The sequence below is a fragment of the Cervus elaphus genome, chromosome 15 (genome assembly GCF_910594005.1).
Source record: "Cervus elaphus chromosome 15, mCerEla1.1, whole genome shotgun sequence".
NCBI classification, from domain to species: Eukaryota; Metazoa; Chordata; class Mammalia; order Artiodactyla; family Cervidae; genus Cervus; species Cervus elaphus.
In genome coordinates, this window is record NC_057829.1 from 24,640,908 (window position 1) to 24,925,191 (window position 284,284).

General features: G+C 38.6%; 4 protein-coding genes, 3 non-coding genes and 1 pseudogene across 15 annotated transcripts; 7 read left to right on the forward strand and 1 right to left on the reverse strand.

Annotated features, from left to right (window-relative positions):
• Nucleotides 1–17,357: 17,357 nt before the first annotated feature.
• TET1 (tet methylcytosine dioxygenase 1) lies at nt 17,358–153,941 on the forward strand. Of its 2 annotated transcripts, XM_043926402.1 has the most exons (13): nt 17,358–17,599; nt 28,285–30,311; nt 60,750–60,803; nt 106,005–108,327; nt 111,381–111,471; nt 112,017–112,110; nt 131,326–131,537; nt 134,965–135,115; nt 135,456–135,542; nt 138,960–139,049; nt 140,676–140,813; nt 143,844–144,192; nt 147,581–153,941. In XM_043926402.1, the coding sequence occupies exons 2-13, from the start codon at nt 28,407–28,409 to the stop codon at nt 148,591–148,593; spliced, it is 6,507 nt and encodes a 2,168-aa protein (XP_043782337.1). In that variant the 5' UTR covers nt 17,358–17,599; nt 28,285–28,406; the 3' UTR covers nt 148,594–153,941. The 2 variants fall into 2 exon arrangements, with proteins under 2 accessions (XP_043782337.1, XP_043782338.1); XM_043926403.1 differs by lacking the exon at nt 135,456–135,542.
• LOC122709752 lies at nt 53,787–53,920 on the forward strand. The gene has a single exon (XR_006345714.1). It is a non-coding gene; the product is annotated as a small nucleolar RNA SNORA36 family (small nucleolar RNA).
• LOC122709224 (glutamine synthetase-like) lies at nt 84,077–86,507 on the forward strand. The gene has a single exon (XM_043926411.1). It carries the CDS (start codon nt 84,203–84,205, stop codon nt 85,322–85,324), a length of 1,122 nt encoding a protein of 373 aa, XP_043782346.1. The 5' UTR covers nt 84,077–84,202; the 3' UTR covers nt 85,325–86,507.
• LOC122709223 lies at nt 100,497–102,098 on the forward strand (annotated as a pseudogene).
• LOC122709670 lies at nt 114,087–114,193 on the reverse strand. The gene has a single exon (XR_006345645.1). It is a non-coding gene; the product is annotated as a U6 spliceosomal RNA (small nuclear RNA).
• A 5,702-nt stretch (nt 153,942–159,643) lies between the features above and the next one.
• CCAR1 (cell division cycle and apoptosis regulator 1) lies at nt 159,644–206,684 on the forward strand. 7 transcript variants are annotated; one of them, XM_043926407.1, is made up of 25 exons: nt 159,644–159,776; nt 161,110–161,231; nt 171,358–171,530; nt 171,935–171,979; nt 173,924–173,956; nt 176,580–176,773; nt 177,731–177,845; nt 177,948–178,140; nt 180,113–180,242; nt 180,515–180,676; nt 183,119–183,344; nt 183,935–184,048; nt 184,582–184,748; nt 185,486–185,696; nt 186,519–186,602; nt 188,285–188,470; nt 195,465–195,656; nt 197,399–197,638; nt 197,982–198,093; nt 202,689–202,768; nt 203,365–203,511; nt 204,234–204,354; nt 204,596–204,781; nt 205,558–205,763; nt 206,335–206,684. In XM_043926407.1, exons 2-25 carry the CDS (start codon nt 161,159–161,161, stop codon nt 206,392–206,394), a joined length of 3,450 nt encoding a protein of 1,149 aa, XP_043782342.1. In that variant the 5' UTR covers nt 159,644–159,776; nt 161,110–161,158; the 3' UTR covers nt 206,395–206,684. The 7 variants fall into 7 exon arrangements, with proteins under 7 accessions (XP_043782342.1, XP_043782340.1, XP_043782341.1 ...); XM_043926405.1 differs by lacking the exon at nt 159,644–159,776 and adding an exon at nt 159,790–159,910; XM_043926406.1 differs by lacking the exon at nt 159,644–159,776 and adding an exon at nt 159,869–160,007.
• Nucleotides 184,386–184,450, forward strand: LOC122709774. The gene has a single exon (XR_006345736.1). It is a non-coding gene; the product is annotated as a small nucleolar RNA SNORD98 (small nucleolar RNA).
• A 17,340-nt stretch (nt 206,685–224,024) lies between the features above and the next one.
• Nucleotides 224,025–278,849, forward strand: STOX1 (storkhead box 1). 2 transcript variants are annotated; one of them, XM_043926962.1, is made up of 4 exons: nt 224,025–224,407; nt 272,388–272,540; nt 274,637–276,983; nt 278,479–278,849. In XM_043926962.1, exons 1-4 carry the CDS (start codon nt 224,098–224,100, stop codon nt 278,624–278,626), a joined length of 2,958 nt encoding a protein of 985 aa, XP_043782897.1. In that variant the 5' UTR covers nt 224,025–224,097; the 3' UTR covers nt 278,627–278,849. The 2 variants fall into 2 exon arrangements, with proteins under 2 accessions (XP_043782897.1, XP_043782899.1); XM_043926964.1 differs by lacking the exon at nt 224,025–224,407 and adding an exon at nt 258,407–258,636.
• The last annotated feature ends 5,435 nt before the right edge of the window (nt 278,850–284,284 follow it).

Genomic DNA, 284,284 nt, shown 5'->3' on the forward strand with positions numbered 1-284,284 from the left:
CTGCAGTGCATTGGGTCACAAAGAGTTGGACATGACTGGGAGACTGAACAGCAAGCTTCTCAAGGAGGCTTTTCCTGACTGTAATATTTAAAATTACCCACTTCACCCTCACCCCTACCAAAACTCATTCTCTCTCTCTCTCTCTTTTCCTTTTTTAAGAGGAAAAGGAAAGAGTGGCTTTATTACTTTTCCAAGTAAAGGGGGAACATAGTAGGCTAGGTGCCTCAAGAACTGTGCCCCCATCCCTGGTGAGAATATGTGTCAGATGCTTAGTTATGTCCAACTCTTAGTGACCCTATGCTGTAGCCCACCAGGCTCCTCTGTCCATGGGGATTCTCCAGGTAAGAATACTGGAGTGGGTTGCTACGCCCTTCTCCAGGGGACCTTCCCAACCCAGAGGTCAAACGAGGGTCTCCTACATTGCAGGAGGAGGATCCTTTACTTTTTGAGCCACCATGGAAGCCTAGGTAGAGATTATATATTCAGGCAAGGGTATGTGATAAGGATCAAGGCAGTAACAGTCTTCATTCCTTCTTCTACAAAGTTTCAAAAGGGTGAGGTTGCTGACAAGATTAGGGTGTGTGCGGTGGTGGTTGGATCTCCTTAATCTTGATGAGCCTCTCTGGTCCCTTTAATCTTGCCTCAGGTGGTTTCCTGGCTGCTTCTCCTTTGATTCCCAACTGTTCTGCCCTTAGGAACTCAGAGAAGGTCATGGAGGCTGGAGTCTTGCTCTGGGGTTATCAAAGAGAGTTTCCTGGGTACAGGCAGCCCACTGGAGCAGGGGTGATGGAAAACTGCAGGATGAGGGGCTCCTGAGAGTCCTTGAAAGCTTTCTTCAAAGCTGTGCTGCTTCCCTGAGGTGTGGGGGAGGGGAGCATGCAGAGGTCACTATGGTGGTGAGCCAGTGACTCCTGGAAGGTGGGTGCCTGGGCTGGAAGCCCAGCTCTGTGGCTTATTTGATAAATATACCCTCCTCCCCTGAGCTTGGAGCCCCTTCATAACCAAAGGCAGTTCCCCCCGCCCATGCCCATTACTCCAGGAGTAAGATATCCTCTGTGGGCCTCAGCAAGGCAGCACCAGGAACTCAGTCTTAGGTGCTCGCCCTGAGGTCAGGAGCCAAGAGCCAAGTCTCCTGGAGCCTGAGAGGGAAACAGGAGGGGCCAGGAGGAGACAGGGGGAGAACCAGACTCTTGTGCCTGTTTTACAGGTGAGAACACTGGGCCCTGTGGGGCAGTGATCCAGCAGGGCTGCCCCAGGACCAAGGTGACTAGATATTTTCAAGCACTGAGTATTTGCTCATGGCCTTCATGCTAAATTGAATCACTGATATGGCCCTCCTGCCTTACAACTGATCCTCCCAGTTTGGGGTCCTTCAGCCGGGTCAGTGGCCTGCAGGTGGCAGTGAACCCTGGGGGTCTGATCTCATGGCCAGGGTCCCTGTGCAGAGAGAGGAGGAGGGGGAGAAAAAAGAGGGAGGGAGGAGGAAAACAGAAGAAAAGAAAGGAACAGAGGCTCATTGTCTCTTTCGTCTTCTTTTTTCTCTCCTTTAGTTTTTTTTTCATGGTACTTATCAGTGCTTATTAAATATATGTATATTGGATTCCCCTCTTAACTCAGCTGGTAAAGAATCACCTGCAATGCAGGAGACCCCAATTCAATTCTTGGGTCAGGAAGATCCCCTGGAGAAGGGAATGGCAACCCATTCCAGTATTCTTGCCTGGAGAATCCCTTGGATAGAGGAGCCTGGCAGGCTACAGTCCATGGGGTTGCAAAGAGTCGGACATGACTGAGCGACAAATATTTTTACTTTCTTCCAGAGTACTATTGGTTTTCCCAGTAGTCATGTATGGATGAGAGAGTTGGGCCATAAATAAGGCAGAGCCCCCCAAAATTGATACTTTAAAACTGTGGTGCTGGAGAAGACTCTTGAGAGTCCCTTGGACAGCAAGGAAATCAAACCAGTCAATCCTAAAGGAAATCATCCCTGAATATTCATTGGAAGTACTGATTCTAAAGCTGAAGCTCCAATACTTTGGCCACCTGATTCGAAGAGCTGATTCACCAGAAAAGACCCTGATGCTGGGAAAGATTGAGGGCAAGAGAAGGGAGAGACAGAGGATAAGATGGTTGGATGGTATCACTGACTCAATGGACATGAGTTTGAGCTAACTCAGGGAGATAGTGAAATACAGGGAAGCCTGGCATGCTGTAGTTCATGGGATCGCAGAGAACCGGACATGGCTTGGCAACTGAACAACAATAAGAGCCCAGGCACAGTAGTTGTGGTACATGGGCTTAGCTACTCTGCAACTTGTAGGATCTTCCTGGACCAGGGATTAAACCCATGTCTGCTACATTGCCAAGTGAATTCTTTACCACTGAGCCACCAGGGAAGCCTGTAAAATGTTTTTATTATCAGTCTCCCCCCACCAGCATGTGAGCTCCATGAAGGTAGGAATTATCTGTTTTGTTCATTTGCTATGTCTTTTCACACTGACTAGATAGTAAATAATGGTGGCTCTACTTAAAGACCAACCTTTTCTATGACTTTCACTTCTAGAATATCTAGCATCTAGTGGCCAGAGGCTAAAGAAATGGAGAAAAACTAATCCTTTCCCTAGATTAATGTACTATTTCATGGGATGAATGTGAACCTAATAGTAAAATAAATATACACAAATAAAAAGTAAGGATAAAGAAGAAAGACCGATTATGTTTGTCATAGGTCACCCAGGAAGGATATGCAGATGACGCCACCCTTATGGCAGAAAGCAAAGAAGAACTAAAGACGAAAGTGAAAGAAGAGAGTGAAAAAGTTGGCTTAGAACTCAACATTCAGAAAACTAAGATCATGGCATCTGGTCCCATCACTTCATGGTAAATAGATGGGGAAACAGTGGAAACAGTGACAGACTTTATTTTTCTGGGCTCCAAAATCACTGCAGATGGTGACTGCAGCCATGAAATTAAAAGACGCTTACTCCTTAGAAGAAAATTTATGACCAACCTAGACAGCATATTAAAAAGCAGAGATATTACTTTGCCAACAAAGGTCCATCTAGTCAAACCTATGGTTTTTCCAGTAGTCATGTTTGGGTGTGAGAGTTGGACTATAAAGAAAGCAGAGTGCAGAAGAATTGATGCTTTTGAACTGTGGTGTTGGAGAAGACTCTTGAGGGTCCCTTGGATAGCAAGGAGATCCAACCAGTCTATCCTAAAGGAAACCAGTCCTAAATATTCATTGGAAGGACTGATGCTGAAAATGAAGCTCCAATACTTTGGCCACCTGATGTGAAGAACTGACTCATTTGAAAAGACCCTGATACTGGGAAAGATTGAAGGCAGGAGGAGAAGGGGACGACAGAGGATGAGATGATTGGATAGCATCACCGATTCAATGGGCATTAGTTTGAGTGACCTCCAAGAGTTGGTGATAGACAGGGAGGCCTGGTGTGCTGCAATCCATGGTGTCTCAAAGAGTCGGACAGGACTGAGTGACTGAACTGAACTGAACCCAGGAAGGAGGTAATTGAATTGTCCTTTGACACAGCTAAACATCGGCCAAGGCAAACAAACATACCTACATATACACAGGTTGCACACACACACACACACACATAAGGAAGCTCAACTTGTTCAAAAAACAAAGAATTATCCAGTTTGCCTGGTTTAAGATCATTCACCCCTTCTCCATGACTCCCCAACATTTGTATGGCAGACCACAGACCAATAACGTTAGAGAAATAAGTCAAGGTTATATCATGAACGCTTTCAATCTTGGTCTAAAGAGTTTAGATTTAATTCAGTGGTTAATGAGAAACTGATAACAACTATGTTTTAGAAGAATTAATCTGGAAAAGATGAACATGATGATTGGGAAGACAGACACTGACAGATACAACAGTAAAGAAGTGAGATAGGAAGCCTTTGCAATCATCCAGAAGAAAATAGATGGAAGACAGAACCTTCTGTACTTGCTAAGAAATTAGATATGGAAGGCAAGGCATAGGATAAGTCAAAACTGCTTCAGGTTTTGCTAGGGTGGTTAAGAGACCTGATGGAGAATTAACAGAAGAGGGAAAACAGAAAGAGGGACAGGTTTAAGGCACAGAAAGGGAATAGAAATTATGGCACAAACAGTAAAGATGAAAATATGCAAAATACCAAAGGCAAAATGTTTGGCAAAGTTTTTTAAAAATATGGATAATATGTGAATATTATATAGAGTGAATATAGCAATACTACCTAAAAAGTCCTCTTTGAAAGCTTCACCCAAACCCACATATACCCCAACTTTTCATGAAACAGGGAGAAATTAATGTTCCATTTTTTTCTTTATTTTTTCAGAGGTGGAAAAGTCTTTTATTCTATCGGTCAAGCCAATGGGCCAGGCCTGGACCTGGAATCAGGAATAGCTGAGCAGGATCTTTCCTTCTTCCCCTCCCTCTTCCTCCGGCTTTTCTTTGTCCTTCTTCTGCTCTTCCTCCTGTGCCAGGGTTTGTTCTGGCTTCTTCCCCAGTTGGACATCACAGTAGGTGACAAATAGGACAGCTGGCATGGTCTTTGGGAATCCTGTGGGTAGCAGACACTGGGCGACCAGCTCTGTGAACTCAAGGTTGTTCAGGCTTACAAGGTTGTACATGATGATGGCTCAGAAGTGCATGGCCCCAAAGACAGCTTGGAGCCTGCAGAACATCTGCTCCAAAAGTGAGGCTTCAGTTCACATTAGAGGCCCTTACTCTGCCAGCTTCTGTACCCAGAGTTCAAAGTTGAGGCCCAAGCAGTTAAGGCACGACCACAGGTAGACAATATCATAAGACAGAGCCACAGAGTGGTGATGGCAAATGTGGCCACAGTGGCCGCCAGCTCTGGGATCACTGCAGAGTGCTCCCCACCAATGTGGTCATATACATACTTAGAGAGCCAGGCGATGATGCCAAGGTCAAAGTACATCTCCTCAAAAATGTAGAGCACTGTGATACACTGGGGAGGCTGGCGGAGGTCCAAGGGGTCGAGGTGCACCATTGTGTTGACAATGCTGAAGAGGATGGCCACCTTCACCCAGTCATACACCAAGTTTGAGTAGGTTAAGCCAGCTGCGGACAGAGGGTCATCCCTGCCCACTCCCCACCCCAACCCAAGCTTTCCCAAATCCAAGAGAGGCCCCTATTTTTTTTGGCTGTGCTGGGTCTTCCTTGTGGGGAATAGGCTCCTCCTTGTGGCAGGTGGGCTTTCTCTAGTTGTGGCAAGCAGGCCTACTCTCTAGCTTGTGGTGCACAAGCTTCTCATTGCAGTAGCTTCTCTTGTTGTGGAGCATGGGCTCTAAAGCTTCCAGAGGAGGCCCCATTTTAACAAACATTATCATGAACCTTAGCTGTCTTTTTAAGTCTTCCGTTAAGTAGTCTCTTTTAGACCGCAGATCATTAACTTTTATTTAGTTATTTTTACCAGGAATAAGCATCATATATCAGAGATGCCTTATAACTTAAATAACTTTGGAGTCATATATAGTTTATCCACGGATAAGATAGTTGGATAGCATCACTGACTCAAAGGACATGAGTTTGAGCAAACTCCGGGAGATAGTGAGGGACAGGGAAGCCTGATATGTTGTAGTCCATGGAGTTACAAATGACTTAGTGACTGAACAACAAAGACAACATAATTTATCCATATGTAACATATAATCTGGGCTTCCCCATGTCTTAGCAGTAAAGAATTCGCCTGCAATGCAGGAGCCGAAGAAGATCTGTGTTCCATCCCTGGGTCAGAAAGATACCCTGGAGGAGGGTGTGGCAACCCGCCCCAGTATTCTTGCCTGAAAAAATCCCGTGGACAGAGCAGACTGGTGGGCTCCAGTCAAAGGGTCGCAAAGAGTTAGACAGGACTGAAGCGACTTGACACTCATGCAACATGATTTTGCGTATTTAGTAGAATGTATCCATAAACAAAATTTAAAATACTTTAGATGCTATACAACTTCACATGAAATTAAACATCCACATTTTCTCTTATATGTATATAAAGTATAGCATTTTAGTATATTAGAAGAAATATCATAATAATTTCTGAAAGGATAGATGAGAAACTCAGCAGAGATTACCTCTGTAGAGTAGAATGCATGAAGGATGGTGGGAGTTACACCTTTCATTTCATTGTACAATATTTTATATGGTTTGATTTTTTGTTTTCTTTTGGCCTCTCCTTGTGACATGTGGGCTCTTATTTCACCAACCAGGGACAGACCAGGGATTGAATCCATGCCCCATGCAGTGGAAGCACAGAGTCTTAACCACTGGACCACCAGGGAAGTCCTGAAAACAGGAATTTTAGGAAATGGTATCTTTTTTTATATTATGGCATTAATGATCAGGTATTCAAAAAATGAAAAGTAACATTTTCTATTTGTCTTTTTCTACAGTCCGCCAAAGCTGTACACTAAATTTCTAACACAGTAGAGTGAAAACAAACAGAAACATGACTGTCTGCTTCTCTACGTAACAGGTAAGTGATCTTAAAGGCAATAAAGGCCTGATCTTCAGTTTTTAATCTATAAAAGATGAGTGATACTTCACCTGAGATATGACATGAATATCAAATAAGATCATTTCAGCAAAGGACCTACCACAGTGCTCAGCACTTAGTATGAGCTATATTTCTATCATTTCCTTAGTATGTGCACCCCTAGACCTGCAGCTGCTGCTGCTGCTGATAGGTCACTTCAGTCATGTCCGACTCTGTGTGACCCCAGAGACGGCAGCCCATCAGGTTCCCCCATCCCTAGGATTCTCCAGACAGGAACACTGGAGTGGGTTGCCATTTCCTTCTCCAATGCAGGAAAGTGAAAAGTGAAAGTGAAGTCACTCAGTCGTGTCCAACTCTCAGCGACCCCATGGACTGCAGCCTACCAGGCTCCTCCATCCACGGGATTTTCCAGGCAAGAGCACTGGAGTGGGGTGCCATTGCCTTCTCTGCCCTAGACCTGCAGAACAGATCATTATTCATCCAACCAATGCGTATTTACCATCCACCTACTGAATGCCAGCCATTATGTTAGATGGTCAAGCTATAAAAATAAGATAAAATCCCTACAAAGACTTTTGTAAGAGAGCAAGCAGTTCCAAAAAAATATATATACAAAAAGTACAATTTGTCAGTATCTATCCAATATTAGGGGTGTGCAAGAAGTACTATAAGATACAAAGAGGAGAGAGGCCTGGTCTATTGGGATGGGGTGGTGGGAGGAACATTAGGAAAAGCTAGAGTCTTGAACTGAGTCTTGAAAAATGAGTAAGAATTTTCTGAGTATTTCAGAAGGCAAACTATATTATCTCAATGTAGTTACAATTAGATATAACAACGAACTAGAAATTAAAGAACTGACCTCACTTATTTTTATTGTTGTCAACAGGTATTTCTTATGCAAGTGCTTTGTATCAGAGATACAACAGTAAATAAAAACTTGATCCCTGCACTTCAGGGAGTTTATATTCTAGTGGGAAAGGGAGATCTTAATCAAATAACCAGAGAAATTTATGTAAAATTGAAACTGGGGTAAGTACTTCTGAGAAAAGGCTTAGTGCATGATGATATAAGAGAATAAAAAGAGGAATGACCTAAACAAGTTTACAGAAGCCTTCTTTAAGGAAGTAATGATTGAATCCAAAGTCCCATAATTGAGGACCTAAGATCATGCATGCCCCATGGCATGGCCAAAAAATAGGCATTCCAGAAAGAAGAATCAGAGCTAACAGTAGAAGAGTTTGGGGTCTTCAAGGGTCTAATCACAACTTCAAATGCATCACCATACTATGCCCCTCCAGGTTTCAGGCAGGTCACTTATATTGACAAATGTATAAGATAATAGCTGCTGCTGCTGCTAAGTCACTTCAGTCGTGTCTGACTCTGTGCGACCCCATAGACGGCAGCCCACCAGGCTCCGCCGTCCCTGGGATTCTCCAGGCAAGAACACTGGAGTGGGTTGCCATTTCCTCCTCCAGTGCACGAAAGTGAAAAATGAAAATGAAGTCGTTCAGTCGTATCTGACTCTCAGCGACCCCATGGACTGCAGCCTACCAGGCTCTTCCGTCCATGGGATTTTCCAGGCAAGAGTACTGGAGTGGGTTGCCATTTCCTTCTGCAGTAAGATGATAGAGGGAGCTGCTAAACTGAAGAACTGTAAAGTGCTTGCTTTGCCTAAAATAAAACATATCTGCAAATGAAATTCACTGGTTTACAAGAACAGAATTATTGGTTTGCAATTTTAGAATAAAGCCATTGAGGCTGGAGTGGGAAAAACTAGGATATTTGTGATGTAAGGTGAGGTAGAGAAATAGGTCAAGTCTTATAGCCACTGGCAGCCTTGTAGCCACTTTAGAAGTCTTGACATTATCCCTAAAGCAACATGAAGCCAGTGTTAAGCTGTGTTTAACATGGTGAGGTATATTTCAAAATGGTCATTCTGCCTGTGGCTTAGATAATGAAATAGGACAAAAGTGGGTGTGAGTACACTATTGCAAAACATGGCAATTGGTCTAGAGTAAAGGCAATGGGAATGGACAGAAGTGGATGGATTTGAGACATACTGAAGTGATGAAAGGGATAGAACTTGGTGGTTCAGTAAAAGGACTGAGGAAAGGGAGATGTCAAAGCTAATTCCTAGGTTCCTGGTTCCGTGCCTGGATGGATTCACTGAGGCAAGGATCACTAGAAAAGGATCAGTTTGTCGTTGCTCTAGGGCAAAGTGAAAGGCCAGGGGAGAGAATGAGTTGCTTGGTAGCAACATATTGAGTATGCAGAGGCCTCAGAGACCTCCAAGAGGAGATACTGAAGAGGTGAATATATGGAGCAGCCTGGGCTGAAAATACAATATTAGTTAAGTCCAAGCTAAAGAGAAAGAGAACCTAGAACTCAGCCTTGTGCGTGTCCATCTGTGCTAAGTCACTTCAGTCGTGTCTGACTCTTTGCAACCCTATGGACTGTAGCCCTCCAGGTTTCTCTGTCCATGGGATTCTCCAAAGAATACTGGAGTGGTTTGCCATTCCCTCCTCCAGGTGATCTTCCCAACCCAGGGATCAAACCTGGTCTTCTGCATTGCAGGCAGATTCTTTATTGTCTGAGCCACCAAGGAAGCACCAACCTTGAGTAACTGCAATACCTAATTGCCAGCTGGAGAATGATGAGCTGGTAAAAAAGATGGAGGAGTAGCTAGGTATATGGTAGAGGCAAGGTAGGGCGGAGGTTGGAAGTGTGTATAGAAGTCAGTGGTAAAAAAAAAAAAAAAAGAAATCAGTGGTAAGGAGTGTTTTAAGAGTAATGTAATATTGGAAATGTTGAGTTTTTGTTTTTTTTTTTAATGTTGAGTTTTAAAAGTCCGTGAAGGATTTAAGTCAAAATAGTCTGGAGCTCAAAAATGGGATTCAGGCTAGAGAGATAAACTTGGAAATCTGGGGCATTTACGTGGCAACTTAAAGCCATGTTTGTTTAGAAAGTATAGTATAACGTGTAAAGATGGTATTCAATCAACAGTAGCAATTATATTATTCACACACTGGAGCAATAATAACACTGATGGATTTACTTAGTGTTTTTCACTGAGAAGATAACATGGGATATATTATCCAATTGCTTCTGTCAGTCAATATTTGGCCTGTCAGGAATATTTATTGAGGGTGTCATGGTATCAGTTTCTCTAAAGAGATAAGACACAAAAGAAATAGAAGATATGAGTCTTACTCTGAAGTTTTCACATAGTTGGGGAAACAAAATGTGAACATACATAATACTAATGAACATTGTCAAAATCACATTATCAGTGAGTATAAATTAATGAAGTTCAACACTATTCTTCATGAATGCTGAGGAGGGGAGATAATTCAGAGGTTATGAGAAGGAAATGGCACCCCACTCCAGTACTCTTGCCTGGAAAATCCCATGGATGGAGGAGCGTGATAGGCTACAGTTCACGGGGTCACAAAGAGTCAGACATGACTGAGCGACTTCACTATGGATGTTTGGTAGGGTTATTTCTTGTTGTTTAAATTTTTTAATTTTAATTTTTAATTTAATTTAATTTTTTGGCAGGGCCACTCACAGATTGTAAGATCTTAGTTCCCTGGTCAGGGATCCAACCCAGGCCCCAACAGTGAAAGCCCAGAGTTCTAACCATTGGACCACCAGGGAATTCCCTAGTAGGATTGTTCAAGAACAATTTTCTAGGGTTCTTAGTGGCCTAGCGGCTACGACTCTGTACTCCCAATATATGAGGCCTATGTTTGATCCCTGATCAGGGAACTAGATCCCACATGCCACAACTAAGAGTTTACATGCCACAACCCAAACAAACAAAGAAAAAAAGCCACAATGAAGATCAAAGATCTGCATGCCACAACTAAGATTCAGCTCATTCAAATAAATTGATTAATTAAAAAAAAAAACAATTTTCTAGAGGAGCTGAGTTGTCAGTGGATTTTAAACAATAGAAGTCTACAGATAATGAAGGCTTTAGAAAGCACTAAGGCAATGATAGATTTTTTTTTTTTTTAATGATAGATATTTTTGAAGTGCATCTTATATCTAAGAAGAGGGGATGGGAAAGGGACCTAAAGAGTCTCTGCTTTGTGTGAGCCTGTGGCAAGCACTTTACATTTTCTGTCATGTGTAAGGTATTGTTTTAAGCTGAAGATTACCAAGAAATTAGCCTCATTTGTGCAAACATGGAGAAGGCAATGGCACCCCACTCCAGTACTCTTGCCTGGGAAACCCCATGGGTGGAGGAACCTGGTAGGCTACATACAGTCCATGGGGTCGCGAAGAGCTGGCCACGACTGATGTGACTTAGCAGCAGCAGCAGCAGCAGTGCAAACATATAGAATGATATGGGCTTCCCAGGTGGCACTAGTGGTCAAGAACCTGCTTGCCAATGCAGGAGACATAAAGACTCAGGTTCGATTCCTGGGTTGGGAAGATCCCGTGGAGGAGGGTATGGCAACCCACTACCATGTTTTTGCCTGGAGAATCCCTTGGATAGAGGCTATAGTCCATAGGGTTGCAAAGAGTCTGACACTACTGAAATGACTTAGCACGCACACAAAGAATTACATAATTGCAATCACAGAGTTTAGATAGTTTAGATAGGACCTCTTGAGGGTCATTTAACAAATATTGGGTGTCTGCTTTGTTTTATGTCCTGAATCACCATGTTGTGGACCAGGAACTAGCACTGGAAATATAGAAAAGGAAGAGAAGTCCATTGAGAGGTGTACAGTTTAGTAACTGGGATGGCATGAATGAGAAGTTCTATGACAGATGTGGGACTGTTGCTGAAGCAGTGTTGAGAGAGCTACGAAGCTCCTAATTCTGCCTCGGTTACTATGTGAGGTTTCACAGACAAGGAGCTTTGTGAGCTGGGTTTTGAGGGATGAAGGTAAGTGTGACAGCCTGGCAAAAATGAGAGTAATATAGAGGAAAGAGAGGAGAGAACAGGAGGGAGAAGTACATTCCAGGCAGATCTGCCTCTGCCCCAGCTTTTCCATCCCCTCTATTCACAATGCTAAAGAAAGTACATTTGTTTAGAAGAGACTTGCCAAATTATTGACAGCTTTAAGTGAATTCTCAGAAGGGAGGAAGAAAACATTTAGAAATAATTCAGCCAGGGGGCTTTAATGTGCCTGCTAGGTAGAAGTCACCACGTGTGATGTAATGAGAAACAAGTATCAGAGCAGAGCAGGTCCCAGCATGTCTCAGGTGAAAATGCAAAGAAAGAGATGAGGAGCATAGCACATGGCTTCAGGGGTTAGAGATAATGGACTGCGGCCACAGAGCAGAAACATTCAGGGCTGGAGAGTCAGCTTTGGAAGTAGGCTGGACCAGGAGATCCAAAGTGTTTGCAATGCCAAGAGGGTCTGAAGAAGGAAGTATCCAGAGGAAGAAGATGGTGAAGAATTTTGGTTGGACTTCTAGGAGAAGAACCAGGATGGCCCATAGGTGTCACAAATTCCAGGGATGAGAAATTTCAAAATGTAGGGTGGGGGCTGCTGCTGCTGCTGCTAAGTCACTTCAGTCGTGTCCGACTCTGTGCGACTCCATAGATGGCAGCCCACCAGGCTCCGCCGTCCCTGGGATTCTCCAGGCAAGAACACTGGAGTGGGTTGCCATTTCCTTCTCCAGTGCATGAAAGTGAAAAGTGAAAGTGAAGTCACTCAGTTGTGTCTGACTCTTAGCGACCCCATGGACCGCAGCCTACCAGGCTCCTCTGTCCATGGGATTTTCCAGGCAAGAGTACTGGAGTGGGGTGCCATTGCCTTCTCCGAGGGTGGGGGCAGGGGGGGATGAAAAAATGGAATGAAGCTGTGTTGTGAATGTAACTTCAGGAGAGTAAGTCAGTGGACTCAGAAACAAATAGCTGTTATAGGAACAGGAAACAGCATGAAATAGAATTTGTCATGGAGAGATATAGGGCTAAAGATAGACGGGAGGGCAAGACCAAGCCAAAGCATGTCCTAAGAATGATAAACATGGAAGACCTCTAGACAATAGTCAAGAAGGTACTAGTGAAGAAGAGCCTGAAGAGACTAAAAAGAAGGGTTCATGAATGTAGTAATACTCCAATAAAGTAGCATGGAGACTAGGCTGAAGGGCACAAGAAAATGGATAGCCATGTAACAGGGAAAAAACTTCAGATAAGGAGGGAAACAGTACTGTTCAGGAAGGGAGGGAGAGGTAATTAAGAAATCGATTGTGGAGCTTCCCTGGGGCCTCAATAGTGAAGAATCTGCCTGCCAATGCAGTAGACACAGGTTTGATCCCTGGTCCGGGGAGATCCCACATGCTATGGAGCAACTAAGCCCCCACACCACAACTATCAAGCCTGTGCTTAGAGAGTGGGGGGAGATGGAATTGGATGAAGATAGTCAAAAGATACAAAAACTTCCAATTAAAGAATAAATAAGCACTAGGGATATAAAGTACAACACAATATAACACTGCTAGATGTCACATGTAAAATTTAAGAGAGTAAATTGTAAGAGTTTTCATCACAAGGAAAAAAATGTTCTTTCATTTTGTATCTACATGAAAGTGAAAGTGAAGTCGCTCAGTCGTGTCCGACTTTCTGCAACCCCATGGACTGTAGCCCACCAGGCTCCTCGGTCCATGGGATTTTCCAGGCATGAATACTGGAGTGGGTTGCCATTTCCTTCTCCAGGGGATCTTCCTGACCCAGGGATCAAACCCGGGTCTCCCGCATTGTAGGCAGATGCTTTACTGTCTGAGCTACCAGGGAAGTACCTCTACATGAGATCAAGCTTATTCACTAAATTTATTGTGGTAATCATTTCATGATGTATATAAATCAAATCATTATGTTTTACACCTTAAAGGTACAGTGTTATATGTCATTTATATCTCAATAAAACTGGAAGAAGTAAAAAAGAAATCAAGAGCCTCTCTTGATAGCCTGGGCTGTGGACAGCTTTGGAGGTTAAGAAAATAAAGGCTTAGAACAGGTCTCATGGCAGGAAGAGACTCAAAAGCTCCCAAAATAGTGATTGCTGAGGAGAAATAAAGACCTAATGTAGATTCAGGTCTTACGATGTCAAAGCCGGCTAAGGCTCTCACAGAATTCTCTGTTTGCAAACAGTAGAGAAAATGGACGATGTGGATGTAGAAGTCAAATCAGGATGCTTCCAGGAGAGGTTAAGAGGATGAATGAATTAGTGGGTTGGAAAGTTTATCATTAAAGTTGCTGGACAAGGCATAAATGGGGAAAATGGCTGAATTTTGTCATAGAAGTAGGGAAGGAGTTTTTACCAAAACAGACTGAGCTTGACCACACTCAGATAGTTATTGATTTGGGGTATTTTTTTTTTTAATTAAAAAAAATTTTTTTTGGCCACAACTCGAGGTATGTAAGATCTTTGTTCCCCAACCAAGGATAGAACCAGCGCCCCCTGTAATAGGAGCTCAGAGTTTTAATTATTGTACTGTCAGGAAAGTCCAAAGGATACGGTTCTTTTGGAAGCTGACTCTATTATAAAAGATCTTGTTTCATTATCATAACTAGAATATATCTTCATTCTCTATAGTTACTTTGAAGGTATGCTAATTTTTCCACTTCCTTCCAAAACCAATTCCAAAACCAATTTGGCAAGCCTAAAATTTTTTCTCCTTCAGAATATAAATTTGATTTCCTCTACCACCTTCTCAACTGAGGTGTCTTTTGGTTTGTACCTACCACGTGTTATATGTACCCTATGTTTTCTTGACAATCTTTGATTCAGTTTAGAAACTTGAGTAAGAAAAAGATTTTAGGTCTGCATCTGCCAGTAAACTGACAAGTAAATGCCAATTCCTGCTGACCTGTTCCGTGAAAATTCTCTGAGAATTCCCTTGGGTCTTTTCAACTCTAGGTTTTCCTTGCTTTCTTGGACTTCTAGCAGAATTGACAGCATTACATCTTTTTCGATGCTGAGCTATTAGCACAGGTTTATCTTGCCCATCCTCCTCTGCTCTCCCAGGACCTCTCTGATTGTAGTTAGTGTCCCACATCACCAAGGGACTATTAACTCTTTCCTAACTAGTATTATATCATTATATCATCTATCAATCCATTCACCCACCCCTGTTCTCCTTATAGAGAATAGTAAGTCTGTCTTTCTCAGTTGTTTGCACAATTTTTACTTTTATGGATGTTTAAGAGTTCTCCATCAGCAGTTAGTTCTGCCAAATTTCAAAAAATTTGCTAATAGAAAAAAAAACTTTTTTTTTTTTTTTTTTTTTGCCAATAGAGGACATTGCCAAAGTTAATTAGTAAGCAGGGAAACTAAGCTGAAATTACAGTTATGTATTTAGGAAGTTACATGAGCAAAGTTCCAATACCGACCTTATCTTCACCTCTCTCTCCTAGAGAGGTTTTTGGAAATAAGACTGGAATTCTTGCTTTGTTATTAAGAATGGGTAAGGATAGTAGGAAATTGCTTAAACATTTATTCTTTGATATTGAGTTCTGGAAAGAATTGCACTTTCTTTTCTTCTCTTTGGGTAGATACCTCCTGTTATTGTTTAGTTTCCCACAATTTATTCAACCTTTTAGTTTCTATTATAATTATCAGACTCCTTTTCTAACAGGTTCAAATGAACCAGATGTTGCAAGGGCTATGTTTTAAGTCACAGATACCAAGGTGACTTTCATTGTCATCTACATGCTGAAGACTTTCAAATTTGCTTTTCCAAGCTAAACCTCTTTCCTAAACTCAAAATTGTCTCAGACTTGGTCGTTGGGAGTTATCTATCCTGTTTTTTTCCTTTGTTTTTAATGGACTCTTACTCAGTTTCTGATTTTTCAAGTTATTTTTTGGACATGGCACGTGGAATTTTAGTTCCCTGACTAGGGATCAAAACGTGCATTCCCTGCAGCAGAGTCTTAACCACTGGATCACCAGGGAAGTTCCAGTTTCCAATTTTCTACCATCGTGAAATACAGTGAAGCTGTTTTGTCACCACAGATACAAACCCACCTTCAGGGCCTTTGCATTTGCTCCTTCCTAAAGCATAAAATCTCCCCCAGCTTCCTCCCTAATCTCTTTCAGATCTATTCCATGAGCTGATTGCTGGATTTAAAATTGCAGCTTTCCCCAGGGTTCAGTGTCCCCTACCCTACTTATCCCCCCTCCCACTCTCACCATCACCATCACACTATATGTATTCTGCTTTCTAGCTTTTTTTCTCCTTGTCCCCACTCCATTATTGAATGCAAGCACCACTAGAGAAGAGGTTTCAGTTTGCTTCCTGCTGTTTCCCCAAAGTATGAAACTGTGCCTGGCACATAGTATGGACTCAAATAATGTTTATGAAATGAAGGGAATAAGCATTGTTTTGGACATTTCTCTATATCTTTATGTGATTTTTCCACCTTAATAGCTTTTTTTTTTTTCTTTTTCTTCTTTAAATAATTTATTTGGCTGCGACACATGGGCTATTTGATCTTTGTAGTAGCACAGGGAATCTAGTTCCCTGACCAGGGATCGAACCCTAGCCCCCTGCAATGGGAGCTCGGAGTCTTAGCCACTGGACCAGCAGGGAAGCCCCTCAATACCTTTTAAAGTAAATCATTTCAATTAATTGACAAAAGCCAGGATATTGCTAGTTCATGATAGCCTTTCTCCCTTTGTTCTTTAAGAAAATTAAGTTTTGAGTCAAACTCTCCCAACATTCTTTTCATTTCAGTCCTAGGAGATTGTTTCTGACAAGATACTGACAATTAGGCTTTTGGAAACATTCAGAAGAGTGGCATTTTTGCAGATAAGTTTTATTTTAAAAACCACGTTTCTTTCTCCAATCAAGGTATTTATCTGACTGTAGTCCTGAAAATACTGCAGTGGAGCCATTAGTTTATTCTGCTTGCAAACCTGGAATGTGTGTTCCTCCTGGGTAGGAAGCAAATTGCTTTAATCTCTATATGCCCAGCTCCTAGCTCAAGAATAAATTTGAATGAATCAATCAGTGAGAAATGTTGAAAGTTTAGGAATCTTTCTCAAAAGAACAATCTGGTTATGTTTATTAAAGCAGGTATAACAATAAAAATTATGTGCAGGATAAGGATAGAATGGTGTGGAAGGCAATAGAAGTAGTCTTTTCCCTTCCATTGAAATTTAACCTGGGAGGAATGATTTCCATGTTCCTTACCACTGTGACGCCATTAAAGATCTAGATTCCCATGTCTGTTTAATAACTGTCTGCTGGAAGAAGCAACAGCCCATCAGTCACTCAGGGAGAAATTCGAACGCCCCAGTCAGTCTTAGTTTTGGTATATTGCTACTGGTTATTCCTCTTAATGATGAAAACTTATTTATTCCTGTGTCTCCTTCATCTGTAAAGTGAATACCGCCAAAGTACAAAGGCAAATAACTAACAAAAATGTTATGATGACCCTTGCAGACATCAAACTCTGAGTCAAGGGAACACAACCCTTCTCTGGCTTCTCTCTAAGGTGCTGAGAGCAGTTTTCCATTGCTCGCGACCCAAATATTGCTCAACGGTGGCATCTCTGACCTCGCATCCCAGTTAATGTATCTATAAGCATTCAATTCAGAGACCCCAAAACTTTTCTCTCAGCCCGAGAGTACCTCTTAAAAAAAAAAAAAAAAGTCATGACAAGAAGATCTTGATAACGTTTTCCCTCTCCAATACTCTCCTTTGACCTTAAAAAAAAAAAAAAAAAGGTTGGGAGAGAAGAGGGCCAAGGGGAGGGGTAAGGGTCCAGAGGGGAGTCCAGCTCCAGTTTGGGGAAATCCAGCTCGCGTTTTGCCTCTCGCTCAGCAGAGCAGGGTCCAGGGAAGGCAGAGCCCCAGCTTCACTCCCTGAGGTCTGTCCTGGGGAGACAGTGCTGCTCCGGGGGGCTGACCTGGCGGGGAGTGGCAGCGCAGTCCGCTCCCGCGCCGCTTTGTGCGCGCAGCCGCTGGGCCCTCTGCTCCCGGGTCTGCCCCCCCGGACGCCCCCTGCCCCGCCCCAGTCATGCAACTCTACCTGCCTCTGCGCTGTGGACCTTTGGGAAGCAGTCGCCCACCCCGGGGGCTCGGGCCCTGACCCTGCCAGGCAGCCGGTAGGTGTCCTCCCGGGGCCCTCCCGCGCCCCTCGCTCCCGCCGGGGCCCCTGACTCCGAAGTTGTGGGGACGATCGCAAGTTGGAAAGTTTCCCCGAGGGCTGGTGCGGGCTTGGAGCCGGGGGGGAAGCGCGCAGTTCTCGGAGCCTGGGGGGGCCCTGGTGAGCTGGGAGAGGGGCAGAGGGCAGGGGTCTGCGGAGCCCCACGCGGAGGCCGGAAGGGCTTGCGAAGGGCAGTGCACGGCCGGGGCTGGACGCGGGCCGGGGTTCCGTGGCCGCGGGGCCGCGGGGGTCGCAGCGATGGGCCCACTCCCCGCGGCGACCCCCCACCCGAGGCCGCTTGGGGCGCTTTTGTTGCGGGTGGTAAACAATGCCCCCGGCCAGAGGACGCGGCCGCCTGCCCCGAGGCCGGGCTGGGACGCCGGGTGGGGAGAGCCGAGCGCCTCGGGCTAGGACCCCGGGCTCCGCTGGAAACTGGAGGATTGGGGGAGGGCGAGCGTGGCTTTGGGAGGGGGCGATTCCCCGACTGTGCCCGTGATTGATGCCCCTCAGAGGAGAAACGGAGGTCCTAGCGCCTCGGGCTGAGGAGAGCCAAGAGTTAGGGCAAGTTTCGGGTGTGGAACCCGGGCTGTCCCACACTCAAGTGTACCCCCAAAAGAAGCGGTCTTCCTCCCGCATGCTAATACAGGGGACCAGCTCGTTGGGAGAACATTTGGCACTTGCCTTCCCCGAGCTTTTTGGGGAGGAGGCTTCGGGGACGGAACTTTTGGAGCGGAGGTTGTAGGAGAGGCTTGCCAGAGGTTGACCCGGAGTTCTGCGGATCGGGGAGGAAGGGAGTAGGGAATAGAATCGTGTTCTGTCAAAATGGCCTTCTAAAAACCCTTACGGGCGCCGCTCGGGCGCCGAAAGCGCCGGCTTGCCGTCACATCAGTAGCACGGAATCCTGGAGTGGGGCGCTAGGGTGCGAGATGTGCGGAGCTGGGTGCCGGGACACTTCGGCCGGCACGTGAGGGGCCGGGTCTGGGGGTGCCAGGGACCGCCGCCACTTCACGTGTCGGGAAGAGACTGGGCTAGGTCTCTCTCCCTCTCCTCCTCACCCCCTCTCCTCTTCCTTCCCTCCCTCTCACCCACACTCCCAAAGCGATTCAGCTACTAGGGGCTGTGCGCAGTCACTACAAAAAGCGGTCGGGAAGTTGCTGGCCCGTCACAGTACACCTCCCACTGTAATGGGGAACACAAATTGGGCATTTCTGACCCAATAAAAATTAATGTATCAACAAGAGAATAGATATTACTTGAACTGGGGGTCTTTCCCCAGCCCCAACTCGCCCATTGCTTCTTCCCCTACTCCCCGGCTCCACTCTTGGGCACAAAATGAGCCGCATAATACAGTAATGATCAGCTTATAAATACATGTTTGAAAAGTGTTGCAAGACTTTGAGCGAGGAGTCGGTTAGGTGCACAGTCTAGTGCCGGCGGAGTGCGCCGAGCGCTGCACCCAGACGGGTTAAGGGCGGCGCTACAGGGCAGCAACCTCGGGTCCGCTCTGAACTGAAAAGTGCCCATCCTTCCCACCTCCCCCTCTCCTCAATGTTATAAAGTAAAATAAAAATGTCGGCCTCCTTAGGCCTCACTCAGGATGCCAAAATGAGTTTGGAAAATGTGCTTGTGAACCGGTTAGGGCGAGAGCTTTTTAAGACAAATTAGGAATTTATGCGTACAATTAAACAAGGCGGGTATGCAGATAAGGAGAGGTTTGGGGATTAGTCAGCGTTGTTTCTAAGAACGAAAAGCCTCAGGTAACGTTGATTTTGAGTGAATTTCCTGATTTTACTGGTTTGCGTTGGTTACACAGGTTGAAACCCAAGTGCCTTCACTCCCCAGTTAAGAGATCTTAATTAGCTTGGTTGTCAATGTATGACCGTGTTTAAAACCATGTTACGATTTCAATTAAACTTCAGAATCAAGTATGAGAATTATTAGTATCCTCTGCCCCTATCTCTTGGCAAAGACTAATAGCTCATCTTAAGAACTCCGGGATCACCGCTTACCATTTAACCGAGGGTTAACTATGGCTCCCAGCTCTGATCTTCTAGAATTGATGGGTTGGAGTTTAGGATCACCTCTGTCCCCGCCCTTTGTTTCTCTTCCTCCTCCAGTCTTCTTTATCTGGTTTGTCCCTCCCCTCCCCCACCTTCTTCTTGGCCTCTGTATTCTTCCTTCCCTCTACTCTTTAAGTTTCTCTTTTCCCACCCCTCCATCTTTCTAACTCTAGCCTTGTGCTTTGATACAGTTGTCTTTTTATATTCTAGCTTTATTGCTACATGTTTCTTCCCCTTCCTCTACTTTTTTGCCTTTTTTTTTTTTTTCCTCCCCTTTAGACATGTTCTTCCTTCTGCTTTTTCCTCTTCTTCTCAACATGTCTTATGCTTTTCTTGTTATTGGCGGGATCATTCTCTTTCCATTTTAACTTATCCCTTCCCTTTCGGTGGCCCTTTTTGGCTTTTTCCCCCTCGCTCTCTGCAGGGCAGCAAGGGTGTTTTACATATGGAAGGAGCCTTTGACTAAATCTGCTGGCATTCTAGTCAGTTTCCCTCCAGTCTTTCCATGTGCGGAGGGCTCTCACACTTCCTGTGGTAGAAAACTATCTAGGAACTACAAGCAGCCCGCCCACCTCCTCTTCCTTCAGAACTTAGTTACTGGAGGAAACTAAGTGAAGTCGTGTCCTTTAAAAAGAAATGCTTTTTTTTGAGTCTTGTATTTCTCAGTCAAGTGCAGTAGCCTTTAAATTCTAAGAAGCTGAATGGAGTGACTATGAAATCAGAGTTTCTTTCGAAACTAGCTCTGTGTATGCAAATACTCACCACTTTTTTGGCCACTGCTGGTGGTGGGAAGGATTGCAGTATAATTTTAAATTGACATGTGGGCTGGATGGTTACATCAGTTCAGCCACTTCCTGCCCAGGGGACTGGGAGATCCAGAAGGAGGAGGGATGTAGGAGGGAGAAAATTTTTCTATCACAGTACTGTCAATATTGTCCTTTACAGGCAACTGATACAGTTTAGGAAGACAGCTTTTCAGTTTCTAGGCAAGGTGATTGCATCAGAAATTGTTTTTGCTCCCCCCCTCCCCCGCCCCACACTTTTTAAGGCTCTTTAGGGGAAGACTACTTAGTAAACTCAAATAATACTGAGGCAGAAGTCTGATCCTGTTTATTGATCAATTTGGTTAGCTATGTTTAAATTATGTGTGAATAATTAGCAGATACATACATAGGCCCTGGGACCTGATCTAGCCTCCTCTCCACTTTCTCTGTAACCTTTGATTTTCTATTTTGGGTTAGAATCTCTTTTCATGTTTCAAATTATAAGTTGGCCCTTATCTCCTGGGCAGTAATATTTAGATTTCATGTATTACTCCAACTCCAGTCCCTTATGTCACAAGGACACTTTGGGGGGGGGAAATTATTATGGGTTGGGGATCTTGTTGCCCTCTGGTGAAAACACTAGTTAACCAAGTGATGCTTTGCATCCCACAGTTGTTGGAAGTTTTGCTTGTCTGTTTCACTTTGCTTTGTTTTCTCCTCCAGGAAAATAAGAGCTCACCAGATAGTATCAATTAACTGCATGTAGGCCCCCTCTGGGACCTACTATATATGTTTGATAACAAGGACATTATTCTCTTATTTTCTGTTCCAATCATATTATCCTGTAGCTACCTCCATGCACTCAGATTCTTGAATATACTTTAGAGTAGAATAAAACTGATTTTTGAGAAATACTGAAATGTCAGTTTTCATCAGAAATGAAAAATGGAAGTGGAATTAGTATTCAACTGTAAATGTATTTTTCTATGACTTAAATACTCTATAAAAAATAAAGCACCCCCCAAAAAAATAAATAAATAAAAAATAAAGCACCCAAAAAAGCAGATAAAGCATTTAATAATGTTTGTAAATTAATAAGGAAAATAAGATGTGTAGAAAATTCCATATTTAAATATGAATCTATATAATAGAATGGGTTCCCTCCCTTCCCCCCAGCCCCCAAATTTCAGAAAAAGCTTATTGCCTCTCCTCTCAGAGTTCAGCCCTGGGGATAACTTAGTTTATCACAAAAGGGGTTACATTTCATCAGTGGAGCCAATGGTGATAAAATTAAGATCTTGTGGGAGTCCTTATTTTGTTTCTGATTGTTTCTTTGGCTGAGTGGTACCCAGTGGTTTCTTTCCTGCAGTTGGGTTTTTAGGGGTCATTGGCCTCTTTCAGGATCTCATAAAAAGGCTGTTACCATTTAAAGAGGCCACATCTTTCCAATCCGTGTTGTTCATACCTTTTCCATTTCCTTGACAGGCTCTTTTTCAGGAGATAAGGTTTGAATGGTAAACATTATCTTAATTACAAGTCTGAATTTCTAAAGCACTTCCATTAAAAAATATAAAAGAATATATGAGACAGAGATCAAGTTATAAACTACTTTCAAAAGCAGATCCCATGACACCCTCTGGCATATCCAGATTACTTGCCTCAATACAAAAATTTTAATTTTCATGACTGATTGCAGTACTTAGATTATATGCCCCTAATAATTTTTAGCCATGTAATCCTGATATAAGACATAAAGTATGCTTATACTGGTATTGTTGAATTTCTGAATTTCTAGTGAATGGGATGGATTGCTTTTTGTTATCTGAAAATACATCCTTATAAAGATTGCTGACTTTCTGGAGATTAGAATTGGAATGTCTTTGTTTTCTAAAAATGGTGGTGTGAAAACCAGTGGTCTTTGGAGACAATATCCTACAGCTTTTCACAGCAAAGGAGCTAGTGTAGCCAAACTTTTTTTTTTAAGAAAAGAGGAAAAGCAGTAAGCTAAAAAAAAAAAAAAAGAAAAGAAAAGCAGTAAGCTTAATGCCAAGAATTCAAGTGGATTTGTATTTAGCCTAGTATTTGTATTTAGCACAGATTTATCAAAATGCTGTTTTTCTTGTGGTTAATGTTATCACTAATGTCTATTTTAAACATTTTTCTTAATGGCTTAATGCTTTGACTCTAAATGTTATGCTCTGAGATCTTTTATTATAGGGTGTGGCCTACAATGTGTTAGGTGAAGACAGAATAAAAGAATTGGATCTTGTTTTGCAGGATATGGCAGACTGAGGATTAAATTGGTTTTATAATAATGATAACTACTATTAAACTTATTTTCTCTCTCTCCCTTTTTTTAAATATATTGGAGTATAGGCAGACTTTTTTTTAAGCTCTCATTTACAAAACATTTATTGTATGCCAGCTCTGTGCTAAGCCTTTACATATATCATCTCATTTTATTCTTGTAGTAACCCAGTAAAGTCAGTGCTATTATATTTCTGCTTCCTGCTACACCCCAAGGCATGTGGAATCTTATTTCCCTGACCAGGAATCAAACCCATGACCCCAGCATTGAAAGTGTGCAGTCATAACCACTGGACCACTAGGAAAGTTCTTATTATGCTTCTTATTCTAATATATGTAAGTAAACTGAGGAATAGAGAGACCAAGGAATTTGTCAAAATCACACGACTGATAATGTTTCTGATCTAGAAATTGAACCCACATTTATTTTCAAAGTCTTTGTTCTTACCTCACATATCAAAAGGATGAAACCATTACCACTAGGTTTTCCCCAGAGAAGCCCATTGGTCCCCACAAACAACCTCATTTCAAACACAGGAAACTTGACTCCTGTTAAATAGTTTGCTGAAGGACACAGCTGGTGATCACAGCTTGAAACTGAGGGTTTTCTAATGCAACACCATCTCTAGCCACAAAACCAAATAGTGTATCCCAGGATTACCTGGATCAAAAAAGTACAACCAAAACAAAACAAATTTGAGGATGGTAGAGGACTGTCAAATTTTTACTGTACCAGGTAATAATTTTAAAAGAAAAGAAAAAACCCATCTTCACCTTTTCATAAAAAAGGACTTTTATTACTTTAAAAAATTTTATTTTGGCCATGCAACTTGCAGAATCTTACCTCCTAGACTAGGGATGCAACATCTTCTCTTGGCAATGGAAGTACATTGTCCTAACCACTGGACCACCAGGGAATTCTCTACTTTTTAAATAAATTTTATTTATTTAAGAATGTGCATTTATTTAAGAACAAAATTTAAATTTTATTTATTTATTTAAGAATTTAAGAATGGGTCTTCATTGCTGTTTGGCTTTTTCTCTAGTTGTAGGAAGTTGTAGGGCTGCTCTCTAGCTGTGGTGCTGGGGATTCTCCTTGTTGTGGCTTCTCTTGTCAGGGAGCCCAGGCTGTAGGGTGAACAGGCTTCAGTTCATGGGTTCAGTAGTTGTGGCTCTTGGGCCCTAGATCACAGGCTCAATAGTTGTGGCACACAGGCTCAGCTGCTGCGAGGCATGTGGGATCCTACCAGAACAGGGATCAAACCCCTGTCTCCTGCATTGGCAGGCAGGCTCTCCACCGCTGAGATACCAGAGAAGCACTCTATATTTTAATGAGAGAAAAAGGAAGACATTAATTAAATTAATTCAGACTTATGAAAAACTTTACATGCCTTTTTTTACTTCTTTATTTTTAAAATTGAAGTATAAAGAAAATAAAATAAAATTGAAGTATAGTTGATTTGGGTTTCCCTGGTGGCTTAGATAGGAAAGAATCTGCCTGCAATGCAGGAGACCCAGGTTCAGTCCTTAGGTGGGGGATGATCCCCTGGAGAAGGAAATGGCAACTCACTCAAGTATAATTGCCTGGAGAATTCCATGGATAGAGGAGCCTGGCAGGCTACAGTCCATGGGGTCGCAGAGTCGGGACACGACAAAGAGAACACCACTTTCACTTTTTCATTGGTTGATTTACAATGTTGTGTTAGTTTCAGGTGTACTCAGCCTCTCTTTTTTTCTCATTTTGCCACAGACTGATGATCACTTGGTTCAGTTCAGTTCAGTTGCTCAGTCATGTCTGACTCTTTGCGACCCCATGAACCACAGCACGCCAGGCCTCCCTGTCCATCACCAACTCCCAGAGCTTACCCAAATCCGTGTCCATTGAGTCAGTGATGCCATCCAACTATCTCATCCTCTGTCGTCCCCTTCTCCCACCCTCAATCTTTCCTAGCATCAGGGTCTTTTCCAATGAGTCAGTTCTTCACATCAGGTGGCTAAAGTGTTGGAGTTTCAGCTTCAACATCATTCCTGCCAATGAACACCCAGGACTGATCTCCTTTAGGATGGACTGGTTGGATCTCTTTGCAGTCCAAGAGACCCTCAAGAGTCTTCTCCAACACCACAGTTCAAAAGCATCAATTCTTCTGCACTCAGCTTTCTTTATAGTCCAACTCTCACATCCATACATGACCACTGGAAAAACCATAGCCTTGACTAGACAGACCTTTGTTGGTAAAGTGATGTCTCTGCTTTTTAATATGCTGTCTAGGTTGGTCATAACTTTCCTTCCAAGGAGTAAGCGTCTTTTCAATTCATGGCTGCAGTCACCATCTGCAGTGATTTTGGAGCCCAGAAAAATAAAGTCAGCCATTGTTTCCACTGTTTCCCCATCTATTTGCCATGAAGTGATGGGACCGGATGCCATGATCTTAGTTTTCTGAATGTTGAGCTTTAAGCCAGCTTTTTCACTCTCCTCTATCACTTTCATCAAGAGGCTCTTTAATTTCTCTTCACTTTCTGCCATAAGGGTGGTGTCATCTGCATATCTAAGGTCATTGATATTTCTCCTGGCAATCTTGATTCCAGCTTGTGCTTCCTCCAGCCCAGCATTTCTTATGATGTACTCTGCATCTAAGTTAAATAAGTAGGGTGACAAATACAGCTTTGATGTACTGCTTTTCCTATTTGGAACCAGTCGGTTGTTCCATGTCCAGTTCTAACTGTTGCTTTCTGACATGCATACAGATTTCTCAAGAGGCAGGTCAGGTGGTCTGGTATTCCCATCTCTTTGGGGTCAGGGTCAGGCCATTTGAGGAGACAAAAGTGCAATTTGATGACGGCTCTTGGCCAGTCCCGTTTCATTTTCTCTTTTTTTCTGAACTTTCAAATAATAGTTGCTTGATTTATTCTTCTTTATTGTTTGTATTATCTCATTTTCTCCTTATTTCCAATTTCCTTGCTTAGATATTCACATTGAAAATTTTGGGACCCTTGGTAGAAGGGCTTTAGAACCAGCAGTCTTTGTTTCTTTGGATTTTTAATATTTATCTACTTATTTGGCTGCACCGGGCCTTAGTTGCAGCATGTGGGATCTTTAGTTGTAGCTTTTCAACTCTTAGTTGCAGCACGTGGGATTTAGTTCTCTGACTAGGGATCAAATGTGGGCCCCCTGCATTGACAGTGCAGAGTCTTAGCTACTGGACCACCAAGGAGAACCTAGAATCAGCAGTCTTTGGATTAAGCTGGGTGAAGGGGGAAAGAGGGACATCATTTCTGGGTGTGACAGTCCCCAGGACAATGCCTTCCTTATACCGAGGAGGTACTCAGATATTTATGGACCCATGAGTTTTATTTGTAACCTAATCTGGTGATACTAACTCCCCAGACTTTATGCTGTTTATGTGTGCATGTATAAAACTCAAAATTTGTAGATTCTTTAAATTAAATTTACTTATTTTTAATGATAAAAAGTACAATTCACAAAGAAGATAAACATTGTAAACCACTAGACCCCTAACAACAAAGAAACAAAGATAAATAAAGCAAAAATCAGAAGAAAAACAAGGGAAAATAAATATATACATAATCATAATGAGACATATTAACATTTCTCTGAGAATATTTTTATCAAGTGCAGAAAAAAAAAAAGAGGAACATCTTGAATGATGCCATTAATAATTTAAATATAATAGATTTACATTAATATTAATCTTATATCCTACACAAATATATTTAAAATTTTGTATCTCATATGTTGCTATTAGATGTCCATAGAACATTTAGAAAAACTGGCAAAAATATAAACATTACTAAATTTCAAAAAGTAGAATTCTTTTTTCATGGTTCAGTTATATGTATATACATATTATTTTTGAAGTTATTTTTCATTACAGATTATTATATGATATTGGCTATAGTTCCCTATGCTATACAGTAAACTTTTGTTGCTTGCTGCATGTGTATTCTTTTTTTGTTTTGTTTTGTTTTGTTTTTCATGTGTATTCTTTTAAATTAGAAATCTAGCATTCTTTTTATGCTAAGTCAAACAATTGGACTCAAAATGTTATAAATTTTTTAGTTAGGCAAAAATTCATAAGTTTCCTAAAAGATATATATGTATGATTTATATATGTATATATACAAGAGCTTTTCTACTATGCTTGATAAAGGCTTGAAAAAGAATATTAAAAAAAAGAAAAGATGGAATTGGAAATTAGAAAACATAAACCAAGTGAAATGGGAGCTGCTGCTGCTGCTGCCAAGTCTCTTCAGTCATGTCTGACTCTGTGCGACCCCATAGACGGCAGCCCACCAGGCTCCCCCATCCCTGGAATTCTCCAGGCAAGAACACTGGAGTGGGTTGCCATTGCTTTATCCAGTGCATGAAAGTGAAAAGTGAAAGTGAAGGCATTCAGTCTTAGTGACCCCATGGACTGCAGCCCACCAGGCTCCTCCGTCCACGGGATTTTCCAGGCAAGAGTACTAGGGTGGGTTGCCATTGGAGCATTGAATATGAAATAGAAAAAGTGAAACAAACTAGATAAAAGATCCTCATATAGTCAATTTGTTTTTAAACATGGCTGCTTATTAGAAACATATCTGAAAAATTGAGGTTGTTAGTTGAAATATGTTATTAATACTATTGGATCTCCAAGGAGTAGTTTCTTGGAGAATGTGGCTTTAGCAGCTTTACTGTCCAACAGATAATACCCTGCTTGGGTAGTGATGGGCTGAGAAAAGGGTGTAAGAGATAACTTTTGGGGAATTCCCTGGTGGTCCAGTAGTTGGGATTTCGTGTTTTCACTGCTGTGGCCCTGGCTCCTTCCCTGGCCACCTGGTTGGGGAACTGAGAGGGAGGAAGGTAACTTTTAAGTATTCACATTTGTAAAGATTAGGTTTGAGCTTTAAACTACTTGTAACTACAATAGTTGTGGCTTCTAATTTAAAGAAACCCCCATGCTTAGCCTATTCAAAGAATTTCATTGACTTAATCAATTGTCACAGAAATTAAAGGAGCTTTCTTTGTGAATCCAAGGTTTAAAGGGTACTTTAGTATGTTTTGTGTCTATTATACTTTTGTAGTAAATATTCTCAGTTCCTTAATTTTAATTAATAATTGCTAGTGAATATTCCATTTCTTTTTTAAACATTTTTTTGGTTGTGCTGGGTCTTTGTTGCTACTCACAAGCTCTCTCTAGCTTCAGCAAGCAGGGGCTACTCTTCTTGAAGTGCACAGGCTTCTCATTGTGGTGACTTCTTTTGTTTTGGATCATGGGCTATAGGCACACAGGCTCAATAGTTGCAGCATATGGATTCTAGAATTCAGGCTCAGTAGTTGTGGTACATGGGATTAGTTGCTCCAAAGCATGTGGAATCTTACCAGACCGGGGATCAACCCTGTGTCCCCTAAGCAGATTCTTATCTACTGTACCACCAGGGAAATTCTAATATTCTGTTTCAAATGAGAGAATGCATAGAAAAAAGACTCATTGCCAATGTTTTTTTTATTTCAGACCAAAACCTCGTGCAACTGAGCACAACCATGGTGCATGCAGATTCTCCTCTGAAGTGAGACTTTCCAAAGGACCAATGACTCTGTCCCTCGTGCCCTTTCAGATTTTCCTACTTCATAGCAATGTCTCGATCTCGCCACGCAAGACCTTCCAAATTAGTCAGGAGGGAAGATCTAAACAAAAAGAAAAACAATCAACTGAAGAAGGGATCTAAGCCAGCCAACAAAAATGTGGTGACTGTCAAGACTGTGAGCCCTGGAAAATTGAAGCAATTCGTGCAAGAAAGAGATGTTAAGAAAAAAACAGAACCCAAACTGACTGTGCCAGTCAGAAGCCTCCTGACAAGAGCCGGAGCAGCACGAATGAATTTGGATAGGACCGAGGTTCTTTTTCAGAACCCAGAGTCCTTAACTTGCAATGGGTTTACAATGGCTCTGCGAAGCACCTCTCTTAGCAGACGACTGTCCCAACCCCCAGTGGTCATAGCCAGACCCAAGAAAGTTCCACCACCTAAGAATCTAGGAAAGCAACATGAGTGTGATTATAAGGTACTTACAGATATGGGAGTAAAGCACTCAGAAAATGATTCAGTCCCAATTCAAGACCCCCCAATCCCCCCTGATATAGAGAAGCTAATTGGCATACAAAATGCATCTTTCATTAAAGACGAGAGCCAAGAGACAGCCCAGTCTTGGTCCCAAGGTGTTGAGGATTCCAGAATAATTTGCTCTACTCCTAGTGACCCTGCAGCAGAGATTCTTTCTGGGTCACTGGAAGGGACATGTGGTGGAGAAGGACTGTTCTCTAGAGAGACATTGAATGATATCAGTGATTCCCCTAGAATGTTTGCTCAGGACACTGTCTGTGTTCCTTTGCTCCAAAGAGCAGCCCTCAAGGTTACCTCTGAAGGAAACCCCAGCATTCAGTTAGAAGATTTGGGTTCACGAGTAGAATCTCTTAAACTGTCTGATTCTTACCTGGATCCCATCAAAAGTGAACATGATTGCTGCCCCACCTCCAGCTTTAATAAGGTTGTACCTGCATTGGACCTTAGAAACTGTTTGTCTATTGGTGGGTCAATATATCCTACCTCATTAATAAAACTCCTCTTGGCAGGTTCAGAACAAGAAACCCTTGGTGCTAAACCAGATCATCAAGAGGTACGCAAAGCTACCGCAGATCAACAGGAAGTTCCTGATACCACCCCTGTGCTAGCACAGGCCTTGAGTGCTATCCCACATCAATGGGAAGTTCCTGGTGCTAACCCAGTTCATGGAGAGCCTTTGGGTGAGATCCCAGACCCACCAGAGATTCTTGGTGCTATTCCAGTCCAAGGAGAGGTCTTTGGTGCTATCTTAAATCAACAAGTCCTTGGTATGGGTAGTGGTGCTGCCTCAGACCCGCCTGTCTTTCTTCCTGCCCCTCTTAACCCAGTTGCTACCTGTAATGCTCTCCCAGCATGGCCCGAGCTCCAGGGCACTGTTTCATCTGGGCTTGAGGTCCCGGGCACTATGCAGATTTTGCCTTTGGGCTCAGGTCACACTCCTCAACCATCATCAAACTCAGAGATAATTTTGGTACCTCCTGTAATACCTATGAACAATATAGAAAATGAGAAGAAGATTCACATAAGCTTTCTGCCAGCTCACACTCAGGGGTTCACATTAGCCCCTGAGAGAGGACTCCAGCCGGCTCCACAGGGCATCGCCCGACTCTCCCTGGTGAGTCCCGGCACATTGGAAGGAGGCAGCTCCCAGATCAGTGCCACCAGCTTGGTTGATGTCAACCCCACTGTGGCATCTAGGCCAGTGCCACTTGCTAGTACCTCTTCTCCTTCCTACACAACTCTGCTACCTACCTTGGAAAAGAAGAAACGAAAGCGATGTGGGGTCTGCGAGCCCTGCCAGCAGAAGACCAATTGTGGTGAATGTACTTACTGTAAGAATAGAAAGAACAGCCATCAGATCTGTAAGAAGAGGAAATGTGAGGAACTGAAAAAGAAGCCATCCGTCATTGTGTCTTTGGAGGTAAGCGAATACCTAAAGGGCTGGGGACACCTGTGAAACTTGGTAGAGTGATCTGTGGAGACTATTTTTTAAAATAAATTTTTAAACATTTATTCTGTTTTGGTGTGCTGGGTATTCGTTGCTGCATGCAGGCTTTTTCTAGTTGCAGTGAGCAGGGACTCTAGAGTGTACCAGTTTCAGTAGTTGTGGCACTTAGCCTTAATTGCTGCATGTGGAATGGCATGCGGAATCTTCCTGGACCAGGGATCGAACCCTTGTCACCTCCACTGGCAAGGGGATTCTCAACAACTGGACCACCAGGGAAATCCATGTGGAGATAGTTTGCTTTAGTATTACATTCTTTTGCTTTGGTAAAATGTTGCTTTATCTATAGGAATTTGAGGACCAACCTGAAGCATGTCTTGCACACTGAGTGATACATTAGCTTATTTTTAGAATTTATCTCAGAAAGCGAGAACATAAAATTTTTCCATCATAGGTTTTGATGGAGAACAGGGAAATTGTATGAAATGTGGTTTTGGAAAGATTTCCACTGTGCCTTATTTTAGTGTGTCTTATTTTGAAAGCTACATTTTTAAAAACTAGGAGTGGAACAAAGTCACTAAATGCCTTGCATCCTGAGGAACCAGAGGAAATAAACTTTTCTTTTGAGAGAATAAAACTGTCTCTATCTTTTATCTTGAAACTTTGCCTTGGAGGTATAACAATAGTTGAGTTTTCGCTTCAACTTTTGGCAGGTGATTTCCACTTGCTCTACATATTTCACAGGATTGTTGGGATTCAATGGTAATCAAAAATTGAAAATGGTTTGTAAAGTCCAAAATGATATATACATAAAAACACTCATACTTATTATTACAGTTACAAAACTAAGGTAGTCAGAGTATTCATTGACTTAGACTTCATTTAAAGGAATTTTATGGAACTTGGTTAATACTCAAACTTGCTTAAATTAAAATACCTGTCAACTATGGCGTTTTATGATTTTTAGATTACTCACTTGAAAGTTTTTGAGTCTACTATGAATACTATAGTAGAATAGATTAAAATATTATGAACTTAAATTCAGTCAACCTTTTCTTTTCATTCTAGAGATCAGACATTTAAACCCTTGTGTATCAATGAAATTCAAGGTGTTTTGTTTTAAATATTTGTTTATCTATTATTTATTTGGCTGTGATGGGTCTTAGTTGTGGCAAGCAGGATCTTTAGCTGCAGCATGCAAACACTTAGTTGTGTCTGGTGAGATCTAGTTCTCTGATCAGGGATCGAACCTGGACCCCCTATATTGGGAGTGAGGAGTCTTAGCCACTGGACCACCAGGGAAGTCCCACATTTAAGGTGTTTTTTAAAAATACTTTGGTATTACAAACCTTACTGCAATGAATAATCTTTACTCCTCACTTCACACATGTGGGAGCAGATCAAAATGTGGCCAGTAACTTAATAGCTTACAAACTTATCTCTAAAACACTTAGTAGCAATATTTTTGTAACAGAAAGATCTCACTGGTAAGCTCCTGATTTGCAACATTGCCAAATGACATTGTTGCCAAAGGTACTCTATCTTTAATAGGTGTGAACACATTTGCTCTTTTCTAAACTTACTCCTCATCTGGCATTATACATTTGGTTCAATGGTTTACCATCTACATGGTCACCCCAAATGGAAAATTGAGTCATCTTTAATGGCCTTTTTCTCATTCTTTTAGTTATCTCTTTTCTACAAGATATGAGCACTCCTATCTCTCCATTTTCTTTGCTCCAGCTGTTGAGGCATTTATCTCTTACTGGGACAATTTCAACTTTCTCTTTATTATTGGCAAGTATTTATGGCACTTCTATTCTGGGATGAGCATACCAGCCAACTGGGAAATCAGGATGTTGAACAACAAGCTTAGGTGCAACTCAAGTTTTCTTTCTATAACCCTGTTTTTCCTAGATTAATCCAATTAGTGCTTTTCTGTATATGGGATTCATCTCACCCAAAACAATGGAAAATAGTGCCTTCCGATTATAGGTGAAGCCTAGATTCCTTAGCATGGAATATGAGATCTTTAGGGTCTTGACATGACTGACCTCTTTTGTCTTGTTTGATGTCACTACTTACATTATACTTGAACTTTCAGCTGTATCCAGCTGCTTCTGCTTCCCCAGGCTCACTGTGCATGGTCCTGTCTCCATGTTCATGCTCATGGTACAAATTCTTCCTTTTCCCTGCCTAACAAGAGCCCACCCCTTCACTCATCCTTTCCTGTGCAACACCTGTATCTGTGCATGTTCCTCAGGTTTGCTTCCAGGGAACTTTGTTTTTCTTGCACTTTCTAGCCTTGTTACAGTGATAGGTGCTAAGTAAACACTTGTTAATTGAATGAAAAGAATATAGTTGTAACTCAAATAATTAGGTTTAGAAATTTAGATGGTGTGTGGTTTATTTCTGTAAACTTGATCTGGCAAGCAAGTGTGGCCATGTGGTCAAGGTCTGTCAGGGTGGGAAATACTAGTATTTGTTAAGGAATGAATGAATATATTGGCTATTGCTCACACTCTCTTAAGCACCACATTCTTTTGTTTTGTTTTGTTTTTGCACCACTTTCTTTATTTCTAAAAATCATAAAAAACTTCTCAGTTCAGTTCAGTCACTCAGTCATGTCCGACTCTTTGCAACCCCATGGACTGCATGGAGTCCTGGCCTCCCTGTCCATCACAAATTCCTGGAGCTTGCTCAAACTCATGTCCATTGAGTCAGTGATGCCATCCAACCCTCTCATCCTCTGTCATCCCCTTCTCCTCCTGCCTTCAATCTTTCCCAGAGTTTTTTCCAAAGAGTCAATTCTTTGCATCAGGTGGTCCAATATTGTAGCTTCAGCTTCAGCATCAGTTCTTCCAATGAATATTCAGGACTGATTTCCTTTAGGATGACTGGTTTGATTTCCTTGCAGTCCAAGGGATTCTCAAGAGTCTTCTCCAATACTACAGTTCAAAAGCATCAATTCTTTAGCACTCAGCTTTCTTCACAGTCCAACTTTCATATCCATACATGTCCACTGGAAAACCCATAGGTTTGACTATATGGGCCTTTGTCAGCAAGTAACGTCTCTGCTTTGTCATAGCTTTTCTTGGAAGAAAGCATCTTTTGGAGGAAGCATCTTTTAATTTCATGGTTGCAGACGCCATCTGCAGTGATTCTGGAGCCCAAGAAAAGAAAGTCTGTCATTGTTTCCATTTCCATTGTTTCCCAATCTATTTGCCATGAAGTGATGGGACCAGATGCCATGATCTTAGTTTTTTGAATGTTGAATTTTATGCCAAATATTTGCCAATAAAATTGACTTTGGCAATATTTACTCACAAATCACTAACAATGCTATTTTGCTTCCACAGTCAAACCTCCATCTTTCCACTCAAATGCTCTTTAAACTACTGACCTTTAGCAGGTCAGTAACATGAATGGCAGGATGCTTTATGTGACCCACTCAGCAAGCAGTAAGACACCAATAAAGAGAAGATGCTGCTGCTGCTGCTAAGTCACTTCAGTCATGTCTGACTCTGTGTGACCCCATGGACAGCAGCCTACCAGGCTCCCCCGTCCCTGGGATTCTCCAGGCAAGAACACTGGAGTGGGTTGCCATTTCCTTCTCCAATGCATGCAAGTGAAAAGTGACAGTGAAGTTGCTCAGTCGTGTCCGACTCTTAGCGACCCCATGGACTGTAGCCTACAAGGCTCCTCTGTCCATGGGATTTTCCAGGCAAGAGTACTGGAGTGGGTTGCCATAGGAACTATGAATCTGAAAATCTATGAAAAAGCTAGCTCTCACTACAGCTGCCAGTCACTGAAATCTCATTATATTATCCAACCAGTAGTTTCAGCTAACTTCTCAAAACAGATTTTGTACCTTTGCTTCATAAAGAAGCCTCCCATGAAAGTACAGCACTCTCTCACCTTGGAATTTAGGCTCCGCGTCCTGCTTCAGAGTCATTTATAATTGATTCACCCCTGCCTCCTCCTTCTCCCCCGAGTACCTAGACACCACCAACTCTACACTCTGGGTGGGATTTGCTAGCACCTGCAGACCGCCCAGCACCACAACCCCTCCAACTGCTGGTCCAGCTGAGGGCTGCCCACCCATCATCTTCATTTTTTTGAATGTTGAGTTTTAAGCCAGCTTTTTCACTCTCCTCTTTCACTTTCATCAAGAGGCTCTTCAGTTCTTCACTTTCTGCCATAAGGATGGTGTCATCTGCGTATCTGAGGTTATTGATATTTCTCCTGGCAATCTTGATTCCAGCTTGTGCTTCATTCAGCCGGCATTTTGCATGATGTACTCTGCATAGAAGTTAAATAAGCAGGGTGACAATATACAGCCTTGATGTACTCCTTTCCAAATTTGGAACCAATCCATTGTTCCATGTGTGGTTCGGCTGTTTCTTGACCTGCATAAAAAACTTTTGCTTTGCATAATTCAGAGTTATAGAAATATTACCGTACAGAGCATTTAGTTCATCTTCCAGCCAAATGATGACATTTTCTGAAACTGGAGGATGATCGCTTTACAGTGTTGTGTGGTTTCTGCTGTGCATCAACCTGAATCAGCTATAAATAAACATGTGTTTCCTGCCTCTTGAGCCTCTCTACCACCCACCTGCTATGACACCACTCTAGGACATCACAGAGAGCCCTGAGCTGAGCTCCCTATGTTGTATAGCAGTTTCCCACTAGCTATCTGTTTGACACTTTTGATTGTATTATTTTAATTTTTACAAAATAATTTTTATTGGAGTATAGTTGATTTAATATGTTGTGTTAGTTTCTGGTGTCTAGTAAAGTGAATCAGGTATACATCTATCTACTCTTTTTTTTTTTTTTTTTTTGAACTTTTAAAAAATTTAATTAATTTTTTGGCTTGCCCCATGCAGCATGTGAGTTCTCATTTCCCCAAACAGGGATCCAACTCATGTGTTTTGCAGTGAAAGCATAGGGTCTTAACCACTGGACCACCAGGGAAGTCCTTCCATTCTTTTTTAGGTTCTTTTCCCATTTAGGTCATTAGAGAGTACGGAAAAGAGTTCCCTGTGCTATTTCTTTTTGTCTCCTCCGTGGTGGTGGTTTAGTTGCTAAGTCATGTCCCACTCCTGCAACCCCATCAATTGTAGCCTGCCAGGCTCCTCTGTCCATGGGATTCTCTAGGCAAGAATACTGGAGTGGGTTGCCATTTTGTTCTCCAGGGGATCTTCCTGACCCAGGAATCAAACCCGGGTCTTCTGCACTGCAGACAGATGATTTACCAACTGAACTATGAGGGAAGCCCTGTCTCTTCCAGATATGTCTCCTCCATATATATAAATAGTTTTTCTGAATTAATTGAGACTAAATTTTTCATAGACATGATATTCCTTTATCTTGACATACTAGAGAATAGATTTCCTGAAAACGAGTATGTTCTCACATATTATTATCAAAATTATGAAATTAACAATGAACCATTGTTATTATCTAACCCACAGACTTTATTTGGCCTATAAGAAAATATCCTTTTGGCCTCTATTAATTTGTAGTAATTCCTTAGACTTATAAAACAACAATACTGAGGCATAATTGACATATAATAAACTACACATATTCAAAGTATACAATTTGATAGTTATGATTTACATACACTGTGTGACCATTAGCACAGTCAAAATCCATCCCTCCCCAAAATTCCTTCATAGTCTCTACACCTCTACCTGTACCCCTTTTCCTCAAGCAAACATCTTTCCATCGTTGTACATTTGTTTGTATTTTCCAGGGTTTGATATAATGGAATAGTGTAATACAAAGGTTTTGGGGGTAGTTAAAATATTTTTTGCAATATTTTATGATATTGCTACTTTTACAAAGTGCAGATTACTTATTTTGTCCCTCACTTTGGGTTTGTCTAATGCTTCCTCATGACTTCATCTGGATTATGCATTTTTGTTTGAATACCTTCTTATAAAAGGGGCATGATGTCCTTTGTCCCACTATTTATGATCTTAATTTTTACCACTTGGTTAAAGGTAGTGTCTCCATGGTATAATCAGTATTTTTCACTTTATACTTAATAAATATCTTGCAGGGACATTGAGGCTTGTAAATATAATACAGCTATCCCTCAAATTTTCACTCTTCAGTTTTAGTATTCACTGCTAATTTTTGCCTGATAGTTGTCAAAAGCTGATTCTGTTTTCATCATTTCTTCTAAATCTATTAATTAGCTTTAAACTCCAAGGAAGAGATTTTTCTTCTTACTTTATTTATATATTTATTTCAGTGTCAACTTGTAGATTTTTGTTATATTCAGTAGATTATGCTTCTTTATTATCATTACTTATTCTGATGCTCAAATTTCCCCAAATTTGGCCAGGGAGCACCTTCAACTATGGTTTGAATAATTATTTTCTGTCACAAATGTTCCAAGGTTTTCTATTTCCCATCCTGCCCCTGATGAAATGACAGGTAGCCAAGAAAACTTGGTTCTTTTTGGTAGAGAATTGTAATTAGAAACCAAGATCTTGGTGACAGAAATTATTGCTGTTACTGAAATGTCAGTGGTGTGTTCAAAATTTAGACAATGCCTTTGTTGAATTAGTTTTATGGAATTAATGTTTCTTTCTCTCACACACAACACCCTCACCCTTCAACGTGGTTATACTGTTCATATGAGATACAATTTTAATTAATTTATTTCTGTTCATATCTTACTTCAAAGTTTCCCTATATTAGATGATATTCACATATCATTTCTTGCTTCACATACCATACGTATCATCACTTGCTCTCTCTTGCTTCCCCCTTTCCCCAAAATATCACCTTTTTCCAGACAAAGCTGATTCTGAAGATGTATTGTGTTGTCCTAATACTGAACTCACACCCTGATAGACCTACTCATCCAACAGTGCATGGGGACGCAGAGAAGAAAACAGGGAACACTTCTCTGAGGGAAGGTCATTCTAACAGAGCAGGGAACAGTTGTACACTCTTGTCTATGGTCTCCTTTTCCTAATATTATGTTTATGAGACTCATCAATAGTCTCGCTTATAGTTATTCATCCCCATTGTAGTGTTGCTTTCCATTGTATGTATATATCACAATACAGAAATTCTATTGTTAATATCATGAATTAACAATATCTATTCTGTTGTTTTGTCATACTGTCATATTGCCTATCCATTCTGTTGTTAATGGGCAGTAGAATGTTACAGCACAGAACCGAACAGGAGAACAAGCATTGTAGTGCTACCATGGACCTTTTTATGAAAGTCTTTTGGTGAATATATGCATGCATTCTATTGCCTATATTCCTAGGAGTGGAATTGCTTTGTCATAAAATATGCGTATGTTTAACTTTCATCGATACTACCAAATTGCTGTGGTTAAGACTCTTTACAGTAATGTATGAGAGTTCCACTTGCTCCCTATCCAACAGTTGGTTATTTTCTGTCTTATTTTGTTTTAATAATTTCATTGGCTGTATAGTGGCATCACTACACTGCATTTCCTTGATGACTAATGAAATCGAGCTCTATTTTTTTTTTTTTTTTTTTTGCCTTTCTGTGCAGTTTGCAGGACCTTAGTTCCCTGACCCTAACCCCTGCAGTGGAAACATGGAGTCTTAACCACTGGAACACCAGGAAAGTCCTACTTTTATTCACTTTTAAATTGGCTTTTTACTACTAATTCATTAGTTTATTATATTTTGTTGAAACAAATTCTTTGTTGAATAAATAATTGCAGATATCTTGATCTATTTTATGACAATGTTTCACTTAATTGTACTTCTTAGTTTTTGGCCACACTTCAAGACTTGCAGGATCTTAGTTCCCCAACCAGGGATCCAGCCCAGGCCTGGCAGTCAAAGCCCAGAGTCTTAACCATTGGACCACAAGGGAACTCCCTGTGCTTTTTAATGAACAGAAATTCTTTTTTTTTTTTTCTAAAAACTACTTATATATTTGGTTGCACCATGTCTTAGTTGCAGCATGTAGGTTCTAGCTCCCTGTTGTTCTAGCTCCCAGTCGCTCAGTCGTGTCCAACTCTTTGCAACCCCATGGACTACAGCCTGCCAGGCTTCCCTGTCCTTCACCATCTCCTGGAGCGTGCTCAAACTCATGTCCATTGAGTCGGTGACGCCATTCTCATCCTCTGTCTTCTCCTTCTCCTCCTGCCTTCAAACTTTCCCAGCATCAGGGTTTTTTCTAATGAGTCGGTTCTTTGCATCAAGTGGCCAAAGTATTGGAGCTTCCGTTTCAGCATCAGGACTTCCAATGAATATTTAAGATTGATATCCGTTAGGATTGACTAGTTTGATCTGCTTGCTAGTTCCCTGACCGGGGATCAAACCTGGGCCCCCTGCACTCAGAGCTTGGAGTCTTAGCCACTGGACCACCAGGGAAGTCCCGAATGAACAGAAACTCTTATCTTTAATGTAGTCCAGTTTACCTCTCTTCTTTATGGTAACTTTTAAATAACTTTTTATTTCTTGTTTAAGAAAATATTGTCTATTTTCTGCAAATTCCAAAGACATAAAGTTGTTCTCTTTTGTTTTCTTCTTTAAAAGCTACTTTTAAAAACCATTCATTCAAAAAAAAATAAATAAAAACCATTCATTCATAGCTGTATGAAGATATGGAATTGACTTTTGCATATTGTGTGAGAGATAGGAGTCAAGATTCATTCTTCTACATCTGGGTGTCTACTAGACCAGCACCATTACTGAAATGCCTGTACTTTCCCCACTACGGCATCAACTTTGTCACAAATCAGGTGACTGATTAGTTCTGAATCTGTTTATAGACTCTTTTCATTGGCCTTTTTTTCTATCTTTGTGTCTAAACTTGCATCATTATTAGGCTTTACCGCTAGTCTTGCTGACTGGTAATATGAGTCCTTTAGTATTGTTTTGTCAATATTTATTTAGGCTATTTTGTTGTTGTTCTTTTATGACTCTTTTTTCTTTTTTGGGGACTGGGCATGCTTGGCTTGTCGGATCTTAATTCCCAGATCAGAAATCCAACCCACCCTTGGCAGTGAGAGTTCAGAGTTCTAATCACTGGACCACCTGGGAATACCCAAATTTTTGAATCCACTTGTAAATTTCCACCAAAAGCCATGCTGAAATTTTTATTGTGTTTGTGTTGAATCTATATATCAGTTTGGAGAGACTGATATTTTTTTGCAATATTGAATCTTCCAGTTCATGACCATAGTATATTTATGTCTTACTTTATTTCAATATTTTATAGTTTCTAATATAGAGCTATTTAATTTGTTTTATTTTTAAGCATTCAATACCAGACTTTTGATACTTTACATGCTTATCAGTGATTGAAGCCCAATTACTTTGATAACTAAGAATATTGTTAAGCAAATATATTTCATATGTTTGTTCCTCACATCAGAATTATTTTACTTATTATTGAAGGTTGGAGTGAAAGAGAAAATACATTTATAGTTTTTAAATCTTAGTATCTTTATTAGTGCTTATATGAAATAAATATGCATTTTAAAAACAGAATTATTTTTCTTCTAAAATATACTTAGCCCCAAAGATATATGCCAGTTCTCAAGACATTAACTAATAATGTCTGGGAGAAATAAAAGCAATTTTGATTTTTTTTTTTTGATCAGAAATTGCATTTTTGCCTCACAATAATTTATCTTAATTGTACAACAAGATGACTAGATAGTCTTCCCAGTGATATCTTTGGCCAAGAGATAAAGTGTTATTCTTCTACCTAATTTTGTTCAGCTTACTGTTCTCCATATTAAGAAATACAGATAATTAAAACCACTAACTTTGTAACTCATAGTTACCTAGGAATTTGCCCTTGGCTAGGTATTCCTTATATGTATTTGTGATTTAGCATATTGACACATACGCATTATTCTATTTATTGAATAGTGAAAGAAGTTTACAAGTAGCAGGGGTGCTTTTTAGTATCAAACCTTTATTGTTCAGTTGCTAAGTTGTGTCTGAAGCTTTGTGATTCCATGGACTGCAGCATGCCAGGCTTCTCTGTCCTTAGCTGTCTTCTGGAGTTTGCTTAAATTCATGTCTGTTGAGTTGGTGATGTTATCTTAACTTTTGTTGCCCTCTTCTCCTCCTATCCTCAGTTTTTCCCAGTATCAGGGTCTTTTCCAATGAGTCTGCTCTTCCCATCAGGTTGCCAAAGTACTGGATCTTCAACTTCAGCATCAGTCCTTCCAGTGACTATTCAGGGTTGATGTCCTTTAGCGCTGACCGATTTGATCTTGCTGTCCAAGGGACTCTCAAGAGTCTTCTCTAGCACCACAATTTGAAAGCATTAATTCTTCTGTGCTCAGCCTTCTTTATGGTCCAGCTCTCATATCCGTATGTGACTACTGGAAAAACCATAGCTTTGACTATACGAACCTTTGTTGGCAAAGTAATGTCTCTGCTTTTTAATATGCTGTCTAGGTTGGTCATAACTTTTCTTCTAAGGAGCAAGCAACTTTTAATTTCATGGCTGCAGTTACCATCCACAGTGATTTTGGAGCCCAAGAAAAGAAAATCTGTCATTATTTGCCAAATCCATCTATTTGCCATGACATGATGGGACTGGATGCCGTGATCTTCATTTTTTGAATGTTGAATTTTAAGCCAGCTTTTTCACTCTCCTCTTTCATTTTCATCAAGAGGCTCTTTAGTTCTTCACTTTCTGCCATAAGGATGGTGTCATCTGCGTATCTGAGGTTATTGATATTTCTCCTGGCAATCTTGATTCCAGCTTGTGCTTCATTCAGCCAGCATTTTGCATGATGTACTCTGCATAGAAGTTAAATAAGCAGGGTGACAATATACAGCCTTGACGTACTCCTTTCCCAACTTTGTACCAGTCCATGGTTCCATGTCTGGTTCTAACCATTGCTTCTTGACCCGCATACAGGTTTCTCAGGAGATAGGTAAGGTGGTCTTCTATTACCATCTCTTTAAGAATTTTAAATAGTTTGTTGTGATCCACACAGTCAAAGGCTTTAGTGTAGTCAATGAAGCAGAGATAGATATTTTTCTGGAATTCACTTGCTTTCTCTTTGATCCAGTGGATGCTGGCAATTTAATCTCTGGTTCTCTGCCTTTTCTAAATCCAGCTTGAACATCTGGAAGTTCTCAGTTCACATACTGCTGAAACCTAGCTTGAAGGATTTTGAGCATTACCTTCCTAGCATGTGAAATGAGCACATTTGTATGGTAGTTTGAACATTCTTTGGCATTGCCTTTTTTGGGGATTGGAATGAAAACTGATCTTTTAATTTCATGAATTGAATAATTGAATGACTACACACTTTGTGAATTGGTTGCCAAGGTGAAATAGTCTCAGTACTTATTCCAGTTTTTTTGGTGTGGTTTTGTGTGTGTGTTTGTGTGTGTGCATGGTTGTTGTTTTTTTTTTCCACACCAGGCAGCTTGTGGGATCTTAGTTCCCAGACCAGGGGTTGAACCCTGGCTACCATGGTGAAAGCTCTATGTTCTAACCACTGGACTGCCAGGAAATTCCCTACTCCAGTTAATATCGATTCTCCCCCCCCAAATATTAAAGGGTTATTATATGCTTGGTTAGATTAATAGCTACTAGATAACACCATAAATGTGCTATTTGTTACCATGCTACCTTCTTAGCTAATAGAAAGTACACCCGGAAAAATAGCAATACCTATAGAGGTTGTATTTGAAAAGCTAAAAGTTAATAGTAGTATATGATACAAATTGAACAAGTAACTGTTCACTATCGAGTGGATAGTGTGCTAACAGTCTGGTTCTGGAGATGTCTCTTCGGAATTGGTTGACATACTTGTTTAATTTTATTTTATCCATGTTAGTGGGAGTGGAGTGGGACAGGCCTCTCCTGGACACTGCTTCTCTTACTGTTTTCAAACAGCCGGATTTCATTTTGGCATGTGTTATATATGGCATATGGAACAAATTTTTGCTACCAAGTTTTGCAATTGAGGGCAGATGTTATATGTCCTTAAATATGCCTTTAAGGGATCTCTTTGGATCACTGGTGAGTCTTCAGTAGCATACCTCACCACAGAGCTGACCATAGGGAAAAGAGCCTTTGGTGTCTAGGAACCTTGCATGTTGAGAATACGTGTATATACACACAAACTATATCACTCTGTTGTACACCAGCAACTAACACTACATTGTATATTAAGTATACGTCAATTTTAAAAATAAAGCATGTCAACAAAACCACGCTGATCTTGACTGATTCTGATCAGTGTATGCTAATTTCTGGAATCTTGTCAATATGGTTCAAAACTTACCTTGCCATTTTGTGTAGACCATCTTATCCAGAAAAAAAAAATGTGAAACTGACTTAACCCCTTCATCTAATATCCATATTATCCAAGTTATCACTTACTAGTGAGCGTTGTAGTTTGGTACGTTTGTTTTGCTATAGATCCTGTCTCCCCAGCTCTTTCTGGTCAGCTTCTTGATTTTTTTTTTTTTTTTAATTCCAGAGTAGTGTTTCAAGAGTTGATTGTTTCAAAGCTTCAGAAGTCATTCTCTTTATGAAGTAGGCTGTCATTGTGATAGCATAATGAATGTGGCACAAGTAAACAGGAATCACATATTTTTGCATTGTGTGTGTGTGTGCTAAGTCGCTTCAGTCATGTCCAACTCTTCACAACCCCATGAATTGTAGCCTGCCAGGCTCCTCTGTCCACGGATTCTCCAGGCAAGAATACTGGAGTGGATTGCTCTGTGCTCCTCCACGGGATCTTCCTGACGCAGGGATTGAACTAGCATCTCTTATATCTCCTGTATTGGCAGATGGGTTCTTTACCACTAAGTGACACCTGGGAATCAAATATTTTTGCATTAATTTCATATTAAAATAAAACACAGCTAACAAATGAATCAAATTAATCTAAGCAATTCAAATCATTACCTTGATAATGAGACTAGGTGCTCAAGTCATGATTATCCAGAAAGTCTATGCTGATTAGCATCAGCTCATGTCTGCAACAAGAGTAAGCAACAAGAGAAATCTTGTTCTTTTCTGATTTATTTATGTCCCATTAATACTGATTGAACCCAGATCTCCCACATTGCTGGCGGTTTCTTTACCAGCTGAGCCGCAAGGGAAGCCCAAGAGTACTGGAGTGTGTAGCCCATCCCTTCTCCAGGGGGTCTTCCTGACCCAGGAATCAAACTGGGATCTCCTGCATTACAGGAGGATTTTTTACCAGCTTAGCTACCAGGGAAGCTTTAAAAAGAAGGGGATCGTGAGAAAGCAATGATTAGAGGTGAGATGTTTACTTCTAAAGCCAAAGCCCAGGCTAGGGAAGGTGCCAGCACATAATAGGTGCTCAACAAATGTTTGTTGAACAAATTCAATGAATGATTGAAATCTCATAAAAAATGTAAGATTCAGCCTATGTCACATATTAGTGTCTCTTAAAAAAAAAAGTGCTCTGTAAACCATCATATTCCATATGTACTTAATATATCATCTTAGCAACTACTACTCCAAAATATTTTGGGGTTTATCCTATATATGTCATTTTCAAGTACCAAAGATATTAGGATCATGGCATATCTATAATAGAAATTTAAGAAGAAAACTTCAGAAAAACATTTTTAGGAAGGTAAACAGTGCTTTAAAAATATGTTTTAAAAAAGCAGCTGCTTGTTTTGTTTAAAATTACAGCCATGTCCATTTGCAGTTTGAGTTATATCAAGATGCTAAGTTTAGACAACTCAGAATTCTAAAGGAAAAAAGACCATGAAAAATCAAAATTATGCTTTTTTAATTGTAAATGGAGTTTCAGAAAACAATTCTAGAAGGGTACACACCTACCAAACCAAATGTTGGAACCATTTACCTCTGAGGACTGGATTTTTTGGATGTAGTAGGGATGTATTAAAAAATATGTGGCTTTAAATTTTTGACTAAATTTTTCTAAAATGGTTTGAGTTGCTACATAAAGAACTTATGTTTTATTTAAAAAGTAATAAAACATACTAAATCAAAGTGATGCAATTTGCATTTAGAAAGTTTAGACGAGGCTGTCCAGTGGTTAGAACTAATGCTTTCACTGTGGAGCGTGCAGCTTCAATCCCTGGTTCTGGGAACTAAGATCCTGCAGACCATGCAGCAAGAAAGAAAGAAAAAAGAAACAAATATGAAAAGATAAACTTTAATTCTATTATCTAGAGGCAACCCCTATGAGTATATAGTATTTTTTCTACATTTGAAAAATACCATTGTTTTAAAATTTTTTCTTTTTGTTTCACTAGAAAGGAAAGATGATGCACAGTTTGAAATGTTAAAGGTATACAAATTGCTTTGTTACAATAAAGCTAAATGTGTGCACACACACAGAAAAAATAAATAACATCGTTAAAGTTGATTGGGGCAAAATTTTTTCTCCTTTTTATTTTTACTTGGTATATCATCAGCATTTCCCTTGTAAGTAAAAATCTGTAAAGGTTTTAAAAATATGTGTATATTATTCTTTTGGGATAATGAATATAACCCACTAAATCATTTTTCATTACTGGATGAATTCCTTTATATTTAGTGAACTTTTTTATCTGTATAAATCTTGGTTCCTGTTTCAAATTGTGTTCTTTACACTGGAATCTACTAGTCCTTTACATCAAGCTAGAAGTATTAGTGTAACTGAAATTTTGGTATTTTGCTAATGATTTATGATTTATTATTGCCTAAATAGGGAAGCCTACTGGAGCTTCCCCAGTGGCTCAGATGGTAAAGAATCTGCTTGCAATGTGGGAGACCCGGGTTCAATCCCTGAGTTGGGAAGATCCCCTGGAGAAGGAAATGGCAACCCACTCCAGTATTCTTGCCTGATGAATCCCAAGGACAGAGGAGCCTGGCAAGCTAAAGTCCATGAGGTGGCAAAGAGTCTGACACAACTCAGTGACTAACATACACACACAACAGTTTCTTAAACCTTTATCATCTTTGGAAACCTGAAATTTGTAGTACAGGTTTTTTGTTTGTTTGTTTTTGGAAAATCGGGTCAATTTCCTTCTCAAAAAATGAGAAACTAAAGTTTGTTACATTCTTTTTGGTAAACACATCTTCATGTCCTCTCAAAGATGGAGCTTGAGCCAGCATTTCAGCATACCTCTTAACTAATGACTGGATACTGGCCAGATCAGATTAGGTACTTGGTGTATTTTTAGCTACTATGGAAAAAAACAGAATTTTAACATTTATTATTATATTAGTGCTTTAGTCCTGCTAAACTTTCCACATGTTTTTGGTTGCTAGACAAGAATTCCTAAGACTAATTTGATCCTAATTTCAATGATCCCAACACTTGTCTTTCATATAATGTTTCAAAAATGATAAAGTTAGAACTACAGCAGAGGTTTTTAATCCGGATGGACTTCAGTGCTCGGTGATTCCATCCCCTCAAAATTATACGCTTTCTATGCGTTTTCCTGGAAAGATGATCTTTAACTTTCATTAGATTTCACAGAAATGTAAATCATGTTTCCTACCCCCCAAAATAAAAACAAGTAAGAGAATCACACTAATCTTTTCAGGCTTGGAAAGAATAACATTGACCCCTGTTACTATGATTAAATTATACTAAGAGTTCTGATGTTCCTCCATTGTGAAAATGGATCTATTTGTAACATTGTCATAGTCAGACCCGTGAAGCAGGGATGTCCTGAGGAGCAGAGCTGAGGTCTACAAAGGGTCTAGAAGAGTCCCTGCAACCTATGTATGCTTAAATGTGGTGGTGATTGTTTTATCCTTGTGGAGATTTGCCTATTCATTTCATTACTTTCACCCATTTCTCTCTTGCTATTTGACTCAGGTTTTTTAGAGGAAAGTAGCTAGAGTCTGCAGAAGTAGCCAGTACATGCCATTTCACAGGATCTGCAAATGCATTTTTCCTGCTAGAGGATTAAGATGCATTATGAATGAATTGATTTCACCATTCCCATGTGATATGGAGTTATAGTTGTGGTTTCCGGCGAGACAATGATGCCACAGTTATTTTCTTGTCCTTGTATAATGAAAGGGTTTTGGTGTTTCTGCTGTATTCTAGACATTCACACTACACAGCTTATTTTCATATCATATTTCATATGGAACACCATTTTGTGGTGAGTTTTCTGTTAAAGTGCAAGAGTAGGATCAAGGCAGGAGGAAGTAGGAGGTTAAGACAGTGGAAGCCCACAGCTGATTCAAGTCATGGAATTTTTTTTATTTTTTATTTTTATTTTTATTTTTTTAGTTCTACCACTTTATTGCTACCAACCCATCTCCCTCCACCCTTGTGCACACATGCTCAGTCATGTAATCCCATGGACTGCAGCCCGCCAGGCTCCTCTGTCCATGGGCTTTTCCAGGCAAGAATACTGGAGTGGGTTGCCATTTCCTTCTCCATGTCATGGACTTTTTTTTTTAATTGAAGTTTAGTTGCTTTGGGAGAAGGATATGGCAACCCACTCCAGTACTCTTGCCTGGGAAATCCCATGTATGGAGGAGCCTGGTAGGCTACAGTCCATGGGGTCGAAGAGTCGGACGCGACTGAGCGACTTCAGTTTCACTTTAGTTGCTTTGCATTGCTATGTCAATTTCTGCTGTGTAGCAAAGTAATCGGCCATATGTAAACATATATCTGCTCTTTATCGAATTTCCTTCCCATATAGGTCACCACAGAGCATTGAATAGAGTTCCCTGTGACACACAGTAGGTTCTCATTACTTATCTGTTTTATACACAGTAGTGCATATATATCAGTCCGAATCTCTCAATTCACTGCCGCCCCCCCAACTCCTTTCCCCCACTTGGTGTCTATATGTTTTTCTCTATGTCTGTGTCTTTATTTCTGTTTTGCGAATAAGATCTTCTATACCATTTTTCTAGTTTCCACATATATATGTGACTATGTATTTGTTTTTCTCTTTCTGACTTACTGCATTCTGTGTGACCCTCTCTGGGTCCACCCACATGACACCATTTTGTTCCTTTTTATAGTTGAGTAATATTCCCTTATACATATGTACCACATCTTCTTTACCTCTTCCTTATATTGATGGACAGTTAGGTTGCTTCCGTGCAAGCCATGACTTTTGGAGGGAGCTCATCCAGTTTAGGTTTAGAGAGAAAAGTGTGTGTGTGTTTGTGTGTGTGTTAGTTTCCCTCTGTTCTTGACAGAATAAGTAACTTGTTTAGGAGTTGCTACAGAATTGCAGGGAGATTTTTCTACTAAGCAAGGTAAAATTAAATTACATTCTTTATTCACCTAATTTCATTTTCTAGGGACATTTCTGGTGTTTTATACATATATTTAAATATATATTATATTTATATAATATTTTGTATTTTTTATCTATTTTTGGCCACACGACTTTCAAGATCTTAGTTCCCCAATCAGAGATTGAGCCCATGCCCTCTGCCATGAACTTTGGTGTCCTAACCACTGGACCACCAAGGAATTCCTGGTCTTTAGTATGTTTACAAGATTGTGCAACCATTACCACAATCTATTTCTTTTTTTTTTTTCCATTTATTTTTATTATTTGGGGGTTAATTACTTTACAATATTGTAGTGGTTTTTGCCATACATTGACATGGATCAGCCATGGATTTACATGTGTTCCGCATCCTGATCCCCCCTCCCACCTCCTTCCCCACAATCTATTTCTTGAATGTGTTCATCACCCCAAAAAACAAACCCAGTATAATTAAGCAGTAACTCTGCATTCTTCCCTCTGTCAGCTCCTGGCAGCCACTAATCTGCTTTTTGTCTTTATGAATTTGTCTATTCTGGGTATTTCATATAAATGGAATCATACAATATTTTGTCTTTTGTATCTGGCTTCTTTCACTTTAGCCTAATGTTTTCAAGTTTTGTCCTTGTCATTGCATTTATCAGTACTTTCATGGCTGAATATTTTTTCTTTGCATGAATAAGCCACATTTTGTATAAACATTCATCAGTTGATGGACTTCTGGGTTGTTTCTACTTTTTAGCTGTTATGAATAATGCATTTATGAACAAATGTGTACAGGTTTTTGTGTGAACATATTTTTCACACAAAAATATGTGTGGAAAGGCTAGGGAAATCTCTGAGTTGAAGAGTCTAGGGATCTCTCTGGAGCTGTGTATATTCTGAGGAGTGTAACTGCTGGGTCCTATGGCAACTTTTTGTTGCCGAACTGTTTTCCAAAGCAACCATGTCATTTTAGATTCAACTAGCAGTGTATGAGGGTTCTAATTTCTCCACATCCTCATCAAAGCTAGTTATCTGACTTTTTTGTTATTGTCTTCCTAGTGGGTGTAAAGTGATACTCCAGGATGGTTTTGGTTTGCATTTCTCTCATTAATGGTGTCCAGCATCCTTTCCTGTGTTTATTGACCACTTGTGTATCTTTGGAGAAGTGTCTATTTCAAGTCTGTCCATTTGGGCTGCTACAACAAAATACTGCAGCCTGGGTGGCTTATAACAATAGAAATTTATTGCTCATAGTTCTGGGGAAGGCCCATTTCCTGGTTTATAACTGGTGCATTTTCACTGTGTCCTCACATTGTGGAAGAGACTAGGGATCTCTCTTGAGCTTCTTTTAGAATGTGCTAATCTCATTCAATTTAACTGGTATAACTTAAGTATCTTCCAAAGGCCCAACTTTTGAATTCATTACATTAGGCATTAGGATTAAAACAAATTAATTTGGGGGGGGTCACAAAAATTATGTGGTGCTTGTCATTTGATATGCACTGAGCAAATGTTGGTTGAATTGAATGATACCAGTCATGGCTGTGAAACTGTTGTGTAGCAAACATTGACATCTAAAGGGGTTAATAACAACTATTATGTATTGAATACATACTAAGTGCCTGGAGCTGTATTAAGAACTGAAATTCTCATTGTCTCATTTCATCTTTACAATAGTCCTATGAAATGTACATTCTTCCCCCAATGTATAAAATAAGACGATGAGGCTTAGATAGGCCAAGTAACTTGTCTAAGACTACACAGTTGATCTTGGATTAGAGCCCTTGGCTCATATGCTAAGGGCTCATTTTAACCACCGTGTCCTTGAGCTAGGGCAACAATCTAAACGTGAAGAACCTGGAGGTACAGAGAAGTGGAACCAAAATGTGGGCTGGTTGAAGATAGCCATGCTAAGCTTATTGCTGCTATCTTAGACTTGTGAAACTTTGAAAGAGATGTTCTATAAGAATCTTATAGGATCATTTTAACAAGGAGCTACCGTATAGCACAGGGAATTATATTCAATATCATGTAATAGTCTATAATAGAAAAGAAAAAATATATATAAAAAACTGAATCACTTTGATATATATCAGAAACTAGCACAACATTGTAAGTCGACTATACTTCAATAAAAATTTTAACAGAAGAATTTTATAAGCTCATTTTACAAAAATATAATTTTTTGACAGGAATCAAATATTTAAACTCTTTGAGTTTGCCAATCCCACTGCTTCTGTATTTTAATTTCAAGGTTACAGTCTGTTTAACCATCTTTCTAGCTCTTTTTTTTTTCCATTTTTAGTTTCTACTTAAGAAACTTTTATCACTCCCTGGACCTCATTCCTTTCTAAATCATAGTCTGGTAATTAATTCTACACTAGCATGGTAATTTTTCACTCTTCTATGCCTCCATGCAAATGTTTTTATATTTTGTGTATTTTTTCTTTGTCTTAAGCAGTTGTTCCAAATTACCAATTCTGTTACAACTGGAAGTGACAGTTTCACATTCTCTTCCCCACTCCCCACCACCCCAGCACAGAATCTTAGTGTCCTGAGTAGGGATTGGTCCCAGGCCACGGCAGTGAAAATGTGCCAAATCCCAACCACTTGACCACCAGGGGACTCCCTCATTTTCTTTTAAACTAATAAATGTAAGATTAGGTTATATATCCGCATGCCCTAATTCTATCAGAAATCTTGTTAGTATTAGGCTTATCTGGGAGAGGTTCCAATGTCCTGAAATAGTTTGCTTGAATATCTCCATTTTTATATTAAATGAGTTTTTATTGCTCAATACCTTGTTTATTTGTACTTGTTTTCTTAATTAATGACAGACATTGTTCTCTGTTGCTGCAGTGGAACACCTGGAAGTCAGCTGCCATACCACAAGCTTTTTCAAAGCCATTATAGCATTTAACCCTAATGTCAGTTTTGTCCCTCATGGGGACAAAGTCTATGGGAGTCTTAACTTGCTCAAGGTCACAGTTAATAAGCATCATTGGGATCTGGATCCCACCAGAGGATGAGATGGTTAGATAGCATCACTGAGTCAATGACATGCATTTGAGCAAACTCTGGGAGATGGTGAAGGACAGGGGAGTCCTTGGGGTCACAAACAGTTGGACACAACTGAGCAACCAAACAACAACAGGGACATACTGATCTTGTATAATATCATATTTTAACAATATGTGTTAAATATACTATATTTAAAAAATGTTTTATTATTGTATTTTATTATGTTATATAAAATAAATTATATTTTATGTGTAATATAACATCTTAAGGTGAACAGGGGGCCTGGAGGAAAGAATACTTTTGTTTCAAAAAAAATCTAAATAATTTCTTTCATCACACGCATAGCTACTATTAGGGAATTGTTAGGTATACTGGTCATCCCCCCCACCAAGTCACTAAGGCTTCATTATGATTATTAGCAAAAGTAGCCCTATAAAAATATGGGTACATATTTCATAAAGTTAGAAACAATCACAGCATTGGTGAATGCAGTTTGACTTACTCTCAAGTGATGTGCATGAAAGAATTGTTGTTATGAGCAAGGAAAATATCAATTCACAGCTTATAAATATCTAGTAAAAACATCAAGGACCATTTATTTTAAACAACAAGAGCTACTGTGCCTTTTGAATAATATTTTGAAATCAGGTAAATTAAACAGATTTGGGAGAGATTGCATTTTCTCAACTGGTCATTAAGAGTATCTATGGAAACGCCATTATAATCAGTTAGGTTAAAACATTCCTGATAATCATAGGCAAGTTTTTCATTTAAACTTGCAGAGTTAACACAGGTAGAAGTTTATGCTCCATACCTGTTATCTAATGTGCACTATAGTGAAAAATAACCTTTTTTTTTCCTGTTACGACAAATATGTCTCCTTCTGATCCCACAAGGTATTCCTAAAGGGCTTTACATTGCAAAAGCTCAAAAGGATCCCCTCAGATAGTGAAATGGTACTCGCAAGTTAGAAGAAATGTCTCTATTAAGAATATTGAGAAAAAAAAAAAAAAAGAATATTGAGAATCATTTATTTTAAACAAGAACTGATGTGCCCAATTAATAAGTATTTGGCTATCAGTCAAACAAACTTCAGAAAAAGATTAATTTTAGGCATTCTATAATTGTAGATATTATGGGCTCCATGGAAAGTTTTCTGTGTTTTCTCTCTACCTGAGTTAAGTTCAATGGAAAAGTTATTCATTGAGTCGGAGATTCCACAGGTGTTAAGCAGTGCCTCTAATATAGTTGGTGTTCTCTGTTCTATTTCTGGAATGAACAAAGGAAAGACTTCCCTTTCTCCAACCATCAGAAGCATCTGTCTAGTACAACCGGTTACCCAGCTGAAAGAGAGACATTTCCAGGCAGACAAATCTTTCTTCTCCACATATTGTGTAGGACTCTAGTCAATTAGCTAAAAGACTAAAGACATTAACTCTTCTGGAGTAACTGACCCCATCTCAACAAAAACCTACATACACTTATTTTCAAAATATTGCTTTTCTTTGATTAGGAGAACTTAGTTATATGTGGGAATTTTAAACAGGTAAAATACAAGGGTTTCAGATCTGGGGTAAACCAGTCGTTTCTTATGCATGCTCAGTCATTCAGTTGTGTCCACCTCTTTGTAACCCCTTGAACTATAGCCCATCAGGGTCCTCTATCCACAGAATTTTCCAGGCAAATACAGGAGTGGGTTGCCACTTCCTCCTCCAGGGATCTTCCCAACCTAGGGCTTGAACCCATGTCTCCTGAATTGACAGGGGTATTCTTTATCACTGAGCCACCTGAGAAACCCTTAGTTCTCTTGAAAAGGTAGCTATTTGTGATGAACGACTTAACAGGAGTATCATGGTTGGCTTTTGAAGGGACCAATAATGGAAAGTTGAAGGTTGAAATAGAAACATTTCAAACCTGAATGGTATAGAATTAAAGGTTGATCATATCTCTTCATATGCATGCTTAATGACCAGCCAAAGATGAAGAAGCTCTAAACAGTCAGCAAAATCAAGACTGGGAGGCTCAGATCAGGAACTCCTTATTGCAAAATTCAGACTTAAATTGAAGAACATAGGGAAAACTACTAGGCCATTCAGGTATGACCTAAATCAAATCCCTTAACGATTATACAGTAGAAGTGACAAATAGATTCAAGGGATTTAGATCTGATAAACAGAGTGCCCAAAGAACTTTGGATGGAGGTTCGTATCATTGTACAGGAGAGTCGGACACGACTGAGCGACTGAACGACATCAATGCCCAAGTAGTAGTGTGTCTATTTACATACATTTCTCCCCATAATGTGACTGTCAATAGCCACAGTGCTCCCAGTGTCCTTGAACATGTTACCTTCATCTGGGGCACACACCTTTCTTCTCTCCTTCTATGTTTAACCAACTTCTAACCTATCCTTTGGTCTCAGTGGAAATAAATGTCACTTCCTCTGGGGAGACTTCTCTAGTCTTGTATAGCTTTCTGGGCTCATATCCATTCTGTGAAAGTGAAAGTTCGTTGTTTTTGCTCTTGTCCTCTATTAGCTTGGTCGTGTCCAACTGTCTCTTTTGCAACCCCATGGACTGTAGCCTACCAGGATCCTCAGTCCATGGGATTTTCCAGGCAAGAATACTGGAGTGGGTTGCCATTTCCTTCTCCACGGGATCTTCCCGACCCAGGGATCAAACCTGGGTCTCCCACATTGTAGGCAGACGCTTTACCATCTGAGCTACCACGGAAGCCCCCATCTCCATTCTATATTACTTCTATCTCCATACTCTACTACTTTATAATTATCTGTTTAGGTCTCTCCTGAGATGGTACATTCTGAGGGGTTGGAGGGCAAGCCCAGAACATATCTACATATTGAGAGTGCCCAACAGCTGTTTTAAAAACAACACTATTCTTTTAAGGATTTTTGGTTATTAAATAGGGGAATTTCATTGTAAAAACATGAATTAACAAATGATCTTGATTTTCCTAAATTTAGGAGACACCTAGGTCTGACTTTTTAAAAAACAAGTTGTATGTGCATAAATGCTTTGGGCTTCTCAGTGAAACAAAATATTTTTAAGATTTTGCTGTTAGATCAAAAACTGAGGGTATAATGCTCTCTAGAGTCAACTTTCAGCTTTCTTGCATGATGTAGAGAAGGAGCCCAAAGGTACAGAACTTCCTTTAAAAACAAAGAAACAAAAAAGATTTCCAGAGTGTTGAGTTCAGTTCAGGGCAGCTTCCCTGTTCTGTTAATTAAACTTTGGGATATTGAAACACAGGCTAAGAGGAATGAGTGGATGGAAAGCATTACTCTATTCATATACCACCTGGCCTAAGATACACTGCAAAAAACAAATAAATAAATGATATTAATTATAAAATATAGGACAGACTAGCAATAATAAGAAGGAAACTTCAACATATCATTCACAAAGGGGGAAATTTTTTTCTAAATCACAGCATCCTTTGTGATTTGCTTTTGACAAAAAAAGAATATGACAAAAAAAAGATGATGTTATTGGATTTCTCTGTTCAAATTATGGATCTATACTGTAATAAAGGGAGTAGGATTGTCAGTTTTAAGTTAGTATGAAGAATTGATGAGAAGAAATTGGGGCGAGGTGATATTTCAGCCCCATTTAGTCTCGGGCATTATAGTTCACCTCATTGTCAACTGCGCTCGCTTGGCAACTGCAGAAGATCATTTTTTGTTCACTTGTTCCTTAGTTCTAGCTATTGAAGAGCAGTTATTTTTACCAGCACTAAGCAGGACTGCTAGAGAGAATGGGGTTGGATATTAGGCAGACCTGGCCCCTTAGAGAAGAAAAGGGCTACTGTAGATAAAGCATCAGAGAAGGAACTGGGGGAGGAAGGCACAGAGAAAGACTGTGCCAGGAGACTGACTCAGTAATCCAGGAAGATCTCCAGTGTTAGCTGTTCAGGTTCTTTTAGCACACATGAAATAAAATCAAACTGATTTTAAGATCTCCATTATAATTGTTAAAGTATGAGCTGCTCTTTTTTTATTCTTGTTGGTTGAAAATTTACAGAAGATGGTACTTGGAATATCTTACCAAGGTTTCGCTGCAAAAGCCATGAGTCTCCAACAGTACATAAGAAAAGAAATATAAAATGATTTCATGGGAGATGAGACAATGGCTTATATTAGAAGGATTTTGTGCTGCAGAGGTGTCAATGTTGAGGAATAGTGAATAACTCTTGAGATTAATTTAGAAGACTCCTCCTATGCAGTATTTGTATGTCTAGTTTCTTATGGGTACAGAATTGCTTATGTTTAGAAATAGAAGTAGGATTTTGAAATTATTCATAGATTTATCTCTGAGGGCACAGAATACATTTTTAAAAAGCACATCTGATGTAATGTTAATTTAAAATACTAATTAAAAATTTTTTTAATTATTTAATTTATTTGTTTGGCTACCCTGGGTCTTCATTGCTGCATGGGCTTTTCTCTACTTGCCATGCACAGGCTTCTCATTGAAGAGACTTCTGTTGTGGAGCAGGAGCTCTAGGGCACAGGGGCTTCAGTACTTGCAGCACCCGGGCTCTGGAGCACAAGCTCAGTTGTTGTGGCACATGGGCTTGGGTGCTCCGTGGCATGTGGGATCCTCCCGGACTAGGGATTGAGCCCATGTCTCCTGCATTGGTGGGAGGATTCTTTACCACTGAGGCTACCAGGGAAGCCCCTAAAATACTTTCTTGAGCTGCTGTTCTATGCTAGAAATGATGCATGTGAGGGTTCTTTTTTTAAAAAATAGTTTATTTAAATATTTATTATTTTAAAAATAGTTTATTTAGAGTATTGGTTTCAGGTGTACAACATAATGATTCAATATTCTTGTCCTGAAGGGTATGGTTTTGAAGACAGTTCCTTTAAGGTTATTTTGAGATATTTATAAAGGTCTACTGTTGAGTACTGAAAATGAGAAGTTATAGAGAGAGCTGTGTAAGATGGTTAGATTCAGGCTCAAGTTCTAACTTGCTATGTAACCTGAGTTAGGTAATTTCACTTCTCTGGGTCTCACCTCTTAGATTTATCTATGACCTAAATTTTCTCTGATTTTGTTTACTTATTTATTTGGCTGTGCTGAGTCCTAGTTGCTGTACATGTGGTCTTCACTGAGGCGCGTATGGAGGCTTTTAGTTGTGGTGTGTAGGCTTAGTTCCCCCCTGGCATGTGGGAACCTGTGTCCCCTGCATTGCAAGGCAGATTCTTTTTTTTTGTTTTTTTTCCATTTATTTTTATTAGTTGGAGGCTAATTACTTTACAATATTGTAGTGGTTTTTGCCATACATTGACATGAATCAGCCATGGATTTACATGTGTTCCCCATCCCGATCCCCCCTCCCGCCTCCCTCCCCATCCCATCCCTCTGGGTCTTCCCAGTGCACCAGCCCCGAGCACTTGTCTCATGCATCCAACCTGGGCTGGTGATCTGTTTCACCCTTGATAGTATACTTGTTTCAATGCTATTCTCTCAGAACATCCCACCCTCGCCTTCTCCCACAGAATCTAAAAGTCTGTTCTGTACATCTGTGTCTCTTTTTCTGTTTTGCATATAGGGTTATTGTTACCATCTTTCTAAATTCCATATATATGTGTTAGTATACTGTATTGGTGTTTATCTTTCTGGCTTACTTCACTCTGTATAATGGGCTCCAGTTTCATCCATCTCATTAGAACTGATTCAAATGAATTCTTTTTAATGGCTGAGTAATATTCCATGGTGTATATGTACCACAGCTTCCTTATCCATTCGTCTGCTGATGGGCATCTAGGTTGCTTCCATGTCCTGGCTATTATAAACAGTGCTGGCTGCGATGAACATTGGGGTGCACGTGTCTCTTTCAGATCTGGTTTCCTCGGTGTGTATGCCCAGCAGTGGGATTGCTGGGTCATATGGCAGTTCTATTTCCAGTTTTTTAAGGAATCTCCACACTGTTCTCCATAGTGGCTGTACTAGTTTGCATTCCCACCAAGAGTGTAAGAGGGTTCCCTTTTCTCCACACCCTCTGCAGCACTTATTCCTTGTAGACTTTTGGATAGCAGCCATTCTGACTGGCGTGTAATGGTACCTCATTGAAGATTTGATTTGCATTTCTCTGATAATGAGTGATGTTGAGCATCTTTTCATGTGTTTGTTAGCCTGCAAGGCAGATTCTTAACCACTGGACCACCGTGAAAGTCCCTGTTATTCTTTTTTTATCCCTGTAATCATGTGATTTTTGGAGGGGTGGGGGACAAGGGTTTAAATATTTATTATTTGGCTGCTCCGGGTCTCAGTTGCAGCATACAGGATCTAGTTCCCAGACCAGAGATTGAATCCAGGTACCCAGCATTGAGAGCACAGAGTTTTTCCCACTGGACCACAAGGGAAGTCCCAATTATGTGATTTTTTTAAGAGAAAAGAGATAGAACTATTTTGTAATATTTGAAAGAACTTAGTACACTTGAGTTAATTACAAAATTAAATATCAACTCATGCAATGAGTTCCTTGTGGTTAGGATTAGGTTGAAATAAACAAATAGGCTTAAGTAACAAAAATAAGTTCTGAGTAAGTAGGACTACAACATCATGTTTCTTAGTTTCTAAATTTATCATTCAATAAAATCTAGTTGTATGCATTTTGCTCTGAATAATAAGAGAGTGGAAATGGCTCTCTTGACCTCCACTTTCTCGGCTAATAATTTCTGATTATTTTCTCCATCAAATCTCACTATCACCTAAGCCTTGAGCTGAGACAGATAAATTGCTAAGTGTAGGATTTAGAACAGATGGTCACAACCAATAGAGGCTACCAATGTATTCTGTATTCAAACAAGTACAGATTTTCATGGTGTAGTATCAGTTGGATATTTGGAGTTAATGCTAGCTGTGATCACTTCCATTAACTCTCATTAGCTGGGACGAACTTTGGCTTTATTTATTAATTCATTTTACAGAACACTGCACATAGACCTTTGATGTTTGTTTTGCTTAGGTTACCAAGTGCAATATTATGCAGTTTCATGAGTATCCCATACAGTGAAAACGCCTGCCCATGGGGCTTTAAAAAAAAATGAACTTCTCACCAGTATGGATATTTAGTAGGCCTAACACCATGATCCTGATTTTATTTTATTTTGAGGCAAACATAATGGATCACACAGGTAATGAAATTATTTAAAATATATAATTATGGGAATTTCCTGGTAATACAGTGGTTAGGACTCTGTTTTCACTGCCCAGGTTCAATCCCTGGTCAGGGAACTAAGATCCCATAAGCCATATGGTAAGGGGGAAAAAAAAAAAATATATATATATATATATATATATATCTTAATATATCATGGCCACTTTACTAAACAGTGAGCAATCAACCTGGGAAAATGTTCATGCTTTTAAAATTTTTTATCCAGGTATTCATAGGGAGAGACATAATCTTTAATTGAAATGGAAAACACTTTAAGAAATGTAGGGCTATCCTTGCATGTATTGTTGATGGGAGTGTAACATGGCAAAACAAACAAACAAACCAAAAAAGTGGCTTGGCTGCAGAAAATGGTTTGGTATTTCCTCACCCAAAAATTAATCAAAATTTTCATATGATCCACTATTTCTACTCCTAGGTATATACTCAAAAAAATTGAGAGCAGGGACTCAGACAGACACTTGCATACCCATTGTTATTCACAACAGAACAAATATTGCTTGATACTACTTATATGAGGTACCTAGAGCAGGCAAATGTATAGAGACAAAGTAGAACAGAAAGTTAACAGAAGTTAGGGAGTGGGGAGTAACTTTATATGTACAGAGTGTCTGCTTGGGATGATGAAAAAGTTCTGGAAATGGAAAGTGGTGATACTTGCATAATATTGTGAATATACTTAATGCTACTAAATTATACACTTTAAAATGGTAAAAATGTAAATTTTTTTGTTTTCTATATTTTACCACACACACACAAGCCTCCAAAGAGAAAGAAACAGGGCTAAAAGGTTTTGCACCCATTTTCAAATCCTGTTGTATTTGGTCCTGTTTTTGACCCGTTTCATGTTTGCTTCATTCCCCACAGAGAGCTTTTTAGTGTGGGCTCAGTGTGCTTGAAGTTGCCGTGGTGAACGTGGTTAGGTTACAATCCACTGGTTTTGCTTGCTTCTTACATTTGTTAAAATTTTTTGAGGGTGGATGGGTGGAGGAGAGGTAGTTTAGAGCGGGAAAACAATGCATGTTGGATTTCCCATTCCAACAAGAAAAGCGTGCTTTTGTGGCAAACCGAAAGGCTAGGAATCAAGGGTGATGAAATACAGGCTTTCCGGCCCTCACTCTGTTCCTGATTTCTGGTTGTGGGAATCTGTTCTGAATCCAACTGCAAGTGGAAAACCCATCTTTGGCTGAGCAGCCAGAGAGGCCCTCCTGCCAATCCCCCAAATGTGCTGCTGAGACTTTGGCCCTGTGAGGATGGGGCTGACGCTGTCTTCCCAAGATCTGTGCAGCTGTCAAGGTAGCTGTGATGGCCCTGTGAGTGGCCTCTGCACCGAATTTTGGCAGTGACCTTGAGACCTGCCAGCTCCAACAGCTGTCCTGGTTCTTTGTCTATTGCCGTTATTACTGGTCCAGGGGGCTGAAGGGAGGGGCTAGCCTCCTCTGGCTCTGTCATTCCCAGAGTCTGGCAAGTTCCAACCGCGGTGCCTTGCCCTCCCAGTGCCTGCCACCCACTGGGCATGGGAGGTGGGGGGCGTCCAGGTGTGCTGCGTGTGGGTGGCTGCTTGTTCACCTCTGGCTCAGCTCCCAGCCCCTGGGAACCAAGTGGCCGTGTCTGATCATCAGCCCGTGCACAGACAGGCTCCACGTGGGGACCTGCTTGGCAGCTTTGCGGAGAGATGCTCGGTGACAGTTGAAGATCTTGGAAGGTAGAGGAGCCAAAGGTGCTTCTTATGTCCCAAAAGTATGATTCCACTTTCTGGAAGCGACAAATTTCTTGGGGGAAATGAAGGTCATCAGAAACATCCAGAGCAAGAGAGAGAAAGCTTTTTGAAATCGCCAGCCACTCAGAGTGGCAAGTGTATTCTGAAAACTCCTCCCCCTTTCCTTGTCCTCATCCTGTCCTTTTCCTTTTAAGCGGCTTTATTATTCTTTTTTAATCTGCCTTTGTCATTGGACATTTATTGACAGAAATCAAATTGCTGTGTTTCTGGGCAAAGCGCCGGCTGCAGAGAGGTGTGGTTCCCGAGGAATGAGACACGCAGCCCAACAGCTGAGCCTACGGTGTCCTCACATAACCTCCCTGCCTTAAATATCGCCAATATTTAGCCTTGCCTTATAAAGTAAAAATGCACAATACCTTCCAGAGTTTCAGCAAGCCCAAATGCCCCCCTCGGCTCAGTTATATCTCCTGTATGTTGGAGGCAGGGCCGTGCACCCCCCCACACCCCAACCCCCCCGCGCAGACCTGCCCTCGGAGCCGCCAAGAGGTTACTAATCAGGGAGACTCCGCCATCGATCCGATGGTGGAGACCTGGGGGATTTGTGTGCATTGTTTTTGCTGAAGCCTCCTGTGATTTCGGCGCGACCAGATCCTCTGCAGCGAACTCCATGTCGCAGCTTGTGGCTGCCTGTGTCCTGTGGTGAGAGCGGAGCCGCACAGGAGATCCTTTGTCTAGGAAGGCTAGGCAGAGAAGATCACTTTGGAGTTGCTAAGCTCTGCATTGCCATTGGCTGCACTCTTTGTGGGGCTGTTTTTGCAAAAGGCATGCCCAGCACGTCTACAGTGCTGGCAGGCCAGGGCTGCCTTTAAACACCATGATAATAATACCAAAAAGCAGTTTGCAGAACTGTTCCACTGTAGAGGCTTCCTCTGCAGAAGCAAGCAAGATGGCTACCTCGTGGGCTTCGCTGTGAAGAATGCAGAGGCTAATTAAGACAGACTTTAAGGGGAAAAAAGGGTATTTCCCTACTTCATCTTTATGCAAGGCTTTTTTTTCAGTGACTTTTAAAGTATACATTTTACATAAGCTCTTTAGGTTCTGCCTAGCAAACATGTTGATGATTTTAGATGGGATAAGTAGTTTTATAGAGAAATAGCCAAAAAAATTTGGGGGGGGTGGGAGCTAATTTTTTTTTCTCTTAAACGGAGGCTCATTTTGCAATTTGATTTTTTTTAGGTTGTAAAGGAAAACAAGAGGCCCCAGAGGGAAAAGAAGCCCAAAGTTTTAAAGGTAATCAGCTATTGATTAAATCATATTTAATTTTTTTCCATTTCATATAGTATTTTTCTGTCACTGAGGGGTAAATTTGGAGTACAGTGGATGTGAGTTCTCCCAGATTTTCAGTAGATAAATGAATTTTCCCTCAACTAAAGTGTTTTCTCTCTCTTTCTCTTTCTTTCTCTCTTTTTATATGCTACATAATATGCATATCAGCATCCTTTATTTTCAACTCCACACAAGTCTGCAGAAGGAAAACTTTATATGCAAAGTGTTGTGAATAAAATTTGTGGCTTTTTTTGTAGCCCTCTTTGTAGCATCTGCATTTGTGGTGTTGCACCAGTGTGTAAACTTAAGCTCTTAAGGAGAAAGACACTGTTTAAAGTTGACAGCTATGATCCATTGTAGTTTTAATAGACCTTCCATTAGACACTATTTTATAATGTGTGATTTTTCTAAAGGAAAAGATGCTTAGAGGTTTTATTTCAATTTAAAATGTGTAAGCCATTGAGATTTTACAGCCAAATTACAATTGCTTAATCCCAAATTCTCATTATATCATCTTTAATTTTGGCATTCATGAAGCTGTAGGAATGAGTATGTTTCCTTTATTTTCAGTAATTTGCCTAATGAGTATTTAGTAGTTACCTAATTCAGTTATAAGCTAGCAGTCTGTGTTATGAGCTTTGTCTGGTATTTAGCAGGGTTACTTTAAAATCATATACATTACTAAAAGTTCAAGGCTAGCTTTAGTCTAGTAAATAGGTGCTTATGTGTTAAAGGTTTCAGCTAGTATGTTGCTATTCTGAATGTAAGAATCTTGAGCAGGCAACCTGTTTAATTCAAGAAGACATTAAGCAATAAAATGACTAGTCTTTAAAATTATATTGTGTATATATAATTAAAAATATCTTATACTAATCTTAGTTTTTCTTTTGCAAATAAAGTGTTGGCACTCAAGAGAAAGAACATGTTTGAACTATGGATGTGGCACATTTTTTTTCTCATCTGTTTCCTCAGTTGTGTACCTTGAAAATGCTATTGACATGCAGAACCAAACCTTGCATTGCTTTCTAATTTGTCTGACCACTTCAAGTTTCTGTTTCCTGTGTGTACACAGCATTGCCATGTACATTTTTCATCAACCAACAAGTATTTATTGAATATTTACCACACAGTCAGTTGTGAGCTAGACACTGTGAAATGAATGAAATTGCTTGGCACAAATTCTCACTGGGCTTAGACAAATAGAATGCTGGTTATTTTCAAGGTAAAGTAAACCCTTCTCTCTTTTTCTTCTGCACATTGATCCACCTGCCTCCTTTTAATTTTTTCTCCTCCCCAAATTATAGAAGAATATCATTAAAATCTCTAAATGTATATCTCATTCTCTTTTCACACTTGCTCTATTGGGTATATCCATCTCAGGTATTTTGTCTTAAAATCTTCAAGTGAGAAATAGTTTTAGTCTTGCTGTTATAAATGCCTCTCAGATTTGTGTGTGTGGGGGGGTGGGTGGGGAGGTGGGGAGGCAGGTGGGGGGCGCAGGTTGAGGGTGGGTGGGAAGGGGGCACTGAAAAAAAGGAAGGAAACTGTATGGACAAACTAATATGGTCTAACCCTGGTAGCCAAGTCATCACCTCCCTTTGCTTTGAGGTAGAATTGGGCCTTGGGAATACTCTTGAATTCTGTTTATTTTGTTAGTCTGTGGGTGTCCTGTTACCTGAAATAAATTTCAGAAGTAAATATACTGTGTATTGCTTTTTTGAATCGTGGCAATGAACTCTGACTTTTAAAAAGAAATAAGTGCCTGTGTGTGGCTGATATTCATGTGCCACAACAAGCAGAACCAAATTGTTGCTCACTTCCTCTGTAGTTATCAGTTGTTGTACAAGAGTAAGGAAATGCTCCAGAAAGAAAAAATTAATGATTTTCTGGTGTTGACATTTTAAAAGGTTTTCTTTAATTTTCTGTTGGGCATACTTTTTTGTTCTTCTCCAAAGAAAGCTTTGTTTCTCTGCACCACAGAAGAAATGCTAAGATACTTTCAGGTTTCAGCTTGATATGTGTAAAATACAGTTGAGCAAGTATAGAATTTTTTTTTTGTAATGGCAAATTATTTAATGCCTGTTAAGTGTGCCTCACCCTTCCATTCCTGTTTTGATTCGATAGCCTCTCCAAACTGGTTGTACCAGAGAAAACATGGGCACTTTTTCCCAGCAGAGTTCAAAAGCCGTTAAGGCCCTGGTCCGCTGGACTCAGAAATGATTACAGGTGCAGTCTTTCCACATCAGGCCTTGGGCCTCTCTGCTCAAGGAAAAAAGCCCGTCCATCCTACAGGGCTCCCAGATCTTCTGTTCTTCTGCAGCCTGGCGCTGGGAGCTGTGCCACTAGAAATAGTGGTAGGCTCGGACACTGCAAAAGTAGCCCCCGTACACACGAGGACCATCATGGAGGTGACGAAGGTCTTGCAGCCAATGTCAGCTAGTTGCTTGGCAGTCGGCATGTTGTTCCCTGGATGCTGCCACTCCCTCCTGTCCAACTGAGGCCTCCAACTTGCCTTGACCTCCTAGCACAGCTGGAGGCAGCACCCGGACCGGACCAGTTCAAGCGTAGAATATTATGTAGCCCTAAAGGAGATGTTAAGAAAACTAAATCTACATTTTGGGAGGGAGGGTGGAGGAAAAGTAAAACTTTCCATTTAGGATTTTATGGGTAAGGACTTGACTTTACAGTCGACTTCTACTCAGGGTCAGTGATGGGAATATTCAGGTTACAGTTTTGCTTTTGGCCTTATGTCTGAGTTCTACTCTTCTTCCTTGGACTCTGGCCTCTAAAGTCTTAAAATCTCTTCAGTCCCTTGCTCTTGGTCAGGGTGGATACTACCTATAAGTATCCTGATTGATTTTCATCTTCATAATCTATTAGAAAGTAGTTGGGTAAATGAAGAGTCTGACTAAGGAAACTGGAAAGCTTGTCTCATCCTACTGTGAACCTGCTAACTAAATCCTGAATCTAGTTATGGGTTAAAATTGCCTGTTGCATCTCACACCTCTCATCTTTATTTATATATTTATTTTTTACACCTCTAATCTTTAAACAGTCTATTTGAATTGGTAATCTGTATTCATGCTGTTATAATTCAATATTTAGAATTATAAATAGTGATCTCACGTTCCTGACTAAAGAGAGCATTTTCTTCTAGCTGAAAGCACAGTTTCTGTCCAAAGTATTCTCATGGCCAGAATGGGTATCAAATGACTGGGGGATGAGGTTGGGGTACTCAGCACAAACTCCTTCCTTACTGGTACTGGAAGGCAACGTTTCTGCCTTAACTCGCTGGAATTATTTTTATAGGTGACAGCTTATTAGCTGTGCTTTAATTGTTCGCTTGAGTCTTGAGAAGGGTTAACATATGAGATGATTTCAGGCCGGGTTTCATGAACGTGTACTTATGAGTGGCATGGTTTGGAACTCTTCTTGGCAGAAACCTTTATGTAAATTATCATAACTTTATGCTTTGGAGTAGAAGGATATATACTCTTAGAGAAAGTCAATTCTAGGTAACATCACTTTGGTTAGGTTGTCAGTCATTGTCTCTGGAGAAAATCAGGTTGCTTAGTTAGTTGGAAATATTGGGGAGAATTTAAGAAAAAGTTTTTTTGTTTTTTTTTTAAGGGTGAGGGCAGGATTAAGAAAAATCAAGGGATGACAAAGCATCCCAGGGCTAAGGACAGCAGACACATTGCCACTCCTAGGCCTGAGGGGATAAGGGCTTGGGAGCAGAAAGTCACTAAATAGAACAGGACTGTTCTATTGTGTGGCCTATGGTAATGGGATCTTTCTTCAGCAAGAAAGTCCTGGGGAGGTGGGTATGGAAATAAATACTCTGCCCTCCAGTTTCTTGCTGCTTTCATTGGTTTATCCCAGTCAGAACCCAAAAGGAGAAAGGGAGCCTACTAATGAGATATATCTTGGTCAGCCTCCTGTGTCTTATAAGAGGGTGTAGAAGATGGAGTGGGGACCTGAAGGGACAAACAAAACATATTCAGCATCACTAAATGACCACAGGGACAGTATGATAGGGTCGAAACAGAACCATGATTATGTAAGAAAGTAACACTGACAGGGTTGGGTAAAGTTTATATAAGAACTCTTTACTATTTTTGCAACTTATCTGAAAATCTAAAATCCTGTCAGCATAAAAAGTGTGGGTATCCCTGAGAGTGAACTGCGTTTATACATTCTGTAATTTCTTGACTGGTTAGAAGCATTTTCTAGCTATTTGGTTATAAAATATCAAAGTATTATATTTTGAACAAATACTAAGAAATATCAGGGGATATTAAACCAGGAAATTGTCTACAAATGATTTAGAAAAGAAAAAAGAAAACGAACTGATCTTCCTGCTAGCTTCTGGGCCGGCAGCCCTGCTCTTCACTATTTCCTTCCTTCCTTGATGATGCTGATAAAAGAAGAAGTGGTTGAGGGGGCAGGGGGGTATGGAATGAGGGGAAATAGGACATGTCTCACTAAGAGAAGGACAAGATAATGGCGTGTAGCTATACTGATTAGTCTTTTTGAAACATGTTTTAAAAGGAGAATCAAATCATAAATGAATCACGTTTCATATGTGATCTTGATTTACATGACAGTGATATTTGAAATATTTAGTGCCATCATTGCCTGGCACACAGTTAATGCTCAATGAGTCTTCTTTCTTGAGAAACAGTATTACTAACATTCAGTCAATACTTTTTTAGCCCATACGGAATGCTGGGCTACAATGGTGTATAAGTCCAAAGTGATCTTTGCCCTCAAGGAGATTGAGGGCAAAAAAAAAAAAAAAAGACAAATTAATAAATTACAAATTGTGGTATATACTTTGAGGGGGAAAAAAGCAAACCAAAAAAATTTCCAAGATAGAGCAAAACACCCCCTAGGGAAATTTACTTGGTACCTTTGAAAACTATTTCCTTCATTTGTACATTGTTACATATACTAGTGAGGGTTCAAAAGTACCAAATTAGATACAATTGAGTTACCTTGTTTCTCTTAAAAACTCCTTAAGCTACTAGAAATGAAAGATAACAGGGTTACTAAAGATTTGTCTCTGCAAGATTATCTACAACTTTGTTTCACTTGGTTAAATCATTGATAAAGTGATAAACTTTTCTTAAGTCTAGTTATAAAGTAACTTTCTATGACTTATAGCAGCAACATGCTGCAAATTTTAGTGACATCCTATAGTGATCTTGATGGTTATTAGGGGTAGGGGGAGGCATAGTGATAGTTTTTTTGTGTTTTGTTTTTGTTTTTAATTTTTTGACCACACCACATGGCATGTAAAATCTTAGTTCTCTGACAAGGGAACTGAACCTTTAACCTGTGCAGTTGAAGCTCAGAATTCTTACTAGACCACTGGGACGTCCTATGATAGTCTTACATAGTCCCGGGCAAGGAGTCCCAGACGTCTGAATATAACAGACCATCGGGGAGGAAAAAATTCAGAGTGAGTGGTAAAAGTATCCACAAAGGGATATCAGCTTTAAAAACAACAACAACAAAAGAAAACCCCACAAACATATATATATTGGAAGAAGATAATCTTAGCATATAAGGTGATCATATAAAACTTATGAATGTAGCTTTATGATTCAACAACACATGGTCCTTATTTTCCTCCTTATGTCATGTGCTGGCAAAAACTATCAAAGATGTGTGCTCATTCATCAATGTTTATTCACACGCTCAAAGGCACACATGGGGCTTCTGGTTTGCGTATCCAGAAATTGTAACATAGCATTTTGCCCAGGGATGATGAGACTGATTTCAGGGCTGAATTCTCACTAAGCCAGCTCACACACAGTCAACTCATTCATTTATCACTGGAACATGAACATTCCCAGTGATTCAAGACTCATGTCCATTTTGTAATTTCTAGGAATGATCCCAAACAGAATGAGAGTGAACAGAAGCCAAGTAGGGTAAATAGGCTTGAAGAAAATTTCATTCAGGCTACAAAAAAAGTCTGTTGAATTCTTCTGAGCTCAGAAAAGAACATATGCTTTGTGTCTTGAATCCTTATGCTCATCTGATAATGTGTTTGTGTTTTGATAGTGCTAGATTCATACTGTTTTCTGATGTCTGCCTTCTTTATGTGTATCTCTCCATGTATTGGCTAGAATATCACTCAACAGATAGGTAAAAAGAGCCAAAATAGAAACTGTTAGTTAAATTTTTGTTAAAACCTTACTAGTGTCTGAAATCGTCTTCAAGTTGTAATTACTTTAATAATGGAATGCCTTTCAGTATTCAAAATGTGTCATAAAAATATGTTTTTAAAGATGTGATGGCAAGATTTGCCCACCATAGTGGCTTATTCAAGAGAAAGAAGATTACAGTGTCATTCTTTAACCTGTTCTTGTGCTTCATAGTTTTAAGTACTAACTTTTATTTCTTTTTGAACTAAAAACAGGACTTGCTGAACTTGAAAAATTTTAAGGGACGAGATGGTATAGTTTTATTATGTCTATAATTTAGTGATACATGGTTTTGATTAAAGCATAGGTTCTTTTCATGATTTTAGAGAACCAGATGTTAAATAATAAACTTATTTTAGGAAATTAGTTATTTTTAAGTAACAAAACTATTTATTTTAAACATTATTGTCTGTTGTTTAATTTTAAATTTTGTACACAGAAATACACATAGGATCATAAGATTATTATAGACATAAGCAAATTATTTAATACATGTTACATTGGTTATGATATCTAGACACATAGAAATTTCTCAATTAGTGGTATTATTATTAAATCTAAAAATATAATTTATCCTACTAAAAATATTAAGTGAGCCTTTAAGAAAATATGTATTTTTTTTTTTTTACCAATATATTCACTTTCTTTCTATCTCCCAAGCCTTGCCTTTCTTTTTAAAAATGTCATTTCTGCTTTTTGTAATGAGAAGTATCAGAAAGAAGACTTTAAACCTTGAAAATAATAAATTTCTCTTTCCCCCTTTTTTATATGTGTGTATTTTATAGAATCAATAATTCTATAATAAAGACTAGAATATCATCAGTATGAAAAATAATCTCACAGTTGATGATTAGTTTCTATTATAGAATTCAGCTGCACAATGGAGATAAACACAGAATAGACTTGTAGACACGGTGTTGGGGGGGAGGAGAGGGTGGGATGTGTGGAGAGAGTGACATGGAAACATACATTATCATATGTAATATAGTCAATGGGAATTTGCCCTATGACTCAGGGAAAATTCTGGAACAACTTAGAGGGGTGGGATGGGGAGGGAGGTGGTAAGAGGTTCAAAAGGGAGGGCACATATATATACTTATGACTGATCCATGTTGCTGTTTGGCAGAAGCCAACACAATACTGTAAAGCAATTATCCATCAATTAAAAACAAACAAATTAAAAAAAACTCAGCTGCAAAGAAAAATGTGGACTAGGATGAACACTTGAAACAGGATATAAGTTATAGTGTTGTTTGCAAGTTATGTACCTTAAGCATGATTTCTTCTAGATAAGAATCACATGAGAACATTCTCACTTAATTATTACAAAGTTTGAATATCTTAAATATCTGAATATATTTTTTTCTTGGAAAAATATTTTTATTCATACTTATTATCTTGTGTATTCATTCTACTTTAGAAAGGGGGAAAATCTAATAACTGTTTATTCCACTTCTTGAAATAAGTTTAACTAATGTTGTTTTAGATATAACTTCTCTGATAATAGAAAACCCAAATCTGAAATTTTCTTGAGTTTCTTTTTTTTAAATTTTTTGCCACTTGGCTCCTGGGATCTCATTCCACTACTTAGATGTAGTAGTTCCACTACTAAGGATGGAACCTGTGCTCCCTGCATTGGAAGCATGGGGATGTAACCACTGGACTTCCATGGAGGTCCCTGAGTATTTAAATTTTGATATGATAAGGTATTTAGTGCTTTTGACTACTTTTCATTTTAAAATTTAAACTGTGTGTTTTTTGTGGTTGTAACAGTACCCAAAGGAAGGTGCTTGACTGAGGGAAAATTTATTGAACTCTCTGAGAACTGTTTTCATTATCTTTAAAGGGGGAGCAATAACTAATCCACAGGGTTTTTTCAGTTCAGTTCAGTTGCTCAGTCGTGTCCAACTCTTTGCGAACCCATGAATCGCAGCACGCCAGGCCTCCCTGTCCATCACCAACTGCTGGAGTTTACTCAAATTCATGTCCATTGAGTCGGTGATGCCATCTAGCCATCTCATCCTCTGTTGTCCCCTTCTTCTCCTGCCCTCAATCCCACCCAGCATCAGGGTCTTTTCCAATGAGTCAACTCTTCGCATGAGGTGGCCAAAGTATTGGAGTTTCAGCTTCAGCATCAGTCCTTCCAATGAACACCCAGGACCGATCTCCTTTAGGATGGACTGGTTGGATCTCCTTGCAGTCCAAGGGACTCTCAAGTGTCTTCTCCAACATCACAGTTCAAAAGCATCAATTCTTTGGCGCTCAGCTTTCTTCACAGTCCAACTCTCACATTCTTACATGACCGCTGGGAAAACCATAGCCTTGACTAGATGGACCTTTGTTGGCAAAGTAATGTCTCTGCTTTTTAATACGCTATCTAGGTTGGTCATCACTTTCCTTCCAAGGAGTAAGCGTCTTTTATTTATTTATTTATTTATTGCGTCTTTTAATTTCATGGCTGCAATCACCATCTGCAGTGATTTTGGAGCACCAAAAAATAAAGTCTGCCACTGTTTCCACTGTTTCCCCATCTATTTCCCATGAATTGATGGGACCAGATGCCATGATCTTAGTTTTCTGAATGTTGAGCTTTAAGCCAACTTTTTCACTCTCCTCCTTCACGTTCATCCAGAGGCTTTTTAGTTCCCCTTCACTTTCTGCCATAAGGGTTGTTTAGCAGATTACATAATTTTAATTTTGCTAAATTTATCCCATACAGAGTGGATGTCTATTAAATGATAGCTCTCAACATCATGACTATTTTTGTTATGACTTAATATAAAATAAAATCCTTTATAGAATATTGATGTGTTTAGATTTTTGGTTGCTTTTATTATCCTTTAAGCTAGATTGTAAACTTCTTAGGTTTAGAGCAGCATTCAACTTTGTGTTCTGCAGTCTTTTTTTTTGTTGTTGTTCTGCAGTCTTAGAGCAGTATCTTCTACTTACCAACTCAATAAGTGTTGGTTTAATGAATGATTGAATGAATGCATTTTATGGCCTGACTTTAGTCAGTTAGGTCTAAACTGCTGAAATTATTATAGTGGCATCTAGGTATGTCAGGGAGACTACTTTCTGAAATCATCAGGCCTGTCTTGGATAGTATTGATAATGAATTGCTATGGAAATCAGGATATGTATATTATAGATATATAATATTATATAAATATAATATATACTATATAAATTGTATAAATATAATATATGTATTAAATTTGGTTAATTCTTCAAATTTTATATGAAAAAAATCAAACCTACAGAAAAGATGAAAGAATGACATTGTGCATCAGTACTCTTTCTTTTCTTTTGCTGAGCCCTGTGACGTTTTACCTATAAATATTGCAGCATGCCTCTCCTTACCTATAATACAATGATCATACTGAAGACTTTTAATGATTCAGAAGATACTGTCCCTTTAAAAATCTTCTCAATTGTTCTTCCCCTCCTTCTAAATCCCTTTTAGCTGTTTCCTCCTGATCCAGCCTGTAATCTTAGATCACATCTTGGATTTGGTTGTCTTGCCTCTTTGCACTCCTTTATCCCCTCTTCCTACCATTGTGTGGGTGTGTGTTTCTTCATTGGTGATTTTGAACACTACTTCTCTTTCTTTACATTTTTGTAAAATGTTTTGATTTGAAAATGAAGTCATCTGGGTAAATTACAATAAATTTCAGGTTTCAGATAGGTTATCCAATCTACATTAACTATTGGGGCCTTTGTTGGAGATTGTCCAATGCTTCCTGGATTGGATCCTAAGTTCTTAATTAGAGGAGATTAACAGATTGGAAAACTAAATGTGGTTGGCTAAACTTAGAGTTTAAATTGACCTGCCACATCTATACCAAGTGGTAGCAGGGAGTGGAAGAGAAAGGGATGCCTTAATTATTGGCTTACTGAAATAAAGAAATGAAGAAAAAAAAAAGAGGTAGCAGTATTTATAGAGCCATGGGGAAGCACTTGTATAAGTACTATTATTGGCTTGAAGTCAGGGTATTGATGAAACTTATAAAACTCTGAATGTTATTTGCAGATTAAAATAAAAGGAAGCTATTTCAAAACAATGATTTTTGTCACTCTGCACACTTGAAATCTAGTTTATGTCTCACTTAATGGATAGTATAAAATAGCTGCACTGTAGGTTAGAACATTTCATCAGAAATTTAATCCAGTTATCCAGGGTTTATTTAAAGCCTCTGATATTTGATCACTTCCTTAAAAAGTTGGAACCATCAGAAAGCTGAGTTACCTGGGCCATGTTTTCTAAGATACTGTGCATCATGACTATAAGGGACAGTCTAACTTCTGCTCAGTATAATTGCTACTGAAAAATTGTCTGTCAAGACTAACTTATGTGCTGCCCATGGCCAGAAAAAAAGACAATCTAAACAATGTATTTTCTATTTTGATTTTCAACTAAGAAAATTCAGTAGTATTTGTTGGTCAAACCATGTAATATGCTCAATTCCAAAATGAGAAAGCATCTCATCTTCCTACTTCATTCTTGTTAGCTTCATTAAAATTTAAAAAATACCTTGACATAATTTCAAACAATAGAAAAGTTATAAGAATAGTACAAAGTATTCTCATATACCCTTCACCTAGTTTACTCATGTTAACATTTTATCTTATTTGCTTTATGTCTTCTCATGTAGATTTCCCCCCCCTGAATTATTTGAGGGTAATTTCAGATCGGAGGTCTCTTTACCCCTAAATACTAAAGTGTGTATTTGATGTAAACAAAGACCTCTTCTTGCATAGCTATAGTACCATGATCAAAATTGGAAATTAACATTGATACAATATTATTATCATCTACTGATCAAAATTCACTGTCCTTAATGCAGTACATAATCTTAGATTATGAATTGCATTCAGTTATTCTATCTCTTTAACCTTGTCAGTCTGACATTTTCAAAGAGTACATATACCTTAGTTAGAATGTCTCTTAATTTGGGTTTATTTGATGTTTGCTCAAATGCAGTACTTGGATGCAATCTCAAAAATGACAGAATGATCTCTGTTCGTTTCCAAGCAAACCATTCAATATCACGGTAATCCAAGTCTATGCCCCAACCAGTAATGCTGAAGAAGCTGAAGTTGAACAGTTCTATGGAGACCTACAAGACCTTCTAGAAATAACACCCCAAAAAAGATGTCTTTTCATTATAGGGGATGGAAAGTAGGAAGTCAAGAAATACCTGGAGTAACAGGCAAATTTGGCCTTGGAGTACAGAATGAAGCAGGGCAAAGGCTAATAGAGTTTTGCCAAGAGAATGCATTGGTCATAGCAAACACCCTCTTCCAACAACACAAGAGAAGACTCTACACATGGACTTCACCAGATGGTCAATACCAAAATTAGATTGATTATATTCTTTGCAGCCAAAGATGGAGAAGCTGTATACAGACTGGGAGCTGACTGTGGCTCAGATCACAAACACCTTATTGCCAAATTCACTTAAATTGAAGAAAGTAGGGAAAACCTCTAAACCATTTAGGTATGACCTAAATCAATCCCTTATGCCTGTACAGTGGAAGTGACAAACAGATTCAAGGGATTACATCTGATAGAGTGCCTGAAAAACTATGAACAGAGGTTCATGACATTGTACAGGAGGCAGTGATCAAGACCATCCCCAAGAAAAAGAAATGCAAAAAGGCAAAATGGTCGTTTGAGGAAGCCTTACAATTAGCTGTCAAAAGAACAGAAGAGAAAAGCAAAGGAGAAAAGGAAAGATATACCCATTAGAATGCAGAGTTCCACAGACTTAGCAAGGAGAGATAAGAAAGCCTTCCTCAGTGATCAATACAAAGAAATAAAGGAAAACAATAGAATGGGAAAGACTACTCATTGGAAAAGATCCTGATGTTGGGAAAGAGTGAAGGCGGGAGGAGAAGGGGATGACAGAGGATGAGATGGTTGGATGGCATCACCGACTCAATGGATGTGAGTTTAAGTAAGTTCTGGGAGCTGGTGATAGACGGGGAAGCCTGGCATACTGCAGTCCATGAGGTCGGAAAGAATGGGACACGACTGAGCCACTGAACTGATGTTTGCTCGTGATTAGATTCAGATTACGCATTTTTAAGCAGAATGCCACAGAAGTGAATTAGTGGTGTTTTGATTTTTATTGTTGTTGTTGGTTTTGTTTTTGTTTCTGCCTGTGCTGGGTCTTCACTGTGGTACACATGGGCTCAGGCTCAAACCTCTGTTCCCTGCATTGGAAGGCAGATTCGGTTTTTTTGTTTTTTAATTTATTTATGTTTAATTGGAGGATAATTGCTTTACAGTGTTGTGTTGAATTTTGCCATACATCAACATGGAAGGCAGAGTCTTAACCTGTGGAACACCAGCAAAGTTCTGTTTTTTTTTGTTTTTTTCAGTGCGTCATATCTGAAAGCATGTGATGTCAGTTTTTTCCCTTACTATGTTCTTAACATTGATCTCTTGGTTAATGTGGCATCTGCCAAGTTTCTCCTAAATTACCCTTTTTCCTTTTGTAATAAATTTCTCCTGTAGAAATGCTTTAAGAGTGTGTAAGAATCTGTTACTTCTTGGTTTTTAGTAACCATTCATGTTTCTTGTCTGATATAATTATGTTGCACTTCATTTTAAGCTGAACATTTTATTTTGTATTTTGTTATCTTTAAGTCATCTTAACTTTCCTTTGGACATAGAAATGGCACATATTTTAAGTTTTGGAGGTTAAATGAAGGAAGCTTTTCAATAATAATGAAAAATGCCTATGACTCTTTAATGTCCTACTGCACAGTGTAACCAAATGGTTCATTTTGGTTGAGAAAGTTGGATTCAGGTCACTATATGTGGGTATGGTAAGTATCTGGGATGTTGAAAAATGCAAGTGAGAAGATGATGAGGCTAAGTAGGCTTAGGACTGGAAGAGAATGTGACTCAGACTTCATTCCTTCTTTATCTTGCCCTTTCCACTCTTATCTTCCACACAACCCTATCTTACAAAAAGCTCAATACAAAAGAAAGAAGGCTAACTCAGAGGAACTCAGTGGAGACAAAGTAAAGTAGAAGATAACTGGTCAATCAGTAACAGCTTACTCCCTCAATCTAGGACAAAGTAGCATTAAAGACAAAAAAAAAAAAAAAAGATTTGTTTATGAGCTAGATAGGAAATAAATTACATTAATCATCTTTCAGGATGTGTATAAATTAAAAAACGTACAAAATTAACTCCAGGTGACATTTATAGATTATCAGAATAGCAGCAAAAGTATACTCGCACCCAAGGTACAATTAATGATTTGAGACAAATATTAAGAATGTAGTCAGAATTTTGTTGAGGAAGAAAATACAAACATCAGTATGATTTAAAAGGAAATCCAATGAACTCATTTAAACTCGTTTTAAATTACAAAAAACAGAATAATCTAGAAGGAAATTCAAACAGAAATGTATGAAGAAGCAGAGGTCAGGCCCCCCTCAATCTGCGGGGGACCCAAGCAGAGGATAGGTCCCCCTCAATCTGCAGGGGACACTAGCAGAGGATAGGCCCCCTGCAGACATGAGCAAAGCACAGGCCCCCCTCCATCTTCGGGGGATGCGAGCAGAGGACAGGCCCCCCCCAATCTGCAGGGGACTTGAGCAGAGGACAGGCCCCCCTCAATCTGCGGGGGCCTTGAGCGGAGGACGGGCCCCCTGCAGACACCAACAGAGGACAAGCCCCTCCCCCCCAATCTGCGGGGGATGCGAGCAGAGAACAGGACCCCTCTCAATCTGCAGGGGACACGAACGGAGGACAGGACCCCCTCAGTCTGCAGGGGACTCAAGCAGAGGACAGGCCCCCTGCAGACACCAACAGAGGACAGGCCCCCCTCAATCTGCAGGGGATGCAAGCAGAGGACAGGCCCCCCTCAATCTGCAGGGGACTTGAGCAGGGGACAGGCCCCCTGCAGACACCAACAGAGGACAGGACCCCCTCGGTCTGCAGGGGACTCGAGCAGAGGACAGGACCCCTCAAACTGTGGGGAGCTCAAGCAGAGGACAGGACCCCCTCAGTCTACAGGGGACTCTATCAGAGGTCAGGGCCCCCTCAATCTGCAGGGGACCCAAGCAGAGCACACACCTCTGGGTCCTGGGGCTGCATGCCGGGCCTGGGGCTCCATTCCTCCCCTGTTGCTCAGCTACTGCCCCTACAGCTGAGTGGCCACACCTTGCTTCTGACGTGGTTGTGGGCATACAAGTTCTGTCACATGCTTTTCAGCCATCCCCCTGGCTTCGGGACTCCGAGATACTAGAGATGCCCGGAAGTCCAGCCACACTACAGCTGTCATCTCTGTGTCTAGCTGACCCCACTTGGAGGAGGTCTCTGGGCCCCTGGCCACCCCCTGGGACTTTATAGCCTGCCAGCAACCCCCAGCCTCTGCAGGTTCAAAGCCTCAGCCCTCTGAGTCCCTAGGCCCAGCATGGGCCATACTCACCTCCCATGCCGGGAGTGACTGGGACCCTGTGAAACATCCTGCGGGTTCTGAGTCAGGTGACTGGGAGAGGCTACCTGGGGAAGAGAACATACAACATAAGCTCTTAACAAAAAAAGCCCCAGCATGTCTTCGCACAGGAATAAATTTGGAGGAACAGAAAAAAAAAAAAAGAAATGTATAAATAAAATGGAAAACATTCTTTATATTCATTGTCCCTCCCTTCTTTAACCCTCCTTACTCTCACATCTGAAGAGTGGATCCTCTTAGTAGTTTTGTGGGTATCAAATAACAGCCTTATTTATTTATTTGGCTGTGCCAGATCTTAGTTGCAGCATGTAGACTCTTTAGTTGTGGCATGTGGGATCTAGTTCCCTAACCAGGGATCGAGCCCAGGCCTCCTGCATTGGGATCATGAAGCCTTAATCACTGGATCACCAGCTTCCCTCGTAGCTCAGATGGTAGAGAATCTGCCTGCAATATAGGAGACTCAGGTTCGATACCTGTGTTGGGGAGATCCCCTGAGGAAGGGAATGGCAACCTACTTCAGTATTCTTCCCTGGAGAATTCCATGGACTGAGAAGCCTGGCAGGCTACAATCCATGGGATTGCATGAGTGAGGGAATAAAACTTTGACTTTCACTGGGAAAGTCCCTAGCCTCATTTTTTGAAATGTATTTTATATACAGTGAAATAGCCAGGTCTTAAAAATATTACTCAACCAGTTTTGATGAATGCACAGTAAGACATCCATCTTTTCTGTCATCCTAGCACCTCTTCCTAGTCAATCTGCTCCCCCTCCAAGCAACTACTGGATTTATTTCTATCACCATAGGTTGATTTTGCATTTTCTATAATTTTTTCACATATGGAATTTTATAGAATATATTTTTCTGGGAGTATTTAGTGTACTCACAGTTGTGCATGGATCACCACAATCAATTTTAGAACCTTTTCCTTATCCCCCCAAATAACCTATTTCACAGAAAAAGAATCATATTTTATAAGTGGTTTCTTTCATTTAACATAATGCTTTCAAGATTCATCCATGTTGTAGCATGTACCCTTCTTCCCTTCCTGCATAATATTCCATTGTATGTATGCAGCATATTTTACTTACCCAGTCACCAGCTGATGTCCATTTGAGTTATTTCTACTTTTTGGCTCTTCTGAACAATGCTGATAGGTGCATTCACTACAGGTTTTTGTGTAGACATGTTTTCATTTCTCATGGATACATACCTAGGAATGGAATTGCTCAGTCATGTTAATTCTATGTTTAACTCTTAGTGGAACTGCCCATGTATGAGAGACCCAGTTTCTCTACATTCAGGCCAATACATTCTTATGCAAGGCCTTTTTTTGGGTGTGAACAAATATTTTCATTTATCTTGCACAAGTAGAATTTGAATTGCTTGTAGGGTAGGTGTATGTTTAATATTTTAAGACTCTTCCACTGAAATTATGAGAATGTTAATTGCTCTGCATCTTCGCCAACATTTGGCGTGTCAGTTGTTTTATTTAGTCATTCTAGTTATAGCTATGTTCTTGTCAATTGTTATCCATTAAATGGCTCTATAATAGCTGCTTTAATTACAACAATGTATTTATTTTAAACATTTTGTTATTTATTTATTTTTGGTGCACTGGGTCTTTGTTGCTGCACTTGGACTATTTTCTAGTTGTGGTTCAAGGGCTTCTCCTTTGGTGGCTTCTTTTGTTGGGGAGAATGGGCTCTAGGTGCACGAATTCAGTAGTTGCAATGTGCAGGCTTAGTTGCCCCACGAGGCATGTGGAATCTTCCTGGATCAGGGATTGATCCTGTGTCCCCTGCACTGGCAGGCAGATTCCTAGCCTCTGGACCACCAGGAAAGTCTTGCTGTAATTTATTTTTGAATAATAGTCTATATATTACCTAAAACAGTAGCATTATTAAATTACAATAGCATTTTCAGGAAAATATTATTGTTCAGGAGAAATAATTGGCTTCTGCTTTTTCATCATTATAAGTATTGCTAAAGTAAATATCCTTGATTGAACACAGATTTTTTAAGATTTTATATAATGTATGAACAGTTCAGATAACATTAAACCTAAAATAACAATATAAAAAAAAAAGTTAAAGGTGACATAATTTTTTTTGTAAGAGTTTGTGTTTAGTTTTGTTAACTGTAAAGAGGAGACAATTCATCCTGTAGCTTTGTTGTTTATTGGCCTTTAATCTTTAGATTAAAACACAGATAGAACATAGAAAAGAGGAATTGAAGTTCAAGATGTTTCCTGATGGCATAAAAACCTCATGCTTGGTCTAAAAAGAGCCCAAATTTCTAATTAAAGTAGATTACATCACATAACACTGACAGTAGTTGTAAATAGGAGCGCTTACAAATAACATCAGTAAGATTTATGATGTTATGGGGAACAAAAGAGGTGCCTGGAAGTTTAAAATAAAGGAGAAAAAAACCTAGTAAGTTGTCAGCTTCACAAAAGAAGAAATATAAATGTTCAAGAAATAATTTTTAAATGGTCAGCCTCCATAATAAGTTGAAAAGCATACATTATTCTCTTTTTTCCTTGCCGTATGAATTTGGAAAGCTAAAAGAACATGATTAGAAAATATGGAAAATTTGACTTAAAATGGGACAGTCTACGCATTCTGTGAGAAAAGACATTGGTACTATCCTCCTTCTTCCCAGGTGCTGAAATGGTAAAGAATCCGCCGGCCAATGCAGGAGACCTGGGTTCAATCCTTTGGTCGGCAAGATCCCCTAGAGTAGGAAATGGCAAGCCACTTCAGTCTCCTTGCTTGGAAAATTCCATGGATAGAGGAGCCTGGCAGGCTACAGTCATGGGCTCTCAGAGTCAGCCACTGAGCCACTGAGCACTACCACTAGCTTTCTGGAGAGCAATTTGGATAGTCTTGAAAGTGTATGGCTACTTCAGTCTAAAGAAAGGACTCAGAGCCCTTTGTTTTATTCTATGGAGTGTAATCCATCACTGATCTATTACTGAAGGGTTAAGGGAGACCTGAAACATCAGGTTCCCAGGATAAAGTAGGACTGATGGATGAAGGGTGGGACGAAACAGCACACTGGACAGTTTCTTGTTACTGTGAGCACTTAAGCAGAGGTTGGTGGATTGCTTGATAGAGGTATTGCAGATAGTTTATGCTTGGCCTCACTAGATGGACTCCGTGCCCTTGAAAATCTCTTCTAACCTTGAGATCCTCTCAGCAGCTTAAGCAGAAAACACAGATGGCCACTTCATAACTTACTTAGCCATTAAGCTTGTGTAGTAAGGGTTTTATATCAGAGCATGGTTAGCCTCTGGTGTATCTGTCCCATAATTAGTAAAACCCAGCTGGCACCGCAGGCAAAGGGTAAGATGTATAGAACTTCAATGTAAATAACCTAAAAATGCCAGACATGAAATAGTCCACTATTTTTATGTAGCTGGGTTCTCACTTCTTAGAACTAAATATAATGATGTGTAAGTTGAGCTCAAAGTGAATTTTTCTTGGGATGTGCAAAGGAGATTATTGCATTTGCTGGTATCATTGTGTTTCCTAGTACCAAGTACATTGGTTTATGATTTGTTGCCTACTGCCAATGCAAATCCTTTTTTATCACTTCTTCAGAATTTCAGCTTTGGATTTATTCCCGCCAGACATTTCCATATTTTTAAGATGAATTCTACACTTCTCTTTATTTCCATGATAATTCCATGAAGCAATATAATAGTTTTAACAAACTTATTTTTCTTGTTTTGTATTTATTTATTTTACTATACAAAAACATCAAACTTTATTTTTTTTTAAATAAATTTTTTCCACCCTGCATTGAGACATACTTGACATATAACACTACAAAAGGTTATGGTGTGTAATGTGATAATTTGGTATATGTGTATGTTTTGAAATGATTATCACATTTTTATGTTCTTTTGGAATCAGTGAAGTTTTCTTCTCTTTTAGTAGTTTGTAGCATTAGTCTCATTGATTACTGGCTAAAATTTTGCTCTTTGCTGTGTTTTTAAATTAACTGTTAGTTAAAAGGTCTTAGACATCATTTGAATCTCTACTAGACAAGTATTGCTTGTCCCTGGCAAAAGTCCTTTGTTTACCATATTTAATCCAGTCTTTAGTCCTTCTGATTGCTCATCCCCAAGCTGATGTGTCTGAATCACTTTTGCAAGTAGAATACCAAGAGACCTTGTTGGAATTGCTTCATTATCAATGTCTAAATGTATAACATCTGCTGAGGTTTCTTCCTGCCTGGAGCCTTGTGTTCTCAAAACTCCCATTAGTTTCCATGGATGTTGTCTCATTTGTTAGCAAGCATCAAACTGGTTTAAGGACAGACCACTAAAGGCTAGCTGGCAGCTTTCCAGAGATGTAAATTTAGGGTCAAATTGTGACTTTGTAATCGTTAAAAGATAGGTGAGAAAAATTCAGCAGTAACAAAAAACCATCAGTGTTCACAGATTAGGAAATCATTTTCTGGTGCTCTTTTTGTTTACTTTTATTAAAAGCCTTATATTTGGCTGTCAGTCTTTACAACCATACTTAGTGGATGATATTAAAACTTAAGGATTTCTCATTTCATTGTGTAACACCAGACTTTCGGAAACTGTAAAATTTGGAAACTTTTTTCCGATTTATGATTTTATTCTTGTGTTCCTTTTCCTTTATTTGATTTATATCCTACGTTTAAGATGTTTATGAGGATTTAAAAAGTAATGGAGTTGTAGATTTGAATTTGCCTGTTTATAATTGTTAAAGAAGTACTTGAAAGGGGAAAATGCAGTGCCTTCCTCTACATGATCAAATGACTTCTAAATTATTATTTTTTGTACTGTCTATATTTCTTCGTAATGCCTTTATTTTCATCTATGACATTTTGTTTGCCCTATGAAGTACTTGAAACAAAGATGGCAATGCCAGTGCTAATGTTTTATTTCAAATATTATGTGTCCAAAAAAAAAAAAATATATTATGTGTCCAAGCAGATACTGAAGTAGCTTTTCCTTTAATTGTAAATTTATTTGTTGTGGACTATGACCCTCCTCCAACTTACCCAGATGGACAGTATTAACATTTGTCTCATACTCTTTCAAATCACTTTTGTTACATATAAAAGCATACATACAGAGAGTGGTATCATACTCTAACATTTTGCCATATGCTTTTTAAATTTCAGTTCTGAAATAATACATGCAGAGTTCATGTAAGACATTTGTGTAGTTCAGAATTATTACAAGAACAGTCAATCACCAGTCAAGTGGTTAAGAAATAGAATATTGCCAATACTGCAACCATCTGTGCGTATCCTTCTACCATCTCATCACCTTCCCAACCGCCAAAGGAAATTTCTTTCCTGCCCTTAGGATAATCATTTCTTTACTCGTTTATATAAAGTTTTGTCATTCCTGTATGCATCTTCAATACTGTAGTTCTTAAGGGTAAATTTCTACAGGATAAATACCTAGGAGGGAGATGAGCATGTAGTTAAAAGAAAATTTTTCCCTTGAATAAAATTATTTTTTTCTCATTACAAGAAGTAGATTGTATTATATTACTTCTTTGTGGCTTCATTGTTGTAATATTAAATTTATGTACTTCTTGTTGGGTCAGAGTAAGTAGATTTCTATCATGATTTTAATAAATTGAGAAATATGGGTTTAAGAATACTATTTAAAGACATAAAAGGAATCAATCATAAAATCAAAATAGTGTGTCTTTTAAATTAATAGAGTAAAAGAAAATAAAAATAACCCATTTAACAAATATAGACCCAACCTAAAAGAAATGCCACAGACTGAATAAATAAAACAAAATCTAAATAATCTATTGTTCACAAGACACAATCCTAAAAGCAATGAGGGTTGAAATGCAAAGAATGGGCAAAAGATTTTCCAGAAAAGTGTAAACAAAAATAATGTACTTCAGGTATAAATTGAAATTTTTTGATAGTTATTTTCCTCTAAATTTAAACTTAAACCTAAAGCAACAAGTTTATCACCTCTAGATATCATCAATCCTTATTCTTTATAGTCTGACATTTTTAAGTGATTATATTATTCTCATCTTTAAAATTATTACTGAGGTTTTTTCCAGCCTTATTGAGGTATAATTGACAAATAAAGGGAATTTCCTGGCAGTCCAGTGGTTAGGACTCTGAGCTTTCACTGCTGAGGGTGTAGATTCAATCCCTGGTCAGGAAACTAGGTAGGATCCCACAGATTACCTAGTGTAGCTTTCCCCCTCCACCACCACAAAAAAATTGACAAATAGATTTGCAAGCTATTTAAAGTGTACAATGTGAAGAGTATTCCCTCTGTTGAGTTAATTAGCATGGCTTTATCTTTCCCTTTCTCATAGATTTACCTTTCTGTTTTGTTTTTCTTACTGAAAACATGTAAATCCTACTCTCTTGTTGTTGTTCTTTTGATTACCAAATCATTCTGATTATTCTGAGACTCCATGGACCATAGCCAACCAGGCTCATCTGTCCATGGGATTTCCTAGGCAAGAATACTGGAGTGGGTTGCCATTTCCTTCTCGGGATCTTCCCAACCCAGGGATTGAACCCAAGTGTCCTGCGTTGGCAGGCAAATTCTTTACCACTGAGCCCCTGGAAAGCCTTCTATTCTTTCAGCAAATTTCAGTTGCACAGTACATTCTTATCAACTATAGCTACTAAATTATACATTAGGACCTCAGACCTTATTCATTGTATAACTGAAAGCTTGTACCCTTTTACCAACCTCTCTGTTTCTCTCATGCCCCAGCTCCTGGCAATCAATTTTTACTCTATTTCTGTGAGTTTGATTTTTTTTTTCATATTCCATATGTGTGTGTGTGTGTGTGTGTGTATGATACCATGCAATATTTACCTTTCTCTGTGTAACATGTTTCTTTTAGCATAATGCCCATTAGGTTCATCCATGTTGTTGCAAATGATAGGATTTCCTTCCTTTTCTCGATATGTGGGGCCACCCAAGACGGACGGGTCATGGTGGAGAGGTCTGACAGAATGTGGTCCACTGGAGAAGGGAATGGCAAACCACTTCAGTATTCTTCCCTTGGGAACCCCATGAACAGTATGAAAAAGCAAAAAGATAGGACACTGAAAGATGAACTCCCTAGGTCGGTAGGTGCCCAATATGCTACCAGAGATCAGTGGAGAAATAACTCCAGAAAGAACGAAGGGAGGGAGCCAAAGCAAAAACAACACCCAGTTGTGGATGGGACTGGTGATAGAATCAAGGTTCCATGTTGTAAAGAGCAATGTTGCATAGGAACCTGGAATCGTAGGTCCATGAATCAAGGCAAATTGGAAGTGGTCAAACAAGAGATAGCATGAGTGAATGTCGACATTCTAGGAATCAGCGAACTAAGATGGACTGGAATGGGTGAATTTAATCAGATGACCATTATATCTACTACTGTGGGCAGGAATCCCTTAGAAGAAGGGTATGACAGAGTAGCTGTCATAGTCAACAAAAGAGTGTGAAATGCAGTACTTGGATACAATCTCTAAAACGACAGAATGATCTCTGTTCGTTTCCAAGGCAAACCATTCAATATCACGGTAATCCAAGTCTATGCTCTGACCAGTAACGCTGAAGAAGCTGAAGTTGAACAGTTCTATGAAGATCTACAAGACCTTCTAGAACTAACACCCCAAAAAAGATGTCCTCTTCATTATAGGGGATTGGAATGCAAAAGTAGGAAGTCAACAAACACCTGGAGTAACAGGCAAATTTGGCCTTGGAGTACAGAATGAAGCAGGGCAAATGCTAATAGAGTTCTGCCAAGAGAATGCACTGGTCATAGCAAACACCCTCTTCCAACAACACAAGAGAAGATTCTACACATGGACATCACCAGATGGTCAACACCAAAATCAGATTGATTATATTCTTTGCGTCCAAAGATGGAGAACCTCTATACAGTCAGCAAAAACAAGACTGGGAGCTGACTATGGCTCAGATCGTGAACTCCTTATTGCCAAATTCAGACTTAAATTGAAGAAAGTGGGAAAACCACTAGACCATTCAGGTATGATCTAAAGCAAATCCCTTATGACTATACAGTGGAAGTGAGAAATAGATTTAAGAGACTAGATCTAATAGACAGAGTGCCTGATGAACTATAGACAGAGGTTCGTGACATTGTCCAAGAGACAGGGAGCAAGATCATCCCCAAGGGAAAAAAATGCAAAAGAGCAAAATGGCTGTCTGAGGAGGCCTTACAAATAGCTGTAAAAAGAAGAGAAGTGAAAAGAAAAGGAGAAAAGGGAAGATATACCCATTTAATGCAGAGTTCCAAAGAATAGCAAGGAGAGATAAGAAAGCCTTCCTCAGTGATCAACGCAAAGAAATAGAGGAAAACATCAGAATGGGAAAGACAAGAGATCTCTTCAAGAAAATTAGAGATACCAAGGGAACAATTCATGCAAAGATGGGCACAACGAAGGACAGAAATGGTATGGACCTAACAGAAGCAGAAGATATTAAGAAGAGGTGGCAAGAATACACAGAAGAACTGTACAAAAAAGATCTTCAAGAGCCGAGAATGGGAGAAGAGCAGGCTGTGTAAGCAGCCCCTCGCCGTCCTCCTCGCCTCTCTTCTCCTCACCTCGCTCTCGCCGCCTGCTCGCCCTGCCGCTTTGCTCGGCGCCCAGAACACCTTCCACCATGGCCACCTCGGCGAGCTCCCACTTGAACAAAGGTATCAAGCAGGTGTACATGGCCCTACCTCAGGGCGAGAAAGTCCAAGCTATGTACATCTGGATCGACGGTACTGGAGAAGGACTGCGCTGCAAGACCCGAACCTTGGATTCTGAACCCAAGTGTGTAGAAGAGTTGCCCGAGTGGAATTTTGATGGCTCTAGCACTTTTCAGTCTGAAGGGTCCAACAGTGACATGTATCTTGTCCCTGCTGCCATGTTTCGGGACCCTTTCCGCAAGGACCCCAACAAGCTGGTGTTCTGTGAAGTCTTCAAGTACAACCGAAAGCCTGCAGAGACCAATTTAAGGCACACCTGTAAACGGATAATGGACATGGTGAGCAACCAGCGCCCCTGGTTTGGAATGGAGCAGGAATATACCCTCATGGGCACTGATGGGCACCCCTTTGGTTGGCCTTCCAACGGCTTTCCTGGGCCCCAAGGTCCCTACTACTGTGGTGTGGGAGCAGATAAGGCCTACGGCAGGGATATTGTGGAGGCTCACTACCGGGCCTGCTTGTACACCGGCATCAAGATCGGGGGCACGAACGCCGAGGTCATGCCTGCACAGTGGGAATTCCAGATAGGACCCTGTGAAGGAATTGACATGGGTGATCATCTCTGGGTGGCCCGTTTCATCTTGCATCGCGTGTGTGAAGACTTCGGAGTGATCGCCACCTTTGATCCTAAGCCCATTCCTGGGAACTGGAATGGTGCTGGCTGCCACACCAACTTTAGCACCAAGGCCATGCGAGAGGAGAATGGTCTGAAGTACATTGAGGAGGCCATTGAGAAACTAAGCAAGCGGCACCAGTACCACATCCGAGCCTACGATCCCAAGGGGGGCCTGGACAATGCCCGGCGCCTAACTGGATTCCACGAAACCTCCAACATCAACGACTTCTCTGCTGGCGTGGCCAACCGTGGTGCTAGCATCCGCATCCCCCGGACTGTTGGCCAGGAGAAGAAGGGCTACTTTGAAGATCGTCGCCCATCTGCCAACTGTGACCCCTTCGCCGTGACAGAAGCCCTCATCCGCACATGTCTTCTGAATGAAACTGGCGACGAGCCCTTCCAGTACAAGAACTAAATGGACTAGACTTGCAGCCCTCAAAACCCCTCTTAATTCTACATCTTACTCCCACTCTCACCCCTCTCAATGTCATAATAGCTATAACTCAAAGGGTGGAATATCAAGGTTCTTTTTTTTTTTTGTTTTAATTCCTCACACCCAGTTAATATTTCTTGCTTTCTTTGGTCAGGATTGAAGGGGTCAGGTTCTTAATCACTGCACAACCACCTACCTACCCCTGCCCTTTTCTTTTTCCTATCACTGAAGCTTCCTAGTGCATTAGTTGGGAGGGGGGGCGGGGAAACATAACCACTGCTTCCATTTTAATCAGGTGTGTTTGTCCGATAGGCATAGCTCTCTGGACAGAGAGCCCAGTCATAGTGAAGAGATGGGGAGGACTTTATCTGAGTGGTTACTGAGTGGGGGACAGGGGTGCTGGATTCTCTGGTTAGGTTAGGATTTCCCTTCTTGGTGGGAAGTTCTATTACTTACAAAGTTGTAACCAACTTTCTATCAAAAGTGAGAATTAGGGGGGAAGGAAGGGTGGGAATTCAGGTAAGAAAACACCCTAGATCTGGTGTGGTGCTTCCCTTGTCTGGGGCTCAACGCCCTGACAGGCTCTGCATAAATAGATGGATAGCCCTACCTTAAAAGAAAAAGTTCTCATTGTGTGGTCCTCCATTTATAACACAAAGCAGAGTAGTATTTTTCTATTTAAATGTAAAAACAAAAAAATTATATATATGGGTGTGCAGATAAATGTGTGTTTTCTCTTTAGGGAGAAAAAGCCATTCTGGTTACGGGGAACCCAAATTTGAGACAAGTAGTCTGGTTAGAAATAAGGATCTCCTTTTGAGTGGGCATGGGGATGGGGGAGGCTATGCTGGAAAAGTTGGCTGTTTGGGGCTGTTATTCCCTCGCTACCACTTCAGGGCTTCTCTCTGCCCTGCTCGCACTTTTGGGGAGGCTGATGTTGGTTGGTTAACAGGTGGAAGCCCATGATAGCAGTAGCCATCACCTGAGCCCCAGGTTTAAAAGACACACATGTACTTGTACACACAGGGGTTTGGAAATATGAGTTGGCTGGTCAACTTGAGCATGTTACTGACAAGTGGGTATTGGGGTTATTTTCCGGTGGGACTAGCATGTCACTAAAGCAGGCCTTTTGATAATATTAAAAAAAGAATTTTTTTTTTTTTAAGCAAAACAGAATTTTAGATTTTAATCCTATTTGTAGGGTTTCTAAGTCTTTGTTTTACAGAATTGCTTGTTTGCCTCAGCTGTCTCCTCCCCGTCTCTGCTCTGGAGGAGATGGGACAAGTCTGGAGTCCAAACAGTTGTAATTTTGTATCTTGGTGTCTGTTCTCTGAGCGTGAAATTATTCCCTTCCTTTGTTAAGATTCCTGAGGAGTTACTATTTTTTTTTCTTTTATAATAAAAACAAACCCCACTTTTGTCCTTAAAAAAAAAAAAAAAGATCTTCAAAACCCAGATAATCATGATGGTGTGATCATTCACACTCACCTAGAGCCAGAATCCTGGAATGTGAAGTCAAGTGGGCCTTAGGAAGCATCACTATGAACAAAGCTAGTGGAAGTGATGAAATTCCAATTGAGCTATTTAAAATCCTGAAAGATGATGTTGTAAAAGTGCTGCACTCAATAGGTTAGCAAATCAGCAAAAAAACTCAGCAGTGGCCACAGGACTGAAAAAGGTCAGTTTTCATTCCAATCCCTAAGAAAGGCAAAGGCAAAGAATTCTCAAACTACCGCACAATTGCACTCATCTCACACGCTAGTAAAGTAATACTCAAAATTCTCCAAGCCAGGCTTCGGCAATAGGTGAACTGTGAACTTCCAGATGTTCAAGCTGGTTTTATAAAAGGCAGAGGAAGCAGAGATCAAATTGCCAACATCTGCTCGATCATCGGAAAAGCAAGAGAGTTCCAGGAAAACATTTATTTCTGCTTTATTGATTATGCCAAAGCCTTTGACTGTTTGGATCACAATAAACTGTGGAAAATTCTGAAAGAGATGGGAATACCAGACCACCTGACCTGCTTCTTGAGAAAACTATATGCAGGTCAGGAAACAACAGTTAGAACTGGACATGGGACAACAGACTTGTTCCAAATAGGTAAAGGAGTACGTCAAGGCTGTATATTGTCACCCTGCTTATTTAACTTATATGTAGAGTACATCATGAAAAATGCTGGGCTGGAGGAAGCACAAGCTGGAATCAAGATTGCTGGGTTCTCCTGGCAATATCAGTAACCTCAGATATGCAGATGACACCACCCTTATGGCAGAAAGTGGAGAAGAACTAATGAGTCTCTTGATGAAAGTGAAAGAGGAGAGTGAAAAAGTTGGCTTAAAGCTCAACATTCAGAAAACTAAGATCATGGCATCTGGTCCCATCACTTTATGGGAAAAAATGGGGAAACAGTGGCAGACTTTATTTTGGGGGGCTCCAAAATCACTGCAGATGGTGATTGCAGCCGTGAAATTAGAAGCCACTTAGTCCTTGGAAGGGAAATTATGACCAACCTAGATAGCATACTAAAAAGTAGAGACATTACTTTGTCAACAAAGGTCCGTCTAGTCAAGGCTATGGTTTTTCCAGTGGTCATGTATGAATGTGAGAGTTGGACTATAAAGAAAGCTGAGCACTGAAGAATAGGTGCTTTTGAACTGTGATGTTGGAGAAGACTCTTGAGAGTCCCTTGGACTGCAAGGAGGTCCAACCAGTCCATCCTAAAGGAGATCTGTCCTGGGTGTTCATTGGAAGGACTGATGTTGAAGCTGAAACTCTAATACTTTGGCCACCTGATGCGAAGAGTTGACTCATTGGAAAAGACCCTGATGCTGGGAAAGATTGATAGTGGGAGAAGGGGACAACAGAGGATGAGATGGTTGGATGGCATCACTGACTCAATGGACATGGGTTTGGGTGCACTCCAGGAGTTGGTGATGAACAGGGAGGTCTGGCGTGCTGCGATTCATGGGATTGTTTCCTTACCTTGCATATTTTGAATAGTGCTACTACTTTATTTGAGGTAGTATCTCATTGTGGTTTTGATTCGAATTTTTTAAATAACGAATAATGATTAGTTTCTTTTCATGTACCTGCTGGCCACCTGTTTGTCTTCTTGGGAAAAATGTCCATTTAAGTCCTTAATTTTTCTTTACTTATTATTATTTGGATGAAACAGTTTTTCATAGAAATTTTATTGATACTGAAATTTCCTGGATGTGGTTTTCTGAATTTTTATTTCTATTTTTTATGTAATTAGAATTTTTACAACCTTTATTATAAAGGTAGCAGATGGTTGAAATCTATACTTACATAGATACTTCTCTCTAACACTTTCCACATATACACACAGAGGACTGTATCATATGTAATTTTTCAGCTGCCCTTTTTAATGCTATATTTTGAAATTTTGTCATTGCAATAGACACTGTTTTAGTGAATACCTAGAATTGTATTGTACAGACATATCATACCGTACTTTATTCACCCAGTCCTGTATCCTTTTGAAACATTTGTTGTTATGATGCAACTCAAACAAGCTTTACATAAATATTCTCCAAACTTTTTGTTTTTAATCCTTTTTCGGGCACACCACAGTGGGATCTTAATTCTGCACCTAAATTCGAGCCCATGTACCAAGCGGTGGAAGTGCAGGGTCTTAACTATTGGACCACTAGAAAAGTCTCACAGAAATATTCTCATATTAGTAAAGAACTACTATTCAAACTGCTGCACAATTGTGCTCATTTCACATGCTAGCAAGGTAAGGCTCAAAATCCTCCAAGCCAGGCTTCAACAGTACGTGAACCGAGAAATTCCAGATGTACAAGCTCAATTTAGAAAAGGCAGAGGAATCAGAGATCAAATTGCCAACATCTGTTGGATCATAGTAAAAAGCAAGAGAATTCCACAAAAACATCTACTTTTGCTTCCTTGACTATGCTAAAGCCTCTGACTGTGTGGATGACAACTAACTGTGGAAAATTCTTCAAGAGGTGGGAATACCAGACCACCTTATCTGCCTCCTGAGAAACCTGTATGCGGGTCAAGAAGCAACAGTTAGAACCAGACCTGGAACAATGGACTGGTTCCAAACTGGGAAAGGATACATCAAGGCTGTATATTTTCACCCTGCTTATTTAACTTATATGCAGAGTACATCATGTGAAATGCTGGGCTGGATGAAGCACAAACTGGAATCAAGATTGCCGGGAGAAATATCAATAACCTCAGATACTGATGACACCACTTTCTGCCATAAGGGCAGAAAGCAAAGAAGAATTAAAGAGCCTCTTGATGAAAGTGAAAGAGGAGTGAAAAAGCTGGCTTAAAACTCAACATTCAGAAAACTAAGATCATGGCATATGATCCCATCACTTTGTGGCAAATAGAAGGGGATATAATGGAAACAGTGGCAGACTTTAATTTGGGGGCTCCAAAATCACTGCAGATGGTGACTGCAGCCATGAAATTAAAAGGTGGTTGCTACTTAGAAGAAAAGCTATGACCAACCTAGACAGCATATTAAAAAGCAGACACATTACTTTGCTGGCAAAGTTCTGTATGGTCAAAGTTATGGTTTTTCCAGTAGTTATGTATGGATGTGAGAGTTGGACCATAAAGAAGGCTGAGGACCAAAGAATTGATGCTTTCAAACTGTGGTGTTGGAGAAGACTCTTGAGAGTCCCTTGGATTGCAAGGAGATCAAATGAGCCAATGCTAAAGCAAATCAACCCTGAATATTCACTGGAAGGACTGTTGCTGAAGCTGAAGCTCCAATATTTTGGCCACCTGATTTGAAGAGCAGAGTCATTGGAAAAGACCCTGATGATGGGAAAGATTGAAGGCAGGAGGAGAAGGGGACAACAGAGGACGAGATGGTTGGATGGCATCACTGACTCAGTGGACATGGTTGACCAAACTCTAGGAGATAATGAAGGACAAGGAAGCCTGGCTTGCTACAGTCCATGGGGTCTCAAAGAGTCAGACATGATGGAGTGACTGAACAACAAAATAAGTAAGTGCAATCAATTGATGTGTTAAATATGTGTGCAGAGATAGTAAAGAAGGGAGTGTTCAGTTTTATCTAAGTGCATTAGTTCCTCAGTCATGTCTGACTCTTTGCAACCCCATGGACTGTACCCTGTCAGGCTCCTCTGTCCATGGGATTCTCCAGGAAAGAATACTGGGGTGGGTTGCCATTTCCTTCTCCAGGGGATCTTCCCAACCCAGGGGCTGAACCTGGGTCTCCTGCATTGTAGACAGATTCTTTACCATCTGAGCCACCAGGGAAGCCCCTTTTATCTGAGTGAGGCAGGAGGATAACAAATAATTGATTGGGGGAAAAAAAAAAAGAAATATTTGATCCGGGATTTCCTGGACAGTCCAGTGTTTAATCTGGGCTTCCACTGCAGGGGGAAAGTGTTTCATCCCTGTCTGAGAGATCAGATCCCTCATGACTTGTGATGTGGCCAAAAAAATAAAACCACCACCACCAACAGCAACAAGAAAACATACAAAAGGCTGAGGCATTAAGAAGTACTTGATTCCACAGTGTCACATTTCCTCTAGTTCTTTATTAGAGGCAAATTGGACGACCAAAGAGCTTTCTATGTTAAGTTCTACTTGAAGATAGACAGGGCTGCTTAAAATAGCCTAGAGGAAGCAAGGCTGGGGGTAGGGCTGGCTAGGGGAGTATGGTTGGTTTAAGAGACATTCTGTAAAATATGGCCCAAAGCCAGGAACTTGGAGGCCTTGTTTGCTGGACTGAAAAATGTGAATTTTGCTCTGGGGAATCTTGTTTCCCTCTTTCCTTTACCAGGCTGTTCTTTGAGTCTTTATGGGCTTTTTAGCTTCAGATCTAAGGAAACCAGGCAGGGGTTGGTTTAGAATGTGCGGTTTCTAGAACCCCCTTGGGTGATGTTGTTGTTTAGCCAGGTGCAGTGTGGAATATAGCCTAAAGCAATGAGATTTGCATTTCAAATGAATTCTACAAATAACTGCATTGTCTAATAATTTGAAATTTGGGTGGGACAACTGAGAAACCAATTTTTATTTTATTTTAATTTTAAAATTTAAAATACAACTTTATTTTGGTACCACTACATTTTCCTCAGTCATTGAATATTTAGCATTGAATTGTGATTCATTAAGTATAAAGTACGGGCTTCCCTTGTAGCTCAGTCGGTAAAGAATCTGCCTGCAGTGCAGGAGACCAGGGTTCCATCCCTGGGTTGGGAAGATCCCCTGGAGAAGGAAATAGAAACCCACTCCAGTATCCTTGCCTGGAAAATCTCATGAAAGAGGAGCCTGGTGGGTAGGCTGCAGTCCATGGGGTCACAAAGAGTCAGGCATGACTGAGCGACCAACACTTAAGTATAAAATATACACTAAATTTCATAGATTTTATGTAGAAATGTAAACTATCTGATAATTTTTATATTAATTCCATGCCAAAATAATATGCTTGACTTAAATAGAAATATATTAAATTTTATTTTACCTGCTTCTTTTTACCTAAAGAAAATACCTTCTAAAAGCTTTGAAATGATTTCTGTAGTTCACTTTGTATTTACATTGGACAGTGCTTCCTTAGAATAGCATGAAGGTTTGGGAGTGCTATATTCTGCAAACCAATCCAAATTCTGAGATTAATCCACTCATTAAAATGTGAGCTCCATAAGAACTGGTCCCTTTTCTCTACTTTTGATGGATACATGCCTTGTTATTGGTCTCTATAAGCATTTTGAATGCATGTACTGAGGCAGAGAAGTAGGAACGGGGAACACAGGGATCAATGGAAGGGTCTACTCAACTTAATGGCTTCTCAGAAGACTCATGGGTCATTAGATGGATTTGGGGGTTAAAGCAAGCCCAAAGAATGAGGTAATTCATTAACTTTTAGACATGAAAGTTTTAATCACTCAGTCCTGTCCGACACTCCACGACCCCATTTACTGTAGCCCACCAAGCTCCTTTGTCCATGGAATTCTCCAGGCAATAATACTGGAGTTGCCAGCCACACCCTTCTCCAGGGGATCTTCCTGACCAAGGGTTAGAAATTGGGTCTCCTGTATTGCAGGCAAATTCCTTACCATCTGAGCCATCAGGGAAGCCCTTTTAGACATGGTTCAGTTGTAATTACCAGGTGAAGATGTCCAGTTAGTGGATAAATGAATTTCACATTCAGGAGAAATATCTTTTCTTGATGCAAGAATCAACAGCAGGCAATCATAGACTGAAAGGCAAGTGTGCCAATAAATGAGTCGGATGGAGAGGAGACAGAGGGAAACACTATCCTTTATATGTGGGCAAAGAAGCCAACCAGGAGACTGAAATGATGGACTCAGAACTGAAAGGAAGATCTTAAGTGAGCAATTGGACTACAATGGTGAATCTTGGCCCACATGCCTTGTTTCAGTGGGGTATGCCAATAGTTTCAATGGGGTAGTGGGAGCAGAAGCCTAATTACAATGGGTTGAAAGTACACGATAGGGTGATTGCAGTTTGGATGACATTCTTTGTGAACAGGGCAGTGAGGTAGGATGGGAGCTAAATATTTCTGGAGGCTTTTGTTTTCTCAAGACAAAAGATTTCAGTTTGTCCTAGGCTGTTGGGAAGAAGGTAGCTGGGAGAGATTTACGGGTCTTTGACTCCAGAATGCTCTCTGATTTTTCTGTTATTAATGTATAAATACCTCTGTGCATACCATCACCAGCTAAGTGCTGAATAAATAGTCAGTTTTCTTGGAGATTATGTTATTGTTCTTAGAAAGTCTAAACTGAAATAGACATATTTTCTTCAAAGGAAAATGTTGGAGGAAGGGAGCAGAGACCCAAGGCATGTGGGCCATGAGCGTGGATGTGTGTGCATGACTAGTCGTATCTGACTCTGGGACCCCAAAGAGTAGCCTGCCAGGCTCCTCTGTCCATGGCATTTTCCAGCCAAGAATACTGAAGTGGATTGCCATTTCCTTCTTCAGGGGATCTTCCTGACCCAGCGATTGAACCCATGTCTCCTGCATTGGCAGGAGGGTTCTTTCCCACTGTGCCACCACTGTGCATGCATGCACATGGGGGATGTGGAAAGAATCAAAAACTAAAACCTTTCTTGGTTCTTCATAGGATCATGAATTACCTAGTTATCTGATGGCCTTCGAGGGAGTTAGGTGAGGCAAGGTCTTTGAATATTATCTTTGATCATGAGGGAACATTCCAGGTAGACTGATTTGAGAGGGGTTAAACCCTAGTGGAAAACAAGATTACTAATCTCCTGAAATCTTGAGGAGAGTTTAAGTGTCATTAACAGACAAGCCCAAAAAAGTGCGTGTAAGCTGCATTTGGAAAAACTCGTGTGGTTGGATTAAATAATCTGCAATTTGTATGTTCTTCTTCTGTTTTTAAAATTAATATGGCAATTCATAGTATGGTATTACTTAATACCAAGAAGTTTTCACCGTATCTTTTTCTCCTAATTACATGAAACTAACAAATTTGAAGAAAAATTATACGAGAAAGTAAAATATACCAGGGTCATTTTGAAGAGGATTTATAGGCCAATGAATATTTGTGGGAGAAATAGAAGGTGACCTCTGATTGCCTCCTTAAGATCTAGCCTCTAAATTGGGTCCCAGTTTCACTCCTTTCCTGAATAATTTGTGGGAACCCTGTGTGAAAAGTGAAAGTGCTAGTCTCTCAGTCCTGTTTGACTCTTTGACTCCATGGACTGTAGCCCTCCAGGCTCCTCTGTCCTTGGAGTTCTCCAGGCAAGAATACTGGAGTGGATTGCTATTCCCTTCTCCAGGGGATCTTCCTGGCCCAGGCACTGAACCTGGGTTTCCTGCAAAGCAGGCAGGTTCTTTACTATCTGAGACACCAGGGAAGCCCTGTGTGAAACCTATGTGCTTACACTGAATTTGGAGATTAAGTTATGATATTTTATTTAAAAAGCAATGTTGTTCTGCTATAACTCACAGATAGCTGAATAGATGTAGTATGTACTGTGCTATACAGTAGTTATATATCTTTTTAAAATTATTTTTTAAATCCTGAGAAATTATTGCTTTTTAATTTAAGTATAGTTGTTTTGAACTGTGAAGTTGGAGAATACTCTTGAGAGTCCCTTGGGCTGCAAGGAGATCAAACCAGTCAATCCTAAAGGAAATCAATAGTGAATATTCATTGGAAGGACTGATGCTGAAACTGAAGCTTCAATACTTTGGCCACCTGATGTGGAGAGCTGACTCATTAGAAAAGACCCTAATTCTGAGAAAGAGTGAAGGCAGGAGGAGAAGGGGACGACAGAAGATGAGATGGTTGGATGGCATCACTGAGTCAATGGACATGAGTTTGAGCATGCTCCTGAATATGATGAAGGACAGGGAAGCCTGGCGTGCTGCAGTCCATAGAGTCGCAAACAGTTGGACAGCAACAACAATGGTTGATTTACAATATCGTGTTAATTTAAGTGCACTTCTTTTTTAGATTCTTTTCCCTTATAGGTTGTTATAAATTATTGAGTATCGTTTCCTGTGCTATACAGTAGGTCCTTGTTGGTTATCTATTTTATATATAGTAGTATGTGTCAGTTGAGTTATTGTAAGGAAATTGAGGTGCAAAGGGGATCTATAGAACTTTATGCCATGTGGTTGGTAAGCAATAGAAAGGGGAGTTGTCAGTTTCATTCTGGGAAAGCTCACATTATTAAAAATACATGAAACAGTTAAAGTATGTAAAAAGTGTAAAGAATAATACACTGAACATCAGAGTTGGTTATTAATTTTAAGCTTGGATAGGGTTGTTCATGAAAAGTATGAAGGACAAAAAGGCAGTGGATTTAGAATCTTCTAAGGAACAGGCTTAGGGGGACACACCTATAGCCAAGGGACAGACATTCAAGAGTGAGACTCCAGGGGAGATCTAGATTTTAGTTTCATTGGAGAATCCCCTTGGGCATCTACAAAAGAGCAGAGTAGGTGTGTAACATTTAAGGAATGTTTGGATTTGGCAGTTCAGAAGTAATTTATAACCTTGAGGGGTAACCTGAAGGGGTTACCTGAAGATACTTGAATGAGGAGGGAATTTAGTGGGTTGATAGCTTGAGGCAGATTTGGAGTCTGGGTTTTTTTTTTTTGTCTTTTGTTGTTTTTACATGAATTAACACATTTATTATGGGCTAGCAATGTTACAAATGGTGGACCTTCAGTTACTTCAATCAAACTATAGTATGATAGAAGTGGTGCTGTAGGTTCGGGAATTACCTGCCACCTTTTCAATAACCACAGAACCAGATCCCCAAAGCTTGTCTCTTCATTTTGTTTTTGCCACGAGAGAATCAAGTGTACTTGGTGGGCTGGCTGATTTCAATTGTCTTCATTTTTTTCCTGAGGGAGGTACCATAATGGGCTCTTACTGAAGGACAGTCTTGGCCTTGGTGCTTTTAGCCTTGCCACCAGAGAGGGGGTTTTTATCTTTCCTTTTTTTTTTTTATGTCTTACATACTTTTTTTTTTCCTATGCCTCGAGGCATGTGGAAACTGTTTCCTGACTAGGGGTTGAACTTGAGCCCTGTGGACCGCCAGGGAAGTTCTGGATTTTTATCTTTTTCACTAGGAATAAATTATACTGGCTCTTAGCTTCTGAGGAGGTGGTCTAAGACAAGGTCATCTATGACTAGAGAGGTTTAGCTCTTAGGTCAGGGTTTTTTTTTTTTATGTTTTATTATTATTTTTTCCATTTATTTTTATTAGTTGGAGGCTAATTACTTTACAGTATTGTAGTGGTTTTTGTACTTTGGAACTCATTTGCAATTAACTTCGTTTTTGACTAAATAGAAGTTGTCCCTCCCTTTAGTTAAAGTCTCCTCCTTTGCCCCACCCCCAAGTAAAGGATTTACTGTGGATTCTAAAACCCTGTGGCCAAATGAGGGTGGAGTTCTGGGGGATAAGAATGAAAACTTTAGGAAAGCTTTTGGATCTGGCTTCTGGATCTGAAGGAGAGAATTGGGAAACATCTGTAGTTTCTTCCATGGCTCCTATTCGGCACAAGCTTGGAAAAGCCATAAGGCCCTGTGGCACCAAGGTAGGATAGGTTGGGGTGTATACTCACCCATTCTCTATGCTCCCCCTCTTCTGGCTGACCCAGCCCTGCCTATCTGTGGCCTTTGAAATCCCTCACTGGGTAGCTGTGTAGGCAAACTGGAGAAACAGATAAGAGGCAAAACTAAAAAAGAATGTTAGGGTTACAAATCTTGGTAGGGCAGGTATTCCTTTTTTATGCCTAAAAAAGGAAAAGGGGAAATTAACGGCTGGGATTCTGGAGTAGGTAATTTCACTGCTCTAGTAAAATAAAGTAGATCCCCTTTGAATGAGGATATTTTTAATGTATGTGTGTGTCAAATGCTTATTTTAGAATTTCCTTACATGGATCTTTGGTGAGTCACTGGTTCATCTCCACTTACTTTTGACTTAAATTTGATTTTGTTAGCAAGCAGTTGTGGTGAGCATTGTTTGGTGGTAGGTTGGAGAGCAGGGCTGACCTCTGTGTGTCTTTTTCATGCTGTATTTTAAAGGGAATGTGAGGGGAAAATACAGTGTCAGAAATGATTGTGTCTTCTTAAAGTCAAAATTAATGGAGGCCTCAGTGGTTTTCCCTTGGATTTTCCTTCAGATGCTCAATTTTCAGGTTGAGAAAGCAGACTTGGAAGATATCACTTCTGATTAGGGATTAATACACTATGGGCTGCTCCTGCTGCTCTATTTGTCAGTTTTTAAGATTGCTTTTTCCTCCAAGGAGGTGAAAAAAATTGGTTCTTGGTGGGGGAGGGGTTGAAAAAACTTAAGATATCACAATGAGGTCACCGTATGTAAACAGATACACACTATATCTATGATATTACAATCTTCCGGGGAGGTATTAAGATCTTCTAGGGAGGAATATTAGGGAAAAATGTTTTAAAAGACTTCTGCAATAAGGGGTGGGAAAAAGATGAAAAGTAGTTTAAGAAACAAACTGATCTACCTGTGTAGTAAAGGTCATAGTCTTGTTGGACGAAAGCTCTGAAAATGCTTTGAAAGTTTTTATTTTTTCATGTAGTCTGGGTACCTGTTTCTGGATGTAGGAAATGCAGCACTTATGGAATGTGAGCATGTGTTGGGAGGGGCTACAAGCAGATCCTGTTCAAAGGGCAGAGTCAGAATTTTCAGAATAGAAGGCCTCTTTCCTCAGTACCATTTGGCTCCTGCAGGAGTAGGTGTAAGAGTGTCCTGAGGATAGGAATGTGGAAAAATGAGAACATGGCAGTATCTTGGGAACTACTGGATCCAGATCTCATCTAAGGAGTTCAACATTCCTGTTAGTTCAGAGTGCATGCAACCTGTAATCTTGGGATGGGTATTTAATGGAAGACAGACAACTAGGGGACTTTGAAATCATTTACTGTCTTTTAAACTGTACCCTTGGGTCTTTTTGGAGTAGTAGAGGACAAGAATGGAACTGGGGTGGGGAGGGGCTGGAGTAGGAGGAGAAGAGATACAAACAGAAGTAGGTAGTTATTTGGGTTTGCTTTAACAGACAGCTTCCAGAAAAACCCAAAGGAAATTTTTGGCCAACCCAATAATTTGCACTTCAAGATGGGTGTTCAGGAAATAGACTATACCTAGGCAGATTAAATGCCAATAAAATTGTCAGTAAAAAGCTGTAGCCACTGGGGCCTCTTTCAAGTAGTTGGATTCACGCTCTCAGTGATGTCATGGAAACAGCTCCTTCCAGCTTGTTAGGTGTGTGCATTTCTCCCCAACTCTTACTTAGTTGGTCACTTTGATAGTGGATTGGCACCACAAAAATTGGCCAACCCTACAAAATAGGGCTTCCTCCCCACCACTTCCCAAGCTGATTGTTAAACGTTTATCAGAATACCACGGAGTAGAGTTTCTAAAAGACAAATGTTGACTGTTGTATGTAGCCTTCCTAAAATATCTTAAACAAGTATTATCAAAAAATATGTACTCTGCACTCTTCCTTATGCTCTAATTTGTAATTTGATACTACATAAACTATTCTGCATTTAGATTTCTTTCACTTACTATTCTTTGAAGTCTTTGCATAGACTCCTCTGTCAATTTTTGTTTACTTTTAAGGGAAATATATTAAAAAGTCAAAATAGCTTTTAAACATATCTAGCCTAAATAAACCTTTGCTGTTTCCTCACTATGAAGTATTGCTCCTAAACTCTTTCTATTCACCATTACTTTCTTTTGTATTCCTCCAGAGTAACTTTATGCAAATATGAATGTGTATATTGTTTCTTTTTCTACAAAATGTATTTCACATATAATCTTTTCCTGTTAGCTATGGAGTTTTTTATCCCTTTTTATAGTTGCAAGGCATTATATAGCTACATCACAATTGAATTAGTCTGTTACAGATGAACATTGGAATCTTTTCAGCTATTTGTTTAAATATACAAAGCTGTCAAAACATGTAGTTATATGCAGGTATAACTGGGATAAATTTCAAACTGCCGTATTAAAGTTGCACTTAATTTTGATAATTATTGCCAAATTGCCTTTCATAGGGATTGCACCACTTTGTACTTTCACCATCAATATGTGAGTTTATTTCCTCACAGCTTGCCAAAGGGTCTAGGTGGTGAAACTTTTTGACTGCTATTCTAATAAATGAAAAATGTCATTTTATTTTCTTTAAATGTCATTTTAATTTGCATTTCTTTTAATGTCGAGCATCTTTTCACAGTGCCTATGTCAGGGTTGTATGAAGATTAAATGAGTTATTGCAAGTAATGACTATATTAGAATACAGCTAATGGCTTTTGAATTATAACTGTTGTGATGAAATTGTACTCTCTCTTAGTGATAGCTTATTGTCACTGTGCTCTTGAGTCAATTATCTGACATAGTTATCTCACTTAATTACCATCACAATCATATATGATCTCTTAAAAAGAGAAAACTATAGGTTAAGTAGCATATCCTGGGTTGTACAATTCCTAAGGATTGCTCTCTTTCCTTCTCCATGTTAGTATTCAAGATTAAATAGTAATGGCAAATAAATTGGTTTCTTTTCAACACTTCTTTTTAAAAACAAACCTATATAGAATTTACTTAGATTTTATCTATTTAAATAAGTTGATTTTATGTATTTTTTAAATTGAGGAATAGTTTATTTAAAATAATAATTTCAGGTATACGACATAGGATTCAAAATTTTTATATAGATTATTTACTTCATTTAAAGTTACTATAAAATATTGGTTACAAAAAAAATACAAAAAATATTGGTTACATTCCCTCTGCTGTATGCTAGGTCCTATTTATTTCATACATAGTTGCTGCTGCTGCTGCTAAGTCACTTCAGTCATGTCCGACTCTGTGCGACCCCATAGACGGCAGCCCACCAGGCTCCCCCGTCCCTGGGATTCTCTAGGCAAGAATACTGGAGTGGGTTGCCATGTCCTTCTCCAAAGCATGAGTGAAAAGTGAAAGCGAAGTCGCTCAGTCGTGTCCGATTTGTAGGGACCCCATGGACTGCAGCCTACCAGGCTCCTCCGCATAGTAGTTGATACCTCTTAATTCCCTACCCCAATTTGACCCTCTCCCCATTCTTCTCCCCACTAGTAACCACTAGTTCTCTATATATATGATTCTGTTTCTGTTTTGTTAAATTCATTCGTTTTATCTTTTAGATTCCAGATATAAGTGATATCATATAGTATTTGTCTGACTTATTTCACTAAGCATAATATTTTCCAAGTTCATCCATGTTGTTGCAAAGGGCAAAAATCCATCCCTTTTTATGGCTGAGTACATTCCAGTTTATATAATAAACCAACATCTTTATCCACTTATCTGTTGATGGACATGGAGGTTGTATCCATATCTTGGCTATTTAAATAATTTCTGCTATACATTTGAACTGCAAGAACGGGCTGCTTCAGCAGGCTGCTCGCTTCATTTCCGAGGCGTCCTTGTCCCTCCAGGCCTGGCAGTGCTTGCCTCCGCCTTTAGCAACCTCGCTGGTCCGACACGGTCCCCCTGGGTGGGCGGGCAGGCTGGCTCAGGCTGCCACGGGCGGGTACGTTTGGAGAGTTCCTCTGGGGGTCTGCGGGATGCAGGGCTGAACCACCGCGCCCCGGGAGCAGCGATGGTGGGCAGCTCCGCGCCCCGGCCGCTGGCCCGCTAGGCGGGTTCGGCGCCAACACTGCAGCGGATAGCGTTCCGGGAGGACTAGGAGAACACCAACCCTGAGAAGGAGGCACCCGCCCAGCAGCCCCCGACCGGGTGGGCTGGTGGTTGAAGGCCGGAAACTCACAGGGTCCAGCACCTCAGAGGCCTAACCCCTGACGGGTTGCACCTCTTAAGGATCTTCCTATAAATGATTAGCATATCACTGTTCCTCCCTGGAAAGTAAACAGGAAACAGCCTGCCTTTACCATTCACGTGGATGAACCGAAGAATGCAAAAGAGGCCAACTGAATCTAAAAAAGCAGAAAGTGAAGATGTCCTGGCTGTTACTTTACCAGGACCAAGAAAACCACTGGAACCTCTTGATTACCCAATGGATGGTAGTTTGGAGTCACCACATACTATGGACACATCAATTGTATTGGAAGATGAAAAGCCAGGGAGTGTTAATGAAGGACCAGACTACCATGAGGACGTTCACACATACCTTAGGGAAATGGAGGTTAAATGTGAGCCTAACATGGGTTACATGAAGAAACAGCCAGACGTTACTAACAGTATGAAGGCTATCCTCGAGAAGGCTATCCTCGAGAACTGGTTAGTTGAGGTAGGAGAAGAATATAAACTACAAAATGAGACCCTGCATTTGGCTGTGAACTACCTTGATAGGTTTACTTTCATCCATGTCTGTGTTGAGAGGATAACTTCAACTTGTGGGCACTGCTGCTATGCTGTTAGCCTCAAAGTTTGAAGAAATAGACCCCCCAGAAGTAGCAGAATTTCTGTACATTACAGATGACACTTAAACCAAGAAACAAGTTCTGAGAAGGCAGCACCTAGTCTTGAAAGTCCTTGCTTTTGACTTAGCTCTACAAACAGTAAATCAGTTTCTTACCCAGTACTTTCTGCATCAGCAGCCTGCAAAAGGCAAAGTTGAAAGTTTAGCAGTGCTTTTGCGAGACTGAAGTTTGATAGACGCTGACTCATATCTACAATATTTGCCATCGGTTATCACTGCCGTGGTCTTTCATGTAGCAGTCAACACAGTCATGAGACAAAGCTGGCCTGAATCATTAGCATAAAACACTGGATATCCACTGGAAATTCTAAAGCCTTGTCTCATGGACCTTCACCAGACCTACCTCAGAGCACCACAGCATGCGCAACAGTCATTAAGAGAAAAGTACAAAAATTCTAAGTTTCCTGGTGTTTCTCTCCTCAGCTCACCAGGGACACTAAATGTGTAACAGTGAAAGACTACCTTTGTTTTCTAAGATGTAAAGCACTCAAAGTATATGGTATACAGATTTTATCTTAGATTTTAATTTTACAATCATTTCTGAATACAGAAGTTATGGTCAGGTACAAATTATGGTATCTATTACTTTTTAAATGGTTATACTTTGTATATCTTTAGTGCATGTAATTATCTTAGATATTTGGCTAATTTTAAGTGGTTTCTATTAAAGGATTAATGATGCCAGCTGTCAGGATAATACTAAATTGATTTGAAAAAAAAATACTTCCGCTATAAACATTGGGGGTGTATGTATCTTTTTGAATTACTCTCTTCATTTTCTTTAGATAAATACCTAGGAGTAGAATTGCTGGATCATGTGGTAATTCTATTTTTACTTTGTTGAGGAACCTCAATAATGTTCTCCATAGTGGCTGCACCAATTTATATTCCTACCAACAATGTATACGAGTTCCCTTTTCTTCACGTCTTCACCAACATGTGCTATTTGTGGTCTTTTTGATGATAGCCATTCTGATGTGAAGTGATATCTCGTGGTTTTGATTTGCATTTCTCTGATTAGTGATGCTGAACATCTTTCGATGTGATATCTTTTAGCCATCTTTTATTTCTTCTTTCTGTCTGATTGCCATGTCTAGGACTATCAATACTATGGTGAATAAAAGTACTAAGAGCGAGTATCCTTGTCTTGTTCCTGATCTTACAGGATATGCTTTTCAGCTTTTCACTCTTGAATAAGATGTTAGCTGTGGGCTTATGGCTTATTATAACGGCCTTTATTATGTTGAGGTGTGTTCCATCTATATCCACTTTGTGATGGATACATTATTTGGATGTACTTTTTGTTTCACCATGCCAGCAAAGCTTGTGAGATGTTAGTTCCCTGACCAGGGCTTGAACCCAGGCCAAGGCAGTGAAAGTGCTGAGTCCTAAGCACTGGACTGCCAGGGAATTCCTACTGTTTGTATATTTTAAATTAAAAGAGATGTTTTAATTTCTTACATGTTATCACACATTATTTTGGGTTAATGATATATTATGAATATCTTGCCATGCAGTCACTAGATTGATACATAGAGTAATGACTACACATTAATTCACAGAGTGAATATATGAGAGTTCATTTCATACTTTCTCTAAATGATATATTGCATTATGATTTGCTTACATTTTGTTTTTGCAATTTGGATTGCATTTTCATTTACTACTAGTAAGAAGTTGGATAGATTTTGATCCTTTATGATTTCCACCTAAGTGAATTACTTATGCCTGTTCTTTCCTCAGTGTTCTATTGAATCATTTTCCTTTTTAATTTCTCAGAAATTTTTTTTCATTAAGAACAGTAACTATATATCTTGTATTTTTCCAGTCATTTGATTTTTAAAAAATTTCAATATAAATTTTTCAGTAAAAATTTCACTTTAATTTTGACAATATTTCTCCTACCTTTGTAAGTAGCTATGCAAATCAGGAAGTAAATACAGTTTACATCCTTATTCAGTACATGGACACAAAACCATACATAAAAGATTTTTATGATAATACTTATCTTTACTAAATATAGTATACTTATTTTTCTTTAATATTCTATTAAAAAGCATTTGTTACAAAGCATGAAATTGGTATTGGGACTCAGGTTGCGATCAGCAATTTAAAAAGCATATTAAAATGTCTTTGCCTTTAAGAGTGTTAATATATGTAGTCAAAGGATTCTATCTTTTTTATGGCTTGCCACTTTTTGCTCTTGCTTTGGAAGATTTTTCGTACTTTCTAAATTTTCTTCTATTTAAATTATTAATAAATCTGGAATTTTTGTTGCATGTTATAAAGATCAAACTTCTTTCTTGTCATTATTAAGAAATTGATAATTTTCTCTGCTGCTTACAAATGCCAGCATTTTAACAATAATATTAAATATTATTGAACTTATTCTCTTAATTTGCTCATTTACCTGGAATGCTTATTATTCCTTTTAATATTAAAATTTTAAATAATGCTTTTTTTAAAAAAATTGGCTATCTTATTTATTTTTACAAAGTTGTTATGTGTATGTAATATGTATATCTGATATTGCATTTTTTTAATGAATTTTGATATGTTAACCATAGCCTATGTAACCTGTACCATGACAGGAAATTAGATATGGCCCTTCTGAACTCTGAATCTTTTTTTGCTTTTAGTCAATACTCTTGATTTTTCTATTAGAGTCAATTATATCATCATTTATTCAATATTTTTATATTTAGATTTTACTGTCTTTCAGGCATTGACTAAAACATCCAGCACCATGTTAAATATAGAGATTGTTTTCTATTTGCTCCTGACAGAAATGTCCCCTCTGGTGTCATCCTGTGGTATAACTTTGGATGAGCACTGTGCGGCAGGCGGGATCTTAGTTTTCTGACCAGGGGTCAAACCTGTGCCCCGTTGCATTGAGAGTGCACCGTCTTAACCACTGGACTACCAGGGAAATCCTTGTTTCAAGGTTTACAAAAGATACGGGTTAGAGAGGGGGATACTGATTCCTTAATGAGTTCAGTGTTTCTCTCAGAAGCAATGACAGTGTTTGGGAATTAAAGGTGGTTGTTGCACAATATTGTGAATGCAATCACAGAATTATACAACTTTAAATGGTAAAATGATGAATTTTATCTTATGGGAAGTTCATCTCAAAAAAATTTTAAAAAGGGATGTCACTACCCACTCACCAGAATGGTTAACGTGTTAAGACAGAAAATACTAAGTTTTGATAAGAATGTGAACTAATTGTTAATAAAAATGGAAACATATTAATATTTCTTGTGGGAGTATATATCGATAACCACTATAGAAAATTCTTTGGCCTATTTCCTAAAGCTGAAGTTGCATGCACATGTATTAATACACACGCTGAATGATCCAGCACTTCCCTCCACCCCATGTACATATAAGTTCACCAAAAGATAACAGTAATATGTTACAGTGTACTTTGTTGTAGCCAAAAACTAAAAATGAATGCCCATCTACAATAGAACAGAAAAATATATTATATAGTCAATCAATGAATTACTGTATAGCAGGAGGAATCAATGGATTACAATTACACTTTACAACATGGATGACTACCACAAATATAATTTTGAGTAAAAGAAAGTCAGTTGTATAAAGTATGGAAATAAGCAAAAGAAATCTAAGATGTCAAATCAGTGGTTACCCTTGGTTTTGGAGTGATGATGATAAGTTTTTTAAAATTAATTTTTAAATTTTTAATCAAAATATAGCTGATTTGCAGTGTTACTGTTGTATAGCAAAGTGTTTGTTATATCTATATAAATCCTTTTTTATATTCTTTTCCATTATGGTTTATCATAGGATATTAAATACACTATGTGCAGTAATGTAGGACCTTGTTTATTAGATGTAAATTTCTTGGTGGGATTTGGGTACATAGCAGTTTTGTGAAAATCCAGCAAGCTATATAAGTATTTATGATTTATATATTTTTTAATTTATTTATTTTAATTGAAGGATAATTGCTTTACAGTATTGTTTGTTTCTACCAAACATCAACATGAATCAGCCATAGATTTACCTATGATGAGATATGATTTTTTTGTATGTGTGTGTGTCTCATTACAGCTTGCATTGAAATAGTATGTATTGCTCATTGAATGACACCAATTGTGAAAATATTTTACAATTTTTTTTCATTGTAAAAAAATTTTATTTTGGGAAAAATGAATATACCAAAATATTAACAGGCATGGGATTATGACGGTTTCTACCTCTCTTTTTTTCTTTTCTCCTTATTGATTTTTTATAACTTATTGGAAAATATAAAAAGTGAAAATAAAATGTTTTCAGGGACTTCACATTTAGTTGCTTTTAAATTGTAAAGTAGCATTGAACATTGAAACAAGTATACTATCAAGGGTGAAACAGATCACCAGCCCAGGTTGGATGCATGAGACAAGTGCTCAGGGCTGGTGCACTGGGAAGACCCAGAGGGATGGGATGCAGAGGGAGGCGGGGGGATCGGGTTGGGGAACACATGTAAATCCATGGCTGATTCATGTCAATGTATGGCAAAAACCACTACAATATTGTAAAGTAATTAGCCTCCAACTAATGCAAATAAATGGAAATAAATAAATAAATTGTAAAGTTCTTATGACTCTTCCTCAGATATTGGAGTAGATTATATGAGTAATTTCTGTGTTTATTTTATAGGCAGATTTTGACAACAAACTGGTAAATGGCCCCAAGTCAGAATCCATGGAATACAGTAGTTGTGGTCATGAGGAAGAACAGAGATTGGAATTGAATTCATGTCCCTTAGAAAATGTAACTAAAAATGAAGAAAGTATGACAGGTATTGAAGTGGAGAATTGGACCCAAAACAAGAAATCACACTTAACTGATCATGTCAAAGGAGAATTTAGTACAATTAAAACAGAAGTTGAAAATTTGAAAAACTCTGAAGATGACAGGAAAAAAATTCTACTTACTGACCTCCTTGAACCTCAAAAATTGTTTGCACAAACTGTAAGAAATGGCATTAAAAATGTACACTATTTACCAACTGAAACAAATTTGTCTTTTAAAAAAATCAACATTGAAGAACTTGGCAAGGCATTTGAAAACAATCCTTATAAATTCCTGAAAGACACCGCAAACCACAACAATGTCATGAGCGCCATTGCTACTAGTGCGAGCTGTGATCATCTCAAGGGGAAGAGTAATGTTTTGGTTATTCAGAAGCCTGGCTTTAATTGTAAGTCTTTCCCAGATCCTGTGAACTGCAACTTAAATAGTCATCCTAGTATACACAATGAAAGTGATCAACCAAAATCCCTAGAAATTATCGCAAATAGAGAACTAAAAGAAGGGTCAACACTTCAACCAAGTCTCCTATCTCTAATGAAAGATAGGAGATTAACACTAGAACAAGTAGTGGCCATAGAAGCTCTCACACAACTTTCAGAAGCCCCGTCAGAAAATTCCTCTCCATCGAAGTCAGAGAAGGATGAAGAAACAGAACAGAGAACAGCTAGTTTGCTTAACAGCTGTAAAGCTATTCTGTATTCTGTGAGAAAAGACCTCCAAGACCCAAGCTTAAAAGGGGAGCCACAGAGCCTTCATCAGTGTCCGTCTTTGGAAAAGCAAAGCTCATGCAACACTGTAGTGTTCAATGGCCAAAATATCATTTCTAAGTCACACAACAGCTCACCTAGTGACCAAGCATCCACAAAGGCACAGGAAAATTCAACGGTCACAAATTCAATATCACTTTTTATACCAAATTCAAATTCATCTAAAACAGATAACAATAAAAATATTGCTCAAGGTAGGATTACTCTCGACAGTTCTAGGAATTTGCAGCAGTTGACCACAATAACTAGCAAATCAGAGTATTGTAACCAGTCACTGGACAACAGCATCAAGTTGGATTCAAAGGATAATTCATCATGCCAAGATTCAGTTCATAGTAAGATAGAAGAAGATGTTGCCGCACAGTTAACACAACTTGCATCAATGATTAAATTCAATTATGTGAAACCAGAGGACAAAAAAGTTGAAAGTACACCAACAAGCCTTGTTGCATATAATGTCCAGCAAAAGTGTAACCAAGAGATGGGCACAACACCACAGAAACCACCTTCCAGTGTACAAAATAATCAAGGCTCATCAGTAACAAAGCAAAAGAACACAATCCAGAAAAAGACAAAATCTACTCCATCAAGAGATAGACGGAAAAAAAAGCACATGGTCATAAGTTGTCAAGAAAATGACCAGAAAAAGCAGGAACAGTTGTCATATGAGTATAGTAAATTACATGACATTTGGATAGCATCTAAATTTCAAAGATTTGGTCAATTTGGTCCACATGATTTTCCCATTCTATTGGGAAAAATTCCTCCCCTAACTAAAGTATGGAAACCACTGACTCAAACAAGTTCAACATTAGAACACAAAAAATTATTTCCTCCACTCACTCAGATAAAATTTGAGAGATATTATCCTGAATTAGCACAGGAAAAGATGAAGGTTGAACCCCTGGATTCTATCCCCATAATCCAGTTAAAAACAGAATCCAATGGGCAGGCGTTTACAGAAAATGCATATACTCAGGTACAGCCAACAGTGAATGTCAATCAGAAAGCTCATCCTTTACTCCAGCCAGCCTCTCCAACCAACCAGTGTGCTAATGTCCTGGATGGCAGTGACCAAAGACAGTTCCAAGAGGATGTTAAAGACCAACTCATGCATCAGAGACTGCCAACATTTCCTGGTATCTCTCATGAGACCCCTTTGCCAGACCCAGCACAAATTCTCAGGAACCTAAATGTAGTATGTTCAGGTGGAATTACAGTGGTTTCTACCAAAAGTGAAGAGGACGTCTGTTCATCTAGTGTTGGAACATCAGAATGTTCCCCAATAAACAGTGCACAGAAAAGTTTTAATGATTATGCGATGAACTTCTTTACCAATCCTACGAAAACCCTGGTGTCCACAACGAAAGATTCTGAATTGCCTACTTGCAACTGTCTTGGTAAGTGCATGCATGTGTGTTTCATTTTTTTCTTGCCTTAATTGCCTCAAGTCATGATCAAATAAAGTTTGATTTAGATTTTTATATGTGACATTTTGGCCCCATTCATATTCTAGCTAGGATGGACTAAGTAATTCTATACCCATTTTTCTGTGGGACCTTTATTGAGGCGGCTCAGATGAAAGGGAAATGCAACTGGTAATTCAGAAACTTTCTTAAGTGGAAAATTTGATTTTGCTCAAGCTAGATGTCTCTCAAGTTGTTTATTGTGCACATGATAAGAATGAATTCCCTTAATACTTTATCACAGTTTATTCTTCCTATATTCAGAAAAATTTCAACCCTTAGGCCTTTTGTTTAAAAACATGTATTTTTAAATTGTACGTTTTAAAACATGTATGCAGAGAACATAAAATATATGTATAACTTAAATAACCATAAGAAAAGTATTTGTGTAATTGTTAACCCAATCAAGAAGAAAATGATTCATTAGTACATTCCAGAATGGGTAGTTAAAGGATTGATTGGAAGGATGGAGTAAGTATATCATTCTGATATACTTTTTTAACCACAATAGAAAAAATAGTGAAGTATAACAATTACTTTCAGTTCTTGATTATTCAAGGTGCATTTAATATTCTGAAATGATTCCTTCCATTTTTCTGCCCATCATTCAGCACTGTTTTGACAGCCTACCTCATGCTAGGCACCAAAGATGGGCTCCTCTTAGAATGAAGAGCCTTTTAGAAGGGTCTGACAGTCTGGGGGGGTGACAGTGCTGTCTGAGTGGGGTTGAATTGGGAAAGAGAGATTCTCAGACCAAGGACCGAAGAGTGTAGTAATGATAATGGCTCCAATTCCAGATCTTTTCCTGCAAGTCTCATGACTGCTGCATCCTTGGCTTGTCATATTACAAAAACCCACCAAAGGGAAGGCTCATTATCCCCATTTTACAAGTGAAGAGGTTGAATCAGAGAAGTTCATAGCTAGTAAATGATTAAAGTGGAATTTAAAGACAGGCAGTCCCAACTCCAGAGGCTTTATTTGTAACTTCCATCCTCTGTTGCATCAAAATCTGAAAAAGAGACCTTTTTTTCTTTTAAATAAGTCATTAAACATGGAAAAGAAGTCTTTAAAATGCCATAAATTTGTATAGACCTGAGATAGTCTAATTTAACCCTATACATAGTTTTAATAAGACAATCAGCTAGTTTGAAAACTCCTTTTACATACTATCTTGTAACATTGTAAGAATTGAGACAGCCAGGCTTTCAAAGTTTATTCAGTATCTGCCCTGGACCTGGAACTGTGTAATGATACACTGTCAGTTACATATTTTCTTATAATTGTTCCATTTGAGATTATTGTGTTCATTGTGTAGAGATGGGAATTTAAAAAGAAAAACAAAAGAGCAAACTCAGAAATCATCCCAAGTGCAGGTAAAGTATCCCAATTATTTCCAAGGGTAAAGGATTTCTAAGAAAGTGTTACATCCTAGCAAAACTAGACTAGTTAGTGTTCCTCATTTTAGCATTTTAGGTCGGGTAATTCTTTGCCATCTGTGTTATTTGTTATATTTGTTATCTGTTGCTTTATCTGTTGTAGGCTGTTTAGTGGCATCCCTGGCCTCTTTCTCACTAGCTAGCAATAACACACACACATACATGCATACAGTTGTCATAACCCAAAATATTGCTAAATATCCCCTTTGGCAAAACCATCACTGATTAAGAACCGTTGCTCTAGATTGTTGTGTTGTTTAGTCACAAAGTCATGTTCAATTCTTTTGCAACCCCATGGACTGGAGCCTATGAGGCTCCTCTGTCCATGGGATTTCCCAGGCAAGAATACTGGAGTGGGTTGCTGCTTCCTTATCCAGGGGATCTTTCCGACCCAGGCATCGAGCCCATGTCTCCTGTATAGGCAGGCAGATTCTTTACCACTGAGACACTTGGGAAGTCCTGCTCTAGATCACCAATAAATTAAAAATTATTCACTGCTATCTTGCTTAAGTGGCCACAAAAATAATCCTATGTTGTATTGGATATCCAATTAAAATGGTAAGTAATACCCTTTGCTGTAGATAGACATGCATTCACCATTGATTCTAGTTAGACATGATTCTCAGAGGTCAAATTGAAAATAACATTTTCTAAGAAGTACTTAATTCATACTCACAAAAACTCAAATGGTACAGAAATACGGTGCAATTATCTTTTTCTAGAGGAAAATGGCTGTTACGGTTTTTCTATTGAATTAATATTGTTAGTGATTTTAATTTTTACAAAATTTTTTTTTTTAATTTTACAAGTTTTACAAAATTTAAGGCTTTAAAACATACTACTTTTGCAGCTTGCTTTTTAACTTGGATTTTTCAATGTCTGTAAATGCTATTGTTTTAATAGCTGTATCATATTCCACTGTGTAAATAACCCCAAATTTAAACTATTACTTAATTGAAAAATTCAGTGTTTCTCTCTTTTGGTATTACATATTATTGTAACAACGAAGATTCTTATGTACACATGCATTATAAATAATTATGCATGTGTGTAGTAAAATAAATTAGCAGTGCAATTGTTGGGCTCAATTTTGGGGGGGAGCTCAATTTTAACAGGATTCTGAGGCAAAGCTTTTAAGATATATTGCTCTAGGAGGACTTAATTTCATACCTCAATTTTTTTTTTTTTTTTTTTTTTTGGGTTTTGTCATACATTGATATGAATCAGCCATAGATTTACATATATCATACCTCAATTCTTATAGATCTTTTTTAAAAGGAGAAGATCTGAGAATAAATGGTTAACCAGAACTTAAAATATGTTTTTCCTCCTCTGATTCTTAGAGAAAGAATGGAATAATTAGGAGCAGAAAAAAGGGATAAAGTTACACTCCAGGGCCCATTGTCCTAGTTTTTAATTACTAAAGCTTACCAAAATCTTGTCAAGATTCATTGTTCTAAATAAAAAAAATAAAAAAAGTAAAAATAGCTCTTCCGCGCCCCTATGCAATTCTGTAAAGCTTTGGGTCTAATAATCTTGTTCCTTCCACAGATCGAGTTATACAAAAAGACAAAGGCCCATATTATACACACCTTGGGGCAGGACCAAGTGTTGCTGCTGTCAGGGAAATCATGGAGAATAGGTGAGGAAATATGCTTCCCTGTTAAAATCATTCATTACTGGGGACCTAACTCAATGCAGAGATATGATCTCTGGGAACAAACAGGAGGTGAATGGAAAACCTTCAGGAATATGAGTTGGATGTTTCTTAGGGCCCAGGGAAAGCCCAGTGTCCTGGTGTCCCTGCTGAGTCATTCATCACACGAGCCACTGGAAACTCAATAAAGACCCTCACGAAGCAAGGCTGTCTTTGTTAAATGCAGACATACTTATTTTTATATTATTGTATAATCATAGAAATAGTTAAAATTATCTTTGTCAACACTACATTCACATTGGTTTTGCCTTGACTTGGAGCCAGGCCGTTTTTTTGAAAAGAGTGATCCTTAAGGACAAGTAAATAGAACTGGACAACAAAAATATCTGCCACACACAAGTAAATTTTTAACAAAGTTATTATTATGAGGAGTGTTTGATTTTTGTGCTTCTGTAAATCTTTATCTTATGCCCATAAAGATGTTAAAAGTTTATTTCAATGATTTTCCCTTCACTGTGTTTCATACTTAGGTATGGTCAAAAAGGAAATGCAATAAGGATAGAAATAGTAGTGTACACAGGGAAAGAAGGAAAAAGCTCTAATGGGTGTCCAGTTGCTAAGTGGGTAAGTATTTTGTACTTATACACTTTCCGAAATGGATTTATTCTACATACAAACTAAGTCAGTTAATTTTTTCCATGAAAACATGGACTAGGAAAATACCACCTCCCTTATTCCCAGGGAAATAAGGAAGCTGTCTTAGCCTGGGCTTTTTATGTTAATGAATAAAAGGGTATGGCATTCCTAGTCTGTATGTAGTGATCTAGAGTCATCATTCTTACCAGTTTTTTTTTTTTGTTGTTACTTTTTAGAGAATGTAGAGTGTGCTTATAATTAGACAGCACAAATAAATAGTAAATAAATATATATGTGTGTGTTTTACTTGCTCAGTTATCTGACTCATTGCAACCCCATGGACTGTAGCCTGCCAGACTTCTCTGTCCATGGAAATCTCCAGGCATGAATTCTGGAATGGGTTGCCATTCCCTTTTCCAGGGGATCTTCCCAACCCAGGGACTGAACCCAGGTCTCCTGCATTGCAGGTGGATTCTTTACTATCTGAGCCATCAGGGAAGCCCAAGAACACTGGAGTGGGTAGCCTATCCCTTCTCCAGGGGATCTTCCCAACCCAGGAATCGAACCAGGGTCTCCTGCATTGCAGAAGATTCTTTACCAGCTGAGCTACTGGGAAAGCCCGTTTGTTTCATGGGGCCACCATAATGAAGGTCATGCAATATTGAAGGCAAAATCAAAAATTTTACAACATATTCCCCAAATTCTTTGCATAACTACTCTTGAGTTTTCTAAAATTGTGGTGCTATCAGAGGTAAGAACTGGATTTAGTTTCTTTTGGTTTAGTTTCTCAGCAGAGAAACAGTGTCATTATTTTCAGGAGGATATTCACATTCACAAGTATGCTGACCAGTTTCTTTGGAAATTTGCACTAAAGGATCATTTGAGATCCTGTCCTGTCATTTGTTTATAATGATGACTATCATGATGATAATAAATAATAACAGTAACCACTACCTTTCATTAAATATCAGGCACCATGTTAAGTACTTGACATACATTGCCTCATTAATCCCCACAGAGGGACTCTTAAGATTTTGCAAAAGGAAAAGTCATTATTTTTATGCGCATTTCAGAAGAACAAAAAACATTAAAAAAAAGAGAGAGTTTGAAGCTGGCTATTCCTGAAGCAAGATGATTGGCGCACCTTCATCTATTCTAGCAAACTGTATGTCTTTGTTTGTTTTGGTTTTGGTTTTGATCTGGCATGTGGGATCTTAGTTCCCTGACCAAGGATTGAACCTATGCTCCCTACAGTGGGAACACAGGGAATCCTAACCACTGCACTGCCAGGGAAATCCCTATCTTGGTTATTTTTCAACCAACCTCTGGAAGGTGACAGCAGTGATGGGCATGAACACTAAATGTGTTAGAACGCTTTCAGTTTCTTCCGTCTATCTGGAGTGCATAGTCTTGTCAAAATATCAAGTAATTCTCTATATATATAACACTAACCCAGACAGTGATGTAAATCTTTGTAGCACCCCTGAAGTCTCCCTTTGCCTGCTCCCCATTGGTAACTCCATGTATAATAACTGCTATTTTAACCTCCATGTCTATAAAGATCTTTTAGATAATTTCTATATAATTAGAACCACAGAGAATTTACTCTTTTGTATCTGTCTCCTTGCCCTCAGCATCTATAGAACATGGGTTCAATAGTTGGAGATACAGAAATCATGTGAAACTATGAATTGACTTCATAATAGAAGATATGTGTTAGGATGGGGAGAAGACGGGAGCCTGCATCTCTGGTACCAGTAGAACTGCTATACGATCTAGTTTCTTTATCAGGGATTGAACCTGGGCCCCCTGTTTAGGGTGCTTGAAATCAACCTTTGAGCCACCAGGGAAATCCCATTCTCAGGCTTCTTAAACCTGGATTTCTCTAATATAAGAGAATTTTTTTTTTCACTTCTTTAAAACCTATTAGGAAGTTTTCCGGTTTTTTTTTTGTTTTTTTTTTTAAAAATATGGAACGCTTCACGAATTTGCGTGTCATCCTTGCGCAGGGGCCATGCTAATCTTCTCTGTATCGTTCCAATTTTAGTATATGTGCTGCCGAAGCGAGCACGGAAGTTTTCTGTTTTATGCAATAAAAGTGAGTCCCAAATAAGATACCTGCCTTTAATTTGTTCAGTGTGGGTGAATTTGGAAGATAAATAGAAATTTAGGGTGAGAAAGGTAAGTGAAGGAACTTGTGTTTATTGAGAACTTTTCATTGGCAGGCTCTGGGCTAGATACTGGGGATACGAGTGTGAATTAAAGTTTATCAGTCATTTCATTGTGTAAATGGGAAGAAACTGGCCCTGAGTCATATCAGCTATCACAAACACATTTTGGAGTAAAGTTCGCTTAGTAAAGTTCTGTAGTAGTGTGAATGTTTCCTAGAGTCATCTTGCTTCTCAAGAACTAAAATTTCCTGAAATGCTCCCTAGAAGTGTATGCTTCCCTAGAAGTGTAGAATTTTCCCTAAAGTTTCCTTAATTTTAGTGTTTGAGGTGACACTTGGAGCAGGGTGGTGTCCGTGCTTGTGAAGTACTGTTTCCCAAGGATCAACTTCTTGTCCTGCTGTGTATACTCCTGTCAAGTCAGCTGTGAACATTACCTGGTTTCTGTATTTCCACAACATAAACCCAAACAAGTCAATCACCACATGTAAGAGTTCTGGTGAAGATAAACCGAAACACTGTTTAGTGATCTTTATTTTATATTTTATTCACTCTTGAAGAAGTTGTTTCAAAACATTTTAAAGTAAGAAATAATACACATTGTCCATTTTTTTCTATTGGGTTATTTGGCTTCTATTGATTTTTATAGAAGGTCCTTTAGAAAAATAACCATTAGTGATAAGTTGCAAATATGTTTTCTGTTTGCTTTTTTTGTTGTTTTTTAATTTTGGAGATCTTAGTTCTCCGACGAGCGATGAAACTCACACCCCTTTCAGTGGAAGCACAGTCTTAACCACTGAACAGCCAAGGAAGTCCCTCTTTGTCATATGTTTTTAACATTTGATTTTTTAAATGAGATGAAAATTTAAGTTAAATTTTTAATGAAAAACTTTGTTTTTATGGCTTTAGTGTATCTTAATTAGAAAAATCTTGACAACTTCTAGCTTATAAATATTTTTCAAATTTTCTTTTTATAATATTTGAATGGTTTCATTTTTCTTTTTTTATTTCATTTTCATACACTTACCTATTTTATTCCTCTTGTATATAAAATGTTAGTCACAGCTTATATTTTTTCAACTGACTACCCAGTTAAACAACACTACTTACCTAAATAATTATTCATCTTCTTCCTGTTGATATATTTGTTCATATTTAAGATTTTGTATTCTACCACATTGTTATGTTTCTCCTGCGTCATAATCAACTTACTCTGATTATTTGGGTTTAGAAATGTATTTCATATCTGATAGAGCTAATCCTTCAGCAATTTCCTGACTCTTCTTGCCTTGTTTATTTTTCTGTATGAATTTATAATCACCAGTGTCTTTGTAAGAATACATTTCTTTTGATATTTTGATTGAAATAATTGGAGAGAGAATTTGGAGAATTTACATTTTTGATGTTTAGTTTTCTTATCCTACATGCTATCCTTTTCTGTTTGTTGATACCTTTTTTGTCCTTCTGTATTGTTTTTTTTCCATAGTTTACATGCTTCCCCTTTTTCAATTTATTTCTCTTGTGTATCTCAGGTGTACAATCATATATCATGACAAATTTATATTCCCCTTTAAAATTTAAACTAGTAAATTCTTTTTTTCATTTAATACAGTTATTCTAATAAAGTAATTCCAAATTTATAAATTTCTTTAAACATGGTCTACTTATCTTTTTCCTCTCTTTGTAAAGACCTTCCAGAGTTTTCTCTTTAAGGGCCATCAGGGAAGGCCTCTTTGGGAGAGAACTTTTAAGCTGAGAACTGAGTGACAAGAAGGTGCCTTGGATGCAAAGAATACCCCTAACAGCACAAAGAAGAACATTCCTAGGCAGAGAAAAAGCAAGTACAAAGGTCGAGGAAGAGAGTACATTCTTGAATAATCAGAAATCTAGTGAAGTAAAGGAGGTAGAGAATGGAAACAAGTGAATGTAAAATGTTGGCAGAAGCAAGAGCCTAAGTGGTTTTATTAGGCCATCATGAGTCCATGAATATGAAATCGTTGAAGTATTTTAACTTGGGATATGTTAAAATCCCTATGACTTCCCCTGTGTTTCAGTGGTAAAGAATCTACCTGCAATGCAGGAGTTGCAGGAGATCTGGGTTTGATCTGTGAGTCGGGAAGATCCCCTGGTGGAGAGCATGGTAACCCAATCCAGTATTCTTTTTTTTTTTTAACTCTTTATGTATTTATTTGGCCGTACCAAGTCTTAGTTCTCTAATCAGATATCAATCCCGGGACCCCTGATTTGGGAGCACAAGAGTCTTAGCCACTGGTCCACCAGGGAAATTCCCACTTCAGTATTCTTGCCTGCAGAATCGCATGGCCAGAGGAGCCTGGTGGGCTACAGTCCATGGGGTCTCAAAGAGTGGGACACAGCTGAATGGACTGAGCATGCACACACACACACACACACACACACACACACACACACACACACACACACACACACACACACACACACACACACACACACACACACACACACACACACACACACACACACACACACACACACACACACACACACACACACACACACACACACACACACACGTTATCTACCTGGTTTATGTTTTACAAAGAGCCATCTGAGGAGAAGGAAATGGCAACCCACTCCAGTATTCTTGCCTGGAGAATCCCATGGACAGAGGAGCCTAGTAGGCTATAGTCCACAAGGTCGCAAAGAGCCAGACACGACTTCACTTTCACTTTTAAGCTTATTGAATTATTATTCTTGATGAGCTCTATTGTTGGTGCTTTATAGATTACTCAGATTTAGTAGCTTTGAACAACAAACATTTATCATCTCATCAATTTTGTGAGTCAGAAATCTGTCTGTGGGTAACTTAGGAGGGTGCTTCCAGAAGAGGTCTTTTCAGAACTTCCTTTTCAGAACTTGACTGGAGAGGGAGTTGCTGGAGAGTCTACTTCCCATGTCATTTGCAGGAGGCTTTAGTTACTTTTTCTATTTGGATATGTCGGGTCTTAGCTGTGGCACTTGGGATACTCGTTCATGTGGAATATTGGTTGCAGCACTCGGACTCTCTAGCTGTGGCATGAGGGCCTAGCTGTCCCACAGCGTGTGGGATCTTAGTTCCCTGACCTCTGATAGAACCCAGGACTCCTGTACTGCAAGGCGGATTCTTTTTTTTTCCCCCACACGTTGAACTTTTTATTTTGTATTGGCATATAGCTGGTTAACCATGTTGTGCTAGTCTGAGGTGAAAGCCAAGGGACTCAACCAACCTATGTGTGTATTCATTCTCCCCCAAACCCCTCTTCCTTCCAGGCTGGTGCATGACATTGAGCTGAGTTCCATGTGTTATGCAATAGGTGGCTAGAGGATTCTTAACCACTGGATAGCCAGGGAAGTCCCAAGACTTACTTTCTTATCATAGGACTTCTTAAGTGTTTTCTCAGTCATAGCAGCTTATTTTTCCCCAGGGTGAATCAATCAAAATATAACAAGGAAGCCACAATGTCATTTATGATATTAACCTCGGAAGTTGCTACATAGCTGACCCTTATTTAGTATAGGAGGCTACTATGCAGGGACAAAAATATTAGGTGGTGGTGATGATTGGGGTCATCTTAGAGACAAGCTATTCATAAAATTCAGTATTTCTTCTTAACTAAAAATATCATTATGCCAAGCGAAAGTGTTAGTCACGCACTTGTGTCTGACTCTTTGCAACCCCATGGACCGCCAGGGTCCTCTGTTCATGGAATCCTCCAGGTAAGAATAGTGGAGTGGGTAACCATTCCCTTCTCCAGGGTATCTTCCCAACCCAGGAATAGAACCCAAGTCTCCCTCATTGCAGGCAGATTCTTCAGCTTCGGAGCTATCAGTATGTTAAAGATACTACATTGACATTGTAACATGTAACTATCTTCCTTAGCTCCAGCTTCTCTAAAGGCCAAAAAAAACATTGATTTGTAGATCTTAATTCACAAAATAATGCTGGTAAACATCAACATTGTTCATTATGGAATATGTCAAGAAAAAAGGTCATACACTTAGAGTTTACCTATAATTATAAATTGAATACTCATCAAGCTACTACCTGGAGAAGGAAATTGCAACCCATTTTCCAGTATTTTGTCTGAAAAATCCCATGGTAGGGGAGCCTGGTGAGTTCATAGGGTCGCAAAGAGGACACAACTGAGCAACCGGGCACACAGGCGACTACCTACGTGAAAAATACATCATTGCTCGGTTCTCAGAGACCCTAAGAACCACGTCCCCACCTTATGTATTTCCTTATGGTATGGTTACTGTTTTTTTGTGTTTTGCCCCTACATAATACCTTGCACATTTGTAGAAATAAGTGGTAGGTATTGGTTCCCAATATTTGACACTGATAATTTGCATAGGTTTGTTAATCTTTATCTGTTTGATATTTCCGACTCTTACTTACTTGCCTTTGAGTAACAAGGCATGAGGAGAAGGAAATGGTAACCCACTCCAACTCCAGTATTTTTGCCTGGGAAATCCCATGGCCAGAGGAACCTGATAGGCTACAGTCTATGGGATCTCAAGAGTCAGACAAGACGTAGCAACTAAACCACCACCACCAGCAAGGCATGAATGTATACTCATGGCAGCTGGCTTCCCCTTGACTAAATGATCCAAAAGAGCAAGGTGGCTGGGTTAAGTGGTAGGATTTTGGATGATTCTTCCTTTCTTTCATCCCTTCTGTAGCATAACAGTAATTACACTGATAGAATTTTTCGGTTGCATTGCAGAATTTGTGTATATATATATATATATAGTATTGCTTTAAACTTACTTTTCATCTTGCATAGTTTACATTTGTCTGGTATTTGATATTAAAACATTAACCTAAATCAAGCATTTTGTGATTTGATGTATATTTTCTCAAGTGTGTGTGCAGACTTATGTGTGTAATAGTGGTTTAATTCTTTTTTAGATATTTATTTGTTAATTTTTTATTTGGCTTCACTGATCTTAGTTGCAGCATGTGGGATCTAGTTCCCTGACCAGGGATCCAACCCAGGCCCCCTGCAATGGGAGCATGGAGTTTTAGCCACTGAACCACCGGGAAGACCCTAGTGGTTGAATTCTATCCTACTTTTATCATGCTGCACTTGCTTTCTTTTCTTGAGGGGAGTTGTTAGGGTTAGGTCATTCACAGGAAGCCTAACAACATATTGTAACTGGGCAGCAGAACTTTCTAAGCTAGTCTCATTGTGTTCTGCCTTTGTTCTTAAAACAGTTTTAATCGTTTCTTCAAAATCTTTCTTCTTTACCAGGTGGTCTTTAACACTTCCCATAATTGTTAATTTTTGACAGACATTTCTAACTCTTCCTGTCTTTTGTGTTTTGGCAGGGAGTAGTTATATCTTGTTATTCAGTAGATTTTGATGGAAAGGGCCATATAGTTTCTTTAATACACTAAGCTCTGTTAACTCCCTTTACTATAGATGACTCCAAAGCTGAGAAATTCACACCAGGCCCAAGTTCATGGGTTACCCTACCTAGGATTGTTATTAGTCAGTAGAGCAGGTGTGACAATGTGTACAACTGAATGTTTTGTTGCCTACTTGAGTGTGACGTGACCAGAGTTTTTAGGGTGTCTTGTAAATGAAGCTGATGTATCTAAAGGTTTTAGAACCATCTTGCCTTGATTTATACACATATCTTCAAAGACTTGCCATTTTATGAATTCCTTTCTTCCAAGATTTTGACTCTTACCTGCCTTGAATGTCTTCAAGCTGCACTATAGTGCCCAGATTAGGCATTCTATGTGTATTACCATGTCAGAATAATAAACGGGCAGTAATGGGCTGGCTAATTGTCTGCAAAATCTTGCTAATGTGAAAAAAATATTTAATACTTCAGTGATTAAAATTGGGCAAAAACCCACAGAGGTTGGTACTGACTAACCTTTTCACTGTTCTTTCTTTTTTTGTTATAAAACATTTTTCTTCATTACTGTTTACCAATGTACCATTAGAACTACTTTTATGTTTGCTTACTTGCTTATAGTAAGATCAAATTGCCAATGTCCGTTGGATCAAAGAAAAAGCAAGAGAGTTCCAGAAAAACATCTACTTCTGCTTTATTGACTACGCCAAAGCCTTTGACTATGTGTATCACAACATACTGTGGAAAATTCTTAAAGAGATGGGAATATCAGACCACCTTACCTGCCTGCTGAGAAATCTGTATGCAGGTCAAGAAACAACAGTTAGAATCAGACCTGAAACAACGGACTGGTTCAAAATTGGGTAAGGAGTTCATCAAGGCTGTTTATTGTCATCCTGCTTGTTTAATTTATATGCAGAGTACATCATTCAAAATGCCTGGCTAAATGAAGCACAAGCTAGAATCAAGATTGCTGGGAGACATATCAATAACCTCAGATATGCAGATGACACCTCCTTTATGGCAGAAAGCAAAGAAGTAAAGAGCCTCTTGATGAAAGTGAAAGAGGAGAGTGAAAAAGTTGGCTTAAAACTCAACATTCAGAAAATGAAAATCATGTCATCTGGTCCCATCACTTCATGGCAAATAGATGGGGAAACAATGGAAACAGTGACTGACTTTATTTTGTGGGGCTCCAAAATCACTGCAGATGGTGAATGTAGCCATGAAATTAAAAGATGGTTGCTCCTTGGAAGAAAAGCTATGACCAACCTAGACAGCATATTAAAAAGCAGAGACATTACTTTGGCAACAATGTCCATCTAGTCAAAGCTATGGTTTTTCTAATAGTCATGTATGGATGTGATAGTTGGACTGTAAAGCAAGCTGAGCACCGAAGAATTGATGCTTTTGAACTGTGGTGTTGGAGAAGACTCTAGAGAGTCCTTTGGACTGCAAGGAGACCAAACCAGTCAATCCTAAAGAAAATCAGTCCTGAATATTCATTGGAAGAACTGATGCTGAAGCTGAAACTGCAAAACTTTGGCCACCTGATGTGAAGAACTGACTCATTGGAAAAAGACCCTGATGCTGGGAAAGATTGAAGGCAGGAGGAGAAGGGGACGACAGAGGATGAGATGGTTGGATGGCATCACTGACTTGATGGACATGAGTTTGAGCAAGCTCTGGGATTTGGTGATGGACAGAGAAGGCTGTCGTGCTGCAGTCCATGGGGTCGCAAAGAGTGGGACACAACTGAGTGACTGAACTGAACTGACTTGCTTATAGTGTTCATTTTTTAAGGAAAGTTTTTATTGAACTATAAAATACACAGAGAAAACTACACAAATCATAAGTGTGCAGGCCATTGAAGTTTTACAAAGTCAAACCATCCAGATTAAGAAATAAAGCATCACACCAACCCCAGAACACCCCTCATGTATCCAATCACCACCACCCCTCCAAAAATGGGGTTGAAGTTCATTAGCTATAATATATAGGACATACTTTAAATTTTTTTTTTTTTATAATTTTTTTATTTTGTGTTAGGGCTTCCCTGGTAGCTCAGACTTTAAAGAATCTGCCTGTAGTGCAAGAGACCCGGTTTCAATCCCTGGGTCGGGAAGATTCCTGCGAGAAGGGAATGGCAACCCACTCCAGTATTCTTGTCTGGAGAATGCCATGGACAGAGGAGCCTGGTGGGCTGCAGTCCATGGGGTCAGGGTCGCAAAGAGTAGAACACAGCTGAGCAACTAAGCATAGCACATAGCCAATTTGCAATGTTGTGGTAGTTTTAGGTGAACAGCAAAGGGAAGGAAGCGGAGAAAGATTTAAATGATCTTAATCCATGGACATTTTGGGTATTGAGAGGTAGTGGTGGCCTCCATCATTTTGTATTGAAAATTTAATTTTCTCTCATGGTTACCGATAAACTAAAAAAATGATTGATTTCTCTTGGGTAATGTAAGCCACACTTGACATAAATGTTGCTCCTAGCTTTAACTATAGTTTATTCTTCTGCAGAGCGTGGATTTTTGTTGGAGCTAATGCAGGAACCTAGTTACCTTCGCATCTTTATTGCTAAGGTTAATATTACAAGGACTGTTTAATTCCTTTTTTTTTAAATTTTAAAATAAAAATAGGGGGACATATGTATTCTTATCACTGATTCACATTATTGTGTGCTGGAAGCCAACACAATATTGTAAGGCAATTATCCTCCAATTAAAATTTTTAAAAAATTTAAAAAGAACAATAAAAGTAAAATTAAATTCAGTGTTAATTTGTATCCATGTAGAAAATTAAAACTCCATATTAAATTAAATTTCAAAACAATTTAAAATTTTAAAACACATCTTATTTTTCCCCTTCAGAGATAATGCTTTTTAGCAATTTTGAGTATACCCAAATGAAGAGTTAGCATGTTAAAAATTGGGTACCTGCTGAAGCATGTTAAGCAGAGAGTGAAGTCAATATATTAATAATTCTACAACTTCCTAAATTTCAAGAATGTTTGATTAAGTAAACATAAGGTTTTTTGTTTTTTTTAGCAGAAACTACTCTGAGATTTTGCTTCTCTGCATACTGAAATTGAATATATAGCTCAATTCTTCAGGAGTGGTTTGAATGCACTATTAGAAATTATTTTTTTAAAAAGGCATCAAAGAACTAGTTTAATGTAAGAAAAAATTGCTGGAAATGGATAAATTTTTCCAATTTTTTTTTTTTTGTGTGTGTAATAAAGTTTTATTAAAGTATAAAGGAGATAGAGAAAGCTTCTGACATAGACATCAGAAGGGGGTAGAAAGTACCCCCTTGCTAGTGTTAGCAATGGAGTTATATACTCTCCAATGAATCCAAAGAATGTCTGGAGGTTGTAAAGACCTCACCAGACCTACTCCCATACTTTACATTTCAAGTGTTATATTTACATTAAAAATTTTTTTGATTGGGGGATAATTGTTATACAAGATTGTGTTGGTTTCCACCATCACCAAATTCTTAATTCATGGTAAAGAATAAATCTTTTTCTTATTTTTTAAAGATTTAAATAGAAAAAATATACTAATCTACTGGTGAAAATCTATTTTGTCATTGTTAACTAGCAATTAAAAATAACTACCTTGATTAAATTTGCATTTTAACTAGTAAAATTAGGTTTCTTCATATATTTATTAGCCACTTTTATTTCTTCTATTAATTCACTATGTTTTTTTCCATTCATTTTATTAGTTGGAGGCTAATTACTTTACAATATTGTAGTGGTTTTTGCCATACATTGACATGAATCAGCCATGGATCTCCATGTGTTCCCCATCCCGATCCCCCCTCCCATCTCCCTCCCCATCCCATCCCTCTGTGTCTTCCCAGTACAGCAGCCCCGAGCACTTGTCTCATGCATCCAACCTGGGCTGGTGATCTGTTTCACCCTTGATAATATACGTTTTGATGCTGTTCTCTTGAAACATCCCACCCTCGCCTTCTCCCACAGAGTCCAAAAGTCTGTTCTGTACATCTATGTCTCTTTTTCTGTTTTGCATATAGGGTTATCGTTACCATCTTTCTAAATTCCATATATATGCGTTAGTATACTGTATTGGTGTTTATCTTTCTGACTTACTTCACTCTGTATAATGGGCTCCAGTTTCATCCATCTCATTAGAACTGATTCAAATGATGAATTCACTATTCATAGCCTTTTTTTGTTGAGGTTATTTTTTGTATTTTTGTAAATAACACTTTATCATATATTTGCCGTTATCTCATACTAGATTTTCTTTTAGCTTTAGTGATCTGACTGTTATACTATGAAAGTGAAAGTGTTAGCTGCTCAGTTATGTCCTATTCTTTTGGACTGTAGCCTGCCAGGCTACTCTGTCCATGGAGTTCTCAGGCAAGAATGCTGGAGTGGTAGCCATTCCCTTCTCCAGGGGAATCTTCCCAACCCTGGGATCGAACCCAGATCTCCTTCATTTCAGGCAGATACTTTACCCTCTGAGCCACCAGGGAAGACCTATTTTTTAGGAGCTTGAAATGCTTAGCATGTCAAACTTACGTCACCTCATACGTGCCTTAGAGATTTTTCATCTTGCTGTGGAAACTTTTTCCACCCTAATACTATAAAAATAGTGTCTCCCGTATTCTTATAATTTTATGTATTGATTTAGTATTTGGTTAAAAAAGTTTCTTTCTTTTTTTTTTTTTAATTTGGTTGTACCTCATTGCATGCAGAATCTTAGTTCCCAGACCAGGGATTGAATTTGTGTCCTCTGCAGTGGAAACCAGGAATTTGCCCCAATTTTCTGTTGTTGGTCATTGACCCATTAAGGAAGACCATTCCTAGGCTGGTACATTTTTTGCTATAGCTTTGCAGAAAAGTTTTAAATTTAAAAGGACATTTATCTTTCATGTGTAAAAAGTCTTTTTCATGACTTAATATTCATTTATTCTTTCATATGAACTTTTAGAAACTAAGTATATGTAGAATGGGGAATAAATTGGTGACTAAAATAAAATCTTTCAATGTCTGACCTTCCATCTAGGAACAACTTAATAAAGATTTACTTACATGTATTTCCCTTAAGATAATCCTCACAGCTATATTTAATTTAATGTTTAAGCTTTAAACCAAATTTCTATTTGATTATTACTGGTATATATTAAACCTTTGAGTCTTCAAAATTTATAAGTAGCCACCTGTGTTATTCTCTTTAAAAATCCAGTGAAGTTTTGCTTCTCTTGAGTTTCCTATGAGGACTTAAATCTATAAAAAATAATTGTCTCCCAATTATAATAATACTTGTTTTTAAAGTATGTTTTAAAAATCATCTTTAATTCTAGTTTTCAGAAACAATAGTTTGATTAGCCTTTGTTCAGATATCTGCAGGTACCTGTAAATGTAGTAATTCTGACCCAACAAACACAATGCTGTGTTTCCAAAAGAACAGTTATATAATTATATATAATTATACAGTCTATACTGTAAGGTAAATTAATGATTATAATGGAAGATAATTAAATGCCAACATACTATTTATCAACATTATGATTATTTTATTGTTTGTGCAAAGCAAGAGTGTGTATATCTAGAATTCTCTGGATTTTGGAGTTAGGCGAATAAAAAACTACTTAAGTAATTGCATTACCCATGTAAATGTACTATGGCTAGAAGTCAAGCTTGACTGCTATATAGAAACTGTATTCCGTTTTTGAGATTCTTCTTTCCATATATTTTTTTCTTCTATGTCTTAAGAATATAAAAAAATCGTTACCTACAGCTGCTTCCTCATAAATTACAACAGTAACTTTGTTTCTCAGAACAGTCTTCTCTTCCAGAGTGGCCTTAAACCCACTAGATGGTCAGAGATTATTTAGAACATCTGAGATGATCATTCTTGATCATGGTCTATCATGCCTTAAGAACTCCCAGTTTAGAATTTAAATAGATTATCCCATCCAGACCAAGTTAACAGAAATAATTTAGAATGTACATTTCAGAGCTGTACATACATAGGCTGTTGAAGCAGAAAAATTGATCATCTAGAATAAGGGGACTCCATCATAGAAATGCTAGGAAATTTTTTCATAATGACCATCAGACTGATCTTTTATTGCCATTTCTGGAGATATTCAGTACTATCCCAGTGATTACCACCAATACTTTAACTGCCAAAGAAAGTCTAGATCCTCAAAACCTTTGTGAGAAACTATTGGTTCTACTTCCTCTTCTGGGAAGTTTCACCTGGTTTCTAGGGGAAAAACAGGTTTCCCCCATCAATCTTCACCAAATCAAGTCAGACTGTCTATAATATACCCTCTTAGGTGATTTTGTTCATGACTACACATTGCATCATCTATGTGCTAGTTAATCCCTATCACTCGCCTGCTTGAGAATGGCTTTTAGAGGGAGCAGGGAGGGAGGAAACCAAGAGCAGCTTTTGGTGAGTACAGGAAGGACTTTATTGAGCTGTTGACCTTTGAGCTACATCTTAAAAACTGAACAAGAAGTTCTCTCAGAAATTGAACCAATTATGCATATTAACTTGATGAAGGGAGTTTTATAATCACAGGGTCCATTTGATATGGCTACAAGTGGCAGAATTCTTCCTTAAATAACACCTTTACTTTGTAGACTGGTTTTCCAAAAATCTTAGAATTGCCATTGTATTGGCTTGGCCAAAAATTTCTTTCAGGTTTGTCCTTGTGATCTTACAAATAAACCTGAATGATTTTTTTTTTTTTTTTGCCAATCCAATACTAGCTTATTTCTGGTGGCAAACTATTTTTTCAGTTTTTTACGAAGGGTAATATCCACGAGGGCTTTCCAGGTAGCGCAGTGGTAAAGAATCCACCTGCCAATACAGGAGACTCAAGAGATGCTGGTTCGATCCCTGGGTCAGGAAGATCCCCTGGAGTAGGAGATGGCTGCCACTGCAGTATGTTTTTAGCACAATGGGGTATATTTTTAGCACAAGTATTAAAAGAATGTATGATGTTTCATAAGATATAACAATTGCATGTCATGTAATATAAGAATATTAAAAAGTGACAGGACAGTAGTCATGAACATTACTCAAATTTTGGACACATCATTTACCATCTAAAGTGATTCTGGGGACTCCCCTGGAGGTTCAGTCATTAATACTCCATGCTTCCAATGCAGGTGGCACAGGATTCCATCCCTAGACGGGGAACTAAGATCCCACATGGTGCTTGGCCATGGTATATAAATAAAATAAAAAGTAAAGTGAATCTGTTGTGAGACCCTGGCTTCAACCACTTACCAATTAATATTTTGTTCCAGTTACCAAAAAATGTGATTTTTGCCAAATGTTTTAAAATTTGGACTGTTTGTATCACTTAAAATCTGTTTCTGAAATAAGAGTTTCTGTCTTATTAATAGCATAACTTGTTTTTGAAATTTTTATAAAATCCAACCACATTGGGTTTTTGTGGTTTTTAACCATTCCTTCAACAAATATTTAATGAGAGTCTTCCATGAGCTGAGTTCTGTTCTCAGGAGCCAAGTATGCATTAAAAAAGCAAAGAAACTTAGTGGCTAATATTTATTAGATCCTAGATCTGTGCTACTATAGAAAAGTTAAGCAACTTGCTACAGTGTCATGAGCCAGTAAGTGACTAAGCAGTTTCTGGTTTTTGTTTTAAATTTAGATTAAGAAAAATAATAAATTTAGATTAAGGTACACTATTTTAGTATAACATACATGCAGAAGACTTCACAAATTCTTCAATCACAGGTTTTCTAAAGTGCACACACTTGTGTAACCAGCAGTCACTATTACTTGCCCCTCTGAATCACTCTCCTGCCCTCTACCGTTATTGATTAATCCTGTCTAATTTGAACCTTATGTAAATGCAGTCTTGCAGTATGTAGTCTTGTATGCATGTATGCATACATCGACTATCTCAGCATTATAATTGTGAGACTAAGCAATGTTTTTTGTAAATGTAGATCATTCTCATCTCATTGAGCTGTTCTCTGGTGATTAATGTTTGGGTTGTTATCAGTTTCAGGTAGTGATGAATAGTGGTGCTGTCTTTGGGAAATACAAAAATATATTTCTGTTTGTTTTATACCTAGAAGTGGAATTGCTAGCAGATGGTGGGGGGGTGGGTGCATATGTGCACCTTGGGTCAATACAGTTTTCCAAAATGGTTGTCTGTTTTTGCATTCTCATGAATAATGTGCAAGTTGCTCTACATCTTTCTCAACATGACATTTTCTTTTTCATTTCTTTCCTTCCTTTAAAAAAAGAAATTGTGGTAAAATAGCAATAATAAAAAATTTACTATCTTAACCATTTTTGAGTATACAGTTCAGTAGTATTATATATTCACATTGTTTTAAACAGATTTCCCAAATATTTTCTTGCGAATAAGAAATTCTTTCCCAATTAAACAATTCTCTATTTTTCTATCACCCTTGCCCCTAACACCATTCTAGTTTATGTTTCTATGAATTTGACTACTTTAGATAACTCACAAAATGTTTGTTTTTTCATGACTGTTTTATTTCATTTTGAATTATGTCCTCAAAGTTCATTCATTTGCAGTGTGTGACAGGATTTCCTTCCTTTTTGTGTCTATTTCTTTGTGTGCATATACAATATTTTGTTTATCCTTTCATCTATTGATGACCATTTTGGTCAATTTTACCTCAGGGCTCTCGTGAGTAGTGATGAAATGGACATGGGAATGCAAAGATCTGTTTCAGACTTTATTTTCATTTCTTTCTGGTATATATTCAGAAGTGGGATTGTCCCCTAAAAAAAAAAAAAAAAAAAAAAAAAAACAGAAGTGGGATTGCTGGGTCATATGATTGCTGGTTCTATTTTTAATTTTTTGAGGAACTTCATACTGTTTTGCATGGCAGTTAAACCATTTTAAAAACCCCATTTAAATCCATGGCTGATTCATGTCAATGTATGGCAAAAACCACTACAATATTGTAAAGTAATTAGCCTCCAACTAATAAAAATAAATAGAAAAAAAAATAAAACCCCATTTACATATGTAGTGCTTTCGAATTTTTTTATTTTGCTAGATGACTAATAATGTTGAGCATATTTTCATATGCTCATCATCTGTTTGGATGTTGTCTTGTGTTTGTTTAACTTTCTTGGTCAATTTTCTGCTTTGCTTTTATTACTCATTTGAGGGAATTCTTTATATATTTTGTGTAAGAATAGTTTGTTGTTTATATATATGGCAGATATGTCTCACAATGTATTGATTGCTTTTATGCTTTCTTAATCTTTTATTAGTTAATATTTATGATAAACAGGAGTTCTTAATATATTCCAATTTCGTGACATTTTCCTTTAGAATTATTAAATTTGGTGATGTTTTAAAATATTATATCCACTTCAAGGTCATGAAGGTATTTTCTTCTAAAAATTAACGTTTTGTCTTTTATAGTTAGATCTATAGTATAATTTGTTACTAGTGTGAATTAGGCATCAAGATCCATTTTTTCCCCCCATATGGATGTCTGTCCAGTACAATTTATGGAAAAGATTACTTTTTGCATTGGACTGCAGTGTCATTTGTCATAGTCAAGTGACCACATATATATGGCTGTTTTATATATATATATATATATATAACATATATATATGTTCTGTTTTATTCCATTGATTTCCTTATCTGTCACTGCACCAATACTAAACTGTCTTAATTATCGTATCTTTGCAATCAGTCTTGATACCTGATTAATCATTTTTTCTGTCTTTGTTCCTTTTTTTCTACTTCTTCGTCCTTTGCATTTCCATATAAACTTTGCAAAACCTTTGTCCATTTCCATGCCCAAACAAAACTAATTCTAGTAGGGCTTTGATTGGAATTGTATCAAATGTAGCAACAAACTTTGGGGAAATTAACATCATTATAATAATTACTATTCCATGAAAATAGTATGTCAATTTATTTAGGTCTTCTTTAATTTCTTTCAATAATATTTCTATAATTTTCAGACGTCTCATACAAGTTTAATATTTGTCTTACTCTGATTAGACTACTATGAGGAAAATACCAGAATGGATGGCTTATAAACAGCAAATTCATTTCTCACAGTTCTTTGGTTTTTAAGTTGAGGATCAGGGTGCCAGCATGATTGGTGGGTCCTTTTTCTCCATGTCTTCACATGGTAGAAGGAGCTAAAGAGACAAAGGGGTCTCTTTTATAAGAACACTGTTGCCATTAGTGAGGGCTTCCTCCTCATGACCTAATCATCTCCATCTCCCAAAGTCTCTATTAATACCATTGTTTGGATTTAGGATTCATTATATGAATTTTGGATGAACATAAATATCCATAACACAGTGATACTTAAGCAGCTTACTGAAACTTTTAGAGACTCAGTATGCTTAATTTTCTTTCATTCACTGAAAGAGCTATGGAAGATCTAGAAAAGGCACAAACACAGTGAATAAATAGCATTTTAGCATTTTCTACACAAAGACTATCACTATAACTTTGTTGGTTTGACAGCATGAAGATTATCTGGTGTGATTTTGTTTGATACAATATCATTTTGCATTTGAGTTTATTTGGAAGCAAATGTATTTTTTGGCTGTAAAAGGACATAAAAACATAGAAAAAAATTTTAATGTAAATAATTGTGTTTAGGGGGAAGGTCCTAAAGCCAACTCTACTCAAGGGATGCCTTGGTAGCAATGATTGTTAACCATCTGGAGTGACAGAAGAAAGTGATATTGGGTAACTAACATCTTAAGAAGTTTCATCTCAAGTTTTTGTAATATTGTAGCAACAAAAATGGAATATTAATTATGCTATTGGGTGCTCCATTGTCCTCACAGGGTTGGGCAGTTTCATCATTTACTGATTACATACTGATTGATCTAATTAGTCTCTCTGTAATTTGCGATATGTGGAAGTTTTAAGCATAGTAATTAAATGTAATTAACAAAACTAAACAGTAGGACCACTGAACAGTATTTTAAATACTTAGGAATCTTTTTTTAGCAACCCATGTGTATGATGCAGTGTAAGATAAATGGTTAAATATTCAAAATTGCTTATAATTTGCATTCTCTGTCAGCTGGAATATCTTAATCTTAAGATGGGTATGATAACTATCTGTGGCAGCATGGAAAAAAATCGCAGGAATATTGCTTTATGTATGTATGAATTGTTTTTCATATGGCAAAACCATTTGCCCTAGGCAAATATCCATAGTTTTTCTCAGATGCTAAATATCAGTGCTCAGAGCTTATTTTTAATGTTGGGAGTACTAGGTTATTTTCATTTAGCTAGATTTGTCCTGTTGTGGCAATTATGGAAGAGCAGATGAGTTAATTAGGCTCTTTTCCATGGGATTCTCTGTTGTCTGTTTTGCAATACTGTGTCAACAGTGAAATAAAACACAAACTGTTTCCACAGATTTCTGTTCAGCCTGTTTGTTAGTCAAGTAACCTTGGATACCCTGTGATGAGTTGTGTGGAGGCAGCTAATCTAACAACTAAAGGCCTTATAGGCGTCAAATCTTTTAAGAAATAGTAAGTTAAAAAAGCTAGAATGTAGTGATGAAGAACTTTAAAAGCCATATCCACTGCATTTGACGTTAGGTTTCTTGTTTTCCATAAATGTATACATTCTGTTTTGACAGGTTTTAAGAAGAAGCAGCGACGAAGAGAAAGTTCTTTGTCTGGTTCGACAGCGTACAGGCCACCACTGCCCAACAGCTGTGATGGTGGTACTCATCATGGTATGGGAGGGCATCCCTCTCCCCATGGCGGACAGACTGTACTCGCAGCTTACCGAGAGTCTCAAGGCATACAACGGTCATCCCACGGACCGCAGATGCACGCTCAATGAAAAGTAATCAAATCTGCTTCGTACTGTTTTAACATCAGTTTTATATCTTGTTAAATTGACTACCAAATAATAGACATATATATATAATAGGTGAGGACAGAATTTTAGGTATTATGCAACTGAAAAGAATGAACATTGCTTAAGAGAGAGACTTTATTTCATAGTGAGTTAAGGCCATTTTAGGATCTTTTCTTTAATTCTTTGCTTGTTTCCATTTTTGATACTTGATCTTTCTCAGCCCTGGAGTCTGTCTGAAAGAGAGAGATTTTTCTATAAAGAATCAACTCCTACAATAGAATTGTACCATATTCCATTTTCTCTAGCAATGTAAGAGAATATCCATTTTTCTATAGCTTTCATTGTAGTCAAACTTGAATTTTGCCCATTTAATAGGGGATAAATGTCTTCAATTTCTTTTGATTTGCATTTTTCATATTATGACTGGATATTTTTTCATATGGTTAAGAACATCTGCCATTTGTTTTTTAGTTTTTTAATTTCATTGAAGTATGGTTGATTCACAATATGTGTTAATTTCAACTGTACAGCAAATTGACTTAGTTATACATGTTCAGTTCAGTTCAGTCGCTCAGTCATGTGCGACTCTTTGTAACACCATGGACTGCAGCACGCCAGGCCCACCTGTCTTTCACCAACTCCTGGAGTTGACTCAAAACTCATGTCCATTGAGTCAGTGATGCCATCCAACCATCTCATCCTCTGTCATCCCCTTCTCCACCCGCCTTTAATCTTTCCTAGCATCAGGGTCTTTGCAAATGAATCAGTTCTTTGCATCAGGTGGCCAAAGTATTGGAGTTTCAGCTTCAGAATCAGTCCTTCCAATGAATATTCAGGACAGATTTCCTTTAGGATTGACAGGTTGGATCTCTTTGCAGTCCCAGGGTGTTTTTTTAATGTCACTTATTATATCTCTTTTCCCTTACTGTGTCTGAATTTTTTGTGATATTTAAGACCATTTTTCTTTCACACGAGCTCTAGAATAATTTACCCATGTTTTCTTTTATTTCTTGTTGAAATCAGAAATTTTTCAAACAGAAATCATTTAAGATTTATGCTGGACAGAAGTGAGAAGAGACCCATTTCTATTCTTTTTTCCATTTACCACAACCCTACTTGGGAGAGTTCTTCTTTCCCCCTTGACTTGAAATACTAACTTTATACAAAAATCAAGTCCTCTCTCTTATGAATTCTGTAAATTATAGAGGCATTATACATTTTAATATTTAGTAAGACTAGCTCACCATTCTTATTTTTTCAAGGCTTTTTAAAAATGTTTCTTTCAAATGAACTTCATAATCAATTTGTCTAGTTTTAAGATAAATCTAATGGTATTTTTAATGGGATTACATTAACTTTGAATAAACAGACATTATTCTGATATTGGATCTTACATCCCATTAAAAGATTTTTCTTTTCATTTGTTCAAGTGTTTGTGTTTTTCAACAGTGTTTTGTATGGTTTTCCTCAAAAAGTTCTCTTTTTTAAAAAAAAAAGAAATGTCATTTTACAAATTATAAAATATCCCCTCTCTAACCTCCTTACCATGGACAGAGGAGCCTGGTAGGTAGGGGTCGCAAAGAGTCAGACATGACTGAGTGACTTCACTTTAACCTCCTCACAGGATTGTTCGTATATCTTCCAGAGTATTTTTTTATGCTTAAAATCATTTCATTATACTTTTTATTATTTTTCTAATGCCAATAAATATGTATACATAATTTTAGTATCTATTTTATTATGTGGCTTCATAATAATAATACCTCTAATATAGAGAAACTGTTGTAAATTGTGTACATATAAGCTTATTTTTCCCAATAACTCATAAATAAGTCTTATGCTATTTCACTCAATGTAGATCCAACCTATTTTTTAAAATTTATATTTACAGAAATGATGTAAGAATACTTCAATGAATTCTTATATACCCCTTACCTTACCTATTTGTGGAATCATTTCTGATTCCACAAATAATCACACAATACACTTAAGCTTACATGTCATCATTACTGCTTTTTTCTGTACTTTCTTCTGGATAATTTGTGAAGTAGTTGCAAACTTTTACTTCTAAATAATACTTCAGAGAATGAGAACATTCCCAGTACAATGATCAAAACCAGGCTATTTCACTTGGATAAAATGCTATTCTCTAATTCAAATGTCATCTACTTTCCTATAGTGTACTGCATACTAATTTTCTCCCACCTAGGATTTGATGGAATAAGTTATTTTGTCTTTTGGGTTCCTTAGTACTTTTATCTATCTTTTTTCTGTGTTTCATAGCACTGTATTTTTGAAAGGGACAAGCTAATTTTGCAAACTGTTGCTCAATTTTTGATTGTCTTCCTGATTCAATTCAATTCAGGAATTATTGGCAAGAATACTACACTCAGTTCATAATATTAGGAGCTGTTTTAAAGTCTTTTTGTCTCATCATTGGTGATGTTGACTGTTTAGGAGAAAATTTTAGGTCTCATAGTTAATAGCTAAACTACATTCTCAGTTCAGGAAGATCCCCTGGAGAAGATCCCCAGGCAAGCCGGTATTCTTGTTCTTCCCTGGTGGTTCAGACGTAAAGAATTCACCTGCAGTGCAGGAGACCTGCGCTTAATCCCTGAGTTGGGAAGATCCCCTGGAAGAAGGCATGGCAACCCACTCCAGTATTCTTGCCTGGAGAATCCCCATGGGCAGGGGAGCCTGGTGGCCTGCAGTCCGTGGGGTCGCAAAGAGTTGGGCACAACTGAGTGACTAAACACAGTATATTTTTCTACTTTTTTGACTTCTTTGAAATTCTGCAATTTAAAGTTTCTCTTCTTTGATACTCTTTGCATCTTATTTTTTTTCTTTTTAAGTAATTGTAATCTTTTGCTCCCTTTAAAGTATATGTTTTATCTTAGTGAAAGTTAGAATAATTGAACTATTCCTCCTTCATATTTGGCATTTTCCTGACTTTCACAACTAAATATAGTTCTGATTTCAAATTTCTATATTCTTTTATTTTTTTTTCAAAAATGTACTTTTTAATTGCTTGTATTTTTAAATCCAATGAGGTGCTATAATTGTCAACTTCTGATAGGAAACTGATCTATGATTAAAATCCAGACCCTTTATTTCCTTCCCTTGGATATCTCCAAGTCAAACAAGGTTACATATATTTCAGATCTGTATGGTTTCTTGCCTTTTATTGGATTTACAATCTTGAACAAACATTTTAATTGAAGCTTTAGTTACATTCAAGTATTATTAACTTTGTGTTGTTAACACTACCTTAGATAAAATAAGTAATGAAATAGGTGTGTTAAAATAATTTCATTATCCATCCATGCTTCTATATATATATGAACCTGAAATGTTCTGTTTGAGGTATTATGCTACTTTATCAGTTCATTCCCTTGCAATTATCATCTTACAGTCGTACCTGTACATGTCAAGGAATTGATCCAGAGACTTGTGGAGCTTCCTTCTCTTTTGGCTGTTCATGGAGTATGTATTTCAATGGCTGCAAATTTGGTAGAAGCCCAAGTCCTAGAAGATTTAGAATTGATCCAAGTTCTCCCTTACACGTAAGTGTTCTTTTTACTTATGAATTACACTTATTAATATGTAAGTACATTTCTTTAAAATTTTTTTAAATTGTAAAAAAATTAATATTAGAACATAGTGACAAAATAGTAACTATATGTGTGTATATATATATAAGAAAATAGTTTAAAATTCTAAATAATATAGGTAAAATTTTTAATTATCAACCCAAATTCCAATTGTCCCTGACTCCCTCCTTCCCTCACCCTAAAGAGAATCACTGTTAAAAAAAACCTAGAATTTTATACCCAGCCAAAGTAGGAACAATGAATAAAGCTATTTGCCAACATTTCAAAGACTCAGTAAGTTTACTACCCACAGCACTACTATGAAAGAATTACTAAAGGACGTAATCCAGAAAGAAGATATATGAAACCGGAACCAATCTGTCCGGAACACGAGGCCATGGTGAGCAAAGAAATTAGTCAACCTTATTGTTAAGTTTAAATTAAATAAGTTGAGTACTTACATTTTTTAATTGAAATAACAACCTATAAGTATAATTCAATACTCTTCTCAAATCAGGGGTGGGTAGGCAATGGGAGGGGGTGGGGCACCTATATAAATTAAGTGTGGCAATGTTTTATGATTGTTTGGAATGGGGAGAATTTAGATAGTGATTAAGTCCAAGATCAGTGTTTTTCAAGCTTTGTGCTATGACCAAGAGTATAAAAACATTTTATACTATAAGTAAGTATTTGGAAAAATATATCTTCAAATGAATAGATAAAACTATCACAAAATAACATTTAGCCTTATTACATATGACAAAGATAATATTTAAATATTAAAAAGTCAATATCTGATTGTTATTGCTGAGGATCACTATGATGCAGGAAAGCATTTTTTAATAAAATTTCATTTATTTGAATTCTAGTTTTGACCTACCAAACTGAATTCTTAGCCCACTGAAGAGTCATGACCCACAGCTTGGAAAATACTGCTCTAAATAGTGTCAGAAAAACGTATTTGAGAAGTGTATATTTAAAAATTTTTAGATGAATACAAATATAATTTATAACCTTTGAACTAGTTGTGGAAAAAAATCCATTCATCAGTCAGCAAGGTTAGTTTAAAAAATCTAACTGAGATATCATATCTAATTGGGATATAAGATAAATAGGAAACACAAAATAAAGCAGCAGGAGTTAATCTAATTGTATCTATAATACAAGGAATGTAACATCTTTCAGGAAAGCTCAGAATAAGTAAATAATCCCTTTAAAGAGTAATCAAAATTATTTGTTTTCTCTAGAGTTCCCATCTACTGTAATAAAAGAGGGAAATCACTCTAGAGAGCAACTGTCTTTTATAGATAAAATACCTTAGAAGAAATCTAACAAGAAGTTTATCAGGACTTTAAGGCAGAAAACTTTAGTAAAAGGACATATAAAATACCTGATAATGAGAAGGTAGTATGTTCAAAGGTCAGAATATTGGATAATGAGATGTGAATTCTTCCTTAAAATAAACCTTAAAATAAAAGTTAATTTTTTCTAAATAATTATCTGATGAAGCTGCTATATTCTATAACACTTGTATAATAAATGGACGATCAGTTTTTGCTTATGGTTATTATTAACAATGAGTAATGTTTATGTAGTGTTTGTAATACAGGAAGAAGCATTCCTCTTTTCAGGAACTGAGAAAAGACCAGTGTGAAGCTCAGTAGGCTAGGGAAAGTGAGGTACATATAGTGCCCTTTAAGAACATGGGAAGATCATCGAAGAATGTTAAAGCAGAGAGTAATATAATGATACCTTTTTTTTTTTTTTTTTTTTAAATGGGATGTCTCTGGCTGCTCTGTGGACTGGAGTTGGCCAAGAGTTCATTTAGTATGATAGGCTAGCTATGAGAATAGTCCAAAGAAGGGATAGTAGTGACTTAGAATATGGTTGTGAGAGAAGAAATGATAAATAGTAGTTATGGACAGGTTGTTAAAACTAGGTGCTATTCCTTGACAAACGGTGTGGTGAAACAAGACTAGGTTTATATGAAGACAGATTATCAATTCAGTTTGGATGCATTGGCTTGGAGATTCTTAAGAGAAATCCAAATGAGGCTATCTGGTCATTAATAAGAACCTTAGGGTTAATATGTGATCCAGGTGGTAGTTGTAGGCATTGATGTGGAGATGATGGCCCGAGAAATAAGGTGTAGGGTGAGAAGGGCAGAGGGATATAGGGCGTGAGCCCCATTATGTAAAGATAAGAGATCTCCAATACACCCACTCATTCTAATGAAACAGTTAGAAAGTAAGGATTTTTATAATATGGATAAAGAAACTGCATTCAATAATAATCATCTATTTAAGTTTTATTTTTTTTCTATTTACCTGCTTTATTTCATTTGTATGCAAGACATGTTACTTCATAAGATAAAAAATTGCCCAATGTGACTAGTGACATTGAATGATTCATAACATTCTTTTAGCAGTAAAACACAATTTACCCTACCCAATATCTCAAGTGTGATAAAATACAATAAAGTCTTTTAACTAGGCATTTAAATAGTAATTCTGAAGTTTTTCTCAAATTATGTGTCAGTATAGCCAGAAAGGGTTTTTTTTGTTGTTGCTGTTAGTGGTCTGACCTCCCTGACTATATTTATTAAGCTACACTGAGTAACAGATATATAAGTAGACAGATGAATAGAAGAGAGCAGTTTAGATATAGACCCTATGTATATGAATTTCCTTTTCAATGAACACACCAACTGAAATGAGTAGGAAAGTAAAAGGATTATCACTGGTGCTCTGCAGTTGCCAAGACTGAGTCTTCTTATAAAGCACTCAAGAATTAACTTCCTATGTATACACTGCTATATGGCTTTGGTTTCTATAATAGTTTGCTGCATACCAGAGGTGAACTGATCCATAAGAAGGTTTTCCTTCCTCATCTCCCAGAACACAAATGAGACAGAAACCTTCAAACCTCTGAAGTCCTTCATTGCTTCAGTTCTTCATCTCTTGTCTTTTGTGACTGATCATTTATCAATCTCAGATTTGATTTAGGATACAGTCATCTCTGAAAAACTCTCACGATGTTTTTCCAAACTATTGTTACGAAAGGCTCCTTTCTCTCCTCCATACCTCTTGTCACCAGTGGCATTTTTACTACTCTTGTCACTACAGTTTTCTTTTGAAAAAGTCTTACATGTTTCTACTATCATTAGGTCCCAGAATCTTGATAAAGTGTTAAGGCTTCTCCACAGTTCTATCAAATCTTCCTCAGTTTGTAGACATTACTGTGTAGAAAAGAAAACACTGGATTTAGACAGCCTATTGCCTACTTATTATATTTGAAGCTCTTAGCACAGGGATCTGATACACAGTATGTGCCTTATATGTGTTGCTCTCCCATCTCTGTTATAGACGCTTGTTTCACTGTGAGAATTCTTCCACATCTCCACTTGCCACCAGGAAAGTTGTCTTGATTTACTTCAAGTGCCCTCTGCTATTGAATAAATATAAAATATGGTTCTTTAGCCTCCAACTAATAAAAAATTAAAAAAAAAAAAAATATGGTTCTTGTTTGGACATGAGCAACTTTGTAACTTACCTCTAACACCAGTTAGATTTCTCATTAGCTGATAACATAGACTTCTAATTTCAAAAGACTAAATCTAAGCATAACAATGACTAATAATTTAGATTTTATGGTAGCAATCATGTCATTTTCCATGGTAGCTTATCAGGGTAAGTATGAACTGTGCACCAACAACAAACATATCAGCAATGAGGTATAATTCATTTTCATATGTTATATAAATTCATCACTCATATGTAATTATGAAACAACTTTTATGGACTGTCTTTTCCTATAGGAAAAAAACCTTGAAGATAATTTACAGAGTTTGGCTACAGAATTAGCTCCAATTTATAAGCAGTATGCTCCAGTTGCTTATCAAAACCAGGTATGTTTTAGGACCTTATATAGAGCTTTTAAACATGGTTTAAATTTACATCTAAACAATGTCCTTGTTAACAGAAATTGTTTTTCAAATTTTACCCCAATGTAGATCTTTTATTGACAGTTATAAAAATTATCTAGTGTTTTTTTAAAAACAGCATTATGACAATTGAGGACTTCCCTGATGTCTCAGATGGTAAAGTGTCTACCTACAAAGAAAGAGATCCGGGTTTGACCCAAGGGTTGAGAAGATCCCCTGGAGAAGGAAATGGCAACCCACTCCAGTACTCTTGCCTGGGAAATCCCATGGCTGGAAGAATCTGGTAGGCTATGGTCATTGGGGTCGCAAAGAGTAGGAAAGTACTGAGCGACTTCACTTTCATTTTTTTTTCATGGCAATTGAATCAAATATCCACAATGAGATTTAATTCAATTGGGAAGTGGGGGAAATCAGGAGATATCAGCCAAGGGGTACTAACTCCCAGCAATGAGATAAATAAGACCTGGTACACAGCTTGTTGGCCATATTTAATAATATTGTGCTATACTTAAAAGTTTTAATTATGTCTTAAATGTTACCTCTACACACCAAAAAATTGTCATTATGTTTAACTGACCTTATTGTGGTAATCATTTTGTAACATACCCATGTATCTAGTGATCACATTGTACACCTTAATCTTACATATGTTATGTATGTCGATAATATCTGCATAAAACTGAGGTGGGAAAACACATTTTTTAAAGAAAAGAAAAGGATAACCATACATTGGGAGAAAATAATGGTAAATCATATAGCAGACAAACTAGAAAATAAGTGTAAAATACCTTTTAAACGTAACCAGGAAATTCCCTGGTGGTCCAGTGGTTAGGATTCCTCACTTTCACTGCTGAGGGTGAAGGTTCTATCTCTGGTCAGGGAAATAAGATCCTGCAAACAGAGCAACTAGGACAAAAAACAAATGAAAATGAAAAACATAACCAGGGGTTATGAGATAAAAATTAAAATATTTATTTGTATTATCACGAATAACAAGTTCTCTGTTAAATTCCATTTTGTTTTTCATTTTATTTATTTATTTGCTTCTTTATTTATTTGCTTCTTTATTTATTTGCTAGGCCGGGTCCTGGTTGCAGCACATGGGATCTTTGATCTTAGTTGCAGCATATAGGATATAGTTCCTTGACCAGGGATCAAACCTGGTCTCCCTGCACTGGGAGCCTGGAGTCTTAGCCACTGGACCACCAGGGTGTTTCTCCAACCTTTCATTTTAAACAGTTACAAATTGACTTTCTATACTGGTTTTATAGACCTTGAAAACTGGATGCATGATCAAAGCACTATGTTAGTCTTTTCTCCTAATGAAATATTTCAGGCTACTCTTCTTATTTATCCACCACCAAGTATTAATGTCCTCCTGTTGCCTTCAGTGATTGTCATTTTAATTCATGTAGTCTCAAATTCTTTACCCTGAATATTAATTACTAAATTACACAATCACTATGATAATCTAAATCTCTGAAATAATAAGCATAATTAAGTTATAAACTTGTCATAAAGTGATTTTTATCTTTATAGAAGGTGATTCTTTTTGTCTCTTAAAACTGTGGGTAATTCATTACTCTTCAGGTGGCGCTTGAACATATTGCCCGAGAGTGTCGGCTTGGGAAGAAAGAAGGTCGTCCTTTCTCTGGGGTCACTGCTTGCCTAGACTTCTGTGCCCATCCCCACAGGGACATTCACAACATGAATAATGGCAGCACAGTGGTATGTACCTGGGTCGCTTTTAATTCTAAAGACTCCATCAACATATTCTCAAGCTGAGGTCCTGATATCAACAGTGCTACCCAAAAGTTATAGAACAAGCCTGAAATATTTTGTTGAATGTCTCAAATTACATATTGTGGTAGGTTTGTTGGGATGGAGGACTACATGGTTATTCAAAGCTACCATTCTCTGCTATCAAACTGGTAGGTAGGAAATTAAGCAATTTAAGTAAATTAAATTAAGTAAAATTTAATGTTTCTTTTTTTTGCCATCTGTACTTCATAGGTTTTTTGTTTGTTTTGGCCCCACATCACGGGCTGCAGGATCTTAGTTCACTCGCCAGGGATAGGGCCCCATCTCCCTTGTACTGGAAATGTGGAGTCTTAACCACTGGATCACCAAGGAATTCCCATTTTCAGGGTTTTTGTGAGGGAACTGTGTGCCAAAATTTTAATGTTGGTTCTTAATACTAGTTTGTAGGAATATTTAGAAGAAATATTTGCACATATATGTGCTTGTTATGTTTACAGCCATGGAAAACAATCACATGCTTCTAGCGTGAAATCAATCAAAATATATTTAAAGTAAGGAGAAGACCTCAGGAAAGATCATGCAATAGTCCTTTTATAAGGGAAATGAGTTTGCTTCAAGTAGATAAACTTCTGTTTTACCCAGTAAAACAGAGAGTGATTACCTCTATTTCTGAACTATACCAGTTTGGCCTCTTTGAAGACAGAGCTATGATTGTTCCACTTTGATTGAATGTGTACTGTCTGATCCATCAAAATGCAGTCTTCCTTCCTTATTTGGTCTGTGCGGTCTATCAGCAACAGATTAAGGAGCAGAAATAACTTTTTGCCTATCATGCCTTTTCACTGATGTTGACTCTGGTCTCTGAGACTAATGTTATTTTCAAATGTTGAAATTTTACAAATCCATCCAGATGAATCTTAGCTGAAGAGTAATTCAACATCTTGCTTGGCTAGTACACTTTCCATCAGTTCCTTCATTAGAGATAATTATTAGTATCAGGTTGGATTAGGTTGAGAGTCAAACTAAGTTTTGATTCTCCTCTTATGTACTATTCAATGCTTGTTCTCTGCATTCCTCTCATTGCTCATGCAATGAGGTGCATACCTAGAACTTGGCATGATGCTAGATTTCCCCATCTCTGAAAACGTGAACTCCTGAAAGTTTTCTGCCAACTCTTCCTCCTCCTTGTTTCCCTGGTCTTTGTAATTATGCTCCTGCCTTGTCTTTGTCCCCTTCTTAGTCTCCCTGTGACCAAATAAATTGAAGTAAACATTTATAAGTGAAATATTCTAATTTTAAAGATGATTATTTTTAAATTATTAACAAATTACACCGAAAAGAGTTCAGTGTTTCAGGCCTTGATGGTAAATGTGACTGTAGATGTTTAGAAAGGAATGTGACTTTAAAAACCTTTAACATTAAAAAAAAAAAAAAAAACAAAAACACCTTTAACATACTTTATCACCTGTATCCATTAAGTTCTATCAACTTGGAGAAATCAAATCTTGCAGTTTCCAGTCTTACAACACCTTGCTGTCTTAGAAAGAGATCTTAGTTGTGGAAGAAATGTTTTAATGAAAAATAATGAGATCATTGGATATATTTTTTGATGGATCTTTAAAGACATTTGAAAATGAATTATCATTAAAATATTAATTTATGATAAATATAATTTTATGTATCAAAGTCAGGAATTTCCTACATTTCCATGTATTTTCATTTCTCTACAATGAATAGAAATAACTTAGAAAAAACTTTATTTTCAACTGTAGGATAATTAATTGCTTTACAATATTGTGTTGGTTTCTGCCATACAGCAACACGAATCAGCCATAAGTAAACATACGTCCTTTTCCTGTTGAACCTCCTTCCCACCTCAAAAATAACTTGTAAAGAGAAGGCTGAGATTGGCTATATTCAAGACAAAATTTTTATTTTTTAAAGTTATTGATTTTTGGCTGTGCTGGTCTTCATTGCTTTGCGTTGGCTTTCTCTAGTTATGGTGATTGGGGGCTACTCTTGATTGCAGTGTGGGCTTCCCATTGCAGTGGTTTTTCTTGTTGTGGATCACAGGCTCTAAGCACACAGGCTTAGTTTCTGCTTGGCAACTGGAATCTTCCTGGACCTGGGATCGAAGGCGGTGTCCTCTGCATTGGCACGTGGCTTCTTATCCACTGCACCACTGGGGAAGTCCAAGACAAAATTTTCTTAAGAAGTCCTATATTACATCCAAGAAAAAGACAGATTTATGTTATACTCCTAACTAAAAGCAAAATGGGGCAGAACAATTCTTTATCCAGATAAAATATTTCAGCTAATTTTTAAAAGTATTGGGGTATATAAGTCCTGCTAGAAAATGAAATCTCCTGCGCTTCTTTTGCATCATTAATATCTGTCAATTTTTTTAATGAAGAAGAGAAAAAAAACTCACCTCGACAAACAGGGCAGGGTAAAATATGTGTAGATAAATTTCACTTACAAGCAGAAGTGAAAAAATCATAGAGGAAATCACGGCAACTTAGAAAATTCCTTAGGATCTAACCACCTCTAAGCAAGGAATGTGACATTATTCAAATAGTAAGAAATAGTGTGATTTGTAGCCTGAAGTAATATCTTTTATTCATTGCTATTTAATATGATGATAGTGAACAATTCAGTAACTGTTAACTGTGGGAAAAGGTGGAATATAACAAAGAAGCCTTAATATTGAAATATTATAAAATTCATAAACATGTATAATATGTACTTAGAAAATCAACTCAAAATTAAACTGGTCTGCTTAAAACCAATTGCTAAGTTACTCATATTGAATAGCGTTGAGTAACTAGATATATAAAATATTTTTCCAAAATGAATTAACATATCACAGTAACCAATTTAAAATAGTTCCCTTTCACAATGGCAACAATAAATAAGTAGGAGCAACTAAGAAGGTAGGAATAACTGTGATGAATGTGCAGGATCTCTAGTTCCCATTTCATGTTTTCTTCCTATCAGGTCTGCACTTTAACACGAGAAGATAACCGCTCATTTGGTGTTATTCCTCAAGATGAGCAGCTGCATGTGCTTCCTCTTTATAAACTTTCAGACACAGATGAATTTGGATCAAGGGAAGGAATGGAAGCCAAGATCAAATCTGGGGCCATTATGGTCCTTGCACCCCGCCAGAGAAAAAGAATGCGATTTACTCAACCCGTTCCTCGTTCTGGGAAGAAGAGAGCAGCGATGATGACAGAGGTTCTGGCGCATAAGATAAGGGCTGTGGAAAAAAAATTTATTCCTCGAATCAAGCGGAAGAATAATTCAATGACAAACAACAGTAAGGCTTCATCACTGCCCCTTTTAGGTAAGATTTATGGACTCTGATATCTGTGCGCAACTTTCACTGGCAGTTGGGTTTGCACTTGGCCTTTGCATCTTCATCTTTGCTACTCTTTTGAGAGTGAGGCATTATGAAAAGAAAACTTTAGATCAGATACCAGTCAATGCAATTAGCTAATTATTTTTATATAGTTCATTTAGAATTCAAAAGAAGACACAGTATATTTCCATATTCTTGCCAGAATTATAAGTCAACCAGAAAGTGACCTATCAGTATTTCTCAGTATTTTTTTCCCCTCTATTCATAAAAAAAAAAAAAGTACAAAACCAAAGCATGTTCTTATTGTTTGTTCCCCAGCTATTGTGAACCAATACACTGTCTCAACACAGATAAAATGACATCACTTCCTTGAAGTCTTACTTCGTCAGCTTCAACATCAGTTTAAGTAGTTCATTCAATAAATATTACTGAGCACTACTTCAGACTGTTCTAGGTACTGTAGCAGTGAATAAGAGGGGAGATAGTGCTCTGAAAGAATGCCATTTGAATAGGGTTGCATTAAAAGGATGGATGGAGGAATTTGTGTTAAGTCCTAAAGACTATGAGAATCAGCAATGTTTTTATTTGGAGAAATAGCATTCCAGGTAGCAGAAGTGGCAAGTGCAAAGTTTAGGAGAGAGGAATTTACCTTGAATACTTGATATACGCTAAAAAAGCCAGTATGATGGGAGCATAGAGGGCTTCCCAGGCAGCGCAGTGGTAAGAAATCCCCCTGCCAATGCAGGAGACTCAACAGATGTGGTTCAGTCCCTGGGGCAGGAAGATCCCCTGGAATAGGAAATGGCAACCTGCTCCAGTATTCTTTCTTGGAAAATTCCATGGGCAGAGGAGCCTGGCAGGATACAGTCCATGAGGTTGCAAAGAGTCAGACACGACTGAGCACATGTCTGGTTGGAGCAGGGTGTGAAATGGGTAGAAGAGTAGGATATGAGATCAGAGGGGTAAGAGGGACATCTGAGCAGATCACCTTGGGCTCTGTAGATTGCTGTAAAACTTTGGCCTGTATTGTGAGGGAGAGGAAGGTTTCTGGATATTTCATCATAGAGAGGGGCTATGATCTGAATCAAAAATAATATTCCAGTTACTGGATTATAGCTAGAGTCAGACAGGGCAGAGAAATATTAAGGTGTTGATAAACAAGCTATCCTAACAACTTAAGAGACAATGAGGCTTGGATCAGAGGGGCTAATGAGGAGGACATGAGAAATGTCTGATTCTAGATGTTTTGAGGTAGAGTCAATGGGATTTCTGATAGATTTAAATCTGGAGTATGGACCAAAAAAGTGTAAAGGTTTACACTGATGAAATTTGAAGCTCACTTTTGGACATGGTAAAAGTTCAAGATACCTGGCAGACATTCAAGTTGAGGTGTTAGGAAAGCAGTTGAATAAAAGTGTAATTCAGAGAAGATGATTCTTTTGTCATGACCCTGATTTTCTTTGATAACTTCCTTAATTTTCTGTGTTGACAAGATGTTCCAGGCTCCTCTTATATAATCCTGTCCCATATCTAAAATCAGCCATTCCTCTAGGGAGCCTAAAAAAAAATACTATGAATTTAAACTGATACTCAAAGTCGGAGCTACAAGGTATTCTTTAACTTCTTTGATTTTTGTATTTTTTTTTTAATTAATTAATTTATTTATTTATTTTTTCAGTGGGTTTTGTCATATATTGACATGAATCAGCAATAGATTTACACGTATTCCCCATCCCGATCAGAAAAGCTGTTTTTTTTTTTAAGATGAGAGAACTGATAGTGCAGACTTGATATAACATGCACTCTCAGTGAAAAGATTCAACAGAATTAGGGAAGAGGCGAGGAAGAATTATCATTCCTTTGTGCTTGTAGCTCCACTTTACAGATACTTCTAGGTTTATTTTTAAGGTTCACATATCTGGTTCCATGCTGCTTGTTTATGACAATCAAAACATTTTCATCTTTGTGTCATTTCCCAATTGCATCTTTACATGTTATTCTTTTAAAATATATACTCTATTAATAGCCAAATGCACAATATTTGCCCTATAACTTCTTGTTATTTTGTAATATTACCCATGAGAGCTTTTTCTTCTTTTTTATAGTTTTATTTTTATTTATTTATTTCTTTACATGATGACACTTGGTAACAATATTTTTTAAATATCATTTTATCTACAAAGTACTTTACTGTTTAACAGAATACTGAAAATATAGTCCAACATCCCAGTTTTAAGTGCAATAATCAGAACCACCATTGTATTTAGGAAGTGAAAGTGAGAAGTCGCTCAGTCATGTCCGACTCCTTGTGACCCCATGGACTGTAGCCCACCAGGCTCCTCCATCCATGGAATTTTCTAGGCAAGAGTACTGGAGTGAGTTGCCATTTCCTTCTCTATTTTTTACTGTTTTAAAACACCACCACCTAACTTTTGCTATTTTTTTATTCTTAAGATCTACTGCTTTTGCCTTTCAAACATATTTTTTTTCCTTTTGCGACCCCATGAACTATAGCCAGGCTCCTCTGTCAATGGGATTTCCCAGGCCAGAATACTGGAGTGGGTTTCCATTTCTTTCTCCAGGGGATGTTCCCGACCCATGGATTGGAACAGGCAGGTTCTTTACCACTGAGCCACCAGGAAAGCCCCAGCTTTCAAGCATTTTGCTAGAACTTCTGAAAGGGAGAATGTCCTCAAGAAAAATGTTTCCATTTGATGTGAGATTTGCATGGATATGTCAGAGTGGATGGCCCACATTTTGGCCAATATCATCATAATAATATATTGCTACCTACTTTGTGAGAAAGAAATGCAGCTTAAATACACTTGTTTTGAGGTTACAAATAGCTTATTTACTTCCCTTTGCCTAATAATAAACTTTGCCAGTTATGATACTTTTGCTATCTAGAAATCTTTATCAATTGTTACTTACTTTAACTTTTTAAAAAATTTGATCATGCAATATCTAAAATGCATCTAAACAGTTCTTTGGGTAGTGAAATGCTGCTGTCCTCATATATCATCTGCACGGCATTCTGATGTATGGTTTTAATATTTACTTCATAGCCAATTAGGGTCATTTCTAGTATCATACCATTTTAGACAATGAACATTTGTGCTAAATTTGTGAACTTTTAAAATTATTATTTCCAAAGTAATCAATTCTAAGGAAAATTGTATTGAATGAAAAAGCATACCCAAACCACCTACAATTTTTAATGTGTGCATTATGTCAGCTTTAAAGTAAATAGAACAAAACTGGCCATCATTGCCATCATCTGGTTTTATTCTATTCATCTTTGTACTTCTTTTTAAAAGACAACAACTACCAAATTATGTTTATCTTTACATTTGGTGTTCTTTTCTTTGTTTAGGGAATAAAACAGAGACAGCGCAACCTGAAATAAAAAGTGAAACTGAACCCCATCTTATCTTCAAAGGTTCGGACAACACTAAAAGCTACTCACCAACCCCGTCCATTCCTCACCCAGTGAAAGAGGCAAACTTAGCTCCAGCCTTCTCCTGGTCCTCTAAGACTGCTTTGGTCACAACAGCTCCTTTTAAGAATGATGCATCACTTTCGTACGGGTTTCCAGAAAGAGGTAGCAATCCCCACTGCACAATGCCTTCTGCAAGACACAGTGGTGCTAATGTAGCTGCTGGGGAATGCGCTGAAATTGCACAGCCTGGTGAAATGATTCCTCTTCCCACCTTGTCTACTCCTATGACAAATTCCCTGGGTTATTCTGAGCCTCCCATTGGCCCATCTGAGCAGCTAACTTCCAATCAGCCAAACCAGCAGCCTCCATTCATCACTTCTCCTCATGAGCTTGCTTCCTCTCTGGTGGAAGAAGATGAGCAGCCTTCTGAAGCAGATGAGCCTCCATCAGACGACCCCCTTTCGGATGACCCCTTGTCGCCTGCTGAGGAGAAACTGCCCCACATTGTTGAGTATTGGTCAGACAGTGAGCACATCTTCCTGGATGCCAATGTTGGTGGCGTGGCCATAGCGCCTTCCCACGGCTCGGTTCTGATCGAGTGCGCCCGGCGAGAGCTTCACGCCACGACTCCTGTCGAACACCCCAACCGAAATCACCCTACGCGCCTCTCTCTTGTCTTCTACCAGCACAAAAACCTGAATAAACCCCAACACGGTTTCGAACTAAACAAGATTAAGTTTGAGGCAAAAGAAGCTAAGAATAAGAAAACTAAAGCCTCCGAGCAGAAAGACCAGGCAGCTAACGAGGGTATTGAACTGTCCACAGAAGTTAATGAATTTAGCCAGATTCCTTCTCACAAAGCGTTAACATTAACCCATGACAATGTTGTCACTGTGTCCCCTTATGCTCTCACACATGTTGCGGGGCCCTATAACCATTGGGTCTGAAGGCTTTTCTCCCCTTCTTAATGCCTTTGCGAGTGCAGTGTATTTTTTCAAGGTGCTCTTAAAAGAAAGTCATGTTGTCGTTTACTATAGCGTCATCTCACCCATTTGAAGGCTGAGGTTAAAAAAAAAAAAATTGGGGGTGGGTATTTCTTAACTGTGACTGTATTTTGACAATTGGTAGAAGGTGCACATTTTAAGCAAAAATTAAAGTTTTATAGTTTTAAATACATAAAGAAATGTTTTGGTTAGGTGTTAACCTTGATAGAATCACTCAGTTTGGTGCTTTAAATTGTTTACTATGAAACGAGTCATTTTTAGAGGATTTTAACAGGTTCATGTGCTATGATGTAAAATTAAGACACACAGTGTTAACTCTACACAGCTCCTGGTGCTTAACCACATCGACACAAAAATAAGCTGATTTATTATTTCATGGTGCCATTGTTCCAACATCTTCCAATCATTGCTAGGAAATCGGCATATTCCTTTGAAATAAACCAATGAAGTGTTTTCTCTCCTAAAATATTTCTCCTGTATAAAATAACTCATCATTGTTAGTAATGGTTGGAAGCTGTTCATAAATTGTAAATATATATTTTAAAAGCACTTTCTATTTTTAAAAGTAACTTGAAATAGTATAGTATAAGAATCCTATTGTCTATTGTTTGTGCATACTTGCATACAAGAGAAATCATTTATTCTTGCTGTGTAGAGTTCCATCTTGTTAACTGCAATGTGTATCCTAATCATGTATATGGTTTGTGTTTTTTAAATGTGTCCTTTCTCATTCAAAGGTTAGCTACTTATATAAAATAGTTAGATCATGCAAAAATTGTTAATTCTCTGTAAAATTGAAATTAGGAGGCATATCACCAATATTGATTAACTTTTCTTTGGAACTAAATAAGAGTGGTCTCTTCTGATTGAGCAACAATGGCCCTGATTTACTTTCACCCCAGCTTTTGCAATATAATCCATAAAAGATGTTTCCAAAAGGAGATGAGACTTAAGATGATTCTGAAGAGTCAAATGCTTCTAAAGTTTCAAGGTGATAAAATTAAAAAATTAAGTGGCAAGAACCTTATCTACCCCTTATTCATTCTGAAAGTCATTCTGGTTCAGAAGACAAATAAAATTCCTGTAGAAATTTTTTTGATAGTAAATTTCCTATCCTCATCATCACACTCCCCCCCCTCACACACACACACTCTAAATAAACAGTAGGGATGGTATCCTAAACATGGTTTGTCCGTTAACAGCTAATCCAAAGTAGTTATCTAAGTATATTGGTTTGGGGAAATGTTAATTCATCTTTTTCTAGGTAACAGAAAAATAGGCATTCTAGTTATTTTAGCCCTCCCATTATTTTTCCCATTGCTTTATTGACTCAATTAATAGCAAAGCAAAAGTGATTTCCCAATCAAAATGTTTAGAACAAGAAGAAATTTCAATGAAATACTTGATTCTGTTAAAATGCAGAGGTGCTATAACATTCAAAGTGTCAGATTCCTTGGGAGTATGGAAAACCTACTGGTGCTTCTCCCTTGGAAATGCCATAGGAAGCTCACAACCGCTAACACTCACATTTCTGGTGCAAAAGCAAACAGTTCCAACAAGCTATCTAAAGGAAAACTCATTGTAACTTAAAATAATATATGGTGCAAAGTATCAGTTTCAAGCTTTTGACTAATTTTGACTAAGGGAATATGAAGGGATTGTAAATAACAAAAGTCCGTTGATAGACCATCATCTTGTCAAGTAGATTTCTGCTTTTTGAATATGTAAAATAGAGTAAATCATTGACTTGTTTTAGTATTTTGTGTGCCTTAGATTTGTTTTAAAACATGTATATTTTTGTGAGCCTAAGGTTTCTTATACATATAAGTATATAAATAAGTGATTGTTTATTGTTTCCGCTGCTTCAATAAGATATTACTAGTATTAGACTATCAGGAATACACCATTGTGATATTTTGTTTTAGACTTTAGGCCTTAGCTCCCACTAGAAATTATTTCCTCAACAGATTTAATGGATAAAGTTGTAAGAACCTTTATCCATCCATCCATCTATCCATTCTCTATTCAGTTCTCATTGAATGTCTGCCAAATTTAAGTATTAGCTTTTGTTTTTCTTTAAGTCACCACCCTGACATAGTAAACTTGAAGAATTAAAATCCTAAAAGGTACTGTTTTTTCAAAAACAGCAAATTTCCTTCAAAACAATCCACTGTAATACATCTGCAGCTATTCAAATCAGTTTGTCACTAAGTTTGAATAAATTCCTTAAAATCTAAACTTGAAACACCATTGTTGACTTAGGGGAACATTCAGATCTGTGAGGTTAGTTGCAATTTACCAAAATGAATACATGAAAATACCCTATCTCAACTAAAATATTTCCATTCTCTTATTGTAAGTAGCACCATGAATGGCTCGCCTCAACTGATAACCCCTTGGTGGGAACCACATATGATTCCTACCTTGTTGAACTCTTTATTTCCCAAGGTTCACAGTGTACCATCCCATTGTGTGCCCTGTGATTTTTTTTTCCAAAGCTCATGCTTATTATATGTCCTGCAGCATTGTGATTGTATGCTGGCTCTACTGTTTTTAGAATGCTCTTTATCATGAAGCAAGGAAATAAATTTGTTTGAAATGACATTTTCACTCAGAAAACTGGTCATCTAACATTATTTCTACACTTCTGTTATGTTTTACTGTAAAACCTTTTGTTTTACCTCTTTTATAGCCTTATGTTTAATCTTCTGCCTTTGTTCATAGTATGATAATTGAATTCATTTATACTTGGCCCTTAAATTAGCCCAACCTGTTCATCATAGGTGCAAAGTTACCAATTATAATGAGAGAATAACTCCTACTTGTTGTAGAATCCTACGAAATGTCATGCTGCCCTTCAGTGTCTCTTTAGTGGCTCTCAGGCCATTGATGAAAAGTTTTCTCTTGTGCCTGTCAGCCTCACCTTCATCTTTCCAATTCATCCACAAAGTACCAAATACATCATATCATAAACCTGATTGAAACATATTCTTATTGAAAATTGAGGCTAGCTGAAAATGTATAGCTATAGGTGAAGTTTTGCAAAATGTTTGCATCTTAAATATCCTTCCACATTCTTATTATACAGTCTGCATGTGGATGAAATAATTTCATTTGTTAAATATAGAATTTCAACTAGATGAGATTCATAAGCAATTTACTTAAGACATAACCCCAATACATAGTTAATTGAATGCATACCCCTGTGTAAATGAGGTACCGAATTCATATGAAGTAACCTACTTTCTAATGTTACTACTTCAGTGGATTTCTACTGATTATCATTTATTTCACGAAAGCATGTATGAAAATAACCCCAATCTATTTAAGTTTAGTATTCTTAAAACAAATTATATCTTTTATCTCGGACAAACTTTTGACATTGCATGACAACTTCCACCAATAATGGGCACAGCATTTCCTTTGAATGTGCCCAGTAAATCAGTAGCTGTATGTGACCTTTAATATATAGCTACCTTCTATTTCACAACTTCCTGATGCATGGAAATCCTTTTTTGTCTAGATTTAGTACAACTGGGAATTTTGATCTTTTGTAGAAATTTATGATGAGAATTGTGAAATAAGGTAATATAGTGGCCTCTCACAGCCCTGGAAGATACCTTAGAAGGCATACAGTCCAGTCATTGGGGCCCAGACAGATGTCAGTGTTGGTGTTCAATTACATTTGGAAATAAAATTTAAATAGTCAAATGAAGGCCACTTTTTGGTTAGGAGGACTGTAGGAAAACTTGATCTGCTCACCCACAGGGGACTTTATCACTGTAAAGTAATCTTATTTTTGGTATAAGTCAAAATGGCTTTTGGGTTCTTTTTCTGAGAAATTCAGGGTAAGAAATGAAATTGAATCAAGATTTCCCTGCCTGTAGAGTTTTGTGGGCCTTTTGTGGGAAATCTAGCTGACTTTTACCTATGAAGCTGTCCTGTTAATTCATCTCACAAAATGTGGCAATTGTCCTATTTGCTATTTCAATAAATGAAAATCAAGTACTGATAGAGTACAGGTTTTTATTTCCCCTGAAACAAGTGTTTGGCATATAAAGGGAGTTATAAAAGACTGAATGGTTGGAATAATTGGGGAAAGTATATTTCCATTGTATATATTCCCTGGCCATAGTTGTACAGTCTGTTCACATTCTTGCTATATAGTTGGCCTCACAACTGAGTCCTAGACTAGTTTAATTTTGATGGGACTGTCTCTGTGGGTTAGAACACTGTTTTGTTGTGCACATCTCCTAAACTTGCCCATAAATGTACTGAACTTGTGTTAACTTCGATGTCAGTGATATGGCACACTTAACCAAAATAGAATTCAGTGCCCTGATTACTGAAGAAGTCTGGATTTATTTAAACCAAATTAGGCTCCATGTTGAGCTTTCTTCTAATGGTTTACAAAACGATGCCAGCAGATGTCCCTCAGAACTATCTGAGAGACTGCCTCCTGGGCTTGAAGTTCTTAGAAATTTTGCTGAATAATACAGAATTCTCAACTTGGCAAGCGAAAAAAAGATGCCATCCATGGCTCTGAAATACGGTTTGGAAAGAATTAGTGTGTTCTTTATCAGAAGTGGAATTTGTGTATTTTCTTGGAATATATTGAGAATCATTGGAATCTTCACTTTTCTCTAGTGTATAAAATAAGAGTGTGAGTTCTTATGTTAATTTTGGAGATGGTGGAGCTGGTTTTAATGCAGTACATCACTCTTGTCCACAATGAACTCGACAAACTAATTATCTGCATTCCAGTATCTGGACGACTTCCCTTCAATGCCTGTTTCTTCTCAAGTATCGAATTAAATACCATTGTTCGCTTCAAAGGGCATGTGTTTTGTTCCTTCAGGTAATCCAAGTGTATTTTGTCACTGCTTATTTTCCCTTCTGTGAGGGTCTCACTTTGTGTTTCTCTTTTGCTAGTATGCACTGTTTAATATCTCTAGCTGTAAAAGTCTAACATTAATCTTTTCTCTGTTGGTTGTACTCCTTTCCCATCCTTACTGTGACGTTCATGATCTTCCTTGGGTCATAAATTTTCTTCCAGTTTGCTCAGCCATAGATGTCCCTTAAATCAAAATAAATCTTAGTCTAAGGTAAATGTTATAAATAAGCGGATTTAACCCCTTTATGTTTGAGTGCAACTTTGGAAACCCTTGGTTAAGAGTATAAACCTAGTATTCCTAAAAAAAAAAAAGTCCTAGTAGCTGTTACGAAAAGCATTCTCTCAATCACCAGAAAAAAAAAAAAAACAAAAACACCAAAAAAGAAAACAAAAAACCTCAACTCTCAGAAACATTTTCATTTTTGGAGAAATAATATTGAAAAGTAATTTGGTTTCTTCTCCATCTGGCTAGGTATAAGCTTACATCTTTGACCAGAAACTCTGGTATTATTTTTCTTTTCTCATTTTACTGAAGCTACATTGTCACTCAGTGTACTTTCATTCTTTTTACAGTTTTTAATCCTTTCTTCTGATTTTCTTTAAGACTCTATTGCTTCCACCCTCTCTGTTCTATCCCCCATGTATGTCCCTTACATAAATATACATGGTTCATTTTAAGAATAGCAGTGAACTTGATCAGTTGTCTTTTCCTGTCTTTTAAAAATCACTTCATCAATCCTTTTTGGGATAATACCAAAAAGATTTAAAAGCTTTTAGTCAGCCCTTTTGGTTAGAGGCAAATTCAGTTTTTAGGAACTCCCGGTTAGGATCAAGTGCTCTTTACCTATCCCAGTGATGTTTGACCCTCAATTCATTTGTTAGTGTTTGAATGTTTTACAAAAAGTTGTATGAGAAGTTATATGTTCTAGCACTCCGGCTTTGCTATTTCTGTGTAACACATCATATTAATTATCAATTTTCTGACCAGTGACTTTGAATTAGTGGGTGTGATCTATAGACTAGATAGTATTTTCTCTTTTTTTTTTTTGCCTGTTTTCTTCCTTATCTCCCAGCTCAATTTTGTGGATGGTTTCTGTTTTCTAAGGTAGATTTATTCCTTTGGAATTTGGTTGTTGGCAATAATAGGAACTGTTTTATAACCTGGATGAGAAAAGTTTTTTTAAAAATGGACTGAAAGTAATCCGAAGAGTTCTTAATTCAATCATCAGAAGTGCTTTCTTCTGAGCACAGGTGGAGGAAGTAAAGGGGCAGAAAGGAAGAACTGTGTTCCTATAAGCAGCCTGTGGGTTCACCTACCAGCTCAAAACCAGGTTATAATGTTTCTACTCCTCACTCCATACTAGTTTCTTTCCAAAAAATAGCAACTCAAAATGAGGAACCCTTTTGAAAGAAAATATGGAAATAAGAATTATAATACTTGTACTTTATAATGTTTTAGGCTATCAAACTCTTTCCTATCTGCCACTTCTTTCTCCACAATGCTGATGGCTGGACAGAAAACAATGTTCCCTTCTTACTGGTGATAAAGCTGCAAATTGGCAAGAAAAGCAAATGACTTTCTCCAAATCACAAAGCAAGTCAACTCATTTGAGACTAAGGTAATAATTGCAGACTGCTGAACAGATTTCTTTGCCATAAACTATGACTTAGAGAGTGTTACTGAGTGGATATTTTGTCAGATCTAATCTAAGAATAATACAAAGTCTACTTATTGTACAGAAAATATGCTTCTGAAGTATTTTGTTTCCACTATTTATTTTAGCCAGCTATTTTCTTATGCATATATTGGAACATCTGGTCAGATTCATAGGACTTCTGTATTAGGGCTTAGATTAACGAAGCTTTATATTTACCCCTGTAAAAATTTTTTTGTTGTTGTTTTTGTTTAAAGAATGTCCCCATACTACTGAAACAAAGGGAAACAAGGTCAACAACTCATAATCAAAATTTAATGGTTTTGTAATTTGAAATGCTTGAAGGGAATGTGCTGGGTAAACTGATTATTTCAGTTCCCAGGCACTCATGGTAAACATGTAAAATTGTTGACATCTCTAAGAGATAGCTCTGTCTCCCACTTATTTGAATTTGTTTTTTGTTTCACTTTTCCAGCCATGTAAAATCTCTGTGTCAAAGGTTAAATATACCTTTGTTCAGAGAGTTAAGAACAATAATAAGATGTACTAGTTTTTAGTAAGCTCTTTATAAAGAGGAAAGTTGGGCTACTTCATCAGTATATTATGGGTACTAACAAAAAACATAGTCCAGACTGCTCTAAAAATAGTCAAGTAACACTTTTGGTGATTCAGTTCAATAACTGCCTACCCTAATGCTTCTCTGTGATATTGCAAAATAAATGCCTGATGACGTAAGACTTTACAAAAAGAGCTCTTTTAAAAAAAACAGATACACGGTCTTTTTTTTTTAACTTTTATGAGTTAACATTGTGATAGGTGCTTTAAGAGAAATATTTTTCCAGAATGATTTTGTAGTAAAAATAAAGGGCAGCTTTTGTATTGTGATGTCTGAGTGGATAGTCATCTTTGGGTTACTAAGAAATCATGAAGTGTTCCCTAAAGAGAAGCTCAAAAATCTGCTCAGCAGAAAGAAAAGTACTGAATACCGGTTTCTTCATCTTCTCTTATGCTATGTGGTGATCTACCAAATAGATTAACAGGCACATCCATATCTGTTTGAAGGAGACCGATTATGCTTATCATTAGTGGGAACAAAATATTCAGATTCTTCACCATAGTGAAGTAGAGTAGTACTAAATTCCCAATAGAGAATTATCAATTTTACAAAATAGTATTTATGTCTCCAGCTGACTTTTTCCTCTCTTTGGGGTGTATTTACTATTTATTTGTATCTTTGATTTTTTTCTTTGGAAGATTTTACCTATTGCCGTCCTACTGTATTAAATATCCCATACAATGAAATAGGTTAGTAAAGGTTTTAAAACCCCACAAATATCCATTTTTGGTTCTTAACACATGGGGGGAACAGTTTTTATAAAAGCACTTCAACATGTAGAAGGGAAAGATAATTACGATGATTTCAATTCAGGATCAATAGGTAGTGGCTCTGCAAACAAGGGAACACTTACTAGCAGTACTTGAAGACTTGTGAGTTGGAATTGCATGTTACTTGAAAGACCTAATTAAGCTAAATTTTGGTGCACAGCAGTTGTACATGATTTCATGTTTATGTAGCAAAATGCTTTGAAATGTACTAGTTTTGAAAAATACATGTAAAGATAGTTGTGAAAATTGTCTATTATATTTTCCTGTGTGTCTCATTTATTTAGAGCATAAAGTTTTTTTAGTTGTTCTAACTGAATAAGGCTAAATGAATACTGTAATTGAAATTATATTTTAAATCTTTGTCATGAGTTTTTAAAAAAAAAAAAACTATTGCAAATTGTATCATTCCTGATTACACAGAACTTTGTGGGTGGTTTTAAATAAATTTTATACTTCTATTTTGCACCTGGTGGTCTAATTTTTCTTTCCTTTTCATAATCATATTTTTTACATTTACTATCTAATAAAATTCACACATTTTTTAACTACAAAGGACTATATGATTTATCTGGAGATGACCAAATATATGCATTGGGTTCAAAACCAAGTCAAGATGGCTGTAGCAGAACCCTTGCATTTTAAACTATTTAATCCCCACAGTGATGCTATTAAGTAAGGGCTCTTACCAACTCCACTTTACAGATCAATTGAGGAACTTAAAGTGGTTAAGCTCACACCTCTAGTAATTAGCAAAGCTGTTAATCAACCTTGTTCTATATTGACTCATGCCCTCCCTTGGATTAATCATTATTTAAATAAAACTTAATCCAGAACACAGAATGCTAACATTATTTTAAATTTGACATTGTAAAAAGTTAGTAGCTCAGTCATGTCTGACTCTCTGCAACCCAAGTACTGCCGCTCCTCTATCCATGGAATTCTCCAAGCAAGAATACTAGAGTAGGTAGCCATTCTCTTCTCCAGGCGATCTAACTGACCCAGGGAAGGAACCCGGGTCTCCCTCATTGCAGGCAGATTCTCTACCATCGGAAATGAAAACAAAAACAAAAAACAAATAGGTTTTTAGTGATATTCCAGCAAATATTATAGAAAAATAAGTTACTTTAAATTCATCTAGTTTGAAACCTCTATCTCTGTAGCATCCCAGTAGTCTTCCTTCGAGTGATAGAAACTACTCCACTGGCCCCCACTTCCTCTTCCCCACCTCCTCTCCAGGTTTAGCTGGGCAGCTAGAGACTACATTTTTTACCTCCTTCCTGACTGGTTAAAAGGGAGAGATCAGAGATGCTGAACGTACAAAAAGACCTGAGTAACACTCTAGGGGATGGGAGAATAAATAGCTCAGCTAATATCCTAACTCGACAGGTACCCTACAAGACAACTACCAGGTTTTCTGTCTTCTCTAGGCCAAATAGACACTTCCTTCACTGTTCCTTTAGTGAAACCGGTTTCTACATCTTTCATCTTAGTTCCCTGACCAGTGACCAGGGATTGAAACCTGGGCAGTGAAAGCACTAATTCCTAACCATTGGACTGCCAGAGAATGCCCTCCTTTATCTTTATTGATGCTCTTTTAGACAACAACCTGAATAATCCTTTAAAACAGTTGTCTTATAACAACAGATCTTGCGGGTAATTCCTTGACAGTCCAGTTTTAGGGTTCCATACTTCCACATCAGGGTTCATGGGTTTGATCCCTGGTGGGGGAACAGATCCCATAAGCTGCACGACGCGGCCAGAAAACAAACAGCAAAACACAGACCTTGGTTCATGACCTTCCCCAGCTTAAAACATTCCAGTGACTTCCCCCTGTACTTAGTATGAAACCACGCTCCTTACTTGGTCATTTACAATAGTGTGAAGAACAATTTAATAGTTGATGAAAAACTATATTTACTCAAGGAGATGCAAGGGAATTTCTTGGTGGTCCAGTGGTTAGGACTCTTTAGCCTCCACCGCTGGTTGATCTCTGGTTGGGGGACTAAGCTCCATCTAGCTGTAGAGTGCAGTTAAAAAGCGGGGGGGAAAGTGTGAGAAACTGAACTGTGATATCTGTAATACATGCTGAAAGAAGACCTAAATAATTGGAAAGATATTTCATATTCATAGAATGGATACTTAATGTTGTTAATCGTGGGAATGTAAACTCGTGTAGTCACTGTGAAAACAAGTTCGCAATTCCTCAACAAGCATAGAATTTACCAGATAACCCAGAATCGCACTACTAGGTATAATCTAAGAGAATTGAAAACAGGAGTTTAAACAAACACTCGTATATGAATGTTCACAGCAGCATTATTCATAGTAGCCCCAAAGTGGAGGCAACCCCAAAAATCAAGTGACAAATGGATAAACAAAATACGGTGTTATTCATTTAAAGTAATCGTTTTAGGTATAAAATGAAGTACTAAGGCACGCTACACGAGGAACCTTGGACACCATACAGTAATCACACAAAAATCCTGTAATGTTGTATAATTCTTTTTTTTTTTTTTTAATATTTATTTGATTGTGCTGGGTCTTACTTCTGGCGTGTACGCTCTAGTTCTCTCACCTGGGATCGAACCCCGGGACCCCAGCATGGGTAGCTCAGAATGTTAGCCACAGAACCACCAGGCAAGTCCCAGTATGATTCTATTAATAGGAAGTGTCTAGGACATGCTAATCCATAGAAAGAAAGCTGATTAGTAGTTGCCTGGAATGGAGGGCGCGGGGATTAAGGAGGGGCTGCGTAACGGGTAAGAGTTCTTTTCAAGGGTTGGAGGCATGGTGGTTGCACAGCTTTATGTAATTGCTAAAAGCCTCTGAATTGTACAACAAAATACTTAAACGATGGAATTATATGTTAAGTGAATTTCATCTCAATTTTTTCAAAAAGTTAGGAAGATGTCACTGGATATAGTCATTCTCCCACATACCTGAACTACCAAAAAAAAAAAAAGAACCCCCCCCCCACAAAATGGCGGCGGGCTCACGGATCACATGACTCCCGATTCTTTCCTTCCCACACTCAGCGAAGCCTTTTCCTTTGAGCTTGCGCAGAGATACTGACTCTTGGCTCATTGTTATACAAGGGGCAGGGTAACCCGTCTGAGGCAAGCTCCCATTCCAGCCGCGTAGTGAAAGGGGTGAGCGCATTGACGGCTACCTCGGGAGCGCGCACGTAGAACGTAAGCCCGTTTGCGCCGTTCCTCGGAGAGATTGGGGAGGGGGCAGAGGCGCGGAGGAAGAGGGGGAGGTTGACGCATGCGCTTACGCCTGATGGGTTTGAAATGGCTTCGGTGTTAACCGGGACCGGATTCAGGTGAAGGTTTGGTCCTCGCGGCTGGAGCGGCGGGCGGCCGAGCCGGGGTTCCTAACGTCCTATCGGATCCGCCGAAGCGCCGGGAGCGGCCGTTTTGGTAGCACGGCGTCCGTAGGCCGGCGACGGTGGGGCTCTCGTGGGACTGGGACGGGAGGGACACAGTCCCTTTTGTGCGGGTCGGAGCAGGCCCGGCGCGGCCGGCCCCTCCCCCACCGCCTCGGGTTTTTTTTTTTTTTTTTTTTTCGGCGGCCCCTCCGGTGCCCCCGGCAACCCTTGGCTTCAGCCTCTGCCTGGCAGGCTCGAAGGGGCTGCGGGCTGCTGTTCCTCGCTCTCCAGCCGGTGAGGCTTTAGCCTCCTGGCTTCGGTCCGGGACGTCGGAGCCTTGCACGGCGGCACGGGTTTTGGTGAATGGAGGCCTCTCCGCACCGCTGGGGGCTTAAGGGTACCGGAGCTTTCGGTATCCCATTCTTTGCATTTCGGCTAGTCTCCGGGACGGAGGATTCCCCCTCCCCTGGTCTGCGGCCCGCGAGGAGCTGGGGCTGGAGGAAGATGGATGGCACAGCTCCGGCTCCTCCGAGGTGTGGGGGGAAGGGAGTGAGTGCGCGGGCTGAGATCTTCGCCTCTTCTGGCTGGATTTTGGGGGGAGGGGTCTTCGCGTTGGTTCCTTAAGGGGCATCCGTTGTTTCAACTGTCTTTTCCCTCGCGGAAGGGGAGAGGAGCCCCCAGTTTCTTCCCTAGTCTGGAAAGTAAGGAGATGTTCGTTATTTAAATGATATTCTTGAATACCTTTCTTCGGTGTCTCGTCCCAATTTCCGTTATTGATTTTTCCACTTTTAGCCCCCAGCCCATTGCCAAAAGAAACAAGCAGGCTGTTTTCCTGTTGAATGTAAAGCTGTCTATTTTTTATTGTTAAGAATTGGGTAGAAAACGTCAGACTGTCTTCTGTTTAAATGTGAGTTTGTAGTCGAAGGAAGTGCGTTTCTTGTAAGTCGACCTCTAATGTCATGTATTGAAATTGGCTACTTTTTGAACTGTTTTACGTAAAATGTTTTTGCTGCATATTGGACATTAACGTGCCCCTTGTTATTTATAGTTGGTCTACGAAGATGTCCTTGACAAATCAAACATTTCTTTAAAATAAGACTTTTGTGACGGTTGTAGTTTGGTTGAACTTTAAACTGTGAATCCTTTCTTGATAGATCGCTGCTGTAGAAGACAAACAAGCGAAGGCCCCCCTCCCCTTTTGTCATGGCTCAGTTTGGAGGACAGAAGAATCCGCCGTGGGCTACTCAGTTTACAGCCACTGCGGTATCTCAGCCAGGTCAGGCTTCCTCTGAACACATGTGCTATATAGATGCCGGATTGGGCCTATGTTTTAACTGTGTGCATTAATCTGTGCATAATATTGTGAATATAACTTTGCAAATGATGTATCTTTTAAGATTACCTGTGAAGCGTCTTTTAAAAATTCATGGACCAGCTAGCGAAATACCCGCTTTACCCAGCAGTTTGGACAGTTATATGTAGTCTTTTAAACGTTAAATTGGTTTAGTTATGTTAGAGGTTAGCAGCCACTCATTCATCCTAGTTTATCTCATTTGGCATGTTACGGTGTCAGTATTCATAAGTTATATTTAAAATTAAGTGTATTCATACTTTATGAAAAATTACAAGACTGGTTTTCAGGTATTTGAATTTAAAGTGGAAAAACCAACTCTAAAGAATTTATGAAGCAAAGGAAAAGAATAAATAGATGGAAAGGAGCAAATATTTACATATTCAAAATAAAACCTACAAAATGTCATTTTCAAAATAAAGTAACAAAATATGTCATTAAAAGTGTTTATTTCAGCGTTTCATCCTATTGCTCTTGGGAAGACTTTTATTTTTTTTGCCATTTCTTGACTTATGGTTTGACTCTTCAGTTTACAAAATGAGATTTTGAGTTTCTCTGAGTACCCAGAAAAGTTGCAGCTTATTCTGTTAATTCGAATATATTTTATTTATGATAGACCTGATACTAGTTTTTTGCTGCATTTTACTTAAATTTTTGTTATTTGAGGTCAGTTGCAGAGACACTGTGATCTTCTAATTCTGATGTTCTGAATTTGATAGACAGGATTATCTTGTTATGTAGGTGACCTTTCTCTTTAAGGAAATGAATATATTAGGGTTTTTATTTTAGTTACTTTTGATTTGAGGTATTAAATGAGCAATAGTTGATTGATTTGAGGGATTAATGAGCAACTGAATATAATATGAAATAATAGTTATAATTCGTATCCAAGTATTTCTTCTCTGTGTTAAATAGTGGGGAACCTGATGATGACTTAATTTTGATAAAACAGGAATTATTAGCAAATACTGTGTGTCCAGAAACAAGTGATGTGTACTGGTATTTTGGTAAAGAACATGTTTACCTGATTTCCTGTGTACAGTTTGCTTTAATTTCTTATCTGTATTGTTCCAATAGAATAGCTGTTATGGTGAAATTCTATTGTCTATAGTTCTTAACATCTGTATTGTAATTACTTAAATATGCACTGTGCTTTAGTTTTTATTTTGAAACTGAGCAAAGGAGACACTATAAAGGTTTTAAAACTTGTCAGAGTCAGTAGTAAATACAGACCTCCTTTCCCATATTTGACAATGGAGATTCCAAATGTAAATGATGGGATTTGTGTAAACAGTTTGTGCTGTAAGAAATTATGGATTTTTCTGGGACCTGTCATGAATCATAATTTTTCAAAGTCTGATATGTTATTGATGCATCATGACATTAGAAACTAGGCAAGTATTTTGTTAGCATCTGTGCTTAGTTTTCCTACAAAAATCCTGGAGTAGGTTCTCTAGTGAGTGTTTTTATTAAACTATTGAAATTTTTATGTTCTATAGTTGGTAAAGAATCTCCCTGCAATGCGGGAGACCCAGGTTCGATTCCTGGATTGGGAAGATCCCCTGGAGAAGGGATAGGCTACCCACTCCAGTGTTCTTGGCCTTCCCTTGTGGCTCAGTTGTAAAGAATCCACCTGCCATGTGGGAGACCTGGGTTCGATCTCTGGGTTGGGAAGATCCCCTGGAGAAGGGAAAAGCTACCCACTCCAGTATTCTGGCCTGGAGAATTCCATGGACAGTCCATGAGGTCGCAAAGAGTCAGACATGACTGAGTGACTTTCACTTTCATATTTTGAGCTGTTCCTGAAAGCTTGATATTTTCTAGCCTTCATTTTCAAGCCTTTGTGGCTAATCATTATCTTATTAGAATTGATTCTCGGAGCCAAGCTAATTTCTGTCAAAGTTGAATTTTTTTCAACTATAAGGCAGTTATGGTTTATTTACACCTCCTTTCAATGGAGAATTTCAGTCTAGTGTGTATATGTGTGTGTGTGTGTATATATATATATGTATATATATGTGTGTGTATATATATATATGTATATATATGTATGTATATATATAAGGCTTTACGTTTTCTGCTGTAAGCTTCAAATGCAATTTGATTTAAAAAAATTTCAGCATAGGGCATCAAAAGAACTTAATCAGGATAGTAGTGTAGGTGCTTATTTTATTCTAGTAAAAATAAAAATGCATGCATTGAAATATGCCAGATATATTAGTATCAGGTCAAGGTCAATCAAATGGTGGTCACACAACAGAAAAAGTTTAACTGAAAATTCAATTCAAATGAAAATATTTTGATCTTTGTGCCTGTGTGTCTGACTCATTTTCTCCTGAAAGCAATATAAAAAATTACTGCTATTTCATTTTAGTATATGACTTAAGGTTATGTTCAGTTAATGACTTTACTCTTTCATTTTCTAGCAAGATTGTCTTGGCATTTGTACTTAACTCTGAAATCAGCTAAAAGTGATTTGAACATTTAAGTGCATTCACACAAATGACATGTGTAAGATTAAAAACTTCAATTAAAAAAAAAAAAACCAAAACTTCAATAAAAGTATATTCAGCACTTAATTGCTGAAATCTGTCATAAAGTTGAAGATCAGTATTTGAATTATTTCTGATTAATTTTGATGCTGTTTTCCAATTGTGTCTGTGCTATTTGCTCAATCGTGAATGACTGTTTGCAACCCCATGGACTGTAGCCCACTCCTCTGTCCATGAGATTTCCTAGGCAAGAATACTGGAGTGGATTGCCATTCCCTTATCCCGTGGATCTTCCTAAATCTGGGATTGAACCCCGGTCTCCTGCATTGCAGGCAGATTCTTTACCATCTGAGCCACCTGGGAAGCTGTTCAGTTAAGGAGTTCAATTAAGTCTGTTCAGTTAAGAAGATAATAATTTCTAGTTTGTTATCTTTAATTTTCTTTTCCTTTATTCCCCATATTCAAACATATATCAAACTTTGACTTTCTTCTCCTTTGAAAATGCCTCAAATGTATTCCTTTGTTTTACTTTTAGGCCCTCTGTACTTCACATTTGGATGACTGCATCCATAAAAGCTTTCTCATGCTTACATAAGCTATACAAAGTCTCTCACCTAACTTTGATGCTCTTCCCTACCCTTCCCAAAACTTCATACCCTGATTGTAATGTGGACTTCCCAGGTGGCACTAGTGGTAAAGAACCTGCCTGCCAATATAGGAGACATAAGAGATGCAGGTTCGATCCCTGGGTTGGGAAGATCCCCTGAAGAAGGAAATGGCTATCCATTCCAGTATTCTTGCCTGGAGAATCTCATGGACAGAAGAGTCTGGAGGGCCCGTGTCCATAGGGTCTCAGAGTCAGATACGCCTGAGTGACTAAGCACATGATTTACCATAACATTCACTTAAGTCAGGATGCTCTTTTTCCCAAGCCGTCATTTGGTCATACTCTATATTTATTATTCTTCGTTAAGTTCTAACTGCTTTAATTTGCTTTCCTCTTTTACTAGATATGATTATTACTATTTCCCCCCTACCTCCAATGTCTCTGTCAGGTGTGATAATTATTCCTAAAGCATTATTTCTATCTAAATTACAGAATTTTCCAAAGCAGAACGGGCCCTGATTCTGTATCAGCTAGATAGATAGATTCTGATCAGCTTCTTTCTCTAACAGATGAAGAATTTGAGGCCCAGGAAAGTGATGAAATTTATCAAGAGAAAGTCACAGAAGAGTCTGTTGTTAGGACCTCAGAATTGTCGTTCATTGCTTCTTCCATTACTCTTCTTTTCAGTTCAGTTCAGTCGCTCAGTCGTGTCCGACTCTTTGCGAGCCCATGAACTACAGCACACCAGGCCTCCCTGTCCATCACCAACTCCAGGAGTCCACCCAAACGAATGTCCATTGAGTCGGTGATGCCATCCAACCATCTCAACCTCTGTCGTCCCCTTCTCCTCCTGCCCTCAATCTTTCCCAGCATCAGGGTCTTTTCAAATGAGTCAGCTCTTCGCATCAGGTGGCCAAAGTATTGGAGTTTTAGCTTCAACATCAGTCCTTCCAATGAGCACCCAGGACTGATCTCCTTTAGGATGGACTGGTTGGATCTCCTTGCAGTCCAAGGGACTCTCAAGAGTCTTCTCCAACACCACAATTCAAAAGCATCAATTTTTCGGCGCTCAGCTTTCTTCACAGTCCAACTCTCACATCCTTACATGACCACTGGAAAAACCATAGCCTTGACTAGACTGATTCATCCTCAAAAGTCCTTCAAGAACTTTAGAATACAGTTCAAACTATGTGAGATGGTATTTAGGGTCTGTATTTCCAGCTTCATTTCTTATTATTTCCTATACTGGAATACTTGTTTTTTAATATTTACCCTTGTCTTTAAAATTTACCCTATTTTTCCATTTCCTAGCTGAAGTGCTGGGTTACATATTCAGTGACGGTTATAAGTGGGACCAGACCTTTTAGGTTTGAAAGTTGAACAATTTCTGTCGTATAAGGGGACATTGAGGGAGATAGCTGGTAAATCACTGATTGAATCTTTAAATATCCTTTAGATAAATTATAGTGATATAGGAATATCTTCAGTATATTTGAATATACTTCAAGGAATATCTTCAAGATATTTGCATGTGTATATGTATATAAATGCAACAGTATTAAGATGTTTGGGTTGATTTAGCCAATTCCAGGACATATTTTCTCACCCATTTCTTTGACCATTTGTAAGGTGATGACATTTCGGCTATAGACAGAACAATGAACTAGGTCAGTAGTTAAAGTCATAGTGATTATGTGATGCTCTAACAAGTGAAGCTAATACAGTTGTTTTAAATGTGACTTCATTTAAATACATTTTTCTATACAAACTATTTATTTACGCTGTGCCACACAGCCTGTGGGATCTTAGTTCCCCAACCTGGGATTGAACCCGTGCATTGGAATCATGAGTCTTAACCACTGGACCCCCAGGAAGTCCCCCCATACAAATTTTATTAAGATCGCACTCCATTTAAAGTTACTTCAAAATACTGACTTTATTTCTTGTGCTATAGTGTGTTAGCTTATCTTACACCCAGCAGTTTGTATCTCCCACTCCCCTACCCTGTCTTGCCCCTCCCTCCCTCTCCTCAGAACTAGGTACTAGTTCTCTGTGACTCTGCTTTTTTGTTACAGTCACTAGTTTGTTTTATTTTTTAGATTCCACATATATGTGATATACAGTATTTTTTCTTCTGCTTTTTTTCCCCACTTAGCATAATACCTTTCAAGTCTGTCCCTATTGCTGAAATGGAAAGTTTTTTTTTTTTTTAATGGCTAAGTAATATTATATTGTGTATATGTACCACACATGTTTATCCATTCATCTGTTAATAAACACTTAGGATGCTCTCATAAATATGACCTCATTTTTTCTTCCTTTTTAATCTGGCCCAGTGGTTGTCTTAAAATCCCCATCTCTTGAGTCAGGAGCTCACATTGTTAAATTGCAAGATTCATGGTCTTTTTCAAATAATGGCTGATGTGCTATGTATACTTACATTAGTTATCTCTTGATAGAGTTGGATATATCCAACTCATTTGGTAGAAATCGACGATTGCAGAAATTCCCTGGCTGTCCAGTAGTTAGAACTCAGTGATTTCTCTGCCCGGTTCCCTGGTTTGATCCCTGGCTGGGAAACTAAGATTCTACAAGCCAGCATTCCTTCCCCCCGCCCCCTGAAAAAAAAGGGAAGATGGCTGCTGGTGTGGGCTAGGCCTTTTTAAACACTGCTAATGCTATGTAATAGGAAATTGTCTCCAAAACATTGTTCTAAAAGTAAAAATAAGTGTACATAAAATCGTACGCTCATCAGTATGTATGTTTTCCTTTGTCTCTGAGCATGACTTGGTCTCTCATCAGTGAGTGTTGTTATTAACATCCTGTAAGCTACACGCCAGTGAGTACTCCATCCTTTTATCCTAGATTGAGTGGGCAACTCATGTTTATGCATTCGTGACTTCCCTTGAACTATTTGTTTTATGATCTGGGAAATAATTTTGGCCTCTTATAGCTGAAAATGTTTTGGAAGTGACTTTGAAAGTTTGAGTACTAACTTTGGGTAATAGAAAACTCATTGAAAGAAATGGAGTTGGAAACTAAATTTCAGAGTCATTCAAGGATGGAAGAAATGTGACATTACAGATGGTGTCTTTAACTTCCTGAGAGGGTTGACCAGCAATTAGTTGAGTAGTAGCTAAGAGACTGTGGCCAGGATCATTAAGCATCACTTCATGGGATTTCAAGAGAGTGAAGAGCTGTTGTCTGCTAGAGTATTAGTCTTCATAGAGACTCCAAGAACCCTGTATAACTCTGACTTATTTAAGGGTTTTACCTCTTCCTTGTAGAAGAGCTTTTTTCACTAAGTATAACTTTCTGTGATGATGGATATATTCTGTCTGTGTTATCTAATATGGTGGCCACTAGCCTCATGTAGCTGTTGAGCCCTTGCTGCTTGAAATGTGGTTAAAGTGAGTAAGATTTTGTTTTAATTTTCCTTAATTTAAATTGAAATAGACATGTATGGCTGGTGGTTGCTGTATTGAAAATGTGATTAGTATAGAAGATTACAACATTTAGAATATGTTATATTTAAAATATTATTTTATGCCTCAGTTTTTAAAATATGTTCATGGCTTATTTATAACTGGAAGTTTGTACCTTTCACTGTCTTAATTTCTTATTCTTAATGCCTTCCAATTCTTAAAAGATAATGAAGGGGGGAAAAGGTAATGAGTGTTTCTTATCACTTGCATACGTTATGGGCTTAGAATATAGTCTCCAAAGCAACAGCAATATATCGACCAGTAAATATCTGTGCATGGAGGCATCAGAAAGGTTTTTGATTTCTGTGAGGATCACTTCTTAGGAAGGATGTTGAGTTGAAGATGACATTTAGCAGACTTGTTCACTTGGTTTAAAATTTGGGTTTATATTGTTTTAGTAAATCCACAAGTTACAAGGAGGATCTTCCATGTCTTCTCCCACATTGCTTTTTCTCTCCATAAGATGTAAGATTGCTTTTGAACGTATATTGATACATGGTAATTTCAGAGGATAAAGCATTGCTTCACCAGTGCCTTAAATGCAGAAGGTGAAAGAAAATGAAGTTTCTTGGATCAGTTTGAAGTTTTTTGTTTGTTTCTTTATTGCAATTTGTTAAGGGTGTTTTTTTTTCCCTAAGGTTACTTCTAAGTTATTTTTTTAATTGACGTGTAGTTAATATACAGTGTTGTGTTTGTTTCAGATGTATAGCAAAGTGATTCCGTTATGTGTATATTTATATATGAAGTTTTGAACTTTATTATTTTGGAAGGGTGACTCATTTTAGTAAAGATAGGTATAAAGATAATAAGAATTTTTAAATTTGTGGGTTTATTAAGATAAAGGAACAGCAAACAGGACAGGTTTCTCTTACATGTTTTAATGGTGTGTTCTCTGGTATTCAATATATGATAACTACTGGTATGTCATAAAATGAATACTTCAGTCATATGAAACTGATTTTACATTAAAAAAAATAATATATTTTACATTTGTCCTTGTTATTGACCTCTGGTAACCTTTGGTCATTTAGGGCTTATTTCATAGGTCTGTGGATGTATTGATACATGGTTATAAGTGTATCTATTTCAGATGTATCATGAGACCTTCAACAGTCATGTTGAATCAGGTACAGATAAATGAACAGACTGTTCCAATGTGGATAATTGGAAAAAATCTCCAACTGATAAGTGTTAGGACACTTATGGAGAGAGAAAGATTAAGTCAGAGATTCATACTTTTGTTCTTTGCAAGTTATAGAGTTATCATGCAGAATATTAATTTTATTCAATTCAGAAGAGTAGAGAATGCTATATACAAATATTCAAGGATAGCTTCTTAGATCTAGCTACAAAAAAGAGGAGCATTAATAAATTTTAATGAAGTGTACTTTATTGAGCTTAAAATCTCAAATGATTTTAAAAGAGCTATATTATATAGACACATGAAAACCACAACCTACGCACAATGGTCTCACAAAGTTTGAATTAACTCGCTAGTAGTGTGCAGCAACCACTGGAATGTAAGTTTCCTTCCCATACATTTCTGCTAGCATTTGAGCCTTTCGGTACCTGTCAGTCTGCATTGCAGTTTCTAATTCATCACATTGACTGCCAACAGTGGAAAAGAGATTACAGATATCAGCTATCATCCCACCTACTTATGCTGGGCTGCTATATGTTGTCAGAGTCTAGAACACTTAGAAAAGCTGTAGGGAAAAGAGCTGTTTGTGAGATCCTGGCTGTGAGCCCTTCTACTGTGACAGCTGTCGGTACTTTGCAGTGTTCTGGAAATTGGTACCAGCAGAGGGAAACAGCAGGTCAGAGGTCAGAGCTCCTGTAGGGGAAGGCGATGCAGGCACGATTTGAATCACCAGAAGTTACTTTTGTCAAATGCAGAACATCCAATTGAGTTTTAAATGCTAGTAATTTTTCCTAGGTTCTTTACCTGTCTTGTGTTCACGTGAGAATTTTGCTTCTGTTATTCTAGAAAAGTGGTTCTTAAGCTTGTTGGGGTTTCTTACTCTTTTGAAAATCTGATGAGAACTTTAAACTTTTTTATCTGTAATTTTATGTACAGTTTCAGAAGTTAACAGGATCTACCTGTGCTGTAGTTTTGTACGTTTTTTTCCATTCTCAGTGCACATAACCTCATTTTGAATTTGCATTGGTGTTAAGACATTCCCTACTTCTATTTAAATTAATTTTGTTATTCTTGGTTTCTTCTTTTTACCCATCTATGGCATCTGACTTACCTTAAAAACAAAGAGAATAAAATATTAATGTTGTGAGGGTTTAGGGTTGTGTATTCAGGACATCCAGTAGGTTTTTTTCCCCCACCTTAGATTCTTTTTTTCCCCCTTCATTCTTTTTTAATTTTTAAAAATCATGTTTTATCAGGGAGTAATTTGTAATTTATATGAATTCCAGACATGATTTCTGGGATTTGCTTGTTTTTGCCTCACTTTGTTGTTGGGTTGCTTCATTTTTAAATAGAATTAATCTGGACTCTTAAACAAGATTGATGATGAACTTCACACTTCTACAGATTCTCTGGTAGATTCTAGACTGGGTGCTTTGATTAATTCATAAATGGTCTCTGTTCTGTTCCTGTAAGACATAGTATTGTTCTTTCTGTATGGTTATTAACCAATAGCTGTTGAGCAGCATTTTTTCAGGTTACTCTAAATAAGACACAAGCAAGAGGATTTGGAAAAGGGAGTGTTACATGAGCAAATACTGTTTTATGGTGACCTCTTTTGAGATTCACAGTGCTTAGTGGCAAATTAAATGTTCTGAGGATTCTTGCAGTAAAAATATATACTTAATTTGCTGTTGCATTAACTTTTAAAACCTTGGACCACTTTTTTCCAACTTTAATGTCCTGGGGAGCTAGTCACCATTCTAGGAGATAAAGTTTTGGGAAGTGCAGTGCTAGACTGCAGTTTAGCTTTGTATTTAACGGTTCCTATCGTCTGTTTGCTAGTTCTATAGTTTTTTAATACAGAGTAGAAGTACAAGAAATACATGAAAACATCCTTGATAGTAGGATATTTGAAGGGTGGATCACTTCCAGCAACACTGTCCTTAATGTATGATTCTAATCTGCTTGAGGGTAAAACAGTACATTCTAGATGAGTAAAATAAGATAATATATTTTCTGCTCTTCCTGAAAATATTTTTTGAGGGTACTTTAGCCTCTTGGTCTGGCTGAGGTTGGTTGGGTTCATTCTGTAGTTTAATTTTATAGATTAATGTCTTCTTGTATTTACCATGACTTGAACAAATATTTAAAGGCATTGGAATCTGAGGTGAGGCATTACTGAAATTTTTCTTTCTTTTTTTTCCTTCGCTAAGCAGTGGCAGACTGTAATGCATAACTAAGCACTCATTGAAAATTTCTGGAAAGGATTCAAATAATCTTGTGTTTTGTTTTTTTTCCTTCCCCCCTCTTTTTAATCTCATTTTAGCTGCATTGGGTGTTCAGCAGCCATCTCTCCTTGGAGCATCTCCTACCATTTATACACAGCAAACTGCCTTGGCAGCAGCAGGCCTTACTACACAAACCCCAGCAAACTATCAGTTAACTCAGACTGCAGCGTTGCAGCAACAGGCCGCAGCTGCAGCAGCCGCGTTGCAACAGGTGAATGTTTAGGTTTTAACATGTGACATAGAAAACTTCCACATCTGAGTAGCCAGGGGTAGGTACCTCTACATTTTAAGGAATGAGTAATTGTGGAGTTGCATTATGCTTATTTTTTTCTGATGATACGAATTATTTATGCCCAGGACATAACAGAAGTGTAGCTGCAGAGTCAAAATTCTAAAGTCCTTATATCTTAGTTATTTGAGTAAAATTTCATTCTTGATGAATCTGAAAGTATAAATAATCACTATTTTGTTTATTTTAGATGAAGTGTAGCTGTTTAGAAAATTCCTTTTTAGTGTAATGCTGGTTATGTATTTGAATGTACATGTGTGTATATTGCTTTTTGAGAATGACTAAAACTAATATCCATTTTTTTCTTTAAAAAATCTTTTTTCCAGCAATATTCACAACCTCAGCAGGCCTTGTATAGTGTGCAGCAACAGGTTAGTTTATATTTTCCATGTTAAAAACTGATTTTTAAAAAGTTGTTTGTTCCAACTAAACTTACACAGATTTTAGTTCCCCTCAGTAACCTTAATGTGTGATTTGAATTCTTCTGGAGTGGAAGAAATGTGGTAGGTATAAAGAAATGTCTCCAAGGGAGAGGAAGATAGAAGAGAGGTTCTGAAAACTCAGATCCTAACCAGCAGCTAGTCTTTGTCACATGTGTTTATGAAAGCATGTAGAAGATAATCTGGAAAGAATCACTCTAAATGAATCTTTGGTCCAATACTCCTGTTTGAAACCTTCAGGCCTTCTGTCCTGTACTAGACTACATGTCAAAATGAAAAGCTCCTTTTTCCCATTTGAAGCCTAAACCCTAGACACCATTGACTTTCAGCCTTTATTCATTTAAAGCAACGGAGCCCTACTTTCCCCCCCTCCTCAATCAAATGGTATATTGAAATCCAGTATGTAAAATATAAAAATAGTGTTGGAAATGGGAGGAAGCCTCCCTTTGTAGTTCCCCTATTCCCCGGGCAGAGTTGAACAATTTGAAAGCTCCTTACTTGGACTGAAATAAGTTTCTTTGGCTCCTTTCCCCAATCTCCTACTCTAATCATCATCTTCAAGGGTTATTATATCTGTGATGGTAAGAAAAACAGAACCCAAGGAGAAACATAGCAAGCAAAGGAGAAAGTCTGCCTTTAGATTTTATTTTAGTACTATTAGGAAATACATTATCAAAGCCTATGTGTTGTTTTGAACCACATCAAAATGGCAATACTCAGTTTTTGCCCTAAAAACTGCCTTTACTTATCCATTCTTAACTTTCAGATAAAGAAATTTGATAGATTTAACATTTATACTGTTTTGAGTTAAAATCTCATATAGACTGTTATATCCTAGCTTTTTAAGTCTAGTAAGAATTTATTGGGAAGTTTATTAGTCACAATGAGTAAAAAAACAGAAGAACTGAGATCTTCAGATTCTACCATTGGGCTTAAAACACTAGTTAGAAGCTAATAAACATTTGAATCTTATTTAAGCCCAAATCTTACCCTGCCCAGGATATCCACAACTCAGAAATGATGCCCATGCCTTCCTCAAACTGCTTACCTAGCCAGTAGGAAAAAAGACCTTTCCCTCAAGCTGTTAAGCATCATCAGGAGATGCCTGCTCTTCTAGCTGTATACTCTTCAGTACTGTTGGGGCACTAGTGCATAATAGGACAGCTCCAGGCTGGGGAGCTTATTAAGAATGTTGAAAAATGACAGGGAGAAGGAGCACCAAGGATAAGTAGTTTTTGGAGAACCTCCTGATGATTAATAAAAAACACAGTGCTAAGACTTCATAAAGTCTCTTCCACAGAAGAAAAATTTAGAATTTCTCCCTTCCCACCAATTCCTTTTGCTTTCTGGTAATGTTATACTTTGTTATTGCCGTCAAAACTATGTCAGAATATATGGTCGTTTATGGTCCCCATGCCTTTGGCAAATCTGACTGTGAGGAGGTGCTTCTCATTTTATGGATATATATATATAAATAAATTAGACATGTAGCCAGTAATATTTTTATATAGATAGCATACTGATATTGAATCATTTCTGTAGCCTGGTAATTAATGTGGGGCAGAACCAGAAGTTTTCCCCACTAGGGACTTGTGGGTTTTTTCCTGGGTGTTATTCCTATGAAATAGCAAAAATAATGTCTTGATCCTTATTGAATGACTTAGTTATATTTAAGGTCTTCTGCAGTTGTTACAAATACTTGTAGGAAACCTTACCCTAATGACTTCTGTTACTTTTCATCTGTTTCTTAGTTAGAAATAAAGTAATCATTTAATAGAAATTTTTCCTTTTGTAAAGCATCTGTGAAACAGCAATTCCGATTGATCCTTATCTTTTTTCTTTCCTGTTTTTGTTTGGTTTTTGTTTTGTTTTTAGTTACAGCAACCTCAGCAGACCCTTTTAACACAGGTTAGTTTGGCGTTACTTTATTTCTTCTGAATGTCTTAATGCAGAAGTAGACTGAAGCTTTATTCCTATTCTGGGTTTTCTTTCAGCGTTTAAAAATCAATATTTGTTGGATTCACATAATAGTTTAGCAATATAATGTTCAATAGAGCATGTTTCTGCCTTTTCTTTTATGCTGTTAGATTGCTGATCCTACTGTGATCTAGTTTGAATAAATATGAGGCCTTATTTTAAATTTAATACTGATTTTTTTACTTTTACATTTTCTTTGTAGCTTAAATTTGAGGGATTTTTTTTTTGTATATGTTATATCTTTTCATTTGACTTTAGTATAGGAAAGTTATTGTAATGTATTATCAACTTAATTTTTCAGCAACATTAAAATTTTTGTGAACTTTTGATACATAATGCTACTTTAGGCTTTGTGGACCACTTACAGTCTATGTTGCATATTTTTTTTCCTTTTGTATAATTCTATACAAGTACAAAAACCAGGAATTCCCTTTGTCCAGTGGTTAGGACTCTGTGCTTTCAACTTTTGAGAGCTCAGGTTTTGATCCGTGTTTGAGGAACTACAATCCCACAAACTGCATGGTGCAGTTTTGAAAGAAATAAAAAATGTAAAAACCATCTTTGACTAGTAAGTTGTATAAGAATCATAAGCTGTGAGCTGGATTTGGTCCTTGAATTGCAGTTCAGTGGCCCCTGGTGTATGCAGCTGTTAAGAAAGCAGAACCTGTAGTAATAACTGAGGACAGTGATTGCCCCATGGATAGGGAACTAGATGGCAAAGGAACTGGAATAGAGACACTTTTTACTCTGTAAACTTTGTGCCTTTCACATGTTGAATCTGTTAGTTACTTTTAAGAAAGTACACTTCCTTTGACAAATCAGCTTCACTTTGTTTTTATAAAGAAGCTAAAATTGGGACTTCCCTGGTGGTCCAGTGGTTAAACTGAGCTTCCACTTCAGAGGTCACGAGTTTGATCCCTGGTCTGGGAACTAAGATCCCACATGCCCTGCGGTGCAGTCAAAAAAAGAAAAAAACAGCTAAAATTGATTAACACGTATGTCCTATTTTCTGTCTTCAATAGTAGGATTTTCAGACTAAATAGAAAAGGTGTAAAAGTTAGCCTTTTCTTAGAATGCTCTGCTTACTCGCTCAGTTGTGTCCGACCCCTGGGACTGTAGCCCACCAGTCTCCTCTGTCCGTGGGGATACTCTAGGCCAGAATACTGGAGTAGCTTGCCATGCCCTTCTCCGGGGAATCTTCCCGACCCAGGGATCAAACCCAGGTCTCCAGCATTGCAGGCGGATTCTTTACCGTGTGGGCCACCAGGGAAGCCTTTTCTTAGAATAGCATTTCCCAAAGTGTACCCATATATTTTTTTCTTGTATATAGTTCTTTAATGGTGCAAAACCCAGGAATTCCCATTGTCCAGTGGTTAGGACTCCGTGCTTTCACTGTTGAGAGCTCAAGTTTCGATCCTTGTTTGAGGAACTACAATCCCGCAAACTGCACAGCGTGGTTTTGAAAGGGAAAAAAAAATGTCTTATGATGTTAAAGAAACGTCATGAGAATTTTGTGGCTGTAGTTTCGAGAGATGCTGAGTTCTTTACTAATTATAGGACTGGACTCACCTTTGATTTTTTTAGTTGTAGAACGTCGAGACTTGCTTTATTGAGAAAGTGTAAAGCGAATTATGGAATTTGAGTTGAATCATGATTATTCCTTTCTTTTTAATGATTTTATTTCTGTTTATATACAGAATAATATATATAATGTGTTGTCATATACATTTACATATATAATGTCAATAATGTGTTGTTATTCATGCTTGATTATGCCAGAAAAGACCAATGAAACTGTTACCTTTTCATTCAAGTTTTATTGAGTTATAATTGACATATGACATTGTATTAGTGTAAGGTGTACAGCATGATTTAATATCATACGTACGTATAGTGAGATGATCTTCATAATCCGTTAACATGTATCACCTCACATAAGTGAATTTTTCTTTTTCTTGTGATGAGAACTTTCAAAATCTACTCTCTTAACAAGTTTCAAATGTATGATACAGTATTGTTAACCATAGTTACCATTCTATACATCTCCAGAACTTATGTTTAACTGGAAGGTTGTACTTATTGATCACTAGCACTCATTTCCCCCAGCAGACTCACCTCTGGCAGCTACCAATCTGTTTTCTGTTCTTATGAGTTCTTTGGTTTTTCTAGATTCCATGCATAAAAGTGAGATCATATATAATTGTATTTCTCTCTCTGCCTCATTTCACTTATCTAGGACTTTCCTGAGTCTCTGTTATGCTATTACAGATTTTGAATTTCTAGGAGGGGGCTAGAATATGCAGTGTTTTTTAAAACTCATTACACTACGGTGGCTTTTTCCCCCTGAAACTTCCATGTAAAAGCATTCTTCTGAGGGAACTTAATCATGAAATTGATTAAAAAAAAATTTTTTTTTCAGACTTGAGTTGCGTCTTCAAGGTGTACCTATGTATTAAATTGTTTTTAGAATTTTGAGTTAGTTTTAAGTAGTCAGTTTTTATTTCTAGCCTACTTGTAATCCTTACCTTAATTTGATGTTGATTTTGTTTTATAGCCAGCTGTTGGACTGCCTACAAGCCTTAGCTTGTCAACTCCTCAACCTGCAGCTCAGATAACTGTATCATATCCAACACCAAGGTCCAGTCAGCAACAAACACAACCTCAGAAACAGCGTGTTTTTACAGGGGCGGTCACAAAACTACACGATACATTTGGATTTGTGGATGAAGATGTATTCTTTCAGCTTAGGTAAACTTAATTAGTTGTTGGCGGATGGTTGCTTGTGTTTAGCATTAAGTATTTTGATAAGACACCTGCTTAACTGTGGCATGGAATTGTGGTTTAGCTATAATTTTCTGCTTTAATAATTCAACCTGTACTGTGACATTTTTTGATGGAGAATGTGATGGAAGATATCTTTAGATTATTGAACACTCTAGTCATTGTGAATTGTTTATAAATGTTTTATAGGGGTGAGTTTACATTTCATAGCTATTAATGAGCAGACTTACAGTAAGATTTAAGATTAAAGTAGTCATATACTTTTTAAAATTTAATCTTCTGTTTGACATACCTAATGATAATATATATGTAAAATGTTTTAGCTTCCCTGGTGGCTCAGACAGTAAAGCGTCTGCCTGCAATGCAGGAGACCCGGGTTCGACCCCTGAGTTGGGAAGATCCCCTGGAGAAGAAAATGGCAACCCACTCCAGTATTCTTGCCTGGAAAATCCCATTGGATGGAGGAGCCTGGTGGACTACATACAGTCCATGGGGTCGCAGAGAGTCGGACATGACTGAGCGACTTCACTTCACTTAGTTGAAAAAAATAATAGGATTAAATGATTGATAAACTAATGGATTTGAAGTAGTGTTTTTGTTCATGTAGTGGTGGTTGCAGGGAATATGTATTTCCTTTGATATTTCAAATGTATTTTTTTTTATATATTTCAAATGTATTTCTAACGAACTTCCTTAGAAGTACTTTGAAATACTAAGTTTAATTACTATGTAAGATTTTTCTGTTTAAGTGGGTCTCCTGTTTTCTATATTTTCTGCTTAAATCTCAGGTGTATCTACTTTTTAAAAGAGATTTTCAGGCTGCCTATTTTTGGTGTACTTTACAGTGTTTAGTATTAACATATAAATCTTTTTTGGAAGAATTTCTTCTAATAGTGTTTGTATTTAACTTAATTTTTTTTTCAGTGCTGTCAAAGGGAAAACCCCCCAAGTGGGTGACAGAGTATTGGTTGAAGCTACATATAATCCCAATATGCCTTTTAAATGGAATGCACAAAGAATTCAAACACTACCAAATCAGGTATATAAAATAGTATTAGGTATTATAAAAACTTGGTGATTGAGTCTTCCAATTTACAAAGATTTTTCTTTGTTTTTTAAAATGTTATTTCTTTTTGTTAAGAATCAATCCCAAACTCAACCTTTACTGAAGACTCCTCCTGCCGTACTTCAGCCAATTGCACCGCAGACAACGTTTGGTGTTCAGGCTCAGCCCCAGCCCCAGTCACTGCTGCAGGCGCAGATTTCAGCGGCTTCTATTACACCACTACTGCAGACTCAGCCGCAGCCTTTACTACAGCAGCCTCAGCAGAAAGGTATTACAGGCTAAAACAATGAGAGTGTGCTATTAGTTACAAAAAAGGCAGGGACTTGCAGAATACCTAAAAAGAAAGTTAAATATCTTTTGTAGAGAACTTCTACTTGTATAGCGATCAGGAAGTGTTTTTATTTTATTTATAGAGGAACATGTATTGAGACTTCTTACGAACATGACATTGTATATGTATGTAGAGTCTGGTGGCAGCATCTCACTCATTGAACCATAGTGCATCAAATAAATGAATTGTTTTAAATTTTCTTCAGCAAATTGATAATTTGTAACTCTATACAGTTTTCTTACCCAAAAATACTAAAAATGATAGTCTTAACTTTTGCAAAAGTCTACTTAATTGGTATTTCTTAAAATGTAATTGTGGCATTGTCTGCTTTATCGTAAATTGGCACAAAGATAATATTTATAAAACAGATTGCAGTTAATTATTATTAAATAAACACCCATGTAATCATTACTTGGGTAAGAAAGTACATTATTATTTAACTCCTTTTATTCTTTAACAGTTTTACTCTAAGTGTGTATGCTCTTAATATACTTCAGCTTTGCCTGTTTTTGAATTTTACATAATATGTGATTGTCTATATAATCTTTTTTATAAGAATTTTGTTCATTATATTTTAAAGTTCTTCATACTTGTTTCATGTGACTCTAATTTCTTTGTTTTCACTCTTGCATAGTCTTCCATTGTATGAATATTGTACAGTTTATAGTTTTCTTTGGTAACTGTACTGTTTCTAGTTTTTGTTTTCTGAAAACATTTCAGTGAATGTTCATGATGTAGGCATTTTGACATTTCACCCATTAACGTAAGTGTGTCTTTCCTTAAAGAGAATCTTTTCCTATTATTACCACAACCTATTGTCACTTCTAAGAAAAAGCATTTAAATACTTTATTTGTATTTAGACACCCCCAGTTGTCTCCCAGATGTCTTTTAAAAAGGTTGTTTTTTGTTTCCTGAATGAAAAGATAGTTAAATTTCACGTGTTGTATCTGGTTATTTTACTTTGGGCTTCCCAAGTGGCTCAGTAATTAAAGAATCCTCCTGCAATGCAGGAGACAACGGGTTCGATCCCTGAATTGGAAAGATTGCCTGGAGAAGGAAATGGCAATCCACTGCAGTATTGCCTGGAAAATCCCATGGATAAAGGAGCCTGGCAGGCTATAATTCATGGGATTGCAAAAGAGTTAACTAAACAATAGCAACAACAGTGTTTCTTTAGTCTTTTTATTCCAAAATAGTTCTCCATTTTTTCTTTCTTCCTTTATAGCATTGACTTTTTAAAATATTGGTCTAGTTTACTTGTAAATTCTTTTGTAATGTTATATTCTGGATTGTGTGGATTCCTTGTGGTATTTTTACCTTGTTTTCTTTGTGCCATATAAACTGTAAAGTAAAAGGTAAGTCTAAAGGCTTTTGGCACATTTTAGGTGATGTTTTCTAATTCGTACTGCATCATACTAGGAGGCACATGTTGTCAGATTCTTCCAGTATTATAGGTGGTAGATTACTTGGTCAAAGTGATGGCCGTAGATCTCTTTTTATAAAGGTTTTTCTCTGTGTAGAAAATGTCTGGATGATACTCTGGTGCTGTGAGAATGTCTTGTTGTGTAGCCAGCAACAACGGTTTGTTGTTTTTTAATGTTTTTGGTTTATTTATGTATTTATTTATTTTTAATGTTTTTGGTTTAATATCTGTAGGTCAGAGATTGGCACATCGTAGCTCTAGGATTTGGTCTGTGGCCTGGTTTTGTGTGGTCCCTGAGCTAAAAATGGCTTTTACACTTTTAAATGATGGTTTAAAAATATACAAACATGCAAATCATCCCTGACATTTACCATTTATGGGTCACAGAACCTAAAAGCCAAATTTTTCTGTATAAAATTTAACTGAGTGATGCTTTTAAACTTCATTTAAATAAGTTAAAATATATTTTTCTGTATCTTTTAAAGCTGGTTTATTGCAGCCTCCTGTCCGTATAGTTTCACAGCCACAACCAGCACGAAGGTTAGATCCACCATCTAGATTTTCAGGAAGAAATGACAGAGGGGATCAAGTGCCCAACAGAAAGGATGACCGAAGGTATGTTTTTAGAAGTGTAGTTTTGATGGTGGTGATGGTTGTACAGTGTGAATGAATGTACTTAATGCCACTGAACTGTAAACCTCAAAATGGTTAAAACAGTAAGATTATTATATTGTGTGTATTTACCACAGTGTTCAAGAAGTTGTTTAAAAATGTGCACCGTGAAGTGTTGCTTATATTTATATATATGCTTATACATATTAATTTACTTCATTAAAGAACCCTTTGATAATGCTAGAAAAAGTAATTTTAGAAAAATTTGCTTTAAGTCGTGAAAGAGAGAGAGAAAGACGTAGATCCAGAGAAAGATCTCCTCAGAGAAAACGTTCCCGAGAGAGATCTCCTCGGAGAGAGAGAGAACGGTCACCTCGGAGAGTCCGACGTGTTGTCCCACGTTACACAGTTCAGTTTTCAAAGTTTTCTTTAGATTGGTAAGTTCTTTTTTTCCCCATTGTTTTCTTAAATTACTAATTTTGTAGTTTTTGTAATTTGGAGGAATGTGTTACATTTAGAGAATTTTTTTTTTTTTTTTACAATTTTGATTTCATAACATTTAGTTCTTAGTCATATAAGAGCAGAAAGGCAATTTGAATTAGCATTTATGTTCTTTGCAAGATTGCATTATTTTTATACACTCATTACAAGTACTAGCGATTGAAAAAGGCAGCCCCTCTGTAATGAAGTTTTTCCTTAAAAGTAAAATTATTTAAGATTCTAGTTTATTAATGACTTTGTTAAGGTCATGCATAGTACATTGTGTATGATGAAGTAATGATACATTAGTGACCAGTTACTTCAAGTTCTCTGTGGCCATGCAGTATGATAGAAACATAGTTCTATGTATGTACTTAACAGACATACAACATATGTGTGTATACATATATATATTTTAGCTTTTGAAATCAGAAGTAACTGGAAAGTTATCAAGAATTTTTGAGCTTCACTTGTGAAATGGAAATTATATTAACTATCAGAACTAATTGTGAGGTTGAGTTGATTTCATGTAAGTAAAGCACTTAATCCAGTGTATGGCAGTTGTAGATACTGATGGTTGGGATGTGGTGGCCAACTAGGTAATAGGTGCAAAATTGTAATTCATAAAGAGGCAAATTGATAAATGACTGATTTACTCTAAAGGAAAGGAAGAATCCTCTAAAAGCCTTGAAACTGGTAGTTGTGTAAAAGATAAATTAACATGTAAAAGCAAATTTATAGTAAAATAAGAAAAAGGAATCAGTGAAAGTGTTGAAAACTGTTTGACATAGGAACAAATAACTATGCAGTTCAGTGTCTTGAGAGGGTATTGCTCCATTTGACAAAAGTATTCATAATACTGACCTACAAAAATTGAAATTTCTCTTTACTCAGTTTTACATTGAGTAAACCAGTGTAGTGTCTAAGCTACTCCACGCCCCCAAAGTCCTGCTTGATGACTTTGCTTAGTTGTTAGGTAGTCGTCGTTCATTTACTCTTGCATGTGGTAAAATCACTAATGATTCTTAATTTTTATTAGTTTTTTTTGTTACTTCTGTTTACTTGTATATTTAAAAAATATGTCTGCATATTTCAGAGGAATTCATTTGAAACAAAATCACATCTCCAGATATTAACTGGAGCAGCTCTGCTTTTAAACTCATCTGTTCCTAGTCTCAATTGCTATTCTGGGAGGAATTGATAGTTAGGATGTAATTTGAGCAACTGTCTTTATCCCTCCAAGTTAAATCTTCACAGTATCACTTCATCACTTTGAAGTAAATTCCCTGATATCAGAGGAACACATTACAAATAAAAGTTATTTTAAAGTTTCCATATTTCTTCTCATCAGTAGTTGTGGAAATCAAGATTTTCGTGTAGTGGTGTGATTATAATAGGGAATATATGGCAAGAAATGGTGATGTTTCATTCATTTATAGATTTTATTCCTATGGGATAAAACATGGCTTCAAAAATTCTAGTGATGGAAAACTAAAACATTTTTTGTTTGTAACACTTTTAAAAAACAACAACACAAATTACTTCACATTTTTGATATTTTGACAGCAAAATTTTATCCAAATATGTCAACAACTGTAATGACAAGCTTATATTTTAGGTTTCAAATGAAAAGACATCCCTGTGGATACATCGAGCTCACATTTTGTACTTTTTGTTTTTTAAAAGGACAGTGTAGTTAAACTTTTTATCTTACACACTATTGGTATTTTCCACTTTTCATTATGTTTTTAACATATCTCTCAGCCTTTTTCCTAGATTGATTTACTTTTCAGTGTCTCTCCTTTAAATGTTCTGTTTCTTAGGAAAAAGGAAATCATCCTTTAAAAATAAATTCAGTATGTCACATTTAAAAAAAACTTATCCTCTCTTTACATAATAAATCAGTTATGGATCTTAATCATTAAATAGAGAGGTATAGAGATGCGAAGAAATAAAGGTTTTATTTTTTTCTATACTGTATGAGCCTGATGGAGGAGCTGTCATACTCATTGGTACTATTCTTATCCCTTCTTTGTATTCATTCTGTATGAATCATAATTTTCTCAAAAATACAGCTTTAACTGAAGCAGAATTGATTTTGTTCAGATCTTCTCTGGAACTTGGTTTGAAGTTATTTCAGAGGGTCTTCTCTAAGTGAATTTTAAGCTACACACAAATAATAAGGTAACATGTAGGTGCTATTTATTCAAAACTAAACGTATTTGAAAACATTTTCATATGATTCTATGTAAATGTAAAGCTCGTTAATAGTTGACTATTCATTTTCAACTGGCTTTTAACTGTGTCAGATTATATATTTATAGCTTTAGAATTGAGTGAATCTTTGCATAATCTTTGGTGTTAAGGCACTTTATTCACTACTTATGTCTGTTTTTCAGTCCTAGTTGTGACATGATGGAACTAAGGCGCCGTTATCAGAATTTATATATACCTAGTGACTTTTTTGATGCTCAGTTTACATGGGTGGATGCTTTCCCTTTGTCAAGACCATTTCAGCTGGGAAATTACTGCAATTTCTATGTAATGCACAGAGAAGTAGAGTCCTTAGAAAAAAATATGGCCATTCTTGATCCACCAGATGCTGATCATTTATACAGTGCAAAGGTTTGTATTCTGTGATACACAGCTAAAATTTCTGAGCAGTTATTTGTATTAAGAGTGTATGTGAAGTTAATCTTCAGGAAGTATTTATTATGTTTAAGACCTGAAAGCCTGTGTTTTCTTCTTGTCTGCCTGATTCTGTTTGGTTGTTAAAGTAATTTAACCTCTTTTTTGCCTTAACTCTTGAGCTGTAAAACTGTGATATTGCTCCAACATTTTCAACCTTATAAAACATGAAGATGAAGTTCTTTTTATTGAGTTTTTTGAAATGTTCTATGGCTTCTGGTAGATCCACATAAAATGTTTTGTTGGGTAAATGCACCGTATTTTAGTCTTCAGGATAACATTGAGTATATTGCTTATGGTCAGTAGTTTTCTGCTATTTGGTAAATATAGATCAAAATTTCTTTCTTTCAAAGTTAAAACTATATAATTATAAGGTATCCAATACCATTTCTGCTGTAGCATTTTCCATTTTTACAACAACAAAAAAAAACTTCAGATAACTGTTATGGAAGGATAATTAGTAGTGGTTCTCATTTTTTTACATTACTTTAGACTTTTGACAGGATTGAATTATTTGACTATAATAGGTAATGCTGATGGCTAGCCCTAGTATGGAAGATTTGTATCATAAGTCATGTGCTCTTGCTGAAGACCCACAAGAACTTCGAGATGGATTTCAGCATCCTGCTAGACTCGTTAAGGTAAACTGAAAGATTTACTTTAACTTTAGCTGTATATTTACTTTGCTTAGTTCTGTCTATATATAAAATTTAAAAATACTGCCTTTTAAATTTTGTTGATTTGTTTTATAACTTATTTTAATATAGTTACAGCAGTCAATGATGTAGGTGTTTTTCTCATTGCAGATTGTGGCTGTATCTTACTTGTATGTGGCTAGTTCAGCTGTCGTTTTGATGCTATAAATTTGAAGCATAATAAAATCTTAGTGGATTTAGTGTATCTGGATGCTCTTAAAGTTTGAATTATAGCTTGTTTCTTTAAAAGAACTTTTTATCTGAGGAAATATTTTAGAAGGATGAGTTATGATGTGTAAATCCTATTCCATTGCTGAAATGCAGTGTGGAACACGATGAACTGAACTCTTCCTTGACTGACAGATACCAGAGGTAGTAAAAATGGTATTGGAAAGGTTTGTTCCTTTCCTTTTCAAGTATTTAATTTGTAATTTGACAGGTTACATAATACATGTAAATGATTCTTTGTTTTAAATTAGTTTTTAGTGGGCATGAAAGGCAAGGATGAAGCCATGGCCATTGGAGGCCATTGGTCTCCTTCGTTGGATGGACCAGACCCAGAAAAAGACCCTTTTGTGTTGATTAAGACTGCTATTCGTTGTTGTAAGGCTCTGACAGGCATTGATCTAAGTGTATGCACACAATGGTAAGTACTAATTCATTTCTTGATTAGAAATGTTTTTCTAATAGTTTATGTAGATGTTCTTGTCCATCAGCCTTCTCCCACCCCCACCCCCCATATTTTAGCAATCTTGATCATGCAGATAATCTCAAAGGAAAATGCTCATTTGTAGCAAAAGTTTATTTGGTGCCAAAAATGTTTGGGGGAAAAGGATTAAGAACTAATCAAAATAAACTGAAAATATTAATGTTTTGTTACGCTGTACTTTGGAAGTTGGATGTATGTTGAAAATATTTTTCATTTCATGCATAGCTGGAGAAGATCGTCAAGAGAGAACTTCATTTCATTATAATTCTTTTGTTATAAAATGATGTAGTTGCTGATTATTTTTGTTCAGCCATATTTTCTCTTGAGGCTTATTTGTCTTGTGTATTTTAGTGTATTTCTTGTGATTTAATTGAGAACATTCTTTTTTTAGCACATGAAATCTGAACAGCTATCCAGCTTCTTCAGGTATTCTCTAAAGTATGGGTAGCTCTGTAATCAAACTTGACAATGCCTTGGGGAACATATTCTTTTAACCATAAAATATTGTACAAATGTACCAAAAGAGGAACTATGGCTTCTATAATTTTTTTTTCTTTAGACCAACCTCAAGTTCTTGCAGCAAAATTTCTTTACTTGATGTGCTACAAGTGAACTAGGGTCTTTAAAATGTATTTTAGAATTTTTTTTCCAACATGCTTCTTCCCTTGCAACAGGTACCGTTTTGCAGAGATTCGCTACCATCGCCCTGAGGAGACCCACAAGGGGCGTACAGTTCCAGCTCATGTGGAGACAGTGGTTTTATTTTTCCCGGATGTTTGGCATTGCCTTCCCACCCGCTCAGAGTGGGAAACCCTCTCCCGAGGATACAAGCAGCAGCTGGTCGAGAAGCTTCAGGGTGAACGCAAGGAGGCTGATGGAGAACAGGCACTGAACGCTAATCCCTTTTTCTATTTCCGCTTCTCACAGGCACAGGAACACAGGCACAAATGCACACCACACACTACATAACAAACACACATGGAGGAACATAACTGGTAACAGCGACTGGTAATCCAGCTTTCAGCAGTATAGTTGTATGTTCTTTTCTTGTAAAAAAAAAAAATTTGTCTATTACGCTAACTTTAAGAGTGCTGAGACCTCAAAGGAAAATAAGTTGTGCTTAAATTGCACAGAATTTTGTTTTTATCATAGGTCTAGTTGCTGGAATCTGGGACCAGTTGTTGAGCAAGATTCAGTATTAAGCCATTTTAAACATTTTGCCATTTTCTAAAATTTAAAAAATTTTCTCTTTCACGGTCATCATTTCTAGTCATGGATATTTGAAATTGGACAACCACAAGTCTGAGAGATTTGAAATTTCAGGCTATGTGGCGGCATCTTTGGTACATTTGAAAGGTCTGACTAAATCAGTCTTAACTTTGGGTGGTTTGAAAATTGGGGCAAGATCACACACTGTGTGGTTAGTGGAGAACCGGCAGTGTTTGTGCATCCCTGATATCCTTTGTGTTGTAATTTATCACCCTTTTGTGTTTCACAGATCTGGCTTTGATTGGCTGATGAGTGTCTTTGTGATCAGTTAAAAGTGGTAGAATGTATGTACGTGGACTTGCCTAAATAATAACTTTAGGAGAAGACAATCTGAAACATTTGTGACCTTGCACAGATCAGCAACAGACTTTTAAAAATAAATTAACCTTTATTTTAAGGTTTCAGAATAGTAATTCTGTTCTTAACTTTGTATATCAGGATGAAGAAGAGAAGGATGATGGTGAAGCTAAAGAAATTTCCACTCCTACCCATTGGTCTAAACTTGACCCAAAGACAATGAAGGTAACTTTGAAAGTAATGATATTTAATTAGAAATCTATGAACAGGAATAGAGGATATTGTAGACAATAGTTTTTCACATATAAATCATTAAAAATGAAGTCTGCTGGTTATATGTAAAATTCTGTGTTGTGTTTGTGTGTGCAAAAATTAAGTAGTTCAACCAATAACTGGTGAATGTAATATGCATATGTGGATAGTGTGAGCAATATTGTTTTCTGATTTGGGAACTGACCAAGAGTTGGAATTTCTGCAAATTAACGTAAATTCCACGAGAAGGAATGAAACATAGAAAAAGATTATCCAGTTTTTAAATGAATTTAAAAGTAAAATGTGGATTCATAATACATCTGAACTAGGAGGAACGTAATATAAGACTCTGTTTGAAAATCTTTGGCTGATTTTACTAGTTTTTCTTTGCTTCCCAGGGTCTTTGGACCTGTTACCTTTTGACGGTTTTGCATCTCCGGGTCTATACTGTGAATGTAGATCTAGAGAGTCACATACATAAATTCTACGTAGATCAGAAACTTGCTTGCTTTTGCAGCTTTCTGTTTATTAACATATAGAAGTTGACCTTTTGATTAACTTCTGTCCTCAGCAAAATCAGAGTTTTTCTTATGAAACTATAGTTTTTAAGCCAACATTGGTTTTTAGTAAGTAGAGAATATATATATCATAATTTTGACACTCTTGTATTACTCCTCAACATCAGTTTTCATCAACATCAGGTTTAATATAGAATCCTATAGATTCAGAAGATTAGATTAAGCCTGCAGCCCCAAGAAATTTTTGTCTAACTGATGGTTTCTCTATTGTTTCTTTGTTTAAAACTTGTATTTCTTTGACTATAAATATTATGCATGCTTATTTTAAAAATTAGTGTATACATAAAATATTGAAGAAAAAATGACTCAGGTCTGTCACTCAAACACAGCAACCTTTCTTAAAAATTAGATGTGTTATCTTCTGTTATTTCTTCTGGGTATAAAGTGTTTGCTTGGTTGATTCTAATCATGTTGTATAAAAAAGTTGCCATCTCATCCTTTTCAGTTAATATAGTGTTTCTCATCTAATTTATTTTTAAATGTTTTATACTGTTCCATTCAAATGGTTTACTGTTTTTTCCTTAGGTATTAATATTACTCTTTTATTGGATATTTTGATTCTTCACATTTTTGGATGGAGGAATTATGACAAAGAATGTATAAAAAGTTTTTTTTCTTGTGTATAAGTTATTTCCTTAGGGTAATTTCCCAGAGACTAGAATTTCTAGGTCAAAGAGCATTAACTTCTTTTAACGCATCTTAAAACATGTTGCAAGTTACTTAAAAAAAAAAATTCTGTCAGTTTGCATTTTTACAAATATTTTATGAGCTGTACAAGGGTACCTTTCACCAAAACTTTAAAAAAAATCATACATGGAGAAGGAAATGGCAACCCACTCCAGTATTCTTGCCTGGAAAAGTCCATGGACAGAGGAGCCTGGCGGGCTGCAGTCCATGGGATACATGACTGAGCATGTGTGCACGAGGGTGGAGGGAGGTGGGCTGGGAGCAATACAGTGGGAGAACTTTAAGAAAAATAAAGAAAAAATTAAAAAAATCATACAGAAGATACTTGCATGATTCCTTATTTCATGATCCTGTTTCCATTTTCTGTGTTTTTATGCTGTGTATATTTAGGTAAATGATCTCCGCAAAGAATTAGAAAGTCGAGCTCTTAGTTCCAAAGGCTTAAAATCCCAGTTAATAGCCCGACTGACAAAACAGCTTAAAGTAGAAGAGCAAAAAGAAGAGCAAAAGGAATTAGAGAAATCTGAGAAAGAAGAGGAAGAGGAGGATGATAGGAAATCTGAAGATGATAAAGAGGTATATACTAAATCATTTCTTTTTTTTTTTTAAATCATTTCAATATTGGTTTATAGGGTTCTTCGAATATGTATGTGTATATACGTCTATTAAGATATAATTTACACCAGAAAGATAAAGACCAATACAGCATACTAACACATATATATGAAATTTAAAAAGATGGTAACGATAACCCTATATGCAGAACAGAAAAAGGGACACAGATGTACAGAACAGACTTTTAGACTCTGTGGGAGAAGGCGAGGGTGGGATGTTCTGAGAGAACAGCATTGAAACAAGTATAGCTTGTTGGATCATCAGTCCAGGTTGGATGCATGAGACAAGTGCTCAGGGCTGGTGCACTGGGAAGATCCAGAGGGATGGGATGGAGAGGGAGGCAGAAGGGGGGATCGGGATGGGGAACACATGTAAATCCATGGCTGATTCATGTCAGTGTATGGCAAAAACCACTACAATATTGTAAAGTAATTAGCCTCCAACTAATAAAAATAAATGAAAAAAAAAAGATATAATTTACATAATACTAAAATTCATCCTTTTAGTGAACAGTTGTGCTGGTTTTGACACATACATGTGGCCATTTAACCACCACCACAGTCATCATATATATAAAAAAGGTCTGTCATCCCCTAAAAATAGCTTATAGTAATATCTCTTTGTAAGCATTTTCTTCTCCTACCTGGTCAGCCTCTGGAAGCCACTGATGTGTTTTCCTATAGTTTTGCCTTTTCAAGTATGTCATGGAATTATATAACCTTTTGAGTCTGACCTCTTTAATTTAACATAATGCATTAGAGATTCACCCATTTTTGTTGTGTGTTTCTGTAGTTCTTTTTAGTTGCTAAATAATATTCCACAGCATCAGTGTATCAGTGTTTATTCATTCTTCACTTGAGAGACATTTGAATGATTTCTATAAGTCAGGTGTTTTCAATCCTTCCTCTTAAAAAATGAATAATAATGTTTTAGATATTAAAAAATCAAAGAAAGTTTGCTTGACAGAGCTATTAAGTTCAGAGATTGAGTTCTAGTGAAGTGCTTGTCTGAGAATTTTGCTGCTTTAAAGCTGTGTACTTGATTGCATCTCAGTTCTTAAGACTCAAGAGTCTGTTTATTCACTCTTGTTTGTGCCTCTGTCTTATATGCCCAGAAGAATAACACCTGGGTGTTTTATGAATTTGAAACATGGGGATATCAGAAGTGTGTTACACCAACAGTAATTGGATAAACCAACATTATGTCTGTACTAATGGGATGTATTGTGAAAGTACACATCATTATTTATTAAGCCTTCCTACCAAAAATGTTTTACCTTAATCTAATTGTAAGATTTAGAATGTATGAAATTTTACAAAGCATCTTGTCTGAACTTTTCATAAATGTTCATGTGATGAAAGTAGAAAAATGGTTTAAAGAAGGCTAATAATGGCAACTGAAATCAGGGTGGGGAGGGGGTAGCCATTAACAGTAGTTTTGAGATAATAGGAGAAATTTGATTATGGATGTAATTGTATATTTGATAGTGAAATTATCTCAGAGTTGGCCAGCGGGAGGCATTTCAAGTTGACTTCTTTGTTCTTTGGAATAGCCCTGTGTCATCTTTTGAAGACTTTGCTTATTTTGCATTATGATATAAAGTGTTTTAGTCTCATTGATTACTATCCCTGCCCTGTTTCTGAAGTCAGCCATTTCTCCAGGAAGCCTTGATACCTTTTAGTGAAGAATGGTATATTGTATTTACTGTGGTATGTACATGGAAAGTGAAGAGCTTACACTAGTAACTCCAGTTCTACTCCGCATCACAGACTTCATTCTGGTTTTCTCTTTCCATGTATCTTAACTCCTTTCCCCAATAATGAGAAACATATCTTCTATTATACTTAATGGATTTTCTTACTTCCTCAGTTACATATCACAGTCCCTCTCCAATCTGTATATCCTCCTTATTCCACTTTAGTCCTATTTCCTGTCCTACACTTTCTCTGTATGGATGCCCTCCTTGTTTCATTTGGATATCAGTACCTGATAACTGGGCAGCTCTTCTACTCTGGGCCATTGTAGCTCTAAACTTTTCTCACCAACCTCAACCTGTGTAGATACCTACTTTGCTTGTAGGAATTGCTTTAGAATTGAATTCAGAACAGCAACAGAAGAAAGCAGATTTTCACTTTTTGATGTTAGTGTGCAGTGGTGCTCAAATCCTAAATCCATTGATTTATTGAGGTTAAAAATGGTGGTATTATAATTCTTATTTTGTTTTCACATATTCCTCTCATCTGCTGTTTTGGTTACGCAGTGGTACAGGTTTTCCTTTTGGTAAATTCATGTGGAAGACAGGATCAATACTTGATTGTTTTCTTTCTTTTGAAAATATAGACTGTTGGGATTTCTCTTGTGGTTCAAAGGTTTAAGATCCTGCCCTTCCACTGCACAGGGCACGGGTTCAATCCCTAGTTGGGGAACTTAAGGCAAAAAAAAAAGACTTCAGGAATTTGCATCATTCCTCTGCCATACTAATGTAGTAATATATATGGTGCTCCATCAAGCACTATTTGTTGTTGTTTATCCAATTTTCACAATAGTGAATTGGTTTCCTGCATCTTCAGATGGTTACCTGTTTGTTTCTAAACATTATGAATACATGGATTTGAACATTTTTAATGGATTTCAATTCCGTGTGATTCTTCTCCTTATTAAAGCTCAAATTATCAACTTTTTTTTTTTTGCCAGTGCTTGTGAGTATATATACAGATACATAATACAAATATAATACTAGTAGTCCCACCACCAGTATTAACGTCTTGCTTACTCTAAGTATATTTTTGAATTTCCTATTCCTATACCTGCTTTCTCCCCATTTTTAAAATGTCCTATAAATACATTGTCCTAGCATGTAGCGTACATACTGTACTCTTTTAATGCTCACTTAATTTTGGTTTTACTACTATATACCTAATGCTTACAACTAATCCTTTTGTCATTGTACCTGTAGCTCATCTCTAGTAGATACCTCAGGGCTCATGGTAGCAAAAATACTTGTTTTTGCCTCTTGACTATTGTGAATAATAGTGCTATGAACAAACAAGTTGTGTCAAGTAATAATTTTATATTTGTTCTGTCCACTTTTGTTTTCTTTAAGGAATTCTGATGTCTTGTGTTTACCTTTTTTGCTTCCTCAATGTTGGTCACTTTTTCATTTCTTTTGATATTTAATATTTCCATATTACCTCCCTTTCTCTTTAAGACATTATCTTTTTTGGTTTTTTAACTAATTTATTTTAATTGGAGGCTAATTACTTTATAATATTGTGGTGGTTTTTGCTATATATTGACATGAATCAGCCACGGGTGTACATGTGTCCCCCCATCTTGAGCCCCCCCTCACACCTCCCTCCCCACCCCATCTCTCTGGGTTGTCCCAGAGCACCGACTTTGAGTGCCCTGCTTCATGCGTCACACTTGCACTGGTCATCTATTTTACATGTGGTAATATATGTGTTTCAGTGCTATTCTCTCAAATCATCCCACCCTTGCTTTCTCTCAAACAGACCAAAAGTCTGTTTTTACATCTGTGTCTGTTTTGCTGTCTTGCATATAGGGTCATCATTACTGTCTTTCTAAATTCCGTATATATGTATTAATATACTGTATTGGTGTTTCTCTTTCTGACTTACTTCACTCTGTATAATATGCTCCAGTTTCATCCCCCTCATTAGAACTGACTCAAATGAGTTTTTTTTTTATATAGCTGAGTAATATTCCTTTGTGTATGTGTACCACAACTTCTTATCCGTTCATTTGCTGATGGACATCTAGGTTGCTTCCATGTCCTAGCTATTGTAAACAGTGCTGCAATGAACATTGAGGTACACATATTTCTTTCAGTTCTGGTTTCCTCTGTATGTATGCCCTGCAGTGGGATTGCTAGATCATATGCCAGTTCTCTTTCCTGTTTTTTACTGAATCTCCATGCTGTTCTCCACAGTGGCTGTGCTAGTTTGGATTCCCACCAACAGTGTAAGAGGGTTGGTTCCCTTTTCTCTACACCCTCTCCAGCATTTATTGTTCATAGACTTTTTGGTGGTCGCCATTCTGACCAGCGTGAGATGGTACCTCATTGTGGTTTTGATGTGCACTTCTCTGCTAATGAGTGATATTGAGCATCTTTTCATGTATTTGTTAGCCATTTGTATGTCTTCTCTGGAGAAATGTCTGTTTAGATCTTCAGCCCACTTTTTGATTGGGTCATTTATTTTTCTGGTATTGAGCTGCATGAGCTGCTTGTATATTTTGGAGATTAATTCTTTGTCAGTTGCTTTGTTTGCTATTATCTTCTCCCATTTTGAAGGCTATATTTTCACCTTGTTTATCGTTTCCTTTGTTGTGCAAAAGCTTTTAAATTTAATTAGGTCCCATTTGTTTATTTTCATTTTTATTTCCATTATTCTGAGAGGTGGGTCATAGAGGATCTTCTGATTTATGTCAGAGAATGTTCTGCCTACCTTTTCCTCTAAGTGTTTTATAGTTTATTGTCTTACATTTAGATCTTTAATCCATTTTGAGTTTATTTTTGTGTATGGTGTTAGAAAGTGTTCTAGTTTAATTCTTTTACAGGTGGTTGGCCAGTTTTCCCAGCGCTACTTCTTAAAGAGATTGTCTTTTCTCCATTGTATATTCAAGGTTTTTTGTTTTTTTGTTTTTTTTTCCCCATACAAATTGTGAAATTATTTGCTGTAGTTCTGTGGAAAAATACCATTGGTAGCTTGATAGGGATTGCGTTGAATCTGAAGTTTGCTTTGGGTAGTATACTCATTTTCACTATATTGATTCTTCCAATCCCGGAACATGGTATATTTCTCCATCTGTTTGTGTCATTTTGATTTTCTTCATCAGTGTTTTATAGTTTTCTACATATAGGTCTTTTGTTTCTTTAGGTAAGTTTATTCCTAAGTATTTTGTTCTTTCCGTTGAAATGGGATAGTTTCCTTAATTTCTTTTTGTTTTGCCATTGTTAGTGTATCGGAATGCAAGGGATTTCTGTGTATTTTTTTTATATGAAACTTTTAGTATTTTATTCATTTTCATAGTTCTACAGTATTAGTAAAAATAATGGCCATTATAAATAAGTATAAAATGGAGGTTGATGAAAAAATAACCCCAAGTCGTCTTTAACTCCCACCCTCCCACCAAAAAACTAGCTAGTAAAAAAAAAAAAAAATAGCTAGTATATGGCAAATATCCTTTTCACACATTATCTTTAGGCATATATTCCCTTTGTAGTGGTTGATGGTTTAGTCACTAAGTCGTGTCTGACTCTTGTGATCCCACGGACTGTAGCCTGCCAGGCTCCTCTGTCCATGGGGTTTTCCAGGCAAGATTACTGGAGTGGGTTACCATTTCTCCAGGGATTTCTGTGTATTGATTTTATATCCTGCAACTTTACTATATTCATTGATTAGCTCTAGTAATTTTCTGGCAGTGTCTTTGGGGTTTTCTTTTCTTTTTTTTTTTTTTGGTCTTTGGGGTTTTCTATGTAGAAGATGATGTCATCTTCTAACAGGGAGAGTTTTACTTCTTTTCCAATATAGATTCCTTTTATTTCTTCTCTGATTGCTGTGGCTAGGACTTACAAAACTATGTTGAATAGTACTGGTGAAAGTGGGCACCCTTGTCTTGTTCCTGATTTTAGAGGAAATAAAGCATTATCTGTTGAGTTCATTTGCTTTTTTATTCCTTTACTTTTTCTTAAATTGCTGGGACTAAGTTTTCTGATTGTTCCCTAAATTCTGTCACCTCGTTTTCTACTTTTTAAAATATTTACTCATGTTGTTCTTTCATATCTTGTAACATTTTCTTTATGTCTTTTAGCACACTTAAAAATAGTAAGTTAAGGTTTTTTTAATCTGTCTTTTGGCCATGTCTTCTGGTCCACTTTCATTGTCTGCCAGAGACGTGATTCTGCTCCTTATTCTCCCCCCCCACTTTTTTTTTTCACCAATAATAACTTTGCATGGAATTTGACCAAAGTATCTTTCTGTTGCTAATTTTTTTTTTTTTTCTGTTGCTAATTTTTATGTGAATGTAGTTTTTCTAAAGTTTGTTAGAAGGAGGTTGCTTCAGATTGCTTTTCTGACTTTATAGAGCTCTATGTTCTGTTATTTTCTTGTTCTGCCAAAAAATATGGTGGCTTGCTGAGATTTCTGTCTTTATTGCTGCCTGTCACTTTTTATCTGGACCTTCTCCTCCCACATCTCTGTTCTCTCTGTTATTCTTGCCCTGTTCACTATTAATTCTGCTCCCAGAAGTTTCTCCTCAGTTTGGCCTGTGCTGAAAGGATGCCCTGATAAATCAGCTTTGCAAGTTCATAGGTAGGCCTAGAATGCCTTAGCCATTTTAGATCTTAACACTGACCCCTTGTACTCAACTCACTTTTTCCTAGTTTCAGCTACTATTCTTAAATTTACCTACTGTGCTTTCCATTGCCTGTTTTAGGTTTACCTATTCTTAGATTCAGCAGGTAACCTCATTGCTTGCTTCTGCTTCCCCTGTATACAGATGTCAGTAACACATAGATGTTTTAGATCTTGTGACTTTTCCCCTCCTACTTGTATATTGGGGTTTGTGGAAATACCTTGTCATTTCATTTTGTTGTGAATATACATGGATTTTGGTTTCACTGTCTAGGTTATACTGTTTCTTTTTTAAATGTGGGAATTGCCACCATTTTCCCAGAATATCCTGATTTATATGATGGTAATAGAGGTTTGTGGGGTCTTTTCCCTCTTTAGAAGGCAGCAGCTTACCCTGGAAAATTAAAAAGAAAGAATTAGGTGCCATAAAAGCGGCTATCTTCTTTAGTAAATTTGAACTTCGCTCTCTTCTTAGCCCTTAAAGTTGGTATTATCATTGTTAGAAATTCACCCTTTTTCTTTTGGTATGATACATAATGTACGTGGAAGTTTAACCATTATTTAAAATTTCAAATATGTAGGAAGAAGAAAGAAAACGTCAAGAGGAACTGGAACGCCAGCGTCGGGAAAGAAGATATATTTTGCCTGATGAGCCGGCTATCGTTGTACATCCAAACTGGGCTGCAAAAAGTGGCAAGTTTGATTGTAGCATCATGTCTTTGAGTGTACTCTTGGACTACAGATTAGAGGATAATAAAGAACATTCATTTGAGGTAATGTTTTATGTTTGAATTGGGGTCCAGATAAGGCTCATATATTTTGATCGGTCAGTGTATCTCAGATCTCTTTTGAGTACCTCCTTCATTGTTTCTGTTTTTAAAATTTTCCTTATAGTGTATTTTTTTTATGGGAAAAACAACCAGGTGACGTTTCCTACAAACTTTTTTTGCTAATTGCATTCCTGTGGTATGGTTTAAATGTTTGGCTTCTCTGTTTCCCATAAATTGATACTTGGATCTAAAGTCTCAGTCCAGTTCAGGTTCAATCATTGTTTTTCTTTGACTACTTCACAAGTAGTGGTGTGTTTTTTGTTTTTTATCAGGATATCAGGAGTCATAATACAGTAATGTCTAACTGCCACTCTTGGGAATGTAGCAGCACTTTATTATTTACTGTAGAATTAAAATACCATTTAGTGGGATTGAAACTTTTACATCTGACTGATTTAGGTGTAAGATAAAATAATTGATGTTTATCTTTTCATTGTGAATCTGTTTCTTTGTATCATTACTCTGGAGCAGCTTTACAACATAATTTGTCATTTTTCAAAATAGTTGAAATGCACTTCTCTTTCTATGTTAGTGATTGGTTCATTCTTTAAACAAACCCGTGTAAAATATGAGTTTTGTAAATAGCCTATGCGAAGTTATAATTGTGTGCAATTATTGTATCTTATCAACATATTTCACATTGTTTCATTTGATAAATTGTAAAAATCAGTCTTAGCTACTTGACCCAGAAGGTCATTCATTGTCCACCAGATGGTAAGATAAAAATGATGTTTGCACACAAATATAGAGGGCTGCTGAGCTTATTAAACATGAAGTGCAAGCTTATTCATCTTGATGCAAAGTATGTTACAAATATTAAAGTGTTCACAGTTTTTGAAAATTCCAGTAACTCAGTGTCCTTAAACATCATATGCTATATGGTTTTATTTTTATTACCAGTTGCTATAAATTTAACTCTTAATAGTGCCTCTCATGCAGTAGTCATTTTAAAAATAAATTAATGAAAATAATAGCCTTCGATATCTCTACTTATAATGTATATACTGTATATCTAATGGATGCTGTAAGAGGATCTCAAATTAAGGCCATACAGTGGAAAACAGTGATTTGAGAAACAGGCATCTGCTAGCAAAATGCTTTATTTTTTTCTTCTCCATCTAACATATCCCCCTAGTTAATTTCCTTTTAATCTATCATTAGAATGTAAGTCATTTTTGTATGTGAATTTAACATCACTTTTCAAATGTCACTTGATCAGAAAGGCCATCTCTGGCTGTACTCATTACTGCCTATGCTTTTACCCTGCTTGTTTTTATTATAATTTGATACTGATTTTGTTATTCCATACTTTGTCCCCCTAGATTAGTTATTTTATGAGAGTTGGGATTTTTATCTGCTTTCTTCACTTCGGTATCCATATTGCTAAGAACAGTCCTGATACATGTAGGCATTTCATAAAAACTTGTAGAGTACATCTTATTGATACACATGCAGTTATTTTTTATACTATTTGGTCAAAAGTATACTAAACACAATATATCTTCAGAAGAGTTTTTGAGGATTTTGAGGCTTTTTGGCATCATTGACATCAATTATTATAATTTATTGTTAGTGCACATTAATTGTTGGATGTGACAAGTCATCGTATGATAAATTACTGAATTGCTGGATTTATTCAGTGTTTCTATCTTAAGTTGGCTGGGTTACTGTTTGTCTTTTTATAGGTTTCATTATTCGCAGAGCTTTTCAATGAAATGCTTCAAAGAGATTTTGGCGTCAGAATATACAAATCATTATTGTCTCTTCCTGAGAAAGAGGATAAAAAAGAAAAGGAAAAGAAAAGCAAAAAAGATGAGAGAAAAGATAAAAAGGAAGAAAGAGATGATGAAACTGATGAGCCAAAACCCAAACGGAGAAAATCAGGCGATGATAAAGATAAAAAAGAAGATAGGGATGAAAGGAAGGTCTGTAATTATTTCTATGACCAGCAACTTAAGTTACTTTTCTAATTAGTCTTCTGTAGTGTAACATAGAACAATAAATTTCAACGGAATAGTGAAATATAAAAGTCAAACTAAAAAGTTTTAGTGTATTATTAGAAATTTGTCTTTTAAATTAAGCTTATATAAGCATGTATAACTAGTTTTGTTAGTTTATTTTTAAGTTTGAGGTATATAGCATGATGGCTTATTTATGTATGTATTAATGATAAAGGTATATATTTATAATGGGATACTATTTCAAGTAAATTTGGTGAATTTAATTTTTTTCAAATCTTGCTTAATTTTAAGACATTTTAAATTACAGAAAGAAGATAAAAGAAAAGATGATTCTAAAGATGATGATGAAACTGAAGAAGATAATAATCAAGATGAATATGATCCAATGGAAGCAGAAGAAGCTGAGGATGAAGAAGATGGTAGGATTCATTTATTCCCCTTAGGATGAAAACTACAATTTCTGTTTGGTGACTTCATGTCACTGAAATGTATAATTACAGTAATTTTTATAATAGGAAAGGTAAAATATTCTCTGGTGAAAGTATGTTATATTAAGTACTGTTGATATATTAAGTACTGTTTTACTAATTTTTAGGTGAGAGCATTGTTTTAAGAAATATATAGTTTTAACTGTCATATGGTCCACATATAATTAATGCTTATTCAACTTGAGTAAAATTTTCCCTAAAAACAGTTGTTAAAGCGTGTCATGAAAAGGTTATAAACTTCCTTAGAAAACTAACTGTAGTATTTTTTTAAATTATGAAGGCTATCATCTAAGCAAAAGAGTATATCTAACATTCAGATTGAGATTAAAGACTAATAATAAACACTTTCTTATCTATTACCCAAGTTTTAAATTATTATTTAAAACTTTTACCAGTAGTAATGATACTCAAAAAGCTTTATTGTAGATGTCTTGACTAATCATATATGCCAGCTCTATAGTACATATGGAGTACCACTGAATATTGGTTTCCATGTAGATTTGGGACTTTTAAAAAAAAAATTTTTTTTTTTCCTCAGATGAGAAAATCATAAGTTTTCTTTGTAATACCTATCGTTGAGAATTATTACTACTTAAGGTATTTTTGGTTTGCCTCTCCATTTTTTTCTTTTTATCCTAGCATTTTAATTTTCTTCTAATTGATGAAAATATTCAAACATACAAGAAGCTGAAAGAATGGAACACGAAAGAAGTTGAACACTTTATACCCAACAGTTGATTCATTAGTTAATATTTTATCTTATTTATGTTATCTTTGTGTTTGTATGTGTTCCTGATCCATTTGAAGGTAGAAACTCTTCACGTTGTCTAAGAAAAGACATTCAGCTCAGTAGCAGTGATATAATATAACATATATCACTGTTTCTTTTATCTTCATTACCTGTTTTGCTCAATGAAGTTTAACCCTTTTTACAATCCCATTTTTTTCTCCCCCATTCTCCCAGTATTGTTTTAATCACTGCTTTACTTAAATCACTGAACGTTGTTCTCCTTTTCTTTTACGTCAGAATGTCCTGGCTCTCATCTTTTAGTTGTTTTCTTTATTCCTTTTCTACTGTGTAACTCCCGTAGTGGTGTTCTTGTCCATTCTTCTGACTTTAAATACTATCTACCTGTATTGACAGTTCTCAAATTTGTATCTCAAATCAGGCTTCTCTTATTCTTCCATATCAACTGCCTGTATGTCATCTCCACTTACCTGACATTTCAAAATAAACATGTTTAATACTGAACTTCTGCTTTTCCTCTTCACCATAAAGAAAACATACAAATCCTCTGACCTCTGACTCTTGATGGCTATCTCATCCTTACAGATGCTTAAGCTAAAATCTAGGAGTCATCCTTGTTTGTTTTTGTCATATTCCATTTCCATTCTATCAGGAGGTCATATTGCCTCTGTCTTCAAAATATACCCAGAATCAGACCATTTGTCACCAACTTTATAGGCTTTACCATCTGAATTAGTGGTAAAGAATCCCATCTGCAGTGCAGGAGGCCTGGGTTTGATCCCTGAATTGGGACGATCCCCTGGAGAAAGGAATGGCTACCCAGTCCAGTATTCTTGCCTGGAGAATTCCATGGACAGAGGAGCCTAGCGGGCTACAGTCTGTGCCGACTGAGCGACTAACATTGTCACTTTCACTTGTGTTTCTTTCACTGGTGTAGCCCTAAGGAAGCCCATACCTGCTTTCCCTCCCTATACCCTTCCTCTACAGTCTCTTTTCAGTACAGTTGCTAGAATAACCTTTGTGTAAAACAATAGGGAGTTATTTAAATGCATTTTGACATAGACATGCAGTTAAATTCTGTGCGGTCATTGAAAAAGTAGGTAGGGGATAGTGATGTGGAAAAGATTACAAAATAGTTTTTATACACAGCATGTTCTAAGATTTGAGCAGTGATTACTTGGAATTTTAAAAAGTGTTTTAAAATTAGGTTTCTAGAGTGATGGTTTTGAAACTGATACCTTTCAAGTTAAACACTCAAAATGCGTCATGTCTGTAAAATGTAAATAAATTAAAGAGAATACTTAACCATTTCATAATTGAGGAAACTGCAGCTCTTAGCTGTAAATTAATTTATCCATGGTAATAAAACAAGCAATTGAACCACTCTGTACTTTATATGAAATAATTAGGTTCAAAACACACAGTCTTTCTCTTTTTCTAATACTGCTTATTGCTGTTGTAATATATATCACAAACTCATGCATTTTAAATGTATGTAATTTAGTTTAATAATTTAACAATATAATAATTCCTAGTAACTTTATAGAATTGTGAAACCATCACCACAATCCAGTAGTTTTAAACATTTGTCTGTTTCCCTTTATTTATTTTTTAAGATTTATTCATTTATTTCTTATTTATTTGTGGCTATGGTGGGTTTTTATTGCTATGCACGGGCTTTGTCTCGTGGTGAGCAGGGTGCGGTCTTACCGCATGGCCTCTCTCTCGTGGAGCACGGGGTCTTTGCACACAGGCTTTGGTAGTTGCAGTGTGTCGGGTTAGTAGTTGTGGCTCACAGGCCTAGTTGCTCCACAGAACATGGGATCTTTCCTGGACCAGGGATTGAACCGGTGTTCCTGTATTGCAAGGCGAGTTCTTAACCGCTAGACCACCAGAGAAGCCCAGTGTTTTCTTTTTTTTTAATACAATTTGAGATGTAATTCATGTATCAGTCGTTTCACCCACTTACAAACATGCAACTCACTGGTTTTTGATATATCCACAATTTTAGACAATATTTTGTATAAATAGAATCATGCAGTATGTGATTTTTTTTTTTTTTTGGTGACTGGCTTCTTTTCACTTAGCATAATGTTATCAAAGTTCATGTGTGTTTTAGTGTGTATATTCTATGTAATACAAAGTTTTCTCTACTTTGTTACTGTTTGCATGCAACTGCTCACTTAAGACAGTCCTTCTCAGAGTGTTCCAAAATATTAACTGGTATTAAGGTTAGTAAAATTTTCTAGGGTCAAATAAATTTGGGAAACTTGGGCTAAAAGCAAAGGTTTACATGTTTTACTACAGAATTTCTTAGCTGCTTATTTATATTGTGTATGTTCAAGAAGGGAATATAGTGTGAATTATTTATGAATATATGTTCTGTAATATCTCAAAGACTAATCAGCTCCTTGTGTTTACTGTCTCTTGTATTGTACCAACAAACCCTTTGTTACTCTGGGCTTTCTGATAGAGATCCATTTGAAAGATCCAGAAACCTCTAGAACTAAAATTTCTCTTTAAAAATTGTTGATCATTAAATGTCTGCAAAAAAAACCCTTTAATTTTGAAGGCTAAATCTAAGATGAAAGAGTTGGCTGGGTTGGTTTCTTTGGAGGGCTGTGAGGAAAGGTTCTATTCCAGGTAAATCTGATCAGCTTGTAGATGGCTATCTTTTCCCCATATTCTCGTATTGTCTTCTGTCTGCATGTGTCTGCATACAAATTTCTCCTTTCTGTAAGGACACCAGTCATTGAATTAGAGCCCTCTCTGATAATCTCATTTTAACTTGATTATCTCTGCATAGACCATTTTTCCAAATAAGGCAACATTCTGAAGTATTAGGGGCTTAGGACTTCAACTTACGTATTTTAGGAGGTAAGAACTGAATCCATAAGGAAGTTTATTCTTTAATTATTAGCTGAATATCAGGCTGGTAGTGGTATTTACCTGAGGGTGGTGGCCAAGGTCTTCAAAAACTGGATAGCCTATGATAGGTAAGAGAAAGGAGTTTACTTTTTTGTCAGTTTTCTGTTTATTTATTTATTAAGAATAATTTATCCAATTTCCTGGGCTTCTGTGGTAGCTCAGATGGTAAAGAATCTGTCTGCCATGTGGAGACCAGGTTTGATCCCTGGGTGAGGAAGATCCCCTGAAGAAGGAAGGGAATTGCAACCCTCTGCAGTGTTTTTGCCTGGAGAATTCCATGGACAGAGGAGCCTGGTGGGCTACATCCATGGGGTCACAAAGAGTTGGGCACAACTGAGCTTTAACTTTCATCTGATTTCCTATCTTTTATCATGCAAATCTGGATATTAACATTGTTAGGTCTTCTTAGTTATGAAAAAACGTTTCAATTCTCACATACACTTTTATTTTGCAATAATGCATCTGCAGTTAGAGTTGCTATATTGACTGTTTCTCCTTCAAGAAAATATACTTGCTCTGTTTTAAAAAATTTTTAAGTTTCAATCTTTTTGTATTAAATCCATTCATTTTTGGAAACGAATTCCCCCAGATACTTATTGAATTAAGTCCTTGTATTCAAATCATTAAAGTCCACTTTCTTCTTCCCTCTGGTCTCCTTATAAGTTTCTTCCTGTTCAAGGCTGTTTTATAATTGTTTCTTATAAAATCCAAACTATTTTTATTTATATATTTCTTCGCTGTTGTATCTTATGAAAAGTGATCAGTAATAGAAAAGTATTTTCAATCTGTGTGATAGTTGGAAATTTATCTATTAAATGAGTCTTTTGCTCCTGTTGTATTTACTGTGTAGATCGAGATGAGGAAGAAAACAAACGAGATGACAAAAGAGATATTAATAGGTACTGCAAGGAGAGGCCCTCTAAAGATAAGGTGTGTATTAAATACTGAAGTCTGTTTGACATACATCATTAGTTTCTTATGTACAGCACAATAATTTCCATTTCTTCCATAAAACATACTTATTGTTAAACGTAACACTGTGATGAACTTTATTGATCCTTGTATATCTATATAGTACCACTCAACAGAATTCAGTCAGTTGTATTTTTATATTAGTGGTTATGTCAGATAATCAGTGGGCTTCCTAGGTGGCTCAGTGGTAAAGAATCTGCCTGCCAATGCAGGAGATGTGGGTTTGATCCCTGGGTTGGGAAGATTCCCTGGAGAAGGAAATGGCAGCTCATTCCAGTATTCTTGCCTGGGAAATCCCATGGACAGAGGAGAATGGTGGGTTATAGTCCTTGGGATTGCAGAAAAGTCAGACACAACTTAGCGAGTAAATGGCAACAACACAACAGATAATCAGTGTGTTTTATTTATTTCTTCATACATGTAACTAGATCAACTCAGTTTAGCTAAGATGAGACAAACGTCTTTTCATATTTTTGGTATATTACGGACACAGTCTAATTTTGTCACTTTTCAGGGGTTAAAATTATGTACTATATCTTCTGCATTTTCTTTAGGAAAAAGAGAAGACTCAGATGATCACAATTAACAGAGATCTATTAATGGCATTTGTTTACTTTGATCAAAGCCATTGTGGTTACCTTCTTGAAAAGGATTTGGAAGAAATATTTTATACTCTTGGACTACACCTTTCTCGGGCTCAAGTAATCTATCTTACAAATATTTGAAATGAAAAGCATTTTTAAATAACTCTTTTTATATCTTTGACTTTTTGAATATTAAAAGCAAATACAGGCTCATAGTAATACAGTTAAACAATATTGAAGTAAAGTGTAAGAAGTTAAAAGTCTCCTCTATCTAATTCTACTCCTTTGGCCTAGTATGTAAACTTCTAGATCTTTTTGTAAGCAACTCATATGTGTTTATATATGATAGTTCCAGTTTTATAAACAATACATGAAATCATTCTGGCGATATCTGAGACTTTTTTTCATTTAATAATGTATCATCAGCATTCTGCCATGAAAACAGAGACCCATTTTGTTCTTTTTATTACTGCATAGTATTCCATGGTATAGGTGTGCCTTTATTGCCTTAACTAGGCCCCAGTTGCTGAATGGTTCTCATTTTTTAGAACCACAAACTATGCTGTAGTACGTGTGTTTGTACATAAACTTTAATGTGTGTGTTAGCATTTCTTTCAGTGTTGCTTTTTTTTTTTCTTAGAAATTTTTTTCAAATGATAATTTGAAATTTAGGTTTCTAGAGAAGACATTTAAAAACGTAAGTGCTCTAATTGAATGGTAGTGGATACCTGACAGATGCTATTGATGTTCATCATATGTGAAAATTAGAACACAGATGTTAAGGAGAATCAAAAACTTAACTTTGATCTTTTTAATTTGTTTACTTTATTACATAACAGGTAAAGAAGCTTCTTAATAAAGTAGTACTCCGTGAATCTTGCTTTTACCGGAAATTAACAGACACCTCAAAAGATGAAGAAAACCATGAAGAATCTGAAGCATTGCAGGAAGATATGCTAGGTTTGAGTATATTATTTTAAGGTCATGCCATTTTATAACTGCATTATTAATTTAAAAAGAAAATAACATAATAAACTATGGTATCTTTTTTTTTTTTTAAAGTATGGTATCTTTTAGGGATTTCTTGGAGGTCCAGTGGTTGGCACTTCATGCTTCCACTGCAGGGGTTATGGTTTCAATCCTTGGTCAGAGAACTGTGACCCCCACATGCTGTAAAATAAAAGTATCTTTTATATTACAGGAAACAGATTGTTACTTCCAACACCAATAGTGAAACAGGAGTCAAAGGACGTAGAAGAAAATGTTGGCCTTATTGTGTACAATGGTGCAATGGTTGATGTAGGAAGCCTCTTGCAAAAATTGGAAAAGAGTGAAAAAGTACGAGCTGAAGTGGAACAGAAGCTGCAGTTACTAGAAGAAAAGACAGGTAAGGAAAAGCATTGGTATCTTGGTACTTTTAACATTCTACTGGTGTATATATGTGTGCACACATATATACATACCTATACACATGCATATCCATACTTTATAGTGTAGATACATAATGTAACTTTACATTTGACTATTTCTGTTAAAGGTTGTAAAATTGCTTAGCTTAATGAGAATTAATCTTAAGATCTTCATGTGTATTCTCAAGTTTGATTGTTCTGTTGTATCCTTTAATTCCTCCCGTAGTTCTGCTTTGTTTTCACCAGTTCCTGCTACTTTCTCTAGTCTGTGCAATCATCTAAAAAATGGAACTTGGTTTTAGAAGTAATACTTAGGTAAAGCTTAAATTAACTGAGTGTTGTGAGTGAAAGTGAGAGTCGCTCAGTCCTGTCTCACTCTTTGTGACCCCATGGATTATACAGTCCATGGAATTCTCCAGGCAAGAGTACTGGAGTGGCAGCCATTCCTTTCACCAGGGGATCTTCCCAACCCAGGGATCAAACCCAGGTCTCCTACATTGCAGCTGGACTCCTTACAAAGAAGCGTTACATTGTGCTTTTTAACTATTGAAATTGACACTGTGGCCAGTTTAAGGAATATATACACTTTTTAAGTCTAATAATAAGTCTATATACACTTATTAAGTCTAATAATACACTTATTATTATTTAAGTCTCCTAACTTAAATATTTTTAACCTCAAGGTTAAATTGGAAATATTAGGTGGTAAATGGTGAATTTTGAATTTGATTTCTTTTTTTTTTCCTTTTGACAGATAAAGATGAAAAAACCATATTAAATTTGGAGATTTCTAACAAAAACCTCTCTGGTGAACTTAGAGAAGTTAAAAAGGACCTTAGTCAGTTACAAGAAAACTTAAAGATTTCAGAAAACATGAATTTGCAGTTTGAAAACCAACTGAATAAGACAATCAGAAACTTATCCACAGTAATGGATGAAATCCACACTGTTCTTAAGAAGGTTAGCTATTTTTTACCTGCAACATTTTCATAGTTTATTCTTTTTCAGAAAAGCCTATCTCTGGAAAATTTACTATTATTAAGCTCTTAGTGGCTTTTCTAACAGAAACTAGTGGTAGCATTCTGTCCTTTTCTCCAAAGATAGTATTTTTCTAGAGCTTACTTCAGATGTCAGCATGATTTATGTTCGCAGACTTCTTTATAAACAAGATTTACTCATCTAGTAACTTAGTGCCATTGTAAACTAACTTCAGTAATTGAGAGACATTCTTTGGCCTGGGTCTCACTCAGAGAACAAGGAAAAAAAAATCTCCACCTCAAGGACTATATTATTGTTAGTAATGTATTCTTAAGAACCTCTGATTTCTTAGGACTTATATGGCTTTCTCAAATACTAAAAGTCATTCTGCACAGAACTGAGAGATTTCTTTCAAAGAGTTCCCCAAGGGTTCACTTTTCCATAGATGGTGAAATGGGCTATCTGGAGTATCTCTGTTTATTGATGGTATTATTTTTAAAGTTACATCTAAGGGAATCTAATAAAATATACTTTTTATTTGTGTATTTTATAGGATAATGGGAAGAATGAAGATAAAGATCAGAAATCTAAGGAGAATGGTGCAAGTGTATGATAAAATATGTGTAGTGACAAAGAATGGTGATAAATAATGTAATATATAAAATCATGATAAAAGAATGAAAGTGGTGCACGTTTGATCCTAGTAGTATAAATATCTGTTAGTTCAAATGATGTATAAAGTTTTATGAATGTGAGTCTTTGCTTTTGAAAATTGCTTGTAATTCCTGGCATCCACATTATTAAACACTCCTTGAGTGAGATAATTTTGCATTGCAAAATGTTTTAGGATGAACTTTGTTATAGTTTTAACCCCAATAAAGTTCATCAGTTTAATTGACAATAGTATTTAATTACAGATGTCATTTATTAAAAACTTGGAAAGTTGTGATTTTATTTATAGCATTGTCATTACTAGTTTTTAAGAAAGATACTAGCCTTTTAAAACCTCAATATAAATCATAAAATAGCATGCTGCTTAAATTTTGCAAGTTTTTTGGAACACACTTTTTTTTCTACTTGTTCTAAAATCCTAACTAGTCTCTAAAAACATTTACTAAAAATTTAATTCATCCAAAAGACAGTACATCAAAAACTAAGAAAATAATAGGTAATTTTCAGTGTTGTTATATATGTTAAGCTTTACATAAAACATAGTTTTGATGTTAATGTTAACTATTTTAGTTTCCCAGAATAGCATGTATATTACTTTCAATTTTGAGGGTCTTTTTTTTTTAAATGCACTATGTGTCACATGTATAGTTTAGTACCAAGCCAGTATGATACCTTAAGTCTTATTTAATTAAAAATATTATTTTTATTAGTCTGTGTACCTCCTTCAGAATTTTAGATACATAAGAGTTTATTAATTCAGTGAAAAGGTAGGAAATGTGGTGATACACTCTAAAGCAGTGGTATTCAACAGGGGGTTAATTTGCCCCCAAAAGACATTTAGCTGTATCTGGAGACATCTGTACCCGGCCCAGCTGGATGAGTGCTAGTGGCATGTACTTGTTAGAGGCCTAGCACTTTGATGAATGTCCTACTTGGCATATCCTGCCTGCTGCTGCTGCTCGCCCCCAGCCCCACCCCACAGCAAAGACTATCCAGCCCAAAATGTCAATAGTTGAAAAACTCTGGTCTAAAGGAATGTAGGGATAAATTCTGGTCTTTTGCTTGGGAGAGGGCATGCCATACAGCGTGTGGGATCTTAGTTCCCTGAACAGGGATCAAACCCTTTGCCCCTGCATTGGGAGTGCAGAGTCTTAACCACTGAACCGCCAGGAAAGTCCCCAGAATGACATCTCATTTGCAGTAACACTAAAAGCTGAATTGCAGCTTTAGCAAATAATCAGTTTATTTGTCTGTGAATAACTGTTCCTGGAATGTTTCACTGGCACAAAAATATATACTATACTAGAGTTTTTATGTTTTTTTGCTAGAATAATGATTTGGTGTTCCTACAGTTTAATATTAGAATGTAAGTGCCTTGTTACACACATATTAAGCTAAATGTAATCCACATAGCTCTTACTAAGAAATAGATTAAAATACCTGAAATTCTTTCAAACCACTTTTTTTTAACCATAAATTATTCTTTTTGCTCTTAATGGTTTGTTGAACTTATGAAGTTGAACCACTGGATTGATCTGTAACTGTACAGTTATTCTATAAGTGTTTCTTTACGGTAAGATAAATCATTATAGAATAGTTAGAAAGTTTTTCTCAGGTGGAAATCTTGGAGATAATTTTTTTTTTGAGATAATTTTTAACTAAAAGAGTGAATACAGTTCTTTCATACAGTATGATTTTGAAAGAAAAATGATAAAGTCTACTTATCAGACTTCTTTTTTTCAGAGATAGTTAAATGAGAATAATAATGGGAGAATGGAAAAAAAATATAAATGTTTCCATTATATTATTGCTTAAAGGTAAATTGGAAGTGGAACGTGAGAAATTGTCTTTAGTGAAAATGAGGTAAAGGGAACTTGTTTGTGTCTAAACTCTTTTGGGTTTTTATTCAGAAGGAAACATGCAGTCTAATCTTAAATTAATAAGGTAACAAGTCTATGATGACATTTAATTTTGTTTTCCCATCTTTTTTATGTTCTGGATACCTGTTTTTGCATTTGTAATGTTTGGTTCAGTCATTTTAAGACACTGAGATTTTAAGATGTTAATATTTTTTTCTGAATTTTCCCTAAGTCCTATAAATTACTCCTCAAAATATAACAGCACAAAAAATCCTTTTTAAAGATAATTATAGCAATAGTTAGACTTTATACACTTCTCACTCTGAAAAGAAACATGTAAAGACCCTGACCTGGGTAGGCTGGAGTAGGTGGGACAGAGTAACTGATGCCCTTTTCATGTGCCCATGCTGTGCACCGTGAGGGCTTCTCTGTAGCATTTCACCTGTTACCATACATCTGCACCTCACCCCTTGTACAAGTATGTGACTTGCAGAGAACAGTTCATCAATTTTGTACCCCTGGGCAACTCATCCTCTCTTAAAACCCCAAGAGTGGCCAGGATATGGAGTTGTACCTTTGCTAACGGACCAAGCTTTGGGGACTTTGGTCAAAAGTAGACTCAGGAGGAAAGCCACTCGAAGATGCTTTTACATTTCTGGTAAATCTTAGGATCTGTTTTCAGCACCAGTGAAGACATGAACTTTTACACAGGAGCAAAGAACATGACAATCCGAAGAGTCTTAGCTCTTGGGTATCTTGCCTGTGCTTCAGGTGAGAGGAAAATATTAGGTGCCTTTGTTTTATGAGCCCCAGTCTTAGCTGGGAAAAGGAGGAGAAACGGATTTCTGCCACAGGACAATTGTGTTGTGCTGTAATACAGAAGCAGTTACTTCTTTCTGGTCAGAAAAGCATTTGTTTAGGGAACAAAATAAAAAGTTTGGAAATTTCTAATTTTCTGCTAAAGGAAGACATTTGAAATACATTAAAACATGGATGAGTTTGCATATTAAAATATGGGTGAAATTTATTGTAGCTGTATTAGGGAATTTACCTGTGGATATCTGTTCTCACAAGGCATTAAAGAATTTGGTGGAAACAGATAATGTTAATTGTACATAGCAAATAATAAAGACATTTTGTTTAGGTACCTAAATAGAATAGCTGACAATTCCAACAGAAAAGCTATATCTTCAGTGGTTGGAAGAGACCAGGCTAATCTTAGTGAGTTCTCTCTCATTCAGGTGATAATTGACCCTTGAGAGGCTAGTAAGAGCCTGAATTTTCTTAGCTGTTTAGATCTGTAAGTGGTGACTAGAATTCATCAGAAATATTGCTGTGGAAACTATAGGGTTTGACATAATACTGAAGGGCTTTCAGAACATTCTGCTAGTCATATTAATAGTGTAGAAGGGGCACTTGTTCCTGCTTCCTCCTATATGGCCCTTCTAGCCCAGCATACTCTTACCCCATCAGACCTTTGCACATCCACAAGTTAACTCTGGGATGGCATTGAATGAATCTTTTTGTGGGTCTGAGATAGCCTGAAGTTGTTTTCATTGGTAGAAGCCATGTAGGTTTGTTCCCAGTGATGTGAAGTCAGAGTAGGTACAAAAAGTAAGTCTTGATTTTAGGCAAAAGATTGAAGTGAGCATGGTAACTAGAGGCACCAAAAAAGGCCCCTCCCTAGGACATGTAGTGGGCAGCAAACTTCCCAGTGTAACTGCACTGCAGTTGCTGTGTCTGTGGGTTCCAGGAAAGAAATTTGTTCCACTATAGTTTTGTATTGGGACTTTTGGACGTTAATAAAAACTAATATCTAAGAATATCTTTACAAATTGTTTTTGTCTACTGAAGCTTACTGGAATGATGAGAACTTTTTAGGTATCATTAACACATTTTCCTGCCTTTATATTTTATTAACATTCTATCACTAAGAATTCAGGTGAGACTTAGACCCTAAACTGGAAACCTTTTGAGAGAAGAGCAGAGTGCCAAGAATAATTATTAATGTATCAAGACAAAGTGTAAACCAGTCTAAGGCACACTGTTAACTTATTTATTTCACCTTATGGGTAAAATTGGCCTGCTTTCAGTGTTCACTAGTTCTGGGTTTTTTGGTTTGGTTTTGTTTTGGCCATAGCTTGTGGGATCTTACTTCCCCTGCCGCACATTGAGCCCGGCTTCCCCTGTAGTGGGAGCACCGAGTTCTAACCACCAGACTGCCGGGAAATTCCCTGGTGCTCACTAGTTTTACAACAAGCCTCAGGCTTGTACATAAATGAAGGTTAAGTCTGAAAATACTTTTGACCATAAATTAATACACTTGGGTTTTCCTGTTGTAGAGAGGACATATTATGTTGGGTACTAGGAATAAGGTACTACTTAAGTCATTGAGTCACCTCTTTGTTTAGTCCTATTAAGGATGGAATCTGAATGTGATCACTGAGCCTAAAATAAGGCAGTGGTTCTAAAACTGGTAAGTATCAGAATCACCTGGGATTCTTGTTAAAAATAGATGGCTGGGTCCCATCCCCAGAATTTCTGATGGAGACAGTCGGGTAGGGCTCAAGAATTTGCATTTCTAACAAGTTCCCTGGGTTAGTGCTGCTGCTTTTCTAGGTTAGCATGCTTGGAAAACCTCTAACCCAAAGTATACACAGCAGTTTTTTCTACCGATACATGATTTTTAAAATTCCAAGAAAAGCAGCAGTTGTTGTGGAGGAGTTATCTCCAAGCATTTTGGTCTTTTGTCGAGGTAAATTATCTCTACATTGGATATAGTAGATACTGAAATATTTGGGGTTTTGTGGTTTTTTTTTTTCAGATTTATTTATTTATTTACTTTACAATATTGTATTGGTTTTGCCATACATTTACATGAATCCGCCATGGGTGTATGAGCTATGTGCATGAGTGCTAAATTGCTCAGTTGTGTCTGACTCTCTTCGACCCTATGGACCTTAGCCCACCAGACTCCTCTGTCCATATGAGGCTGCTTTTCTGAAGCAGCCTGTGTGCATGGGATTCCAGCTGGGCTGACAGTTGATGTGTCATCTGACTTGAGATCAGGGAAACACCATTTTGGGCGGATGATGAGATGATCAGGGAAAGCACTGGGATTTTGCTGGGGTGAGTGAAGAGTTCAGCGGTTTCTGAACTTGCTTATCAGTTCTTTTGAACTCCCCTAGCAGTGAAGCTTGATGAAATATTTGTTGAATGAGTGGATGCAGGTCTGGTAACTTGCAGGGTAGTCACTTTGAGAAGCTACTTTGAAAAACAGTTTATGGGAATGGTCACAGTTGCTTACACAACTGAATTTTTTTTTTTAATCTTTATCATTTTACTTTCAGTCTTTATCATTACATTAGTCTTTACATTAGTCTTCATCAATTTACTTTTTTCTTTTCCACTTCTCATCCTCAAGCTGACGTGACTGTAATTCCTTTTAGAGCTATCAAATACTGAACGTAATCTAACTAATGTGGAATGACTGACTTAATTGTCCAAAGGTCTGTCTGGTGGGTAGAAAGAGTAAAGAGGGTGAAAAGATGATAATCTTATAGGCTGTGTTAGTGTTACTGAAAATCAGGCAGATTATAATCTTAGTTCCAGGGAAAACTGATGAGTTAGAATTAGACCTCAACCAGTGTCAAGCTCATGAAGACAGAGCTTGTTCATCCAGCCCTGAAGAGATTTTACAGACTGTCAGGAGCCCAAGCAACCACAGGGGCAGGATTCAGAGTGGGGGCCCCAGGTTCAGCGAACGAAGTGGAAGCCAGGAAACATCTACACAGATTTTAATTGAAGATGAGTTTTGTGAGGGTGGTGGCATTTGCATTCACACTGTATTTACGGACAACCTACCTAATGGTGTTATTAATAAAAAGTATCTAAGCATTTTCATGTATTTAATATATTTTGTTAGTGTGAACCATCCTAATTTCAAATTGAGTGGAATTAAATCCAAGGTAAATCTGGATTTGAAATGAAAAAAACCCTTCTAAAGCTCAGCCTTCAGCTCCACAGTTAATTTTTCTGTTTCAGAACTTGATCATGTTTAGCTCTTTGTTGCCTGGGACCTCTAGCAGTCTGCAGATAAAGATCACCTTAGGAAACAAGCCTCTGGAGGTAAAAGCTGTGATCCACAAATTTCTTGCTATCCCAGGCTTTCAGCATTGCTCCAGCAGTACTCTTGCTTTAAAAGTAAACTCAAGATCAGAAGCAAAACCAATGCTTTTAAAGAGATGCTAAGTTGTTGTGAAATGATGTATGAAGAGATTTTTTGAAGTCTAGGTCTAGGTATTTCAATCACCTTTTAAATATTTGGATCTTGGCATTGTTTTACAGTGTCTTGAGCGTAGGTGGCATTCCAGTTCACCAGTTTTAGAACCCATGTGCCCTGGACCTAACATCAAAGAATGCCATATAATCACTTTAATTTTTCTCCTTTATTGCAATACTGCAGTTTCATTATTGTTAGCATGTGATTAAGATGGTACCTCTTTATATGAAGTTTGTTCTAGATTCTCAGATTTGGATTAATTTAACTTCAGAATTGAAGTTTTTCAAACATTTCTTTTAAAATTAGCATTTATTTGTGTTCATAGCCTTTGCCCTAAAAATTCTCTGGGGCTACATATCAGGTGCAAGTTTTACCTTTGACGCAATAACAGTTGATACTTGGCTGTTGCTGTAGCAATTCAGGCAAATGAAGCATCATACAGAGCAGGTCACAATTTTAAATGTGAACACTTTAGGAAGCCATTGTATAGAGGTTATTACAACATTGATCAAAACTTTATCACATCTAAAGAGACAAATATGAGGAATTTGCATGCTGTGTGGTTCATGATCATTCTAAACTTTCAGATTCAAGATAAACTTGGCTTGAGTTTAGTTTGCTAGGATAGATTCTCCTTTGGAAGGGTCACATAAGGGTTTGAAAAATTGATACAGCAGTTATTAGCCTGTGAAAGTGTTGGTCGTTCAGTCGTGTACAACTCTTTGTGACCCTATGGACTGTAGCCCGCCAGGCTCCTCTGTCCATGGAATTCTCCAGGCAAGAATACTGGAATGGGTAAGCCATTCTCTTCTCCAGGGAATCTTCCTGACCCAGGGATCAAACTCCGGTTTCCTGCATTGCATTCAGATTCTTCACTGTCTGAGCCACCAGGGAAGTCCCAGTTAGTAGTCTATGCTTCAGCAAAGAAATTGTTATTTTTCCCATTCTCAAAGTTAAAAAATTCAACCAAAAACAATGGAAAGTTATTCCTTTGTGGTCCCCAGATAAATAATAAAAGGTTTAGTATTTCACATTATCTGGCCTCAGTAAAACCCTCATATTCACTTAAATTGAACCTAGCCTCTTAGTATTTCCAAATGCAGCTCACTGGTTATCTTTAGCCTTTTTATCTTCCTTCAGGCAGGGAAAGAACAGAATCTACTTCCAACATATAAATATTTAATGTTCATTCATTTTCTTTCTTAGACCTTCTGAAAGCCAGTCCCTAACTACACAAAGACCACTTGCTGTTTCTGGCTATAACATAAATATTTAATTAAAACCCACTTTGAACCATTCTTCCTTAGGTATAAATCAAGTATATACTAGCCTTGGGCTGCACTTCTGCCGTTTCCCAAATCCATCTGTTATTTAATCACATGGTTTTTACCAGCTTTGCAAGTTCAGGAGGCATTCACCTGGCTGTTGGAAATGTTTCTAGGAAGTGAGTTTTAACCTTTCAGCTAGTGCTTTCAAAATAGAACCAGTCAGTCTGGCTATTATGAATAATGCTACCATGAACATTGATGTAACAAGTTTTTGATTTATCTTGGGTATATACCTGGGAGTAGAATTGCTGGGTCATCCACTGAGTTTTTTTCCTGTTAATATATATATTTAAAAATTTGCCCCCAGTTCTATTAACATGACATACACCACTGTATTTAAGGTGTACTGCAGAATGACTTAGATGTATTGTGAAATGATTACCAAAATTATTTTTATTAATTTAAAATTGTTGACTGTACTGTGTGGCTTGTGGGATCTTAGTCTCCTGACTGAACCCATGTCCTCTGCAGTGGAAGCAGAGAGTCTTATTAACTACTGGCTCGCCAGGGAGGTCCCATCTCAATAATTTCAGTTAACAGTTTTCATCTCATATAGATACAAAAAGAAAAGGATTTTTTCCTTGTGATGAGAACTCATAGGATTTACTCTTTTTAACAACTTTCCTACTGTTATGACTAATATAGATAATGTGATTAACATGGGGGTTGAAGATATCCCCCAAGGTCTAATAGTTACTATGAAATGAGAAGAAGACAGAAAAGTTTGTCTATTCCATCTTCTTGATACTAATATTTTTAATTTAAGATGTGATATATAGTATGATTCCATTTTTCTAAACTTGTTTCTGTCTATATTTACCTAAAACAGTGTTAGCCCTGTTGTTAAAGATGATCATTTCTGGATGGTAGAATTTCAAGTTAATGTTTTTCTTTTTGTACTTTAAAATTTTAATTATGAGGTATGTCATTTTTCAGGAATAATAGAGGCATTCTTTAAAAAAAAAAAGTATGTGGTTTGGAGGACTATTGGGAGATGTTAATGTCCCCAAAGAAATATCTGCAACCTAGCGTGTGTGTGTATGTTAGTCGCTCAGTTGTGTCCTACTCTTTGCCACCCCATGGATTGTAGCCCACCAAGCTCCTCTGTCCATGGAATTCTCCAGGCAAGAATACTGGGGTCAGTTGCCATTCCCTTCTCCAGGGGATCTTCCCGACCCAGGGATCAAACCCTAGAAAACCTAGTAAATCTTTCTGAGTGGTTGTAATCAGTGTAAAAGAATTTTTCTTTTTCTCATCCTCTAGTGTGATTTACCTCTCTTCACCATTTGGCAATTTGAATGTCCAAGAGGGACAGTTTATTGGTTTGAAAAGCAGTTCTTGGCGTCAAATTCATTTGAGGAACATGGACAGTATGGGTGTTTGTGCCCTCTTAACAGTCAAAATATTAATATAATAGTATTATAAATACTATAAATATAAAAGGCAATATTGACATAAGAAACCATGACATTGTAAATGCAGTGATTGCCGCTGAATTGTTCATTTTAAAATAAACAATCTTAAAAAATAAATAAAATAAACAATCTTGATTTATTTAGAACAATTTATATTATGTGAATAGCACATCACTTTTTGAAAATTAGGAATTCTTTCGAATAACTATGCAGTCTCCAGAAAACAAGTTTTTTTTTTAATGAAGTGATCCATCAAAAGGTTTTAAGAAGTAAGGTCTGCTCATCTTATTAAAATATTACAATGTGCACATAAAAATTTACTTACAGTAGAGTTTTAGGCAATCTAGTACAAAAAAAGTTGCCTTTAAAAAAGTATTTTCACTTGTAAGAAATGCATTTTGAGAACTCACTGGCCCTTGGAGGTGGGTCAAGTAGAAAACCTAATGCTCTTGAATTCCAAGGAAGCTGATCACTACACATGGCTCTAATAAAGTTTTGCCATAAACATCTGTGGGAAATCTGAGAGTAATCTTGTGGAGGGATATTAAATTTGCAGGGCCTGTTGGCTGTTTACCCCTGTAGTGTTAGGTCCCCTTGTGGTAAATGAGGTAAATTCTTGGACACTTTTTCCTGAGGAGTCTAGAGAGCTCTAGGGCTTTGTAAGAAAGGCTGCCTTTCACTTTTTAAGCCCTGGTTTGACTCTAACCAGGTTAACCTTGTGACCTTGAATTGTTTGTGTGAAATGAGGTGGAGATCTCAGTTCTGCCTTAAGGAAATGCCTTTCACATCGAAACTGGCACTAATTGGTCTCCCTGTTGACAGGGTTAGCTGAGAGGCTCCTGATTAAATGGGCAGTGAGAACAGAAACTAAACCCCCACCTCAGCTCAGCATGTCAGCCGGAGGACAAGCAAGGGCAGCTACCAATTCTCCCCTCTTCCAGCAGCATCCAACATGCAGAGCAACTGGGTTGAACCAGGAGGCCTACCATTTGTGCACTAAGAATACTTTCCATATGTCTGGCCCTGTTCTGTGAAGCAATCTTGACATGAATAGAGCTCTAAACCAGGATTCTGCAGTCTTCTGTAAAGGGCCGGAGAGGAAATATTTTAGGTCTTGCAGACCATATAGTCTGTTGCAACCACTTAACTCTGCTGACAAGAGCAGCCATAGAGAATGCATAAATGAAAGAGTGTGCTGGTGTTCCAGTAAAACATAATGGACAACCCAACATTGTAAGTCAACTATGCTCCAGTAAAATTTAGTTTAAAAAAACGTAATGGCCATAAATTTGAATTTCATTTAATTTTCCCATCAAGAAATATTATTCTCTTTATTTTTTTTTCCTTCAACTATTTAAAAATGTAAGTATCAGTCTTAGCTTGCAGGCCATACTAAAACAAGCAGTAGGCTAAATATGACCCACCATCCATAGTTTGCCCATCTCTGCTCTAGACTTGAGTGTCGAAGATCTCTCTCACTTTCTCTCTTGGCTCAAACACTAACTAGCTATGGACCCTGTGCAACTCTAACTTCTGTGGCCCTCCCTCAGATTATGAAGTATTTTGACAGAACAGATGAAACAAAATTCCTTTTAGCTATACTGTAAGATTTCCTGATTCCATTACAGGAGAAGAAGTCAAGCCAAGCAATGTTATTTTATGTATGTGGAATGGAAATTAGTTTACCTAAGGGAAACAAATCTTAATATATCCTCAGTGTGAATCTTTGTCCTAATATGAGGAACAATGTCACAGCTCTGATAGTAAGATCAAAATTTGTAGCCTCCTAACTCTATACAAAGGCTCATTTATACCACTTTTATTTTTCCGGTGCTATTCTTTCCTATTGTTGTTTTTTTCGTTTGTTTGGTTTTGGTGAGTGAAGAGAACACAATGCCAGAGATTATTAGAAAGCAGACATTTTTCTCCTTTAAAGATGTTACTTTAAAATATTAATTTTTTTCTGGTCTTACTGGCAACTATATTTTACAAGCACTCAGCTACCTATATGTACTTTGTTGTTAGAGATGATGACTGAGGGTTAGTAGTAATTTTTACTGAAGAGCAGAAAAGACAATCACCAACTTATTCAACAAATTGACATACATATTTAAAGGTGAAGATATTTTAAGAGCATATTTGTTTCTTCATAAATCACATTTCACGTGTCCCTTCATTTGTCCCTTTGTTCTTCATATCCAAATATCCAGACAGTGTTTGTATCTCATGTTTCACATTCAATTTGTTCAAAGTGTTCAGTAACCCAAATAAGGCCCACACTTTGTTGCTTTGGTTGGCATGTGTCTTAAGTCTTTTTTTTTTATTTTAGCGGGGGAGGGCTTGCCACATGGTGTGTGGGATGGGATCGAACCCCTGCCCTCTGCACTGGGAGCATGGAGTCTGAACCACTGGACTGCCAGGGAAGTCCTCCCCTGCTTTGTTTTTCTTGTCATGAAAAGAAAAACATTAGATTGTAAACTACTTGAAATAATGGAAATGCATCCTTTATGATTGTATCCTATTTATTACCCAAGGCAGTGCCTGGAATTCAGCAGGCTCAGTAAGCATTTGTTCTTTTATTATAGATTCTTCTATAAAGCTGCGTGTTTCATTCAGTTCCTCTGTAGAACAGAGTGGTCAGTGAGTTACATCTAGGCCTAAAGCAGGGTTGTTTGGTACCAACTTGAACTAGTTCTCTGGTACCACACTTTTGTTCTTTATCATCTTGTTCAGGGATCTGTTTCTTTGCTTTTGAGCAGGGATGTGGGGGCATTCTAGAGGATACATAGATGAATAAAAGATAATCCTGGACTCCTGCTTAAACAACTGGTAACAGGTAGACAGGCTGTCAGAACAGGGAAAGCAACACTTTGTTTCACAATCCATGAGATTTCAGTGTGAGGAAAGTTAGCATCCTTCTTCCCCATAAGAAAGCAGAGAAGAGAGACTTGTAGCTGGAAGGCAGGGGCCTCACTGGAAACAGTTCATTTGAAATCTGGGCACCTGGAGTGAGGACAACTCATTTTTGATCAGATATGCCTGTAAATAGTGGGATACCCAGGCGGCACAGTGGTAAAGAATCTGCCTGCCAAGCAGGAGACATGGGTTTGATCCCAGGGTTGGGAAGATTCCCCTGGAGAAGGAAATGGCAAGCTGTTCCAGTATTCTTACCTGGAAATTTTCATGGACAGAGGAGCCTGGCGGGCTACAATCCATGGGGCCACAAAGAGTCAGATATGACTGAGTACACACACAGGTAGGCTCCTTTAAAATGCCTGAAACTGAATTTGGCATCTTGCCTTAGGCCTCCATACTTTATTTTTTGGTGTCAGGGAAATAGTTAATCTGATTTTCCATGTTTCAAGTAATAGGAATTTTGCTGACTGGCTTTGGCTGCAGGGCACTTAGTTGCTATGCCTTTTTGACAGATTGCTGTTCCAGCTTTCCTTCCAGAAGTAATATTTTCCAGGTCTGAAACCTGCCCTCTGACCCCAAGTTTAATGGGGACGTGGAGTGATGGAGTCGGCTCGTTTTGGTTGGAAAACTTACTGGGTTTAATGGACCCAGTGCAGGGGAGCCGGCTGCCTTTACTTCCTTTAACTCAAAAATTACTGGGGCCTCTTTTTAATTGTAGAATTTTTTGAAAGTATAGAGAAGCTCATAGAAAGAAAAATTGTAATCTGTCTACAAACAATTTTTGTTAACATAATGATAATTATTTCAGTTGTCCCCTCCCCAAACAAAAGTAGGATTGTGGGGTGTTTTAAATGCTTTATGGATATTAATTCCTTTAATGAAGTAGGGAGGGGCAGAGTGATGGAAAGTTTTGTACTGGCTTCTGACAAAGATGTTCCTTGACCAAAGTACACAGTCAGTTCTTTATGAGCTCTGTTGTTAAATTTTTATTTATTTATAGTATTTTTTTAAATTTTTATTGAAGTATAGTTGACTGATAATGTTGGGTTAGTTTCAGGTATATAGCAGAGTGATTCAGTTGTACATCCATAAATATATTTTTCTCCAGATTCTTTCCCATTATAGGTACTACAAGATACTAAATAAGTTCTCTGGGCTATACAGTAGATTTTTGTTGTTTCTTTTCTGAGTCCTCTTTTTGACTAGGCCCCAAATTTGGCCTCATCTTAATCCTCTGCCTGCCCTGCCCAAGAATATTGCTAAATCAGGTTAGGACAAATCCTTTAACTGATCAAGTTCTGCATCCCCCACCCCAATGTATAAATCCTCGAGGTTTAGCAAGGATTCCCCATCCTTGATGTCTCCTATTAGTGCTTTTCTATCCACTGACTTCCTTACTCTGCTCCTCGGCAAAAATCCCAAGCTTCTTTGCTCCATAGCTATCTTTGCTATCTAGACTTGGCAGTAGACTTGGGCAAAATTTTCCTTACCATTTTAACAAGGTTAAATAGTTTTTAATAGTTGTTGTTGCTGTTTTTTTTTAATCATTTCTCACATCAGAATTATGGAGTTTCTGATATTCTTAGCCTCTTAGTGTTCCAAGCTAAGGATCTTTTTTCGCCAATGTTTATTTCTTTTTTTGACCTCTTGCCATTGAGAAGATAAAGAAGTGAAATGTTTAAAGGCAGGCTTCCCTGGTGGCTAAGTGATAAAGAATCCACCTGCCAATGCAAGAGACATGGGTTTGATCCCTGATCCAGGAATATCCCACACCTGAGCAAGACAATACTTTATCCTCTGCTCTAGAGTCTGGGAGCCACAACTGCTGAGCCTACACACCCTAGAGCCCATGCTCCACAACAAGAGAAGCCACCACAACCAGAGAATAGATCCTGCTCTCCACAACCACAGAAAAGCCTGCGCAGGAACAAAGACCCAAAGCAGCCAAAAACACATAAATAAAAACAATTTTAAAAATAAATGTTTAAAGGCAAATCTGAATCAACTTGGGGATATCTGACCCTCAGGCTCTTTTTCATCTCTTGGAACCTCATTAGGCTCAATGATTACCGAAACTGCATTAGGGTTTCTACTGTTGGGAATGAAGGTGGAGCTGTAGAATTGTGAAGCTGCGAGGGACTCCAGGAAATCTCTCAGGTCAGTCAAGTGTTCTTACTCTCAGTTTACAGACAAAGCTACTGTGGCCCAGAGTCTTGCCTAAATAAAACAGCTAGAATAAAGGTAATGTTTTTTCTTTAAAAAGAAATGGCATTAAGTGTCCTTCCCCTGCTCCCACTTCCTTTCTTCTGTCCTTGAGTCATCACAGTTGCTTGGGAAAGCCTCACATTTCCCTTTGGGAAATAGAAACAAAAGTCTCTATGGCTTTTATTTTTTTCCTCTGATAAAGGAAAGAAATGTGCTGTAGAAGCAGAAATGGTCATAATAAATTGAACCCAGATATCAAATGCTCTTTAAATCAGCCTAAAGTGTCAAGGCTTGATTTTCTGAGTTAAGGGGAAGGAACTTCAACTTGATGAATTTTAGTGTGCAAAAAATTTTGAGGTAGTTAATACTGAGTATAACGTGTGTCATAAAATGACTCCAGAGAAACAACTGAACTGCAGATGCCTGGATGTGTGGGACCTGGGTGCATGTTCCTTGAGGCTTTGACCTCGGCATTGATTGTTGGACACCAAGGTCTTCCTGTGATTCACCCTCAAAACAGAATGCTTCTGTGTATGGTGGTGACACCAGGCTAGCAAGAAAGCAAGAAAAACAGGGTTATCCTGGATCAAGCACTAGTTAAATCAGATTTGATTCAGATGGAACAAATCTATGACCCAGATACTGGGCTATATGATAGGTCACAGAGATGAATCAGGCAGAAGCTTGGCCCTCCAAGAATCTCAAGTTGCCTAATGAGACAGGTAAGTAAATATTATAACTTTTAACACACAGGTATTATAAGAGGGTTAACAAAGCTCTAAGCACAGATGTAATTTTCCTGGATGTGTCACAGGTTTTATGAGCTGGCCTTTGTAGTATACCACCTGATGGAAAGGGGAGAGGCCTTCTAGGCAGAGGAAATAGGGTGAGCAAAGATGTGGAAGCTTATTTGGGAAGGTGTGTTATTTTGAGTAGCTGCAGCATAAGATCCTTGGTGTGGATTGGAGGAGGAAGGCAAGGATGGAAATGGAGGACAGGCTGGATAAGACAGGCTGGAATCAGGGTGTGAAGAGCACTGAATCAGGATTATTGAACTGGATCATCTGTCCTAAGATAGGACAGACACCAGGCAGGTATGAGCATCAAATGACCCAGTTCATCTTTTCTAGCAATTACAGTGTAGCAAGAATGAATTTGTTAACCTTCAGTTTTCTAAACCAAATAAGCTCACATGTTCTATTTGCCAGAGTTGGCCATGTCTTGACCATGTTTCGGGAAGTCTACTCCTTGGAACTGTCACACACAAAAAAACCTGGGGGTTTACGTGATACCCAGAAAACGAGGAAAACAGGGCTTGATATTTTTCCTGGGGTGCTCATTCAGTTACCTCAGCACCCGCTGACACACAGTACTGATGTCAGTGTCACTTGCACTCACCACCAAGTTTGTTCGGAGAGGCCCCAGCAATGGTCTTGACTGCATTGCCTCAGAGAGCCTGTCACTGTGGTTCTCAAGGCTGATGCCTTAGAGTGTAGTCTCTACAAGTATCCGCAAGCGTCCCTCCATATAGGGTGCCCCCATAGTGCCACTCTCTCAGTTCAGTCAAAGGCACTAGCTTCCTATTCCCTTCTCTCTAGGATAAGCCACCTCAATCTTTCTAATGGTCTTGAAGCCCAAAAACTCCTTATTGATCCTAAGGTCCTGTCCCATGAAATGCCACTGTATTTTTGCAGACATTAACAAATCAGATGACCTAAATCTTCACGAAAAGTAAAAATGGGAGACACAATGAATGTGCTTTGAGACTCTGGAGATATGGTGAGATTGTACCGGCAGGAATTTCAGGCCTGATAACGTGGGCAAGAGAGAGATCATCTGGAAATAGGAGAGGGGAAAAGTGAAATACATTGTTGGCAGTTATTTGTTCTGGAGGGAAGATGGGGCTCAATAATATTACCCTCTTTCAGATGGTTAATTCTGAGAATAAAATTACACATGTCACATTCTCAATACAGTTCTAGGTAGAGTGAGCTGAGTGTAAATGGAAATTATCATTATCATGCCATAGATACTAGAAATATAGAGATATCATAGACACTGTCATAGATGCTAGATATAAAGATTAAAGTCATAGTTCCCCAGGCTGGGGAACACAGTAATGTCATCTCTCACGACAGTGAGGAGGAGCTTGGCTATACAGATAGACATTTTAGTTCATTTGGGCTCTCTGCTGTATTTATCTATCTATCCATCTCAGAAATGAAATATGAGATGGTTGTCTCAGGTTTGCCTGCTTATGTAAACTGAACATTGCGTCAGACTTAATTTGTCATAGGGAGCCCTGACTGGGAAGTTGTCTGACTCCATTTCTTACTATCTGTATGACCAGGAAGTGCTTCTGAATCCAACCTAGCTTCAGTTACCTTACCTGTTAAAAACAGAAAGAGGGACAGATACTAAGAGAAGTTAACATGGAGTTGTGAAATTAAGGCCTCCAGCATACAGTGTTCACTATATGTTAGCTCTAGCTATTAACAACATCCCCTATCATTTACTGTGATAACGACTCACTAGGAGGAAGGTAAGATTACCTCAAATAATTGTAGTTGTTACTGATAACTGATAAGCTGAGGGAGTGGGAATCTGGACTGACTCCCAAGTCTCCTCAAGCCCCTCTGCTCCCTCTTAAAGTGCTGATTATAAACTGCCCTTCCAGTCCTTTCTGTTCTTACCCCCAGGAGCTCTCACCCACTGCAACGGTCAGGATTCCAGCCTTTTCTCCCCTCAGCATCTGAACTGTCCCCCATGCTGCGAGGCACTGGCTAGAGTCTGCTGTGACAGATCAATCACAGGTTTCTTTCCGAACACTCCTGGAAATTCTTGTCTGAATTCCCATCCCAACCGAGGCCTGAATTCCACGGATTTCACCACAGCGCCTCGCCAGCCGATCGAGATGGAGCCTCTGGATCATTTTATGTCCCTTAACACTTCACGTGAATGGGATAACCCAGGAGCGGGACCAGACACTAGAACCTCAGAAAGTCACGAAAAAGGTTCGTAGACTTGAGTCCCAACTCCTTATTTCACTACAGAGTAAACGGAGGTCGCAGAGGCAAAGTAACTTACGCAAACTGATTAGAAGCAGACGGAGACCTAACCCCTGACCCGAGGGAGTGCACCCCTCGTGGCGTCTTCTTGGGGGCGATCCCAAAGCCAGGGCCAAGGCGGCCATCCTAGTCCTCCGGGCTCTGCAGAACACCGGCCTGCCGCTCGCGCCGCAGTTGGAGGCAGCTTGCTTCCTCGGGAGCTGCGGGCGCCCCCCGCCCACCGGTCGGGTAAAGTCCCAGTGACGGCCGGTGGGGGAAGAGGAGCTCCGGGTTGCCGGAAAGCAGGGAAGTGGGCAGTCCCCCGGGGTGGGAGTTGGGGGATTGGGCTGGGGTGTGGAGAATGACCTGGGAGTTCAGCACTTGGAAACCCCTACTGGCCGCCTCTCGGGTGAGAGCAGTGGCCGTCCCCAGGCTGCACGTCCCGCCCCACCCGCTGCCCGGCGCTCAAACCGACCCCGCCCCCTGGAGCCCGGTTCCCCCGGCAGCCGGCGCCGCGCACAGTAAGCTGATCCCTCCCGCAGACCGCGGGCACCAGCGCACCGAAGCTGCGGGCCCTGGCCGCCGAGGCAGCATGGCCCGGCCCGTGCAACTGGCGCCAGGTTCCTTGGCGCTGGTGCTGTGCAGGCTGGAGGCGCAGGAGGAGGCGGAGGGTGCGGAGGAGCCTGGCGGGCGCGCCGTGTTCCGCGCCTTCCGAAGAGCCAACGCGCGCTGCTTCTGGAACTCGCGGCTGGCGCGCGCCGCCTCGCGGCTGGCCTTCCAGGGCTGGCTGCGGCGCGGGGTGCTGCTGGTGCACGCGCCGCCCGCCAGCCTGCAGGTGCTGCGCGACGCCTGGTGTCGCCGGGCCCTGCGCCCGCCGCGGGGCTTTCGCATCCTGGCGGTGGGTGAGTGCGGGGCCCGGAGGGGAGAGCGTCCGGCGCGACCTGCGGGACCGAGCCCGGGCCTTTGGGGCGGGAACTGGCGGTGGAGGGTGCGGGTTTGGGAGCGCAGACAGAGTGGCTGGGGAAGGACTGTCCTGAGACGTTCCTTCTTGCTGGGACACGAGAGCTTCCACCTTCAACAAGACATGACTGGACGCTGCCCTGGGCCGACTTTAGGGTGTCTCCATTCCTCAGCTCTTTGAGGCAGTGAAGTGCACAGGTTCCTGATCGAAGGAACTTTCAGGCTGGAAAAGTGATGTTTTAGGGAGAGAGGTTTAGGGCCCGGGGAGCCGGAGCTGTGCGGTCAGGAGACCGGGGCCTCAGCCCGGGCTTCATGGGTGGGGGTGCTTAGGAAATGTACACCAGGAGCTGGCCAGAATCTACCGATTGTCAACTGGCTGATGTTTTGTTTGATTTGTTTCAAATTACACGCTTGGAGTGGACAACAGGCTGTGGTTTTCATGCCATGCTCTACTGGGTGGTGTGGTGGTCTTGGAACAGAGCCTAGTGGAGGGTTTGGGGTCGTTAACTACTAGGGAAAAAGAAATGACAAATGGCGTTCTGGATACATCCCGCCCCATTAGCTAGATAGGGAGAATTCCTCCTTTCCAGTCTTTTCAGAGTCCATTTGTTAGGAGACAGCAGCTTTTTGCTTGTGTAAAATAGCTTCTCGTTAAGAACATAAGCCACTGCATCACTGAGTGGTCTCTGTTACCCACTAAACTCATGTGGGTGTCAGCTCCCTGTAAACAGCCTGGTTCTGTCTGCATTTATATGGGGCTTTGAGTACCATTTGATGGTGTGCTATTGACAAGTCACCAGTTGTTTCAGCCCTCAATTTTGACTCCTACCAAAGAACCCCTCTCTGTCTCAGCCCATAAATCATCCTCTGAGGAGGAGGAGAACAAGGAGCAGCAAATAAAATATATTTGTTTTAGTCCCCAGGTGTAAGGGAGCAGGATAGCATGAGGTACTTGATGTTGTGTATCGTCTGCTCAGAGGTGACGTCTCTACATCCTAGGCCAGTGAGGTTGAACTTTGGCTTCTCACCTCCATGCATCCAATTCTGTGTGATACCTCTACCCACCCCCACTCTTCTTCCCTAAAGAGCTCATTTGCAAAGCCACACACACACATTTCATCTCCTTTTACTTGCAGGAATGAGTGAAGAAAATAGGTTTCTGGCTTTGATAGCGGTGAACCAAGTAGCCAAGCCAAAATTCTCAAAGGGGAAGGGATCTTTCAGACAGGCTGGATGAAAAGCTCTTTTCAGTCCTGTGTCCTCGGTTTTTCTGGTTTGAATTAGTGGCTGCATTCTCTGGTTCCCCCATCCCCCTTTCAAAGGGTGAGCACACAGCATATTGCAGAGAGGGAATGGATGGAGTTGGGGTCTGGACCTGAGGGTGAAATAGAGAGGGCTTGTGCTAAGCCAGAGGCAGCTGTGATGCTGCTACCTGAGGTGTAGCCAGCAGTGGTGAATGCCGGTTCCTGAACTGACCCTGTTTGCTGCCATCTGAAAGATGCATTGGACAAAGTGAACATATCACCAGGTACTCTTAATTCTCCACCCACTAGACAGTGCTGCCTCATTGCATAGTTCAGGATATTATGGACACTGTATTCTACGGAGAGTGCAGCACAGTGGTCTTTACTCTGGGTCATCTCCCCTGATGGGGGGCTCTTGGAAGGAATAGTTTTGAGGTTATTTAACAGAATATTGATAAGAATTTGAACATAATTTGTACAAAACCACCTACTGGGATATTTTGAGGAACAAAACAGGGAAGATCTTATTTGATGCTGGTCAGTGGATACACATGGGGAGAGAGGTTTGTTTTAAATGTATTCGCTAATTACTAGTCTAATTTGGAGGTGCTTGGGTCAGATTGCAGGAGAGGAGGCATCAGGGCAACTCGTGGGCCACCTCAAGAGTCCCAGAAGGTGGTGAGAGGAGGGGGAGTGGATTTCTCTCAAAGACACTGGAAATTTCAGTCCACTTGCTTTCACAAGTCTGGCAGGTCTGGCTTCCAGAAGCTAAAATGAGCTTCCAGGAAGGCAAGGAAGAGCAGCTGAGAACTAATGCAGGTTTTCACTCCACTCTCAGTACCTTGTGGGAAAGAGCAAAATGTTAGAAAAAGACACAAAGAATCAATTTGGTCAGATCAGCTTGGTCTCTTTCCTATAGATTTTTCATTGTTTTGTTTTTTGAGGCTCATGTACTCCTATATAAGGGGTTCCCTGGTGGCTTAGCGGTAAAGAATCTGCCTACCAATGCAGGCGACGTGGGTTTAATCCCTGGGTCCATGGGAGAAGGAGTCCCATGGACACAGGAGCCTGGCGGGCTACTGTCCATGAGGTCACAAAGAGTTGGACATGAGTTAGCAACTAAACAACTCCTATATAATAGCATTTGGGCTTAGGAAGTGTTGCTGACCAGCCCAGACAAAATGCAGGGAGGAAAGGAGGAATGGCCCTCAGTTTTATAAACCCACTGTGCTCCATGGGTCCTTCTCTTAGGCTTCCAAACCTGGGGTCATGGTGGCCTTGTAAGATCTGAGGAAGGATTGCTGTGGCCAAGCAGACAGGAGTGGCCTGAACCCCAGGGACAGATTTGAATTTAAGGCCTGTAGGGGTTTGTTTCTCCCTTGTTTTGTGCATCTTCTTTCCCTATTCACTTTCTCTACCCCAGCTTTACTCTGGTGAGAAAAATAGTTTCCAGGCTGACAGTATTTCCCTAAGAGGCCGAAGGGTCTTTAGCAGGGTAACCAGGCTCTAACTCTTCTTTTGTGCTCTAGTCCTCAAGTGTTTTCTGTTCTTTTTTTAAAAAATTAGCAAATGACCTTAACAACTGATGGGTTGAGCTCTGGAAGCTTCCCAAAACTGCAGGTGGTGGAGGTTGGGGGACACCTGTGTTTGTTTGGATGAATCAGTTCTTACTCGAGGACCACACCCACTGGGGAGTTGAAAGGTTAATGATGGCCTCCTGGGGTAAGGGAGGGGAGGCCACTTGGCCAAACCAGTTTGTTTTCCGAAATTTATAGTTGAGGTATCCCAAGTCTTTCACACCCAGTGTGGCCTTTCATCTTTTTCATTGAATGAGAATGATAATAAGAATGCCTGTGCGGAGTTCCTTGGTGATCCACAGTGGTTAGGATTCTGGGCTTTCACTGCTGTGGCCAGGGTTCAATCCCAGAAACTAAGATCCTTTAAGCTGTGACTTTTTCAAAATACTTGCTTCATTAATGTATTCATATGCTAGGTACTGTTCTAGTTTTTTTTTGTTTTTTTGTTCAAGGAGAGAATGAAGTCAGCCTGTGTACTTCATATTTAGTTCAAGAGGGGAGAGCTGAGTGGGAGCCTGTGTTCTGGAAGCTGGCTGGTTCACACACAGTCTTCTGCATCCCACAGTGACAGATGTGGGCACTGCAAGACCTGATTCTTGCAAGTCTCTGATTCAGCTGGACATGAGTACCCTGGTGTGTGCTTTGAAGGGTACTAAAGATCAGGCTGTCAGGTTGGTGAAGGGGAGGTGATGGGAGGATTTTCCCACCTCTCCTCCTGTCTCTCTTACCTGCTCCTTGACACATCTCTGAGCACAGACTTATCAAGGTAAAATGACAAGTGCTCCTTCTGAGTAGAGTCCAGCCAGTAATTTATGCTAGGTGTAAATTTCAAACTCTGTTCTGAGATCTTATTTGGGGCAATAGTTCGAGGACACATAGACCCTGATGGTACAAGAGTTGAGCAAACATCAGAAATGTTCTGACTTACTTTATCTGATTTTGGGGATGGCAGGGGGGTGGGGTTGGGAGAGATGGTGAGGAGAGGGGATGATCCAACTCCTCTTCTTCCTTGTTTCTGGAGTCCTGTCATGAACTGGCAGTAGGGCCTCTTGTTGGGTTCAGTAGCTAATGGAATTTTTAGATGAAATTAACATTTAGTGAAATCCCCAAATCATAAATGTAGCATTTCATGCAATTTTCATATAATATACATGAATGTAACCCAAATTTCCAACAGAGTTTGAAAAATTATCATTACCCTAGAAAGTTCCCTCTGCCCCTTCCCAGTCAGCTCTGCCCCCACCCTCAGAAGTACACTTTTCTGTGTAAACCATAAATTAAGTTTGCTTGTTCAAGCGCTTCACATAAGTGAAATCACAGACTATGTACTCTTTTGTGTGAGAATTCTTCATTCAGCCCAATGTTTCTGAGATTTACCTCTGTTGCATTATTAATTTGTTCTTTTTTTTTTTTTTTAAATTTGTTCTTTTTTATTGCTCAGTAGAAATCCATTTTACTAATGTCAATATATTATGGTTTATTCATTTATCCTTAGATGGACTTCTGGGACATTTCCAGTTTATGGCTAATATGAAAAACTTTTATGAATATTTCTGTACACTTTTTTAATGCTTTTATTTCTTCTGGGTCCTTACTTAGGAGAGGAATTGCTGACTCCTTAAGTAGGTTATGTTTAGTTTTATGGCACCTTTTCCCAAAGTGGTTGTACCATTTTACACTCATTTTATATTCCCCAAAGATTTTCTGCAGTGTTTTCTACTAGAAGTTTTATGGTTTTACATTCAGGTCTATAAGCCATTTTGTTTATGTGAGTTCCTTAGTGGCTTAGTCGGTAAAGAATCCGCCTGCGATGCAGGAGACCTGGGTTTGATCCCTGGGTTGGGAAGATCCCCTGGAGGAGGCCATGGCAACCCCTTCCAGTAGCCTTGCCTGGAAAATCCCCGTGGACAGAGGAACCTAAAGGGCTGCAGTCCATGGGGTCACAAAGAGTCAGACACAGTTGAGCAACCAAGCACAGCACAGCACGTGAATGGTATGAGGTGTAGTTTGAAGGTTTTTTTTTTCTTTTTGCATATGGGTGTCCAGTTGTTCATGACAATTTGTTGAAAAGACTAGCCTTTCTCATTGAATTCCATTTGCAACTTTGTGGAAAATCAATTGAGTATATGTGTAAGGGGCTATTTCCATTCATCTAGAGTCTGTCCTTTCACCAATACTATACTTATTGTACTTCATAGTAAGACTTGAAATCAGATGTTGTGAGTCCTCCAACTTTGTTCTTCCTCAAAATTGTTTTGACTACTCTAGGTTCTTTGTTCTTACACATAAATTTTAGAATCAGCTTGTCAATGTCTTTAAAAAAAAATACACCTGGAATTTTAATTGGGATTGTATTGAAACAATATATTAATTTGAAGTTAGATGAGAAATTAATCCTGGCTTTCCTCAAACTGCTCTGGTTTTAGAAATGATAGTCTTGCATCTTAGGAACCCCCTCTATCCCAGGCAGACTGGGATGCTTGGTCACCCTTATTTGGGGAGAATTGACATCTTAACAATTTATGAACATGGTATATCTCTGAGTGGTCTTAATTTGTCTTGGCAGTGATTTGTACTTCTAAGTGTTTAAGTCCTAAATATCTTTTGTTAATTTATGTCCCTGAAAACAATTTTGGATTCTATTGTAAATAGAATTACTTTAAAATAAACTTTTTAAAAAATTAAAATAAACTTTTTTATTTTGGAAAAATTTTAGATTTACAGAAAAGCAGAGGTAGTACAGAGTTTCATATTCTTTACCCAGTTTCACATAATGTTTTACCTTACTTTAAAAGAAGTTGAGATATAATTCCCATAACATACAATTAACCATTTTAAGGTGTACAATTCAGTAGGTTTTAGTATATTTACAATTGTACAATCATTTCCATTATCTAATTCTAGAACATTTTCCTCACCTCCAAAGAAACTGTACCCACTAGCAATTTTTCCCCATTCTTCCCTTGCCCAAGCCTCTGCCAACCAGTAATCTACCTTCTACCTTTATGAATTTGCCTATTCTGGACATTTCATGTAAATGGAATCCACACAATATATGGTCTTTTGTGTCTGGTACATTTTACTTAGCATAATGTTTTCAAGGTTCCTTCATGTTATATCTTATGTAGTTCGTTTTTATGGCTGAATAATATTCCACTGTATGGATGTACCACATTTTGCTTATCTACTCATCAGTGGATGGTTATTTGAATTGGTTCCACTTTTTGGCCACTGTGAAGAATGCTATCAACATTTCTATGCAAGTTTGTGTGTAGACGTATTTTTATTTTTGGGTAGATCCCATTTGGTTATTTTTTTTTAAATAATGGATGGGAAATTGTTTGATTATTTAGTTTTTGGTTGCATTGTGAAACTTGTGGAATCTCAGATCCCCAGACCAGGGAGTGAACATATGTCCTTGGCAGTGAGAGAACCAGGTCTCTAACCACTGGACCACCAGGGAATTCCCCACTGATTATTATTTTTCTTAAATAATTTGTTTCTCTGATGAGATTTCTAACCTGTTCATTACAAATATGTTTTCTTTCTTTTTAAAAAATCTTTCAAAATAGCTATACAAGCTTCTTTAAAAATCCTTGTATCTGCATATGGGCCACCAAAAAAAAAATTCCTTGTTAATTCTGCCATCTCAGTCATCTCAGGATCAGTCTCATTGGTTGCCTTTTCTTTGGAATGGCTCATTTTGTTTGTATTGTCTAGACATAGATTGTATCTCTGACATTATGAGTCATATGTTGTAGAGACTCTGGATTATTATTTTCCTCAGTAGAGTTTGTTTGTTTGTTTGTTTATCAAGCAATTAATTTGGCTGTGCTCAAATCTCTGAACTGTCTCCCCTGCAGTAAGTGGCAGGTTAAAATCTCTTAAGGTAGGCTGCTTGTGCCCTCTGCATGCATAGTTCATAGTTCAGTCATGAGTTTATATTTAGAATTTGGGGTTCCACCTCCATGGCTCATTCCTTTTGAGCATCACTTTTTTGCTGTTGTAGCTGCTCCAAAGTGGCCTTAGATTCTTTAATCCAGTAAGATCAGCTTTTGTGTTTCTACCATAGTTTCAGTCTCCTGGCCTGGCTCCTAATGTAGCTTGCCTTTAGGTGAAGGGCCCTAAAAAATGAGAGACTTCTGTATTGCCATTTCCTTCTGAGAGGACTGCCCTTCCAGTTTCTACTGATTTTGGTTGCTTTTCAGTACTTACAGGTTAAAGTTTTTATATTTTGTCCAAAATTTATGGTGGTTTTTTGCAAGAGGGTTGGTCTAATAGTATCTTGTCCATCATTATTAGAAATGAAACCTCATTAATGGGTGTTTTTAAGTCCTGCCTTTTTCTCTTTTAGAACATCATGACCACAGATAAATTAATGGTTATGACAAGATCATTTAGTGTTCGTCGCTCAGTTGTGTCCAGCTCTTTGGGACCTGTGGACTGTCAGGCTCTATCCATGGAATTCACCAGATCAGAATACTGGAGTATTCGCTTCTTCAGGGGATCTTTCCAACCCAGGGATCGAAACAGGGTCTCCTGTGTTGCACACAGATTATTTAGCCAGTCATCAAAACAAATGGCTCTGTTCCATCTCTTCTTTCTCCCAAACAGACCTTGGTATCCAGTCTTTTATAGCTTGATTATCCTTTTTCTTCTGTTTAGTAGTAACCTAAAATAACTCTGCCCATTTTGCAGACAGGAAATGGAATGAATCAAGCCTCTGATGTGGCTGGTATTGTTTGGGTTTCTTACCTTGAGTTTCTTACCTTCCTCTCTATTCATCACCAGTTCTTCCAGGGTTCCTGTAAAGACTCTGGTAATTTTCACCAGCCAGTGCCCTTTCGCTCACTCTCCCCATCAGATCTGCCAGGCCTTTGGTTCATTCCAAGGTTTGGGAAATGGCAGAAACAGCTGCTCTGACCCTGCTCTCAGCTCCCTCCTTTCTACCCGGGATCTTTCCAGCCATGTTTTTCTGGCTTTGTTCTGCCAGATGTTGCCTTTTCCCTTATTCTGGGCAGGGGCAGCTGAAGGGTTTAGTTTGAAAGAGCCAAAGGGCTCACAACAGGGTGTCTTGTAGACATATTGCTGTTATCAAGCTGGATGATCTGAATGTTGCGTCTGGGTAGTTAATGAGTGTCCTTGGCTTCATGTTTTGATTTGGCAACTGGTGGATGAGAGGCGGCACCTCTGGTTGCCACCATGTATGTTGAGGTCCAGTGGGATGAAAAGCGCCGTTAAACTGAAAATCAACTTGGATTCCTCTTCCTTCTGTCTCATCCCCAGCCAGTATGTCACCAAGTGCTATGAGGCTTACTCCTTAGTGTCTCTCAAACCCACCCCTTTCTCACCATTTCCACTGCTACGACTTTATCCAACCAAGATCCACCATCTCCTACCTGCATTATGGCTCGAGTTTCCTCCCTTTTTGTGGTGCTGTCTCCTGGCTGGCCCTGGACACTCCAGTTCATTCCCCATCCTCCAGGTGGGCAGACTCTCAGCATCTAAACTACAGATATGAATCTGCTCTTTATCTGCTAGAGTCCCTTCTGCTTTTCTCCTTTTCTTTTCAGGAGAAGTCCAGAGCCTTTAACATGTGCTGCAAGGCTCTCTAATCCGAGTCTAGCCTGAACTCCCCCTCCACCCCATCCCCCCATCTTCTGAGAGGTGCCTGCCTTTCTTTATCAGTCAGGGATCAGTCAGAGAAACAGAACCACTGTGAAATATATATTAAGAGATTTATTACAAGGAATTGACTTTGCATGATTGTGAGGGCTGGCAAGGCAAGTCTAAAATCCATTGGTCTGGCCATCATGAAAGGCAGGCTGGAACTCTCAGGCACACGCCCAGGCTGTTCTGCATAAGTGGAGTTTCTTCTTTTTTTTTTTTTTTTTTGGAGTTTCTTCTTTTGAGGAGCCTCAGTTCTGCACGTAAGCCTTTTCAACTGAGAGAAGCCTAAATTGTCAAGGATCATCTCTCTTATTTAAGTTTTATTGACTTTAATCACATCTATAGTTTCAAAGTGAAGCCTAGATTAGCATTTGGTTGAATAACAGTGTCTATAGTCTAGCCAGCTGACATATAAGACTAACCATCACTTCCCTTCAGCCAGACCTGGGTACTGTGTTCTGAACACACTGGACTCTCACATAGGCTGTCTTTGCATGCTGTTCCCCCTGGGGTGTCTGAGATGGGTGCTCTTTGTTGTTGTTCAGTCACTAAGTTGTGTCCGACTCTTTGCAACCCCATGGACAGCAATACGCCAGGCTTCTCTGTCCTTCATGATCTCCCAGAGTTTGCTCAAACTCATGCCCATTGAGTCAGTGATGCCATCCAACCATTTCATCCTCTGTTGCCCCCTTCTCCTCTTGCCCTTAATCTTTCCAAGCATCAGGGTCTTTTCCAATGAGTTGGCTCTTTGCATCAGGTGGCCAAAGTTTTGGAGCTTCAGCTTCAGAATCAGTCCTTCCAATGGGTTGGAAGGACTTCCAACTCAGGGTTGATTTCCTTTAGGATTGACTGGTTTGATATCCTAGCTGTCCAAGGGATGCACAAGAGTCTTCTCTGGCATCACAGTTTGAAAGCATCAGTTCTTTGGTGCTCACCCTTCTTTGTGGTTCAACTCTCACATTCATACATGACTACTAGAAAAACCATAGCTTTGACTAGATGGACCTTTGTGGGCAAAGTGATGCCTCTGCTCTTTTAATATGCTGTCTAAGTTTGTCATAACTTTTCTTCCAAGGAGCAGATGTCTTAATTTCATGGCTGCAATCACTGTCTGCAGTGATTTTGGAGCCCAAGAAAATAAAGTCTCTCACTGTTTCCCCATCTATTTGACATGAAGTGATGGGAATGGATGCCATGATCTTAGTTTTTTGAATGTTAGATTTAAGCCAGCTTTTTCACTCTCTTTCACTCTCATCAAGAGACTTTTTTTTTTTTCTTTTTTTTTTTTTCATCAAGAGACTCTTTAGTTCCTCTTCCCTTTGTGCCATTAGAGTGGTATAATCTGCATATATGAGATTGTTGGTATTTCTCCCGGCAGTCTTGATTCCAGCTTGTGCTTCATCCAGCCCAGCATTTCTCTTGATGTACTCTGCAAAGAAGTTAAATAAGAAGGCTGACAATGTACAGCCTTGACGTACTCCTTTCCCAATTTTGAACCAGTCCATTGTTCCATGTCTGGTTCTAACTGTTGCTTCTTGACCCACATACAAGTTTCTAAGGAGGTAGGTAACGTGGTCTAGTATTCCTGTCACTTTAAGAATTTTCCATAGTTTGTTGTGATCTGTACAGTCAAAGGCTTTAGCATAGTCAATGAAACAGAAGTAGATGTTTTTCTGGAAATTCCTTGCTTTCTGTATGATCCAATGAATGTTGGAAATATAATCTCTGGTTCTTCTGCCCTTTCTAATGCCAGCATGTACATCTGGAAGTTCTCAGTTCATGTACTCCTGAAGCCTAGCTTGAAGGATTTTGAACATTACCTTGCTAGCATGTGAAATGAGCTCAATTGTATGATAGTTTGAACATTCTTTGACATTGCTCTTCTTTGGGATTAGAGTGAAAACTGACCTTTTCCAGGCCTGTGGCCACTGCTGTTTTCCAAATTTGCTGGCATATTGAGTACAGCACCTTCACAGTATCATCTTTTAGGATTTTAAATAGCTCAGCTGGAATGCCATCACCTTCACTAGTTTTGTTTGTAGAAATGCTTCCTAAGGCTCACTTCACTTCAGACTCCAGGATATCTAGCTCTAGGTGAGTAACCACACTGTTGTGATTATCCAGGTCAACAAGACATGTTTTCTATAGCTCTTCTGTGTATTTTTGCCACCTCTTCTAATGTCTTCTGGTTCTATTAGGTCCTTGCCATTTCCCCCTTTTATTGTGCCCATCCTTGAATGAAATATTTCCTTGATATCTCTAGTTTTCTTGAAGAGCTCTCTAGTCTTTCCCATCTATTGTTTTCCTCTATTTCTTTGCATTATTCACATAAGAAGGCTTTCTTATCATTCCTTGTTATTCCCTGAAACTCTGCATTCAGTTGGGTGTTTCTTTTCCTTTCTCCTCTGACTTTCGCTTCTTTTCTCTTCTCAGTTATTTGTAAGTTCTCCTCAGACAACCACTTTGCCTTCTTGCATTTCTTTTTCTTTGGGATGATTTTGGTCACCACTTCCAATACAATGTTACAAACCTCCTTCTATAGTTCTTCAGGCACTCTACCAGATCTAATCTCCCTTGAATCTATTTGCCACCTCCACCCCATATAATCCTAAGGAATTAGATTTAGGTCATACCTACATGGTCTAGTGGTTTTCTGTGCTTTCTTCAATTTAAGCCTGAATTTTGCAATAAGGAACTGATGATCTAAGCCATAGTCACCTCCAATTCTTGTTTTTGTTGACTGTATACAGCATCACCATCTTTGGCTGCAAAGAATATAATCATTCTGATTTCAGTTTTGACTATCTGGTGATGTTCATGTGTAGAGTTGTCTCCTGTGTTATTGGAAGAGGGTGTTTGCTATGACCAGTGTGTTCTCTTGGCAAAACTCTGTTAGCCTTTTCCCTGCTTCATTTTGTACTCAAAGGCCAAACTTACCTGTTAATCAAGGTATCTCTTGACTTCCTACTTTTGCATTCCAATCCCCTGTGATGAAAAGAACATCTTTTGTGTGTGTTAGTTCTAGAAGGTCTTGTAGGTCTTCATAGGACCATTCAACTTCAGCTTCTTCAGCATTAGTGGTTTGTCATAGACTTGGATTACTGTGATATTGAATGGTTTGCCTTGGAAATGAACTGAGATCATTTTGTTGTTTTTGGAATTATATACAAATACTGCATTTCAGACTCTCTTGTTGGCTATGAGGGCTACTCCATTTCTTCTAAGTGATTCTTGCCTACAGAATTAGACATAGTGGCCATCTGAATTAAATTTGCCTGTTCCCGTCCATTTTAGTTCACTGATTCCTAAAATGTCGATGTTCCTTCTTGCCATCTCCTGCTTGACCACTTCCAATTTACCTTGATTCATGGACCTAACTTTCCAGGTTCTTATGTAGTATTGTTCTTTACAGCATTGAACTTTATTTTCACCACCAGCCACATCCAAAACTGGGCGTCGTTTGCGCTTTGGCGCAGCTCTCTTTCTGGAGCTATTTCTCTGTGCTTCCCCAATAAGCATGTTGGACACTCACTGATCTGGGGGGCTCATCTTTCAGTGTCATATATTTTTGCCTTTTAACACTGCTCATGGGCTTTTTTTTTTTTTTCGCTCATGGGCTTCTTGAGGCAAGAATACTAGGGTGGTTTCCCATTCCCTTCTCTAGTGGACCATGTTTTGTCATCGCTTCACTGAGTCATGCAAGCCCTTTCACTGACAAAGCTGTGATCCATTGATCATTTTGGTTAACTTTCTGTGATTGTGGTTTTCATTCTGTAGTCTGTGGGACTGTAGTTCTTGTTTCTGTTTGCCCTATGATGGATGAAGATAAGAGGCTTAGGCAGGCTTCCTGATGGGAGGGACTGGCTGTGGGGAAAACTAGGTCTTGTTCTGGTAGGCAGAACCAAGCTCAGTTCAGTTGCTCAGTCGTGTCTGACTCTTTGCAACCCCATGGACTGCAGCATGCCAGACTTCCCTGTCCATCACTAACTCCCAGACCCTGCTCAAACTCATGTCCATCCATTTGGTGATGCCATTTATCCATCTCATCCTTTGTGGTCCACTTCTCCTCCTTCCTTCAATCTTTCCCAGCATCAGGGTCTTTTCCAATGAATCAACTCTTCAACATCTGGCATCAGGTGGCCAAAGTATTGGAGCTTCAGCATCAGTCCTTCCAATGAATATTCAGGACTAATTTCCTTTAGGATTGACTGTCTTGATCACCTTACCGTCCAAGGTACTCTTAAGAGTCTTCTCCAATACCACAGTTCAAAAGCATCAATTCTTCGGTGCTCAGCTTTCTTTATGGTCCAACTCTCACATCCATACATGACTACTGGAAAAACCATAACTTTGATTAAATAGACCTTTGTCTGCAAAGTAATGTCCCTGCTTTTTAATCTGCTGTCTAAGTTGGTCACAGCTTTTCTTCCAAGAAGCAAGCATCTTTTACTTTCATGGCTGCAGTCACCATCTGCAGTGATTTTGGAGCCCAGGAAAATAAAGTCTGTCACTCTTTCCATTGTTTCCCCATTTATTTGCCATGAAGTGATAGGGCCTGATGCTCTGATCTTTGTTATTGAATGTTGAGTTTTAAGCCAGCTTTTTTACTCTCCTCTTTCACTTTCAAGAGGCTCTTTAGTTCCTCTTTGCTTTCTGCCATACGGGTGGTATCATCTGCATGTCTGAGATTATTGATATTTCTCCCAGCAGTCTTGATTCCAGCTCGTGATTCATCCAGCCCAGTGTGTCTCTTGATGTATTCTGCATAGAAGTTAAATAAGCAGGGTGAATGCATACAGCCTTGTCGTACTCCTTTCCTGATTTTGAACCAGTCTGTTGTTCTATGTTCAGTTCTAACTGTTGCTTCTTGACCTACATACAGGTTTCTCAGGAGGCAGGTCACGTGATCTGGTATTCCCATCTCTTTAAGAATTTTCCACAGTTTGTTGTGATCCACACAGTCAAAGGCTTTGGCATAGTCAATAAAGAAGAAATAAATGTTTTTCTGAAACTCTCTTGCTTTTTCGATGATCCAATGGATGTTGGCAATGTGATCTCTGGTTCCTCTGCCTTTTTAAAATCCAGATCGAACTTTTGGAAGTTCTCGGTTCATGTCCTGTTGAAGCCTGGCTTGGAGAATTTTGAGCATTACTTTGCTAGCGTGTGAGATGAGTGCAATTGTGCAGTAGTTTGAGCATTCTTTGGCATTGCCTTTCTTAGGGATTGGAATGAAAACTGATCTTTTCCAGTCCTGTGGCCACTGCTGAGTTTTCCAAATTTGCTGGCATATTGAGTGCAGCACTTTCACAGCATCATCTTTTAGGATTTGAAATAGCTCAACTTGAATTCCATCACCTCTACTAGCTTTGTTCATAGTGATGCTTCCCAAGGCCCACTTGACTTCACATTCCAGGATGTCTGGCTATAGGTGAGTGATCACACCATTGTGATTATCTGGGTCATTAAGATCTTTTTTGTATAGTTCTTCTGTATATTCTTTTTTTTTCTATTTTTTTTTTTCTGTATATTCTTAAATCTACTTCTCACTTCCACTGTATAATCGTTAGGGATTTGATTTAGGTTATACCTAAATGGTCTAGTGGTTTTCCCTACTTTCTTTAATTTAAGTCTGAATTTGGCAATAAAGATTTCATGATCTGAGCCACAGTCAACTCCCGGTCTTGTTTTTGCTGACTGTATAGAGCTTCTCCATCTTCGGCTGCAAAGAATATAATCAATCTGATTTCGGTGTTGACCATCTGGTGATGTCCATGTGTAGAGTCTTCTCTTGTGTTGTTGGAAGATGGTGTTTGCTATAACTAGTGCATTCTCTTGGCAGAACCCTATTAGCTTTTACCCTGCTTCATTCTATACTACAAGGTCAAATTTGCCTGTTACTCTAGGTGTTTCTTGACTTCCTACTTTTGAGTTCCAGTCCCCTATAAAGGAAATACAATAAACTGTGGAAAATTCTGAAGGAGATGGGAATACCAGACCACCTGACCTGCCTCTTGAGAAACCTATATGCAGGTCAGGAAGCAACAGTTAGAACTGGACATGGAACAACAGACTGGTTCCAAATAGGAAAAGGAGTACGTCAAGACTGTATATTGGCACCCTGCTTATTTAACTTATATGCAGAGTACATCATGAGAAATGCTGGAAGAAGCACAAGCTGGAATCAAGATTTCTGGGAGAAATATCAATAACCTCAGATATGCAGATGACACCACCCTTATGGCAGAGAGTGAAGAGGAACTGAAAAGCCTCTTGATGAAAGTGAAAGAGGAGAGTGAAAAAGTTGGCTTAAAGCTCAACATTCAGAAAACTAAGATCATGGCATCTGGTCCCATCACCTCATGGGAAATAGATGGGGAGACAGTGGAAACAGTGGCAGACTATTTTTTTGGGGTCCAAAATCACTGTGGATGGTGACTGCAGCCATGAAATTAAAAGATGCTTACTCCTTGGAAGGAAAGTTATGACCAACCTAGATAGCATATTAAAAAGCAAAGACATTACTTTGCCAACAAAGGTTCATTTGGTCAAAGCTATGGTTTTTCCAGTGGTCATGTATGGATGTGAGAGTTGGACTGTGAAGAAAGCTGAGTGCCGAAAAATTGATGCTTTTTTTTTTTTTTTTTTAAATTAATGCTTTTGAACTGAGGTGTTGGAGAAGACTCTTGAGAGTCCCTTGGACTGCAAGGAGATCCAACCAGTCCATCCTAAAGGAGATCAGTCCTGGATGTTCACTGGACGGACTGATGTTGAAGCTGAAACTCCCAATACTTTGGCCACCTCATGCGAAGAGTTGACTCATCGGAAAAGACCCTGATGTTGGGAGGGATTAGGGGCAGGAGGAGAAGGGGCCGACAGAGGATGAGATGTCTGGACAGCATCACTGACTCGATGGGCATGAGTTTGGGGAGACTCCGGGAGTTTGGGATAGACAGGGAGGCCTGGCGTGCTGTGACTCATGGGGTCACAAAGAGTCGGACACGACTGAGCGACTGAACTGAACTGAACTGATAAAGGAGAAGGACATCTTTTTTTGGTGTTAATTCTAAAAGGTCTTGTAGGTCTTCATAGCACCGTTCAACTTCAGCTTCTTCACCATTACTGGTTGGGGCATAGACTTGGATTACCATGATATTGAATGGTTTGCCTTGGAAACGAACAGAGATCATTCTGTCATTTTTGAGATTGAATCCAAGTACTGCATTTTGGACTCTTTTGTTGACCATGATGGTGACTCCATTTCTTCTAAGGGATTCTTGCCCACAGTAGTAGATATAATGGTCATCTGAGTTAAATTCACCCATTCTAGTCCATCTTAGCTCGCTGATTCCTAGATCTGATAGACAGAGTGCCTGAAGAATTATCAATGGAGATTGTCCAGGAGACAGGGAGCAAGATCATCCCCAAGAAAAAGAAATGCAAAAAAGCAGAATGGCTGGCTGAGGAGGCCTTACAAATAGCTGTGAGAAGAAGAGAAGCCAAAAGCAAAGGAGAAAAGGAAAAATATACCCATTTGAATGCAGAGTTCCAAAGAATAGCAAGGAGAGATAAGAAAGCCTTCTTCAGTGATCAGTGCAAAGAAATAGAGGAAAAAAATAGGATGAGAAAGACTAGAGAGCTCTTCAAGAAAACTGGAGATACCAAGGGAACGTTTCATGCAAAATGGGCACAATAAAGAACAGAAATGTTATGGACCTAACAGAAGCAGAAGATATTAAGAAGAGGTGGCAAGAATACACAGAAGAACGGTACAATAAAGATCTTCATGACCCAGATAATCATGATGGTGTGACCACTCACCTAGAGCCAGACATCCTGGAATGTGAAGTCAAGTGGGCCTTAGGAATCATCACTACGAACAAAGCTAGTAGAGGTGATGGAATTCCAGTTGTGCTATTTCAAATCCTAAAAGATGATGCTGTGAAAGTGCTGCACTCAATATGCCAGCAAATTTGGAAAACTCAGCAGTGGCCACAGGATTGGAAAAGATCAGTTTTCATTCCAATCCCTAAGAAAGGCAATGCCAAAGAATGCTCAAACTACTGCACAATTGCACTCATCTCACATGCTAGCAAAGTAATGCTCAAAATTCTCCAAGCCAGGCTTTAGCAATACGTGAACTGTGAACTTCCAGCTGTTCAAACTGGGTTTAGAAAAGGCAGAGGAACCAGAGATTAAATTGCAAGATCATCAAAAAAGTGAGAGAGTTCTAGAAAAACATATATTTCTGCTTTATTGACTATGCCAAAGCCTTTGACCTTGTGGATCACAACAAACTGTGGAAAATTCTGAAAGAGATGGGAATACCAGATCACACACAGAGTAAACTGTGGAAAATTCTGAAAGAGATGGGAATACCAGATCACGTGACCTGCGTCCTGAGAAATCTGTATGCAGGTCAGGAAGCAACAGTTAGAACTGGACATGGAACAACAGACTGGTTCAAATAGGAAAAGGAGTACATCAAGGCTGTATATTGTCACCCTGCTCATTTAACTTATATGCAGAGAATATAATGAGAAACGCTGGGCTGGATGAAACACAAGCTGGAATCAAGATCGCTGGGAGAAATATCAATAACCTCAGATATGCAGATGATACCACCCTATGGCAGAAAGTGAAGAAGAACTAAAGAGCCTCTTGATGAAAGTAAAAGAGGAGAGTGAAAAAGTTGGCCTAAAGCTCAACATTCAGAAAACTAAGATCGTGGTATCTGGTCCCATCACTTCATGGCAAATAGATGGAGAAACAGTGGAAACAGTGGCAGACTTTATTTTTTGGGGCTCCAAAATCACTGCAGATGGTGACTGCAGTCATGAAATGAAATGTCGTTTACTCCTTGGAAGAAAAGTTATGACCAATCTAGACAGCATATTAAAAAGCAGAGACATTACTTTGCCAACAAAGGTCCATCTAGTCAAGGCTGTGGTTTTTCCAGTAGTCATGTATGGATGTAAGATTTGGACTATAAAGAAAGATGAGTACCAAAGAATTGATGCTTCTCAAATATGGTGTTGGAGAAGACTCTTGAGAGTCCTTTGGACTGCCAGGAGATCCAACCAGTCCATCCTAAAGGAATCAGTCCTGGGTGTTCATTGGAAGGACTGACGCTGAAGCTGAAATTCCAGTACTTTGGCCACCTGATGCAAAGTTCTGACTCATTGGAAAAGACCCTGATGCTGGGAAAGATTAAAGGCAGGAGGAGAAGGGGATGACAGAGGATGGGATGGTTGGATGGCATCACCAAGTCAATGCACATGAGTTTGAGCAAATTCTGGGAGTTGGCGATGGACAGGGAGGCCTGGCGTGCTGCAGTCTATGGGGTCACAAAGAATTGGACATGACTGAGCAACTGAACTGAACTCTGTGTATTCTTGCCACCTTTTCTTAAATCTTCTGCTTCTTTTGGATCCATACTTTTTCTTTCCTTTATTGTGTCCATCTTTGCCTGAAATATTCCCTTGGTATCTCTAATTTTCTTAAAGAGAAAATTAGACCACTTATAACCACTGGATCAAAGTGCTATAGAGGTTAGTGGCTACTTGTGCACTTCATAGAGCTGAAAACAGTCTTCTCAAGAGGAAGCCTGGTTCTCCAGCTCAGGGCACTTCACAAGGACAGTGCCTTCTGTTTTCGGTCTTACTCCTTCATCCTGCACAGTGGATTATGGCATAATTTTAGGGCATTATTTCCCAAAGTGTGGCATGTACAGCATTCGTAGTGGTAACACAACTTGATTTAGACATACATTTAAACATTCTCTTACTGAACTAAGGTACATTCTTTTGAACAAATGGCACTGATTTTCTGCTAATAGCAGGGACATCAAGTTTTCTCAGTAATTTTTTTTTTTTAGTAATATTTTCATAATGTAGATTTGGAGATAAATATTACATATATGGATAGGTCCCAAATCTCAAATATGGCCCAAATGATTGATGTTTAGGAAACAGTGGACTGGGGTTTCTAAGACATTAACTTTTCAACTTCACTAAACTGCCAGGAAACCCTTGGTGGCTTTTGTGTTGCAAAAGCTCCCTTGGAGTTAAATTCTGTGTTCAGTTCAGTTCAGTCACTCAGTCGTGTCTGACTCTTTGCGACCCCATGAGCTGCAGCATGCCAGGTCTCCCTGTCCCACACCAACTCCTGGAGTCCACCCAAACTCATGTCCATGGAGTCAGTGATGCCATCCAACCATCTCATCCTTTGTCATCCCCTTCTCCCCCTGCCCTCAATCTTTCCCAGCATTAGGGTCTTTTATAATGAGTCAGCTCTTCACATCAGGTGGCCAAAGTATTGGAGTTTCAGTTTCAACATTAGTCCTTCCAATGAACACCCAGGACTGATCTCCTTTAGGATGGACTGGTTGGATCTCCCTGCAGTCCAAGGGACTCTCAAGAGTCTTCTCCAACACTTCAGTTCAAAAGCATCAATTCTTCGGTGCTCAGCTTTCTTTATAGTCCAACTCTCACATCCATACATGACCACTGTAAAAACCATAGCCTTGACTAGATGGACCTTTATTGACAAAGTAATGTCTCTGCTTTTTAACATGCTGCCTAACTTTTCTTCCAAGGAGTAAGCGTCTTTTAATTTCATGGCGGTAGTCACCATCTGCAGTGATTTTGGAGCCCCAAAAAATAAAGTCTCTCACTGTTCCCCCATCTATTTACCATGAAGTGATGGGACCAGATGCCATGATCTTAGTTTTCAGAGTGTTGAGCTTTAAACCAACTTTTTCAATATCCTCTTTCACTTTCATCAAGAGGTTCCTTAGTTCCTCTTCACTTTCTGCCATAAGGGTGGTGTCATCTGCATATCTGAGGTGATTGATATTTCTCCCAGCAATCTTGACCCCAGTTTGTGCTTCTTCCAGCTCAGCATTTCTCATGATGTACTCTGCATATAAGCTAAATAAGCAGGGTGACAATATACAGCTTTCTTGTACTCCTTTTCCTACCTGGAACCATTCTGTTGTTCCATGTCCAGTTCTGACTATTGCTTCCTGACCTGCATACAGGTTTTTCAAGAGACAGGTCAGGTGGTCTGGTATCCCCATCTCTTTCAGAATTTTCCACAGTTTATTGTGATCCACACAGTCAAAGGCTTTGGCATTGTCAATAAAGCAGAAATAGATGTTTTTCTGGAACATTCTTGCTTTTTGGATGATCCAGTGAATGTTGGCAATTTGATCTCTGGTTCCTCTGCCTTTTCTAAAACCAGCTTGAACATCTGGAAGTTCACGGTTCATGTACTGCTGAAGCCTGGCTTGGAGAATTTTGAGCATTACTTTACTATCGTCTGAATTGAGTGCAATTACACAGTAGTTTGAGCATTCTTTGGCATTGCCTTTCTTAGGGATTGGAATGAAAACTGGCCTTTTCCAGTCCTGTGGCCACTGATGAGTTTTTTCCAAATTCGCTGGCATATTGAGTGCAGCACTTTCACAGCATCATCTTTTAGGATTTGAAATAGCTCAACTGGAATTCCATCACCTCCAGTAGCTTTGTTGGTAGTGATGCTTTCTAAGGCCCCCTTGACTTCACATTCCAGGATGTCTGGCTCTAGGTGAGTGATCACACCATCATGATTAACTGGGTTATGAAGATCTTTATTGTACAGTTCTTCTGTGTATTCTTGCCACCTCTACTTAATATCTTCTTCTTCTGTCAGGTCCATACCATTTCTGTTCTTTATTGAGCCCGTCTTTGCAGGAAATGTTCCCTTGGTATCTCTAATTTTCTTGAAGAGATTTCTAGTCTTTCCCATTCTATTGTTTTCCTCTATTTCTTTGCATTGATCACTGAGGAAGGCTTTCTTATCTCTCCTTGCTATTCTTTGGAACTCTGCATTCAAATGGGAATATCTTTCTTTTTTTCCTTTGCTTTTTGCTTCTCTCTATTCACAGCTATTTGTAAGGCCTCCTCAGACAGCCATTTTGCTTTCTTGCATTTCTTTTTCCTAGGGATGGTCTTTATCCCTATCTCCTGTACAGTGTCACGAACCTCTGTCCATAGTTCATCGGGCACTCGTCTATCAGTTTAGTCCCTTAAATCTATTTGTCACTTCCACTGTATAATCATAAGGGATTTGATTTAGGTCATACCTGAATGGTATAGTGGTTTTCTCCACTTCAATTTAAGTCTGAATTTGGCAATAAGGAGTTCATTATCTGAGCCACAGTCAACTCCCGGTCTTGTTTTTGCTGACTGTATAGAGCTTCTCCATCTTTGGCTGCAAAGAATATAATCAGTCTGATTTCGGTGTTGGCCATCTGGTGATGTCCATGTGTAAAGGCTTCTCTTGTGTTGTTGGAAGAGGGTGTTTGCTATGACCAGTGCGTTCTCTTGGTAGAACTCTATTAGCCTTTGCCCTGCTTCATTCTGTACTCCAAGGCCAAATTTGCCTGTTTTTCAGGTGTTTCTTGACTTCATACTTTTGCATTTCGGTCCCCTATAATGAAAAGGATATCTTTTTTGGATGTTAGTTCTAAAAGGTCTTGTAGGTCTTCATAGAACCTCTCAACTTCAGCTTTTTCAGCATTACTGGTCGGGGCATAGGCTTGGATTACCGTAATATTGAATGATTTGCCTTGGAAACGAATAGAGATTATTTTGTCGTTTTTGATATTGCATCCAAGTGCTGCATTTCAGACTCTTTTGTTGACTATCATGGCTATTCCATTTCTTCTAAGGGATTCCTGCCCACAGTAGTGGATCAAGTGGTCATTTTGAGTTAAATTCACCCATTCCAGCCCATTTTAGTGCGCTGATTCCTAGAATGTCGACACTCACTCTTGCCATCTCCCGTTTGACCACTTCCAATTTGCCTTGATTCATGGACCTAACATTCCAGGTTCCTATGCAGTAGTGCTCTTTACAGGATCAGACCTTGCTTCTATCACCAGTCATATTTGCAACCGACTGTTGTTTTTGTTTTGGCAACATCCCTTCATTCTTTCTTAAGTTATTTCTCCACTGATCTCCAGTATCATATTGGGCACCTGCTGACCTGGAGAGTTCATCTTTCAGTGTCCTAACTTTTTGCCTTTTCATACTGTTCATGGGGTTCTCAAGGTAAGAATACTGAAGTGGTTACACCCTCATTTTAAAGTTGACACTTTTGTCAGTAGCTGAGATTCCACCACATCTTGTTTGTTTATACTTAGACCTTAGTGTGGTTCTGCTTGGCTTCTGGCCATACGGGGGCCATGAGGAAAGGCTGTAGCACATACTGACTGGGACTGCCAGCTCCAGTTACACAGATTGGAGAAATAGAGAATGAGGGTTGAAAGCAGGAAGGGTGGGAAGTGTTTTTTCCTTCTGACACCTACTAATTCTCTGATTCTCTGACAACTGGGTGTTGCACAATTAGCTCTGAGTAATTAGTGTCAGATTCTACAGACTTCAGGGTTCAGTCCCATAAGACTGTCCTCCCTTCAGATGTCAGTTGAAAGTATTAGGTCCCCAGGTTATCAGACTTCTACTTGCTTACAGATGTTCAAGCTGGTTTTAGAAAAGGCCGAGGAACCAGAGATCAAATTGCCAATATCCACTGGATCATCGAAAAAGCAAGAGAGCTCCAGAAAAACATCTATTTCTGCTTTATTGACTACGCTAAAGCCTTCAACTGTGTGGATCACAATAAACTGTGGAAAATTCTGAAAGAGATGGGAATACCAGACCACCTGACCTGCCTCTTGAGAAACCTGTATGCAGGTCAGGAAGCAACAGTCAGAACTGGACATGGAACAGACTGGTTCCAAATAGGAAAAGGAGTATGTCAAGGCTGTATATTGTCACCCTGCTTATTTAACTTATATGCAGAGTACATCATGAGAAACGCTGGAAGAAGCACAAGCTGGAATCAAGATTTCTGGGAGAAATATCAATAACCTCAGATATGCAGATGACACCACCCTTATGGCAGAGAGTGAAGAGGAACTAAAAAGCCTCTTGATGAAAGTGAAAGAGGAGAGTGAAAAAGTTGGTTTAAAGCTTAACATTCAGAAAACTAAGATCATGGCATCTGGTCCCATCACCTCGTGGGAAATAGATGGGGAGACAGTGGGAACAGTGGCAGACTTCATTTTTTTGGGCTCCAAAATCACTGTGGATGGTGACTGCAGCCATGAAATTAAAAGACGCTTACTCCATGGAAGGAAAGTTATGACCAACCTAGATAGCATATTAAAAAGCAGAGACATTACTTTGCCAACAAAGGTTCGGCTGGTCAAGGCTATGGTTTTTCCAGTGGTCATGTATGGATGTGAGAGTTGGACTGTGAAGAAAGCTGAGTGCCGAAAAATTGATGCTTTTTTTTTTTTTTTTTTAAATTAATGCTTTTGAACTGAGGTGTTGGAGAAGACTCTTGAGAGTCCCTTTGACTGCAAGGAGATCCAACCAGTCCATCCTAAAGGAGATCAGTCCTGGGTGTTCACTGGAAGGACTGATGCTGAACCTGAAACTCCAGTACTTTGGCCACCTCATGAGAAGAGTTGACTCATTGGAAAAGACCCAGATGCTGGGAGGGATTGGGAGCAGGAGGAAAGGATGAGATGGCTGGATGGCATCACCATCCATGAGTGATGGTGGGCATGAGTTTGAGTAAACTCTGGGAGTTGGTGATGGACAGGGAGGCCTGGCGTGCTGTGATTCATGGGGTTGCAAAGTTGGACACGACTGAGCGACTGAACTGAACTGAACTTGCTTACAAAATCAAGAGTTCTCACAACCACCCTCCCCAGGTTTAAAAATTTTCTTGAACAACTCGAACTTAAAAAAGTGCTTTATTTACTGTTACCTCTTTATTGGTTCTTTGGTGGTAAAGAATCTGCCGACCAATGCAGGAGATATAAGAGGTGCGGGTTTAGTCCCTGGGTGGGGAGGATCCCCAGGAGTAGGAAATGGCAACCCACTCTAGTATTCTTGCCTGGAAGATTCCATGGACAGAGGAGCTTGTCAGGCTGTAGTCCATGGGGTAAGAAAGTCTTGAACACGACCGAGTGACTGAAGACCAGTTTATCATAAAGGACACAACTCGGGAAGAGCTAAATGAAAGAGTTGAATAGGACAAGGTGGAGGAGAGAGGCTCAAGGTTTCATGGCCTCTCCAACACCTGATGTATTCACCAACCTGGAAGCTCTCCTAACTCTATTGTTTAGGAGTTTTTATGGAGGTTTCATTACATATACATGATTTATTAAGTTATTGGCCACTGGTGATCAGTGCAGTTTCCAGCCCCTTATCCATCCCCATAAGTTGCAGAGTAGGCTGAAAGTTCCAAGCTCCTAATCAAGGCATGGTCTTCCTGGCATCCAGCCCCCATCCTGAGGCTCTCTAGGGGCCTGCCAATTACCTTTATCACTCATGAAATTCCACAGGTTTTAGGAGCTCTGTGCCAGGAACTAGGGACAAAGACCAGTGTGATATGCTAAGAGGGAACAGGTTTCCACACCAAGTCGAATGCAACTCCATCCTTGCAAAAAGATAGAAGAGGGAGTCTCAACATTCTAGGACCTTTGAATACACCGTGAGTAAACTTAATCATCTGGGTCTTAACTCACTTTCTAATATTGTTGTTCTCCAACTGTGGCAGTAAAAAGTCATTTAATTTTAAAATATTTTTATTAGAGCACTGTTGGTTTTTTATTTTTTGATATAGTTATTTGGCTGTACCAGATCTTAGTTGTGACATGCGGATCTAGTTCTTTGACCAGGAGTTGAACCCAGGCCCCTGCATTGGGAACACAGAACTCTGGACCACCAGGGAAATCCTGCATAGTTGCTTTTTCTTTTTTTTTTTTTTTAAAGATGTTTATTTATTTGGCTGCAGCAGATCTTGTTTGTAGCATGTGGGATCTAGTTCCCTGACCAGGGATTGAACCCTGCATTGGGAAAGTGGAGTCTTAGACACTGCACCACCGGGGAAGTTCTTGTTGGTTTTTTAATATCCATCTTTATTAACTTTATCTAGAATTCACACATGACAGTATTCTGGGTAAAAGATTATTCTTTCATCATTTTAAATATGTTATCACACTGCTTTCTAGGGTACACTGTTTCTAGTGAGGAATCAACTGTTAAATCTATTTGGGGTTCCCTTATATGTGATGGATAATTTCTTAGTTCTTTCAAGATTTTATTTTCTTCTTTGAATTTCAGTTTTCTTTCTGATGTGTCTGTGTGTATAGTTATCCTAGTTTAAGGTTTTTGAGCTTCTTGGATGTATAGATTGTTTCTCAGCAAATTTGGCAAGATTTTACAACTATCAAAATTTTTTTTTTTCTGCCCCTCTCTCTTTCCTCCTTACACATAGACTGATGACTTTAAAGGAGTCTTACAGTCCTCTGAGGTTCTGGTTCATTTTTCTTAATTTGTTTTCTGTTTTTTAGAAAGTCAATGTAATCTCTGTTGATTTAATTTCAAGTTCACTGATTCTTCTACCAGTTCAAATGTATTAGCCCCTCTAATGAATTTTACATTTTCCTTATTGTACTTTTCAGCTCCAGGATTTTCATGTAGTTTTTTTATAGTTTATCTTTGTCAATAATCTCTATTTGGCAAGACATTGTCTTCACACTTTATTTCTGTAAACACAGTTTCCTTTAGTTCTTAGAACATAAAATGGCTACTTTGAAGACTAGGCTGTATTAGTGATGTCTAATTCCCCTGCAACATGAAGCCTTTGATATCACTCCTTCAAGTTTGCAGCCTTGGTCATGCACACAGTCTCCCTGAGATGACAGTAGTTTTAGCAGAGCTCTGTTTTCCTGATCTCTTAGTTATGATGTCTGCCTCATTTGGTATTACACTTCTTTTTTTTTTTTGTCATGCTCCATGGTATGTGGGATCTTCAGTTCAGTGGTGTCTGACTCTTTGTGACCCCATGAACCACAGCATGCCAGGCCTCCCTGTCCATCACCAACTCCCAGAGTCCGACACCCAAACCCACGTCCATTGAGTCGGTGATGCCATCCAACCATCTCATCCTCTGTTATCCCCTTCTCCTCCTGCCTTCAGTCTTCCCCAGCATAAGGGTCTTTTCCAATGAGGTAGACCAACTCTCTACAGACAGGGAACTAATAACCTTCTGGGGAGACAGATAATAGTGAAAAATTACAGAACAAATGGGGCTTCCCTGGTGGCTCAGTGGATAAAGAATTCTGCTGCAATGCAGGAGACCTAGATTTGATCCCTAGGTCAGGAAGATCCCCTGGAGAAGGAAATGGCAACCCACTCCAGTATTCTTGCCTGGAGAATTCCATGGACACAGGATCCTGGCAGGTTACAGTCCATGGGGTTGTAACAGTCGGACATGACTTAGTGACTAAACCACCACCACCGCAGATATCAGTATCAGGGAGAGAGAAGTTCCTGGGTCTGAAGTCAGATGGCCAGGATTGGAATGCCAAGTCTGCCACTAGTTTTGAGCCAGTTACTTAGTCTCTGTGGAGCTCAGGTTCCTCATCTATAAGATAGAAACTGTAGAAGTAGCATCGTCTTGGAATGATTTTGAGTTAAAAATCAATGCACACAAAATATTCAGTGCAAGGCTCATCACTGGTTGTTGTTCAGTTCCTCAGTCATGTCCAACTTTTTGCAATCCCCTGGACTGCAGCACTCCAGGCTTCTCTGTCCTTCACTCTCTCCCTGTGTTTGCTCAAACTCATGTCCATTGAGTTGATGATGCCATCCAGCCATCTCATCCTCTGTCACCCCCTTCTCTTGCCCTCAATCTTTCCTAGAATCAGGGTCTTTTCCAAAGAGTTGCTTTTTGCATCAGGTGGCCCAAGTATTGGAATTTCAGCATCAGTCCTTCTAATGGATATTCAGGGTTGGTGTCCTTTAGGATTGACTGGTTGGATCTCCTTGCAGTCCAAGGGACTCTCAAGAGTCTTCTCCAACACCACAGTTTGAAAGCATCTGTTTTTTGTTGCTCAGCCTTCTTTATGGTCCAACTCTCACATCCATATATGACTACTGGAAAAACCATAGCTTTGACTAGATGGACCTTTGTTGGCAGTAATGTCTCTGCTTTTTAATATGCTGTCTAGGTTGGTCATAGCTTTTCTTCCAAGGAGCAAGTGTCTTTTAATTTCATGGCTGCAGTCACCATCTGCAGTGATTTTGGAGCCCAAGAAAATAGTCTCTCACTGTTTCCACTGTTTCTCCATCTATTTGCCATGAAGTGATGGGATGCCATGATCTTAGTTTTTGAATGTTGAGTTTTAAGCCAACTTTTTCACCTCCCATCTTTCACTTTCATCGAGGCTCTTTAGTTCTTCTTCATTTTCTGTCATAAGGGTGATATCATCTGGGTATCTGAGGTTATTGATATTTCTCCAGGCAATCTTGATTCCAGCTTGTGCTTCATCCAGCCCTGCATTTTGCATGACATACTCTGCATATGGACTTCCCTGGTGGCTCAGATGATAAAGTGTCTGCCTACAATGCAGGGGACCCAAGTTCGATACCTGGGTTGGGAAGATCCTCTGCAGAAGGAAATGGCAACCCACCTCCAGTACTCTTGACTGGAAAACCCCATGGACGGAGGAGCATGGTAGGCTACAGTCCTTGGGGTCGCAAAGAGTCGGACATGACTGAGCGACTTCACTTTCACTTTTCTACTCTGCATATGAGTTAAATAAGCAGGGTGACAATACACAGCCTTGACGTACTCCTTTCCCAGTTTGGAACCAGTCTGTGGTTTCATGTCCGGTTCTAACTGTTGCTTCTTGAGCTGTATACAGATTTCTCAAGAGGCAGGTAAGGTCGTCTGGTATTTCTGTCTCTAAGAATTTCTCACAGTTTGTCGTGATCCACACAAAGACTTTGGCGTAGTCAATAAAGCAGAAGTAGATGTTTTTCTGGAACTCTCTTGCTTTTTTGATGATCCAGCAGATGTTGGCAATTTGATCTCTGATTCCTCTGCCTTTTCTAAATCCAGCTTGAACATCTGGAAGTTCATGGTTCATGTACTGTTGAAGCCTGGCTTGGAGAATTTTGAGCATTACTTTGCTAGCGTGTGAGATGAATACAAATGTGCAGTAGTTTGAGCATTCTTTGGCTCCCCAATAAGGAGAACCTGCGCCCCCTGCAGTTGGAAGTGTGGAGTCTGAACCACTGGACATCCCACCAGGGAATTCCCTTACACCATTCTTATTAGGCTCTAATTACCAGCTGACTTTTCTAGTAGTCATTTATGGATGTGAGAGTTGGACCATAAAGAAGGCTGAGCATGGAAGAATTGATACTTTCAAGCTATGGTGCTCACAGAGAAGACTCCTGAGAGTCCCCCTTGGACAGCAAGGAAACCTGTCAATCCTAAAGGAAATCAACCCTGAATATTCATTGGAAGGATTGATGCTGAGGCTGAAACTCCAATACTTGGGCCACCTGATTCAAAGAGCTGACTCATTGGAAAAGACCCTGATGCTGGGAAAGATTGAGGGCCAAGAGGAGAAGGGGGTGACAGAGGATGAGATGGTTGGATGGCATCACTAACTCAATGGACATGGGTTTGAGCCAACTCAGGGAGATAGTGAAGGACAGGGAAGCCTGGCGTACTGCACTTCATGGGGTTGCAAAGAGTCAGACACCACTTAGGGACTGAGCAACAACAACCAGCTGATTGTTGTGTTGATTTCAACAATATTAGGGAGCAAACATGCTCACCAGTCTGGTCCAATTAAATTCTGGCAGGGATTTTTTTTTTGAGGTCAATCTTTGAGGTTTTTTTCTGACCCCAGGGGGACTCTTCTTAGCTGAGCTGTCTTCATGAGTGCCTTTAGGCTTGAACTTTCCTAAACACTTTTCAAATAACACCCATTCCTTTGGGGAGTGCTTTGGAAATTTTTCTTCTGGACCCCCTCTGCACTCTGGGCAAAATGAGCCACTGCTTTGGCTGCTGGACCCAAGTTGAAGACCAGCTTGCTTTCCCAGGTCAGAACTTAGGAGTGAGATGAGGTAAAGGTGGTTGGAGTCTCAGTATTCTTGGACTGTGGCTCCTGGGATAGAGCCAGGAGTGGGTGGGTAGAGGCTGTGGAGAGGAAGGGAACCCCAAATCTCCCAGCCACACTCACCAAGAATTTAAATTTAGCCTCTTTGGCTTGGAGTTGGAGGGGATGGAAAATTCTGGCAGCTTGCCCCTCCCAGCGAGATATAGTAAACCTGATTGAGCTGAGGAGAGGGAGCCCTGACTTCTTGGCCATATTTGCCTGAAGTGGGACTTTCATCGAACTGAAAGTGGAGGGACACGTTGGGGAGGGAGAAGGCGTTGGTTCAATTCCCACAAAATCTCATGGCTGTTAACAAGTTGTACAAGATTTTCTTGAATAAATGTTTCCTTGTTTGGTGTATACTGTTAGAAAAATTTCCAGAGACTTGGAATAGTTGTTCTTATAGTTTCCACCAGCTTTGTTTTGCTAGGAAGTGGTTCACAGAGTTCTTCAAACTGACATCCTGAAGTGGAACCAGATTGATAATTCCTTACCAAACAACAACATCAGTCCTGGGGTGACTCCATGAGAATTGGTTAGAGAAACCTCCCACACCAGTGGGTGGACATTCCATTGGTGTAGGAGAGAAACACTGATTTTTCTCTGCTTTTACACAGGAGAAACCCAATTGCCCTTCCTTCATTTCCTTCATTTGCTTTTGTTATTTGGAGACAGGATGAGAAGCACTCTGGTTCTCTAACTTTTTGCAGTGCAAACACATCTCTCTAGGGGTCAGGTAAGCTCCAGCTTTTTGACCTAGAAATGTCTCCAAGGTCCTGGATCTCATTTTCCCTTGAAATATAAACACATACCTCCAGGGTTGGGTGAATCTGGAGTTCACTATCTATATAGTTTCAAATTAATTTCCTAAGACTTGCTGTTAGCCCAGGATCCCAAGTTTTCAGCAGATTTTTTTAAAATGAACAAAACCCCCGCTCTGCAGAAGCACAAAACTATTTTCTCTCTATCCCGCATTTCCACCTCTTATGTTTTTCCATGATTGGCACCTGGTAAATTTTCCCATAATATGCCTCTCTATTGGTCATTTTGTTTTAGTCAGACCAGTGGGAGCTAGGACCAAATCCACTGGGTTTACCTTAAACAGCACTTACCCATCAGGACTCCCAAGGGCAGGATAAGATCAGTCCCACTGTGTTGGTTTTAGTCCCTGCCTCCAAGACGACTCCTGTTTTATTTTTTTATTTATTTATTTATTTATTTTACGACTCCTGTTTTAGTCAGTTGAACTAATCTCATTTACTATGATGTCTATCCGGCTTCCCTGGTAGCTCAGATGGTAAAAAATCTGCCTGCCTCACAGGAGACTCGGGTTCAATCCCTGGGCCAGGAAGATCCTCTGGAAAAGGGATCCCACTCCAGTATTCTTGCCTGGAGAATCCCTTGGACAGAGGAGCCTGGCGAGCTACAGTCCATGGAGTCACAAAGAGTTGGACACGACTGAGCGGCTAACACACACACACACACACAAAGTCTCCCAGGTGGTGCTAGTGGTAAAGAACCCTCCTGCCAATGCAGGAGACATAAGAGTCGCAGGTTCAATCTCTGGGTTGGGAACATCCCCTGGAGGAGGGCATGGCAACCCACTCCAGTATTCTTGCCTGGAGAATCCCATGGACAGAGGAGCCTGGCGGGCTGCAGTCCATGGGGGCGCAGAGTCCGGCGTACCTGAAGCGACTTAGACTGCCTGGTGGCTTCCTCAGGTTTCTGCACTAATCTTGCATACCTGGGACCAAGGTACGCACCCAGGTAAAGCTGGATATATTATTACTTTGCACAGACTTTGCCATGACCTTCAAGAAGGAAATCTATGGCAAATTCTATCACACATATAACTGGCCTCAGTGAGTGGAAGTTGCCACGAATGCCTTTGAGGATAAGGCAGGGTTGTGAATTACATCAGTTAAAGTCAGGATAGATTTCATACCATTTTCCTATTTTTTTATACCATTTTTCTAATGGAAGAGCTCCCATCGTAGGTAAGCTTCCCACAGAGTACCTGTCTATCCGGGTATTTCCTTAAAACCCTTGAAATTTCTGATAACCATCTGCAGGTGTAAGTAAGTGTTTTTACCAGAGATAAATTAATGCCCGCCTTTCATACATCCAGCTGCAGAGGGCACACAGGGTACCCCTGAGAACAAGGAGTTTCCAATTATGAGAGCTCCCCAATTGAGCTGTCCATCATTTAGGCAGCACAAGTGGGCAGGATCCCTTCTGGGCCCTCTGACCTCCCTCCAGTGGATACATCTGGGGACTCTACACTTCAACCCAGATAATTCAGGTCAGTTCAGTTCTTGTTTTCATTGTAGTTTCAAGCAGTCCTGCTTGCTCATGCCGTCAGTTCATCTGTCCCTGCAATGTGGAGGCTATTTGGAGGTATTCTGCATGGAAACGCCTGTCTGGTCAGCGTCAGGCAGTGGTCAGTTTGAATTTGGGGATGTTCACAATAGCACAGAGGGCAGGGAGGAAAGGGGTCACGGGGCTGCTAGTCAGGAGAACCTAGAGGCGTGGCTTTGCCCTGGGAGGGGATGCTTCAGGAGCAGATTCTGAAAAACAGATCATTAATCTCTGCCCCCACCCCCCTAGCTTCCCAAGCCTCAAGGTTTCCCTTGCCTGGAGCCTTGCTTTTTTCTTTCCCTCCATTGTTATAAAACCAGTGTTTCTCATCACTGCAACTTCACAGGTTTCTTCCCCCATCCTCCTGTCTCACGCAGACCTTTCCTCAGGAGGGTGTGTGCAAGAGAGGCAGAAAACCTCCTTACAGAACATCTTCATACAGTTCAAACAGACTTAACTATTAAACCTAAATCTCCTAGGACCCTTTTCAGGCACACCAATCTGGGATTGTTGTTAGGGGACAGAAAGGAAGCTACTTTATGTCCAGGACAATGGTCAATGCAGAATTTTGAATTAGAAATTTTTTTGAAATAGATCTGTATGGCCCTCACCCTTGTCATCCTAGAGTGATCCAGTGGAAAGATTCAAAAGTGGGTCTGAAACCATTTACCTCATATTGGGATTCGAACCCAGCCAAAACCCAGTTTGGGACTTAAACCCATATGGCTGGGACTCAAACCCAGCCAAAACCCACAGTACCTGGTTTCAGGACCTAATGAAGCTCAGGTTCTTAATATCTCATCACAGAAAGAATTCAGCGAGAGACAAAGTGATAGCTAAAAAGTGGATTTATTTAGATACAGAGAGAAGCACCCTCCACAGACAGAGTGTGTGTGGACCATCACAGAGGGTGAACGCGGCCACGAAATTTGGTGTGGTTAGTTTTTATAGGCTGGGTAGTTTCATATGCTATGGGAGGATTATGCCAACTGTTTTGGGGAAGGGGTGGAGATTTCCAGGATTTGGGCCACCACCCACTCCTTGGTCTTTTAACAGTGCCCTGGAACTGTCATGGCACCTCTGGGTGTCATTTCACTTGTGGACTGAGGATTAAGGTCTAGCCTTGTCTACCTTCTTGGTCCCATTTGATTCCAATCGGTTTATGTTGTGTCCTTGGGCTATGTCATTCTTTCAAAAGTTGTGCCGTGCCCTGCCCCCTTCCCTCCTATTACAGATCAGCCCTCTTGGTGAAGGCTGCATTGAATGATCAAGCTGCCTTAGGAGGTGTAAGGTGAAAGGGGAGTCAGACCAGCAGCTGATTGGTAGTGACCTCAGCCTGAACCAGAAAAGGCACACGTTGCCCTGACAGCAAATTTCAGAAAGCCGAACCCAAGAAGCCAACATCAGTAACACCTTCCCTAGTGGGTGGATGGGCCGTGCTTCTCTTGATTGGACCTTCCTCAACTCGCAGCTTCACTAGGAACACTGCCGGGCAAGACAGGCTTTCCTGATGGGCAGTGACCTCTTCAGAAAACTGGCCTTTCCACAGGCTTCTGTGCTAATGCTGACAAGTCCACCCAGCATTCATGATCTGTCTTCCACAGCTCACGGCCCCACAAAAGGGTGTCTTTCAACAGTTTCAGAGTCCAAGTTCTGCTCAGGGAGCTGGGAGACCACACTTTTTTTAGTTTAGCAAAGCTTGAAAGCCACAACAGGCATCAGGTGAGCCTGACCCAGGCAATTGAGGGAAACCTTGTGAATCTGTGATTCCCTCTGACTAGCCAGTCAACAAATCAGCAGCTTTTCCTTGCTTGGGGCAGCAGAGGGGATAGCTACCACTTTCTTGGGCAAAGCTGAAACACCACCTGGCTAGCAGGACTTTTCTTGCAAGGATTTTTTCCTAAAGCTCCTTTCACCTGTCTGTCATATGAGTTGACTCACAACTTCATGATATACAAATGAGCGATCTGATTTGTGCAGGAGCTCCTCAGCAAGCTTAAAAGCTGCTTTTCAAAAGGGCATGTGTCTAGTAACCATGTCAGAAACTTCTAAAGTGTACCTTAATCTGGAAACAGCCTTCCTTCTCCTGCTCTCTTGGCTTACTACTACACCTTTCCTGAGGCAACCCTCTAGCCAAAATCCAGTACAGGGACTCGTTCTGTCTCCTACACCTAGAGTCCACGAAGACTGCAGGCCTCCAATTTGATGGTAAGAAGCCAGCAGCTTTCTCCTCATGGCCAGAACCTCAGGGTTAAGGCATCTGTTTCAGCTACAGGTGGCAAAAAGCAAGGGAATCCCACGAACACTTCTTTTTGCATCTTTCTCTGATCGAGGGATGATCCCTCTCAAGCACTTATGACAAGCATATAACATCCAAATCAATTTCTGCCATACATTTGGATGCAGTGGCCCAGAAAACCATGCAAAGCCTTTTTAAAACTCCTCTTTTTTCACACTGCAAATTTTGCACAAACTCCTAGCAGTTAAAGTCAGCATTTACAGGGATAAAAGTCACAGCTGCCAGGAGAAGCCGTTTTCCTCACTGCCAGTGGGGAACGCAGAAGGGAGGCAAACTGCAGGCATGGAGAACAGCCCAGGTTTCACCCTCTGGCCTGCGTGAGGAGACTCTGGCACTGTTCTGCTCACTCACTGACATTTTGCTCAGTCTTCCTCAGTATCTTCATTTACCCTCTGTCCTGTGTCCCCTTCTCCACATGGCTACATGTTGCTGGCGTCCAATAGAGCTCCCAGCATTCCAATCTTGGACGATCATTTCTGGGGTAGGAAAGGATCAGAGGGGAGCAGAGGAAGTGTCTTCAGGACTGTGATGCAGACTCCATCCCTGCAGTTCTGGGCAGAGTAGCTCTGCAGTTCTCCTAGACTTGCTCTGGCCGTAGAGCTAATTAACTCCCCTTTCCCACTTGAAGGCCATCTTTAAGAATTTCAGGGTCCAGCTGAAGGAGAGAGCTAAATCCAAAAGTGCTATTAGGCTGCCATTTTCCAAGCCAGACTGCTGATAGCTAGGCTATCAGGATCTCCAACTCCGGCCAACCAGCCTCAGGACTCTCACTCATCTCTCCCAGCATGCCACGGGACACGCAGGAGGACTCTCGCTCATCTCTCCCAGCATGCCACGGGACACGCAGGAGGACTCTCACTCATCTCTCCCAGCATGCCACGGGACACGCAGGAGGACTCTCACTCATCTCTCCCAGCATGCCACGGGACACGCAGGAGGACTCTCACTCATCTCTGCCAGCATGCCACGGGACACGCAGGATCCCATCATTCTTGCCACCAGAGCGGTCAGGCTTTTAATATTCATCTCTATTCATTTTATTTTTAATGCACATAGGTATTTTGATCAGAGACAGGTTAGTTATTATGCAGCAACTTAAAAGTAATATTATTATGTAAGTAATTATACCTGCATCAAGATCCCTTGCCTCAATGCTTACCACTGGGGCAATACGATGAAAGCCAGATGGAAAAATCTCCAACAGGGGTGGTCAGACACTCCATAAGTGAGGGGTGGAGAAAAGTGAATTTTCTTTGCCTATGTACAGGAGAAAGAGACAATAGCTTCCTTCTCTCCCAGAAAGAGGGGGAAAGAAAACCTTTGTTGCATGGAGACAGGATGGAAGGATCCCGGGTTCTCCCTCTAAACTTTTGGAATATAAATACATCTCTGAAGCAGCCCAGATCAACCCTGGTGACTCAAGTTTTTATGACTTGGAGCTCTAAGTCTTGGGCCTCATTTTCCCCTTGAAATCTAAACACACCTTCAGAGTTAGTTAAAGCTCTCTAGCGTCCTCTCACTAGCTAGCAAGTTGTCAGTTAACCTCGCTGAGAATTCCAAGCTTTCAGCATCGTTTATCCAGAAAGCCCCAGCTCTTGAGAGTCAGAGAGCAAGCCTCCCTTGCTAACAGTTTGCTCCATTGGGCCAAGCTGGGCAGGATGGGTGCACGACTCCCGAGCCACAGGCAACCCCACAAGAATTGGCTTGGCTCTCTTGCATCTAAGCTTTGGCACCATGCTTTGGGCTGCCAGGCTAAGGCGGGAGGTGGCAGCGAGAAAGGGAGGAGTTGGCTTTGGCAAGAGGGTTGGTGAGTGAGTAGGAGTTGAGAAAACCTTTTGCGTGTGGGTAGTGGGAATGCTTTGTGTGCAGCGCTCGGGGGAGGAATATTTTATGATTAAAGGGACAATGTTAGTCTTAGACTCCTAGAAAGGAAGAGGAGGGGGCCTAGGGACGTGGCAAGCTAGGAAGCAAGTGTATTTAAGAGGTGTGTTGGAATCCCTTTTCTGGCTGAAACCCAAGAGATGGAGGAAGAGAAAGCATGAGCATTTGTTCTGTGTGGGGCTGGGGGGCCCTGTCTATGTGGAAGGCAAAGGAGGGGTCAGGTAACCTCTGCAGATGGACCCTAGTTCTGCCTGGACAGCCTCACCACACAATGTGCACAAACCCATGTTCTTTCTCCCGGAATGTAACCTGAGAAAAACCATCTGGCTTCCTTGGGTCAAAGGTGCAGTAATTGTTGGTTTAGTGTGAAGTAGGTGGTTAGCTTTTAGAAGCAGTGACCAGATGACCCTCCCATGTAAATATCAGAGTCCCTGGTAGTGAGCAAGACCTTCAGCCTCTTTTGAAGATTTCTCAGGGTGGTGAACTTTACATTTTCATTCCTAAGGCAATGACCTTGTAGAAATACATTGAAGTCCCTTTGGAGGTGCAGTCACATTTGCCCAGGTGTAAGATGAAGCCTTCTGTGCTGAAGAAAAGGAAAATCACAATCTTAAAATCAAAACACTTATGCCTTTTAAAGTTTCTAACAGCTGAGAAGTGCTTCTTAGTAAAAATAGGATTTAATCTTTTAAAAAGTTAGAATTAAAAAAAAAAAAAAAGTTAGAATTTCAGGAGGCCAAAAGAGAGTCTGTAATCAACTTGAAAGCAGCTGGAGCAGAGCAGCCAGTCCCGGAGAAGTGAAAGAGACTGTTGATGCAGAAACTCAGTGATGCTTTCCAGATTTGGTGGGAGAGCATCCTGCTGGGGTTCCTGGGGAAACACCTGTGGACACTGATAAACCTCCTTAGATTCCGGGCAGATCCTGTTCATTATTCTGAGTCACCCAACTCCCACCACTTCAGTAGAAGAGCAGGCAAGGTTGCAATGTTTGTGATGTTTTTTGGTAAAGTGTGTGTGCGTGGAGTGGGGGGTGGTGGTAAAAGGCAACACTGTGTGTGTTACAGAGTAGAACCCCCTCCAGCTCCCTTCACACCACAGAACCCAGCCGTCTCTTGAGCAGGAGGCCTCTGCTGGGGTTAGTCCACCACCTTGCAGACCCCAGGGCCTGTGTGGATCTACAATCAGAGACAGATTTCTTCAATGAAGACAGAGATCACTCACCCTGCAAGTCTAAGTGAGGTTATTCATTATTTGCCTCTTTAAGTCCTGAGTTAATCTTACATTGATGTTAATGGTGATATTGACTTACTGGCTATTTCACAAGACTTCCTTTCAGGAGAGATTAAAAGGCACTCCATTCTTAGGGCTGTAACTGTAGATACCCATATTTTGAGATCAAGGTGTATCAACTGTGACATTTCTTATCTTCCCCTCTGTGATTTCTCTGTGTAATAAGGATAGCCTTTTTCATCTAGAGTAGAGAGCCCATTGTAACCTTTTTAAATACAGTTAAAAATGAGTGAAACTCACTAAAGCGTCTGTGTCTCTTCTCATGGCATGTTTGACTTGACATGATTGGGGGAAAGCAGCAGGAGCCCTGACACCTTTTCTGTAAATACCCACCAGTGTGGCCTTCTAGCTTCACAGCAGTTAAGGTGTTGAGGTAAAAACATCTGACTGGTATAAAACCCAGAAGCTTACTCAAGCCCACAACAAGACAAACATTTTGCCCATTTTGTAGAAAATATGAGGAGGTAAATGTCAGATGCCCTTGACTAAGTATTGGTTAGAGATGTGTTTTGCTGTAGATTATAGAAAATCTTCTAAGAATGGCATGAACAAATAAGGAGTAGATTTGTCTCATGACAAGAAGTTTGGAGGAAGGCAGCCCCCTGGGCCAGCACAGTGGCTCAGCAAGGCTGCCAGACACCGGGGCTCACGCTTTCTGCTTTGTCTTCCTTAGTGGGTGAGGGTTTTTGACATCATGCTTGTCACCTCATGGAAAAGGTGGCTGCAATCTCTTCAGGATGCAGGCTGGAAGAAAGAGTCAAGAATGCAAAGGTAAAAGATGAAAGAAAGACCTTTTCTCTATGAGAGCTCTTCTCCTGGCACTGGTAGCTGGCTGCCTGTATCTTTTTTTTTTTTTTCCTTTTGTTTCTTTTTATTTGGCTGCCTGTATCTTGTTGACCACCGTGATGTCACATGTCCACTAGTTTTAAGTGAGGCTGGGAAACTGGGTATGTAATATGCTTTTCCTGCCTCCATAGTAGAGAAAGGTGGTTCGGAATGTGGGTTGAATGAGCCAGCCTCCAATGTCTGCCACAAGGGGTCACAGACAGAGTGTTAGTGAGTAGAAGAGAGCAGGGCTAGCAGTAGACTTTACCTACATAAACTGTTTTCTCCTAGGTGGGGCTTCCCTGGTGGTTCAGACAGTAAAGCATCTGCCTGCAATGTGGGAGACCCGGGTTTGATCCCTGGGTCAGGAAGAGCCCCTGGAGAAGGAAATGGCAACCCACTCCAGTACTCTTGCCTGGAAAATCCCATGGATGGAGGAGCCTGGTAGGCTACAGTCCATGGGGTCCCAAAGAGTTGGACACGACTTAGTGACTTCACTTTCACTTTTCACTTTCAAGTAGGGAGAAGGTCATAGTCAAGACTGGTGTCTGATCAAATTGGCTTTGGAAGTTAGGAAAAGAAAAGTCAGGATTGGCTAAGTAATTTATCCATGTGTAGAACCAGTGCCCTCCAAGAAGCTTTCAAAGTAATAATAATAACATGGAATAAGGGATGATCAATTTAATATCCCTAATTTGCAAAGAGAAGTTAAAGAGTGCTAATATTGGTAGAACTGATGTGTGTCAAATCTTATTCCAGGTACTTTTGGATGTTTTTCCACAATAACATCTGAACCAAATACTGTTGGTTGAACAGTAATGATTTTTTGAACAGGGCACTCAGTAAGTGGAAGTGGAGGATCTGAGCCCAGGTCTGCTCGACCAATTCTAGGACTCTCTTTCTTACCCCAAGCTGTCTTAGGTAACCCAAGGCGACATAGGGACAGGTCTGACTCATCTTCCTTAGGATGGTCATGCCCAGGCTCCACAAACTTCTGAGAATGGCATTCAGGAGTAGAACCCAGGAATACTGAGTCCCCGTCCTACCAACTATAGCCCTCATGTTGGGTTATGATTGCCTTCAACCACTGCTCTTCCACTAGAATGGGAGCCCTCTGAGGGTGAGGACTGTGTTGTGTTCACTGTCGTATCCCCATTAACTGGCATATGGTAGATACTCAGTAAATATTTGCTGGACAAGGAATGATTGAAGGACTGTGCTGTCATAACATCAGTGTGTTCGGCGTGCTGAATACCATGCCATGGTAGCTCCTGGTTAGATATTTCTCAAGTGGTCCATGTAGGAAGGAGACTGTAGCTCCAACTGATGGAATTAGAGGACAGTTCATGGGAGAGTTAGTCAGTGTTTGAGCCAGTCTTTGTGGCAGGATTTTGAAGCACTGAGGTGTGGGGAAAGAGTGCTTTAGGTGGAGGAAATGGGGACAAAGTCATGGAGATGAGAAAATACAGACTATTCAGAGAGAGGTAAATTGGAATGGAGAGAAGTCACAGCTGAAGGGTAATAAGTACTGGAGTAAATAAAAACTCTTGCCAAATATGATTGGAAAACATTGAGTTAAACAAGCTAGGTTTTTTTGTTACTGTCCTCAGAACCGTTAACAATGTCCCTGGGACTCTGGGGTTTCTCAAACATTGGCCTTTAGGACCCTTTTCCTGCAGAGAATTTCATGGAATGAATTTTCCATAGAACACATTTTGGGAAATGCTGATCTAGTTCAGCTCCACACTTATAGACAAAGAAACTGAGGCACAGAGAAGAGAGGTGGTTTATTCAGAGCCACATAGCAAACCTGGGTTAGAACCCACATCGGATGGCTTGCCTCAAGTGTAATGCTCATTTGTAACATGAAGACTATGTGCATATTAAAAGGCTGCTTCTTCATTACAGGTAACTTTTATTTATCTGTTATTCAAACAACAACCTTGGTGCTAAAATTTCCCCCAATTTTGCACAATGGTATTTTATATCCGTCACCATGATGCTGAGCAAAGATGAGAATTGCTATCATTGCCTACGCAGCTTCTAAGACTCTTGGGAAGAAGGTTCATCTTAAATCAGCCCCAGGTTTACCTGGAGGGCAAAGAAAGGATGTTTTTCTGCACACCCGTTTTTAAGAAGATACAGGGACTGTGGAAGTTTACAAGCTGTGCTCTACTCAGCTTGTTGTTGTCCCCAACCCTTATACCTGCTGTGGTGGGCAGAACGGGCCCCCCCAAAGATGTCCACATCTGAATCCCTGGAACCTGTGAATATGTTGCCTAACATGGCATAAGGGACTTTGCAGATGTAATTAGGTTATGGACTTTAGGGAGATTATCCTTGATTATATGGGTAGGCCCAATCTAATCACATGAGCCCTTAAAAGCAGAGAAATTTCTCTGGCTGGAAGCAGAAGCAAAGCAACAGAAGGGCACATGAGAGATAATGGAAGAGTAGAGAAGACCCCATGTGGTCTTTGAAGCTGAAGCGGGCAACATAACAAGAAGTCCAAGTGGCTTTAAGTTGCTGAGAAGGGCTCCCATCTGACAGCCATGAGGGAATGGGACCTCAGTCCTACAACCACAAGGAACTGAACTCTGCCAAAAACCTGGATGAATGTGGAAGCAGATTCTCCCCCAGAGCCTCCAGTCAGAGCCCAGGCCATGAGTCCTAGAGCAGAGGAACCAGTGGCATCCACCAGACTTCTGACCTATAGACTGTGAGATAATAAATTTGCAGTGTTTTAAGCCACTCATTTATTTAGAAAACTAACTCACCTGGGTAAAGTCATTAACATACCCCAAGTGGAACCTGGGAAGGGAATAGAGGTTAGGGAAGGGTACCACCATGCCTGAGGGCTTTGGGGCTGAGTGTGAATTACTTTTAGCATCAGCTGATTTCAGTCATTCACATCCTTCCCTCCCAGCCAGGCATGCCTGTATCTCTATAGAGGAAGGCTGCTGGAGGCTCAAAGGGCTCTCTGATAAGGGCCAACTATGTGTCTTTTCAAGCATATACATGTGCTGTGACAGCCAGATTCTGAGGTCTCCATCATAAGCGGCCCAAGACCTTTGCAGCACCACTGCTGGTTAGTATCAGTGGACATGTCACTTGAAAAGAAAGTGCCTTCTCATTTACTAATCCTGACAGGTTGAAGGGCCATTAGTAAAGATAGCACTAAGGATTCCTGCTGGTGAACAGCCCAGCCTTCTTCTCAGGGAAGCCTGTAGCTTTTCAACAGAGGGCATTTCCCAGAAGGGGAACCATTTGTCTGGGACTCCAAAATAAACATCACTGAGCTGGAGAAGGAATTTCAGCTTCCATGGTAGATAACTTGACTACTCTTAGCCAGTTTCTGAGTCATGGTCCTCTTTTGTTTCTAACTGTGGAGGAGAGTGTTTGCTTTCTTTCACTTTTGTAAAATAAAAGGGAGACATGGAGAGGGGCTTGGCTTTGCTGGCTTGAAAGCTTTCTTCTTTTTGTTCCCATTTTGTTTGATTTTCTGAACCCCATTTAAGTGTTTTAACTCAGTAATCTAATTACTGAAAGTCATGGAAATTTTTGCACACCATCTAATATCGGCTGAGGCACTTTGTTACAGATTACTTTCATTTTTTTAAAGTTCAGGATTAATTTTATTAAAGAAATTTGGAAATTCTGTACTGGATAAAAGCAGAGTTTAAAATCAGAGAAGCTTCTTGGATTACTTAGGACAAAACATCCTTTTTTGTTAAACCTGAGAGTATCTGCAGGCTGTTTTTTTCACGCTCTATTGTTATCTCTAATGCACGTAGAAGATATATTTTTCCCACAGTGTCATTCAATACAAGCTCCCAAAAAGATGCTCTCAGATTTCATGTGTCCAGGTAATTAGCTGAGTTTGAGTGGCTCAGTTAAACCGTTTGAAGGTCAATAATGCATGAATTTCTGGCAGACTGCCTAGTTTGGAGTCCATAAACACACTTGTATAGGGAATAAACATGTTTATAGTAGAGAAAACTTTGTGTTTTAAATATGAAATAATGTTAGGATTAGTTTTGCCTAGAATTTAATTTTGTGGCCAATTCATGTTTTAGTGTTACCCAGAAAATTTCTAATGGGAAATGCTTTCCAAATTTCCAAAGACATATTTCCTCTCTTTTGCATGTTTTATAGCAACATCTTTTTAATGCCCAATGTCAGAGCATAAAATGTCAGAGCTTAGATTCCACAAGGAGGCCCTCTTGGAATTTGTTTAGGTGCCTTAATTAAAAGCACAAGATAAATGTAAATATTGTATAGTAATTTTCTTCCCCTAAAAGGAATGTTTTTATGGAAAGCTAATTTCGTGCCTGAAATCTAACTAGAGCATTCAGATATCAAAATAAACACATTCAATTTTGATAAAGATGCTTTTACTTCCAGTGGACAAAGCAAATTCAAGTTTGGGATAGGCAGTTTGTAACTTGATTTTGGTTCTGCCTTTCTCACTTGGAGAGTACAAAGTTTAGGCTGGTTTTAATTTTACTAAAACTTCCAACCGATTGTTTATACTGGCAGATTTGGGAGTCCTATGTTCCTGGGTTGACCATTTCTCCAGTACCCCAGCTCCGAGGAGATGGCAGGGTGGGGAGGTTAGCTTGGTCTACTCCAGCTGCCTTCTGTGGGTCTGGTGAAAGGCAATCTTGCTGTGTACATATTTGTCATGAATGTGCCTCTTGCTATTTTTCACTGGGGCATGAATATTCATGCCTTATGAATTGTTCAGGAAGTAGTTCTCTCAGCCACTTTTCTTTACTATTAGAAAACAGCCAGAAGAGGGTCTTCTTCTAGAGGGCTTCCGACTGAGGTATATGGAGGAGACCTTTGTGTCCCGACATAAAGAAACCACCTCCATTTTCCTCAGGATTTTGATGAGGTCTTTGATTGCAGCAGGTTATTGTTGAGTGATAATCACCAACTCCAGGAACAAGCCACACTTCCAGGGTTCTGCTCCTATTGGCCAGGGGCTTCCTAGACCACTATCATTAGGCACCAGGGAGCAGGAATTGTCTGAGTCTATATGAATTCAGTCCATCACACAGGAAGCTGCTTCTAGTCACAGTTTTAGGATTGCAAGCCCCAAAGAGCCTGGCTCTGGACTTTACTGGATGTCTATCTGCTTTTGATAGTTTAGGGCTTCAATTTTCATTTTATCTACATGCTACATACATTTAATTTGCCTTGCATTGTTCCTTTGTTCCCTAAGAAATTAGTCTTGGAAAGAATAATCTTTTTAAAACTCACATAATTTGCCTCATTGTTATAACTTGGAATTTTTTTGTTATTAATTTATATACAAACTAAATCCTTTGCGAATACAGCAAGGTAAAAAGAAAAATGTCCTGTGCAGAAAAGGTGGCATTAAATGTAGTAGGCGCTAATCTGTATGGTTCTACTTTTTTGGTAGTTTTTGTGAAATCAGCCTTTTGGCATAAATACTTCTCCCATTTCCGTGGCACCCAAGAGTACAAGACTGTGTAAACAGAGAGAACATTGTTGTGAACTGTTTACTCTGGTCCACAAGCTCTCCTAGCTTTCTGATCCCTGCTTCAGCTCAAGGGTCAGAGGTCCATAGCAGGCCTGGACTAAAGGTGCTCTTCAGTTACCCCAGTTGAGGATAAAGACAAAGGGCTGGCCTTCTTTTACTGTGAAATCTAATTACATCTAAAACAGGATCTCTGCACAGAACATTGAGTTTTGGCGCAAAACTCTAAGGGTCATTGCATTCCAAAAATCCAAGTGCAAAAGTAACTGAAACAAACTATGGCTACAGCTGGAAAATGATTCCTACGTCTATCACAAATGTTCCTGTGTCAGGGTTCACCCTGCTTTCCTGCACAAAAAACTCTTGATGATTTATGCACCTGAAGACGTATCTTAGCAACAGCTGTGAAAGGAATGTACTTAGAAACTTTCTCTAGGGTTTGTCTCTTAGAGGGAGCTCCAAGGCAGAGGATATATGCGATTCAACGTGTTTTCTAAAAGACAGTTGACATATAACTGTAGTAATTTAAAAAAAAAGGCATTTGTCTTTCTAGTGGGTAGTGGATTTGTTTTACTCTTTTAAAATATACATCCCCACACTATGGTAGGCATTACATATAAATTTCCAAAAGTATCTTTGGATTTGGCAAGCAGTGTTGAGATTAAGAAAAAATTGCTTGGGATTTTTAAAATGTATGAGAAACATTTCTCATACACTTCTTGTTAACGAAAAGTAGTACTTTCTAAAAAACCTTTTTTTTTTTTAACTTTTGTTTGGAAGTAGTTATATACAGGAGATTGCAGAGAAATGTACAGGAACATCCCATGCACACCTACCCCCAGGCCCATAAAAAAACCCATTTTGACTCTTCATTTTCCTATGAAAAGAGGAGACAAGCTGAAGGGTTGAACTAGAAAATGGGCTGCTTCAGGTCTAACCCCGTTCCTGGACCCTAGTACAGCCTCCTTGTTTCATGTGGACAGAAATGGGCAGTCACTGGCAGGGGGCACAGCAGGGGCATCAAACATAAACTGACTTTCTAGCCACTCATCTCTAGCCTTCCCTTCCCTGCCCGCCCCGTCTCAAGGCGCAGAGTGGCTGGGTTTATTAGGCCAGGAGTGAGGTGAGGTTTGAATGTGTGTTGTGTGGTTGAGCAAAGCCTTTTTAGGTTTTGCCCTCTACTTCTCCAACACTCTAAGCCCATATTTTTCTAGCAGAGAAAAACTCGTCCATCCTTTTTGGATTAGGGCTTCTAAGTTCCTCATGAAGTGGGGCAGGTAATCAATGTAAGATCACATACAAGAAAAAAAGTCACTACGAGTGACTTGGAAGATGGGGAAGAGAGTTACATAAGTTTGTTTTAAATTAAACACAAAGTTATGTTTAAGAAGCATCAAAATATAAATTCAATATTTTGTCTGGTTGAGGAGGGAGATGAAAGAGAAGAAAGTAAGTCTCACATGCGGAGAGTAAAAAACAAAGCAAAGAGGGAATGAAGATAGGGAGAAAGGCTTATTACCCTTAGCTCAGAGGTAGAGTTTCTAGGAGAATTTTGAGTTTTAGGTCAGTTAACCTTCCACTTGGACAGTCAGTTTCATGTCATCTCTTATCACTACCCTTTGAAATGCTAACTGACTAGCCATTCACCCTAGCTTCTCAGAATGCTATAGGTATCTTAGCATCACCCAATGCAACAACACCTAGCAGGCCAAGAGGAGATCCTTCCCTCTGCTGCCAAAGCAGACGGCAGTTCTGCCCTGTGTTGTGACCTTCCAAGGTCAAAGATGCCCCAGCCTGCCAAATAGAGAAGCTTAAGGAAACAAGAAAACAGACCAATGTGATCTTTAACAGCAAATGACGTATCAGTTTCCTGATGGAAGAGGTCCTTTTATCTTTCATGCAGATACAGTAAGTACTATGAACCATTTACCAGCTTTGGCTATAACCCTTTGCTCCTGGCCAGTCCTCATCACTTTCTTTCCTCAACAAATAATGCAATATATTGGCTTCCTCACTGATACTAGGAGAGTCAAATGCAGGGTTATAGCCAGGTTTTCTAAATTCTTTGGCTTCTCTTTGGCTAGAGTGGACTCCCATGCTGCCCTAGGGCCATGTTTATTTGTTGACCGATTAACTACTTTAACACCCTATCCCTCTACCACTCTAAAGAGCGGTCCTCAGAACTGCAACATGAAACATCACCTGGGAGGTTGTTAGAAATGCAGAATCATAGGCTCGGTTTCAGATCTTCTGAATCACACAGAATCTGTACCCTAGCACAATCGCCCGGTGATTCTCACATGCACATTGAAGTTTTAGAAACTAATAGCCTCCCTGATTCCCATCCTTTTTGATTTCAGATTGCTTCATCTGCCAGAAACCACACTTAGGAGACTCAGAGCTCCTTCATAATCTTTGTGTTCATTTTTAAATTTCCTAATGTACCCCGAGAATAACTCCCCAAACTCCCTCCTTTCTACTCCTCACCTCCTCAGTCCCATTTTCTCTCCTCCCATCTCTATTTTCTTTCTCCCCTTCTCACTTTACAGAGATCAGATGACTTTGCTGTACTAATATTTTTTTTTCCTTCCATGCCTCAGAGTATTTCTGGTCATGTGCCATCTAATATTTTCTCAAGTTTCAGATGAAATACAATCTTTTTCATTTCTAAGATAGTTCTTCTTTTACCTGTGCCTTTTAGGTGCTTTCCTTTTCCCCTCCTTTGGGATCTTGTTGTCTTACTGCTCGTCTCTCTCATGGAATAATTTTCATCATTGCCATCCAAATGTGCAAAGATCTTCTTTTAAGAAAATCACAACCTACACAGTCACATTCATTTGATCCTAATTTTTCCTGGTTTGTGTTCTATTTCTACTCTTTCACAATCGGATTTTTCCAACAAATGGTCTAGAACAGTGGTTTACAGCTGAGATACTTTTGACCCCCAACCTCTTCCTTTCAGGGACATTTGGCAGAATCTGGAGACATTTTTGGATGCTGCAACTGTGGGAGATGCTCCTGGCACTGAGAGGCCAAGGATGCTAATAAACAACCTACCATGATCAAGAGAGCTCTCCACAACAAATAATTCTCTGTCTATGGTGACCAACCATCCCAGTTTGCTTTCAACTTTCTGGTTATAGCACTGAAAATCCTGAGTCCCAGGAAACCCCTCAGTCCTTGTCACCCTTGTCATCTGGCCCCATTTGACATCTGTCATCATTTGTCAAAAGTGCCAAAGATGAGGAACCCTGCCTCAGAAGGAAGACTCATTAACTTCACTTTTTCCTCACCAACTCCCTTCCTTCAATCTGACATTTTTTGTTTGTTTTGGCTGTGTATTATGTGGCTTGTGCTTTCACATTCTTAGTTTGCTGATCCACACTCTCAGCAGTGAATCCTAGTTACTGGACCACCAGGGAATAAATACCCCAATCTGATTTTTTTTTTTTTTATGTGTCAGTGGCTGCATTTATTTGCCTGCACCACATGCCATGTGGGAACAGGGATTGAACCTGAGCCCCCTGCAGTGGAAGTTTAAGGAAGTCTTAACCACTGGATACCACTAGAGAATTCCTCATACTAATTATTTCAATTAGGAAATGGTGGAATGACCAAAATATTGGATTGAGAGTCAGAAGACTGATTTCTGTCCCTTTACTTGCTTTTAGAAAAGGCAGAGGAATCAGAGATCAAATTGCCAACATTCGTTGGATCACAGAAAAAGCAAGGGAATGCCAGAAAAACATCTACTTCTGCTTCATTGATTATGCTAAAGCCTTTGGGTGCATCACAACAAACTGTGAAAAATTCTTAAAAGATGGGAATACCAGATCATCTTACCTGCCTCTTGAGAAACCTATATGCAGGTCAAGCAGCAACAGTTAGAACCAGACATGGAACAACAGACTGGTTCAAAATTGGGAATTGAGTATGTCAAGGCTGTATATTGTCACCCTGCTTATTTAACCTTTATACAGAATACATCATGCAAAATACTGGGCTGGATGAATCACAAGCTGGAATAAAGATTGCTAGGAGAAATAACAACCTCAGATATGCAGATGACCACCCTAATGGCAGAAAGTGAAGAGGAACTAAAGAGCCTCTTGATGAAGGTGAAAGAGGAGGGTGAAAAAGCTGGCTTAAAACTCAACATTCAAAAAACTAAGATCATGGCATCCAGTCCCATCACTTCATGGCAAATAGATGGGGGAAACAATGGAAACAGTGAAAGACTATTTTCTTGGGCTGCAGATGGTGACTGCAGCCATGAAATTAAAAGATACTTGCTCTTTGGAAGGAAAGCCATGACAAACCTAGACAGTGTATTAAAAAACAGAGATATCACTTTGCTGACAAAGCTCCATCTAGTCAAAGCTATGGTTTTTCCAGGAGACATTTACGGATATGAGAGTTGGATCATAAAGAAGGCTGAGTGAGCACTGAATAATTTGATGCTTTCAAATTGTGGTACTAGAGAAGACTCTTGAGTGTTCTTTGGACAGCAAGGAGATCAAATCTGTCAACCTTAAAGGAAATCAACCCTGAATATTCATTGGAAGGACTGGTGCTGAAGCTGAAGCTCCAATACTTTGGCCACTTGATGCAAAGAGCTGCCTCACTGGAAAAACCCTGATTGCTGGGAAAGACTGAGTGCAGAAGGAGAAAGAGGCAACAGAGGATGAGATGGTTGGATGTCATGTCCACCTAGTCAATGGACATGAGTTTGAGCAAACTCTGGTAGATAGTGCAGGACAGGGAAGCCTGGTGTGCTGCAGTTCATGGGGTCCCAAAGAGTCAGACACAACTTGGTGACTGAACAACAACAACGACTGGCACAATTACTGAGCTTTTTATGGCTATATATATATTAAATAAAGAAATACTTCCATCTGTGCTTATCTCTGATAGCTAATATGAAAAAATGCTTTGAAAGATGTGAATTGCCATATAAGCATTGTCTGACCTGAACTCCAGTAGCACTTTGAGCTTTTTTATGGAAACTTATTATCTCTTGCTTATAAAGTAGTGACAAATATCACAGACTTCTTAAAAGTAGAGATCTTAAAGTAAGCCATTTTTTTCTGTCGTTTTTATCATTGTGTATATAATGTTCACAGACTGAGTAAAGACTGATGAAAGAATAGCAGTTCCACCTGATATTCAGTCTTTATTCTTGATTAACTAATTTCAAATATTTTATATGCTGTATCAAATTTATCACTTTTTTTATTTTCCAATCTCCAATTTAGGTGATGTCTTTCCAGTGCAAATGAATCCAATAGCTCAATCTCAGTTTATACCTTTGGCTGAAGTTCTCTGCTGTGCTATATCTGATATGAATGCTAATCAGATTGTAGTAACACAAGAATCACTGTTGGAACATTTGATGAAACATTACCCAGGTAGAGTAAGAAGTTTTTCTCTATTAGTTCATTGCGTGTGTTTGTTTTCTATTTATAAATCATCTTAAACACATAAACTGGGCAATATACAATTTTTTTCTTTTAAGGATTTTTTTAAAAATTAATTTTTGGCTGTGCTGAGTCTTTGTTGCTATGCTTGGGCTTTCTCTAGTTGCAGAAAACAGAGGCTTCTACTCTTCGTTACGGTGTGTGGGCTTCTAATTTTGATGGCTTCTCTTGTTTCACAGCACAGGCTCCAGGTGCTCTGGCTTCAGTAGTTGCAGCGCATGGGCTCAAGTAGTTGCCACTCACAGGCTTAGTTGCTCCAAGGCACGTGGACTCTTCCTGGGCCAGGGATTGAACCTGTGTCCCCTTCATCAGAATACGGATTCTTATCCACTGTACCAGCAGGGAATTCCCATTTTCTTTTCTATTATAGAAACTTATATTAGAGCCCTGTCAGAAAAAGATCTGCATCGGCAAATTTATGAGTATTTTTTTTATCTTCTGGATGAACTTTTTCAAAAATAATGTTTATGGTAGTAATTTAATTAAGTCAGACTCTGTAGAAAGGAGGGCAAAGCAAAAAAATGAAATATTCATCTTCTCCCCATGCCTCCTATTTTTTTTTTTTTTTTTTTTTTTACTGTGCTCTGCAGTATATGGGATTTTAGTTCCTCAACCAGGGATCGAACCTATGCCCCTTGCAGTGGAATTGTAGTCTTAATATCTACCACAGAGGTCCCTGCCTATTCTTAAATTGCCAGTTCCCATTGGTGACAAACTTCTATTGTTTATAGTTTCTCATGGGCTATTCATACATTGTATTTGAATATATGTATCCTTTTAAAGCAACAAATTGGATCATTGTATACTTTCTTTCTGGGCTTCCCAGGTAGCACAGTGGTAAAGAATCTGTGGGCCAACCCAGGAGATGCAAGATGCAGGATTCAATCCCTGAGGCTGGGAAGATCCCCTGGAGAAGGAAATGGCAACCCACTCCAGTATTCTTGCCTGGAAAATCCCATGGACAGAGGAACCTGGTGGGCTACAGTCCATGGGGTCACCAAGAATTGGACACGACTGAGCCACTGAGCATGCACATATACACATTCTTTGTACATCTTTCCTTTTTAAAGTTAAAGACAGATTTTTGATGTCTTTCTGTTGAAGCATATATCAATCTCATTCTTTTCACAGCTGCATGATATCCCAAATGCATGGTTACACAAGAGTATTTTTTATTTTTCCATTATAAAATATGCATATTGTAGAAAAGTCCAGAAAATATAGAAAGGTAATCACTTATAGTATCACTGCTCAAACAAAGGGCTTCCCAGGTGGTGCTAGTAGTAAAGAATTCTCCTGCCAATACAGGAGACATAAGAGATAGGGTTTGGTCCCTGGGTTGGGAAGACCACCTGGAGAAAGAGGGCATGGCAATCCATTCCAGTATTCTTGCCTGGATAGTCCCATATACAGAGCGGTCTGCCAGGCTGTAGTCCATAGGGTCATAAGGAATCAGACATGACTGAGGGACTGAGCACACACTCCAAGGAAACCAATATTAACATACTGATGAATTTTCTTCCAGTGTTACATCTTTAAACATTGTTTTCACAATCTAAATATAATTTTGAACCCTGCTATTTAGAAAGAGAATTTCTTTAAAATTGTTACCTTCCTTATTTGAAAAACTACCATAATCCAGGTGTTAGGTAGTTTGCCCTTACCCAAGCACAGACTGATTTTCATTTTTTCTTTGGATTCTTACTAAGATTTAAGCTATGAGACCGTGGTTTTCAAAAACTTCTGTGTTTGCTCTCAAGAAGGCTTTCCTTAATCAAAATTTAAATTTGTAATGAGATCATTTAACTTGGGGTTTGTGTTTGAGTGAACTCACTTTTTTTCCTCTACTTAACTGGTAACCTACCCATATATCTTTGTGTAGACCAACTTATATTCCTATTATTCAGTTGAACTCTCATTATTTTTAATGCTTTTTTGACATTTTAATTACATATATTAATTGGTTCACTCATTAAAAATATTTCTTATTCCAAATCTATCAGGGTAAAAATTCTTGTTTGTTTTAGGCATTGCAATTCCATCTCGAGATATTCTTTATACCACTCTGGGAACTCTCATTAAAGAAAGGAAGATTTATCATACTGGAGAAGGATACTTCATAGTTACTCCTCAGACTTACTTCATCACAAGTACAACCCCCCAAGAAAACAAGAGAGTTCTGTCAGATGAAAATTCCCAGATGCCAACTTCCATTACATATCTGGTGAACGTGGACAGCTGTGCAGAGTTAGCCAAAGAAAATGCAGCCCTCATTTCCCATTGTCACTCCTGCCGGTGTTTCCATGATGTATGCACTCAGGATGTACAGGAATCACCAGCTGCTGCAGAAGTAACTAGCAAAGGGCAGAAAGGTCTTGTGGAATCCAAATCTTTGGCACACAATCAAGCAGTTTCAGTGTCTGAGGAGAGTCACGTCTGTGAGAGTATCAAACCTTTACCACACACAAAAGACAGAGAAAAAGCCAAGAAGTTTGGCTTCAACCTCTTCTGGCGCAACACATCCAGAAAGGAGAAGTCCAGAATACAACACAGCAGTTTCTCTGCCCAGTTCCCACCAGAAGAATGGCCCGTCCGAGATGAAGATAACATGGACAATATCCCTCGAGACATCGAACATGAGATAATCAAACGAATTAATCCCATTCTAACTGTTGACAACTTAATCAGACATACTGTCCTAATGCAAAAGTATGAAGAACGAAAAAAAAATAATAGCCAGGGTACATCCACCGATATGCCGACACTGAGACATAAGTATTCTTCAAAAGTGGGAGTTAAGAAAAGACAGGGCTGGTCTGTAAAACCTCGAAGGCAGGGCCATTCGCATAGGGACAGACACAAAGCCAGGGGTCAGGGAAGTGGGCCTCAGCCGGGAAATGTCAGACTGGAGAAACACCCCAAGCTCCCTGCTACACAGCCTACCTCCAGTATTAAAAGCCCAAGTGAAGCAGTACTTCAGAAACCACTTGGTGAGAATCCATCAGCACTGGGTCCCCATTTGATTTACAAAAAGCGAATCAGTAATCCTTTCCAGGGTTTGGCTCCCCGAGGGAGCCCAATAACCAAAGCGCACAGCATCCAGAAGACCAGTGACTTGGAACCCAGTCAGACTGGACCAAAGGGAAAGCCTTTCGAAAGGTCAAGGTCTTTGGTTTCCTCAAGAATCTTTGAGAGTGAAGCCAAACAGCTTTATGGTGAACAGTGTAATGATATACTGAGAGAAGAATCCGCTTATGTGAATCACTCTACTGTCAAATCTATCAGCGATGATTTTAGAGACCACCTCTTAAATTACTCTCAATGTAATGTTTTACAAAATGGTAGTAAATGCTGTTCCTTCAGGGAAAGCATGTTGAGATGCGATGTGTATGGTGGAGAAAATGAGGCAATCCCTGAAGTCTCAAGGAAGAGTTATTCTCATTTTGACACATTAGAAGAGACAGAAGAAACACAGCATGTCCTGCCATCTGGAAGGTCCTCTTCTTTAGACCAAGCATCCTCTGCTTATAGATTAGTTGACAATACAATATACCAGTTCCAAAATCTTGGTCTTTTGGATTACCCAATTGGTGCAAAACATTTGAGACAAACTGAGAGACAAGACCGAGACTCTAAAGAAACTCTGATGGGAAAGGCATGTGTCCAAGAAGCACAGACTGTGTGTCTAGAAAATGAAGGGCTTTCTGATGATGACCAGGCCTTGTATCAGAATGAAGTGGAAGATGAAGATGGGGCCTGCAGTTCACTCTATCTGGATGAGGATGACTTTTCTGAGAATGATGACTTAATTCAGATGCTGCCTGACCACATTCAGTTTTCCTTTCCAGAGGGAAACAAGTGGAATCACTTAGGAAAACAGAAGGTGACTGGAAGGTCTCTGACTGAGTATGACAGCAACATACAGAGGTTTGAGCCTCAGGTGCTTAAAGGAAATGAACATTACACGCTCACTTACCCCAGTGAAAGCCAAAAACCCAACCTTTCTGCTGAAAACTGTATCTTCAATTTAGGAATCCAGTCTGGTTTTAACTATGAGGAGGAACCCAGTGTAGCTGAATGTGTACAGGCCTCAGCGCCTGACGATGGAAGTATATTTGATTACTACAGCACAGGGAAAGCCACTTCTGAGGCCGAAGCCCTACGAGGCTCCGTTGATGACACAGGAAAGAAACCAGTTAGCTGGAGTCAAACTGCTCAGAGTCAGGAAATGAGAAAACAGTTCACACACAAGTTGGAACTCTTCAACACTTCACATATGCCAGCGTTGGCTCAGGATGTCCAACCTGAACACAGTCACTTGGAAGGAACAGAAAATCAGAGCCTGACAGGAGATAGTGGAATAGATTCTCCACGGTAAGTGCACATATAAGTGACTAGCCACTAAACCACAGGAATTATTAAAATCAAGGGCATATTGAGTTATCTAGTGGGACACTCCTGCATAAACTTTTTATAATAATGCAGTTCTGCCAGCCTTTACTGAATCAATTATATGAAGTTATAATGAAACTCTTACACAATAGGATAGAATTCATTTTTAATCTGAACCAAGATTTGACTGTTCCACTGTTCCACTACTAAAATCTTGAGTTATTTCTAAAGATAGAAAGGAACTACCATAAACCAAGCACTTCCTGAAGTACTTGGTTGGAAATTTTCACTTACATTCCTGGTTCTATACAATATGAGATAGAGATGTAGCTATTTTCCACTAATCTTTTCCAAACCAATTTGTTTAAATAACATTGCTCAGAGTATAAATATAATTTGGTCATAATAGAATATTTGAGAAATACTGAAAAGTATTTTTTTTCTTTCTTTGTGGCCTTGTCATGGAGAATGTGGGATCTAAGCTCTCTGACCAGAAACTGAACCAGCATTGAACTAGGAATAGACCTCCAGGGAAGTCCCTGAAATTATTTTTAAAAGACACCCATAATCACTCTAACATCTAGATATTTTAAAGATCCTTTTTATATTTGGTGTATTTATAACACTTCTGTCTGAACGTATTGATCTGCTTATAATGTGGTTTTCTGGAAAGACTTATTAAAACTATAATCATTAAAGACACTTATAGAAAAAGAGAGGGGAAATAACATTTGGACATCAACTGTGTGCTATAATTGTTATGAGGATTAGGGAGACAAAGATGAACAAGATGTTGTTGCTGCCTGTAGGAAGCTTACAACTTAGTCGAAAAGGCCAACAAATGAACAAACACCAAAGTGCAAACTCTTCATAACTGCCAAAGAGATGTGGAATTAAGAGTGATGTGTGGGAAAGACACATTTTTGAGATATCTCGATGTAATAGACAAGAGAGGGAGAAGAGGCAAGGTGGGAGAAGGGACTGTCAAAAGCAAAATGCCAAACCAATAATGTGAGTTGGCTAAAGCAAGGCAGGTATGTTGAATAAGGGACTAACATAGCATACAGCTCTTAGGAGAGAATCATTGTCAATATGAAAAATATTATAGTTGGCTTTTCTCTACCATATGACTTTTCAAAAAAGAAACAAATTACACAAGAAGATATTGGTCACTGCAGTTATATAGAAGAGTTTTTCAGGGAACTTACTATTTCTGACTAGAATATACTTGATACTAGGTCTAAGAACAGATGTTTAGAAAATGTGAACTTCTTAGAAAGCAGCTGTCAAATAATTGAATTGCTTTTGGAAATCCTTTAAAATGTAAAGAGCACTTTAGAGTTTTAAAGGTTAACTTACTTGATAAGTTAGTTCCTGTTAGTAAATGTACTGCTTCAAAGAGTAATAAATGAAGATATAATGCCTTGGTTAGAAATCCTTTTAAAGGCAATAATTCTGTTATTTTTAATATCTCTAGGACACAGAGTCTGGCATCTAATAATTCAATCATTTTGGATGGACTAAAAAGAAGACAAAATTTACTGCAGAACTTTGAAGGCACAAAGAGCAGTCAAACACTTACATCCAGTTCCTTACTACAACTAACTCCAGTGATAAATGTTTAATTCTTATTGTTTTTGAAACTCATAAAAATGTACAGCATTAATATATAGTGTTTTAATCAATTGAGTTTATAAGAATTCTCTAAAGCCAAACATATATGTTATTAATCCCATTACATATTTTGTTGTAGTTAGCTGGCTTTTTTCCTTTTTTGACATTGATTTTTTTGAAGCTTATTATAAATTTATTGGGGACATAGTTTATAATAAAAAACATGGAATAATTGCTCTCCTAATTAAATGTAATTAACTTGACTATCAGACAGACATTTATTAGTTTTTCAAATACATAAGATGCTAATTTACTACCCAGTAGTGAATTTCTGTACTCACATCAATGCTGAGTATTTACGGTAAGCGGATCTCACCAGATTTCAACACTTAACTCTAGAAAATAGTGTTTCCGGTGCATAGATACTTTGTTTGCAACTAAAGTCTTTTATCATCAGAAAGAATTTATATAGATGTACTGGGTACTGGTACTTTGCAACAAGAATTCCTTCTATCCAATCATTGCTGCCAAGGATATTCTTTGTGACCAGCTTTAACATGAGGAAATGGCTCTACACTGTAACTGAATGACAATATCCAAAATACCTGTGGCAGCAGGCATATGGCTCAACTGTTTCTCTGGCTTCTCCCCATGTTTGAGGCTCTCCATAAAATGGCTTTGAGAAGTCAGGATGTTCTCAGTGGTGGAGATAGAAGGGAAGCAGGATGGCTTGTGAGTAAAAGGGAGGTTCTGAATTAAGAGATTTAGAGAAAAGATGGAAGATGGCTGATATCTTTTTTGTTCATCATATAAGACCTACATAGCCTCACCAGAATTTTTTCTGTCAGGTCTTTTCAGACCAAGTAGTAGGTCAGTTCTTTTGGGTTTAGGAAACACATGGAGCAGTCAAGACTGGTTTCAGCATGTTTGGTAGGTAGTAATACTGACTTACAGGTGAGGGGATGTTTCTTCTAAGAGGTTTCTAAAAATTATCAAAAGCCTTAGAGCTCAAGGATGATTGAATAGAGAATACTTTCCAGCTCTCACCATCCAGGTAACAGTGAAGGCCAGAATGATGAAGCTCAGCACTATGGCGAGCTGCCTCCAGGCCCTGTGAGAGTGCAGAAGACCTGATATCAGATGCGCCCCTGTTTCACTGTGGTTGGACCACTCACTCCTGACAGTTGGTTTTCGTGGCTCTGACCAATCTACCATGGCATTCCAAGATTAACTGTGGTCACTGGGATATTAAAAAACCCTGGGCAAAGTACCAAAGGTTATCTGGATAGAAAAGCCCTGTGGGGGAGGCAAAGATTTAGGGGGTCTTACTCCAGCTTGGAGTCAGCACCAGTGAATGGAAGTTAAGAGAAAAAAATCTCAGCTCATTATGAAGAACTTATTAGATAAAACTATCTGAAGATGAAGTAGGCAACTCTGTAAACAAATGGACTTCCCACCCTTTAGGACATTCAAGCAGAGGCTTCATGATCCCTTGATGGGTATGTTGTAGAGGTATTTCCAGTACTTTTCTTAAAAGTATGATAGAACTAGACGATTTTGAAGATTCTTTCCAACAGTAGTGCGGATTATATAAAAATATATCCAGTTTTTTAAAAAAGGGGGAAAAAAGAGTCACTGAAGATCTTGTGAAATATTGAACTCACTCACAATTCCCAAGTACTGCATCCAGGTCTCCATGTCTGCACTTTCCCTACCAATCCTTGGTAAAAGGAGTACCAACTACTCTTCTGTGATCTTGGACCTGGACAATTTTCTTAATACAGTGGGGGATCCAAAGTCTTTTGTGACTCTGGCCACATCTAGGGACCAATGAAATCTATCTAGTTTTGTCAGATACATTTGATACTCTCTAAATGTATTAAATGAAGCCCATTATGAAACCAGTAAACCTCCTTTCTGTAAAACACAACATATGACCACAGATACTAAAGACGAGTGTATATGTTCTTAAATTCTTGTTTGGGAGATTATTCTCTACAATGGGTGACTTGAATTCTTTTCCCATTATTAATTTTTGTGTGTGGAAATTCTGCTTAATGATTTTCTTTCCCACTTCTGTTTGCTGAGAGAAAACTGTTCTCTTGAAACAGCATCGGTGACCTGAGTTTAGGAGTCAGATAAGTTTAAATTGTAATTCCAATCCTTCATAGCTGTCTGATGGAGAAAGTTACCAAGCTTCTCTAATTCATTTTTTCTCATCTGTAAAGGAAGATAGTAATGATATATACCTTACAAGAATTGTAAGATTCGAGAAGAATCTATTTAAAGTGCCCAAAGCAGGAGGCACCTAATATTGTTACAAATATATGTGTGCATTTTTGTACATTTATTCACAAAACTCATCCTTACATGGCCTACTATGGAGGTCTCTTGTTTTTGTAAGGCTGTCTGGAAATCCTCCATTTAGAGATTCAGTCCTTTAAGATTATAGAAAAGTATCATTAAGCAAAATCCAGATATTCCTGGGGGAATATGGTATTATGCTTCTGGCTAACAAGTTTTCAGTTAATTCCTTATGCTATACATAGGAATAAAACATGCAAAGCATGGGCTTATTGTGGCTTGTCATATAATGTGAGATCATGTTCTTCCTCCTCTTTCATCTGGGATCTCAGATCCCTTGGAATCCTCAGAGTAGCTGGCTTCTGTAAACAATTTTCAATATTTAAATAATCCTAACAGGAACCATACATACCCTTTGCCTAACTCCTTGCTAACTGAAATATCAGTTTCTTTGCCAGTGGCTAAAATTATACCTGCTCAGTAATGCAACCCTATCACATGCTGGTGTGACATTGTTAAGCTTCATTTGTATCTTATTCTTATATTAGAATAATCATGAATCAATTATTACTAAATGCAGCTTAGCAGACAGAATATTTCACAGTGTCAGCTCCATGAGGAAGAGTAGAAAGAGCAGTAGCAGGGAAAAAACTGGGATCAACTGTATTTTGAGAATCCATCCTACAGTTACCTGAGAAAGCTTTTAAGGAAGGGGGAAGACAGACTAATGCCTAAAAGGAGTGTGGGTGAGACATGAGAGTCATGAAACAAGAATGGCCCAAGGATACATCAAAAAGAAACTCATGACTATCTTGCTGACCTCTACAGATCCTTGTCTCACTTGAAATCTTAGAAATGTGTTCCCTTTTCAGTGGTGAAGGTGAAAGTCACAGCTGTGCTTTGTGACCGCATGGCCTATCCAGTCCACAGGATTCTCCAGGCCAGGATACTGGAGTGGGTAACCATTCCCTTCTCCAGGGGATCTTCCCAACCCAGGGATTGAACCCAGGTCTCCCCGCATTGCAGATGGATTCTTTACCAGCTGAGCCACTAGGGAAGCCCAAGAATACTGGAGTGGGTAGTCTATCCCTTCTCCAGCTGATCTTCCCGACCCAGGAATTGAACCGTGGTCTCTGGCATTGCAGTGGGTTAGCAGTAGCTATTCCATTTCTTGGGGAATGGTGCCCTCTTCTGAAGAAACTGAGTGACTACTCAGTTTGATTGAAAGTTTGATTTAAAGCTTCTACAAAGTAATTGACTAAAGAAACAGACCTTCTTCCATAGGTTAAACCTTTAAAAAGCTTTCCCAAAAACAAAGAAAACAAAACAAAAAAAAAAATAAAAAGCTTTCCCAAATAATTTGAATTATGAGCTAGATACATATATAAGTATACATGTGCTAAATAAATATGTTCAAAGCTGTCTCCTTGCCAACAATGTCAAAACCTGAAGCTAAAAGAAATAGAAGTACCTCTGTACATCATCTCTGTTGTATTGTTATATCAGGGGATCCCCCCAATTCCTTGAACTATCAGCAGGAAAGGCATTTTGCCCCTACTTTACTAACAAAAAACCAGGTTTTACAGTTGGCCAAGGTCATGTGGCTAGCAATGGTAGAAACCACCTTTTCTGTTCTTCCCTCTTTCATATTCTTACTTCTTAGTACTCTCTTCAACCTCTGCCTTCAACATCTCTTGATCCATTTGTATCTGCCCCTTAAACGATTTCCATGTCCTAACATTTTAAAATGGTGGTTCAATTCTCACATAATCTTGACATGAAGATGGCAAATGGTTCTTTTTACCCTCTACTTTCTAACTATGAAATAAAAATAAAAATCTAGCCCACTAAGGTTTGAGAAAGACCAGAGAGAGAGGCAAGTTTATAAACATCTTGTTTTTATAGAGTTTAATGAGCCAAAACCAAGGCAAGGAAAATCTTATGGAATGTTACAACAGAGCAACAGATGAGGCACTCCAACTCTTAAATTTTGAGAAATTGTATCAGGAACTCTGGCAAAATATTTGGAAAACAAAGATGTTCTAGTAATACTACGTTTTGAGTTACTTGTACATTTTATTCATTCTACCCCCTTGGTGTTCCCCCCAATAAATTTCATCATCTGTATAAATCTTTTGAGACTTACAGGGACCAAATATGAAAAAAAGAATTATCCATTCCGTCATCTCCATTCCTAACATTTTCATTTGATGCCCACTGAGAACACATATGTAGTGGTACTCCCAATTTTTTTCAGCTAAGCCACACTTTGGTCAAGTTATTTATGACTCAGTTTAATTTCCCCACAGTTGCCCTCTCTACCTGACATAGACAGCAGTCAGAGTTTTGATTCAATGAGTTTAGCGCTTAGAATGGTAGGGTTTGTAAAGTGTCCCAAATCATAGAAGGTCATTCTAAAAAATACTAATATACTTATTAGTCTCTTGCTTAGGGAGTCTCGAACAGTCTAGTCCTTTTTCAGACCTGTTGTATGACCTCCAACATAACAATTAATGCCAATAATAGTTGAGGTGCTAAAGACTTACTTTATCTGTATTTGATTTTCAACCATAACACAGTAACAGCTATTCCTAGGGTTATCCCAATTTTGTACATGTGACATTCTTAGTCACATCCACTCCTGTGTTTCTATGCACATCACACCTTGTTGTAGGGCTACAAAGACTTCACAGTGGTAGATCTGGGAGTGGGTGTGAGAGTGGGACATAAAGGTTTTAGAAAAGCACTAGAGATGCATAGCTATTATAATTTAGGGAGAGAGAAGCATTTTTTCACCATCAACTGAATAACCCATTGGTTGTTCAGTTCACATTACTGAATCCATAAGGTCACTTTAGATAAACATATAGCCCCTGATTTCAGGCCAACCCATAATTATACAGAAGACCTGTAGCAATCACAGATTTATCTTTGGGGTTTCAGCTATTCAGGACGAATAATCAAACTCTAGGACGTGTCAGTTCAGATGCCCAGTCTTGTCCAACTCTTCGCCGAAATGTAGCAAATTGAAATGTTGCAAAGACTTAAATTTGATACTCATGTTAAAAAGCTGGTGTGCTAGACATTGTCAAAAGGTTTGTGAGTGCCCCTCCACCTACATCTCAATTTGTCTTTTCTCCACTCAAGAGTAGCTAGGTTGATAAGCTCATGAAGATAAAAAGAAAGTAAAAAACAAGCTAGCACCAGTGATGTAAGAAAAGGTATATGCCAAAGAGTTAGCCCTTTGTATTATCAAAAGGTTTCCACTTTTGTTCAAGGTTGTAACTCACGGTCAGTTACTCCCCATAAGTAAAATCCTTTTATCCATTGCAAATACATAAAACTGTGGAAGACATTTTAGGCTT

Bases quoted from the DNA above. Each gene is read 5' to 3' on its own strand.
- LOC122709224 (XM_043926411.1), top strand. From the start codon at position 84,203: ATGGCCACCTCGGCGAGCTCCCACTTGAACAAAGGTATCAAGCAGGTG.
- TET1 (XM_043926402.1), top strand. From the start codon at position 28,407: ATGTCTCGATCTCGCCACGCAAGACCTTCCAAATTAGTCAGGAGGGAA. The intron at 111,472-112,016 runs GTGAGGAAATAT...TTTCATACTTAG, and splicing joins AGGGAAATCATGGAGAATAG to GTATGGTCAAAAAGGAAATG. The intron at 112,111-131,325 runs GTAAGTATTTTG...CTGTTTTGACAG, and splicing joins GGTGTCCAGTTGCTAAGTGG to GTTTTAAGAAGAAGCAGCGA.
- STOX1 (XM_043926962.1), top strand. From the start codon at position 224,098: ATGGCCCGGCCCGTGCAACTGGCGCCAGGTTCCTTGGCGCTGGTGCTG. The intron at 272,541-274,636 runs GTAGAGTAAGAA...TGTTTGTTTTAG, and splicing joins TTTGATGAAACATTACCCAG to GCATTGCAATTCCATCTCGA. The intron at 276,984-278,478 runs GTAAGTGCACAT...TAATATCTCTAG, and splicing joins AGTGGAATAGATTCTCCACG to GACACAGAGTCTGGCATCTA.
- CCAR1 (XM_043926407.1), top strand. From the start codon at position 161,159: ATGGCTCAGTTTGGAGGACAGAAGAATCCGCCGTGGGCTACTCAGTTT. The intron at 178,141-180,112 runs GTATTACAGGCT...TATCTTTTAAAG, and splicing joins ACAGCAGCCTCAGCAGAAAG to CTGGTTTATTGCAGCCTCCT. The intron at 184,049-184,581 runs GTAAACTGAAAG...GTTTTAAATTAG, and splicing joins ATCCTGCTAGACTCGTTAAG to TTTTTAGTGGGCATGAAAGG.